This window comes from Scyliorhinus canicula, chromosome 3 (assembly GCF_902713615.1).
Source record: "Scyliorhinus canicula chromosome 3, sScyCan1.1, whole genome shotgun sequence".
NCBI lineage: Eukaryota > Metazoa > Chordata > Chondrichthyes > Carcharhiniformes > Scyliorhinidae > Scyliorhinus > Scyliorhinus canicula.
This window is the reverse complement of record NC_052148.1, coordinates 82,198,793-82,442,585: the sequence shown is the minus strand read 5'-3', so window position 1 is coordinate 82,442,585 and position 243,793 is coordinate 82,198,793. Positions and strand designations below refer to the sequence as shown.

At 47.6% G+C, this 243,793-nt stretch overlaps 1 protein-coding gene across 2 annotated transcripts; it reads right to left on the bottom strand.

Annotated features, from left to right (window-relative positions):
• Nucleotides 1–338: 338 nt before the first annotated feature.
• Nucleotides 339–106,095, bottom strand: LOC119962758 (urea transporter 2-like). 2 transcript variants are annotated; one of them, XM_038790780.1, is made up of 9 exons: nucleotides 105,894–106,095; nucleotides 85,335–85,485; nucleotides 61,300–61,489; nucleotides 55,803–55,931; nucleotides 33,461–33,653; nucleotides 31,022–31,169; nucleotides 20,333–20,467; nucleotides 18,703–18,752; nucleotides 339–387 (listed from the first exon to the last, which is right to left on the bottom strand). In XM_038790780.1, exons 1-9 carry the CDS (start codon nucleotides 105,981–105,983, stop codon nucleotides 382–384), a joined length of 1,092 nt encoding a protein of 363 aa, XP_038646708.1. In that variant the 5' UTR covers nucleotides 105,984–106,095; the 3' UTR covers nucleotides 339–381. The 2 variants fall into 2 exon arrangements, with proteins under 2 accessions (XP_038646708.1, XP_038646707.1); XM_038790779.1 differs by lacking the exon at nucleotides 339–387 and adding an exon at nucleotides 5,753–7,454 and having other exon boundaries at nucleotides 105,894–106,094.
• Between the last annotated feature and the right edge of the window lie 137,698 nt (nucleotides 106,096–243,793).

The following is a 243,793-nucleotide window of genomic DNA, read 5'->3' as shown; positions in this document are numbered from 1 at the left end:
CTGTGAAGCAATTGTGCTAACCAATGTGCTACTGTGCCGCCCGATTGTCCTATCCTAATTGCTACTCTGGCTGAAATGAGCCGACTATGCATAGACAAGGAATGGAATGTGGGTTTTGCCAGCTTAGCATGACCCACTCCCGTGCTAGAATACACATTTATCCACTGAGGCGTTGGAAAAGCTTTTTATAAAAAGTGGCTTTTTAATGAACTGATGCATTTTATACTTCAAAAGATAGGTTTGGCTTAGAACACAGAACAAGTATTGCAAAATCCATTTTTATTACAATCTTAGTTTATCAATACATGGTTTGTATGAATTAACCTTTAATTTTTGTATCAATAGTTTAATGCAGTCGTAATGGGATCTTTCAAAAAGCAGTCAGCCCTAGGGAGTGAAATAATGTGCAGAAGTCAGAAGTCAAACAGTTAATAATGTAAAGCCACAGTAAATAAAGCAATGCCTCATCTCCTCACGATCGCCAATCAGTCTTCATATATATATATATAAAGTATTCAAAATACATTAGATGAAATGCCTGAGCCAAATGAACAACCAATACATTAACTTTATTCCAGAAGTATTTTTGGCACATGATAATAATAACAGCAGTGTTCATAGGCCCATCACAAAATTTGAGTACATATTATCTGACCTTTTAGATAATGTGGAAAAATAAATCTTGGCCTAAGCACAGCTCTTTATCATTTAGATAATACAAATTCATTATCACTAGTTGGAATTTACCCTGAAATAAATTACAAAGAAGAGTGATATTGGGCTTGAAATGTTAACTCAATTTGTCCCTCCAAAGATGCTGCCAGATCTATTGGGCAGCATTCTCCATCCCGCCAGTCAACCAATGGGGTTTCCCATTGTGGGCAGCCCTGTTCTGTCGGGAAATCCCTGGGCGTGGGTGCGCAAATGAGAATCCCGACAGTGGAGAATCCAGCCCGCTGAACTTTCATAGATATCATAGAATTTACAGTGCAGAAGGAGGCCATTCGGCCCACCGAGTCTGCACCGGCTCTTGGAGAGAGCACCCTACCCAAGGTCAACACCTCCACCCTATCCCCATAACCCAGTAACCCCACCCAACACTAAGGACAATTTTGGACACTAAGGGCAATTTATCATGGCCAATCCACCTAACCTGCACATCTTTGGACTGTGGGAGGAAACCGGAGCACCCGGAGGAAACCCACGCACACACGGGGAGGATGTGCAGACTCCACACAGACAGTGACCCAAGCTGGAATCGAACCTGGGACCCTGGAGCTGTGAAACAATTGTGCTAGCCACAATGCTACCGGGCTGCCCTAAACACTTTTTCAACACTTTCTATTTTATTTCAAATTCCAGCAGTATTTTGCTCCTACAATATGAATGTTCTTTAGAAACTCCTTTTTGTCTGGCAGGGAAGGATGGAATGCCCTTGTTGTAAAACAATACTTAAAATCTTAATTAAAGGTAATTGGAATAAGGATCCATAACTTTGTTACATGTAAAGCCATTGGGCTGGATTCTCTATTTCAGACACTAACTGCTGATGCTGGGATTGAATTGTGTGAGTTTTATGATGCCAAAAGCGTCGGTGATCCCAGAGTGATTCATGACATCCTTCTGGGCTAGCACAGGCGCCACGTGGAACTAGTGCAATTCCGACGAACGTGGCATGTGATTCGCTGGGGTTGGGATTGACACTCGAGAGTCTGATAAGCAGGCGCTGCATATAGGCTCCCCACACACTCTCATCCCAGCCAAAAAGATGGCACTGGTTGCTCTGGAGCATGCCCATTCCGTTGATGAGTCAGCTGGGGCCAGAGAGACCTAGGGGGTGGCCTGGAGAGGCAATCATACGACCTGCGATGCAAAGTTCACAGTGGGCAGTCGGCGGTGTGTGCAGACGCATGGCTGCCTTGCAGGCTGCGGCAATGGTGGTCCGTGCCTCTCCACCCTGATCCTATGGCCCACCTTCTGGCCGCCCTCAGCTACTCCCTCCCTGTCCCAACAGAAGCCCCCTCGCCAGCGGTGCAACTGTAAGCAAACTATAACAATATTGTACACTTTCCATACCCCGTCTCTCTCCCTCAGCAGCCACAGCGCCTGTTTCCTGATTTTAAATACCACAAGTGAACCTCACCATTGGTAATTCCTCCTGGCAGAGGCAGAGCACCATGGGATGCCCAAAATTGCCGGGTCAGGCCCATTAATGATATGCCAATGGCATTTACTCTACATTTGCATGCCCACGCTGGAGTGCAGCGTGGAACGCATTCATGCCACTGTCGAGGCACCGGAGCATGGCTTTCTGTTGGGTGCCCAACACCGGCCTCAATTTTAGGTTGATGCGTGATTCTCCGCCCGCTAGCATTTCCCGATTCTGCCGTTGCTGGAGGAAGAATCCAGCTCATTATATATCCATTGTTAACAGACATTCAGAGAATTTGACAGTACAGAACATACTTGTTTCAATGTCTGCATTTGGTCACATTTGACAGCTCCTTTGGGACCTATAGTGCCAGATTGCTGTGTACTCGCAGGTGTATTAGCAGCGAGCTTTGCGCACGAGCAGTGGGAGAAGCCATATCCAGAGTGAGGTGCAGACAGAGTGAGTTTTAAACTTGAGAATTTGAGGCAGATTGGGAATTCGGCATAGAGCGGGAAGAAGGCCGTTTGCTCTTTCTCCGTGCTTTTAAATCTTCAGAGGGGGGTCTTGTCCGGCTGCAGCTTAGGTTACAAGTGAGAGAGCTGACTTGTAAGTCGTGGCAAGGTTATAATTTAAAATAAGTTTTGTAGTTTATAATCTGTGAGGACCATAATTGGTTGTAACGAGGACAAGGAAAGAAGGGCCATGGACAATTTGATATAATCTGATATCAATCATCTTCCAAAGCTTCAATTTAAAAGGCATGATGTGGAGATGCTGGCGTTGGACTGGGGTGAGCACAGTAAGAAGTCTTACAACACCAGGTTAAAGTCCAACAGGTTTTTTTCAAATCACTAGTCCTGGCTTGAGACAATTCACCCCTCTTTAACCTGTGATTATCCCTCTCTCCAGTTGCTCCGTCTCGACCTGAAAATACTTAAATACCTGCAAAGACTCGCATTCAGAGTATCGTCTTGCATCTTTGACTTTGTCTATATATATGTTTCTGAAACCTACCTCTTCATTCACCCGAGGAAGGTGCAGTGCTCCGAAAGTAGTGATTCGAAACAAACCTGTTGGACTTTAACCTGATGTTGTCAGACTTCTTACTTAATTTAAAAGGGTAAATCATGACAGGAGAACTCAAGAGCCTTGGTTTGCTCCTCTTGCTCCATTTGGGAGGCCGTGAACATTTACAGTGCCCAGGCCAGCAGGTGTGCAGGAAATGTCTCCAGTTACAGCTTCTGGAAGCCCGGATTTCAGAGCTGGAACGGCGGCTGGGGACACTGTGGATCATAGATAGACGTCTCTGTGGCTGCAAACAAGATTCCAGGATGTTATATTGCCTCCCTGGTGCTTGGGCCAAAGATGTCTTGGAGCAGTTACAGGACATTCTGGAGGGGGAGGGTGAATAGCCAGTGGCCGTGGTACACATCGGTACCAGCGACATAGGTAAAAAAAGGGATGAGGCCCTGAGAGCAGATTATAGGGAGTTAGGAAGAAAGTTAAGAAGTTGCACCTCAAAGGGAATAATCTCAGGATTCTTATCAGTTGCTAGTCAGAGTAGAAATAGTTGGATGTATCAGATAGCGTGAGGGTGAGGGTTTCAGATTCCTGGGCATTGGGACCATTTGGAACCGGGTGCTCCGGTTTCTTCCCACAAGTCCCAAAGACATACTTGTTAGGTGAATTAGACATTCTGAATTCTCCCTCTGTGAACCTAAACTGGCGCCAGAGTGTGGCGACTAGGAGATATTCACAATAACTTCACTGCAGTGTTAATGTAACACTACTTGTGACAATAATAAAGATTATTAACCCAGTTTTGATTGCCATTGATAGTAAGATGATTTTTTTTGCGGTGACATTTATTGCAGGGAAACGTATTGGGCTTTATGGGGCATAAACTGTAATATTTACTGGAGTTTGCGCTGGAATATTTATAGCGATTTGTTTCGATATTGATGACAATGTGCTCTCAGGGTAATCATGATTGGTGCTAATGCCTCTTGAAAGTGCCACCTACACCCAAGAAAAAAATTAGACGTGTTGTGTTAATTATAGAAATTGCAATGTATTTTTTGTGAAGGATGTGGCTGTTATTCTTCTGGAGGATGTGCTGTTATTCAATTGGCGAAGACACGGTGGTAGTTATTGAGGTGTAAAATATTTCTGGGAGATGGGCTAAAATGGAATATGCTGTGATAGTTTCTGAGAGTTGTAATATTTAATGGGGCTGCTGTGACATTTATGTGAGAAATGCTGGTCTATTTATTGGAGCCTGTGTTAATATTCATGAGGTTGTGGGCTGTAACACTTATTGGGGTTTATGCTGTGGTGTTTACTGGGCTGTTATGATATTTATGGACATTGTTCTGGAATATTTATGACGGAATGTGATGTAATGTTAATGCATGTGCAAAGATATTTACGAGAGTTATGCTGTGATTTTTGTGAGATATGTACTGGGATATTTATAGAAATTTTATGGGATTTACTGAAATGCTTCTAGGTTTTTGTTATGATATCAGTGGTTGCTGTGATGTTTTGGTGGGATATTTATCGGGGTTCCATTTACATGGGTATATTTTACATTTATCGGGGGTTTTCACAGAAAGTTTGTGGGACAAGTGCTCGGGTATGGGAAGGGTTTTGCTTGTGAAATCTATGCAGGATGCATTGTGATCTTACCTGGGATGGCTGGAATATTTGAGATTTATGTTGTAATACTTATGGTGGGTATGGAGTGATATTTATGTTATCACAATTACTGGAAATGTGCAGGGATATTAATGAGGATGTGGTCTGTTCATGTGGAGAATATATTGTGCTATCTGTGAGCTGTTACTGGAGTGTGAATGGGGATGTGTTTGTTATTTATTAGGTTGCACTGTGATTATCATGGAAATTTACTATGTTATGTATGGAGAATGTGCTGTGATATTGTGGAGGATTGCTGAGATGGCAATAAAGCATTGAACATTTATGGTTTTGTGTCATGCCATTTATGGGGAATATCTTGCAATGGTATGGTGAATGCATTACCCAGTTTATTGAGGTTACAGGCACGCTTCCTGAGATGTATGAAGGAAATCTTTGATATTTATGTGGTCCGTGCTGGACTAATTATTGAAGTTTATGCTGATGTTTATGGTACATGAGCTGTGATATTTATTGGGAATGTGCTGGGATGTTTACAGGGATTAAATATATGAAAGGTATGCTGCAGCTTATGAGTCTGGTTGGATTTTTATGTGGAATGTGTCGGCATATTTATTGGTATTTTTGCTGTGATATTGGGGGTTGGACTGTGATGTATACAGATATGGTATTGTGCTGTTTATGGGGTGAGAACTGTGAATGTATCATAGAATTTACAGTACAGAAGGAGGCCATTCGGCCCATCGAGTCTGCACCGGCTCTTGGAAAGAGCACCCTACCCAATCCCACACCTCCACCCTATCCCCATAACCCAGTAACCCGACCCAACACTAAGGGCAATTTTGGACACGAAAGGCACTTTTGAACACAAAGGGCAATTTAGCATGACCAATCCACCTAACCTGCACATCTTTCGACTGTGGGAGGAAACCGGAGCACCCGGAGGAAACCCACGCAGACACGGGAGAACGTGCAGACTCCGCACAGACAGTGAACCAAGCCGGCAATCGAACCTGGGACCCTGGAGCAATTGTGCTAACCACTATGCTACCGTGACGGTTTCTTGGCTCTGGCAGGTGCTGTATATATTCTCCTTTGCATGACTCCATGAAAATAATAAACAAAGCTGAACATGATTTTCAAACACACACTACCAGTGGCACCACATAACAGGGGCTAAGAGGTTCAGTGATTTCACATGATTTTCCATACTTTTAAAATGATAGTAGTTTTACCACAAAAGTGGAGGCTAATAGGAAATACTCCTGTGGAGCCTTGCTGAAAGTGACATTCACCTGCCTTTTATTTGTCAAATATTTCTTCATTTTACAAAAGTTATTAATGATTCTGTTACCATCATTACTGTTAACAGGGCAGTCTTACTTTGTTTCCACAAAACTTCCAAGCTCTTCCTTCATTATTTTAATGATTATATTTACTTTAATGGATGGAAAACTGTGGGCAGTGTGCTCACAATTTCTTGACATACAAATCCAGCAGCAAAACCATAGAAAATTAGCCATTAATGCTATTTTAGCAGTGAGATAGTTAAGGCTCCAATTACAGCAAATTTTAAATTATTTTTAATTGCAATGCTAATGCAGAAAACTACAATACCAGTACTGATAATACTATGTTAAATATATAATATTTTGCCATATGATGGCTTAGGAAGTCACTCAGTTATATCAAAACCGCTGTGAAAAGCTATAATTCACAAGGACTGCAATGGTTCCAGAAAGTGGCAAGAAGGGATGGGCAATAAATGCTGGCCTTGCCAATGATGCCCACATTCCAAGAATTAATAAAAAGACAAATGTCAAACTCAATCTATGTTCAGTTGAGTATGGCTATGCGTCCATCCATGGACACGATTCAACCACCATCACAGTATCCAAGTAACTTTTGAAGCATCTCAAATTGTGATTCTTTATCCTACCCAAAAGACCATTCATTCATATCCAAGAAATTATTAATCACTCTGATATTAATACTGAAATTGATTTTCACCAGCGCGCAGGAAAGGTGGAGTCGAAGCTGTCGATTCCAACGCATTTGCTTTATTGTGAAAAGGGTTTTGGCCTGTCACGGGATTTTCTGCTCCAGTTACCAATCCTGCCCAATGAAAACAGCAGTGGAAAATTCCGCTCAGAATTTCTTTACCAATCTTTACCGTTACACATCTTGCATTGGAATAGACTTACAACAAAGGAGAATGGGACGTGGTGACAGAGATGGCTGCCTGACAGTCTGCCCCCTTGATACCAGTTGAGTTAACTTCAAAACTATTGCAAGTCCTCATATTTCTGATATTCAAAAATTTAAAACATCAACTTTCACAGTTAACATGTCAAGTCCTCAGTTTTACCATATTCACTTGTTACATAGAGTCATAGTTTTTAGCATAGGTTCAAAACAAAGACCTTTCATTATGATTTTTACTTGTGCTCTTTCTCCAATACCATCATGTTCCTATTCATTCATATTGTTTGTGCTTCTGCATCTCCTTGTAAATCTTTCTATTCGCCTCAGGGTAGGCCACTTTACTGAGTGGCAATTTATAAATGGCTTTGTTGTCACTGGTCATCAGCAGAAACACAAGTGTGGAAAAGCAGAAAGGCCAAGTGCCTGCAGGTAATCCAAACTGGAAAATAACACAAAATTAAAGAGTTACACAGCAACAGCAACACAATTTCAACAAAAGCAGCTGATGCTGTACATATTACAAAAGCAATAGCCGATTTTGTGTGTTACCAGGTCAAAACAACGGTAAGAAAAGATCAATTAATATCCTTTGATGACATTGATTTAGGGACAAATGTCAGTGTGGGTGGATATCTGCTCTTCTTTGAAAAAACGGTCAGGCAGACATTGGTTTAGTGTCTTAGACAAAAGAGAGAGGGCAGAAATTTCCCTAAAATATGTAGAGTATCACAGCGGGCAGGGAAGATGGAGTTGAAGCTGTCGATCCCAATGCCTTTGCATTGTTGTGAAACGTGATTTGGATTTTCCGCTCCCATTGTCAATCAAATTACATGTGAAGACAGCACTCTGATAGGCACAGGAAGTGCAGCCAGATTAGCAAATGTGAGTCAGGTATACAGATGATGTATGGGATACAGAATGCTGTGTCCTTCTCCAAATCTGGCCAGGTCATAGAAGACAGAGAGTAGCAATGGAAGGGTGCTTTTCTGATTGGAGGGCTGTGACTAGTGGTGTTCCATAGGGATCAGTGCTGGGACCTCGTGGTATATATAACTGATTTGGAGGGAAGTGTAACTGGTCTGATTAGTAAGTTTGCGGAAAACACATAGGATGGTGGAATTGCGGAAAGCGATGAGGACTGTCAGAGGATACAGTAGGATTTAGATTGTTTGGAGACTTGGGTGGAAAGATGGCAGATGGAGTTTAATCCGGACAAATGTGAGGTAATGCATTTTGGAAGGGAATATACAGGTAGGGAATATACAGTGAATGGTAGAACCCTCAAGAGTATTGACAGTCAGAGAGATCTAGGTGTAATGGACACCCTCAAAGGAATTCCCATCCATTCACTATTTTTGTTGGAAATGAAATGGCAACAGGAAGAAAATAGCTGAAAGAAATGGGCTGACCTGGAAATAAATGCCATGCAGTTGGATAAAATCAGGTTCAAGCAGTGTCAAAGAATAAAGCAGCATTAAAAATGCAGAAATTAACATGTTATCCAAAAGTTATAAAGTTAAAGAAGTCTCAATGTTGAGTAGCTTGCCTGTATTTCCCTGTTTACTCTCTCCCGTCCTTCTTGAATAGTGACATTCATAACAAAGTGAATGAATTGCCAGCTCACAAGAGAAATAAATATGTATAAGCCATTATATAGATGTACGTGGCTGCAAGGTGACCGTCGCTGGGGCCTGAATATTGGAGGGTACTCGGCATTTTAGAAAGGCAGGAAGCGAGGAAAACGTGGTGGAGCGCTAATTAAGGAAGAGATTAGTACAAAAGTGGGAATGACTTTCAAGATGCAGAATCAGTCTGGGTAGAAATAAGAAATAGCAAAAGTAAGAAATAATTTGTAGAGTAGTTTACATGTCCCCGAATAGTAACTGCACTGTAGCAAGGGTGTCCAGGCAGAAATAATGGGGGCTTGTAGGAAGGGCTTGGCAATGATAATGTGTGATTTTAATTTACATACAGTTAGATCAGATGGTTAAATGCAGCCTGGTAGATGAGTTCACAGAGTGCTTTCAGGACAATTTCTTAGAGCACTATCCATAGCTAACTAAGAAAGTTAAACATAATACCAAGATTGTATGATTCTGCAAAGGTTATTGGTAGGTCAAAAATTGGACAGAAGTGAGAAAACACAGGAGCATGCTGAAAAAAATAAACAGGAGTCAGAAATTAGAGTAAGAACGAGAGCAGAGTGTGAGAAGAAGCAAGCAAAGTAATATAAAAACAGTTAGAGTTTCTACAAGTATTTGAAAAGAAAAGGGTAACTAAAGTGAGCTTTGGTCCTCTAGAGAATGAACAAAGAACAAAGAAAAGTGCAGCACAGGAGCAGGCACTTCAGCCCTCCAAGTCTGCCCCGACCATGCTGCCCGTCTAAACTAAAATCTTCTACACTTCCGGGGTCAGTATCCCTCTATTCCCATCCTATTAATGTATTTGTCAAGATGCCCCTTGAATGTCACAATTGTCCCTGCTTCCACCACCTCCTCCAGCAGCGAGTTCCAGGCACCCACTATCCTCTGTGTAAAAAAAACTTGCCTCGTACATCTACTCTAAAACCTTGCCCCTCACACCTTAAACCTAGGCCCCCTAGTAATTGACTCCTCTACCCTGGGAAAAAGTCTCTGACTATCCACTCTGTCTATGCCCCTCATAATTTTGTAGACCTCCGTCGTTCCAGTGAGAACAAACCGAGTTTATTCAACCTTTCATCATAGCTAATGCCCTCCATACCAGGCAACATCCTGGTAAATCTCTTTCGCACCCTCTCTAAAGCCTCCACATCCTTCTGGTAGTGTGGCGACCAGAATTGAACACTATATTCCAAGTGTGGCCTAACTAAGGTTCTATACAGCTGCAACATGACTTGCCAATTTTTATACTCATTCCCCTGGCCAATGAAGGCAAGCATGCCGTATGCCTTCTTGACCACCTTCTCCACCCGTGTTGCCCCTTTCAGTGACCTGTGGACCTGTACACCTAGATCTCTCCGATTGTCAATATTCTTGAGGGTTCTACCATTCACTGTATATTCCCTACCTGTATATTCCCTTCCAAAATGCATTACCTCACATTTGTCCGGATTAAACTCCATCTGCCATCTCTCCGCCCAAGTCTCCAAACGATCTAAATCCTGCTGTATCCTCTGACAATCCTCATCGCTATCCGCAATTCCACCAACATTTGTGTTGTCCACAAACTTACTAATCAGACCAGTTACATTTTCCTCCAAATCATTTATATATACTACGAACAGCAAAGGTCCCAGCACTGATCCCTGCAAAACACCACTAGTTACAGCGCTCCAATCAGAAAAGCACCCTTACATTACTACTCTCTGTCTTCTATGACCTACCCAGTTCTGTATCCATCTTGCCAGCTCATCTCTGATCCCGTGTGACTTCACCTTTTGTGCCAGTCTGCCATGAGGGACATTGTCAAAGGCCTTACTGGTTTAGCACAGTAGGCTAAACAGCTGGCCTGTAATGCAGAAGAAGGCAGCAGCGCGAGTTCAATTCCCGTAGTGGCCTCCCCGAACAGGCGCCGGAATGTGGCGGCTAGGGGCTTTTCACAGTAACTTCATTAAAGCCTACTTTTGACAATAAGCGATTATTATTATCCTGAAGTCCATATAGACACCATCCACTGCCCTACCTGCATCAATCATCTTTGTGACCTTCTCGAAAAACTCTATCAAGTTAGTGAGACACAACCTCACCTTCACAAAACCATGCTGCCTCTCGCTAACATGTCCACTTGCTTCCAAATGGGAGTAGATCCTGTCTCAAAGAATTCTCTCTAGTAACTGACGTAAGGCTCACCGGCCTATAGTTCCCTGGATTATCCTTGCTACCCTTCTTAAACAAATGAATAACATTGGTTATTCTCCAGTCCTCCGGGACATCACCTGAAGACAGTGAGGATCCAAAGATTTCTTTCAAGGCCTCAGCAATTTCCTCTCTTGCTTCCTTCAGTATTCTGGGCTAGATCCCATCAGGCCCTGGGGATTTATCATAGAACATAGAACAGTACAGCACAGAACAGGCCCTTCGGCCCTCAATGTTGTGCCGAGCCATGATCACCCTACTCAAACCCACGTATCCACCCTATACCCGTAACCCAACAACCTCCCCCTTAACCCTACTTTTATTAGGACACTACGGGCAATTTAGCATGGCCAATCCACCTAACCCGCACATCTTTGGACTGTGGGAGGAAACCGGAGCACCCGGAGGAAACCCACGCACACAGGGGGAGGACGTGCAGACTCCACACAGACAGTGACCCAGCCGGGAATCGAACCTGGGACCCTGGAGCTGTGAAGCATTTATGCTAACCACCATGCTACCCTGCTGCCCCTATCCACCTTATCCACCTTAATATTTTACAAGACACCCAAAACCTCTTCTTTTTGGATCTCAATGTGACCCAGGCTATCTACACACCCTTCTCTGGACTCAACATCCACCAATTCCTTCTCTTTGGTGAATACTGATTCAAAGTATTAATTTAGTACCTCGCCCATTTCCTCTGGCTCCACACATAAATTCCCTCCCCTTCCATTCAGTGGGCCAACCCTTTCCCTGGCTACCCTCTTACTTTTTATGAACGTGTAAAAAGCCTTGGGATTTTCCTTAACCCTATTTTCCAATGACTTTTCATGACTCCTTTTAGCCCTCCTGACTCCTTGCTTAAGTTCCTTCCTACTTTCCTTATTTGCCACATAGGCTTTGTCTGTTCCCAGCCTTCTAGCCCTGAAAAATGCTCCTTTTTCTTTTTGACGAGGCCTGCAATATCTCTCATTATCCAAGGTTCCCGAAATTTGCCATATTTATCCTTCTTCCGCACAGGAACATGCAGGTCCTGAATTCCTTTCAACTGACATTTGAAAGCCTCCCACATGTCAGATGTTGATTTGCCCTCAAACATCCGCCCCCAATCTGAGTTCTTCAGTTCCTGCCTAATATTGTTATAATTAGCCTTCCCCCAATTTAGCACATTCACCCTAGGGCTCTTATCCTTGTCCACTAGCACTTTAAAACTTACTGAATTGTGGTCACTGTTCCTGAAATGCTCCCCTACTGAAACTTCTACCATCTGGCCGGGCTCATTCCCCAATACCAGGTCCAGTACAGCTCCTTCCCTAGTTGGACCATCTACATATTGTTTTAAGAAGCCCTCCTGGATGCTCTTTACAAACTCTGCCCCGTCCAAGCCCCTAACAGCGAGGCCCAGACAATATTGGGGAAGTTAAAGTCTCCCATCACAACGACCCTGTTGCTTTTACTCCTTTCCAAAATCTGTCTACCTATCTGCCACTGGCTGTTCGGAGGCCTGTAGTAAACCCCCAACATTGTGACCGCACCCTTCTTATTCCTGATCTCTACTCATATAGCCTTGCTGCCCTCGGAGGTGACCTCCCGCAGTACAGCTGTGATATTCTCCCTAACCAGTAGCAACTCCTCCACCCTTTTTACATTCCCCTCTATCCCGCCTGAAATATCTAAATCCTGGAATGTTTAGCTGCCAATCCTGTCCTTCCCCCAACCGGGTCTCTGTAATGGCAACAACATCATAGTTCCAAGTACTAATCCAAGCTCCAAGTTCATCTACCTTACCTATTATGCTTCTTGCATTAAAACATATGCACTTCAGACCCGCTGTTTTCAGCAACATCTCCCTGTCTGCTCTTCCTCAGAGCCATACTAGCCCTAGTCCTAGTTCTCCCTCAATTTTTTCACCTTCTGACCTATTGCTCTGGTACCCACCCCCTGCCATACTAGTTTAAACCCTCCCGTGTGACACTAGCAAACCATGTGGCCAGGATATTTATGCCTCTCCAGTTTAGATGCAACCCGTCCTTCTTATACAGGTCACAACTGCCCCGGAAGAGCTCCCAGTTGTCCAGATAACTGAAACCCTCCAGCCTGCACCAGCTGTTCACGTGTTTAGCTGCTCTATCTTCCTGTGTGTCTGGGGAATTAATCCCCAGTAAGTCTGGGAAATTAATAATGGGAATTAATAATTGGAAATAAGGAAGCTACAGAAGTGTTGAACAAATATTATGGGTGCATTTTTTCAAAAGAACGACAAAGGGTCATTTCTGGCATGAAAATCGGTGCGATTCCCGCTGGTCCTCGCAGCGCGATCCAGGCACACAGAAGAAAACATTTTACCCCTTATGAAATAAGCTGCACCTGAGGTACAAAGCATCTGAATCGCCTGCCCTGCGTGTCATCTGAGCACTTCAATTAATTTCAACGGCACTACGGGAAGTACGGTAGCACAAGTGATTAGCACTGTGGTTTCACAGCTCCAGGGTCCCAGGTTCGATTCCCGGCTTGGGTCACTGTGCAGAGTCTGCACATTCTCCCCGTGTGTGTGTGGGTTTCCTCTGGGTGCTCCGGTTTCCTCCCACAGTCCAAAGACGTGCAGGTTAGGAAGGTTGGCCATGATAAATTGCCCTTCATGACCAAAAAAGTTTGGAGGCGTTATTGGGTTACGGGGATAGGGTGGAAGTGAAGGCTTAAGTGGGTCAGTGCAGACTCGATGGGCCGAATGGCCTCCCTCTGCACTGTATGTTCTATGTTCTATGTACAGCACTTGCTCTCATTTCAAGCCTGCAGGATGACAGCAAGGAAACCAGCTCCTCGATTCACAGAGTGGGCCTTCACCCTTATGCTGTATGTAATGGAGAAGAGGTGGGCAACGATATATCTTCGGGCTGGCAGAAGACCCTTCTGCCTAATTAGTAAGGTTACTAATTCCGCTTGGGTGACGGACGCAGCATTGGTTACTGCTAATGGGGGGGCGGGGGGGGGGGGTGTCCTGAGATGAGATACCTTAAAACCAGGCAGCTAGGATAACACTAGAATAGCTCAACCCAGTATACCCAGTAATCATTATTAACCATTAAACATCTATTTTTAGGAGATAGCAGTAACAAGCATTCAAACTCTTGCAAAAAGTGGCCACTGTGCATGACGGGGTTTAAGCCAGCTAACTTGTCCATGTTTTTAAGACAAACAGAATTATACAGAAATATATAACATATTCAGCTCAGTAAGCAGTTCTTATCAGTGCCCCCAACATCCTGTCTCAGATAATCCATGGTGTAAAAAGGAACCAACTTCAGCATCCTGCCTCTAGACGAACAATGAGGTGGGCAGGAACTGGATACAAAAAGTAACATGGGAATGGCAGCAAAACAAATTCAGAATGGATAAAGTGTCCTGGTAAACAACAGGTGGCAGGATGGGGTTAAATCATAAGTTGATCACAGTCATCATTTTGCTTAAAGTGACCTCCTTGGTCAATATAAAATTGACAGCTCCAAGGATTGGATCAAGTCCAACTGGGGTGGGCTATTGATTTTTGGAAAATTGTATAATTGGGGCATCTGCACCAGTGTAAAGCAGAGTGGTTTTGGCATTTATCCAGATCCCTCTCCCTCGTCTGTGGTCCGAGCCAGGAAAAATAAAGCCGCCTTAACCAGAGTTGATGTGTCTGCAGGTCTGTGTGTCCAGCTGAGCTGTAACTAAGAGGGAGGAACCCCACGTAAAAGCCAGCACAATACTCAGTCCTTGAAAATGTTCCTACAAAGGGGACGGGTGTGCAATGCAAAAGAAGATGAATGACCTACTGCGTTCAGTCAGGATGTGTTCCATGTCCCCTCTCTGCATTCCACCTTTCTGTCACCCCTCGGATTGTCACTTCAATCCCACGTTGCCACCTGGCAGGGCCCCAACACCTGACCTCCGACAAGCTTTCACACAGCTGTCCCTCCATCCCTTGGAGTAAACCAGGGGCCCATGAGCACCTGGAGGGAGGAGGATTCACTGGAACACAGCACTGGGCCTTTCACCCAGGAGACCCTGGGAGTGCCCAGTCAATCTAAATTCTCTCTTCCTGAGACTGGCACAACCCAGGCACAGCGGCTAGAACACGGTGACATGACCAGTGCCACCCAAAAGTAGGCCGGGGCCCTCCAGTGGACACACATCTAGGACATCTTGGGCAACAGAGCATGGAAGGCAGCAGGCCACCGTCGCCTCTGATGTGCATCCTGGAACACACTTCAATATAGTGGGAATGTACTCAAGTGTAAGGAATTGTAGGGGCACAGTGCGGGCGTGGGTGAAGTTAGGCACAGGTAGTTGGGGGTCTTTCTTGCTTGCTAAATCTGGAGGGCACTGAATAAAGTATTATTCCTCACCATCTTCATGCCTCAAATTCTTTAGCCCCTCTCAGAGAGTAATAGCGCTTCAACCGTTTGGGATACAGTTGTTCTCACTGGCCCTCAATGTCAGCCAGATGAATCCGCCCTTTCAGTGAAATGTTTCATTCACAGTGACAGGACTCAGGCATGATTCAGTGAACCATACACCCTCACCCCTCATCTCCCTCTAGAGCAAAGGGGCACAGAAATGCAAGGCTGAAACTCACTTCATCATGAGCTGGGGAATCAGTACCCTGGCAGCAGATTGACAGGCGTCAGACATAAGTAGTATCCCTGAAGAGCATCACACAGCATTTCTCACAGGGCATTCCTGACAGCGAGTCATCATCACCCTCCTGCATTGATCAGGCAGCAGGCACTCCCTGCCCCACCACCCTAATGATTAAGCTCTCAGCCACCTTCGTCCCCTGGTTGCAGAGGAGCTGGAGATGACAAGGCCATCTCTAGCCCTCCTGCCCATATGCAGCCTCGCTCCACTTGGCCTCCATCCTCTGGATCCACAACGGCCTCTTCCTTGACTCCCTCCTGAACGTCCTCCTCATCCAAAGACACATGTCGCTCCTCGAGATGATCCTCAGGAAGGTCATCGCCCTGCTGCAGAGCCAGGTTGTGTAGGGTACAGCAAACCATGACAATGCGAGAGACCCTCTGGCGCTTTATTGAAGGGCCCTAACAGACCTGTTGAGTCAGCGGAATCGCACCTTTAGGAGGCCGATGCACCATAATTGTACCTGGTCTCCGCTGCGGTCTCTGGGCTCCGCACTGGCATCATCAACCAAGACGTGAGACTTGAAGGGTTTGAGGGGTTGAACGGTATACTCCAGTTTCTAATTCATATCTATTTATCATGCTTCTGTTTTATTTGCTAACCTTCAATGTGCTGGGAACATTCTAGAATCTTCCTCATTGTAAATCCCACAATGTGGGTCCTGGGATTTTGTTGGTTTTTGGTCCCTTAAGATTTTCTAATACCTTTTCTCTGTTGATATTAATTACTTAAAGTTCCTCAGTCTTATTAGCCTTTTGGTAACAGTCTGTTTAGGCCGTTACGTCATCACGATGATAACTTCCCGAAGCTACTTCTGCAATCAGCGATATTCAGCACGGGATTTCCCAGCCTTTCACTCCAGCGGGATCTTCTGGTATTGCCGAAGGTGAACCCCGCGGTGAAGTGGGTGAGCCATGTAAAACAACTGTAGACTTTGGCATGACTGGAAGATTCCACTGGTTACCAGTGGCAAGTCACCTCGGCCATGGGAAACCACGCTGAGGAGGGGCTGAAAATCCCGGCATCAGGGTTTGCACAAATTGATAATCTTATAATAATTTACACAAAATTAGCTGAAATGGCAGAAAAGGTCAACCAGGTAGCAATGTTCATTTTTTTTAGCTGTTATATTTTCAAAGCAGGTCCCTAAAGTGTGATCCATCCGTTAAAAATGCACTTTGAAGGGCAGCACGGTGGCCTAGTGGTTAGCACAGCTGCCTCACGGCGCTGAGGTCCCAGGTTCGATCCCGGCTCTGGGTCACTGTCCGCGTGGAGTTTGCACATTCTCCCTGTGTCTGCGTGGGTTTCGCCCCCACAACCCAAAAATGTGCAGAGTAGGTGGATTGGCCACGCTAAATTGCCCCTTTATTGGAAAAAATAATTGGGTGATCTAAATTTATTTTTTTTAAAATGCACTTTGGTTTTGATGCACTATCAATTACTACGAGACGAGAGTAGAGAGTAATCGAGGCTTTATTAAGCAGAGATGTATGGCCTCCTGCAGCTGCTACCAGAATGGGAGAAGCTCTGGTGTGCACACACATTTATACCCCGCCTACTGGGCAGAGCCAGCAGGCAGGGATTTACGGCGGCGCCCACGGGGCCCACATGGTGGGCGGTGTTAAAGATGGCAGCGTCAACGGGCCGCACGTGGTCTGTCGGGAATAAGATGGCGGCGCCCACGGGCCGCACGTGGTCTGCGGGGATGAAAATGGCGGCTCCGACGGGTCACACATGGGGGGGGGGGTGCAGGATCGCTGGGCCTAGAGACAGCAGCGATCGACCGGGCCTGGCACACAGTAGCAAAATGTCCCTTCTTTCCACAGGTCTTGCAGGTTGCGCTCCGCGCCGGGCAGCGCTGCTGGGGGTGTTTGGTCTGCCCGCGGAAGTAGCATTTGGGCCCCCCAAGGTTGGCGGGCTGCCGCGCGGCGCAGGCTTGGGGTGGGCTGGGGGTGGTAGCTGGTGGGGCCCACGATGTCCATGAGGAAGCCGTGCGGTCGGGGGTGTACGTCTGTTCGTTACGGGAGGCTACTGTTCGCGAGTTCGCGAGCTGCCTGGTTGCCACAAGGTCAAGCGTACCCCCTTCCAAAAAGCTTTGGCGGATGTACTCCGAACCCATGCCCGTAACAAAAGCGTCTCTGATTAAAAGTTCCGTATGCTCGACTGCCGAAACTGCCTGGCAGTCACAGTTACTCGCCAGGATCTGCAGGGCACGCCAGAAATCATCTAAGGACTCACTGGGGAGTTGCTGTCTCGTGGACAGGAGGTGCCTGGTGTACAGTTTGTTAATCGGCCGAATATAATGTCCTTTCAGGAGCTCCATTGCTTCAATGTAAGTGGGCGTTTCCCAGATAAGGGGAAAAAATATCAGAGCTCACCCGTGAGTAAAGGACCTGGAGCTTCTGTGCGTCTGAGGGTTGTTCAGTCGATGATTGGAGGCAGCTTTCAAAGCAAGCTAGCCAGTGGCCGTAAGCCGACGTGGCGTTGGCTGCTTGAGGGTGCAGCTGTAGGCGATCAGGCTTGATGCGAAGCTCCATCACTGTAAAATCTCTGCTTAATAAATTGATGCACTATCAATTACTACGAGACGAGTGTAGAGAGTAATCGAGGCTTTATTAAGCAGAGATGTGTGGCCTCCTGTAGCTGCTACCAGAATGGGAGAAGCTCTAGTGTGCACACACATTTATACTCCGCCTACCTCTAGTACAGGAGCCTTACCGTATTACATCTACTATACCATTATTACATCTACTATACAATCAGTGGTGACTACCACAGTTTTGCCACTGCTTTTTATGAGAACCCAATTTATACATGTGGACAAAGCAGATGCCACCAGGTGGTTAGTTATTTCAATTTCTGGTTTGAAAATACTAAGCGAGGGGCAGGATTTTTGGGCCCTGACCGCCGTCTGGATCGCCCAGCCCCACTGGATGTCAATGGATTTCTGGTGGGGCTGGCAAATCTCCCACAGCGGGTCCTGCCATTAACGGGCCCAGAGTTGAAAAAGTCAGCAAAAGAATTCAGGTAGAAGTACGCGTGAAAGCCCATTTTGGAGATAAAGAGTAGGAATACAATTCAAAGAGTGTTTGAGCATAGACCAATTCTATAGGAAAGGTTGCTATTTTAAAATGAATCTAACATTTTTGACATTTCTTGGTAGCAACTTACCACAGCCATTATGTTCACCAGTGCTTCTCCTAAATACGCACAGAAAATTGCTATTGGAGGAGATTGAAAAACATTATTTCGTAAGTATAATAGACAATGCTTGTTTTCTATAATTAGAACTCAATTACTGCATTCCACCAAAAATGTCTTGAATGCTAATAATCTTTACTTTGAAACAACTTGTGGTGCGTTGTTCCTTTAAATGCAAGATAAATCATGGCTAAAGGTCAGTGCCCCAAATCGCATTGGTACTAAGTAAGCTGAATTCTTACATTTTTTAAAAAGCTGACAAGGAGACTTAATCATTTGATACAAAATTGAAAATAAATTGGATACATTATTTTATGATGGGCCGAATGGCCTCCCCTGTGCTGTCGCAACTCTGTGATACCATCAGAATTCTGTGATACTATCAGATATATGCAAAACATTTCCGGTCATATTGGTATCTTTATTGCAACAGTCTTTCATTATATACAGGATTTCTAGTTATCCTTTCATCAAAAACTTCAAGGAATCAAAACTTCACACTCTGGAAAAAGATACATAAAGTTATTCTTGTCCAAAATCAGGCCGAGGAAGACCAATAAAAATGTTGTCACGAGTCTGACATTTTGACTTGTTTACAGTCTTAGAAGAAAAGAAGTCTAATTGGAAGCTGTTTTTTTCCTGATTTGAGTCAGGCAATCAAATAACATTTTTCTTGAATGGTATTATGGAATTTCTAACTGATGCTACCAGGACTGAATACCATAGCTCTATTCTGTGAAAGACATAACTGACTAGACAGCCCCTCTTCGTGCTCTCTCATTAAACTGCTGAACACCCAATCTCCATTGCTGGCCCCCATGCCAGCTGATTTTGCAAATAGTTCCCTACCCTCAAGCTACTTATTACAAATTTGCCACCACCACTCTCTCCTCAAAACTCCCTCCATCCAACTTCCCTTTCTCTTCCAAAGTTCTTGAATATGTTGCCCATATCCATGCCCATTTCCCCCACATCTCAAGGTTGGTTGGAATGGAGCAGGCACATGGTTAAATTAGTGGTCGAATACTTAATGCTGTCTTCTCACAACCACGCACGCTCGAGTCGGCCAGAGGCAAGCGGGGCATCATGAATAAATGTCAATTTGGGGCCTCTGATGCAAATATCTCGCAATGTAATTTTATTGTGAGCTAACAACAGAAAATGCTGGAAAGACTCAGCAGACCAGAGCCTTACGGACTCAAAACGTTTCTCCCTCCACAGATATTGCCAAACCTACTGAGCCTTTCCAGCATTTTCTGTTTTCATTTCAGATTTACAGCATCCGCAGTATTTTAGAGTTTACTTTCACTTTGTCTTGGAACTGTTTGAGCCTCATTGAATTTATTATTTTCTTTAAAACAGCATTTTGCACATAGAAATTGTCGTATTTGCAAGAAAACGACAGAGTTCTTTTCTTCCTCGAACATTGTGAGCAAATTAACTGCTTGGCCCAAAACCATGCCAGCAAAATGCTGACATGATTTAACCCATTTTAAGTCATTGCTTAAACACATTTTTGTTGTCATTCGATTACAAAATTTGATACAATACCAGAAGTGGGCACCATACACAAGAGTTTTAGTATTATAGATATATGTACCACATATTATGGCCAAGAGGTGAGTCTGCCATGTCAGAGCATAAAACATTCCTCCCACTGCAATACAGGCCAGAACACAGTTGTAGCTCCATAATCCTTGATAGATTTTTTGGAATGGTGAGGCCAAGGATAATCCTAAAATAAAGTGACAAAGTAAAATAAGAAACTGCTTAGCCTCTTACTGGAAGCTCTTTTTAATCTGCTGAAGTACAAATACATTTGTTATTTAATTACCATAGCAAAATAACAAACCAATGGATATCATATTGCATATTGAGTTTGCACTTATTGTTTGTATAACCAAAACATGGGACACAAAATTAATATCTGCAGCACCACTGAAGGTATTTGCTGGGGTTCCCTGCTCTGCATCCTCTTCATCCACAGCACTGGCACAGTCAACCTCAGCGTGTGACGGAAGCGCTATCCTGACGTTACAGATTTACCTGCTGATGTAATGCCAGGCAACAAATTTGCCCATCACTCTGCAAACAACAAGCATGAATCTGCAAGACGGGTCAGGCAACAGTGTTTTTTAAATGGACACTCAATTAGTTCCAGGTGTAGTGCCTTTAACTTATTTTTGCTCAGGCTGAGTTGGTGGAAGCATTGTGCCGAGTTGCTGAAGTTGTCTTTTTACAGTTGGTACTTAGTCAGGTGGTTAAGAGAACACTTGCTCCAGGGGCAGTACGGTGGTACAGTGGTTAGCACAGTTGTTTCACAGCTCCAGGGTCCTAGGTTCAATTCCGGCTTGGGTCACTGTCTGTGCGGAGTCTGCACGTTCTCCCTGTGTCTTCGTGGGTTTCCTCCGGGTGCTCCGGTTTCCTCCCACAGTCCAAATATGTGCAGGTTAGGTGGATTGGCCATGATAAATTGCCCTTAGTGTCCAAAAAACAAGGTTAGGTGGGGTTATTGGGTTACGGGTATAGGGTGGAAGTGTGGGCTTAGGTGGGGTGCTCTTTTCAAGGGCTGGTGCAGACTCGATGGGCCGAATGGCCTCCTTCTGCATGGTACATTCTATGATTCTATGAGGTAAAGGGGCAGTTGTTGCAATTCCTCTTGGTCTGCAACATAACTTGGATATGGAATGGAGGAGGCACAAAGGGGAAGGTCTGCAAAGAGGGGGAAAATTGGAAGGAGCTTTGTAGAAGCCAGGCCCTACCCACCAATGGGATTTGGGATCAGTCCTTCACCTGCCCCAGGACCGATGCCGGAGGTGACTCGGATTCAACAAGGATGCGGTCACTGAACTATGCCACTTCCTTTAACCCGACCCGGAGTTCACAGCAGGGTGAGGACAACCTTTCCGGCCGTTGTCAAGGTTAACATTACCCTCAGCATTTACATCTCTGGGTCCTTTCTGGCGGGAATGATGCTGACAGCTGGATGTGTGTGGAAGCTGTCAATCACAGCCTTGTTGAAGCAATATCATAGAGGTATGAATAAAGGCTTGCAGAACAAATATCTAAGGGGGTTTAAACCCACCTGGCTGGTGTTCTCTTTCAAGGAATTGACAGGTGTTGCTTCCTCTGCCCAAGCTAGCAGGTGTATTGCCCATGTGAGTGTTAAAGCAGTGAGGCGGCATTCTTCATTAGCTGACACCAAAATTGGAGCATGCGATCTGGTGGAGAAAAACTCTGACGCTGAAATCGTGGCCGGTGCCTGTTTGACACCGAATTGCGATGCTCCGCCTCTTCAAAAACGGCGTCAATGCGATGCATGCCGTGCATAATTGAAACTACGTTCATATATCATTAGTGGGCCCACCTTGCGATTCTCCGCCTCCGATGGGCCGAGTTCCCGACGGAGCGGCCCACCCGTGCTCTCACAAATCGGGAACCTGGCATGGTGGCTGCTGAAAGAGAGAGAGGGATATGGACTGTGTCCAGCATCGTCATACTTCATCTACAGCCAAGCAGCTGGTCGGGGGCCATCTGCCAGGGACGGGAAGAGCAGTGTGGTGTGGCCAGGAGGTGGGCTGTAGATGCCGTTGTCAGCTTTAAACTTGGTGACCCACCCCGGGGCACCCCCTGGCCCCAGCTGACCTATCAGCTGTATGGGCGCTCCAGCACAACCTGTCCCATCTTTTCGACCCCGATCAGTGTGCATGCGGGGGGTGTATTTGTTAAGCTCGACTGCAGCTTGTCAGCCCTGCGAGTGTCCATCACGGACCCGGAGATTCCCGCACCATTTGTCGTGGGATTCAATAGGGTTCCACATCGTGCCGGTGCTAGCTCCTCACCGCGTGCAGAATTGGTGCTCGTGTGGCGCAGATGTTTCTGACATGAAAGTCCACGGATTCTCCGTTGGCGTCAACAAATGGAGAATCCGGCCCGTGATCTTTTTCACTGCCTCTGTCTGCACCGCGCTCTAGCTTCCAGACTGGAATCTCTCTTCTGGGGAGTTTCCAGACTGAAGTCACTCTTCTGGGGGGCATTCAGACAGGGGGCTCTCTTTTGGGGGCTCCCAGACAAGCATCTCTCTTCTGGGTGGCTCCCAGATAGGGCTCTCTCTAATGTGGGGCATCCAGTCAGGAGTCTCTCTTAGCGGGGCTCCCAGGCAGTGGCCGATGAGGGATAGAGAGGAGTTGGACATGCAGAGGTGTGACCATGGGTTGCTGGTCCTGCCACTGGCAGGGCTGGCTATGGGGGAGGGGGAGTTAACACCCGCCAGCCCTGGGGGGGTAACGGGGGTGACAAGGATGCGGGCTGTGGGGTCAAGAGGATCCCCCAGGGGACCACGATGTCCAGGCATGGACCACCATTGCCGCGGCCTGCAAGGCAGCCATCTTGCTGCGCACTCCACTAACTGGCCACCGTGGCCCGTGGTTGTGTAGAATGACACCGGCCGCTTGCGTGCTCCCACCACACCATTCTTACATTCCACCCTTGGCGTGGGGCAGGACTTGCCCCACCCAAGGGCAAAGTCCACAGTCACAACTGCAGGAGGACGCCGGACAGGGGCGTTGGAGCGTACTGCTGGCATACGTAAGGCCAGTCACCGGTATCCCTAGCAGCAGGGACCGCCGCCAGGGCCCAAAGCCCCGCAGTGCTGGGCACTGAAGGGGTCGGGGGTGCAGTGGGCAAGGTGCCAGTGTAAACGGGGGTGAGTGTGGGGATGGAGGGAGTTGGAGAACATGTGGGGGCAGGGTCTGCAATGCAGAACGGAGCCACCGTGTAGGCTGTTGGACCTGGTTGTGCACGGGGTTATGCACCATGCTAACACGTCTGCCTTTCACCTCCTGCACACAATGAACTTCAGAATTCAACCAGGACTGGTGGCCTTCATCCTAGTCGCCACAGCCCATGGGGGATGCACTGTGGCTGTACAATCTGGAGTGCTCGAAGGGGACTTTGCAGCAGCGGAGACTGCCCTAGAGGAACATGAAGCAGCAGGTGAGGATGGAGACCTGGTTGCCCAACAGGCCAAGGAGGAGGAGGTGGGAAGGAAACGCCGCATGAGGCCCTATGTGTGCTGGCAGCACCTGTCATTCGAGGACCTGCAGGACCGGGATGCTGATGAAGACTGGCTGAGCAAGGTGACAGTGTGATATATCTGCCAGATCATGGTGCACGTGGCACAGCAGGGATATGGGGCAGGACACCTGCTCCCAATGTCCGCCAAGATGACAATCGCCCTGAACTTTTACGCCAAAGGGTCTTTCCAGGCGGCGAGTGGGAACCTGTCCGGAATCTCATAGACTTTGGTGCACAGGTGCATCCGTGCCATCATGGAGGCCCTATATGCCCGGTCGGCACAATACACCAAATTCAATGTGGACCAAACCCACCTGGATGCTTGGGCAACGATGTTCGCCGTCATTGCCGAGATGCCCCAGGTCCAGGGGGTGATCAACGCAATGCTTGTCGCCGTACAAGTACTGGCCCATGATAGACTGGTCTTCACAATTCGAAATGGGTTCAACCCAATGAACGTGTAGCTGGTGTGTGACCATCAGCTGTGCACCATGCATGTCTGCGTTCGATACCCGGGCAGTGTGCACAACTCCTTCATCCTGGCACACTCGATGGTTCCCAGCCTCGTTGAGGTGCACCCCCTGCTGAGGGGTTGGATCCTGGGTGACAGGGGTTATCCGCTGCGGCCTTGGCTGATGACAACTATCCGGAGGCCACAGACCGATGCGTAGACCTGCTGCAACGATGCCCCAGCCAAACCAAGGGCATGATTGGGCAGTGCTTCGGCATTGTGTCGATGCAGTTCAGGTGCCTGGACCGCTCTGGGGGGTCCCTCCACTATAATGGAAGGAGGGTCTCCCACATCTTGGTGGCCTGCTATGTCCTCCACAAACTTGCACAACAGAGGGGCAACGTGCTGGAGGTGGAGGATGAGGAGGATGAGGGGGAGGGCAAGGATGGGCAGGACATTGGGCCTGGGCAGGCACGGGAGGCCGCACGACGTTCCTGGAGGTCACCATCACCAACAGTCTGTCCTGCTCCACTCACGTTGATGCAACAGTCAAGAAGCCCGACAACGTCACTACTTCCTACGGAAGCTAAAGAAATTTGGCATGTCTGCATTGACTTCCAAAAACTTCTACAGATGTGCCATAGAGAGCATCCTATCTGGCTGCATCACAGCCTGGTATAGGCAACTGCTCGGCCCAAGATCGCAAGAAACTGCAGAGTGTGGTGAACTCAGCCCAGCGCATCACACAAGCTTGCCATCCTCCCATTGATTCTGTCTACACCTCCCGCTGCCTCAGGAAGGCAGACAGCATTGTCAGTGACCCCTCACACCCAGGCATTGATTCCTATCTGCCTCACCATAGGGGGCGTGCCCTGGCTTGGCATTAGTAGCGGTTCTGGTCCATGGGATGGAGGATGATGACAACTTGCTCTAGGATAAGCACTGGTACATCGCACCATTTGACAACGCCTGCCGCATGCCCATGTAGCACTTTCCACCGTCCACCTGGTCCCTGCATGCGAGCTGGCCATTCCCACTGAACCGTGTGGCAGAGGTGGAGACGGAGGAGGGGGTTTGGGGGGCGGATGGGGTCGAGAGGGATTGGGGTGGGACACAGGAGCAGTGAGCGGTGGCTGAACTGGGGACTCTGGGCCATGACCACCCCCAATGTTTGCTCAACACTCCTCCCCCACCCCCCCCCACAGTGCACTGGGGCAGGTTGTACCCTAGCCCCTAACACTCTCCAATGTGCTGCACCCATGCCAACTGAGCAGGTGTTTACCTGCCTGACCTTAACACTATGCCGAGGTGGATCCCCATCCCATACATCCCAAGGGGCGATGCACTCGATGGGCCAAATGGCCTCCTTCTGCAATGTAAATTCTATGATTCTAAGGTCAGGAGTGGAGACGGACTGCTGTGGTTCTTGCCCTGTGGCCTGTGTCCCCTTTGGCGACTGTTTTCAGGGCAACCGGGCCGGGATGGGCCCGCCTGCTGTTCGGGTGTCCCAGATGTCATCGGCACAGGCCCCATCACACCCTCCTCCCTCGAGGTGCCCGATAGCCGCTGTGCTACTCCATGGGACGGGGCTATGAATGGAACTAGCCATTGCGGCTCCCCTGCCATTGGCGCTGCCAGTCCTGGAGGTCCAAGCCCACCCCGACCAGGGTCTCAATCCTTATGGCCATGGAGCACAGGGAGTGGACCACATCACTCTGGGACTGCGCCACATCATGCAAGTGCCACCATCTTCTGGGTGTGTGCCATATCAGCCAGTGACTGCGCCATTTCCCTCTGGATCTGTGCCATGTCGTCCAGCCCCCGGGCAATGCCCCTGAAGCCCTCAGCCATGACCCGCTGTGACTGGCCCATGCTCTGGAGCGCCGCTGCAATGTCCAGGAGGCCCTGGTACTTGGCGGCCTGTGACAGAGCAGCCCTGTTCTGGGCCTTGGCCATCGACCGCACAGAGAGCCCAGGACATCCTGACCCATGGCCAAAACCTTCCACCATGAATGTCACCCATGCGGTGTAGGCTAGAGTGGCACACATGGGCAGCACCACCTCCTGATCCTGCAGGGGGTTTAACCCCTCCAAATGCACCTACAGGTGCTGGATGGTCCCGAAAACTCCTCATGCAGTCCCTGCCTCTACGACTGCATCCCCAGAAGCGCAAAACCATCAAGATGGCAACTAGCCCCTGGGATTGGGCCATCCTCTGACCATCCGCCCGCTCGGGGTACCTACATCAACCTCCTGTACCGCTGCAGCAGAATGAGGATGAGAAAAATATTAGCCATGATTGAATGGCGGAGCAGACTCGATGGACCGCGTGGCCTGATTCTGCTCCTATGGCTTATGGTCTTATGCATGTGTGTGGTGCGTACCGGACAATGACCAGGAGCCTCTTCACTAGATTGCCCAACCAAGGTGAGTGTCTCTGGGGTGGTGGATGGTGTTGGAGACAGTTGTGACACAAAATCTGTGTCATCCTGGACTGGTCTCCTGGGTGTCTCGGGGTGCGGATGGAGGGCGCTCAACGGTGTCCGTTTCCTCCTCCACCCTGCTGCTCTCCTCCTGGGGTTGTGGTTGGGGTTGGGGGCACCAGAAGGGCTTGCCTCATTGCCAGGAGATCCTGCAAGACACAAGACAAGACGCATGATTGGATTGTGTGTTGGGTGGCAGGTGGCGCTGGAAGGGGTGGTGTGTAGGGATGTGGAAGGGACAGTGTGGGGGGGGGGGGCAGTGTGGGAGGGGGGAGGGAGACAGTGGGACGCATGCAGCACAGGGATGGGTAGCGAGTGGCTTTCCTGGCCAATGCACTTGGCTATGGCGGCGGACATGGGTGCTGGCAGGTGGTGCAGGGTGGGGTTCAATCACTTTCTGGCTAGATGGGAGGGTAATGGGTGGGCGTACGGGTGTGTGGATCAGGGTGAGTGCCAGGGGCACAGTCCTGCCTATTCTTACTAGCCTCCCAGAGGAGCCTGTGCAGTTTCTTCCAACGCTGCTGGCCAGTCCCGATGGTGTTGCTCACGGCGCTCATGGCCTCTTCTACGAACAGACACCATTTTTCATTGAAATTGGTCGTGTTCCATGTGGCATTGTTGCTAGTCCATTAATGGCTGATGAATTGTTCTGGAAACAGCTCCAATTTTGCTGTTGTGGAACACCACTGATTAAGTCCCAGTGTCAACACTTAAGAATCACCACAAGCGGGTCCTCCGCTTCGCCGGCAGCGCATTCACACCCGCACATTTTCTGATGCCCACAGTGGGAACCCCATTGGTCGGCTGCCAATACGGCGAGGGCATGGCGCACCAGAAAATGGGTGCGGCGGGACGGAGAATCCCGCCCTTAGTTTCTGAAACGGAGAATTCCGCCAAATGGCTTTGGTCTGCCTCATACTTAGTTGGATAAAATTTCCTCTCATTCAGTATTGGCATTCAGATACGTAGTGCGACAGTTTAGAAGCGGTGAAGAGGATCAGGAATGATAAAGAGCTGGGTAACGATATTGCATGTGTGGAAACTGATGATACGTTTTCAGGTGATATCTTTGAGAGGCAGCACACAGATGAGAAATAAGAGGGCAGGGGATTAAGGATAGTCCATTGGGGGATATCAAACGATCATGGTGGGGGAGCTGGAGGAGAAGCCACTGTAGGTAATTCTCTGGACGTGACTTCTCTGGATAGCACGTCCTCAAAATGTTTAGTTATGTTGTAGTGACGGTTTGGCTTTAATAAGATCAATTTTAATGAACTAAACTCATCAATAAAAACTGCAAGTAATTAAGTTACAAATAAACAATGTCCTGTGGAATTCACATCTCTGTCAAAACTTGCTTTATTAGAAACCCCACTGTCTCATCAACTAATCCCATGCTGATGCTGCATTTAGCACACTCAAAATAATGATGTGTATACTTTGGCTGCCATACCACAACGTGGTGGCAAATGGCATAACATTTATATACAAATTCCAACTGGATCCAAATTCCTTTGTCACTCTATGATTTAAAGATGTACTCTTCAGCAAGTTGCATAACCTGATCTTGCTCCATGTATTTGCAAATAAGTTTTCATTTGTTACTTTAGGCAACGTATTGTAATGAAACAGTGCCAAAATAAGTTATTCTATTCTAAATTAGTATACATTAATATTCTCATGGAATAATTAAGCTTTTTAGGTCAATATTAACTACAGCCATCCACCTTCCACCGTCAATGGGTGGCAGCAAGTTGGGAGTGGGGTAGGGGGGCGGAGAGAGTTTTTTTTAATCAGCGAATGCAAAGTCCCTAAGCCAAGCAGTTTCTTCTGGTCTTGCTGTGTTGAGTGCGGATAGGCTTCCGCTGAATTTAATAATAATAATAATCTTTATTAGTATCATATGTAGGCTTACACTGCAATGAAGTTACTGTGAAAATCCCCTAGTCGCCACATTCCCGTGCCTGTTCGGGTACACAGAGGGAGAATTCAGAATGTCCAAATTACCTAACAGCTTGTCTTTTGGAACTTGTGGGAGGAAACTGGAGCACCCGGAGGAAACCCACGCAGACAAAGGGAGAACGTGCAGATTCCGCACAGACAGTGACCAAAGCCGGGAATTGAACCTGGGACCCTGGCGCTGTGAAGCAACAGCGCATACCGCTGTGCTACCATGCCGCCCTATGGATTGCGCATTCTTCTATGATATGGTGCATAGATGCTCTCGCCTACAGGCCGAAAGGAGCAATAGGGGAGTTAAACATGATCCTCACCTAACATGTTTGCATCCATTGCCATTTTTGTGGTAGTCGCAGGACAGTCACATCTTGGACGGGCAGTATATTTCATTAAATTAGGCCCCTGCAGTGCAGTTTGAGGCAAAAGGCAAGAGTTTTTGACTCAAGCTGGTGCTTTTTAGAGCCCTGCTTCTGAGCCAAGGGGAGCAGCAGTGTTCTCCGTGGCTTCTCAAGCAACTTCCTGCCAATTGTGGTTTCTTGGACCTATCACAATTGCCTGGCTCCCCCTCAAACCCATGGACTACTGACCACCACCCTCTAATCTCTGACCTTTGCCACTCTTCCTCCCAATTCTAGGCTCTGACCCCTTGCTCCTCTCAAGCCCAGACCTACCTTCCCTTTTTCCTTCCTGATTGCTGTGCTCCATTTCATCTAACATCTCCTGATTTTCAATCTCTGCACCACAGACTCCCATTGTGGCTGGATGGATGCGCTGCCGGCAGAGTGGAGGATCACACTAGCGGAGAATTCCGCCCCTTTGTTTCCCTCACAATTTATTGACATGCACCAATCCTTTCCCCACTGGTCCCACTAATGTCTCCCTCCTTCCTGACTACCATGACCCAACCACCCCCCCTCACGTTGAAACCCAGAGGGTGGATACAGTGCTCAATCAGATGCCGATAGCTCTCTATTATGGGCAGAGCTATGGTTGCGGTCACTAATACAGTGAGACCTTCACTAGAGATTATTGTGGGATCCCTGGGAAAGGGTGAGTGAGGCAGGATTGGGGTTGCATGCAGGCTATCACTGGCGAAGGGAGAGTCAGATACAAGGGTAGGGGGATGGCTCTGAGTGCGCACCCACCTTTCCCGATGCTGGGATCTTTGAGTGGTGTCTGAGTGCCGATGAACGAGGGACTCCTTTCGAGAGGCCACTGGCAAACCAGACAGGGTCTCCTGGGCAGCCTTCAAGAAGCATATGAAACCAATGTAAGTCCAGGAAAATTCCTGAGCCATCAGTAAATCACAATGGGCTCAGCAATATTGACCTTTAATTGGTTCCATAACAAGCTTAATTTGCCAGTGGGCAGGTGCCCTGCATCGCTCCGTTTCCGCTGCTGAATCCGTAGTAGGGGGGGCTGTTGTGCCACCTGCAGTAATGTACCTCACTAGCTACCCCCACTGCGATTATGTGTGTCTGTCCATTATCTGGGACACTTTGGCTGGCTATATTAAATCTCAACCATTGTGAGCAAAGATGAGATCAATTGGGGAGTTTGGGATCAAGCATCGTCTTGAGTCTTTAGGGCCAAAATTTAACAAGAGTGGGTAAGTGAAATAGGTGATATCTCATTTGTCAGTATAGACGCTACATGATATTACGTTTTATTGTAGTTGAGGAAAATAAAAATTGAATTGTATAATTCCCAAGCCCCAGTTGAGTTTCAACCGCTATGGTTCTAACAAAATAAAATACTAAATGCAGAAGGAATGGAAGATCACTATCTGGCCTGGGGGTGTGAGGGTGGGGCTAAGGTCTCATTCCTGCTCTTCGTAGGCCCATAAGACCTGCTCAATAAAAATTTTTAAAATTCTTATCGGTTTGAGCCTCTTTTGATCCCATTTCTCCTGCCCACAGTCTTTACCAAGCAGCTTATTTATGCTGTTGAGTTAAAATTGCAGTTAAGTCTCAATGATGTCATCGGGATTGACATTTATATGCAAACGAGGACACCACTAGCTTTTGCCTGGTGTCATTGCCTCTTGCTCAGTTGAGCAGGTTGAAATCTCCTTGGCATCTGGAGAGTGGGTAAATAGCCTTTGTGATTTTAGCTGCCCACCTGTCATCTGTGCCCTGGATTTGAAGAGTTGCCACTCCTGTTGTTATTGTACAAATACCTCTTTGTTGGAATACTGGTAGCTGCATTAAATTCACCAAGAGAAATGTTACATTTCTGTTGAATGAAAAAGGCCCCAAGTACACTTCATGTTACAGACACTGTTACCAGAATCTTTTGTACGAACAGGGTATAATCTTACCTGCTAGTATACCGAGACTGGATCCAAGTGCAGCATGCAGGCATATGATTGGAGATGAGATAACTAATGCAACAAGGAAAATGCCACCAGCCCATGGACTGTCACAGCCTAACACCTGGCCAACACCCACTGGGATAGCTCTCAGAAGCTGAATAAAAATTAAGCGGTAGGTCATAATTTGATTTACGCAGATTTAAAGTACAAAAATAATAGAAGATGCTGACATGAAATCACAACAGTGGTTCAAAAGTTTCATTTGCCACCACTGGAACTAAACAATATTCCCAAATGGCATTGTTTTCCTATTTTTTTTATTGTTCACTATTTTGTCTCAGAATTTATTTATTTCCCTTCATATTCTTTTCTTTTATTATGTAATTTATTTGACTTGATTCTTCCTCTTCTAAAGTCCATTAGAATCCCTGACTTCTCTCTGTTTGTTTGAGTACATTCTGAAGTAAATGGAAATAAAAGTAGAGACATGTAAAATGGGCTGCCAACTCGCTATCTTTTTACACTATCGTAGAAATTCAAGATTGGTTCCAAGGTGTCAAATTAAGGCTTTTACTGCCACTTCTAAGAGCCCACGTGGCGACCCCGGAAACAATGGTGCATTATGCAAACAGGAGGAAAACCTCAAGGATGTTACTCCACTCTCCATCACAATTTTCATGCCAGAAGTGATCAGTGACAGACCCAATGGGTGTGGGGAAAAAAAAAAAATCCCAGTGTGGTGTGCGAAGCAGCAGGAAGGTTTCAATGCAAATATTTCTCCCCAGTCCCTTAAACGCACCCTGCCTGAAATTGTTCAGAATGATGGATGCAAATCTGTCCCTATAAGTCTGGGGAGCCTTGTTAGTGACATAAGTTTGGATCTAGAGCTTTCTCAGTTTCTGAAAGTGGTCATAATAAATTTAATACATGTGTGGCTGTGAGTGGCAGGTGTACACATTGAATTTTTCCATATCATCTAAAACTCAGAAGACACATCTTTCTCCCATTTCTCGAGAGAAATGTTTTTGAAAAAAGTTGCAGACTTTAAAATATTGGGCTAATTCTTTTGAAGATAAAATAGATTGGCTGTTCATTGGAGAACCGGCTTTATTTTTCTGCTATTTAAATTAATTGAATGAAAACCAGGAAGGTTCTACCACAGGTGGGTAATGCATTTAATCAGATTTTCACTTGGATGAAGGAGATAAAATAAATTTCCCAAGTTCTTTTAAAGCAGCTTAATATGGGGAGGGGGGGGGGGGGGGGGGGAGAGGGCTACAGGTTCATTATGGGGGTTTGATGGCAAGCTAAGGCCCAAAACCAAACTGTAATTAAATGCCTATAAACACACAGTCCAAAGATGTGCGGGTTAGGTGGATTGGCCATGCTAAATTGCCCGTAGTGTAAGGTTAATGGGGGGATTGTTGGGTTACGGGTATACGGGTTACGTGGGTTTAAGTAGGGTGGTCATTGCTCGGCACAACATCGAGGGCCGAAGGGCCTGTTATGTGCTGTACTGTTCTATGCTCTATGTGCCTCGGCCATATTGGGGAATGTAAAATATGTATGCCGGCTAAAGGGGGCGGCCACAGTTGTTATTATGAAGATACTTACCTGTAAACATACATGTTAATTTTTGCGTGTTTTTTTTCTAATAATTTGTAGGATATAAAATATGAAAACTCAATAAAAACCATTTCAAAAATTAAAAGCAGCTTAATATGAGTTGATAAATGCTGTGCGATGATAGATAGCTAAGATACGAATGAGCTACCTTCGATGTTATATCCCCATAAAATAAAAATAATTTGGCTTTCTGCCCTCAGAATCAAAAAGCACCTCACTCCGTGTTCTGGAAAGTATTTTACCTCTTTCTGCTTGTGAACAGGAGTTAAAACAGACAATCAGCCAAGGTTTGAAAGACAAAGATGGAAAGGCTTTTGTGGAATGCTAAAACGTTTGAAATGCTGAAGCACAGTTAGCAATCATCATGCTTAAGCCAAACCAGGTGACCCAATGTTGTGAAAATTGGGCGCATAATGTACCACAAATTATGTTACAGCGTTTGTACAGTGCTTTCTGAGAGATAATGATGAATTTAATCTGCACGTTTTGAGATTGGAGGTAGAAAGGTGAAGTACTATAACTGAAGCAACCATAATGATGCAGAGTGTCAACCTGTGAGTAAAATATTAAATTACTTTGGGCATGGATTAACATGTCTGAACTTACTGCAGGTAAACAGCACTATCAGTACAGACAAAAAGGTAAAAATCTGGAATCATACGATTTGAGTAAAGAAAATAATTTTAAATTTATCAGTTTTGCACATAATAATTTGTTGCAAATACCTAATCCTGCCATGGGCATATGCACACTTGCTCTGAAATCAATTCATTTTTCCACATTCACATAGATAAGAATCTGCAGAACAATTCAGCTTACCATCGGAACACTGAGTTCTGGCCATGTGGTGTTTAGCGGTCCAGGCACGGGTTGAATAAGAACCTGGGGAAAATGTGGGTTGTCATGTCCTGTTGCAGCCATAAACATTGATAGAAGAATATTAAAAGGCAGCGAGAAAATAGGCAGGTCCCATCGTTCCATTACAGAGGCCAACGCACTTGAAAGCACAGGGCTGCAAAAACAAATTATTTTTACTGCAAATATGAGCTGGTTAATTTACAAAATGAGTAAGTAGTATGTCCTATTAAAGGTTATGAAGCAGTAGATCTTTCATTCGGAGTAATTTCCTCTGCAGTGAACTAGGACAACCATTTGCATTTAAACAGCACCTTTAATGGGGTAAAACGTCCTGAGGCGCTTCATGAATAGTATCAAACAAAACATTGCCATTTTGGAGCTATTAGGACAGGTAACCAAAAGCTTGGTGTAAGAGGTAGGCTTTGGACGCGATCTACCGGCCTCGTCATGCCTGACCTGGGACGCGACAAGGCCGTTAAATCTGGCAAGAGGATTTATGACATTCACAGACCTCACGAGGCCTCGCAATCTGGATCTCGCCCTCAATGGGCGGGATTCATATTTGCATATTCAATTGGGTGTTAGTCTCACTTGAATATGTCTGCACGAGATCGAACGGAGACCTCACCGTGGCGCTGTTTAGCACTGGTTTCCGGAGTGGGTGGGGTGGGGGAGGGTGATCTACCAGGCGATCAGGTGCCCCCAGGTGGTCAGGCTCTGGGCAGAGTGGCACTGTCAGCCTGGCACCCAGGCCTGCAGACCATTTCTCCTGAAGACTAAGGGGGTCCCCTAGCAAGATGTTGATGGTCAAGCATTCCCTTCTTCCTGGTGACTCCCAGAATGTGTCTGGTATGTCAGAACAGCGCAGCATTTACTCTTTTCAGATGAACTCCTCAGGGAATTTCCAGAATAACTATCAATAAGAGCCCTGGGGAAGCCTGACGAACTGTCTCAGAAAGGATTCTTTTTTAAAAAATATTTTTTATTCTCCTCCTTTTTCACATTTTCTCCCACATTTACACCCACCAACAACAACCAATAATCAGCAATAAACATGTCAATCCCCATATCAATAACAACGATCCCATCCTCCCACCAAACATCAGCCCGCATGTTCACATAAACAAATGACAAATAGGAATCAGGAGTCACTCATAGTCACCATCAACACACACCGCCCCCCCCTCCCCCCCCACCCACCCCCCCCACAACTAATATTCGATGTATCCAGTTCTTGAAAGTGCATGATGAATAATGCTCATGAATTGTAGAACCCCTCCATCCTTCCCCTCAGTTCAAATTTAACCTTCTCAAGAGTCAAGAATTCCAACAAGACCCCCGCAACGCCAGGGCACAGGGTGGAGAGGTTGCTCTCTATCCCATCAGGATCCGCCTTCGGGCGATCAACGAGGCGAAGGCAACAACATCTGACTCCACACCCGTTTCCAACCCTGGCTGGTCTGACACCCCGAATTTGGCCACCCAGGGGCCTGGGTCCAGTTTCACGTGCACCACTTTAGAAATTACCCTAAAAACCTCCTTCCAGTAATCCTCTAGCTTTGGACAGGACCAAAACATATGAACGTGATTAGCCCCCCCCCCCCCCCCCCCCCCCGGCAACGTTCACACACGTCTTCTACTCCTTCAAAGAATCGGCTCGTCCTCGCCCTCGTGAGGTGTGCTCTGTATACCACCTTCAGCTGTATCAGCCCCAACCTTGCGCACGAGGTGGAGGCATTCACTCTCTGGAGCACCTCACACCAGAACCCTTCCTCCATATCCTCTCCCAACTCTTCCTCCCACTTTGCTTTGATCCCTTCCTGTGGTGCCTTCTCCTCTTCCAGAATTACTCCGTAAACCGCTGACACTACCCCCTTCTCCAGTCTCCCGTCATCAGCACCTCCTCCAGCAATGTGGAGGCCAGCTCCTCCCGGAAATGTTCTGTATCCCCTTCCTGGCAAAATCTTGAACCTGCATGGATCTAAACATTTCCCCCTGCTCCAGCCCATACTTCGCTTCCAGCTCCTTTAGACATGCAAACCGACCCCTAAGAAACAAATCTTTTAGTCTCTTAATCCCCTTCTCTTCCCATTTCCGAAAATTTCCATTCCACCTCCCTGGCTCAGATCTGTGGTTCCACCGAATCGGCATTTCCCTTGACCCTGCCCCCAAGCCGAAAGTGTTGGCGAAACTGCCTCTAAATTCTCAATGAAGCTATTATTCTGAGAAAGGATTCTGATGTGCTTCAGAAGTCTTCATCAAAGCTTCAGCAGAAAGAGAACAGTAAAAGTTTAATATACCTTTAAGTAGTTCTCGCAATCGCTGTTAGGAGGGAGCGTTTATCCACCAGAATGGCATTCAGCCTGCTGTACTTTGCTCCCAGGACTAGAAAAAGGTGATGCTTTATGTATATGATGCCATATAGGGATCGAAATTGCAACATTGAGTCCAAAGATCAATCGATTATGTTTCTGATGTCTACGATTTCCAAAGTTAAAATTAAATAAAGCTCCTGTGGCAGCCCCTGTGACTGCTGGCTATGCAGTGCTGGGAAAGATCTCCCAAGGCCTACCAAACCCTTTCTTGGCCAGAAGACTAGACGATTTTCTGATGGAGGCCAGGAAACCTGCTCCCATCATGGAAAGTATTCTGACACCAGAATATTGACTGGGGTCAGAGACACAATCTTGTGGCGCGTGGAACTCTCCCTTCCATCCAGCACCCCAATCCCAGCCAAAAATGGCTCTGCTAATGCAGAAATTCTACCCCAGAGACAAAAAAAAAATCAAGGGGAGACCTCTTAGAGCATATTTGGACCAAAGTGTGCTCATTACTTTAACCTAAATCCTTGAATTAGGGTATTTGCGTAATGCAGGGGAGCCATGACATACATGCATAGATGTATCATCTTTCTCAGATGGGAGAGGATTTTTTGCAACACCGGCTACTTTAGCAAAGCCTGTCTGTTCCTGCATCCTGGAATTAATGGCTGCCCTCAATCTGCCAGGTAGACAATTTTAACTCCCAGCGATCAGCAGTGACTTTATTCAGACCAGCTTCGGGTGGGAGTCAGGTTTTAGTTAAATACTCCTGGGCCTTATACTCCTTGGCGATTGGTTCCAACTTGTTTTGACCCTGGTGTTCTTGATTCCTGACCGGGGTCCCAGGTTCGATTCCCGGCTTGAGTCACTGTCTGCCCATTCTCCCTCTGTCTGCGTGGGTATCCTCCGGCTGCTCCGGTTTCCTCCCACAAGTCCCGAAAGATGTGCTGTTAGCTGAATTTGATATTCTGAATACTCCCTCAGTGTACCCGATCAGCGCCGCAGTATGGCGATGAGGGGATTTTCACAGTAACTTCATTGCAGTGTTAATGTAAGCCTACTTGTGACAATAATTATTATTAAAGATTATTATTATGCGTTAAATTTGCTCCTAAAGACTCTTCAAGCGTTGCTTTTCTTTATGCAAAATAAATTCCTCTGCAACATTGTGACGAACAGCCCCCAAGGTGAGTCACATAGAGGGCAGATTAGATCACATCTGCAAACAGGCCAGAACGAAGCAAATTATTTGCTCATGTTGGATTAATGATACAAACATGTGGGTGATCCGAATGTTAAGGAAGGAGGAAACAATTTAAATTTGTACAGCAGTACCGTTCACCACGGAAGTTTTCACATCTCCTGAACAAATCGAGGCGGCACGGTAGCACAGTGAGTAGCACTGTTGTTTCACAGCTCCAGGGTCCCAGGTTCAATTCCCGGCTTGGGTCACTGTCTATACGTTCTCCCTGTGCCTGCGTGGGTTTCCTCCGGGTGGGAGGAAAGCACAAGTCCCGAAAGACATGCTGTTAGGTAATTTGGAAATTCTGAATTCTCCCTCTATGTACCCGAACAGGTGCCGGAATGTGGCGACTAGGGGCTTTTCATAGTAACTTTATTTCTGTGTTAATGTAAGCCTACTTGTGACAATAAAGATTCTTTAAAAACAATTAAAATAGGCAGATGGGATCTTAGTTTACTGTTTCATCCAAAACTTGGCATTTCCTAAAATGCCCCCTCCCCTATGCCAATGTACCGGACTGAGGTAGCAACTCAGGTTAAAGAAATAAAGGAAAAGACTTGCATTATTATAATAGTATTCATGATGTCAGAACATGTCAAAGTGCTTTACAGTGTAGTTAGTGAAGTGTAGTCAGTGTTGTAGTGTCAGATTTAGGAGCCAATTTGTGCACAGCAAGCTCCAAAAACAGCAACCTGTTTTTGTGATATTGATGGACAAATGTTGATCAGAATACCTAGGATATTTCCCTTCCAGTTCTTTGAAATAATGCCACGGGATCTTTTACAGTCTCCTGAGAGAGTAGGTGGGATTTCAGTTTAATGTTTCATGAGAAAAACAGCATCTCCAATAGGGCAGCACTTGCTCAGAACAGCACCAGCCGAGAGTACTATGTTCAAGTGTCTGCAACGGGGCTTGAATCCACAGTCGTCTAACTTCATTCTACATCTGGGTCACACTGGCACGTAAAGAAAAACACTGAACTACAAGAAAATATGGATGGTGCATGTTGACTGTGCTATCCGGGATACTTGATGTGATGATTGAATTTCCTCACTGACTTTCCTGCGGAATAACATAAGCGTTGCTTCCATTGTTGATCAGGGCTACCCCTACAGAGATTCCGGATGAATGTTTTATACAATTGGGGGTTCCCTGAAAATAAAGGCTAAAAATTGGATTGGGCTCAACATCAAGCACAGAGATCGTAACACATACGCCTTTCCCGTCGAGACCAGCAACACCGAAACTCCATTGAGTCTACTCATCAAAATGACTGGGACATGCAGCCCAATGCTAAACATGGTGCTGACTGGCTATACCTTAAGGGGCCCCAAGGTGTACACGCAGTCAGCACTGTGAACAGCTCGCTGGACCTCTTAAAGCAGCCTCCTCATCTGAGAGCCTATTCGCATTCATGCAACAGAACGTGCTGGAACTGTCGATGGAAGGCTTGGCTCATTGGAGTTTGGAAGGATGAGGGGGGACCTTATTGAAACTTACAGGATACTGCGTGGCCTGGATAGAGTGGACATGGAGAGGATGTTTCCACTTGTAGGAAAAACTAGAATCAGAGGACACCATCTCAGACTAAAGGGATGATCCTTTAAAACAGAGATGAGGAGGAATTTCTTCAGCCAGAGGGTGGTGAATTTTGGGACTCTTTGCTGCGGAACGCTGTGCAGATCAAATCACTGAGTATCTTTAAGACAGAGATTGATTAATAAGGGGATCAACGGTTATGGGAGAATAGGAATGAGAAAAATATCAGCCATGATTGAATGGTGGAGCAGACTCGATGGGCCGAGTGCCTAATTCTGCTCCATGTCTTATGGTCTTATAGTAGGGTAATGGATAATGGAGAGAGCACCCAGGTTTTCAGGTGCAGCACTGGAAGCATTATGGTACACATTGAGAAGGGAATGCAATTAGGCGTTTAGGGAGTCTGGCAATGTTGCAAAAAGTTCAATGACCTCACACAATTCAGTAAGATGCATTCACAATGGACATCTCCTGTGCCCGAACAATAAACCTCCCATGCTACTCAATGCTCAGTCCCAATAGTCACCCATCAGCAATCTGGACCTATGCTTAACATTCAGATGTTTCACCTCAACCTTGCATATTTATCGCTGCTGTCAGCCTCACATCCGTCTGCCTCTCTGTTTCCAAGCATGTCCAGCTATTCAGTGCTGACAGACACATCACATGAAACTAGTTAACAATGTTCATCCCCCTCTCTTGCAGGGGGTGGCCCATAAATATAGCATGGGTACAGGCACAAATGTATAATCTAAGCACTGCACCATGGGGCTGTCTGAGGTCTTTGCATTGGCTATCATCAAGAAAATTCAAGATGATGATATATTTCATCCTTATGGATTTTCTCAAATCTTAGCTCACCCTCAATCTCATTATCTGGCAAGTACAAGATGCAGGTGGTGACTCTGAATCTCTTGCTTCTCATCCTAACACATCTTCCTCAACCCTCCCCTTCCCATCCTAACACATCTTCCTCAGCCCTCCCCTTCCCATCCTAACACATCTTCCTCAACCCTCCCCTTCTGCATTTCTTTCAGATATCCAAACATTGATGCCAGGCCAGCCAGTGTAATCTCATCATGAAGGTTAAGAGCTACATCAGAAGTCTGATGAAGAAGCACTGTCACTTGATCAGACAATCATAGCTGCCAGCTCAGATACGGACACCGTACGAACATTTGGAAGGTAGTAAAGAATTAGGGTCAGCACGTGATGAGACACTGGGCACAAGTGGGCCAGGGGAAAAGGATAACTTGTGCGTCAGTTTAGCAGCGGACAGATTTGGAGATAAATTCTATTCCACAGGACTCAAGATGAGACTATAGATGGCGTTGTGTCCAGAATGTGTGCACGCCAAGTTATTTACAGCACTGCCAGGCCGGCCAAAGAGCCTTTTGTTACTGACAAGGAGACCAAATTCAACTCGATACAGGACTTTGCACAGAGATTGGAACCCACGCTTTCTTGGAAGTGGTGATAAACTCTAATTCAGCACTTCTGCACCCACTGGTGATATCTCAATTTCAACTGCAACGCATCAGAAACCTTCCAACATCTGAATGTTGCATGGGAACTGTGTTTGTAGCAAGCTCAGTTTGGCTCAGATTACTGCCATCATGGCCAGTAGTCAAAGAAGCAAATAAACTCTCACAGCAGACCATAATCCAACAGATGACTACAATTGCTGAGATGCTGGCCTGGGGAGTGCCATTGGTTCCATATGACCAAGTCAGCTGTTATTCTCAGGATGATTGCATTCAACCTCCCACCACTGCCATGTGTGCTTGCTGTTGCTCTCAGTCAGCCAGCTCACATTGCTGCCACCTATACAGGCCAGGATTCTCCAGCCATTGGGATTCTCTGTTCCTGCTGGCAGTGCACCTCCGCTGGCAGGGTTTCCTGGCAGGGTGGAGTGGCTTCAATCGAAATTCCCATTGACAAGCAGCGGGAAATAGAGAATCCCACCACCAGCAAACGGCACTGCCGAGAAACACGCAGCTGTGGGACCGTAAAATCCATCCCATTGGGTCCAACGCAGGGTCCTAAAGGCTTCAAGCTACTCACGGTCATTCTGCAAACTCATCTGCAGACCTACAGCAATGTGATTCACTCTAACTCTCCTTGGAAATGGCCTAACAAGCCATTCAGTTGTATTTGCAGGGACAAACGTCTGCCACTCATTTCTTAACAGCACGACAATCCACAACTGCAAGTTGGAGGATCACCATCAGCTTCTCAAGGGCAATTACGAATGGGCAATAAATGCTGGCTTTACCAGTGATACACTTGCCCGGAATGAGTAGCATAATTAGTTGTGCGCTCCAGAGATAGATTATGCTGATAAGTTTGTATATAGAAATGTTCAATGCAGTGATGAATATCCGTTACTCTTACAATGATCAAAAAATAATGCCCCACCGAATCACTGGACTTGTAATGGTTACATTCTCAATTTATGGTGAAAGTAAGGATTAGCAATGGAAAAAATGAAGATAAAAAGTGATTAAACTTTAATAAACCAATTAAACCAGGTAGAATGCATCAAAGGCTTGAAAACATGAACGCTGAAGGGGAGAGCTGTGTCTGAAATGGGTTGTAGCTCATTAAAGACCGGAAGAACAGCATAGATTAGAAAATAGTGTTCAACTTTGTTTTAAAACGGTCAGATTTATAATCCTGCCAGCTAGCATGACATTATAGTTGGAAAAACACTGAAGTTAATAGGAAGCGTACAAGCATATTAAACAAGAATAAAGGGAATAATTCCAAACCAACAAGGGGATTATGATAGGTAGATCATGCTGAACAAATTTATTGCTAAGGCATTCGTTCCTTTGAAAAATCCAGACATGATAAAGCTACATTATGTATGCAACTATCCTGTTTCCTACATAAGAAACATACCATAAGGTATGATAGCATAGTGGTTATGTTCTTTGACGAGAAATCTGCAAACATCAGTTCACATCTTACCATAGCAGCTGAGGAATTTGAATTCAGTTAATCAAATAACTTGGGAATTACAAAGTTCTGGCCAGAATTTACTCCCAACTCCGCAAATCGGAGTTGAGAGAAAGTGCCACAGATGTTCTTCTTTCTATTCTGGATGGGGTGTTAATTAAGTTGGGCCTCCTGCCCCCAGAAAGAGTACAGAGACTGCAGGATGCAGAAGAGGGTTGTGTGAAAGGCCTGCTTCTGTCCTCCAGGACTTTTAAAAATAAATCAATCAATAGCCCTCTCAACCTTGCCTTCACATCTCCATGCTTCATCCATACCAACTCAGCTCACCTCATTCCCCCCACCCTACTCAATGGCCCTTCACACCCTCCATGTCAACCTCTGCCGCTCTACCAAATTCCATAGCCCATTATACCCCAATGCCAACTTATTGACATCCCATGCCAACCAATGGCTCCACACATCACCCTTACACCATCCATGCCAACTTACCCAGAGTCCACCATGGGAAGACCTGAGGAGCCAGGCTGAGATGAAATAAAATAAAGTTCCAAGTGTCTATTGCAGACTTTGGGTGCGATTTAACGGAAACATTTCGAAGTGTCATTTTGGGTGCTTGGCAGGGTGTTTCTTGACTTCCGCATTGGCGAGATAACGGCTCATATTTAATGGCACTTAGTGCCAGAATGGGTCCCCATTAGCTTCTCACCATTACTGGCTGTCTCACCATCTGGTTCACCAGACACACGCCTCAGCTTCTCGCCATGAACAAGGGGAAGCTGGTTTTCAACCCTCCCTCACCACTCACTCCCAGTCAACACACAAATATGGCTCCTCGCTTTGGGATGCTGACCCAGAAAGTCTTCTGGACACCGTCAATGCAAGACAGGACATCCTGTCCCCCTGACGGGGTAGGAGGACCAGCAGCAGGGTCACCAATGTCACCTAGGAGGCCATGGCAGTGGCTGTCAGCGCAGGCAGCATGACCAGGCGGCCCACCATCCAATGTCGCAAGAAGATCAACAATCTCTGAACCGCAAGGGTAAGTTACCACCGCTTTCCTGGCTTCGGTTCCGCCTGCCACCCCTCAAATTCTCAACCCCGCCCTCCAACAAATCAATGGCTGACACCACTCACCCTCCCCACATCCAATCTTCGTGCCCCTTCATTTTAAAAAATTAAAAAAAAATTTTTTTTTTTTAAATTTAGATTAGCCAATTATTTTTTTCCAATTAAGGGGCAATTTAGCGTGGCCAATCCACCTACTTTGCACATTTTTGGGTTGTGGGGGCGAAACCCACGCAGACACGGGGAGAACGTGCAAACTCCATATGGACAGTGACCCAGAGCCGGGATCGAACCTGGGACCTCAGCGCCGTGAGGCGGTTGTGCTAACCACTAGGCCACCGTGCTGCCCTGTCGTGCCCCTTCATGTCGAATTGTGGTGCCCACACATGCCACCTGCTATAGACCCTCCTGATCCATCACGTGATGGCTCACAATGCCCTCTCCTTGTCCCCACAAGAGAAGGTGGCACAGAATAAGTAGGAAAGGGCTAAGATGGGTGGCAGAGTACCAAAGATCCGAGTCCTCACTCACTATGAGGAACGGGCCCTGGAAATCGTGGGGCTGTCTGGAGGAGAGAGCAGTCACCAACAGTGAGGATGGCCTGTGCCGCAGAGGTGAGGATCCACTGCTTCTTCACCTAGATGACCTGTCTCAAGTGAGTTGTTCATGTCAGACAAAATGATCCTTTCCTCTCACTGACCACATGTCCATTCACTCGCAGGATCTCCATCTGATGAGACTGGGCCATCTGGGGTCATCCCCAGCCCGCCAACCAAGAGACCAGCTCAGAGGAGAGTTCTGAGGAAACCACCAGTGAGGTGTCACAGCGATCACCACCACCTTCCATCAGCACAGAGACACACACCTCAGTGGGCAACAATAGTGGACTGGCTTCTGGGGCATAATCTGGTGAGCGCCACACAGTTGTGGATGCACATCAGGTGGAGGAAGGAACATCCAAGGGAGACAGCAGTCAGAGGTCTCTTGGATCCCACAGCTCTGTCCCAGTCAGATGCCGAGCCTCTAGACATGATTATCCCAGAGCTGATGCAGATGCTAGGACACAGCCGTGAGATTCAGGAGGGGATGTCAACGATATTCCATGTCATGTGAGAGTACCTTTAAGAAATGGGTGTTTAAGAAATGTACCTCAAAGAAATGAGTGTTTATCGATGATGTCAGAGTGTGGGTGGAGGTGGGCTGCCTTGTCAGCTTTTTACTTTCGTTTCAGGCTGTTTGCTGCAGAGTGTGTTTTAGTTTCGTTTTCATAACTGGATAGCTGCAGTCACTGCCAGAATGTGTAGGAGTCTTGCTCTCTGTATTCTAAAGACTGTAAATCGATCCTTTGGTGATTTAAAACTAATAACTGCTCTCAGTAGTGACTTTATATTGATGTGCTTCTGTTAAAGCTTTTGTTTGTAAGTCTTATGGATGTTAAAAGGAAAGCTTAAAGGATTACTTAGTGTTGTAGTCTTTGGGGGTTGTATTTGAATTAATGGTTGCTAAGATGTTCACTGTATGTTTTAAAAAGGTTAACTTGAGTTCATAAAGTAAACATTGTTTTGCTTTAAAAAATACTTTTCCATTTCTGCTGTACCACACCTATAGAGTGGGCCGTGTGCTCCCCATACCACAATCTATTAAAAGTTGTGGGTCAGGTGAACTCCATGATACACTTTGGGGTTCTCTAAATCCTGGCCCATAACATCCAGATAGTGCCTAACGATTGGGGATTCTAAAGGTCACGGGCGCAGGAGATGATTCTGACAATGTGTGGCACCAAGGTCAACAATGCTAGGGTGAGGACTGCAGTGGAAAGCCTGCAGCAAGAGGTCAGTGTCTGAGTGTCCAAGGCATGGCTCAGTCTATGACGACCATGGCTGCTGAGGGCTTTCATATCATGTCCCAGACAGAAGGTGGACATTGCCAGGGCACTGCAGAATGTGGCCCAGTCACTGAGGAGCATAGCTGAGGGTGTCAACGCCATGATGCAGACAATGGGAGGCACCAGGACCGGCAGAACCAGATGGCAAAGAGGCCCCTGGAGCTCACTCCAGTTGCCTCACAATCCCATGGAGACCCCCAGGGGCCTACAGGCACTGTCAGGAAGGAGGAAGCGCATGTTGCCAACCCAGGCCTGCCACCCAGGAGACAATGGCGGTCCTCAGCTTTTCCAAAACCTCCTTCTTGACACCGAGCAGTGGGCAGAACAGGGTGGAATGGTGAAGCTAGTGACACCTGTAAGTCGGCCGGGGTCCTCCAGCTCCTGGTCGTCCAGAAGACGCCCGCCAAGAGTATTAAAGGCGGAGGCCACGAAAGGCAGACTGCCTCCACCTCAGATGTGCAACCTGGGGACACACCTATATGTAGAACTGGACCCTGCAAGATCAAGAAGATTGAGGAGTACTGAGTGGTGGTGGTGGGGGAGTTACTATGTGTAGCTAGGGGAAACAGAAATTCCAATGTTCACTATTAAAACATGTTGCACCTGATACATGTGCAGCCACTGTCATGTTAATCTTCGCAGCCGACCTGCCTGCACTCCCACCCCCTTTGCCCTCTTCCATGTCGCATTACATTCATCCTCCACCATCTGGCCTGGGCTTGTGAAATCCTACCAACTGTCCTGGCTTGAGACAATTCACACCCCTTTAACCTGAGGTTACCTCTATCTCTGGATTTGTAAAGATTTAATTACCTGTAAATTAGATAGCAACCTGATTCGCGCCTGCCACAAATCTCGATTTTGGCCATTCCTGCTATTTAACCGGCGTGCCCAGATCCACACACTGAGCAACGTGGTGGTTAAATCGCATCTTTTATTTTAAAAATACACTTGCATTCATAAAAACCCATTTAACATATTTAAATTTCAAAGGATTCTTTCAACTACTTTACCCTTAATAAAATACGACAATTCATTCAAGTACTCCATGAAAACAAACATTTATATTCATAACCTTACATCAAACACATTATAAAAGGCTTGTCCGTGTCATGGCCCCCCAGGTCAATGCCGGACTCTTCAGGCCTCTCGATTTGTTTCCCCGACCCCTTGTTTAAAAATTGTCACTAACTGACTTTGAAGATCAGGACCAATCCACCCAAGGTGGCAACACACTCAGCAGGGAGAAGCCCCACGAGCCTCAGTTGTGACTCGTTGCTTCATGACCCCAGAAAGCATTGTGTTACCTGTTGCTTACCACTGATCACCCTCTCCCAGCTGATAGATCAGTATTCTTGCATGATAAATACCACTTGAGGGTAGCAAGGGCACAAAATTTACTCTGGAAATGAGACTTCATTGTGCATTACTAAGAATATTTCAAAAGCACTATTACTGGGCCTCCTTCAAATGGTCAGAGAACCAACACGAGGGAAAAACCTATTTGATCACTTCCTCATCAATCTACCTGTTGCAGATGCACATTTCCATGACAGTGTTGGTAACAGTGATCACCACACAGTCCTTGGGGAGATACCAAGCTTCCACCAATTCGATTTACTCCACATTATATTAAAAAACAGTTCAGCACACTGGATATAGCACCGGCTATGGATCTTGACAAAATCTCACCTTAGAACTGAAGACTTGTGTTTCAGAACTAGCTAATAATAATAATCATCATCTTTATTAGTGTCACAAGTAGGCTTACGTTAACGCTGCAGTGAAGTTACTATGAAAATCCCCTAGTCGCCACACAGCGGCGCCTGTCCAGGTACACTGAAGGACAACTCAGAATGTCCAATTCATCCAGAAAGCATGTCTTTTGGGACTTATGGGAGGAAACCGGAGCACCCGGAGAGAATGTACAGATTCCACACAGACAGTAACCCAAGCCGGGAATTGAACCCGGGTCCCAGGTTCTATGAAGCAACTGTGCTACCCACTGTTCTACTGTACTACCCTGTGCATATAGCTATGCTTTTCCAGCACAGTTAGTTCCAGCACTGGCATCTACCTGAAAAATTGATAAGTTTCCCAGGTATATTGGGCGGGATTCTCGGCGTCAACATGGCCTCAGGAGCAGCAACTCTGACCCCCACAGGGGGCCAGCATGGCACTGGAGCGACTCACGGCACGCCAGTTGCTGATCCCTGGCGTCAGATGGACGCCGTGGATCTGTGCATGCATAATGGCCCCGGCGCCAATGCGCGCATGTACAGTGGCTCCCTTCTCCGCGCCGGCCCCAAGGAACATAGCGTAGGGTTACAGGGGCCGGCGCGGAACAAAAGAGACCCCAGACCGAGAGGCCGGCCCACCGATCGGTAGGCCTTGATCGCGGGCCATGCTACAGCGGAGGCCCCTCCCGGGGTCGGACCCGGACCCGCCCCCCCCTAACTAGGCTGCCCCCAGATGCATCCACGCCGAGGTCTCGCTGGGAAAGAGGTGTGGACAGCGCCGGTGGGACTCGGCTTTTCGGCTTTTTTAGCGTGGTCGCTCGGCCCATCCTGGGCCGAGAATCGCTGGGTCAGGGGGGGACCATAGAGCGGCCCCTGACCGGCACCGCGCCGACTGTGCCGGTGCAATGGCGCCAATTCTCCGCTCTCCGGAGAATCGGCGTGCTGGCGTCGGGGCGGCGTGGCACGATTCGTGCATGTTCCGGCGATTCTCCAGCCCGTCCCTGGGATGAGAGAATCCCGCCCATTCTGTCCACAAGAAGCAGTAAAACCAGCCAATTGCTGCCCCATCAGTTGACTTTGAATTATCAGTGAAGGACTGGAAGTTATTGAAGGTAAATGGTAATTACTCACCAATAATACGCTCACTGATATTCAGTTTGGTTCCAGACCTCACTACAGCCTTGGTCCAAACATGAACAAAAGAGTTGGCTTCCAGAGGTCAGGTGAAAAGGGCAGCAGGGTGGCATTTGACCCAATGTGAAATCTAGGCAGCCTTGTAAAATTGAAAGCAAAGGGAATCTGGGGAAAAACACTTCACTGGTTAGAGTCATATCTGCCACAAAGTTAAATATTTGTTGTTGGAGCCCCATTAGTTCAGTCCCAGGACATCACTGCAGGATGTCGTTAACTCTGTTTCTCCTTCAAGAAGGTTCCAGATGTGTGGAATTTTTCCAGCATTTTCGGTTTTATCCTGAACAGCACTGTGGTATACCAACACCACATGGCCTGCAGCAGTTCACAAATGTGACTCAAGGGCAATTAAGGATGGGCAATTATTGCTGACCTTGTCAGAGATGCTCACATCTCATGAGCACTTAAAAACATGGGTGGGATTCCCCGTCCCGCCAGAGCTGTTTTCTGGCACTGCGCGCCTCCGACAGCAGGGTCCTCTATCCCAGCAGATGGCCTATGGCCACCTCCACGCCGTCGGGAAATCTGCAGGCGTGCGTGTGCTGCTGGTGAAGTGGAGGATCCCGCCGGAGGAGAATCCCGCCCTATATTTTTACACATCTTCCCAGCAAGTAAAATATTAAAAAAGACCTGGGGGCCTACGAAGAGAGAAAAATAAAAGCACACTTGAATGTTCGTTTGTAGAAATTTACAATGTAGTAATAAAGATTTCATACTCTTGCAATTCTGATTCCTTGACTTGTCAGGGTTAAATCACAATTCATGGAGCAAATGGCTAGTAATGGAAAAATTGAAAACAATGTGAGTGATTCAACTTTAATAAATCAATTAAACCCGTAGAATACATCAAAGACTTGACAAGCTGAAGGGAGAATGGTCTCTGCAATGTGTTGCAACTCATTAAATACAGGAAAAACACCAGAGATTAGAAAATATTGTTCCGGTTTGTTTTTAAAATGTCAGATTTATAATCCTGTGTATTACAGGCCAGCTAGCATGACATAGTTGGAAAAACACTGAAGTTAATGACAAAGGAAGCAATTCAAGCATGCTTAACACAATAGAGCGAATAACTCCAAGCCAACATAGGGATTATGATAGGTAGATCGTGCTTAACAAATTTATTGCTAAATCATCGTTCCTTTGGAAAATCCAGACTGCTGCAACATAATAAAGCTATTTTTCTTTCTTTGTCTGGTCTCTTCCTGCCTACACCCATGACTCTTCAGAAGTCCTCCATCATTTTTATAGTTTCTGGTTTTCTGCCTCTAACTGTCTCCTCTTCACCATGGAAGTACAATCGGTCTTCTCGTCCAACCCCACAATACGGTCTGAGAGTTCTCTGTTTATTCCTTGAAAAAAACATTCACGCACACCACTCTCCTCTGCTTGACTGAACTTGTCACATTGAACAACTTTCTCCTTGAACTCCAGTCAGTTCCTCCAATTAAAAGGTGTTGCTATGGGAACCTACATGGGTCCGAGTATGCCTGCTTTTTTGTGAAATGTGCTGAACAGTCTTTGTTCTAGTCAGACTCAGACCCCCTCCCTCCCTCCCTTCTTTTTCCGGTACACTGATGACTAGATCAGTGCCATTTCCAAAATGGAACATTTCATTAATTTTGCCTTCCATTGTCACCCTCTTCCCTTTACTTCACTGTTGTCTCCATTTCTAGGAATAGACTATCGACCAATATCCACTGTCTACCACAGCTACTTGACCACACTTTCTGACACTCCACCTCCTGTAAGGAGTGTATTCCATTCTCCTGATTTCTCTCTCTCTCTGTCGTATATACACCAACAATGTCACCTTTTGTACCAGTGCTTCCAATGTGTCTTTCTTGTTCCACAACCAAAGATTCCCCTGCACCCACCTCCCCCCCCCCCCCCCCCCCCCCCCCCCCGCCCCCCTAGTGCACCCTGCCTCACTGTGGTCCACAGGTTTTTGAACTGTGTATGTTCTATTTTGGGCACCTGGTCTCATCTTTCCTCTTCTTCCCAGAATCATGAAAGAGTTTACCTTGTCCTGATCACCCACTCCACCAGTTTCCAAATGTAATGGATCATTCTCTGCTATTTCTACCATCTTCAGTGTGATGCCACCAACAAACACATTTTCCACTCCACTCTCCCTTCAGTATTCCAAAGGGACCATTCCCTTTGTGACACTCTGCCATGCCCAACATTCCCTCCATTTCCTATGGCACTTTCTTATGCAAGTGCAGGCAGTAAAGCACCTGTCCTTTTACCTCATTGCCTCTCGCTTTCAGCAATTTACTTGTACTTTTTTCAATTTAGCATCTTGCATTTTCTGCCCAGAATGTGGTCTCCTCTCTCGTCAGCATAACAAATACATATTAAGTGCTTTCTTAGTGGAACACTTCCATTCAGTCCACAAACATAACCCTGATATTCTTGTTACCCGTCATTTTAATTCTCCAGCCGCTCCCATTCTGATCTTTGTTCTCAGTCTCCTGCACTGTTCAACATTCAAAGCTCAATGTAAGTTTCAGGGATAGCCCCATGGTTTTTGATTTGGCACTTTACAACCTTTCAGATGCAACTTAAGTGTAACAATTTCAGACCATAACCTCTGCCCCTTTGACGTTGTTTTATATAGCAACTGTTGATTCTGTTTTTCCCACTTTATAACTGATTTACACATCCATCTTTTGTTTCTATACTTTTCTCATTATCACTCCCTTTCGATTTGCAATATCATATCTTTTGACATTTAAGGTAGAATTTTATCGGCCACCTGCAGGTGAGAAAGCAGGCAGATGGACCTATAAAATATGGTGCCGTGCCATCGACGGCATGCCTGCGGCTGGGCCATCCACCTTGCCGCAATTTTATAATAGATGGGGAAGGCGTTAGGTGGGTAGCTGCCTGTGGCCCAACTGAAGTCTGTACGTGGACAGTTAATGCCCTCTTAAAGATATTATCCCATCGCTCACTACAATTTAACGGGCAGTTTGGAGAGGCCTGCGCCCAAAGTGTAGCCCAGCAGGTGGCTGGCCAGTGAAGAGGAATTGGGGGGTGGGGGGGGGAAACTCATGTCAACTGGAGGGCCCCATCATTTTCCCTCCCTGCACCCAACCTGCCATCTCCCCCCCCCCCACCCAACCAGCACAACCCTGTCCAATATGCCCCCCCCCCCCCCCCCCCCCCACAACTTCTTGTCAAGACCTGCCATTCTATCTCCTGCAAGGTCCCGGACTTGCCTGGTTTCTAGGGCATTCATCGCTGTTCATTCTCCAGGGCCTCCCATAGTGGGCAGTGAGCACCGCTCCTAATGGTGCTGCCATTACCATGGATGGCACGGTAGCACAGTGGTTAGAACTGTTGCTTCACAGCACCAGGGTCCCAGGTTCGATTCCCCGCTTGGGTGACTGTGTAGAGTCTGCACGTTCTCCCTGGGTCTGCATGGGTTTCCTCCGGGTGCTCCTGTTTCCTCCCACACGTCCTGAATTCTGAATTCTCACTCTGTGTACCTGAACAGGCGCCGGAATGTGGCGACTAAGGACTTTTCACAGTAATTTCATTGCAGTGTTAATTTAAGCCTACTTGTGACAATAAATATTATTATTATTATTGCTTGCCTCTGATTAGCCAGCTATTCCAAACGAATATAGGAACAGAAGTAGGCCATTCAGCCCATTGAGCCTGTAATTAACACTGCAATGAAGTTACTGCGAAATTCCATTTTGTTTTGCTTCTAGGAAACAGCAGGTGAAATTGACCTCACGGTAGCATGGTGGTTAGCATCAATGCTTCACAGCTCCAGGGTCCCAGGTTCGATTCCCGGCTGGGTCACTGTCTGTGTGGAGTCTGCACGTCCTCCCCGTGTGTGCGTGGGTTTCCTCCGGGTGCTCCGGTTTCCTCCCACAGTCCAAAGATGTGCAGGTTAGGTGGATTGGCCATGCTAAATTGCCTGTAGTGTAAGGTTAATGGGGGGGGATTGTTGGGTTACGGGTATACGGGTTACGTGGGTTTAACTAGGGTGATCATTGCTCGGCACAACATCGAGGGCCGAAGGGCCTGTTCTGTGCTGTACTGTTCTATGAATGTGCATTGACTAGGGAGGTCCCCTGGGAGTTAATGAGCTTTTGCAGCTGCAGAGATAATTTGCTTTTCAGGTTGGGGAGTTAACATCATTGCTGGGTGCAGCCCAGAAGGGCAGAGACACTGAGTTTTTGGAGAAGTTTTGAGAGAGAGATCAGCTGAATTCTGATCTGCCTGACCCGGAGTCCACTATTCATTTCCAGTAGGATAGTTGAAAAAAAGAGTAATAATATTTTAAAGCAGCGCACTCTTGTCTGAAGACAAGGAAGAGGCTGAAACAACCTAGTTGAAGCAGCTATTTGAAGATATACAGCCAGAATCTGCAGAGGTTCTAACTGGGCCCAAATTTGCCTGCAATGCAAGTATTACTCTATGCCCTACTGATTTTTAAGCTGGATAGAGATCTGAATGTTTCTTTTCTTGTTGTTTAATGGGAAATTGTATAGTAGTGTTAAAGGGTAATTGTTCTTTTCAAGTGTGAATTTAAAAGTTTAATATTGTATTCATAATTAAATTGTGTTTTAGAAGTACCAAATCCTTGGGCGCGATTCTCCGCAAATGCGGAGAGTCGTGAAAGGCTGCCGTGAAACTGGCCGTGTTTCACGGCAGCCTCCGCGCCCCCTCCCGGGACCCGATTCTCCCCCCCGGTCGGGGCTAGCAGCGCAGCCCCGTGAAGAACGGCATCGCGAGCTTAGCAACCGTCGCTAAGCCCATGCGCCAAGCGTCACGGCGGCTGACGCGCACGATGACGTCAGCCGCGCATGCGCGGGTTGGACAGCTCCAACCCGCGCATGCGCGGATGACGTAATCACGCATATGCGTCAAACCCGCGCATGCGCGGGCCATCATGCCCCTCAGCCGCCCCGCAGACTGATCCTGCGGGGCGGCGGAAGAACAAAGAGTGCGCGGGTATCGGACCCGCTGCCCGCGATCGGTGGGCACCGATCGCGGGCCCATGCCACACTTGGCACGGCCGTGGTGCGGCCGTGCCAATCGGTGCCATGGTTGTCCGGGACGGCACTTTGCGGCCGTTTTCATGAACGGTGAGAGCAGGTGTGTTTGCGTTTGTGAAAACGGCCGTAAAGGCCTGGGAACTCGGCCCATCGGTCAGGGGAGAATCGCTGTTCGCCGCAAAAAACGGCGAGAGCAGCGATTCGTGTCGTGGGGCGGCCATGGGGGGGGGGGGGGGGGGGGGGGGGTGGAGGAGAATAGCGGGAGGTCGGGAAAAATGTCGGGAAGGCCCTCCCGCTATTCTCCGACCATCGTGGGCAGCGGAGAATTGCGCCCCTTATTTTTCCATGCAATCACTACCTTGGAGCGAATCATTCTTTCTACATACTCTCAAAATAAACTAAAATATTGGGGTTTTGGTCCAGTATCCCATCCTTTTGTGATCTGGTCTAGGTTCATAATAAAATTGGGGGCTCATCTGGGATTGGGATTAATTTTGATAGAGAGGAAAGAAGGAGGAAGTGTTCGTGGTTGTAGCTCAGGGAGAAGAGAAATCCAGATGATTCTGAATTTGACATTCCTCAAGTTAAATTGAATAATGAGGAAATATTGAAAAATTGGGATAAATTATTGAGTTTCCTTCCAGAGGAAAATAAAAATAACCTAAAAGGGTTATTACATTCACATAGTATTTGGGAATAAATTGGAAAGTATGAAAGTAATTATGCATGATTTCGATACAGGAAATCTATTCCCTTTAAACAACATCTATAAAGGTTCAATGTTAGTACGGGCACAAAAGGAAAGTGACAAGATGTTTAAGGATGATATCATCAAAGTGAGTTGCAGCAAGCGGAGGTTGTCATGGTACCAAAACTAGATGGAACACAATGATTGTGTGTAGACTATAGAAAAGTCACGCAGTTACAAAGTCAGATTAGTACCCTATTCCTCGTTTGGAAGACTGTGCTGAAAAGATAGGACAAGCATGTTTTATTACCAAACTTAACTTACTTAAAGGATATTGGCAAGTACCTTTATCAGATAGGGAGAAGGAAATTTTGGCTTTTGTGGCCCCAAATGATCTGTATCAAATTAAGGTCATGCCATTGGGAATGAAGAATGCGGCAGCATTCCAAAGATTAACTAACAAGGTCACCTAGGCTCAAAACAATTGTGCAGTGTCCATTTATTATTTGGTGGTGTTCAGTGAAACATGGAAGAAGCATATAGAATATTTAAAACAATTATTTGATCGATTAAATGAAGCTGGATTGGTGGTAAATTTGACTAAGAGTGAATTTGCAAAAGCTCAAGTCACCTTCTTAGGCCATGCCATTGGACATGGTCAGATGTTCCACAGAATGTGAAGACGAAAGCGATTGGAGAATTTCCAATAGCATCGACTAGGAGAGAAGTTCTGAGATTTCTGGTGTCTTGCTGATGTTTAAGCTGAATTGAGAGCTGAATGTTTGTTTTTTTGCTGTTTAATGGGAAATTGCATAGTAGTGTTACGGGTAATTGTCAGCTGTTCTTTTGGGGTGTGAAGTTAAAAAGTTGAATATTGCATTCATAATGTTTTGTTTTAGAAATACCAAAGCCCTATCTTTCATGCAATCACTCCTCGAGTGAATCATTATTTCCACACAATCTCAAAATAAACTAAAATATTGTAGTTTCGGTCCAGTATCCTAGCCACTGTTGGGGTCTGGTCTGGGATCGCAACACATGTCTGTTCCACTTTAATATCCTGAAAACGTAAATCAAACCACCCCTTAAACCTCTAAATTCTGGGAAATAGAACACTCGTTTGTGAAATCTTTCCATGTAACCAAACCCTTGGAGTCATGAAAACATTCTAGTAAGTATATGCTGTAATCCCTCCCAGGTCAATGTATCCTCCCCAAGGTGTGGTGTGTAAAAAGCTCATTGTTCTTTAAATATGTATAGCTGAAGCTTAACTTCTACCCCCTTGCATACTCATCTTCCAGTGTAAAAGGGCAGCACTACATCACCTTTTTGATTACTTCTTGTACTTGTCCATGATACTTTAATGATCTGTGTACCTGAACCATTAAGTTTCTTTCGATCTCTAATGTTCCTAGCTTTGTGCCATCCTATTCGACACAATTTACATTCATAGTGGACTTTCTCACACTCGCCTACAATTTCCCACAGTTTTGTCCATTCACTTAATCAATCAATGTCTCTTTGTAGTGTAACACTTCAATTTAAACTGTTACCAATGCTGCACATCTTTCTATCATCAGTAAACTTGGATATGTGACTGTCTAGTTCACCATCCATGTTCTAAATAAATCTGATAAATATTTGTGGCTAAGCTTGATGTAGTGTAATGTCCCTCAAGCTATAAGCCCCTAGCAACAGACAAAAGCCTGACCTATGCACCATCAGGGTGTGGAAAGGTTGAGAAAGAAAGAGAGAGAGTATCAAGGTCCCAAAACAGAAAAAGAACTCCTGGCTCTGACGCAAAATTGTGCATTCAACTCTCATCCAAATGTAGGCTGACACTTTGGTGCAGCAATGATAAAATGCTGCACTGTTGTCGGTACCATACTTTGATTGACAAAAGCCGTGGATGTAAAAGGTCCCATGATATAATTTTCAAGAGGAGTAGCAGATATTACCCCATACCAATAGGGGACAGCAGGGTAGCATGGTGGTTAGCATAAATGCTTCACAGCTCCAGGGTCCCAGGTTCGATTCCCGGCTGGGTCACTGTCTGTGTGGAGTCTGCACGTCCTCCCCCTGTGTGCGTGGGTTTCCTCCGGGTGCTCCGGTTTCCTCCCAGAGTCCAAAGATGTGCGGGTTAGGTGGATTGGCCATGCTAAATTGCCCGTAGTGTCCTAATAAAAGTAAGGTTAAGGGGGGGATTGTTGGGTTACGGGTATAGGGTGGATGAGTAGGGTGATCATTGTTCGGCACAACATTGAGGGCCGAAGGGCCTGTTCTGTGCTGTACTGTTCTATGTTCTAATAGTTTCTTTGTTTGACCATGTCTCAGTTGAAAATGACCACCTCGTTTCGGGTGGGCTAAGGCTCCAACAGATTAGGATCTTGGCCTAATTTCTGGGCCCTCCAACGATTTACAGCAAGGGTACGCCTGAAGGGGTGTGGATTTTCAGTCTCTTTGTTATTATATTTTAACCATAGTTTGTATTCCAATTCATGCAGCTTTACGAACATCTATATTCATTCTTAAGCCATAGCACAGAATAATTAAGTTATTTTAGTCTCAAATACCAGAATATGTACAAACATTGCATGTAAATTTTGTGTTTCAGCTGTTCTTAAATATAAAAACAGACTGCTTCCCATACCATAATATTGACATGACAATCACAGGCAATAGCAGCCACCAATACCAATCTCCTTTATTAGAAAACATGGCCAATATAAAGCCAACCAAGGTGCCGTTGTATCCATGGAGCCCTGCTTCAATGTCAGATCTGAAATTAAAAAAATAATTGATGCTAACATTTCATCATCCAACTTTTTTCAAACAAAGTTATGCTTAAGGAAACAATTATTTTTCTTGATGTTTTGGGGCGATTTCTTCATCCCAACTTGCTAGGGAAAATTTACCTTTCAAATAATGGAATCCAATTCAAATTGCAGCAGATAAATAATTGTTGTTCACCATCCACAGGATTATATTTTGCACAAAATTGCTCAATAAACTGGCAAAATAAACCAATCTGCAAGAAACCATGCTTCTTAATATTTCAAAAATTAAAAGCTGGGGATCCAGATTTCTTTCAATATTTGTGAAAACATTTCCAATTCCCTTTGGAGTGTGTGAAATGAGGACCAGGAGTAACTATCACCTAGAATCCTAGGCGAAAAGAGGACCTGGGGCAGTAATCACCAAAAAGACCTATTCAATCCATCCCTGTCTGCAGCTCCATAGTAGAGGGGATATGATCTGAGAGAAATGAAAGTGTACCATCACAGGAAAACAGATAAGTAATTGGTGAATATTTTGTTAATTTATCTTTAAATCACGAGTACTTTATCAGTGATTGTAAGGTTTTACTAGTTGCAGGAGATTTATCAGCAGTAGTAAAGATTTTATGGAGTAGCAGTGTACATTAATTATACATTCATTCAGAATGAATTAATAATAAAGATGGCAGGGTGGGTGATGTGGTGTGATTGCAGAATGTGGGAGTTCCTTGACACCAGGTTATTCAGAACAAATATGTCTGCAGTAAGTGTCTGTGACTTGAGGATCTTCGACCAAGAGGTATTGAACTGGAGGCCGATCTGCAGACAGTATGACGCATCAGGGAGGGGGAACATTACTTGGTCACTTTGTACCAGGAGTCAGTCACACCCCTTAGGATAAGCTTTTTGATTTGGTCAGGAAGAGGAAGGTGTGGGTGCCAGTGAGGCAGGTCTGGGGAACCAGAATGCAGAAGTGAAGGATCCTCACCCGTTGCAATTGCCCAAAAGATTTGATGTTCTTGCAGCCTGTATGGATGACAGCAGTGGCTGCAGCATGGATGAGCAAATTGATCATGGCACCATGATATAGGAAGCCATCCAAGCAGGTTGCAAGGGGTAGGTGGGGGGGGGGGGGGGGGGGGGGGGCTTAGCCTCATTCAATTCAAGGTGCTGCATAGGGCCCACATGACTGGGACGAGGATGAGTAGGTTCTTTGGGGGTGAAGATAGGTGTGTCAGGTGCTCGGGGAGTCCAGCGAACCATGCCCATATGTTCTGGGCATGCCCGGCATTGGAGGAGTTCTGGAAGGGTGGCGGCGAGGACGGTGTCAAGGGTGGTGGGATCCAGGGTCAAGCCAGGATGGGGACTCGCGATCTTTGGGGTTGGGGTAGAGCCGGGAGTGCAGGAGGCGAAAGAGGCCGGTGTGCTGGCCTTTGCGTCCCTAGTAGCCCAGTGAAGGATTTTGCTACAATGGAAGGACGCGAGGCCCCCAAGCGTGGAGACCTGGATCAATGACATGGCGGGCTTCATTAAGCTTGAGAAGGTCAAATTCGCTCTGAGAGGATCGGTGCAAGGGTTCTTTAAACGGTGGCAACCTTTCCACGACTTTCTGGCTCAACGATAGGGTACTGGGACAGTAGCAGCAGCAACCCGGGGGGGGGGGGGGGGGGGGGGGGGGGGGTGGACGTTGATTATGTTTGCTTATTTATTTAAATTTGATTTATTTAATTTTAATTTATGGTTAAGTTCTCTTGTTGGGGGGGGGGGGGGGGGGGGGAGTGTGATACATGTGATGTTACGGTTTGGGGGGAATTGTGGGTGTTATGGGCTATACTTGTTGTTATATTTTTATATTTTCTGTAAAAAATTCCAATAAAAATTATTTTAAAAAAAAAATGATTAATAAGGAAGGATAAACTGAATAACGCGATCAACGACCGCTTTTTGCTCGAGTGAGTGCGCAATACGACTGGCAGATCCCGGGACGGGACTCCTGCCGGCTTTCCGGCAGCCTTTACACCCGAGGGACCCACAAGCTCACTTGGGGCACCCTTTCAAATTGGCGGGCCGATCTCGGAGTTCAGCTCCCCAGTGCTGAAAAAATTCTAAATGTGCGCTAAATCGGTGAGAAACCCCCAAGGCCCCCAAAAAATGACTTAAGTGTCGTTTGATAGCAGTAGGGAACTTGCTCAGAAACTTCCTGCAAAACCAGCCACACATGAATTTTTCCATTAAATTCCACTCAGTATGAGAGAACGCTGGCTAGAAATGTAAAAACAGATAGTAATTTCTAACGGTATTTAAAAAGGAAAAGAGTAAGTAAAGTGAGCAATGGTCCTCTAGAGTCTGGAGAATTAATAATGGAAAATGAGGAAATGGTAATGAACTGAGCAGACTTTTATGCGTGTCTTCACTGTAGAGGATATAAATAACATCCCAGAAATAAGTGTGAATCAGGAGGTGCAAGGGAGGGAGGAACTTAAAAATTATTACAATCACCAGGGAAATGGTACTGAGAAACTATTATAACTAAAAGCTGACAAGTCCCCAGTTCCTGATGGGCTTTATCCTTGGGTCTTAAAAGAAGTGGCTGCTGAGATAGCAGATGCCTGGTTTTAAATTTTTAAAATTCCCTCGATTCAGGAAAGGTCATCAGATAGGAAAATAATGAATAGAACTCTTCTATTCATGAAAGGATGGAGGCAGAAAGCAACAGACTACAGGCCAGTTAGCTTAACATCAGTCATGGGGAAATTACTGGAATAATTATGAAGGTTGTTACAGTGGGGCACTTAGAAAATCCCAATGCAATCAAGCAGGGTCGACATGGTTTTGTGACTAATGGATTGGACTACTTTGAGGAAGTAACCAGCAACATGGATGAAGCGGAGCCTACAGATGAGCTGCACTTAGCATTTGACAAGGTGCCACATCAAAGGTTACTACACAAAATAAGATCTTATAATGTGGAGGGTAACATATTAGCATGGATAAAGGATTGGTTAGTGAACAGGAAGTAGTGAGTAGAGATAAATGGGTCTTTTTCGGGTTGGCAAGATGTGACAAATGGAATGCCAAAGGGATCCGTGCCTGCCCTCAACTATTTACAATTTCTATCAATGGCTTGGATGACGGGACCAAATGCATGGTTGTTAAATTTGCTGGTGACACAAAGATAGATAGGAAAGCAAGTTGTGACTAGGACATAAGATATCAGAAGAAGGAAATGGATAGGCTAAATGAGTGGGCCAATGATTGGCAGATGGACTATAATATGGGAAAATGTAAAGTTGTCCACTTTGGCAGGAAGAATGGAAAAGCAGCGTATTGTTGAAATGTATCGGGTACAGAGATTTGGGTGTCCTGGTACAGGAATCAGGCAAAGTTAGTATTCAGGTGCAGCAAGTGATTAGAAAGGTAATAGAATGTTGAAATTTATTGTAAAAGGAATGGAATATAAAAGTAGGGATGTTTTTGTGACACTCATGCAGGGTGTTGGTGAGACCACATCTAGAGTAGAGTACAGTTTTGGTTTCCTTATTTAAGTAACGATATAAATGCATTAGAAACAGTTCAGAGAAGGTTCAGAGAAGATACCCATGAGGAAAGGTTGGACAGGCTGGGCCTATATCCACTAGAGTTCAAAAGATTGAAAGTTTTTTTTTTGAAACATAGAAGATCCTGAGAGGACTTGATAGGGTCGATGCTAAAAGGATATTTCCATTTGTGGGACAGACTAAAACTGGGGGACACGTTTAAAATAAGGGGTATCTAATTTAAAACAGAGGTGGGAAGAGATGTTTCTCTCTCGGAAGGTTATGAATCTTTGGAACTCTCTTCCCTAGAAAGGAGTGGAGGCTGGGTCAATGAATATTTTTAAGGCAGGGGTAGGTAGGTTTATGGCAAACAAGGGAATCAAAGGTTATCGGGGTGAGCTGAATGCAGATGGAGGCCTAGCAGAATGCAGATTGAGGCCAAAGTCTGATCAGCCATGATCTTATTAAAGAGGGGCCGAAAGGCCTACTCATGCTCCTAATTAAAATGTTTGTGTTGAAGTTATACTTCCTTACTTCACAAACTGGGTTACACAATAACCCATTTATTCACTAACTTGTGGTTTTATGATGCCTTCAACAAAATGAAGTGTCAGAGGAATGTTTTTTCAGAGGGTATTGTAAGATACCATACAGTAAGATGGAGATAAATGGCCAAAAATATGTTTGAAGGGATAAGTTGTTATGAGGCTTTAAGACTCGCAGGAGGTACAGTAATATTTTCGCATTAGACTAACTAATCCTGATATTATTATTTTAAATCCTACCACCTTAATTCACTAATGCTGGTAATTTGTGACCTCACATCAGAAACATGAAAGATGACCTTTTGTTCAAAAACAAAATAAATGGATTTTATTCCTGACCTTCAGGGAGGAGAAACTGTCACTTCTATCACATCTGGCTTATGTGTGGTTTGTAATGCTCTTGAAATGATTTAGCTTTCAAATGTGTAAAACTATCATGAAGCACCATAAGATGGCAGTGGTTTAAGATCTATCCTTGGTCCCATTCAATTCCTTATTTACATGTTATCCCTCATCGAATCATTACAATGCAGAAGGAGGCCGTTTGGCCAATCGAGTCTGCAACGACCCTCCGAAGGAGCACCCCACCTTGGCCATGTCCGTAACCTATTCCTGTAATCAATAAACCCACCTAACTTTTGAACACTAAGGGGCAATTTAGCACGGCCAATCCACCTAACTTGCACATCTTTAGACTGTGGGAGGAAACTGGAACACCCAGAGGAAACCGGAACACCCAGAGGAAACCCATGGAGACACAGGGAGAAAGTGCAAACTCCACACAGATAGTGACCCAAGGTTGTAATTGAACCTGGGTCCCTGGCACTGTGAGGCAGCAGTGCGAATTTAGTTGCTCTTTTAATTTCGCTTTTACATTGCTGTTGATTACTCCATGGACCTTTGTGAAATCTTTGGGATATTTACCTATTATAAAGGCACTACATTCAGGATAAGTTATTGTTGTTCAAACTTTTTCAATGGAGCTCATGGGAGTAAAATACATTAATTGGTTGAAACATTTCAGCAAACTTTCAGATCTTGTTCTCAATAACCACATTCATCAACTAACAAAACAATAACATATGATTTTATTGAGATATATTGGGGACTAGATTTTCCCATGGATGCTGGTGACCATACTAATAGGCTAAATATGGCCCACAGCATGACTCGCAGCATAAACAATGCCCCATATTTGAAAGTAAATATACTAGAAAACACTGAAAAGATTTAATGTCTTTTTCAAAAAAAGGTAAAAAATAAAATGTATTTTGCAACTGCAAAAGTACCTGTTCTGACTGAACACGAGTGCTGCCAAGTTTGAGAACACTGTTCCCACGACGCCATTCAACGCCCACCACGGATTCTGTAAAATCAGCCCGGCCAAAATAACAACGCCGCTCAGCGGATTGTTGACAAACATCACCTGGGCAATTCCACGCAAGTTCCAGTCAATAAATAGAAAGATAACGTTCTGCTCTGCAATATTTTCAGAAAGAAAATTAGAACATCCATTCTGTATTCTTCTAATTCAACTGGTACTTTTACTCATGTGTACAGAAACAACCTCTATATCAATACTTTAATCTTAACATTTAAAAGGGAAACTATGGACCTCTTGTCTTCCATCCCAAACCCCTTTCCCCATCCCAAGCACCCTTTCTGATTTTCTGTATTCAGACACCCAACAACAGCCATCTTTGCAGCCCAGCAGCTCAGGCGGACTTGAGCAACATCACATCACTGATAAAGAAGCACCATAGCTTGATCTGACACTCGCAGCCTCAAACCCAGACTGGCAATGGGCAGACATTAGAGGGTGGTACAGTCAGGTTCAGCATATGTTGAGTGATGTTATGGTGGTCACAAAGGATATGACGGGGGTGGTGGATGGTCAATAGATCTCCTGTGGGCTTTGTGGAATAGGAATTTCCTTATTAAGTAGGTGGTATCTCGCCCAATAGGAAATATATGGTGAGAACTTAAAACACGGATCAGTATCTCCGTGGGTCCTCAAGCTTGGACACATGTGTTTTGAACTGCGGCAGTGGTCTTTTTCATTACTAAAACAAAGGGATTTGTTGTTGGAAGACTGGCCTTGCCAAACTTATTACAAATGGCCCGGAGCCAGGCTTTGGGAAAGGTTTGTATGCTGGCTCAACGAAGGGTAAGGGCACACATGATTTTTGTTACGGGGTTCTCAGTTGAGGACTCTAATGGGTTGGCATACAGGAGATTGTCGATGAGGAGGCATATTAAGAAATTGGTGGATTGGCAGGCCTACCTTCTGTCACTGTCAAGGAGCTTGGAGGAGTCCAACATTGTACAGAGCTTGGAGTCCATCCTTTCCAGTATAAAAGGGATGGCCAACTCCACGGCAGCACTTGTGGACCCAGCTGTTATGCAGCGTCTGGTGACCACTGACTCAGATTCCATTGAATTACAGGCAGAAGCCATTCAATTTCTCAATGCAGCAGAGAAAGTTCCGTCTGAGATCACGAGGTTCATCCTTGCAGCAGGCTCAGATTGTCATCATGGCTGCAGAGCTCAGTACTCAAAGGTGCAACAAAACTCTCCACACAGTATAGCAATCACTTCTCCAATTGATTACTAGGATTGTTGAGCTGCCCCTTCACCTCCCCAGTGGAATAGCTGTGATTCTATGGTATACAAACCTACTGTTCTCGCGCACTTTCTTTTGTACATTCATGGGATGTGGGGATCACTGGCTTGGACAGCATTTAATGCCCATCCTTAATTTCTCTTGAGAAAGTGGCGGGGAGCTACCTTCTTGAATTGCTGCAGTCCATGGGGCACAGGTAAACCCACAGTGCTTAGTGAGAGAGTTCCAGGATTTTGACCCAGTGACAGTGAAGGAATGGCAATATATTTCCAAGTCAGGGTGGTGAATGTCTTGGAGGAGAACTTACAGGTGGGGTTGTTCGAAAGTATCTGTTGTCCTTGCCCTTCTATATGGTTGTGGGCTCAGAAGGTCCCTTGATGAGTTCATCTTGCAGATGGTGGAAACTGCTGCTATTGTGCATTGATGGCAGAGGGAGTGAATGTTTGTGGATGAGGTGCCAATCAAGCATGCTGTTCGTGCTGGATTGTGTTGAGCTTCTTGAGTGTTGTTGGAGCTGCAATCCAGGCAAGTGGAGACTATTCCATCACATTCCTGACTTGTGCTGTGTGGATGGTGGACAGGCTTTGCAGAGTCTGGAGCTGAGCTACTCGCCACAGAGTTTGTGACCTGTGTTTTTACAAGTATATACACTGAGAGTTCAGTTCAGTTTCTTGTCAATGCTAACCACCAGGATGTTGATATGGTGAAGCATTCATACCCCACCACTGTCACTTCAACAGTGCCTTTGCTGTAGCCTCTCAGCCGATCAGCCTACGTTGAGGTGATACAGTCAGAAGTGAGCTTCTCAAGGCTTAAACACTAATTTCAAAGTCATACAAACATAAAATGTTTTATATTTCAAGCCCTTCAAGCTTGCTCCGCCATTCATTAAGATCATGGCTGATTATCGAAGTCATTAGTTTGTTCCCGACTTCCCCCATATCCTTTGATCCCTTTCAGCCCAAGAGCGATCTCTAACTCCTTTTTGAAAACATACAATGTTTTGGTTTCAGCTATGTTTTGTGATAGCAAATTCCACAGACTTCCCACTCTCTGGGTGAAGAGGTTTCTCCTCATCTTAGTCCTAAATGGTCTACCGTGTATCCTCAGACTGTAACCCCTGGTTCTGGGCTCCCTCACAATCAAGAACCTCCTTCCTACATCTACCCTGTCTAGTCCTGTTAGAATTTTATAGGTTTCTAGGCGATCCACCCTCATTCTTTTAAACCCAAGCAAGTATATTCCTGACCAACCGAACCTCTTCTCATGTGCCAGTCATGCCATCCCAGGAATCAGCCTGGTAAACTTTGCTCTTTAGCAAGAACATCCTTACTCAGGTAAGAAGACCAAAACTGCACAAAATATTCCAGGTGTGGTCTCCCTGCACCTGTACTCGAATCCTCTCACTATAAAGGCCAACACACCATTGGTCTTCTTTACCGCCTGCTGCATATGCATGCTTACTTTCAGTGACCGGTGTACAAGGATACCCTGCACAACATGGCACAACAGAGGAGGACATGCTGGAGGAGGAGGAAGAACATCACGCCTCATCTGACCAAACGTGTGCTCCAGGGCCACTGCACACAGGACAACCTCAACACCTCCAGATTTGCCAACTAATGGTCATTAGTGACCAATCTGGTTACTGGCAGCACCGCCACCTTGTTCCACCTCTCCAGATTCTCCCCCCCAAAACCCCATTTGAAGTGGTGCCCCCTTCCCCATAACCGCTCACATCCTCCCCTATCCCTCCTTCCTTCACTCCATCCCCCTCCCCTCCCCGCGCTCAGTGGGTCCGACCAGCATCACTCAAGTGTGTTGGCATGGTTATGAAGATGGTGAGTGGTGACATGATACTCACTGGGTAAGCTGGGTGACCCCAGGTGGAATGTTGAATTGTCCTGGGGGTTCTGCCCCATGTCATTCTCCAAAATCCACATCCACACCATCAACCTGCCACACCTCACCCCCCCCCCCCCCCCCCCCCCCCCCCCCCCCACCCCCCCCCCCCCCGCCACACCCAGTCCAGCTATCTTTCACAACCTTCAGACAAAGGACTGAGACAGGTCAGAATGTTGATGAAAAGGTGATTAATCGTGACTATATAGATTATTGTGCCCTGACCCCTAACTCTAACCCATGGGCTGCCCCCGTGCCCTTGTATCTAACTTCCTTATTCCATGGACTAATGCTCCTTCTGGTTGTGACCCCAGTCAGAACATCAGATGTAGAGACAGCCTGTTGCACATCTCGCCCTCTGACCTGAGGTGCCTTTGGCAGCAGTCTTCTGGAGGGCCTGGCCCAGGATGGGCCCGGCCGATTTTCAGGTGTCACAGGTCACGCCGGTTCTGTCCGCTGCCCATCAGATACGCCAGTGTTAGGTGTCCGGAATTCAGAACCACTGAGGTGCTCCAGAACATCCCCTATGGGAGGAAGCAGCTCATCACTTCCCCCTGCCTCGGAGTGCTCGCTGGCCCCCGGGCTACTCTATGGGACAGAGGTGAGGCCGGAGTGAGCTCCAGAGGCTTACTCTTGTCTCAAGCAGAGTCTTGATGCCCTCAACCATGGAGCACAGAGACTGGGCCACGTCCCTCAGTGAGTGAGTCATGGCCCTCTGCGCCTTGATCATGTGCCTCTGTGACTGGCCCAGGTCAATGCTCTGGATACCCTCAGCGATAACCCTTTGCGACTAAGCCAAGCTCTGGAGCGCCACAGCAATGTCCATGTGGGCCCAGTACATGTCTGCCTGTGACTGGGCCCCCTGTCCTGAGCATCAATCATCGATCACACAGTGTGCCCCAAGCCTTGAATGTCTTGATTCATGGCTGTGACCTTTTGATGAAGGATTCCACCGCGGATGCCACCCATTCAGTGTTGGCCTGGGTACCACACATAGTCGGCATAATCTTGTGCGCCTAAAGCTGGTTGGACTCCTCCAACCTGGAGGCATTAGAAAGTTGCTGACACCCCCTCCTGAAGATTTTGGCTCTGTGTCTACATCTCCAACAGTGATGGAATCATATTATCCAGAAGCACGATACCTGTCCAGACTACAGCTGGCTCCTGGGCTTGGGCAGTGCTCCAACTGTTCGCTCCCTCGGGAGTTCCTACCTCCACCTGATGTGCTGCAGTATGTGTGACATGCGCACCAAAAGGTGACCAAGGAGCCTCTTCACTAAAATGTCACACCGATTTTAATGTCTCTATGATTTTGATATTACAGATGAATGCAGTGCTAGGAAATTGGCGTCATCTCTGGATTGGTCCTCCCGAGCTGTGGCTCGGGGGCGAGGTATCCCAGGTGGACCAGCCTGTTCTGTTGGTGATCCCGCAAGATAAAAGACAAGACACATAGTGAGATCTTGGGAAGGAATGGTTTGGGGAGAGGGATGACTCATTTGCATTAGACATAATTTTGCTTTAGGAGCTCACTTGGATGGCACATGCCAACCTCCGCCTTAGAGATAGCCCTCTTCTGCACCTCCCCGGATAATTCCATCTCCCACTGGGGTTAGAGTGTGGAGGTCCTGGTCCGGTCTTCTCCAGTTCCCTTCTGTTATGGGGCAAACTTTTCCTAGAGGACACGTTAAAAACATAGTGAGATGCATGGAGGCAAGTTATATTGGGCGTCTGTAGCTGGTGGCATGTGTGTACAAGGCACCTGGCCAGAGGACAATACAGGTGTTGGATTTTGGTACAATGTGGGATGTGAGGGAGATGCAGCAGATAGGTTTTGATTGGCCTCTATGGGAGTGGGGGGTGATATGAGGAGTGAGAGACAGAGTAATGCCAGGGTAACACAAGTGGTGGCTCACCCAAATTGCCCCAAGGAGGTCATTCATCTTCTTATGGTACTGCTTGCCAGTCCGGCTCACTGCATTGAGCGCCTCTGCCCAGGCCCAATTGACGGCTGTGGGCGGTAGCCTCCTGCACATCATGGGGAAGAGAGTGTCCTGCCTCTCCTCCACCGTATTCAACATTCGATCGAGCTCTACATCCACGAAGCTTGACGCTGCTCTTCTCTGAGCCATCTTCTCGGCTGGAATGAGGGTGTGTGAGGAGTGGAGTGCTTATAACCAGGTCAAGCTTTCCAGCACCAATTCCGGCCCCAGCCAAATCGACGCCGGCAGGAATGAGAATTGCTCCAAATTCACATAGGCAGAGTGCTGGCCCATTAGCATGTCCTGAATGCTCCAGAAATAGTGTGCCGCATGCAATCAATTGCAGCATCATACTCTCCCAAACTGAGAACTTTTCGTTTCTCATCCTCACTCACGCTCTGTGCTCCATCCTCAATTTAATTTTCTCATAATGGGTCTGCCTATACTAATGCCCACTGCTGCGTGGGAGGGCACTTACTATAGGCTCCTAGAGGGGAACAAATATTGTAATGGAATCAGTAACGCAGTTATTTTAATAACTTGATTTGTAATATCTAGTGCAGCATAATGCTGAGGTACGATCAGTTAATAAAAGGCAAGTATTAGATGCTGTGAAAAATAGTGACAGGTTAAATAAGCATCCATAACGAGCACTAGTCTGCAGATGGGAAATGCCCTCCTGCATGATCCTCACTGACTGCCTGCACACAAGATGGTGCCAATGTTTTATGGATCATTACCAATGTTCCCTATCACATTTCTTTGTACTTAATGGGTTATAAACTCTCGAGTACTATTTTTCTGTACTTGGGCAACTTACATTTGCAAGTCACAGAAGTTTTGCACGACATAGTAATGTCAATGTGTGGAATAGTTCAGATTATTGTGCAATCATGTATTTCAAAGGGAACATTGCCTCCATCCACTGATCCCATTCTTTCTCTCCTTAAATTCCCACCTCACTCGTGCCAATTTGCGTCTCTCCTAAGAGGCTAAAGTATACTTCTCTCTCATGTTCTAATTTACCTCTCTTCTCATAGGTCCCCTTTTACCTCTTTCATTCATCATTTAAACCTCTCCCTGCACATCCAATACCTACATTGTTATCCCATCTCCCGACACAGCAGCTCAAGAGAATAGATGAAACGCAAAAGGAGTGGGGAGGATGCACACAGCTTGAAAATCTGGACTTGGATCATAAATAACCTTACAAATACATCCATTTTGCCAAATGGCAAAATTAAACTCTGTCTCATGCATTTTCCATTAATCTAGACAGCTTCAATTAACCTGTGGTTTCTAGGCTGGTATTTGGTGTTCAGTCAATCTTCAGGTTCATCTGCAACCCAATCTGCATCGTAAAGTTGCCCGTCATAAAGAATTAGCTTCGCATTTAGATTACATCTATTGAACAATTTTACTCCAGACTTCTGTGTGTTTATCTGGCCATTTGGTCCTGATGGAAATAAATTGGAGCCTCTACTATAACTATCCAAAGCCCAGACTATAACATGTATAATAGTGTTGCTACAGCACCTAAGGCTCCTTGTGGGACCAGATGGCTCAGTTGGCTGGATAGCCTGTGTGGATCAGATTGGTGCCATGAACACAGGGTTCGACCCCTGTTCCAGCTGAAGTGGAGTTGGGATGAAAACTCAATAAGAAGTTGTTGCTGTGAGCCTTTCTGGGCCATCCCAGTTGAGTACTGGAGCATTGAGAGCTCCCAAATGGGGAGAACTCTAAAGTTTTGCTCAAATTCAGGTCTGAAAACCAGATCTTGTACACATGGTAACCAACTGAAGGGAGCTTTCCCAAGTCTCTTCCCTCGTGCATAACCCTTGGCTGATTAATATGGGCATTTTGGTCTTCTGAAGCTTAGTCTGTTGGAGCTCTGAGATTTTGGTCTGGATTTTCACCGAATCAGTTTGCCTTGGGGACCCATTGAAAATGGTGAGTGGGTCCCAATTCTGGGATTTCCAATCCCATTCACAGGATGTCTACTTTTCAGAAGTGCCTTGAAAGGGTGCCTGTAGCTTCCTGTCAGAAGCCTGCACCCAGCTGGCTCCATTGTGGAGATAGGCATCTTTGACTCCTCTGCGAATGTAAGTTGTGCCAGGTTGTTGAAGAGTTATAGCTCAGACATGTCACAAACCTCAGTGTGCATGAGAGGACATAAAAGGAAAGTTCAACAGATCTCTCTCATGCCCTCTGTGCCAGACTTTGCCCTTCCACCCACCCCCAATGTCTCCTCATGTTCCCATGGCAAGCTCTGGCATTGTCCATTGACCCACGACACTTCGGGACCCACTAAATACTTTTGGAACCAATAAACAACACAGTATGAAGTGGTATATGTAAAATAACTGCTTTGAAAAAATGCAATCCATTGATAAATTTCCACTATACTTGAAGAAAAAGTCTGGAGGTCAGACATCCAGGTCCTTTGATGTTTTGAAAGCCACTTAATTTATGTCAACAAACATTGGGAAATTGAATGCAGGGAGTAGAGACTGAGTGTTCAATCAAACATCATTTCCGCTGGTGAGCAGGCGTCCCATTATTAGAATAAATGGCTGGACTCAGCCAGGCAAAATAAATTCTGGGATTGCCAGTGGCACCCAGGTTCCATGAGATGAACACAGGTTTGGTGAGAGGTGTTGGAAGGGTAGAACGCTCACTTGTTCCAGTGGCATTGACCATTGACCCTTTTCCTTCACTGCAGGTTGGTTATCCTCTGTACCTTACGGGCGCTCATTATCCTGGTTACCTCCTCCCAGCCCACAGTGTTCAGCTGGAATTGTCTCCAGTAGGAAACCCTGGAGAAGGAGACATCGTTCCTTTCTTGCACTGTCCCCAGGAGATGCTCGAGGGACGCATCGCTAAAGTGGGATGTCATGCCTTGCTGCCTTGTCCTGCTCATCCCTTCCTACCTTCCATTAGTGAAGACCTGTCCCAACTTTGTCATCCTGCCACGGAACATATGGCAGGAGGGATGATTTTATCCTAGAGATTTGTTCTACCATTTCTGCAAAATGTTGGTGCCACCATTCTATTCTCAACTTCAAGGATTTTGTCTCTCTCCGAAAGTTGGGTAGCCCTACTGTCATGGAATCATTACAGTGCAGAAGGAGGCCATTCAGCCCATCAAGGGGCTTGGAAAGAGCACCCTACTTAAGACCATGCCTTCACCCTATCCCCTTAATCCAGTAACCCCACCTAACCTTTTGGACACTAAGGGCAATTCACCATGGCCAATCCACGTAAGCTGCACATCTTTGGACTGTGGGAGGAAACCAGATAACCCAGAGGAAACCCACGCAGAAACGGGGAGAACATGCAGACTCCGCACAGGCAGTTACCCAAGGCCGGAATTGAACACGGGTCCCTATGTGCCCTGGCGGACCAGTATATCCAGTACCATGTGGACCGCGCCCAACAGGATGCCTGGACAGCGGGGTTTGCTGCCATCGCCGGGATGCCCCGGGTCTAGGGGGTGATAGACAGGATGCATGTCGCCCTACGGCCACCTGCGGATTACAGGCTGCTGTACACAAACAGGAAGGGCGACCACTCCATTAACATCCAGCTGGTCTGCGCCCGGTATCCGATTCTTTCATCTTGGCACACTTAATGATCCCCGACATGTTTGAGGGGCACCCTCCCTGGCTGCGGGGCTGGCTGCTGGGTGGCAGGGGTTACCCGCAGCGATCATGGCTGATGACGCCTATCTGAAGGCCATTGACAGCACGGAGACCCGATACAACGGAGACCCGATACAACGATGCCCACACAGCAACCAGGGGCATGGTCGAACTGTGTTTCGGAGTCCTGAGGATGCGCTTCAGGTGCCTGGACCGTTCTGGAGGGGCCCTCCAGTAAGAGGCCAGGAAGGTCGGCCACATCGTTGTGGTTTGCTGGGCCTGCACTGGTCCCCCACCTCCCACTCCCCACCCATCAGACAGAGTACAGAGGCAGGTTTCAACGGTGTTAACAGGTCATTATTGTGGAGAAATATATACAGTCTGTGCCAGAGCCCCTATAACTCAAATGTGCCCTGCACCCATGCCAATTTAACTGGTGCCTAACTTTCTGGCCTTACAGGCCCTAACACTGCTGGTGGTTCCCCAGATGGTACAGAAGGTGTGGAGGCAGCCTGCTGTGACTCCTGTCCTGTGACAAGGATCCCCGTTAGCGCACGTCTCCTGGGGTGACCCGGTCTGGGTGGGCCCGGCCTTGCTCGGGCATCCCAGGTGGCGTGGTGCTGCCTGTTCCGCTCGCTGCCCACCAGATGCACCAGAGACAGGGGGAGTTCCGGTGTTCCGACACCTCCCCGGCGGGAGTCACTGGCACGGGCCCCAAAACCCCATCCTCCCTCGGGTGCCCGATGGTCCCTGGGCTACTACTTTGGGTGGGGATGCGAGCGGAGCCATCCCCTACCACCTGGCAGCCAGTACTGGAGGCCCATTCTGGTCTTGACCAGGGTCTGCACATTCATGGCCATGGAGCACAGGAATGGACCATCTCCATCTGCGACTGTGCCACCACCCTGAGGGTCTGGGCCACGTTCCCCCCTGGGTGTGGGCCACGTTCCCCCCTGGGCGTGAGCTAACAAACTGCAGCCGCGGACGCCTACACCCCCACACACGCACCAGTCGCGCCGGAAAAGATGGCGCCAGCCCTGCTGGACCGTGAACCCGCCCACCTCGACCCCACAGCCCACCCCTCACCACTCTTCCCAGCCCTAGCTCAAGCTCCCTCGACCATCGGCATAGATAGGCTACATGTGGCGGAGCTGGACACTGTCCACATGCCGGCATGCCAGGCCCATGACCACAGGTGCCCGCGCCGTCGGGAACTTAGCCCATCGGAGGTGGAGCACTGCGGGTGGGCTGGCTGATAACGCACCAATGATGTTGCGACTGTACACGGCGCATGTCCCAATGACGGCGATTTGGAGGGGGCTGAGCATCACGAACCAGCGTCTGCCCCGATTCCGTGGCGGGAGCCATTCTCCGCCCAATCGGCGTTCCCGATTTCGCTGTTCGAGCTACAGAATCCCGTCCACCATTTGCAAATTTTTCACTTCCTTGCTGTGAAGGTGTTTTGGCAATCTGATAACTAGCTCATCAAAAAAATGTGAACTGCTGCATTGTAATGATATGACTGCACGTGGACTATTCAACTTCGCATGCAATATATGCAGCAGACAAACACAGTTGACCCACTTTCTCAAAATGCAGAGCATAATGATGCATCCACTTTATTACTCCTAGAACTCATAATCTATAGCCATAAATAAATATGCAGATGAAAAATCATGCACAGAGCAAGATTATATTATTTTCAGGCAGTTTAATGTGATCAAATTGTCTAAATGAGCAGATTAATTGAATGAGCGGCTGCTGTGGGAAGGGTTCGACATTCAAGTCAACTGAGTGGGAAAAGGATGAATTGTCGAAGGTCCATGAGCAGTGCTGCAATAACTGGCATTTAAGTAGTAAAATCATCACAACTTAATTAGACTTTTAATCATAGAATACATGGGTCATGAGGTGGAACAGAATATATCAGAAGGTCAATCAAACATTTGGTCAAAGACATGGGCGCGGTTCTCTGGCCTAGTTGCGTTCTCACTCGAGTAAAATGAGGCCAGTGAATAGCGGGAGAGGCTGAAAATGAGCACCGTGCCAAGCGCCAAACAGTTTGCGATGCAACCGGCCCGCTGCCATAGGCAAAAGCAGGGTCTCACCGTAATGTGGCGAGAAACCAATTATCACCACTTAAGCCCCATTTCCATGCAATTAACGAGAGCCACCCCATTAACAATGGCTTCCCGAGCAAGTGCTCACACTGGCACCGATTAGTGTTCCTTTTGAAAAACGAGAACCTGGCGGACGGGCTCCTGTGGGGAGCCGAGGAGATGAGTAGCCATCTTTGCTCACAGGTAGAGAGCCCGGGGGCGCTGGGCTTGTCAGCCCAGTGCTCGGCGGGGGGAAGAAACCTTTGCAAGGGTGGGCCGCCATGCGAGGGTGGGAAGGGAGGCAACCGTGCACACACCATCATGCCATCCCTCAATCATGTGTATCCATTACGGGGGCAACCCTTCTCCCTGCCCGTCTGCTCCACCGACCGCTCCTAACCCATAACGCACCTGACTGCCGAGGCCTCTGGCCATGCGGCTAAAGGCTGTTGCCGATGGGGAATTGGCAATCGTGGTTAAGTGAGCTCTTCACACAACCCAATTGGATTTCCGTGGATGCTCAGGCCATGTAGCATGTGGGAGTCAGTGCCTAGCGTCCCAATCAGATCTTGATACCCAGACACTATGCCTGAACACTGCGGGAGGCAACACCACACATGCAGCAACCAACATCCAAACACCCAGGGGATGGGCGAGTGCTACAGGGAGGGGACCAGTGCCCGTCCCAGATGATGTTATGAACAGGTGTTTGGGGTATAGGGTGTGGGGTCCGCATACATAATTTGGAGGGGATACTTTGGTGTCTGTACACTCATGCTGCCTGGTGTAGGTCATTGAGCTTTTTAGGGCAAAGAACAAAGAAAAGTGCAGCACAGGAACAGGCCCCTCGGCCCTCCAAGCCTGTGCTGACCATGCTGCCCGTCTAAACTAAAATCTTCTACACTTCCTGGATCCGTATCCCTCTATTCCCATCCATGTATTTGTCAAGATGCCCCTTAAATGTCACTATCATCCCTGCTTCCACCACCTCCTCCGGCAGCGAGTTCCAGGCACCCGCTACCCTCTGTGTAAAAAAACATGCCTTGTACATCTCCTCTAAACCTTGTCCCTCGCACCTTAAACCTATGCCCCATAGTAATTGACCCCTCAACCCTGGGAATAAGCCTCTGACTATCCACTCTGTCTATGCCCCTCATCATTTTGTAGACCTCTATCAGGTCACCCCTCAACCTCCGTCGTTCCAGTGAGAACAAACCGAGTTTATTCAACCGCTCCTCATAGCTAATGCCCTGCATACCAGGCAACATCCTGGTAAATCTCTTCTGAACCCTCTCTAAAGCCTCCACATCCTTTTGGTAGTGTGGCAACCAGAATTGAACACTATACTCCCAAGTGTGGCCTAACTAAGGTTCTATACAGCTGCAACATGACTTGCCAATTCTTATACTCAATACCCCGGCCAATGAAGGCAAGCATGCCTTATGCCTTCTTGACCACCTTCTCCACCTGTGTTGCCCATTTCAGTGACCTGTGGACCTGTACACCTGGATCTCTGACTTTCAATACTGAGGGTTCTACCATTCACTGTATATTCCCTACCTGTATTAGACCTTCCAAAATGCATTACGTCACATTTGTCCGGATTAAACTCCATCTGCCATCTCTCTGCCCAAGTCTCCAAATGATCAAAATCCTTTTGTATCCTCTGACAGTCCTCATTGGAGGCCAGTCCTCCATATCACACTCCCAGAGCTTACAGCCGCCACCACCTCATCCCAGGCAGCACTGGCTGCCCTGTGGCTCACCCTCTGGGAAACACGGTAGCACAGTGGTTAGCACTATTGTTTCACAGCCCCAGGGTCCCAGGTTCAATTCCAGACTTGGGTCACGGTCTGTGCGGAGTTTGACACGTTCTCCCCGTGTCTGCGTGAGTTTCCTCCGGGTGCTCCGGTTTCCTCCCACAAATCCCGAAAAACGTGCTGCTCGGTGAATTGGACATTCTGAATTCTCCCTGTGTACCCAAACAGGCGCTGGAATGTGGCGACTAGGGGCTTCTCACAGTAACTTCATTACAGTGTTAATGTGAGCCTATTTGTGACAAGAAAGATTAAACAGGTCATCTCTTCTGGCCTCCACCACGTTTAGGAGCCTCCCCAGGTCAGCATCGCCCAATCTTGGGGCCGGTCTTCTGGGGGCAATTGTTGGGAGCTGGCTGGGGTTGGTTGAGCAAGTGCTGCTCAACCTTGTTAGCGGGGGGCTGGCGAGCCTTCATTTGCAGCAAGAAGCCCGGGGGCCTCATTAAGTGGACCAATTAATGTTAAATAGCATTGCTGGACTCGCTGGGACGAGTGCCAGGAAGCTCGCAGCAGTTTCCGCACGCTACCACACTTAAAATATCTTTCTGGAAAATCGCACCCATAGGATTTAAAAGTGAATGACATCTAAAAATAACCTTTACAATATTGTAAGCAATGAGAATGAAAATATTTGAATACAATGCAACAATTGCAATGTTACATGTTACCTTATTGTTTGTTCGTTCACAAGTCTAGAAGAATTTTTTCCTTAAATCAGTTCACATTCTTTTCTGCATTATTATTCCTACACTTAAAAATCCAGAGATAGAATGGATATTGGATTGCTGACTGATCCTGAAAAGTTAGCTAGTTTGTCATACATTACAAATCATTGCCTGTGCACCCCCCCCCCCCCCCACCCCCCTCACATTGAGGATATCTTCCACTGTATTGAGTGACACTACCACGGTACCAAATGGGATAGATTTTGAACAGATTCAGCAACTCGAGACTTGGTTTCCATGAGGTAGTGTGGGCCATCAGCAGCAGCAGAATTGTACTCAACCTCAATCTGTAAGCTCACGGCCGAGCATTACCATTACCACCAAGCCAGCGGATCAACCCTGGTTTAAAGAAGAGTGCAGGAGGGAATGCCATGAGCAACATCAGGCATACCGAAAAATGAGGCGTCGACCTGGTGAAGCTACAACACAGGACTACTTGTGTGTCAACCAGCATCAAGTAATAGACCGAGCTAAGCAATTCCACAACAAACGCATCAGATGAAAGCTCTGCAGTCCTGCCACCTCCAGCCATGAACGGTGGTGGAGAATTAAACAACTCATTGGAGGAAGAGGCTCCACAGATATCCCCATCCTCAACAATGGAGGAGCCCAGCATATCTGTGAAAAAGACAACACCGAAGCATTTGATACAATACTTCAGCCAGAAGTGCTGTGGATGATACATCTCGGCTCCTTCAGAGGTCCCCAGCATCACAGATGCCAGTCTTCAGCCAATTTGATTCACTCCACATGATATCAAGGAACGGCTGAAGGCACTGCATACTGCCAAGGCTATGGGCCCTGATAATATTCCAGCAATAGTACTGAAGACTTGTAATCCAGAACCTGCCACGACCCTAGCCAAGCTGTTCCAGCACAGCTACAACATTGCACCTACCTGGCAATGTGGAAAATTGCCCAGATATGTCCTGTACACAAGAAACAGGATAGATCCAGTCAGGCCAACTGCCGCCCCATTAGTCTACTCTAAATCATCAGTAAAGTGATGGACATGATCATCAAAAATGCAATCAAGAGGCACGTGCTTCACAATAACCTGCTCACTAATGCTCCGTTTGGGTTCTCCCAGTACAACATGAACAAGAGCTTAACTGCAGAGACGAGGTGTGAGTGACTGCCTATGATATCAAGACCGCCTCTGAGCAAGTGTAACATCAAGGAACTCTAGCGTATCTGGAATGGGAATCAGGAGGAAAACTTTCCACTGGTCAGAGTCATTCCTAGCACAAAGAAAGATGGTTGTTGGAGACCAGTCATCTCAGCTCCAGACATCACTGCAGGATGTCCCCTGGGGAGTTACTTATGCTCAACTATCTTCAGCTGCTTCATCGATGGCCTTTCTTCCAGTATAAGGCCAGAAGTGGGGATGTTTGCTAATGATTGTACAATGTTCAGTACCATTTGTGAATCCTCAGACACTGAAGCAGTCAATGTCCAAATGATTTGAACAATATCCAGGCTTAGCCAGACAAATGGGAAGCAACATTCATGCCACACAATTGCCAGGCAATGACCATCTCCAACAGGAGAGGATATTACTATTACTATTGCCCTTTCACATTCAATGACATTGCTATATTTGAATCCCCCACTATCAACATCCTGGCAGTTACCATTGACCAGAAACTCAAACTGGACTAGCCATTTAAATACTGTGGTGACAAGAACAGGTCAGAATCCTGCAGCTGGTAACTCACCTCCTGACTCCCTAAAGTTTGTCCACTAACTACAAGGCACAAATCAGGAATGTAATGGAATGCTCTCCCCTTGCCTGGATGTATGCAGCTCCACCAACAGTCAAGAAGCTTAACAGCATCCAGACAAAGCAGCCCGCTCGATTGGCAACATTTCCACATTCACTCACCTCATCAAAAATGCACAGTGTAGCAGTGTGTGCCATCTACACACTGAAGGAACTCCTTAGACAGCACCTTCCAAACCTCTATCATCTAGAAGAGCAAGGATAGCAGATACTTGGGAACACCATTACCTGAAATCCCCCTTCAAGATACTCACCATCATATTTCATAATATTTCATCATACCTTCACTGTTAGAGGGTCAAAATCCTGGAATTCCCCCCATAACAGCACAGTGGCTGTACTTACACCACATGGTCTTTTCATGGGAGTGTCCCTTTAAGAAATGTTTTGTCTCACCACATGGCTTCAGTGATGTCATTGTGTGGGTGGAGCTGGACTGTGGCTCTTTTACTCGCTTTGGTTTGTGGCTCTGAGTTTTTTGCTTTCATTTTCACATTTGGCTGCTGTATTCAGACAGACAAGTATCTTGGAGTGTCTCTCTCTGCTGTTTTGGAAAGGACAAGAGCATCTAAACCAGGTCTTGAGTGCTGTGACACACCTTTGAAAAAGGGTTTCTGGGATCTTGTTACTAAATTGGAACAGCTTAAAGGGGAAATTTATTAAGGGTTATACACAAGAGTACTGTAGCTGTGTGGGGTATTTATGTTGGTAGTTGATAAAAATGTTAACTAAATTTGTAGAATAAACTTTGTTTTGGAATAAAAGTGCTTAAGGGGCAGCACGGTTGCCTCACGGCGCCAAGGTCCCAGGTTCAATCCTGGCTCCGGGTCACTGTCTGTGTGGAGTTTGCACATTCTCCCTGTGTCTGCGTGGGTTTCACCCCCACAACCTAAAAGATGTGCAGGGTAGGTGGATTGGCCACGCTAAATTGCCCCTCAATTGGAAAAAATGAATCGGATACTCTAAATTTATAAAAGTGCTTAAGGCCTCTGTTGAATAAAACCTGAAAGTTAGGCCCTTGTGCTCCCAGTAACCAAAATTAATAAAAAGTTGCAGGTCAGGTGGACTCTGTGAACTCCATGATATACTTTGGAATTTTCTAAAACCGCCCATAACAGACTGCAGGGGTTCAAGAAGGCAGCTCACCACCACCTTCTCAAGGGCAATTAGGGATGGAAAATGAATGCTGGCCAAGCCAATGAAAGCCCACATCCTGTTAATGTATACAAAAAAGAATTCACATCATCTCTCAATCTATTCTAAGCTACTCTGTAGCAATTTGATTGTTTCCTGTATTGTGTAAATGTATAACAGTTCAGTAATGTCCAACAGGAGAAAGTACAGTAAGAAGTACTGTAAGAGGGCAGCAGAGCAGAGCTACTGATCAGCTGTTCTGGGGAAATTTGCATACGTGCAGTGCGGTCAGCCTAACTTGAAGGTGGTTTGTGGAGAGGTTGTTGGCAAGTGACAGTTAAACCTGAAACACTTTGTGAGTGTTTCCCACCCTACCTCCTCTTCTAACCAACCCCCCCACCCCACAGTGGTTGGGAAGCGGGAGCAGGGGCCTGTCGTGAAGGTGAGTGAGTGCCTTTAAATTTGCTTACCTTTCAGCGGGAGCAGGGTTTGAAGTAATATCAGGTAAGCTCTTCCTTTCTTTTTCTTTTTCTTGTTTTTTTTTAAATCTAGAGGTGATGTCAGGGAAGGCAGTACAATGCTCCTCCTGCAGAATGTTTGAGGTGAGGGACGCCGTCAGCGTCCCTGCTGATTTCATCTGTGGGAAGTGCACCCAACTCCAGCTCCTCAAAAACCGTGTTAGGGACCTGGAGCTTGAGCTGGATGAACTTCGGATCATTCGGGAGGCAGAGGGGGTCATAGACAGGAGCTTCAGGGAAGTAGTTACACCAAAGACTGGAGATAGATGGGTAACTGTAAGAGGGACTGGGAAGAAGCAGTCAGTGCAGGGAACCCCTGCGGTCGTTCCCCTGAGTAACAAGTATACCGTTTTGGATACTTGTGGGGGGGGGGGACTTACCAGGGGTAAGCCATGGGGTAAGGGCCTCTGGCACGGAGTCTGTCCCTGTTGCTCAGAAGGGAAGGGGGGAAAGGAGTAGAACATTAGTAATTGGGGACTCTATAGTCAGGGGCACAGATAGGAGATTTTGTGGGAGCGAGAGAGACTCACGTTTGGTATGTTGCCTCCCAGGTGCAAGGGTACGTGATGTCTCGGATCGTGTTTTCCGGGTCCTTAAGGGGGAGGGGGAGCAGCCCCAAGTCGTAGTCCACATTGGCACTAACGACATAGGTAGGAAAGGGGACAAGGATGTCAGGCAGGCCTTTAGGAAGCTAGGATGGAAGCTCAGAGCGAGAACAAACAGAGTTGTTATCTCTGGGTTGTTGCCCGTGCCACGTGATAGTGAGATGAGGAATAGGGAGAGAGAGCAATTAAACACGTGGCTACAGGGATGGTGCAGGCGGGAGGGATTCAGATTTCTGGATAACTGGGGCTCTTTCTGGGGAAGGTGGGACCTCTATAGACAGGATGGTCTACATCTGAACCTGAGGGGCACCAATATCCTGGGGGGGAGATTTGTTAGTGCTCTTTGGGGGGGTTTAAACTAATTCAGCAGGGGCATGGGAACCTGGATTGTAGTTTTGGGGTACGGGAGATTGAGAGTATAGAGGTCAGGAGCACAGATTTGACTTCGCAGGAGGGTGCCAGTGTTCAGGTAGGTGGTTTGAAGTGTGTCTACTTCAATGCCAGGAGTATACGAAATAAGGTAGGGGAACTGGCAGCATGGGTTGGTACCTGGGACTTCGATGTTGTGGCCATTTCAGAGACATGGATAGAGCAGGGACAGGAATGGTTGTTGCAGGTTCCGGGGTTTAGGTGTTTTAGTAAGCTCAGAGAAGGGGGCAAAAGAGGGGGAGGTGTGGCGCTGCTAGTCAAGGACAGTATTACGGTGGTGGAAAGGATGCTAGATGGGGACTCTTCTTCTGAGGTAGTATGGGCTGAGGTTAGAAACAGGAAAGGAGAGGTCACCCTGTTGGGAGTTTTCTATAGGCCACCTAATAGTTCTAGGGATGTAGAGGAAAGGATGGCGAAGATGATTCTGGAAAAGAGCGAAAGTAACAGGGTAGTTGTTATGGGAGACTTTAACTTTCCAAATATTGACTGGAAAAGATATAGTTCGAGTACATTAGATGGGTCATTCTTTGTACAATGTGTGCAGGAGGGTTTCCTGACACAATATGTTGACAGGCCAACAAGAGGCGAGGCCACATTGGATTTGGTTTTGGGTAATGAACCAGGCCAGGTGTTAGATCTGGAGGTAGGTGAGCACTTTGGAAACAGTGACCACAATTCGGTGACCTTTACATTAGTGATGGAAAGGGATAAGTATACCCCGCAGGGCAAGAGTTATAGCTGGGGGAAGGGCAATTATGATGCCATTAGACATGACTTAGGATGTGTTGGTTGGAGAAGTAGGCTGCAAGGGTTGGGCACACTGGATATGTGGAGCTTGTTCAAGGAACAGCTATTGCATGTTCTTGATAAGTACGTACCAGTCAGGCAGGGAGGAAGGGGTCGAGCGAGGGAACCGTGGTTTACCAAAGAAGTGGAATCTCTTGTTAAGAGGAAGGAGGCCTATGTGAAGATGAGGCGTGAAGTTTCAGTTGGGGCGCTTGATAGTTACAAGGAAGCGAGGAAGGATCTAAAGAGAGCGCTAAGACGAGCAAGGAGGGGACATGAGAAGTCTTTGGCAGGTAGGATCAAGGAAAACCCAAAAGCTTTCTATAGGTATGTCAGGAATAAAAGAATGACTAGGGTAAGAGTAGGGCCAGTCAAGGACAGTGGTGGGAAGTTGTGTGTGGAGGCTGAGGAGATAAGCGAGATACTAAATGAATACTTTTCGTCAGTATTCACTCAAGAAAAAGATAATATTGTGGAGGAGAATGCTGAGACCCAGGCTATTAGAATAGATGGCATTGAGGTGCGTAGGGAAGAAGTGTTGGCAATTCTGGACAAGGTGAAAATAGATAAGTCCCCGGGGCCAGATGGGATTTATCCTAGGATTCTCTGGGAAGCCAGGGAAGAGATTGCTGAGCCTTTGGCTTTGATTTTTAGGTCATCATTGGCTACAGGAATAGTGCCAGAGGACTGGAGGATAGCAAATGTGGTCCCTTTGTTCAAGAAGGGGAGTAGAGATAACCCCGGTAACTATAGGCCGGTGAGCCTAACGTCTGTGGTGGGTAAAGTCTTGGAGAGGATTATAAAAGATACAATTTATAATCATCTAGATAGGAATAATATGATTAGGGACAGTCAGCATGGTTTTGTGAAGGGTAGGTCATGCCTCACAAACCTTATCGAGTTCTTTGAGAAGGTGACTGAACAGGTAGACGAGGGTAGAGCAGTTGATGTGGTGTATATGGATTTCAGTAAAGCGTTTGATAAGGTTCCCCACGATCGTCTATTGCAGAAAATACGGAGGCTGGGGATTGAGGGTGATTTAGAGATGTGGATCAGAAATTGGCTAGTTGAAAGAAGACAGAGAGTGGTAGTTGATGGGAAATGTTCAGAATGGAGTTCAGTTACGAGTGGCGTACCACAAGGATCTGTTCTGGGGCCGTTGCTGTTTGTCATTTTTATAAATGACCTAGAGGAGGGCGCAGAAGGATGGGTGAGTAAATTTGCAGACGACACTAAAGTCGGTGGAGTTGTAGACAGTGCGGAAGGATGTTGCAGGTTACAGAGGGACATAGATAAGCTGCAGAGCTGGGCTGAGAGGTGGCAAATGGAGTTTAATGTGGAGAAGTGTGAGGTGATTCACTTTGGAAAGAATAACAGAAATGCGGAATATTTGGCTAATGGTAAAATTCTTGGTAGTGTGGATGAGCAGAGGGATCTCGGTGTCCATGTACATAGATCCCTGAAAGTTGCCACCCAGGTTGATAGGGTTGTGAAGAAGGCCTATGGTGTGTTGGCCTTTATTGGTAGAGGGATTGAGTTCCGGAGCCATGAGGTCATGTTGCAGTTGTACAAAACTCTAGTACGGCCGCATTTGGAGTATTGCGTACAGTTCTGGTCGCCTCATTATAGGAAGGACGTGGAAGCTTTGGAACGGGTGCAGAGGAGATTTACCAGGATGTTGCCTGGTATGGAGGGAAAATCTTATGAGGAAAGGCTGATGGACTTGAGGTTGTTTTCGTTAGAGAGAAGAAGGTTAAGAGGTGACTTAATAGAGGCATACAAAATGATCAGAGGGTTAGATAGGGTGGACAGCGAGAGCCTTCTCCCGCGGATGGAGGTGGCTAGCACGAGGGGACATAGCCTTAAATTGAGGGGTAATAGATATAGGACAGAGGTCAGAGGTGGGTTTTTTACGCAAAGAGTGGTGAGGCCGTGGAATGCCCTACCTGCAACAGTAGTGAACTCGCCAACATTGAGGGCATTTAAAAATTTATTGGATAAGCATATGGATGATAAGGGCATAGTGTAGGTTAGATGGCCTTTAGATTTTTTCCATGTCGGTGCAACATCGAGGGCCGAAGGGCCTGTACTGCGCTGTATCGTTCTATGTTCTATGTTCTAAGTCTGACAACACCAGGTTAAAGTCCAACAGGTTTGATTCAAACACGAGCTTTCGGAGCGCAGCTCCTTCCTCAGGTGAATGGCGAGGTATGTTCCAGAAACATTTATATAGACAAAGTCAGAGATGCTGGACAATGCTTGGAATGCAGGCATTTGCAGGTAATCAAATCATTGCAGATCCAGGGAGAGGGATAATCACAGGTTAAAGAGGTGTAAATTGTCTCAAGCCCGAACAGTTGGTAGGGTTTTGCAAGTCCAGGCCTGATGGTGGGGGGTGGATGTAATGCGACATGAATCCAAGATCCCTGTTGATGCCGCACTCATGCGTGCGGAATTTAGCTATAAGTTTTTGCTCGGCAATTCTGCGTTGTCGCGTGTCCTGAAGACCGCCTTGGAGAACGCTTACCCGGAGATCAGAGGCTGAATGCCCTTGACTGCTGAAGTGTTCCCCGACTGGAAGGGAACATTCCTGCCTGGTGATTGTTGCACGATGCCCGTTCATTCGTTGTCGCAGTGTCTGCATGGTCTCGCCAATGTACCACGCTTCGGGACATCCTTTCCTGCAGGATGTCCCGAAGCGTGGTACATTGGCGAGACCATGCAGACACTGCGACAACGAATGAATGGGCATCGTGCAACAATCCCGCTGCAGGAAAGGATGTCCCGAAGCGTGGTACATTGGCGAGACCATGCAGACACTGCGACAACGAATGAACGGGCATCGTGCAACAATCACCAGGCAGGAATGTTCCCTTCCAGCGGGGTGGCCCTCAAGGAATGGCCTCAGGTGGTGAATAATCTGTGCTTTTCGTGGGGGCGGAGAATCGCAGAAAAGGCGCTGGGCCTGATTTCATGCGGGAAACTGGATTCTGTACTTCTAGGCAGGAGTTTCTGTTATGGAGGACGTTCTTTGTAATGGTGGGGGTGGGGGGGTCGCCCTCTGATTGACTTTGGGGCAACTCGCTAAAAGAGAGTTACCCTCCTTAGCCCTTTGCAAGTTCCACTATGCCAGGGCCATGCTGCGAAATACCTATGTGAATCCTCGCTCACTTGAATCCCGGCCCGGAGGACCGAGATTCACGCAGGCTTGGAGAATCAAGTGCCCAGCCCATTCCAGTCGACATGGGGTGTGAACCTTGATGCTGCCATCAGTGACGGGAGCATTGGAACCGGATCGGCACCATTTTTCAATGCTGGATTCTCCGTGGGGAGCGGTGGAGAATCCAGTCCCTAATGACTTTTTCCAAAGTTCTGATTAGGAGATTATGCCAAACGTTTGTCACTGACTCCATGGGAAAAAAAAATTCTGATGGAGATGAGGTGCGGAATTCTCCGCTCCCCATGCCGGGTGGGAGAATCGCAGGAGGGCCGGGCAACTCACGACACGCCCCCCGCGATTCTCCCACCCCCCCCGGCTCGGAAGAATCGCCACTCGCCGTTTTTCACGGCGACCGGCGATTCTCCGGCCCGGATGGGCTGAGCGGCCTGCCGTTCCTGACACCACACCTGGTCGCTGCCGTCGTGAACATGGGCGCCAAATGCTGGTTTGAAGCTTGTGGGGGGCGGAGAGGGGAGTGAGCACCACGGCCGTGCTCAGGAGGGGACTGGCCCGCGATCAGTGCCCACCGATCATCGGGCCGGCGTCTCAAAGCGACGCACTCTTTCCCGTCTGCCGCCCCACAAGATCAAGCCACCACGTCTTGTGGGGCAGCGGAGGGGAAGACGGCAACCCCCCGTCAGCCGCGCAAGCGCTGGTTGGAGCTGGCCAACCTGCGCATGCGCGGCTGACGTCACATAGGCGTCATTCTTGGCGCGCCACCTTGACGCAAACGTCAAGGCCCGGCGGCCGAGATTTACAGAGCGCTGCTCCTAGCCCCCCGGGTTGGGGTAAATTAGGTGCGAGGAGCGGCCTCTGAGACCGTCATGAAACTTGGCCGAGTTCACGACGGCCTTCCCAATTTATCGCGGGAGCGGAGAATTCCGCCCAAGTTATCTCACCCACTGCCAGTTCATATTTGGAAAATTACTTCACTTGACATTACCAAGGTTTGCATGGTGAAGGAGTCAATATAATGCAATTCCCTGCTGCCAAAGGTCCCAGAATCACAAGTGGAAGATGCAACCAGCAATATGGCAGCAAAAACTCCCCGCGAAGAAAATGCCTGCCCTTGGCTTTGCTCCCGTCAGTGGCTCTTTGCCTGTAGATTCTGCCTCCAAATGAGGCAACTGAGAACGTCCAGTGTCCACAAGACCCTGCATTTCTAGTGATGTTTCCAGATGTTCCAGCAGATTCCTGTCAGAATTATAGTGTTCATCTACCACAAGAGCTGAATAAATTTAGGGACATTGTGTATTATAGCTGTTTTAAATAGACCTCACTAATTTAAATTTATTGCCTTCAGTTTTTAACATGCTGGCCTACTTTATCTTTCATATCTGTATACTGTACCTCAATACAATTAATCTAATATATAACTTTATTGTGCACTACTCCTCTTACTAATTGACTCCATGGCAGTGCACCCTCGTTTGCTGGTGTACATTTCATGTTCTCCTTAGGGCTACTGAACTTTTAAGCTTTCCCCCTCCTCATTCTGGTTGGATTCAAAAGTTTTTCTGTTTTTACTGTTTCAAGTTGAAATTGGTAAAACATCCCAAAAAGTGCTGTCAGACGAAATTTGACAAAACTTGGAAAAGTGGACGAGCAAAAAGGTGATATATCTTTTAAAAAGCTGACAACTCAAACCATTTCCCCAGCTGTGTTTGCTATGCCGATTGTCTCAGGCGTCATTTATTTCATGCAGTGCTGTTACATCTCAATGTTTCTTTGTTAAACTCACTTACTTCAGGACTTGGGACTAAAATACCCAGTTTTATTGTGAAGCTGCATAATGTTGCTCAAATGCATCATTAACTTTCGCCTTAAATTTTTGTTAATGCTCATTGATACTTGCATGCTAGGAATAATCTAGCATTTCACTCCTTGTTAATCACCATGAGCCATTTACATCACATGAGTAGTGTTATATAAATACCACTTTACAACCCAGTAAAATAGTCCATTAGTACTTAGCCCTCTAAAAATGCTGCTGTTTTCACACATCTTTATTGTTTGTTAAAATGAGCAAAGACAGAAAACTCAGCCCTGTAGTTTCTTACCTTTGAGCCAATCACCAAACATTTTGATTGTATCAATGAAGGATATAATAGGTTCACAATTAGAGTCGACAATCTGGTTATCTTGTTTGATGGCTCTGGTCTCTTCTTTATGTTCTCCTACTATTTGGTGCAAGTGCACATTTGACTCCAGCTAAAAAATCAAATTCATTCAGAAGAGATTAAAGTAATCATTTTTGAAATTAAATTCAGTAAGCAAATAACAATTATCACAAATACCATGAAAAAGCTGACAAGCACCTTCAAAGCAAATGACACGGTCTCATTAAATATTTATAACAGCCTCAATAACAGCCGACAATCTACTCTACAAGCGCTGCTTCAAGACAAATAAATTATTACATTTATTTTCATCAAATTTTATTCCAGGATATTCTTTGATGTTTCATAATCTCACTGTGCAATTTGTCTATATGTGAAAACATCACTAGTTACAACAAAAGTCTGGCTATAATCAATATTGTAGCAGTTTTATCATACGAGGGACAAAAAAGTACACAAAACAAGTATATTGGGCTGGATTCTCCGGTCTCCGACGCCAAAATCGTGTTTGTCGACCAGCAAGAGAATCCAAGTTTCCGACGAAATCGGGGGCAGCGCCGCTTTCGCGGTGCTCCACCCCCTCCAAAGCGGCATACTCACAGAGTACGCCACGCCACATATTGGCCTGACGCCCGCCCCCCCCCCCCCCCCCCCAATCACGGCCCCCGACCGGCCAAGTTCCCAACGACGTGGGTCTCTCATGGTCTCACCCGTCGGGAACTCAGCGTGGCGGCTGCGGACTCAGTCCAGCATCGCCACAGTCGGGGGAGAGCCAATCCATGGGCGGGGGTGGGGTGATGTGTTGGGTATGCGAGGACTGCGTTTACTATAGCAGTGAGAGAGACAGGCTTCCAACACTTGGAGAAATGCAAGTAAATAAGCTTTTGGGGCTGACATGAATCACACTGTTGGTATACGCGATGGCATCCCTCTGAGAGGGCACCCAACTTGAAACACCGGTTTGTGAGTGTGTAATTTTGTTTTTGGAATAATGTGAGGAGTCACGTGAAATTCCAGAGAGAATAACCAACCTGGTAATCACGTAACAATGAGTAAAGACTACTAATTAAATTGGACAACTACACACAAACAGGATTGCATACTCGAGGACCATAAGACATGGGAGCAGAATTAGGCCACTCGGCCCATCGAGTCTGCTCCGCAATCCAATCATGGCTGATATTTTCTAAACCCCATTCTCCTGATCCTCTTATTAATCAAAAACCTATCTATCTCTGGCCTCCATAGCCTTCCGCGGCAAAGAGTTCCACAGATTCACCACCCTCTGGCTGAAGAAAGTCCTCCTCATCTCAGTTTTAAAGGATCATCCCTTTAGTCTGAGATGGTGTCCTCTGGTTCTAATTTTTCCTACAAATGGAAACATCCTCTCCACGTCCATACTATTCAGGCCTCGCAGTATCCTGTAAGTTTCAATAAGATCCCCCCCTCATCCATCTAAACTCCAATGAATATAGACCCAGAGTCCTCAACCATCCTTCATACGACGGGCTCTTCATTCCAGGGATCATTCTTGGGTCCTCTGGACCCTTTCTAATGCCAGCACATCCTTCCTTAGATACGGGGCCCAAAATTGCTCACAATACTCCACATGGGGTCTGACCAGAGCGTTATACAGCCTCAGAAGTACCTCCCTGGTCTTGTATTCTAGCCCTCTCGACATGAATGCTGACATTGTATTTGCCTTCTTAACTGCTGAGTGAACCTTTACGTTAACCTTAAGGCAATCGTGAACAAGGACTCCCAAGTCCCTTTGTGCTTCTGATTTCCAAAGCCTTTCCCCATTTAGAAAATAATCAATGCCTAAATTCCTCCTTCCAAAGTGCATAACCTCACACTTTTCCACATTGTATTTCATTTGCCACTTCATTGCCCACTCTCCTAGCTTGTCCAAATCCTTCTGCAGCCTCCTTGCTTCCTCAATACTACCTGTCCCTCTACCGATCTTTGTATCATCTGCAAACTTAGAAACAGTGCCTTCAGTTCCTTCTTCCAGATCATTAATGTATATCGTGAAAAGCTGTGGTCCTAGCACAGACCCCTGAGGCACACCACTAGTCACTGGCTGCCATCCTGAAAAATATCCCTTTATCCCCACTCTCTGCCTTCTGCCAGTTAGCCAATCCTCTATCCATGCCAGAATATTACTCTTCTGCCTGTCAGCCAATCCTCTATCCATGCCAGAATCTTATCCTTAACACCATGGGCTTTTAACTTATTTAACAGTGTCCTATGCGGCACCTTGCCAAAGACTTTCTAGAAATCTAAATAAATCACCTGCACTGGTTCTCCTTTGTTTAACTTCTTTGTTACCCCCTCAAAGAACTCCAACAGATTTTCAGACACGACCTCTCTTTGACAAAGCCAAAGCTGACTCAGTCCTATTTTTTTGGATAAATTTTAGATAAATTATTTATCTAAAAAAATAATTTAGATTACCCAATTATTTTTTCCAATTAAAGGTCAATTTAGCGTGGCCAATCCACCTACCCTGCACATTTTTGGGTTGTGGGGGCGAAGCCCACGCAGACACGGGGAGAACGTGCAAACTCCACACAGACAGTGACCCAGAGCTGGGATCGAACCTGGGACCTCAGCGCCGTGAGGCAGCTGTGCTAACGACTCAGTCCTATTTTACCATGCACTTCCAAGTACTTCGCGATCTCATCTTTAATAACAGACCAAAAGACCAATGACCAAAGTCAGGCTAACCGGCCTATAATTTCCCATCCTCTGCTTTCCTCCCTTCTTAAACAGTGGTGTTACATCAGCCACTTTCCAGTCCTCTGGGACCCTTCTTGCCTCCAGTGATTCCTGAAAGATCATCACCAATGCCTCCACAATTTCCTCAGCTATCTCTGTTAGGCCTTGGGGTGCAGTCCATCCAGTCCAGGTGATTTATCCACGTTCAGACCTTTCAGTTTCCCCAGAACCATCATCTTAGTAATAGTCACTGCACTCACCTCTGTCCTATGGTTCTCCTGGAATTCTAGCATCCCACTGGTGTCTGTCACCATGATGACTGATGCAAAGTAACTATTCAGTTTGTCTGCCATTCTTTGTTTCCTATCATTACTTCTCCAGCCACATTTTCCAGTGGTCCAATGTCTATTTTTGCCTCTCTCTTACCTTTTATATATTGGAAAAAAACTCTTCCTATTTTCCTTCATATTCCTAACTAGCTTGCACTCCTACTTCATCTTCTCCCCCCTTCTTGCTTTTTGAGTTATCCTCTGCTCACTTTTAAAGGCTTCCCAATCCTCTGGCTTCCCACTAATCCTCGCCATTTTGTATGCTTTTTCTTTTAGCCTGTCCTTGACATCCCTCATCTGCCATGGATGCCTCGTCCTCCCCTTAGCATGTTTTCTCCTCCTTGGGATGAATTTCTGTTGTGCCTCCCGAATAACCCCCAAAAACCCCCGTCATTGCTGTTCCACTGTTTTCCCTGCTAGGCTCCTTTTCCAATCAACTTTGGCCAGCTCCTCCCTCATGTCTTTGTAGTTACCCTTATTTAATTGTAATACCGGTACATCTAATTGCAGCTTCTCCCTCTCAAATTAGGAAAATTAGTATATGAATCACAAAACACATACACAGTTTATGTACCTCTTGTTTCAAAATATGGCTAGGATCCCGGAATTCCTCAAGACTTCCCCTTTCCCCAAACAGCATCCAAATTAACTAAATCTATAAATCAAATCCAATTATAATTACTACACAGTACAAGGCTGATTAATCAAGTCTGGGAAATGTATTTACTTGGTCCAGGGAAGATATTTAAACTACCTTTATTAAGGTTTCTGCACGGCCTTAGCTCTAAGACATCGAAGTGTCTGTAAAACTGGCCTCTCAGGCTGTTACATGTAAAACTGGTCTCTCTGCTTCAGAGGGGTGCTGTTAACTAAAGGTGGCACGATTTGGCGGACCCAAGTTAAGTCTGCTGAATGGCACGTCTAGCCCTGAGAAACAACAGCATTTTTGCCATTTATTTTGCCTCTGGGTGATTCTAACTTAAAGGGATTTCCTGCAGGCGAGTTGAAGCTTGCAGGAAAGACTCCTCGCAGTTTGGAAGGCTGCCCCAATCTTTCCCCCCCTCCATCCCTTTTCAGGCCCCCCATGCGTTTTCAACCCCCTGAACCTTGGGAGGCCCCAGGGAATCCCCTCTCACCCCTCCCCACCCCATTTACCTTGTAAGGCCCCACTGGGCATGATCCCTGGCAGTGCCAACCTGTCACTCTGGCACTGCCAAGGTTCCTGGGCTCGCAGAAGACACAGGCTGCTAGCCTGCCCTGTCCCTGACCACCTGGGGGTCTCCAATGACCTGGGAGACCCCCAACAGGTTCCGTTACATCAGTGTGAACCAGAGCTAAACGGTACTCTGGCAAGCTCACCAAGGCTGGACCAATGAGTCCCAGGAGCCGTGTGAATTGGGTGAACGCATATTTAAATGAGTCTTACAGCTAAGTGATGGCATGATCCAGTTTGTGAGGTTCCATTGAATCTCGTGAGACATTACGGCATCACAAATCAAAGGTTTCTCATGAGATTCAACGGCCTCGTCCCGACACCAAGTTGGGCTGCTGAATTGCACCCACTATGTTTCCTCTTGAATTCGTCATTATGTGTATTTGGCTGTCAGCCTCTCTCAAACTCCTTGGCAGAATTCTCCGAAGCCCAAAATCGGGAACGGCAATCGGGTGCAGAATAGCTCCCAATGCCAAAATCACGGCAGGTGCCGATTTGACATTGGGTCGTACTGATCCAGACCCTCCAAATTGGCGCCATTGCAACGCGCACCACAAGTAGTTGCGATCGTTATCGAGCCCCCTCATGATGCTCCGCCTCCGATTGGCCGAGTTCCCGACGGAGTGGGCCATGTGTGGTTTCAAGTCGTGTGCATGTGTGGGGGCTGTAAGTGTCTGCGCAGCTGCAGCTTGTCAGCCCTGCGCATGCCCAGCATGGACGTGGCGATTCTCCCACTGTTGTTTGCATGTTCCACGGGTGTTTCACGTGGCTCCAGTATCGGTAGTGGAATCAGTGTGGGTGTGGCGCCAATTTTCCGTTGTGGAACTCCACGGATCCTCCTTTGGCGTCACCACTTATGTTGCAGGAACGGATAGTCCAGCCCTTGACTTTAGAAATTAGCATGTGTATACCTCCACTGATCACTGTTGCCCAGGTAAGCTATTTCTACTAATATGTTGATTTACACATTCTGTCTAGCTGACCACTAATCTCATTACTGGGAATGTTGCATCTCACCATGCTGGCTACTGCTGTTGATAGAAAGATTTATATCTGTTTCTGGGCAGATTGCATCCTGTCATGCCTTGTTAAATTTTGTGTTCCTGCTGTTACTGGGCAGATCGATGACGGGGGCCTTTTGTGAATTTGCTAGATATTAAATTGAGCGACTAACTTGTCTCCATTTAATGCAATGAAGGTAGCATGCAAACTTCTTATTGCCTGCTGGTTTACATGATTGTGACGTCCAGGTAGCATTAATCATGCTGACAAGTGGGTGGATTTCTGAGCAATGCATGAGGGTTATGACCAGCTCCTACAATTTAAAGGTACCCCTTAAAGGAGAGGTGTACTGTGTGTTGGGCAGGTGCTAGAAGCCCTTTGTGACCTGCTTATGACCGGAGAAAGTCAAAATAATGGTCCGGAATAGGAAAGTGGGCTCCAAGACATTCAAAAACTGCACTGAACGTCTTGGTGGAGGTGGTATAAAGCAGCCCGGTTGATTGGCACCGCACCCCGAAAGAGTTACTCCCTCCACCACCATCAGTGGCACTGTGTACCATCTACAAGATGCACTGCAGGAACTCACCAAGACTCCTCAGACAGCAGCTTCCAAACCCATGACTATTATTATGTTGAATAATAATAATCTTTATTAGTGTCACAAGTAGGCTGACATTAACACTGCAATGAAGTTTCTGTGAAAATCCCCCAGTCACCACACTACGGCGCCTATTCGGGTACACGGAGGGAGAATTCAGAATGCCCAATTCACCTAACACGCACGTCTTTTGGAACTTGTGGGAGGAAATGGGAGCACCCGGAGAAAACCCACGCAGGCACGGGGAGAACGTGCAGACTCGCACAGACAGTAACCGAAGCCAGGATTCAAACCCGGGTCCTTGGCGCTGTGTATCAACAGTGCTAACAACTGTGCAACCGTGCCACCCACGGGTGCAGCAGGTACATGGGAGCACCACCATCTGGAAGTTTCCCTCAAAGCCACTCACCATCCTGACATGGAAATATATCACCATTCCTCCACTGCCGCTGGCTCAAAATCTTGGAACACCCTTCCTAACAGCAACAGTAAGATGTCTTACAACACCAGGTTAAAGTGCAACATGTTTGTTTTGAATCACTAGCTTTCAGAGCGCAGTACCTTCATCAGGTGAGTGAAGAGGCGGGTTCCAGAAACACATTTGTAGACAAAGTCAATGATCCAAGATGATACTTTGAATGAGAGTCTTTGCAGGTAATTAAGTCTTTACAGGTCCAGATGGTGCGACTGGAGAAGGATACTCACAGGTTAAAGAGGTGTGAATTGTCTCAAACCAGGGCAGTTGGTAGGACTTAGCAAGCCCAGGCCAAATGGTGGGGGGGGGGGGGGGGGGGGGGGGGGGGGGTAAACACACATGTTGGACTTTAACCTGGTGTTGTAAGAAGTCTTATTGTGCCCAACCCAGTCCAAAGCCGGCATCTCCACATCATGCCTAACAGCAACAACCTACATTACATGGGCAGCACGGTAGCACAGTGAGTAGCACCATTGCTTCACAGCTCCAGGGTCCCAGGCTCGATCCCGGCTTGGGTCACTGTCCGTGCAGAGTCTGAACGTTCTCCCTGTGCGGGTTTCCTCCGGGTACTCCGGTTTCCTCCCACAAGTCACGAAAGAGATGCTGTTAGGTAATTTGGACATTCAGTCCGAATTCACCCTCTGTGTACCCGAACAGGCGCCGGAATGTGGCGACGAGGGACTTTTCACAGCAACTTCATTGCAGTGTTAATGTAAGCCTCCGTGTGACAATAAAGATTATTAGAGATTATTATTGTTATTATTGACTGCCGTGGTTCAAGCAGACAGCTCACCACCACCTTCTCAAGGTCAATTCGGAATGGATAAGAAATGTCCATATCCCATTAATGAAGAAAAGGAAAGGAGCAAATAAAAAGAGAGGTCCTGAACCTGCAGGGTGCCAGGGAGCCCAGCAAACACATGATCAGAAGACAGTGGGAGCGGATAGCCATGGAGGTCCATGCAAGATTAAGCTTCCAGGAACTGGATGCATCATTGCCAGAAGAAGTTCAATCACTTTGTCGAGGTTAGTGAATGCATCTTCAAATGCCATATTGTACCAGCTGCACCACTAGCCTCATTCATTGCTCAATTAACCTTTTCCATTGGCCAGAAATCAACATTCTCTCACAAACATGACTTATAACTCACACTCAGCTTCAATTTACCCTCAAACATTTTGCAAGCCTCATATCCATAGATTTACCTCCAGCTATTCACCATGACAGCCACAGCAACAAAATGATGCACAACCGCTGCTTATTTCCACTCTTTTATAAGACAAGATAACATACAATGAAAGGCAGAAGAAGTTAAAAAGAAACAGATTTGCATTTGTATAGCACTTTTCACAACCATCAGCTGGGAAATGTTTTTTCTGCAGTGTCGCCCCTGTTTTAACTATGAACTTGGCAGCCACCTACAAACAGGAAAATCTGTTTTGTAATGTTGATTTGGGGGTCAATATTGGCCAGGGTACCAGGACAAACTCCCCTGCTCTTTGAAATAGTGTTGTGGGATCTTTTACATCCACCTGAGCAGCCAAATGGGGCCTGGTACCTTCAATAATGCTCCCCGCAGCCTTCCTTTTGTACTCCAACCCTGGAATGAGAATTGAATCAGAACTTGTGATTCAGAGGTAAGAGTGCTACCAGCCATGGCTGGCACCCATGGAGTAGACAATGTAAGCCATTAATCGGGACATTCATTTCAGAGGCTGTGCTACCAAATGGGCTGAAATCAAAGATGATGGTATTTTCATACCTAGTTCTCCCTCTCACATTCCACCTCCCCCTCATCTACACTCTCTTAGAATTACACAGAATATACTCTCAACAATTGACCATTTGGCCAAACCAGTCGATGCAGGTGCATATACAAACATAAAAATTCACCCCCTTCTTCTGGACACAACAATAGGATAGGTTCGTTCAGGATGGAAATAAGAGGGCAGCACGGTGGCCTAGTGGTTAGCACAGCTGCCTCACGGCGCTGAGGTCCCAGGTTCGATCCTGGCTCTGGGTCACTGTCCGTGTGGAGTTTGCACATTCTCCCCGTGTCTGCGTAGGTTTCGTCCCCACAGCCCAAAAATGTGCAGAGTAGGTGGATTGGCCACACTAAATTGAAAAAAATAATTGGGTAATCTAAATTTATAAAAAAAAGGATGGAAATAGGATAGGGGAAATTCCAGATTCCGACTGTTTCAACTGTGAAAAATCTGGTCCTAAGTCAGTGCTTGCCACACTCCTTATCTGTAGAGTTAGGCAATTTGAAACAACTATAGAAACCATCAAACATAATCAAGCAACAGTGAGACAAAATCAACCAGCAATGAAGCCGTTTAAACTGTACCGTGGGGTTTCTTCCTGCTACTAAATGCATGCTTAGTTATACAAAGTTAAGAAAGAGGATTGCAGGAGCGTTGAGCTACAAAATGGCTCCCCCTGCTCCGCACAATCCTGGTCACCATTCACTGCGTACGAGTTAATGCCTTCACCAATCTGACATCCAGCACAACCTATCACATCTGTGCATGTACCGTGGTCACCATTTTAGATGCTGGACAGCATCTGTAGGACCCAAGCAAGGTGCTACCAGTCCAAATTTCACAGCATTCACCTTTAAAGTAAAACTGTCACTTTTTATTTTCAGTGCTTAATATTCCAATTTTAAACTTTTCCACTCTGCTTTTTATAAATTCCACTTGTATTATTTTTCCTCTGCTCCTTTTGTAAATTTATTGTATAAATTCTGACCAAATAATTTTTACAAAACTTCAATTAAATAACTTGAATATGTGCTGGTAATGCAATGCATCACCATGGAGATACTGGAAATATTCTCATAATGTACTGTGTGCTCATAACTCATATCATACATCTAAAAAACAATTTGTTTCAATTATAAAACATGCATTTATATTGAATTTTGGAAGTTTGTCTTCGCTGAGAAGACAGGTGGTAGGAAAAATGTTGATTTGTGAGGCTAAGTGTCCTTCGATAGCGCGTTCTGAACCTGGAATCTTTCCTGCCAAGGGCAAGGGCAATACATGCATGGGAACATTATCACCTGCAGATTTCCCTCCAAGCCATACACTGTGCTGACTTGTAACTAGAATCACCGTTCCTTCAATATTACTGAGCCGAAATTCAGAAATTCACTCCAGGAATGCTGTGGATAAACCTACACCAGATGGACTGCAGTGGTTCAAAATGGCATATCACCACCTTCTCAAGGGTATTCGGTGATGGGCAACAAATACTATCCTTCCCAGAGAAGCTCCCATCCCAAGAATGAATAACAAAACCTGTTCTGAACATTATTTTCCCACTGTAAATGAGTGAATAGATTGGACCTTTCAGAAATAGCTACCTGGAAAAGCACATTGTATTTGGTATCTATTGAAGCAGACTTTTACGTAGCATTTAAAAAGTTGTTACATTAATTTCTCATTCAATCACAATTGTTTTGTGTGTGTGTGTGTGGTGGTGGGGGGGGGGGGGGGGGGGTGGGCAGAGCAGAGAATAGACACCACACATTGTAGGTTTTTAAAATTTATTCATTCATTTTTATGGGATGCGGGCTTTGCTGGCGAGGCCAGTGTTTGTTGCCCATCCCTAATTGGTCCTGAGAAGGTGGTGGTGAGCTGCCTTCTTGAACTGCTGCAGTGCATGTGGTGTAGGGACACCCACAGTGCTGCTTATGGAGGGAGTTTTAGGTTTTTGACCCCGTGACAGTGAAGGAATGGTAATACATTTCCAAGTCAGGATGGTGAGTTACTTGGAGGGGAACCAGGTTTGCTAAATTCACTCGGGAGGATTTATATTAGTATGGCAGGGGGTGGGAACCAGAATGTGAGCTTAGAAGGTGTATTAACTGAAGGGGAAATAGAGAACCAAAAGAAAAGAAGAACATCACCCTAAATGTCATGAGAGTGCCTTTAAGAGATGGGTGTGTATCAGTGATGTCAGAGTGTGGGTGGACCTGGGCTGTCTTGTCAGCTTTTTACTTCCGTTTTAGGCTGTTTGCTGCAGGGTGTGTTTATAGTTTCGTTTTCAGAGCTGGATAGCTGCAGCATAGCCAGAAGGTGTAGAAGTCTCTCTCTCTCTCTCTGTAATCTAAAGAATGTAAATCGATCCTTTGGTGATTTAGAAACTAATAACTGCTCTCAGTAGTCACTTTAACCTGATGTGCTTCTGTTTTAAAGTTTTTTTTAAGTCTTCTGGATGTTAAAAGGAAAGCTTAAAGGATTACTTAGTGTTGTATTTTTTGGGGGTTGTATTTGAATTGATGGTTGCTAAGATGTTCACTATGTTTTAAAAAGGTTGGGCAGCACGGTGGCTCAGTGGGTTAGCACTGCAGTCTCACGGCGCTGAGGTCCCAGGTTCGATCCCGGCTCTGGGTCACTGTCCGTGTGGAGTTTGCACATTCTCCCCGTGTTTGCGTGGGTTTCACCCCCACAACCCAAAGATGTGCAAGGTAGGTGGATTGAATACGCTAAATTGCCCCTTAATTGGAAAAAATTAATTGGGTACTCTAAAAATTTAAAAAAAAAATGTTTTAAAAAGGTTAACTTGAGTTCCTAGAATAAACATTGTTTTGCTTTAAAATATACTTTTCCATTTCTGCTGTACCACACCTGTAGAGTGGGCTGTGTGCTCCCCATACCACAATCTATTAAAAGTTGTGGGTCAGGTGAACTGCATGATACACTTTGGGGTTCTCTAAACCCTGGCCCATAACACTCAGGCAGAGCAAAAAAGATGACAATTGTGAAAAGGGGAGGTGGTCAATGCAGGATTGATGGTGTTGTACCTAAATGCGTGCAGTATATGGAACAAGGTAAATGAGCTTGTTGTGCACATTGAAATTATTGTTTTAAATAAATTTGAAGTACCCAATTAATTTTTCCCAATTAAGGGGCAATTTAACATGGCCAATTAACCTACTCGGCACATCTTTGGGTTGTGGGGGTGAAATCCATGCAAACATGGGGAAAATCTGCAAATTCCACACGGACAGTGACCCAGAGCCAGGTTCAAATCTGCGACCTCGGCGTCATGAGGCAGCAATGCTAACCACTGCGCCACCATGCTGCCGTGCACATTGAAATTGGCCGGTATGATGTTGTGGGCATCACAGAGACGTGACTGCAAGGGGATCAGGGCTGGGATCTAAATATACAAGGATATGTGTCCTATTGAAAAGTCAGGTAGATGGGCAAAGGGGGCGAGGGTTGCATTGTTTGTAAGGAGTGAAGTTAAATCAATAGCAAGGAGCGATATAGGATCAGACGGCATAGAATCTCTGTGGGTTAAAGTTGAGGAATCGCAAAGATAAGAGGACCCTGATGGGAGTTATGTACAGGCCCCCTAGCAATAGTCATGGAGGTGGGGCAGAAAATAAATCAGGCGATAGAAAAGGCAATATTATAATAATCTTGGGTGACTTCAATATGCAGTGGACTGGGAAAATCAGGTTGGTAGTGGATCCCAAGAAAAGGAATTTGTGGTCTGTCTAAGAGATGTATTTTTGGACCAGCTTGTGACAGAGCCTACTAGGGAACAGACAATTCTGGATTTAGTGTTGTGTAATGAGGCAGGCTTGATTAGTGAACTTATGGTGAAGGAACCCTCAGGGAGCAGTGACCACAATATGATAGAATTTGCCCTGCAGTTTGAGAGGGAGAAGCTGCAATCAGATGGAATGGTATTACAATTAAATAATGGTAACTACAAAGACATGAGGGAGAAGTTGGCCAGAGTTAATTGGAAAAGAAGCCTAGCAGAGAATACAGTGGAGCAGCAATGACAGGGGTTTTTGGGGGTTATTAGGGAGGCACAACAGAAATTCATCCCAGGGAGGAAGAAACATGCTAAGGGGAGGACAAGGAATCCATGGCTGATGAGGGAAGTCAAGGACAGCATAAAAGCTAAAGAAAAAGCATACAAAGTGTCGAGAATTAGTGGGAAGCCAGAGGATTGGGAAGCCTTTAAAAGCGAGCTGTGTACAACTGAAAAAGCAATAAGGTGGGGGGGGAAGAGAGAGAGAGAGAGAGAGAGAGAGAGAGAGAGAGAGAGAGAAGATGAAGTAGGAGTGCAAGCTAGCTAGTAATATGAATGAAGATTGGAAGAGTTTTTTCCAACAGATAAAAGGCAAGAGAGAGAGGCGAAAATAGACATTGGACCACTGGAAAATGTGGCTGGAGAAGTAATGATAGGAAACAAAGAAATGTCAGATTAACTGAATAGTTACTTTGCATCAGTCTTCATGGTGGAAGACACCAGTGGGATGCCAGAGCTCCAGGAGAACCAGGGGGCAGAAGTGAATGCAGTGACCATTATTAAGGAGAAGGTTCTAGGGAAACTGAAAGGTCTGAAGGTGGATAAATCACCTGGACTGGATGGACTACACCCCAGGGTTCTAAAAGAGATAGCTGAGGAGATTGTGGAGGCATTGGTGATGATCTTTCAGGAATGACTGGAGGCAAGAAGGGTCCCAGAGGACTAGAAAGTGGCTAATTTAACACCACTATTTAAAAAAGGAGGGAGGCAGAAGACGGGAAATTATAGGCCGGTTAGCCTGACTTTAGTCATTGGTACGATTTTAGAGTCCATTATTAAAGATAAGATTGCGGAGTACTTGGAAGTGCATGATAAAATAGGACTGAGTCAGGATGGCTTCGTCAAGGGGAGGTCATGGCTGACAAATCTGTTCGAGTTCTTTGAGGAAGAAACAAGGAAGTTAGACAAAGGAGAACCAGTGGACGTGCTTTATTTAGATTTCCAGAAGGCCTTTGACAAGGTGCCACGTAGGAGACTGTTAAATAAGTTAAGAGCCCATGGTGTTCAGGGTAAGATGGATAGAGGATTGGTTGACTGGCAAAAGCCAGAGAGTGGGGATAAAGGGGTCTTTTTCAGGATGGCAGCCGGTGACTAGTGCTGTACCTCAGGGGTCGGTGCTGGGACCACAACTTTTCACAATATACATTAATGACCTGGAGGAAGGAACTGAAGGCACGGTTGCCAAGTTTCAGATGTTACAAAGATCTGTAGAAGGGCAGTTAGTATTGAGGAAGCACTTGGACATGCTAGGAGAGTGGGGAAAGAAGTGGCAGATGGAATAAAATGTGGAAAAGTGTGAGGTTATGCACTTTGGAAGGAAAAATGGAGGCAATAGACTATTTTCTAAATGGGAAGATGCTTAGGAAATCAGAAGCACAAAGGGGCTTGGGAGTCCTTGTTCACTATTCCCTTAAGATTAACATGCAGGTTCAGTCGACAGTTAGGAAGGCAAATGCAACGTTAGCAGTCATGTCGAGAGGGCTTGAATCAAGACGAGGAATGTACATCTGAGGCTATGAGGTTCAGGTCAGACCCCATTTAGAGTGTTGTGAGCAGTTGTGGGCCCCGTATCTAAGGAAGGATGTGCTGGCCTTAGAAAGGATCCAGAGGAGGTTCACAAGAATGATCCCTGGAATGAAGAGCTTGTCTTCTGTACTCGTTGGAGTTTAGAAGGATGAGGGGGATCTTATTGAAACTTATAGGATACTGCATGGCCTGGATAGAGTGGACATGGAGAGAATATTTCCACTTGTAGGAAAAACTAGAAGCAGTGGACACAATCTCAGACTAAAGGGACGATCCTTTAAAACAGAGATGAGGAGGAATTTCTTCAGCCAGAGGGTGGTGAATCTGTGGAACTCTTTCCCGCAGAAGGCTGTGGAGGTCAAATCACTGTGTGTCTTTAAAACAGAGATAGATAGGTCTTTGATCAATAAGGGGATCAGGGGTTATGGGGAGAAGGCAGATGGGGATGAGAAAAATGTGAGCCATGATTGAATGGTGGAGCAGACTCAATAGGCCGAGTGGTCTAATTCTGCTCCTATGTCTTATGGTGTTATCGGTGGTGGTATTCACATGAATCTGCTGACAAGAGCAGAATGACTAGATGGTATAGGTTGTGGGTTTGGAAAGTGCTGCCCAAGGAGCTTTGGTGAGTTCCTCTGAATCACCTGATTTTTAAAAAAAAATACATTTTTTATAAAAATCAATTATTTTTCTTTTCCAATTAAGGGGCAATTTAGTGTGGCCAATCCACCTAACCAGCACATCTTTGGGTTGTGGGGTGAAACCCACGCAGACACGGAGAGAATGTGCAAACCCTACACAGACAGATATTCAAACCAGGGTCCTCAGCGCTATAGTTCCAGTGCTAACCACTGTGCTGTGCGCCACCCAAAACACCTGATCTTTATGCAACTCACAGATCCTGCGATATTCTAACTGAGGAAATGAGAAGTGACAGGACATTTGTGCTGTGTGGTTAATTGCCACATTGAACACTCAATCTCAGTTGGCAATAAAGACTGGCTGATTTGTGAATAGTGTTCATGACCTCACCCCTCCCTATCACTGTAACTGCTTCCAGCCCTTCAATCCCCTGAATTGTGTTCGTTCATCTAATTCTGCCCTATCATGGATCACATACAGGTATTTCCATCAATACACCAATGGTGGTCACGCATTCTGCTGCTATGGCTCTGAAATTCCCTCCTTAAAACTCTTAGCCTCCCTCTCCAATCTCATTGATCAAGTTTCGGTCATGTCTTAATATTTCTTTGTTGCTCAGGATCAAATAATTTATGTTCAGCAAGAACTCTGTAAAGTGTCTTGGGTGGTATAGAAATGCACGTTGTTGTTGCTGTAGTTTCCTCTTGGCACAGGCTATACTTGTCCAAAATGCCAGCACTTGCTCACAAAGAGGGTTTTCCAAGTGTAGTCAGAAGGAACCAAATTAAATCATAGAATGAGACAGCACAGAAGGCCATTCAGCCAATTTTGCCTTTGCTGGCTCTTTCCAAGAGCTTCCAATTAGTATCACGTCCATGTTCTTTCTCCATAGCCCTGGAACTATTTCCACTTTGACATTTCATTCAATTCCTTTTTGAAAATGGCTCCTGTATCTGTTTCCATCACTTTTTCAGGCAGTGTTTCCAAATCACAGTAATGTAAAAAATGTGTGCCTCACCTCCCTTCAGATTCTCTTGACATATCTACTTAAATCAGCATCCTCCTGCCATTAAACGTTCTGCCACTGGAAACAGTTGCTCTTTACTTACTCTACAAAACCATTCACGACTTTCGATACCTCTACTAAGATCCCTTTTACATTCTCTGTTCAGAGATCAACGCTTTAGTCACTCAACAAATTCAAATTCCTCATCCACTCCAATAAACCCCTCCAAGGCCGACTTTTGATTGTGCCAGGTACCTGTGGATTGTGGTGTAATGCAATTGATCTGTCATAGCTGCAGCTTTGTTCCACAACCCAAGAAAATCCTTCATGGAACCACTTGAGCAATTAGATTTAACACAACTACTTCACTTATTCAAACAAATTACTTGCCGTTATTTTCACACATGGGCTTGTATTTGATTGCATATATACTCTATTAATTCTGAGGTTCCATGAACCCTATCGAGGCAGACTCGAATATTCAATTGACTGAATTACATTACTCTTTAAATTTCTTTAGACTATCACAGGCTGTTAAATTTCTTTAGAATACCACAGGTTGAAAAAAGTAGTATTTCCAAGTAACTCTATGAATGCATCATGAGGAAATAAATACTATAGCACCTCAATCCACCAGGGTGACTCCTACACTTACTCTGGATCTCGGTCCCCAAGCCCTCTTTCTCAACTTGTCCCAAATGGAGTTAGCTTAGATGGGCTTTTTAGTTGGCATGTACTAGTACGGGCCAGATTCTATGATTCTCTCCCCACTTCCTCCACCTTCCCCTGCTTTCCCTCATTCCCACACCTGCACCCTCCTTGCCCCTATCCCCGTTTCCCCACTTTCCTCCCCCCCCCGCCTCCTCAGCCATCCCCACCGTCTCCCAATCCACCGACTTTCAGCCCCCATAGCCTCCCCATCCACCAACTTTCAGCCCCCCACTGTCTCCCCATCCACTGGCTTTCGGCCCCCATCGTCTCCCCATCCACTAGCTTTCGGCACCCACAGTCTCCCCATCCACTAGCTTTCGGCCCCCACCGTCTCCCCATCCACTAGCTTTCGGCCCCCACCGTCTCCCAATCCACCGGCTTTCAGCCCCCATAGCCTCCCCATCTACCGAATTTCAGCCCCCACCGTCTCCCCATCTACCGAATTTCAGCCCCACCGTCTCCCCATCTACCAACTTTCAGCCCCCACTGTCTCCCCATCTACCGACTTTCAGCCCCCACTGTCTCCCCATCCACCAACTTTAAGCCCCACTCTCTCCCACTGTCTCAACTCCCTCCTCGCTCTCTCCCACTGTCTCAACCCCCTCCTCACACTCCCCCAGTTTCCTGAACCCCCTCCTCGTGCTCTCCCACTGACTCCTCAATCCCCTCCTCGCGCCCCCCACCCCAATCCCCTCCTCGCGCGCTCTCCCACCCCAATTCCCTCCTCGTGCTCTCCCACCCCAATCCCCTCCTCGCGCGCCCTCCCAACCCTCTCCCACCTCCCTCCTCATGCCCTCCCACCCCCTCTCGCCCTCTCCCACCCCCTCTCGCCCTCTCCCACCCCCTCCTCGTGCCCTCCCAACCCGCTTGCCCTCTCCCACCCCCTCCAGCCCTCTCCCGCCCCCACCTCGCGCCCTTCCACCCCCCTCCTCGAGCCCTGCCACCCCCCTCCTTGAGCCCCCCACCCCCCTCCTTGCGCCCCCCCACCCCCCTCCTCGCGCCCTTCCAACCCTCTTGCCCTCTCCCATCCCCTCTTCGCGCCCTCTCCCATCCCCTCTTCGCGCCCTCCCAACCCCTCCTCGCGCCCTCCCACCCCCCTCCTCGCGCCCTCCCAACCCCCTCCTCGTGCCCTCCCAACCCCCTCCTCGTGCCCTCCCAACCCCCTCCTCGTGCCCTCCCAACCCCCTCCTCGTGCCCTCCCAACCCCCTCCTCGTGCCCTCCCAACCCCCTCCTCGTGCCCTCCCAACCCCCTCCTCGTGCCCTCACCCACCCCCTCCTCGTGCCCTCACCCACCCCCTCCTCGTGCCCTCCCACTCGCCCTCTCCCACCCCCACCTCGCCCCCTCCCACCCCATCCCCACGCCCTCCCACTCCCTCCTCGCGCCCTCCCACCCCTCTTGCCCTCTCCCACCCCCTCCTCGTGCCCTCCCACCCCCCTCCTCGTGCCCTCCCACCCCCCTCCTCGCGCCCTCCCACCCCCCTCCTCGTGCCCTCCCACCCCCCTCCTCGTGCCCTCCCACCCCCCTCCTCGTGCCCTCCCACCCCCCTCCTCGTGCCCTCCCACCCCCCTCCTCGTGCCCTCCCACCCCCCACCTCGTGCCCTCCCACCCCCCACCCCCCTCCTCGTGCCCTCCCACCCCCCACCCCGTGCCCTCCCACCCCCCTCCTCGTGCCCTCTTCCACCCCCCTCCTCGTGCCCTCCCATCCCAACGCCCTCTTCCACCCCCTCTTTCCCTCTTCCAATCCCTCTCGCCCTCTCCCACCCCCTCCTCGCGCCCTCCCACCCCTCCTCTCGCCCTCTCCCACCCCTCCTCTCGCCCTCTCCCACCCCTCCTCTCGCCCTCTCCCACCCCTCCTCTCGCCCTCTCCCGCCCCCCCTCCTCTCCCCCTCTCCCGCCCCCCCTCCTCTCCCCCTCTCCCGCCCCCCCTCCTCTCCCCCCTCTCCCGCCCCCCCCTCCTCTCCCCCTCTCCCGCCCCCCCTCCTCGCCCCCTCTCCCGCCCCCCCTCCTCCTCGCCCCCTCTCCCGCCCCCCCTCCTCGCCCCCTCTCCCGCCCCCCTCTCCTCGCCCCCTCCTCGCCCCCTCCTCGCCCCCTCTCCCGCCCCCCCTCCTCGCCCCCCCTCCCGCCCCCCCTCCTCGCCCCCCCTCTCCCGCCCCCCCTCCTCGCCCCCCCTCCTCGCCCCCCCTCCCCGCCCCCCCTCCTCGCCCCCCCTCCCGCCCCCCCTCCTCGCCCCCCTCCTCGCCCCCTCTCCCCTCCTCGCCCCCTCTCCCCTCCTCGCCCCCTCTCCTCGCCCCCTCTCCCCTCCTCGCCCCCTCTCCCGCCCCCCCTCCTCGCCCCCTCTCCCCCCCCCCCTCCTCGCCCCCCTCTCCTCGCCCCCCTCCGCGTCCCCCCTCCTCGCCCCCCCTCCCGCCCCCCCCTCCTCGCCCCCCCTCCTCGCCCCCCCCTCCTCGCCCCCTCTCCCGCCCCCCCCCTCCTCGCCCCCTCTCCCGCCCCCCCCTCCTCGCCCCCTCTCCCGCCCCCCCCCCTCCTCGCCCCCTCTCCCGCCCCCCCCCTCCTCGCCCCCTCTCCCCTCCTCGCCCCCTCTCCCCTCCTCGCCCCCTCTCCCGCCCCCCCTCCTCGCCCCCTCTCCCGCCCCCCCTCCTCGCCCCCCCTCCCGCCCCCCCTCCCCCCCCCCCCTCCTCGCCCCCCCTCCCGCCCCCCCTCCTCGCCCCCCCCTCCTCGCCCCCCCTCCCGCCCCCCCTCCTCGCCCCCTCTCCTCGCCCCCCCTCCCGCCCCCCCTCCTCCGCCCCCTCTCCCGCCCCCTCTCCTCGCCCCCTCTCCTCGCCCCCTCTCCCCCGCCCCCCCCTCCTCGCCCCCCCCCTCCTCGCCCCCCCCTCCTCGCCCCCTCTCCCACCCCCTCCTCGCCCCCTCTCCCACCCCCTCCTCGCCCCCTCTCCCACCCCCTCCTCGCCCCCTCTCCCACCCCCTCCTCGCCCCCTCTCCCACCCCCCCTCTCCCACCCCCCCTCCTCGCCCCCCCCCTCGCCCCCTCTCCCCACCCCCCCTCCTCGCCCCCCCTCGCCCCCTCTCCCACCCCCCCTCCTCGCCCCCCCTCGCCCCCTCTCCCACCCCCCCTCTCCCACCCCCCCTCCTCGCCCCCCCTCGCCCCCTCTCCCACCCCCCCTCCTCGCCCCCCCTCGCCCCCTCTCCCACCCCCCTTCCTCGCCCCCCCTCGCCCCCTCTCCCACCCCCCCTCCTCGCCCCCCCTCGCCCCCTCTCCCACCCCCCCCTCCTCGCCCCCCCTCGCCCCCTCTCCTCGCCCCCTCTCCTCGCCCCCTCGCCCCCTCTCCTCGCCCCCTTGCTCCCCTCCTCGCCCCCAACCGCCCCCCCTCCTCGCCCCCCCCTCCTAGCCCCCTCTCCCACCCCCCTCCTCGCCCCCTCTCCCACCCCCCCTCCTCGCCCCCTCGCCCACCCCCCCCTCCTCGCCCCCTCTCCCACCCCCCCCTCCTCGCCCCCTCTCCCACCCCCCCCTCCTCGCCCCCTCTCCCACCCCCCCCTCCTCGCCCCCTCTCCCACCCCCCCCTCCTCGCCCCCTCTCCCACCCCCCCCTCCTCGCCCCCTCTCCCACCCCCCCCTCCTCGCCCCCTCTCCCACCCCCCCCTCCTCGCCCCCTCTCCCACCCCCCCTCCTCGCCCCCTCTCCCACCCCCCCCTCCTACGCCCCCTCTCCCACCCCCCCCTCCTCGCCCCCTCTCCCACCCCCCCCTCCTCGCCCCCTCTCCCACCCCCCCCTCCTCGCCCCCTCTCCCACCCCCCCCCTCCTCGCCCCCTCTCCCACCCCCCCCTCCTCGCCCCCTCTCCCACCCCCCCTCCTCGCCCCTCCCCCTCTCCCACCCCCCCCTCCTCGCCCCTCTCCCACCCCCCCCGCCTCGCCCCCTCTCCCACCCCCCCCTCCTCGCCCCCTCTCCCACCCCCCCCTCCTCGCCCCCTCTCCCACCCCCCCCTCCTCGCCCCCTCGTCCCACCCCCCCCTCCTCGCCCCCTCTCCCACCCCCCCCCTGCCCTCTCCCACCCCCCTCCTGCCCTCTCCCACCCCCTCCTCGCCTCCTCTCCCACCCCTCCTCTCGCCCCTCTCCCACCCCCACCTCGAGCCCTCTCCCACCCCCTCCTCGCGCCCTCTCCCACCCCCTCCTCGCGCCCTCTCCCACCCCTCCTCGCCCCCTCCTCGCGCCCTTCCAGCCACCTGGCCGCGCACACCTGCTGCCGCTTACCGCAGGCGGCCGCTGGTGCACATGCGCAGTTGATGGGCTTCACGAGGCGTCAAATGTTCGCCGCCGCATCTTTGACATTTCTAACTCTGCACACCGAACCCTTCATGCACAGAGGCATTCCCCGAATAAGAGACACGGTATGATCACAATGCATTCACAAAATGCTAATATGTAACAGAGAAATTACCCGGACCAGCTTTCCCTCAAACATTGTTCCACTGTTGCCTGGTTGAACGCTGAAAATGCCAGTATGAAAACTCAGTGCCAAATTCCTCATCGCACCGTGGCTTTAATACTGGAGCGTGTGCCCGACACTAGATTAACGTGGGACCGCATCAACCCTCATGACTCTGCATTCAACCAATTGCGAAATTCTTCAAACTCAGGAGACAGATGCGATGAGGAGGGTTGGGAAGGCTGAGTAAATTCAGCATTTCCAGCTGTAGGGCAATTTGACTGACAGTGGCTATTGTATTAGACTGGCAGGTTATTTGCAATAGTGAGGAATGCATAATCTGGTTAGTTTAAAATTGTGCAACAACCTGACGTTGGAAATGATTCTACGGTCTGACGAGGAAATCAATGGAGCTTAGGAAATCGTGGTTGCATAAGTTTATCACCCCCACCTCAGGGAAATTAGATGTGGCAATGGTAATGGACAAGAGAACTCCTTTGCAAAGTAGGACAATGCATTATTGTAATTGGCATACTGGGCTTGTTCATTGCGAACGTTTAACCTCCAAATAACAATTGCGTGCAATTCTTCCGCACAATTTATTTAGCACAGGGCTAAATAGCTGGCTTTGAAAGCAGACCAAGGCAGGCCAGCAGCACAGTTCAATTCCCGTACCAGCCTCCCCGAACAGGCGCTGGAATGTGGCGACTAGGGGCTTTTCACAGTAACTTCATTTGAAGCGTTCTTGTGACAATAAGCGATTTTCATTTCATAAAAGAGGGTTAGGTGGCTCATTGCATGACACCCTCTCACCAACTGACCAGACACCTAAATATGGTTATAGCTTGTTGATTCCAAGTCCATAGTGTAGACATAATTAAATTATGGCCGCTTTAGTTCCCTTCTTAGCCAGGGTTCATGCCAGGTCTAAGGCGTTCAGACATGTGACCCTGACCTATACAAGAAATCCAGCTATGACCTCCGCAAAGTCATAGATGCCAAGACACAATACCGGACTAAGCTAGAGTCATAGACTAACGTCATGGACTTTCATTGGTTGTGGCAAGGCCTATACTACATAATGAGCTACAAAGCAAAGCCAAGTAGAATCTCTGGCAGCAGCGCACCCCTCGCATGTTAACTCAATGCAATTTATGCTCGGTTTTGTAGGAAACCATCAAACTATTGTCAACTGCCCCAGCAGCTTCAGTCCCACCCATACCAACCATCACAGCTTCCAAAGTCAGATCGGCCTTCTTGAAAGTGAATCATCGGAAACCAACAGATCCTGACGGAGTTGCTGGTTATGCACTCAGATCCTGTGCGGACCAACTGGGGGATGTGTTCGTGGACACTTTCAATCCCTCCCTACTCCGTTCCGAGGTTCACATCTGCTTCAAGAAGATCACCATCATACCGGTGCCAAAGAAGAACCAGGCAACATGCCTCAACGACTACCATCCGGTGTCCCTGACATCCATCATTATGAAGTGCTTCAAGAGATTTGTCATGAGACACATCAACTCCACACTCCCAGAATCCCCAGCCAAGCTCATATCAAAGCTCCAAAATCTAGGACTTGGCTCCTCCCTCTGCAACTAGACCTTGACTTCCTAACTCATAGACCGCAATCAGTAATGATAAACAACAACACCTCCTCCACGATAACCCTCAATATACGGGCCCCACCAGGCTGCGTACTTAGCCCCCTACGATGCTCCCTATACACACATGACTGTGTGTCAAATTTGGCCCCAACTCCATCTACAAGTTTGTTGATGACACGACCGTGGTGGGTCGGATCTCGAACAACGATGAGTCCGAGTACTGGAGGGAGATAGAGAACCTAGTGGAGTGATGTGACAAAAACAATCTCTCCCTCAATGTCAGCAAAATTAAACAGCTGGTCATTGACTTAGGGAAGCCTGGTATGGCAATTGCTCAGCCCAAGATTGTAAGAAACACAGCCCAATTCATCTCGAAAACCCACCTCCCACCCATTGACTCCGTCTACACCTACCGCTGCATTGGGAATGCGGGCAGCATAATTAAAAGACCGCTCCCACCCGGGTTATTTACTCTTCCAACTTCTTCCATCGGGCAGGAGATACGAAAGTCTGAGAATATGCATTAACTGATTCAAAAACAGCTTCTACCCCGCTGTTACCAGACTTAAAGGGGCACAAAGGATGATCTTTACCACATGGCAATGCCAAGAGAAATGCAGGTAAGAGCACCAACCCTTGTACATGGCCTTTTTTGACCTCAGAAAAGCCTTCATTATTGAGAATGGGGATATTTGTGGAGGCTCATCCTCCAGTGAGTTGTTTAATTATCCATCACCATTCACGGCTGGATGTGCCAGGACTGCAGAGCTAACATCTGAAGCATTTGTTGTGGAATCATTTAGCTCTGTCTATTACTTGCTGCTTAAGCTGTCTGGCACACAGGTTGTCCTCTGTTTAAGCTTCACCAGATTGACTCCTCATTTTGACTCCTCATTTTAAGATTGATGTTGCTCCTCGCATGCTCTCCTGCACTCTTCATTGAAGTTGGGTTGATCCCCTGAATCGGTAATAATGTTAAAATGGGTGATATGCTAGGCCATGAGGTTGCAGATTGTGGTTGAGTACAATTCTGCTGCTGCTGATGCCCACAGCGTCTCATGGATGCCCAATCTTGAGTTGTTAGATCTGTCTGAAATCTATCTATTCCATTTAGTGTGGTGGTAATGCTACACAACACGATGGAGGGTATCCTCAATGTGAAGACAAGTCTTTGTCTTCACAAAGACTGTGCAGTTGTCACGTCTACCGATACTGTCATGGTAAGATAAAGTCATCATAGTCCCAGATCACCATAGGCTGCCTAGACAGGCTTCATAGATGTGCACTTGCAATGCCAAGGCATACAAGGCTTTTGCCAAGTGCTGGAAAATGGGATTGGAAAAGTTAGGTGGTTGTTTTTTGCCCGGCGCAGTTGCGATGAGCCGAAGTACCTTTCCTGTCCTGTAGATCTCTATGACTCTGTGACAATCCCTTTGCTTTCATGACATTGTCGTCATTTATTCTCTGTTGCCCCCTGCCCTATCCCAGACCTCCCATTATGTTCATCCTCCCCCTCCACCCTATCAACAGCATAGAACACATAACATTTTTACCTCCCATCAGAATTGAAGACGTCATAGTCGACTTGAAACTTTAACTCGTTTTCTCTCGCCACAGGTGCTGCAAGACTTGCTGAGTATTTGCAGCAGTTTCTGTTTTCAGTACTGTTTGCTTAGAAAGCCAGCGACTGATTTCCTATTTCTTAAAACCTAGCCTATGCCTAAAATCCAATTAGATTATTCCTATCAATTTGATATGAGTCATGCTGCTGGTCAGGAAGTATCATGTTCCTGCATAACAAACAATTTTTTCCCCCAAAATATAATTCATTCATAAAATCTCCAAAAATAAACATTACAAAAACATTTCAAATTGTCATAACTGTGAAGTACAATAATATTTACATTTTCTCCAGAGGTCCAGATTTACTTGATGTTCTTCAATTCAATAAGGATGACATTGCACACATTTCAACGTTTGCATTACAATTCTTTTCAAAATATTTATATCGGTCATGTTACACACTGCGGTGCTTCAATACAATTTTATACATTTAATGTTAATCACCCAGACCGAGGGATTTTACACGGTTATGAGGTGTATTTTTGCTGAAAAGCCTTACAAAGTGGCCTTTCCTCATTGCGCCTTGGCGGTGGCTGCCCCAAACTTGAGTGCATCCTTTAGCACGTAGCCCTGACGTTGGAATGTGCCAGTCTGTAACACTCGGTCGAGGACAATTCTTTGCACTGGAAGATCAACAAGTTTCGGGCAGACCAAAGAGCATCTTTCACTGAGTTGATGACCCTCCAGCAGCAGTTGATGTTTGTCTTGTTGTGCTTCCTTGTACTAACTTGATAGAGTTTTTCGAGGAGGTCACAAAGGTGGTTAATGCTGTAGGACAGTGGATGTTGTCTATATGGACTTCAGTAAGGCCTTTGACAAGGTCCCTCATGGCAGATCGGTACAAAAGGTGAAGTCACACGGGATCAGAGGTGATTTGCTGTTTGTAGTATATACAAATGATTTGGAGGAAAATATAACTAGTCTGATTAGTAAGTTTGCGGACAACGCAAGGTTGTTGGAATTGCGGATAGCAATGAGGACTGTCAGAAGATACAGCAGGATTTAGATCGTTTGGAGACTTTGGTGGCGAGATGGCAGATGGAGTTTAATCCGAACAAACGTGAGGTAATGCATTTTGGAAGGTCTAATACAGGTAGGGAATATACAGTGAATGGTAGAACCCTCAAGAGTATTGACAGTCAGGGAGATCTAGGTGTACAGGTCCACAGGTCAACACGGGCGGAGAAGGTAGTCAAGAAGACATATGGCATGCTTGCCTTCATTGGCCGGGGCATTGAGTATAAGAATTGGCAAGTCATGTTGCAGCTGTATAGAACCTTAGTTAGGCCACACTTGGAGTATAGTGTTCAATTCTGGTCACTACACTACCAGAAGGATGTGGAGGCTTTAGTGAAAGTGAAAGTGAAAATCGCTTATTGTCACGAGTAGGCTTCAATGAAGTTACTGTGAAAAGCCCCTAGTCGCCACATTCCGGCGCCTGTTCGGGGAGGCTGTTACGGGAATCGAACCGTGCTGCTGGCTTGCTTGGTCTGCTTTCAAAGCCAGCGATTTAGCCCTGTGCTAAAAGAGGGTGCAGAAGCGATTTACCAGGATGTTACCTGGTTTGGAGACTATTAGCTATGAGGAGAGGTTGAATAAACTCGGTTTGTTCACACTAGAACGACAGAGGTTGTGGGGCGACCTAACAGAGGTCTACAAAATTATGAGGGGCGTAGACAGAGTGGATGGTCAGAGACTTTTTCCCAGGGTAGAGGGGTCAATTATTAAGGGGCATAGGTTTAAGGTGCGAGGGGCAAGGTTTAGAGGAGATGTATGAGGCATGCTTTTTTTTACACAGAGCGTAGTGGATGCCTGGAATTCACTACAAGAGGAGGTGGTGGAAGCAGGGACGATAGTGACGTTTAAGGGGCATCTTGATAAATACATGAAGAGGATGGGAATAGAGGGGTATGGAACCCTGAAGTGTAGATGATTTTAGTTCAGATGGGCAGTATGGTCAACACAGGCTTGGAGGGCCGAGGGGCCTGTTCCTGTGCTGTTTTTCTTTGTTCTTTATCCCAGGAACAGCCCGTAGAGCATAGAGTCCTGCGTCACAGAGCTGCTCAGGATGAACCTTGATAAACACCACTGCACCTCTCTCCAGACCATCTTTGCAAACCATTACATTAACTAACAACTAACTGTGTAGAGGGTCTTCATGATGGGTATCTTGAAAATGAGCCCAGGAGTACAACATATCTATGTTTAAGGTTCCTGTGTTTATTTTTTTTATTTCTTGTAAGAAGTAATTTGGAATTCAATTTTTGCAGTATTCTGTGATCACCTAACAAATAATAAGCTTTATTGTCACAAGTAGGCTTTCATTAACACGTAATGAAGTTACTGTGCAAATCCCCTAGTCGCCACATTCCGGTGCCTGTTCGGGTACACAGAGGGAGAATTCAGGATGTCCAAATTACCTAACAGCATGTCTTTCTGGATTTATGGGAGGAAACTGGAACACCCGGAGGAAACCCATGCAGACGCGGAGAGAACGTGCAGACTTCACACTGTGACCCAAGCTGGGAATCGAACCTGGGACCCCGGAGCTATGAAGCAACAGCGCTACCCACTATGCTACCATGCTGCCCCTATGGCAGATTACTGCACATAATTTTAAAAATGTCATTCACAAGCTTCAAGAAAACCAGCTAATCATCATTCATGATGCAGCACGGTAGCACAGTGGTTGCTTCGCAGCTCCTGGGTCCCAGGTTCGATTCCCAGCTTGAGTCACTGTCTGTGCGGAGTCTGCACATTCTCCCTGTGTCTGCGTGGGTTTCCTCCAGGTGCTCCGGTTTCCTCCCACAGTCCAAAGATGCGAAGGTTAGGTGGATCGGCCTTGCTAAATTGCCCTTGGTGTCCAAAAAGGTTATGTGGGCTTACTGGGTTACGGGATAGGGTGGAGGCATGGGCCTTAAACAGTATAACAGTAGGGTGCTCTTGCCAAGGTCCGGTGCAGACTCGATGGGCTGAATGGCTTCCTTCTGCACTATAAATTCTATGATGCTATGATTTGTAAGAATGGCACACTTATACTTTTCAAGCAGCGAACAAGCTAGCTACTTAACTGATATTAATAAAGTGTAGTTATCTAACTGAGGAGTCGTGGGAATGCACAAAAATGAAGCTGTTACAAAATGCATGATAAAATGTAAAAAATGCTCAGTTTACAGCCAGAGGCTCAGAGGGTTCTATTATGTTCTATGGGTGCCGTGGATGGTGTTATGAAGATCTGGATTCACACTATGGAATGAATGAATTCTTATGAGTGATATTTTTGTGTTAACGTAAATGATTTATCAATTTTCAATGTCTGGTGTTGAATCATTTTGGGACTTATTTCAGCAGGGTCATTACAATTGGCAAACTTATTTTTCAGGAGTTGAGCACAGCTGAACTGCTTGAGTGCACAATGACTGAAGCACCAAATTAACAGTTCGGGGGAGAGTTGACTAAAATGGCTAAACTACAATCTCCCACATCAAATCTCAATGTCCTCACAACATTTAAATATCTCTTGCTCACATTCTTTTATATTCATGAATTGCACTCATGTGTCATGAGAATTGAGTGTCTTTTAGCATTAGTTGTCTTGCAGACACAGAGAAAAGGAGATAAACTACAGGGCATGCCATGCATATTTTTCCTATTCAGACAATTTTTTCATCAAGAGTCGGCTGAGTGGCTACCTGCTGCTACTAACTTTTAAGTCAATGTCAAATCTGCAAATTTGCTTCAACATTGGCTGCAACGTATCTTGGTAAATCGTGAAATACCAGAAAGAACCTAGAAAGAAAAGTCTCTAATGAAAATTAATTCTGCTCTAATCTTCATAGCCAGGAGTAATACAATAGCAACCAGAGTCAAAAGGTCACTTGTCACTCATGGAAATGCATTTATTGCTCAGTTCGAGTGCACAACTCCATGGTACGATCCATGAGGTTCCTAATGCCTCTGGCAGTACATTAAACATTCTGAACATTTTATCCTGCCATTTGTAAACATGGTATTTTGTGTATTTCTATCAGTCCACAGCTAGATGACACCATTTTTTGTCAATTATACTGTTTAAGCAGCATAATAGCTGCTTGTAAAGTGTAAAAGTGTGATAACTACAAATGGACAATGGGTAGCTGGTTTTCCATATCTCTTGCTAATTATATTTCTTCAAATCAGTTGCAGGAAAATTATGCAAATTTGCCATTTTGTTAGGAAATCATTAAAACAAATGAGCTGGATATTTACCCCATGGTGGTGAACACAAAGATGGTCTATCACACAAATTAGTGCCGTTGTTCTGGTTTGCTGTTACCATTCTGATAGCCATGATGTGGAGACGGGGATTTTGCTTAAGAGGGTGGAAGGCTGCACCTCGTCACCCACCTGATTCAGATTATTGGTCAATTGAGCTCTTGAATGAACTTCTTGTGACTAAATTGTGCCCTGCACCCGTGTCTAACTTTCTGGCCTTACAGACCCTAACGCTATGTCGAGGTGGGTCCCCAGACAGTACAGCAGGAGTGGTGGCGGCCTGCTGTGATTCCCGTTCTGTGACCAGGGTCCCTGTTGGCGGGCATTCTCGGGGGTGACCGGGCCTGGATGGACCCAGCTGCTGCTTGGGTGTCCCAGGTGGCGTGGTGCCACACTGTTCCGACGGCAGCCCGCCAGATGCACCAGCGACTGGAGGGGGGAGTCTGATCTGCTGAAGTGTTCCGGCACCTCCCCTGCGGGAGTCACTGGCATGAGTCCCTGGCCTTGGACATGCTCAGCCATAAATCCCCGTTCCCCAATGCTTTCACTGTGGACGCCACCCTTGCGGTGTCAGTCTGGGTGGCATGCATGGTCGGCATCACCTCCTGCTCCTGCATGCGGTTGGACTCCTCCAACTGCATCGAGAGGTATTGCATGCTCGCTGACATTCCCTCATTCAGTCCCTGGCTTTGCGACTCCATCTCCACAATCGATGGGACTGTCCATTCCAGAAGCCCAAAACCCATCTGGACGGCAGCTTGCCCCTGGGGTCAGCCCGCCCTCCAACCCTTCGCCCCCCCCGTGAGTTCCTATCTCCACCTGCTCCACCAGATCAGCTGTGTGCTTAGCATCAGATAGTATCCCAGAAGCCTCTTCACTGAACTGTCCAACCGAGATGAGTGTCTCTGGGATGGTAGAGCGTGTTGGAGACAGCTGTGATGGGAAATCAGTGTCATCCTCCAACTCGAGCTCCGGGGTCTCCTGACTCTCGGGTGGAGAGTTGGAGTTCGAACTGCTCTCGTCGCTGCTCGGCTCATGGGAGGGCTCCGGCTGTGGCACTGGCTGGGGGCGGTGGACGCCAGATGTACCCGCCCCATCTCCATCTGCTCCTGCAAGACACAAGACAAGTCGCATGATTAGTCTGTGGGCCCGGGGGGGGGGGGGGGGGGGGGGGGGGGGGCAGGGGGAGGTGGTGGTGGTATAGGGTGAAGGCATGGGAGTGGTGTGGGGGTGACATTAGGGGGTGTGGTGATATGCATCACTGTAAATACACAAGGGGTTAATGTAAATACATGTAGACTAGCTAGACACTAGAGGGAGCACCAGAGACATGACACACAGACACTCAACCAATAGAACAGTTAGATAGGACACAACCAATAGGCATTCACGATACACACAGAGGTGACACGGCCACAGGAGGGCATTACACCAACCCATATATAAAGGACACAACACACATGATCTTCCTCTTTCCAGTGGAGAAAGTCAGTGAGTAGAGACACAGGGTTGATTCAATATCACTCCCACCACGTGAATTGTAGCAGACTGGTTAGCTATAGAAGGATTAACAGTAGTGGCGAACCCGAGTAGGAGAAGTGTAAATAGTTTAATAAACGTGTTGAAGTTATCTCCACGTCTGAACCTTCCTTTGTCAAGTGAACCACAAGGAAGCCGCTTATGCTACGCCTAGAGCATAACAAGACAGGGGTTGACACACATGTCATGGGGAACCGTAACTAAGCAGAGTCTCACTTCCTCACCTGCGGCTGAATTCCACCTCGGCGACCTCCCTTTCCTCCGGGCCGTCATCCAGGTCCTCTGCTTTGCCACGATTAGGGGCCGCAGGTCAGGTGGACCCTCCTGGCTTCTCGGGCTCCTGGTGGTAATGGTCGGCCTTCTCTTGGAGGGAGCAAATAGAACATGACACTGTTAGACAGTCCGATGCATGCAGCCCAGGGGGTGGATAGCTGGTGGTCATGGCACCCGGCCATGGCGGCAATATGTGTGTTGGTATGTGGTGCAGTGTGGGGGTTCTGCCACCCTCCGGGTTGGGGGGGGGGAGTGGGTGTCGGGTTACGGGTGCATGGGACATGGTTAGTGCCAGGGGCACAGTGTTGCCTACTCACCCTGGCTGCCCTGAGCAAGCTGTGCAGTTTGTTTTGGCATTGCTGGCCGGTTCACACAGTGTTGCTCATGGCGCTCACCACCTCTGCCATCTGAGCCCAGGCACGGCAAATGGTGGCGGTTGGCAGCCTCCTTGCCGGGCCGGAGTATAGAGTCATCCTCCGCTCCTCCCCGATGTCCAGGAGGGTCTCCAGCTCAGCATCGGTGAATCATAGGACTGTGCGTCTTGCTGCCATCTTATTGGCTGGGATGGTATGTTTGGGGAGTGAAGTGTGTATTTGTAGCTGCAGCTTGTCAGCTTCCTGAGTCTCAATCGCAAAACTGGTGAACCCTGCACCATTTCTCATTGGAATTGATTGTGTTCCACGTGGCACCGGTGCTAGCCATTAACAGTAGTGAATCGGTCCAGATGCAGCGGCAGGTTTGCAGTCGTGAATGTCCACGAATTCTGCGTTGGCGTCAACACTTAAGGTGGGATTCGGGTTGGGCAACACAGTGGCGCAGTGGTTAGCACTGCTACCTCACGGCACCGAGATCCCAGGTTCGATTCCGGCTCTGGGTGACTGTCCATGTGGAGTTTGCACATTCTTCCCGTATTTGCGTGGGTTTTTGCCCACAACTCAAAAATGTGCAGGCTCGGTGGATTGGCCACGCTAAATTGCCCTTAATTGGAAAAAATAAATTGGGTACTCTAAATAAAAAAAAACACGATTCTGTGATTGCCGACGCTGAAATTGCATTTGCCGATTGGCTGGAGAATCCATTTTGATTCTGAAATCGGGGGTGGTGCATGTTTTCGGATGCTCTTCCCTCTCCAAAATGGCACCATCTGTGAGTATGCCGCACACAGTTGGAACAGCCTCAGCAGGTCACCTGAAGGCCCTCCTCTGATGCTTCATCCTGATGGGCCAACTTCCTGATGGCGCGGGACACAAGGGGCAGGATTCTCCCAGCCTGCGCGAGCTCGGAGAATAGGCGTCGACGCCAAAACGGCATGCAACGCCGTTCCGGCGCCTGGATTCGAACCTCCGAACCCACAATGGTTGGGTGCCGGATGCCCCCCCCCCCCCCCCCCCCCCCCCCCCCCCCCCCAACCACGGGGCCCCACATACCCATCCGGCAGCATCCTCCGGCGGGTAGATCCAGGGCCACAACCACGGCGGCCCCCGGTGAGGGCAGTGCCATTAAACTCTGGCCCTGGCAGGAGCGATGGGCGACTGGTGTCGGGGCTGCGAGGGGGCAGGCGGGGGGTCAGAAGCATGCGTGGTTGGGGCGTTAGCTGCCAACCGGGGCGACCATATAGCCCATGGCACCTGGTTGTGGAGGGGGGGTATGGGCCATGATGGAACTTTGTCTACCCCCTACCCCTGCAGATCGTAATGTTTGGGCATCTTCCAGCATTGTTGCTCGCCGTGGCGGGGGTCGCTGACCTGCATGAAGCCTTGTGGAACCTGGAGCAGGGGCGTCTCAGAGAGTAGGAGGCGGCTGCGGTAGGGGAGTAGGCCGCAATGGGCGATGCACCATCAATTGGACACGAGACGAAGATGAGATCCCGACGATAGGCTTTAATGCACAATGATGTGTGCCCGGCAGCAGACGTACAGAAAAATGGCTGACTGCCGGGAAGCACAGGTTCTTATATCCCGCCTTGTAGGCGGAGCTACCTACCTCTCAGCCAATCGGCTGAGAGGCAGATGACGTACCCGGGCCAATGGGCAGCGAGTCCTCTGCACCAATAGCAGCTCACGTCTAAGGTACCGTAATACCCCTAGTCATACTACCACATTCACCCCTTGTTGAAGAAGAAGCGGGGGGGGGGGGGGAGGGGGTGGTGTCCCGTGAGTACGTGAGACTGGTAGTATGACTAGAGATGTTTAGGTTGTACCGTCGCATCGATGGCTGCCCACTGACCCGTAACTTATGTGCAAAAGGAAAACATCAACTATGTACAGTGTGCACAATTACAGGAGGGGGGGGGGGGGGGGTATGGTTGAACAGGTAAAGAACAAAAGAAAATCACAAGAGTCCATCCACAGACAGAAGTCCACCAGTAGGTCACATCGATTCAATCAGTCGAGTGGGCGCCTTCGATGTCCTGTTTGACCTGCGCAGTGGTGCCGGCGACGTTGGAGCGGTGGTCGTCCGTGACTCCGGGAGCGACGATCTTGTTCCTGTGTCCGTAACCCTGGTCGGAGCTAGCGGGGGCCAGGCCGGGGAGGGGGTCCCTGTCCGCTGATCTGTGGGTGTGTTGGTGCTGGGGGTAGTGGGGATCGGGGGGGGGGGGGGTGGGGCCCTGTCCGCTGAGCTGTGGGTGTGTCGGTGCTGGGAGCAGTGGGGGGGGGGCTGGTGTTGGGGGGTGTGGCCGAGATCCGGTGGGTGCCAGGTTCCGGAGGGAGACCGTGTCCTGTCGACCGTCAGGATACTCCACATACGCGTATTGCAGATTCGCGTGGAGCAGCTGGACTCTTTCGACCAAGGGGTCTGACTTGTGCACCCGCACGTGTTTCCGGAGCAGAATGGGCCCGGGGGTAGCCAGCCAGGTCGGGAGCGGGGTCCCTGAGGAAGACTTCCTGGGAAAAACAAGAAGACGTTCGTGAGGCACTTGGTTAGTGGCAGTACAGAGAAGTGACCGGATTGAGTGGAGGGCGTCTGGGAGGACCTCTTGCCAGCGGGAGACTGGGAGATTTCTGGACCGTAGGGCCAGCAGGACGGTCTTCCAGACCGTACCGTTCTCCCTCTCGACCTGTCCGTTATCCCGGGGGTTGTAACTGGTCGTCCTGCTGGAGGCGATGCCTCTGCTGAGCAGGAATTGATGCAGCTCGTCACTCATAAATGAGGACCCCCGATCGCTATGAATGTATGCGGGGTAACCGAACAGGGATAAGATGGTGTGCAGGGCTTTGATAATGGTGGTTGTGGTCATGTCAGGGTAGGGGATGGTGCAAGGGAAATGGGAGTACTCGTCAATCACGTTGAGGAAGTACGTGTTGCGGTTGTTGGAGGGGAGGGGACCTTTGAAGTCCATGCTGAGGGCGGGAAGCCTTTATCAGATGCGCTCGTTCAGGGTGGTAGAAGTGCGGCTTACACTTCACGCAGATGTGGCAGTCCCTGGTTACTGTCCTGACCTCGATGGAGTAGGGAAGGTTGCGGGTCTTTATGAAATGGAAAAAGCGGGTGACCCCCGGGTGGCAGAGGTCCGTGTGGAGGGTTCGGAGGCGGTCCACTTGTGCGGTGGCACAGGTGCCGCGGGACAGGTCATCGGGAGGCTCGTTTAGCTTCCCAGGACGATACAAGATGTCGTAGTTGTACGTGGACAACTCGATCCTCCACCGCAAGATCTTATCGTTCTTTATCTTTCCCCTCTGTGCATTATCAAACATGAAAGCCATTGACCGTTGGTCTGTGAGGAGGGTGAACCTCCTGCTGGCCAGATAGTGCCTCCAATGTCGCACAGCTTTGACTATGGCGTGTGCTTCCTTCTTGACCGAGGAATGGCGGATTTCGGAAGCGTGGAGGGTACGGGAGAAGAAGGCCACGGGTCTGCCCGCTTGATTGAGGGTGGCCGCCAGAACACCATCAGACGCGTCGCTCTCGACTTGAAAGGGGAGGAACTCATCGATAGCGCGCATCGTGGCCTTTGCAATGTCTGCTTTGATGCGGCTAAAGGCCTGGCGGGCCTCCATCGACAGGGGAAATGTGGTGGACTGGATGAGTGGGCGGGCTTTGTCGGCGTAATTGGGGACCCACTGGGCGTAATATGAAAAGAAGCCCAAACAGCGCTCGAGGGCTTTGAGGGAGTGGGGGAGAGGGAGTTCCATCAGGGGGCGCATGCGTTCGGGGTCGGGGCCTATAATTCCGTTAAGCACTACGTAGCCGAGGATGGCTAGACGGTCGGTGCTAAACACGCACTTATCCTTATTGTAGGTCAGGTTTTTTGCGGTACGGAGGAATTTGCGGAGGTTGGTGTCGTGGTCTTGCTGGTAGTGGCCGCAGATGGTGACATTGTAGAGATTCGGTCCATCTCTCTTTGGAAGACTGAGACCCCATTCGTGATACCGAAAGGAACCCTTAAAAACTGGTAGAGTCGCCCATCCGCTTCGAACGTAGTGTACTTTCGGTCACTCACGCGGATGGGTAGGCGGACTTAAGGTCCACCGTGGAAAAAACCTTGTACTGCGCGATCCTGTTGACCAGGTCGGAGATACGTGGGAGAGGATACGCGTCCAGCTGCGTAAACCTATTGATGGTCTGACTGTAGTCTTTGACCATCCGATATTTCTCCCCGGGGGTGAACAAAATGGCGGTGCCCGGGTGGGGCACGAGGTCCGCGGGCCGCGTGGGGTGTGTGAGGAGCGCAGGGGGGGACCCCAGCGGTCGCTGCTCGGGACTGCAGCGACCGCCTTTGACTGGCAAACGGCCACAAAATGGCCCTTTTTGCCGCAGCTTTTACAGGTTGCGGTGCGGGCCGGGCAGCGCTGGCGGGGGTGCTTGGCCTGGCCGCAAAGGTAGCTGCGGGGCCCCATGGGTTTATCGGGCCACCTGTGGCGCAGGCCTGAGGGGGGTCCGAGTCTGCGGAGGTGAGGGGGTCGCGTTCCATGCTGCCCAGGGGGCCGCCGCGCGGTCGGGAGCGTACGCTCAGGCGTTGCAATTAGCGATTGGCGACATCTAGAGAGGAGGCGAGGGCCCGTGCCTCGGTGAGGGTTAAAGTTTCTTTCTCTAAGAATCTCTGGCGGACCTGCAGAAGATTGAATACCCGCAACGAAAGCGTCAATTACGCAGTGCGCGTATTCGATGCCAGTCTGGAGCCCTACCACCAGCGCTTCTCATAGCGCCCGTGCTGGCTTCTTGTGGGCCGCAGAATCGGTGCGCGATGGGGCCCGTTGATGCCGGCGTCAACACTGAGCCACAATATCGGTGAATCCCGCCCGTGTGCTCTGAGTTTTCGTCAACCTCGCGTGGTGGCTGCAGACTGTGACAAGTGCCGTCACAGTCGGGGGGGGGGGGGGGGGGGGGGGGGAACAGTTCCACTGGCTGAGGGGCTTCGGCAGGGGCTGGGGGGATGGTGGGGGTGGTCCGGGGGTGCCGAGGGTGGGTTACAGGGCGCACTATCTGGAAGGCCGGGTCCACACATGGCCGGCACCACGTTGTACGTTGCCATCGCCGCAGGTTGCCGCCATGTGCATGTGCGGCCAGGGAACCGGCAATTCTCCGTCCGTTTCTGCAGGGAAAGCCGGGGGTTTTATGTGGCGCGACTGCTATCCCCGCACTGGGCAGAGCATCGGTGCGAGGGTGGCACCGACTCTTTGGTCGTAATACTGGACACATGCTCCGGACATAGCCTCAGAATCGGAGAATCCAGTCTTTAGTCTCAGAAACGGAGAATCCTGCCCAATGTCTCTTGCTCATATTCTGTTCACACCTGCTATTCTGTTAACCTGACCATACAATTAACTACTTAGCTCTAATTGTCTTCAACTGAGCACGCTTCACCATGTACTACATCTCTGTATCTTCTTGCTCACCAGTTGTGCCATCTCGCACCATAATTTATTCTCAGGGTTTTTCATATTTTAGGTCTGTTCTCCTAATAAATGCCAGCTATAATGTTTTCCTTCTCTTAAAATAACCTTTGCACTATAAACATGTTGCAGTGCATTTGATAGAACAATTTATGACAGGGTTACTGCATAGTTTCGCATGTGACTACACAGCTCACCATTGAGAATTATAATCATCTAGTGTGCCATCTGGTGGTAAGAAGAGCTTGCAAGAAAGCTGTTTGCAGTTCTAAACAATTTTAAAAATGTGTTCTTGGGATGTGAGCATTGCTGGCAAGGCTAGCATTTGTTGTCCATCCCTAGTTGCCCCAGAAAGATGGTGATGTACCACCTTCTTGAATTGATGCCGTCAATATGGTGTAGGTACACAGTGCTGTTAGTAAGGGAGGTTTAGGATTTTGACCCAGCAGCAGTGAAGGAATAGGGGGCGCGATTCTCCGCAAATGCGGAGAGTCGTAAAGGCTGCCGTGAAACCGGCTGTGTTTCATGGCAGCCTCCGCGCCCCCTCCCAGGACCCGATTCACCCCCCCCCCCCCCCGGTCGGGGCTAGCATCGCGGCCCCGTGAAGAATGGCATCGCGGACTTAGCGAACGTTCGCTAAGCCCGGCCGCTAAGACTCACGGCGGCTGACGCGCACGATGACGTCAGCCGCGCATGCGCGGATTGGACGGGTCCAACCCGCGCATGCGCGGATGACATCATCGCGCATATGCGTCAAACCCACGCATGCGCGGTCCGTCATGCCCCTCAGCCGCCCCGCGGACTGATCCTGCGGGGCGGCGGAGGGACAAAGAGTGAATGGGTATCGGACCCGCTGCCCGTGATCGGTGCCCACCGATTGCGGGCCCATGCCACCCTTGGCACGGCCGTGGTGCGGCCGTGCCAATCGGTGCCAAGGTTGTGCAGAACGGCACTTTGCGGCCATTTTCACGAATGGTGAGAGCAGGTGTGTTTAAATTCGTGAAAATGGCCGTAAAGGCCTGGGAACTCGGCCCATCGGATAGGGGAGAATCGCTGCTCGCCGTAAAAAAACGGCGAGCAGCGATTCGTGTCGGGGGGCGGCCGTTGGGGGGGGGGTGGGGGAGAATAGCGGGAGATCGGGAAAAATGTCGGGAATGCCCTCCCGCTATTCTCCGACCCTGCGTGGGGGGCGGAGAATCGCGCCCAGAGAGTTTCAGGATGTTGTGTGACTTGGAAGGAAACCTGCAGGTGGTAGTGTTTCATTGCCTTTCTACCCTTTTTCTTCTGGCTGACAGAGGTCATGGGTTTGGAAGGTTTCCAAAGGAGCCTTGGTGAGTTGCTGCAGTGCATATTGTACATAGTACACTCTGCTGACACTGTGGGCCAGTGGTGGAGGGAGTTAATGTGGTGAATGGGGTGGGGGGGGGAGGTGCTGATCAAGTGGATTGCTTTATCCTGAATTGTATTGAGTTTCCTGAGTATATTTTTAGCTGCACTCATCCATGCAAGTGGAGAATATTTCATCACACTCCTGAATTGTAAATGGTGGATAAGCATTGGAGAGCCATGGAGGTGGGTTACTCACCAGAAATCCCGACCTCTGACCTGCCCTTGTCACTAGAATCTTTATATGGCAGCTACAATCAAGTTTCTGGTCTGTGGTAACCCCAAAGGTGTTGATGGTGGGTATTCAGCAATGTTAATGCCATTGAACATCAAGGGAGGATGTTTGGGTTCTCTCTTGTTGGACATGGTCTGCCTGTCAATGTGGTTGATGCTTAACTTTCCTCCGAAATGGCCGATCAAGCTCTTCAGTTGTATTGAAAATTCAACTTCTTTTAAATTAAAGGCTTTTTAAATTTAAAACCTAAGATCCAGAAAGGTTTTCATCAAATGAAAATAAATTTATGCCCTAAATATCCAAACTCAGAAAACGATGTAAGAGTTTATCAATTGCTCTTCGCTTGTATGTTTGATAGTTTTATTTTGTCAATTAGTTTGACATAATTTATCTTTTTTTATTTTAATTTATTTCCTTTAATACATCTATGTGTGCTGAAATCACGAAATTTGTGAAAGATTGCAGTTGTAACTGACTATATCCCTTTATGATGTCTCATGGGATCAACCTTCCGACCTGAGTTATCACAGAATTATAGAATCCCTCCAGGCCAGGAGAAGGCCATTTGGCCCTTCGAGCCTGCACCGACCCCCTGAAAGACCACTCTACCTAGACCCACACCACCGCCCTATCCCCATAACCCCTCCCTACATTTGGGACGCTAAAGGGCAATTTAGCATGGCCAATCCACCTGTGTTTTCTGTGTTGTTTTCATGAATGTTATGATTTATTTTTCATTCTTTTGTCAGTGAGCTGAAATTGTGCTGTGTGATAGAGGCATTTACATTCATTTCTGTGAAATTCCCCTGTGCAGTATTTTGTGAAAAGCATTAAGTAGATTGACAATTAATGCCTTAATTTATTTCTAAGGCAGAGAAATGTATTCAAATATATGAATGTAATAACATATTGGGCAGTTTCACCTCATATTTCCTTTCTAGTCGTTTTCCTTAATGGTCGTCTTGTCGATATCTCTGTGCCTTCTGCTCTCCAGCCAAAGTGCAAAAAAACTGTTCCCCAGTCTTCTACCCATCTGAAAATCAGGCAGTTGCCTGATGAGAACTGCCCTCTGCCTCCGAACGCCCACTAATATACTTTATTTCCAGGGGCTGGTTGTTTCTCCTCTGTCAATCACTTGCCTGAATAGCTCTGGCCAGTGACTGCTGGACAGGCATCTAACATATTCGAGAGGGAGTAGGGGGGGTGAAGTGACAGGTGGGGGTGGTGGTCACTGTTGAGGTTTTGAGGTATGAAACTAGGGAGCACGGAGATATAAAACAAGGGACCTTTATTTACAGTGCGTTCTAATAATAATAATCTTTATTGTCACAAGTATGCTTACATTAACGCTGCAATGAAGTTACTGTGAAAATCCCCTAGTCACCACATTCCGGCGCCTGTTCAGGTACACAGAGGGAGAATTCAGAATGTCCAAATTACCTAACAACACGTCTTTCGGGACTTGTGGGAGGAAACCGGAGCACCTGGAGGAAACCTACGCAGACACGGGGAGAACGTGCAGACTCGTCGCAGAGAGTGACCCAAGCTGGGAATTGAACCTTGGACCCCGGTGCTATGAAGCCATAGTGCTAGCCACCATGCTACCATGCTGCCCAAATGGTTGTTCTCTCACATAGTTGTTCTTCTCTCTCTGTTTCCCACACTAGGACTTATGATGTTGTTGGGTAAACTGTACCTCAATCCATTTTAATGTCCTGGGAAAATCACATTGACTCTACTTCAATTCAAATCACTCAGTTTATTAGTTTTACTTTTGTCCACTCACAAGGAATTAAAGCTCCAATCTACTATAAATTCTGAATTCTCACAGTTTATCACACAGTTCCTAGTCACAGTTTCTAAGAGTTTGTTTGAGATATTTCCCATTCAGGGGTAACTGGCCATATTAATTCTTATGGGGGAGAGTGTTGTCCTCCTCAGAGCTCGGAGTTCTGGGGCTTCAGTCTTTTGCGATGGTTGGTCTCGATCCTCTCTCCTCCCATCTCCGGTAGGCTTCTTTTTATCCTTCCTGGCTTCCTGTGTATGTTACTTAGTTCAGGCTTCAATGTTGCTCCAAACTGTGAGTCACTGGTCCCCTGTAAACAATGAAATGAAATGAAATGAAAATCGCTTATTGTCACGAGTAGGCTTCAAATGAAGTTACTGTGAAAAGCCCCTAGTCGCCACATTCCGGCGCCTGTTCGGGGAGGCTGTTACGGGAATCGAACCATGCTGCTGGCCTGCTTGGTCTGCTTTCAAAGCCAGCGATTTAGCTGTGTGCTAAACAGCCCCTAAACAACAGAATACACCTTCGATTGTTTCCTTCGTCCTGCATGTGCCCACTCTCTGGGCTGAAATCTGTTGTTAATTACATCAGCTTTGTTCATCATATCAGCTTGATTGATCATATTAACTTTGAGAATGCTTAGTCTCGTATGTAGCCTGCTCTGATATCAAAACCATTTTCTTCACTGTCGGCAGTTTCACTGTACTACATGCTTCTGCTGTTTCCATCTGCACTAATATAATCGGGCTTTGCTTTAACCCGCATTGATGTAGGAACTAGAGGTTGTCTCTGTGTCTGATCAGGAGGTGACATGTTGCTTTCCTCAACAGTGTCGGCTGGTGCTGGAGTTGTAGGAAAGGTCAAGTCATGATTTTGTAGGGTTGAACCTGGATTTTCCTCAGGCCCCAATTCAGTTCTTCCAGCGAGAAATTGGTCTGCATGTCTCCTCCAGATAACATCATCTCAAGTCTGGACAGTGTAAGAGACAGCTTCAGTCTGTGCAAGGATTGTGCAGGACCCCATTTCCCCCCCCCCCATGGAGTTATTCCAAGCCAAAACTCCTTCTACTTGGTGGAAAACTGTACTTTGCCTTGCTTTCCTGCTATTCCATTTGTACTTGCTGTTGTACGATCTCTTTATTTTTCAGAGGTTTCAACAGATTGAACGCAGAATGTATTTATCTTTTTATCATTAGTAATGCTGGAGAGGTCTTGGTCGTGGAATGCACAGTATTCTTATACACCAGTAGGAACTTGTTAAGGTGTTTGATCAGTGAACCTTGTTTCCTGGTTGCTCTGAAGGTATGTTTCATAGTTTGGGCAAAATGTTCTGCTAGTCCATTAGTAGCAGTGTGGCATGGTGCAGACTTAATATGTTGAATACCATTCTCTTGTCAGAAACTTCTAAATTCTTCTGAGACAAATTGAGGTCCATTGTCACTTATCAGTTGTTCAGGGAATGCAAAATGAATAAGCACTTCTGTCTACTTAGCATGAACATCGACCAATACGAAGAACATATGTCCTTCAAAAGGTCCCGCGAAATTCACATGCATACATTGTCAAGCCTCTTCAGGCCATTCCCATGGATGCAGCACTGCTAAGGATGACAGGTATTTTCCCTTCGCACAGGAAGAACATGTTCTAGATTTCTCTCCAATTTCCATTTCCAGGCCACCATAAATAACTTCCCGCTGTTTCCTTCAGGTGTACAACTCTGTCATGCCTCTCATGTAGCTTCTCTAATATCTGTTTCCTTAATGATGGTGGAACGATCACTCTGAGCCCCTGTAGAAGATATGCTGACTGTACTGACAGCGCCAATCTCTTGCAGTAGTAAAGTTTCAGGTTAGGTGCTAGTTCAGAAGTCTTCCCTCATAATACCACATCCATCACTTCTGAGAGTATCGGATTACTCCGAGTGTGCTTTCTCACTTGTTTAGAAGTGACTATGTGATGAATGGTATCAGTAACTGCTGTAACTGTGCCTTGCCTTTAATACATTGGCCCTTTAAGACCGGGCTTGGAACCCTGGGGGACTCCGCCTCTGGCTCCGCCCCCAGGAAACGGTATATAAGATGAGGCTCACTCGGCAGCATGTGGTGAGCACACTTCTAGGCAGCTGTTCAGTTCTCTGATGATTAAAGCCTTTGAATTACCAATCTTCTCTCCTGTGTCGTAATTGAGGGTATCTCAGACTAGTGTGTTGTCTGCTTGTTCAAAGTAGAATATAGTCCCGTTTGAGCAGACTGATGAACTACCTGGCAGTGGTAATCTTGAAAGTCCATCTGCATTACCTGTAGACTTGATTGTCAGTACTTAACGGTATAAGTATATGCAGCCAAAAGCAATGGCCATCTTTGATTTCTACTTGTAGCAAGTGAAGGAATTCCCATTGTAGTCCAAAAATGATAGTTAATGGATGATGGTTCGTCAACAATGTGAACTTTCTCCTGTACAGGAATTGTTGGAATTTCATTCATCCAAAAATGATCGCTAATGCTTCCCCTTCAATGTGGGCACAGTTACTTTCAGCTTTGTTCAAGGTTTGAAAAGCAAAAACAATGTGTCTTTCTTCACCCGATGGCATGATTTGAGAGACCACCACCCCTGCACCATATGGAGATGCCTCACAAGCTACCTGAAGGATAGCGTAGGATAAAAGGGCATAAGAACTTCAGATTTAAGTAACCACTTCCACTTCTTGTTTTGGCACAAGAGGCTATGTAAAGGTTTCAGAATTGTTGCCAAGTTTGGTACAAATTTTCCATATTAGTTCAACAATCCCAGGAAAGAACATAACTAGTCAATATTCTGAGGTGCAGACATCTCTGTCATGGTTTTAACCTTTGGAGGAAATTTGTGAAGGCCATTGGTGTCAATCACATGTCCCAAATTTAAAAAAAACATTTGTTCATGGGATGTGGGCGTCCATCCCTATTTGCCCTTGAGGGGCCAGTTAAGAGTCATAAGAACAGAAGAACTAGGAGCAGGAGTAGGCCATATGGCCCCTCGAGCCTACTCCACCATTCAATGAGATCATGGCTGATCTTTTGTGGATTCAGCTCCACTTTCCGGCCCGAACACCATAACCCTTAATCCCTTTATTCTTCAAAATACTATCTATCTTTATCTTAAAAACATTTAATGAAGGAGCCTCAACTGCTTCTCTGGGCAAGGAATTCCATAGATTCGCAACCATTTGGGTGAAGAAGTTCCTCCTAAACTCAGTGCTAAATCTACTTCCCCTTATTTTGAGGCTATGCCCCCTAGTTCTGCTTTCACCCGCCAGTGGAAACAACCTGCCCGCATCTATCCTATCTATTCTCCTAATTTTATACGTTTCTATAAAATCCCCCCTCATCCTTCTAAATTCCAACGAGTACAGTCCCAGTCTACTCAACCTCTCCTCATAATCCAACTCCTTCAGCTCTGGAATTAACCTAGTGAATCTCTTCTGCACACCCTCGAGCGCCAGTATGTCCTTTCTCAGGTAAGGAGACCAAAACTGAACACAATAGTCCAGGTGTGGCCTCACTAACACCTTATACAATTGCAGAACCCTGAAGATGGATGTCGGCGTCCATCCCTATTTGCCCTTGAGGGGCCAGTTAAGAGTCATAAGAACAGAAGAACTAGGAGCAGGAGTAGGCCATATGGCCCCTCGAGCCTACTCCGCCATTCAATGAGATCATGGCTGATCTTTTGTGGATTCAGCTCCACTTTCCGGCCCGAACATCAAGGTGGATCTATCCAAGCCTCACCTGCAGCGCTTGATTTCAGCCTCTGACTTCAGCAAGAGGAAGCTGAGAACCCAAGAGCAGCAGCGAGAGCGGGACCAGATGTGAGAGGAGAGTTAGGGGTGAGAGGAGGGTCAGAGATGGAACTGAGGTCAAAGGTGGACCAGAGGTAAAGGGGAAACCAGAGGTTCGAGGTGGACGGCACAGTAGCACAGTGGTTAGCACTGTTGCTTCACAGCGCCAGGGTCCCAGGTTCTATTCCCGGCTTGGATCACTGTCTGTGTGGAGTCTGCACATTCTCCCCGTGTCTGCTTGGGTTTCTTCCGGGTGCTCCGGTTTCCTCCCGTAAGTCCCGAAAGATGTGCTGCTAGGTGAATTGGACATTCTGAATTCTCCCTCAGTGTACATGAACAGGTGCCAGAGTGAGGTGACTCGGGGCTTTCCACAGTAACTTCATTGCAGTGTTAATGTAAGCCTATTGTGACATGATAAAGATTATTATTATTATTATTATTACCTGAGGTGGACCTGAGGTGAGAGGTGAAACATAGGTCAGAGGTGGACCAGAGGTCAGGGGTGGACCAGAGGAAAATGGAACTGGAGATGAAACAACATCTGGAAGAAAGAGGGGGAACTAGAAGTGAAAGGGAGACCGGAGGTCAAGGGAGGACCAGGGGTGAGAGGAGGACCAGAGGTCAGAGGTGGAACTAAGGTCAAAAGTAGACCAGAAGTAGGAGGTAGTCAAGAGGTGAGAGGTCGACTTGAGGTGAGAGGAGGACCAGAGGGAGAGGTGGACCGAAGGTGAAGGGGGACTAGCGGTCAGAGGTGGTGGATAAAAGTGGCGTTGGAGAGAGAACAAAAAATAAAGTCAAAGAGTGATGCCACAGGATAGCTGGAAGATAATTGGTTGGAGTGAGTATTACTGTGCCTTGGTCTGTCTAAGTTGTTAAAACTACGAGCTGAGGAAATAACTATTACTTTATTTAATTAATAACTCGACTAAATAACCTAAATAATCATAAAAATAATTAAATTTACTCAGGCTATCTTTAATCAAATGAATATATAGCACTAGAAATCATGTGGCAGACTGTGTAGCAAATTGCAGTAAATGGGAGTTTGTGAAAAGTGAGACTATCTTGGATTCCCACACCTCCAGGAAATGAACCATGACATCTCTCCCTTTCCAAATACCTTTTCAGCCACCGTGAGATAATATTTACACTGAAACCTGGTAGCAGCACATCCTATGGGAATCACAGTTGTGGCTGCACAGCACACTATCGTTCCCCGAATTATGCAATCCCCTATCACTGCCGCACCTTTATTCTGCTCTTCCCTAGCTTGCATATCCTTCTGAGCCATGGTGGTTTGTGACTGTTCCTGTTGATGTTTTCCTCACAAGTAACCAGCACCTCACACTTGTTGGATAGGACTAGTTTCTGAGGGCCTTCCTTGCTAACCTCTTCTAAGTCCTCCCTCTCTTGCTCCCTAATAATTGCACCGCCCTTTTTTTCTGAACTTGTTCTTTCTTCTGAGTTGTGACTGTGTCCTGGATAAGACTATCCAGGAATTCTGACCATTCTCTTTGGCTTTAGAGTGTCTCTAACTCACGCTCCATCTCAATGACCTTGAGCCAGTTGCCACGGTCTATGTCAGAAGAAACGAATGTTGGAAAATATCATGAGTTGAGAGCTAAATCAAGAAGACAAAACTTGAGTCTAATAATCTTTGGATTATTATCTGAACCGTATGCAAATTATCATAAAACAGACATATCAGAAGAAACAGCTTGCTGCAGAGAAAATGTCAGAAAGAGGGTCTCCTATTTATTCAACACAGGGAACAGTACTAGGGCTGAAAGGAGCTGTATCAAGGGGATGAAAATTGTGTCATAAGGAAAAGGGCAGATATAGAGGAGGCAAAGACTTTGATTGAGTAAAATAGAGAGAGGGCTGTACAGTATATGAAATCAGCCAAAACAAAAACACAGGAAAGAAGATTATAGGAAAAATAAATTTATTGGTCAGGGAATAAATGAAATTATGGAATAGCAGTGTGAAAATATGTATTTTTATAAAATAAAATACGAGGAATTGATGTTAAAATGAGCTAAACTGCATATATAGCAATGCAGAATATGCCCATAATGAAACAAGTCAATAGTACATTATCATAGAATCACTACAGTACAGGTGGAGGCCAATTGACCCATCAAGTCTGCACCAACCCTCTGAAAGGGCACCTTACCCAGGCCCACTCCCCCACCTTACCCCCGGAGGGCGGCATGGTGGCACAGTGGTCAGAACTGCTGCCTCATGGTGCCAGGGACCTTGGTTCAATTCTTGCCATAGGTCACTGTCTGTGCGGAGTTTGCACATTCTGCCCGTGTCTGTGTGGGTTTCCTCCGGTTGCTCCGGTTTCCTCCCACGGTCCAAAGATTTTTTTTTAACAGACAATTTTATTGAGGTATTTTTGGCATTATAAACAGTAGCAATATACATTAGTGTGCAGATACCAATTACAAAAACCATAGTGCAAATAACAGTACCACTCTCGCAGATAGACCCACCTATTCTTCCCCCCTACTCTAGACTATTATATCCCCCCCCCCCCCCCCCCCCCCCCCCCCCCCCGGCTGACGATTAGTTCCCCACGAAGAAGTCGATGAAGTACCCTTGTAAGGCGAACTTGATTTTTTCCAAGCCGAGAAAGCTTGCCATGTCCGACAGCCATACTTCGGTCTTTGGGGGCTTTGATTCCCTCCAGGCCAACAGTATTCGTCGCCGGGCTATCAGAGAAGCAAAGGCCTCTATCCCCTCCTGTACTCCCGGGTCTTCCGACACCCCAAAAATCGCTACCTCTGGACTCATCGCCACCCTTATTTTCAGTACCCGGGATATGACGTCCGCAAATCCCTGCCAGTATCCCCTGAGTTTTGGACACGCCCAGAACATGTGGACATGGTTCGCTGGTCCTCCCCCACATCTAGCACACTTGTCCTCCTGCCCAAAGAATTTGCTCATCCTGGCCACCGTCATGTGGGCCCGGTGAACCACCTTGAACTGAATCAAACCGAGCCTGGCACATGTTGCGGTTCCATTTACCCTCCTCAGAGTGTCTGCCCATACGCCTCCCTCCAACTCCCCACCAAGCTCCTCCTCCCACTTAAGTTTCAGTTCCTCGGTCCCAGTGTCCTCCGCTCCCATAGCTCCTTATAAATATCTGAGACTCTCCCCTGGAAATTACCCTGTCCTGGATCCCCCTTGGTGGAAGGCGTGGAAAGGATGGGACCTGTCTACGTACGAAATCCCGCACCTGCAAGTACCGAAAGTCATTCCCTCTTGCCAGCCCGAACTTCTCCTCCAGCGCCCTCATGTTCACGAAGCTCCCTTCCAGGAACAATTCGCCCATCCTTCCCACCCCCGCCCTCCGCCACGCTCGAAACCCGCCATCCATCTTCCCCGGGACAAATCGGTGGTTGTCACATATTGGGGACCAGACCGACGCTCCCACTTCCCCCGCATGCTTCCTCCATTGGCCCCAAATCCGCAAAGACGCCACCTCTACAGGGCTGGTGGAGTACCTGGCCGGCGGGAACGGCAGGGGAACCGTGACCAGGGCTGCCAAGCTGGTGCCCCTGCACGAAGCAGCCTCCACCCGCTCCCAAACCGACCCCGTACGCACCATCCATATCCTTATCATGGCTATGTTAGCCGCCCATTAGTAGTTGCTGAGGTTCGACAACGCCAGTCCCCCATCACTACGGTTCTGTTCCAGCATCCCCCTCTTTACCCGCGTTGACTTCACCGCCCAAACAAATCCCAGGATGATTTTATTGATTCTTTTAAAGAAGGACCACGGAATGAAAATATGGAGACACTGGAAAATAAACAGGAATCTCGGGAGGATCACCGTCTGTACTCTCTCCGCTAGTGACAGCGGGAGTGCATCCAACCTCCGAAACTCGCTCCTCATTTGCTCCACCAGCCTGGACAAGTTCAACCTATACATCTTCCCCCAGTCGCGCGCCACTTGTATCCCTAGATACCTAAAACTTTCCCCAACCAGCCTAAATGGTAGCTCTCTCAGCCTGTTCTCCTGACCCCTCGCCTGCACCACAAACATCTCGCTTTTTGCCATGTTCAACTTGTAGCCCGAAAACCGGCCAAACTCCCCTAGGATTTCCATAATCCCATCCATCCCTGCCGCTGGATCTACAAAAGCAGGTCGTCCGCATAGAGCGAGACCTTGTGTTCTATCCCCCCCCCCCCCCCCCCCCCCCCCCACCCCCCCCCCCCCGACCATTCCCTTCCATCCCCTTGCTGCTCTCAGAGCAATTGCAGCGGTTCTATGGCCAACGCAAACAGCAATGGAGAGAGAGGGCATCCCTGTCTTGTCCCGCGGTATAGTCTAAAATACTCAGATGTCGTCCTGTCCGTCCTTACACTAGCCCCTGGGGCCTGATATAGCAGTCTAACCCAGTCCACAAAGCCCTCTCCAAACCCAAACTGTCCCAACCCCTCCCATAAATAGTCCCACTCCACCCGGTCAAAAGCCTTTTCGGCATCCATTGCCACCACTACCTCCACCTCTCTGCCCTCCGGGGGCATCATAATCACATTGAGTAGCCTTCTTAGATTGGCTACTAGCTGCCTGCCCTTAACAAACCCCGTTTGGTCCTCCACAATCATGTCCGGTACACAGTCTTCGATTCTGGACGCCAGGATCTTGGCCAGCAGTTTAGCGTCTACATTAATCAGGGAGATTGGCCTATAGGACCCACAGACCTCCGGATCTTTATCCCGTTTTAATGTCAGCGAGATGGTGGCTTGCGACATCGTCGGGGGTAACACCCCATTGTCCCTCACCTCGTTAAACACCCTAACCAGCACCGACCCCAGTATACCTGCAAACTTTTTGTAGAACTCCACTGGATACCCATCCGGCCCCGGGGCTTTACCCGACTGCATGGCCTTCGGGCCCCCCACTTCTTCTTCAGCTCTAATCGGGGCCCCCAGCCTCTCTACCATCACCCTGCCCAACTTTGGGAAGGTCAGTCCATCTAAGAAGCGCCTTATCCCCTCTGGTCCCGTGGGGGGTTCCGAGGTATACAGCTTACTGTAAAAGTCCCTGAATACCCTGTTCAATCCTGCCGGGTCTTCCACCCGGTTCCCTGCCCCGTCCACTACCGTCCTGATCTCCCTGGCCGCCTCCATCTTCCTAAGTTGCTGTGCAAGCATTCTGCTGGCTTTCTCCCCATACTCATATACCGCGCCCCTGGCCTTTCTGAGTTGCTCTACGGCCTTCCCAGTGGATAGCGCTCCCAACTCCGCCTGCAGTCTCCGTCGTTCCCTAAGTAGCTCTGCCCTCGGGGAGTCCGCATATTCCCTATCCGTCCGTGTCATCTCCTGCACCAGTTTGTCCATCTCTGCCCTGTCCGTTCTGTCCCTATGGGCTCGGATTGAGATCAGTTCCCCTCTCACCACCGCCTTCAGCGCCTCCCAGAGCACCGCTGCTGAGACTTCCCCTGTATCATTGACCTGCAGGTAGCCCTGCATGCATTTCCCCACTCTCTCACACACCCTCTCCTCTGCCAACAATCCCACCTCTAACCTCCATTGTGGGCGCTGGTAACTTTCTTTGCAGACCAGCAGGTCGACCCAATGTGGAGCATGGTCCGAAATAGTGATCGCCGAGTATTCAGTATCCCTCACCCCCTCCAAAAAGTCCCCACTCATAATAAAGAAGTCAATACGAGAATAAACCTTGTGAACATGTGAATAGAACGAGAACTCCTTCCCCGTCGGCCGGCTGATTCTCGAGGGGTCTACCCCCCCCCCCCCCCCCCCATTTGTTCCACGAACCCTCTCAGTTCTCTTGCCATTGCCGGGACCCTGCCTGTTCTGGAGCATGACCGGTCCAGGTCGGGGTCGGGGACTGTATTAAAGTCCCCACCCATAATCAACTTCTGCGAATCCAAGTCAGGGATTTTCCCCAGCAGCCTTTTGATGCAATCTACATCATCCCAGTTTGGAGCGTAAACATTCACTCGGACCACCTTCACCCCCTCAAGCTTGCCCCGGACCATGATAAATCTACCCCCTGCATCGCAACTGTGCTGTCCGCCTCAAACTTAATCCGTTTGTTAATCATGATCGCGACCCCTCTGGTCTTCGCGTCAAGCCCCGAATGGAAGACCTGGCTAACCCAGCCCTTCCGTAATCTAATCTGGTCCGCCACTTTCAGATGTGTCTCCTGCAGTAACATTACATCCGCCTTCAGAGCCCGTAAGTGCGTGGACACACGTGTCCTCTTGACCGGCCCGTTTAATCCTCTAACATTCCAGGTGATCAGCCTGGTTGGAGGGCACCCTGCCCCCCCCCCCCCCCACGCCGATCAGCCATCCCCCTTCTTGGGCCCACCCCCTGCCCATGTGCCGCACCTCCCCTGGTCCGCCTCTTGGAAGCTCTCCCCCCCCGACCCCTTCCCTGTTACCTGGTTCAGTTCCCTCGTCACACCCCCCACCTCGCTCGCGTTGACTAGCTCAAAGCAGCTAGCCTGGTGGCTCTCAACTCCGACGCCACCATGTCTCACACCTATTGTCCCCCCACTCCCCCCCCCCGCCCATCCACACCACCTCCCCAGAACAGCCCTGTTCGAGCAATCGCTCTGGGACCGAGACAGAGAGAAAACAAACAAAGAACAAAGCAACATTCCCAGAAGAAAAAAAAAGGGCAAAGAGAACCCGAACAGCCCCCCAGCTTCAACAACTTAACTTTAACTATCTCTTTGGCTTTAACTTTAAAACTTTCAAACGGGCAAACACAAACACAAGAACACCCCCAATTTTTAAATAAAAGAGCATGCCGAACAACATCGCTAACACGAAGGGCAATCTGTGAACAACTGCAGACATCCCTTAGTACACTCTAACTTGAGTCCATGTGTCCTCAGTTCGGCACTGTTGCTAAGTGTGCCTTACACTTAATTGCTCTGTTTTATAACCTTTGCTCTAGAGTCGGCAGGTATCTTTATGATACCACCACGAGGTTCAAGTTCAAGTGCTGATCAATAACTCAATACACCAGTTAGTAAGGTTCAAATCAAAACACATTTATTATATACACAGTCAATCGCTACTCATGCATAAAATACTACTCACTAGACTATTTCTAACACTAACAGGCCAATACTTAGCTTTGGAAAAGGGACCCACTAGGGCAGGGGAACAATTGGCCTCTTATTCGATCCTGAGTCTGCAGGCTTCCAGCTGATATGGACTAATGGTTAGGAGCGCCTATCTCGTAGCGTGTGTTGACTGGACACTTACTTGGTTGGTGCAGCTGCTAGGCAAGTCTCTCTGAGTTGAGAGTCACGGTTGAGTTCTTTGAGAGCTGCCAAGAAGAACAAATTGAACTTGGGGCTCTACTTTATAGTCCCCAGGGGTTTCGCGCCCTTTTGAGTGGACCCCGTACCTGGTTCCAAGTGATTGTACTGAGTTCTGGTCACTTGGATCGATTTCACCAATACTGGAGCTGTTCCCTGATCGCTGGGTGGTTCCTAAATGTCCGTTGGCCTTCCTTTGTCTTGGCTCCCGCTGGCGCCGAGGAGTCTGGTTGGTCTTGATTACTCTTAATGTTACCAATTGTTCTCGGGGATCGCTCATTACTATGCAGATGGTTTTTGGTTTTGAGTCTGTCTGGGTTCTGTAAGTTCTAATATACTGGAAACTTTGCACCTGCTTGTTTTCCTGTCCTTGGCTGAATTTCCCTGCATTCTTAGCGAATCTCCATTTTAAAGTCGGGAAGTGGCCAATTCAGGTGGCTGCACTCCCTCCTTGTGATCCTTAATGCGAAGCGTGAAGGATCACATAACTACATCGTCTTCATTCCCTGATCCAGCGAGCACCCTTCCTTGGCCTCTGTACTGACCATAACTATGCAATAAATTTTTAACTGACAATTTTAAGTGGCGCTATGTCATAAAAGGGACATGCATTACAGAACAAGAACTGGAACCTCTAACTATCCTCAATAAACTACTCTCACTTAAATCACCCAACATACTAACTTCCTAACAGTACAAAGATAATAGCAGCATTCACATTTTTCTCTGGCTTGGCAGTCGAGCACAGAGTTGTACAATCTTTCAGTTGCAAATGAAACACATTTCTTTATTTACAAATGACGCACAAACAAAACGAAAGTTCTTTATTACATCTCAAGGGGTTCGGGGGCCTGGTGAAAACCGAAAAAAAGGGATCTCATCCTGTATACCGGGGTGTGAGAGCGGTAGGCTCTCCTTCGCCATTTTCTCATGCGGATAGTCTGCACGATGCTGCAGCGTATCGCCAATGCTAAAAGGGATTCAACTACATATGAAAGGGAGTACCACGTTATAAACCTATCACACCATGATGGTGTGTTGTTACTTGTCACTGGGCTCTGGATGCTATGGGGAAGTGAATCATTAACGGCCGGTGGAGCTGGGGTCTGGGGGTTCGCGTTTGTGCGCAACCGAATACAAATTATAATAACGTAAAACATTGCAGATGTCTTCATTGTTGTCTTCTCTCTTCTCTTCTCTTCCTCTGTTCTCTTCCTGGAGCTTCTGGAATTCTGTGGATCAAGCATAGTGTCTGTTACTGCCTTGTTTAATATCTTGTACGTTAGCATGTCTGTCCTTTCGTGCCAATTTCCCTTTATAATTGATCACCATCTGTGACTCCCTCATTTTTGTTTGTTAAAAAAACGAATTTCAGGACCATACATACTCCAAAATACTGAACCAGTGCGAGCCGTCTTGCAGGCTGTGCGATTTACCATCCAAATGTTTGAGGATGTAAATAGCAGGACGGGTGGCAACCGAAGGGTCACCTGAAGACAAAACAAAACTTTTTGAACCAAAAGAGCCGAAATGAGGTGCGTTTGGGCCGCGACGGGTAAGATTTGGATGGAATCCCCGGGTAGGGCGGGCTGTGCTCTACCCAAGCTTGGCTGACCAGAGGGGTGTCCTCAGACAGGGCGGGTACCACTGCCGTTTCTCCACTGCCTGAGTAACCGACAAGAACGGGCAAGAATGTAGTCATCGTGGGGGTTGCTGTAAAGGTTCTACCGTCAAAACAGAAGAGCAGTTATGAACTGGGGTCTGGCAAGCTCTCAGCGGGTTCTGCTGATAAGTGTATCCTCAAATCAGAAGAGCAGTTACGAATAGGGATCTGGCAAGCTCTCAGCGGTTTCAGCTGATAAACATGCCGGCAAGTTCCCGTAGGTATCCGCGGACAAATGTGGCCGTAGGAGCTGATGAAACTGAAACAAAGAACACGTACAAACACAAAACAAACAAACATGCAATGAACATCGTGCAGGTTCCATCAGAAAGGACACCGTTTCTCTCTCAAGCGGTTCCTTTTTAAAACATCATCTGGACACCTCAGTTATCTGTTGCGGACAGGGTCACAAAGGGGTTCTCATATTGGGAGTCAGACTCAATGTCATCCTCTTCTCCCGGATGCCATACTCTCGTCTGGATAAGGGTTGCTAAAGCTGCATGGTGTGACTTAGGGTCCATCTCGTCGTTCCGGACGAGCCTGTACGAAGTGTCACGGTGCCAAATAGTCGTGTCTAGTTCTGTGGGGACGGAGTCGGGGTCGTCATCGTAGGGCGGTGGTCTTTGGTGAGGGCTGTTAAGGAATGTGATCAGGAAGGGATCACTCGAGCTGTGGTCAGAGTCGCTGGGAGTGGGGCCTGTTGGATAGTAGCGAGGAGTGCTGTGGCTGAAGTCTGTGTCACAGTCGCTGTCTCTGCTGCTGCTGCTTGTGGGCGTTCCGGGGCGGAGTCTGGAGTTGGGGGCAGAGTCGAGGTCGAGTCTGTGGATGGGTCGGTCGTGCTGGGGGAGGCTCGGGATACATTGGATGTGGGTGGGGCGTGGTGGTCTGCTGCGTCGAGCATGACGTGGTGTGCGTGGTTAGACTGCGAGCCATATGCCTTGAGCTGGTTAATATGAAACTACGCAGTCTTCCCGTTGGGGTACTTAATCTTATAAACCGAGGGGCTTACTTTGTCTGCAATCGAGTACGGACCGGAATATTGGGTGACAGGAATGTGCTGGGATTTTACAGGGATAGCATGACCTGCTGTTCTACATCAAACTCAGTCGCATGCACTATCTTGTCGAAACAGGCTTTGCTCTGTTACTTCCTAGTGCCTAGTTTTACTGCGGCTGGTAGCTGAGCCGTGTTTACATTCTCTACTAACTGTTTCACTGCATTTTCGTGGGTGAGGGCCGTCACTTCGGGGCTGGTCAAGTCAAGTCCTAATAAAAATTCTGTGCCTTTCATGGGGCGTCCGGTCATGAGAGTGTGTGGGGTGTAACCTGTGGAAGTTGAAACAGTGTTATGCAAAAACATTAGTGCAAAAAGGAGGACTGAATCCCAAGTGGTGTTCTTTTGTTGGACCATTTTCCTGAGGGTTGCTTTTAGGGTCTGATTCATTCGTTCCACAATACCACTTGACTGGGGGTGGTATGCGATATGGATATTTTGGGTAATGCCAAATATCGTGAGGACGTTCTTCATCACACGTCCCGTAAAATGGGAACCTTGGTCGGATTCAATGTTGCGGGGGAGTCCCCATCTCGTAAAGATGTGGTGGGTTAAAATCTTAGCCGTGGTCTTTGCTGTATTTGTCCTAGATGGGAATGCGTCTACCCATTTCGTAAACGTGTGTATAATAACTAACACATACTTGTAACCATTCCTGCAAGGGGGCAATGTCCTATAAAATCAATCTGGAGGTTAGTCCAGGGGCCATTAACGGGGCGGGTGTGGCTGAGCTGACTGTTTTTCGCATACCTGTCCGGATTGTTTTGGGCACAGATAAGGCAATTTTCTATATAGTGCGTGACGTCTTCCTTTAAATGCGGCCACCAACAGAGCTGCCTGAGGTGGGCTGTAGTGGGGTCAATTCCCTGATGCCCATGACTATCATGGAACAAACAAATAAGCTGATTCCTGTCCTGTTCAGGAACTACATAAAGGGTGTCTTTTAGGATCACACTGTCATGTGTGGTCAGTGCGTATTTAAACCTATCGTACAGGGCTGGGAATTTTCCTTGTAAAATCTCCCTGAGATTACTATCTTGCTTCTGGGCCTGCACTAAATCTTCGATATTTGTCTGCGAGACCTGAACTGCATTTACTGGGGAGCTTTCGGGGGGGGTTCCAAAAATGACCATGCCTGGAACCTGCTTTAGCCAATGCGTCAGCTTCGACATTTCCAGGTGGGGAGGAACGGTGGTGACTTCGTACTTTAATAATGCCAAATATCCTTTCCTGTGCTTTGTCTAAAATGTGGCGGAGCAATGGGGCTGATGGGAGAGGTTTTCCGTCCACGGAAACAAATCCTCTTGCTTTCAACAGTGGTAGGAATTCTGTAAGGCTGTTGCAGACATAGAAGCTGTCCGAGTATATGTCTGCTGGGCTGGGGAAGGAATCTGGGTGATCAACTATATATGCAATGGCCGCCAGTTCTGCTGCCTACGCGCCAAAGTGTCCTGGTAGCTTTAATGAGATTTCTTCTAGGGCGCGCCCTGCGCATCCTCAACATAAATGCCGCATCCTGTAATGCACTTCCCGTTTAACATAGTGGATGAACCATTCACATATATCCTTAGGGGTGCGCACGTGTCTGTGTGCTGGGGGCTGGGTGCTCTGGGGTGAACTACCTATCTTCTTTGGTGGTGTTTTCGCAATAAAGGGGCCTGTGTTGTGGTGCGGTGAGATGATTTCACATTCATGGGGGGTGCCTGGGTACTGGAGGTTGTCGGCTAAGAAAGTGTGGGTCTTAACAGTTTAACAGTGATGTCCTGTCCCTGCAAAAGAAAGGTCCATCTGGCTGCTCTGATCTGGCTTACTGTCCATCTAGTAAAAGTTGTGTGGGGGTGTGTTCTGTGAGGATTAGTAAAAGACCTAGTAAAAGTTGTGTGGGGGTGTCCGATTATGTAAGAAAAATATTGCACTGCCCAGAAAACTGCGAGCAGGTGCCTTTCACAGGCTGAGCACAGGCTCCACAGGATCTAAAACTCTGGAGGCGTAAGCCACGGGTCTTAACTGTTCATGCCGTACCTGGAGGAGCACGGCCGAAAGGGTGCGATCTGTGCTAGCTACCTCTATAGCGTAGGGGGAGAGTGGGTCTGGAACCTGTAGTGCGGGGGCTGCGATGAGTGTGCTTTTTAAACCATCCACAGCATCCGTATGCTGCGGAAGCCATTCCCAAGGGGCTCCTTTCTTTAGGAGGTCGGATAGGGGCGCTGCTTTGGTGGCGAAACTGTCCATGTGGTTTCGGCAGTAGCCAACCAGTCCTAAAAACGAACGGAGGGCTGATACATTCTGGTGAAGGGGCAATTTGACAATCGAGTCAATCCTTTTGTGCTTGATCTCGCGTTTATCGTGCGTGATAATTGTTCCCAAGTATATCACTTTGTTTTCCAAAATGTGGGCCTTCTTGGGGTTTACTTTGCATCCAATTTGCTGTAGGAGTTCTCGGAGTTCGGACAGAAGCGCAATGTGCTCTGCCTTGGTGTCTGTCTGTAGTAATAGGTCGTCCACATACTGGACCAGACATTCGGGGCGAGAAAATTTTGATAAACCATTTGCCAGCTGTCGGTGGCAAATGGAGGGGGTGTTGTGGAATCCTTGTGGAAGGCATGTCCACGTGTACTGCTGACCTTTAAAAGTGAAGGCAAATTTGTACTGGCACGCTTCTGCCAATGGAATGGACCAGAATCCATTACTGATGTCCAAAACCGTAAAATATTGTGAGTTGAGTCCCTGTTTGAGCATGGTCTCGGGACTTGTGGCTACCGTGGGGGCTGCTGCGGGGGTGATTTTGTTGTGTTCCTGGTAATCGATGGTCAGCCGCCATGATCCATCGGGCTTTCTCACTGGCCAAATCGGTGCATTATTAGTAGAGGCTACTGATCTAAGTACGCCTTGTTCTAATAAACTATCAATTACTTTTGAGATTTCTCCCTCTGCCTCTTGGGGAAATCCATATTGCTTTTGGGGTCTAGGGTCAGGTCCTGTAATTTGAACCAAACCAGTCATCCTGCCACAGTCATGTTTATGACTTGCAAATGCAGTCCTGTTTTTCTGCAGAACTACCCTAACCTGTTTGTCTGCGCTAATCGTGGTCGGGTCAATCCAAAATTTGCTGACTGCGCTAATCTTATTAGCATACTCACCTACTGTGAGCGTTGCGGGGGCTCTTGCTGACTTTGCCATTTTCCATACACATTGATTTACTGGGTCAAATGACAGGTTGTGCGAGTTGATAAAATCGATGCCCAAAATGTGTTCTGCTGTGTGGGGCAGGTCGACTAAAACTATGGGGTGTTTTGTTGCAATGGTGCCAATTTGAATGGATACAGCGGCTGTGATGTGTCCCTGCTGTGAGTGGCCTGTGAAGCTGCTGAGGGTGATTGTGGCTGTAGTGGGCCACGTGTCTTTTTGGAACATGTTAGAGGAATTAATTGTGGTGCGGGACCCTCCTGTATCCCAGAGAAATTCAATGGGCTGTCCCCGTATTTTCGCCGCAACGACCGGTCGGCCAGACCTATCCCAAAGGGTGTCGCAGACCCAAGTGGGGGAGCCCGAACACCGTCAGTCTGTTCTGTTCATGTCTGCCTGGTCTGAACGGGTGCTAACACTGTGAATAGGCTTTGCCCTATTCCTATTTAGAGTGCCTGTCTGTTGGGCTCCCTGTGCTTTCTGTGGGGCATTGCACTCTCGTGCAAAGTGACCTAATTGCCCACAGTTGTAACACTCCTGTCGTTTCTGTGGGGGGCTGTTCCTGCCTTTGTTCACCTATGCGGGGTTCTGGTGCGCTCTAACTGCTTGGATATCTGCCTCTGCCTGTGCCTCCTCGGGTTTTCTAATCGCGGGTTTATTGTGAACAGATTGCTCCCAAGTGCGGGACAACCTTTTTAAAACCCATTTCTCGTTGAGGGGTCATAATTAGCACAAGCTCTTTGTCCTGCCTCTGTGGCATGGGAGATAAGGGTGCGGATCCATTTGGCCATCTTGTCTGTGGACAAATGGGTGCGGTCTAAGTTTCCGAAAACGGCTGAAAAATGGATCCACAGGCGTCCAGCAAACGCTGTGGGGTGTTCTGTTTTCTTCTGCCTGCACTTATTCAGGCCTTCTTCTGGGTCACCTCTATTGTAACCGATCGCGTCTAGGATCACCGTGTGCATCTCTGCAAGGGTGCCTCCTCCTACATTCTGTGGGTCGGGACGGGCTGCTACAACGGAAGGGTCTAGGCTAAAAACTGTGAGCTTCACTTGCTCACGCTCATCCAGGCCGTACATGCTCGCCTGTTGCTTTACTCTAGCAAATGGAATGTTCATGGAACATAGAACAAATTGGAAAAATGTTTGACAGGCTCATAAGGGAAAAAGCAAAGTTGGGATGGGAATAGAGTCATAAAAAATGTAATTTCTTTAAAATGTCTGTGGAATCTATAATTGTTTCTAAAAATATTAGAAATCATATTTGAGGAGCTTGTATCAAATGAGAGGAGATGAATTGTAATTTTCTGGGGTAATATGAAATACTGGTCCATATCACCGAGTGACTCTTGATCTGGAAATATACCAACAGGAAGGAAGTTAATGCAGAAGCTGTGTGGCTGGGAGACACAAAGGAGAGCAGCAGACACAAAGAAAAATTACAAGACGAGTAGCTGAAGGGCAGAGGTGATCCATGCACATATGCAGACACAAAAGAAGGCAGAAATAGCAGGCTGGATTTTCCGTTCAGGAAACAAAAGTTCTTCTGCCGGAGTAGAATCGTTCCTGGTCTGTGCTGGCACTAAGAGCGGTGCACAGGAGCAAATCCCTATCCCTGTCATGCATGGCGGGGAGATCACTGGATTATGTTGGAATTTCACTATTAGGCTGCCATTCTGAGTGGGAGGCCCGATACTGAGGACCGGCAGCTTGCTCCCGTCTCCCACAGAGTGCAAATCCTGAACCTCCACCGCTGTCAAGTCAGGTCATCCTCCCCCTCCACCCCCCCCTGGAATTATGGATCACTCCTCCACAGCATGCACAGATGAGGTGACCTGACCCCCTCCCCTACAACCCCCATCAGCCTTTCCCCAACCCCCAACAGACCCTCCATCAGACCCCCAACAGAGATCTCCATCAGACTTCCAACAGAGACTCCTGCATCATACCCCTAAAAGAGACTTCCCATCAAACCCCCAACAGAGATACCCCAATCATATACCCAACAGAAATCCCCATCAGATTCTGCCATCAGACCCTCAATCAGACATCCCTACCTTAAAGCTGAAGAGCCATCCAGGCAGTAGATTTAAAAAGCATTGCTTTTTAATTTACCCCTTCTTGACAACTGCTGTCTCAGACAGAAATATTCAAAGTTGCAGCTGTTAGAAATGTCAGACGCTTCCTGGAAATCCCTTGACAGCCTTTGAAATGCAGGTCTTCCGATCAATTTCACACAGCGATACATTTCATTCGCCAGTGATTGGCAGTTTCATTACTTCAGAGACAGCTGCTTGGTGGGTAGCTGCTTGGTGGGTTGTTCATTGATCTTTCCCTTCACGCTTGAATGCATTTTTATTATCCTGCTTTGATGCTAACAACAATGCTCATGAACACTCTTGCCATGATTGACAGCCCTTCATCACATCAAAGGCATCTAAGTGTCGAGGATAGCTATAATCTCCGGAATGATAGAGATGGGTTGGTGGAGTGGGCGATAAAGTGGCAGATGGAATTTAACACCGAGAAGTGTGAGGCCATGCATTTAGGGAGGTTAAACAGTTGTAGGAAGGATGCAATAAATGGGAATATATTGAGACCTGTAGATGAAGTGAAAGATCTTGGTGCACAGGTACAGAGGTCCCTAAAGGCAGTAGTTCAAGCAGACAAGGTTGTGAAGAAAGCAAATGGAATGCTCTCCTTCATTGGCAGAGGTTTGGAATATAAAAGTAAGGATATGATGTTAGAATTGTATAAAATACTGGTGAGGCCACAACTGGAATATTGTGTGCAGTTCTGGTCACCACTTTACTGGGAGGATATAATTGCTTTGGAGAGAGTGCAGAGGAAGTTTACAAGAATGTTGCCAGGGCTAGAAAAGTGTAGCTACGAGGAGAGATTGGATAGGTTGGGGTTATGTTCCTTGGAACAAAGATGGCTGAGGAGTGACTTAATTGAGGAGTACAACATTTTGAGGGGAAGAGATAGGGTGGGCAGGATAAAATTGTTTCCCTTGGTGGAGAATTCTAGAACCAGGGGACATAGATTCAAGTTAAATGGCAGAAGATAAGTAGGACACGGAGAGGTGCGACCATGGGCTGCCGGGCTGGAAACTGGCCAGTCTGGGGGTGGGAGGGCCTGCCAGGGCCAGAGAGGGTGATCAGGGATGGGCCATGGGGCTGGGGTGACACCTCACGGGACTGGGGTGGTGTCCAGGCAAGGACCGCCATTGCCGTGGCCTGCAAGCCAGCCATCTTGCTGAGCACTCCAATGATCACCCACCTTGGCCCCAGTTCTGCAGAGCAACACCTGTTGTATGGGTGTCCCCACCCCACCACCACCATGGTACCCCAGCCCTCACTCTCTACGTCACCACCCCGCAACTCACCCTCCACCATTTCACCCCCCAACTGGCCGCCACCTGCCTGTGGGGCATCATGCAGCTCAGCCAACGGCAATGCTCACAGTAGCCCTTACAGGGGGGCCCCGGACGGGGGCTTTGGAGCATACCTCTAGCAATGGCAGTGCCTGCTGATGGTACCCCTGGCAGCAGGGATGGGCACAAGGGCCAGAACTCCCCACATGCCAGGCACGATGCGGGTGGGGATGTGGGGATGGGGAAGGGGACATGCGGGAGCAGAGTCCACAATGCCAACCGGGGCTACCATGTAGACCGTTGGACCTGGTTGGGCACGGGGTGTACGCACCATGCTACCATGTCAGCCTTTCACCCTCTGCAGACAATGGATATTGGAATACAACCAGAAATGGTGGCCTGGGGGATGCACTGCGGCTGTACGAACTGGCGCTGCTCGAGGAGGAGGAAGCTGCAGCAGCGAGTGTGCCCCAGAGGAACAGGAGGTAGCCGCCCAGGATGGAGAGCCGTCTGGCCAACAGTCTGAGGAGGAGGGCACAAAGGATGCACCACATGGGGCCTCGCATGCACCGGCAGCGCCTGTCATTCAAGGACCTGCAGGAACGGGCATGCAGTCAAAGACTCCGGCTAAACAGGGAGACAGTGCGACATATCTGCCAGATCATGGTGCACCTGGCACTGTGGGTGTATGGGGGAGGACACCCGCAACCGATGGCCATCAAGGTGATGATCGCCCTGAACGTTTATGTCAGTCGGCACAAGACATCCACTTCAATGTGGACCGAGCCCACCAGGATTTCGGGCAGCGGGGTTCATCGCCATCACCAAAATGCCCCGGGTGGTCGATGGGATGCATGTCACTCTGCAACCACCTGCAGATGACAGGCCACTCTACACAAACCGAAAGGGGTTCCACTCAATGAATGTGCAGCTGTTGTGTGACCATCAGATGCGCATCATGCATGTCTGTGCCCGATACCCGGGCAGAGTACATGATGCCTTCATCCTGGCACACTCAACGATTCTTTTAGGCGCACCCCCAGCTGAGGGGATGGCTCCTGGGTGCAGGGATTATCAGCTGCAGTTGTGGCTGATGACACCTATCTGGAGGTCACACACCGAAGCGGAGATCCACTACAATGACGTCCATGGAGCAAGGTTGAGCTTTGCTTTGGCCTCCTGAAGATGTAGTTCAGGTGTCTGAACCATTCTGGAGGGACCCACCAGTATGGCTTGGGAGCACCACCTGCATCATAGTGGCCTGCTGCTCCCTCCGCAACATTGCACTTCAGAGGGGTGTAGTGCTAGAGGAGGATGAATGCTAGTCTTCGTCCAACGAGTAGAATGCCGGGGAGGAGAGGATGCGCAGGAAATGGACAGGCACAGGAGGCCGTGCAACGTGTGCTCCAGGGCCAACACGCATGGGATGCTCTGATTGGCTCCAGGTTCACTGATGGGTGTCTTCTGGGGCGAATGGGCCTCGATGGGTCTGGCTGCTGCTCGGGTGTCCCAGGTGGCATGGTGCTGCCCTGTTCTGCCTGCTGTGTACCAGATGAGCCAGGGACCGGAGGGGGTAGTCCAGCACCTCCTCTGGGGAAGTCACCGCCCGAGCCCCATCACCCCCTCCTCCCTCAGAGTGCCCGACGGACCCCCAGGCTACTCCATGGGATGGGGTGCTAGTGGAGCTATCTCCTGAGGTTTCCCCTCCATGTGCCACTGCCAGTCCTGGTGTCCCGCTCTGGTTCTTGACTGTGATCTATATGCTCGTGACCAGGAAGCACAAGGAGTGTGATGCACTATCAATTATGACGAGACGAGAGTAGAGAGTAGGCTTTATTACACAGAGATGTGTGGCCTCCTACAGCAGCTGACGAAATGGCTGCTGTACGGGGAGCACACACATTTATACTCCGCCTACTGGGCGGAGCCAGCAGACAGGGATCTACCTCCGTACCTGTAGTACAGGGGCCTTACCGTAAAACACATATATACAATATAATACAACAGTGGTGACTACCACAGAGTGGACCACCTCCATCTGGGACTGTGCCACATCACCCATTGACTGTGTTACCACCTTCTGGATCTGTGCCACATCAGCCAATGACTGCACCATCTTCCTCTGGAACTGGGCCACCTCCCTCTGTGTCTGCGCCACATCAGCCAGTGTCTGGGCAATGCCACTGACGGCCTCAACCATGTCCTGCAGTGACTGGGTCACGCTCAGGGGCTCCGTTGCGCTGTCCAGATGGCTCTGGCACATGGCTGCCTGTGAGAGGGCGCCCTATCCTGGGCCTTGGACAACAGCTACACAGATTGCCCAAGGGCTTGGACATGCTGATCCACAGCCAAACTCCTCGCTGCCAAAGCCTCCACCGTGGATGCCACCTGTGCAGTGTTGGCCTGGTTCGCATGCATGGCCAGCACCACTTCCTGCTCCTTCACGCGGTTGGACTCCTCCACCTGCACCTGCAGGTGCTGGATGCTCACCGACAACACCTCATAAAGTCCCTGGCCCTGCGACTCCATCTCCACAATCGATGGGACTGTATGTTCCAGAAGCTCAAAACCTGTCTGGATGGCAGCTGGTTCCTGAAGTCGGCCTGCCCGACTGTCCACCTTGCTGGGAGTTCCTACTTCCACCTGCTGTATCAGAGCATGTGTGTACCAGATAGTGTCCCAGGAGCCTTTTTACTAGAGTGCCCAACCCGAGGTGAGCGTCTCTGGGATGGTGGAGGGTGTTGGAGACAGCTGTGATGGGAAATCAGTGTCATCTTCGGACTCGAGCTTGTGTGAGGGTGGTGAGGTGATGGTGGTGTGGGGGTGAGGGCGGTGCAGGGCTGAGGATGCTGTGAGGGTGGTCTGGGGGGTAAGTGTGGTGTGAAGGTGAGGGTGATGTGAGAGTGGTATGGGCAAGCTTTTGGGGTGAGGGTGGTGTGGGGGGTAAGTGTGGTGTGAAGGTGAGGGTGATGTGAGAGTGGTATGGGCAAGCTGTTGGGGTGAGGGTGATGTGGAGGTGATGTTGGCGACGGGTTGACACGTGTCATGGGGAACTGCAACTCAGCGGGATCTCACTTCCACGCCCGCGCCGACCTTCACCCCGGCGACTGCCCATTCCTCGAACCTGCCGACCATGTCCAGGGCCCTCCGCTGTGCTGCGGTTATGGGTGGCCTTCACCTGGCGGAGGAGGGGGGGGGGGACAGAAAACGCACAGTGTTAGACAATCCGACGCATTCAGCCCAGGGGGTGGGTAGTTGATGACTTCGGTGGTCAGGGCACCCAACATGGTGACTGGTATGGGTGCCGGCATGTGGTGTAGGGTGGGAGATTCTGACGCCCTCCGGTTGGTGGGGGGGTGGTAGGGTTACAGGTGTTTACAGGTGGGACGGGTGTTGGTGCCAGGGGCACAGTGCTGTCTACTCACCCTGGCCACCCTGAAGTAGGTCGTGCAATGTTTTCCTGCGCTGCTGGCTGATCCAGGCAGCGTTGCTTGTAATGCCAGTGGCGTTCACTGCCAATTGCGCCCAGGCACGGCGAATGGCAGCAGGTAGCAGCCTGGTTGCCGGGCTGGTCAGCAGGGTCACCGGCCTCTCCTCCATGGCGTCCATCAGCATCTTAAGCTCGGCGTCCGTGAACCTTGGTGTCGCTCTCCTCGCTGCCATCTTGTTGGCTGGGATGATGTGTGGGGGGAGTGAAGTATGTATTGGAATCGATTATTTTGCACGTGGCACAGGTGCTAGCCTCTGAACAGTCGCTGAATCTGTCCAGGTGTTAGCCTCTGAACAGTCGCTGAACCTGTCCAGTTTTTCTGTCGGAGAAATCCGTGAATTCTGCCCTGGCAGCATTTAGTCTCAGAAACAGAGAATTCAGCCGTGTATGTTTTCCCAGAAGTGAAAAAATTTTGAACCAGGATTTAAACCAGGGGCTGGTTTAGCTCACTTGGCTAAATCGCTGGCTTTTAAAGCAGACCAAGCAAGCCAACAGCACGGTTCGATTCCCATACCAGCCTCCCCGAACAGGCGCCGGAATGTGGCGACTAGGGGCTTTTCACAGTAACTTCATTGAAGCCTACTCATGACAATAAGCGATTTTCATTTCATTTCATTTCATATTAGTCGGTTAGTTGAAGAGAAATTCTGGAAAGCTGCACCATTAGGGTGGTTGTGATCAAAGGGAGAGGGGATTTTAATGGTACTCTTGAAATTCGAAGGTGGGAGCTGTTGGCGTACAGGGTTCCTGACTTACGCTGTGTGAATGAAGACCAGTATTATTGTGGGACTGTGTAGCTGCAGCATACATGTCTGCGGGGAGTGATGTGAGTGCATATGTTTGCGTGAGGTGTATCGACTATTTAAAGTGTAATTTATCTTTTTGTTTGAAGTGTCATTTGCCTGTCCATTTCATGTTGGTTCTGATATGTGTTAAGTGAAGCATGACTGGCAGAACGGTGGCGCAGTGGTTAGCACTTCTGCCTTGCGGCACCGAGGACCCGGGTTCGATCCCAGCTCCGGTCACTATCCATGCAAAGTTGCACATTCTCCCAGTGTCTGCGTGGGTGTCAATCCAGAACCCAAAAATCTGCAGAGTAGGATAGTTGGCCATGCTAAATTGTCTCTTAATTGGAAAAAACAATTGGGTAATCAATTATTTTTACTTATGGTGTTCCCCCATGGGGGTCATAACAAAGGAAGTTAGTTGGAAATGGTGAAAATAGTGACTGGAGGAAACATTCTTGTATTTGTTTATGATATTACTAAGCACAAGAGGGAATCACCCAATGGGAGTTGATTTAATGGAAAAAAATCATTCTGCTTGGATAGCTGAGCTAAATTTATTTTAGTTCTTTTTTCTAGTTTTGTGTACACCCAGAAAGCAACTAGTGCAGTGAGAGAACCGTGAAATTGTCTTGAAGTGACTTAAAGTGACCAGAAGATGGCAGTGCTGCAAGAAAATACTGGTAACTTCCAACAATAACGGAACAAAGAGGTAAATTAACCGCAGAATTTTGATGCAGCACTCCATTAATCTTCCATAGCAGTGGCAGAATCTATACTTCAGAAAGGTCAACTTTAGAAAAGTCATAGTTACCCTGTTGTTAAAAAAGGTCAAGAAATAAAAGCCCAGAAACATCCGCAGCGGGATCCTCCTTTTCTGAGACGAGGGGCTGTATTCATCGTTTTCGAGACTAAGTGCGGAGGAACTGTAGTGTTTTACGACAAAAAAATCGGCGCCGACCCCTCATTGATCCTGCGACCAGTAAGGGACTAGTAGCCGCGCCGAGTAAAACTCCGGCTCCCATGATAAAACCAGCTGGAGAATGGCTGGGTCCGTGGCCGTGCATGTGCACGGTGATGACTTGCAGCGGTTGTGCTGTCAAACATGTCGCCGGCCTGCGCGGTTCCGACCTGCCAGATAGCAACCCCTGGCAATCCCCTGTCCACCCCTCACCAGAGACCCCCAGCCCTCGCGGAAACCCCCCCGACCAACAGCAGGGCTTCTGCCCGACTGTGGCAGCGCTGGACAGTCCGCAGCCGCCACGCCAGCCGGTTCCTGACCGCTGAGACCACATGTCAACCGTGCGGTCGGGAACTCGGCCCATCGGGGGCAGAGCATCGGGAGAGGGCCTTCAGGTGACGTCCTGAGGCTGTCTCAATGGTGTGCGGCATGCGACACGGTGACGCCATTTTGGAGGGGACGGAGGACAAAACATGCGTCAAACAGGCGCCACCCCCGAATTCGGCGTCAGAAGGGATTCTTCGCCCAATCGCTGATTACAAAATTGGCATCGGCGAACGGAAAATTCCGCCGTAAGTATTGAGGCCAGGCAGGATTTGCGGACTTCCACGACAGCAAAACTGGTGCTGCACATGGCCCGATTCAGCGACTGTTGATAAATTCTAATGAGAAACAGTGCGGTGTTGGATTCGTTGGTTTTGTGATTGACACTCAGGTGGCTGACAAGCTGCAGCCCTATATATACCCTTCACTCCGCACACACACCATCCCAGCCAACAAGATGGCAGCGAGGACAGCAACACCACGGTTCACAGACGCCAAGCTCAAGACCCTCCTGGACATGGTTGAGGAGTCAGACCATCTTGTACCCCAGCACAGGGAGGAGGCTGCCAGCCGCTGCTGTTCACCATGCCTGGGTGCAGGTGACAGGAGGTTAACACCACCAGCAACATCGTCCTGACCGGCGTGCAATGTTGTAAAAAACTGCACAACCTCCTCAGGGTGGCCAGGTTGAGTAAGCAACACTGAGCCCCTGACACCAACCCCATCCCACACACCCGTGACCCTCCACCACTCAGAGGGCTGTCAAACCCCCACCCTGCACCAGATGCTGGCACCCATACCGACAGCCATGGGGGGGTGCCCTTTCCAATGAGCCCACCAGCTACCCACTCCCTGGACTGCATGCGCCAGACTGTCTAACGCTGCCGCTTTCTGCTTCAGCCCGCCCTCACTCAGGAGAAGGCTGCCCATAACCATCGAGAGCAGGAGAAAACTGGAGGGGGGCCGCTGGCCCTGCGGACCCTCACCGCGAATGAGCAGAGGGCCCTGGACATTGTTGGCAACCCAAAGGTAAGGGAGGTCGCTGGGGTGGAGATCGGCCACGGGCGAGGAAGTGGGACCCCACTTAGTTGTGGTTCCCTATGCCATTTGTGTCAACCCCCCCCCCCCCAACACTACCCTCATACCACCCCTATCCTCACCCCCACACCACCCTAACCCCCCCTCACCTCCACACCATCCTCACCCACACCCCCATACCACTCTCACTCTTATTCCCGCACCAACCTCACCGCCCCCCACCCTGGCCTGCAGTCTAATCATGCGTCTTGTCTGCAGGACCTGCTGGAGATGGGGCGGATCTATTTGGCGTTCCCCTCCCTCAGCCAATGCCACAGCCTGAGCCCCCCCAGTTACCAAGCAGCAATGAGGAGAGCAGCTTGGACAACAGCCCTCAACATGACCAGGACATCCCGGAGCTCGAGTCCAAGGATGACACAGATTTCCTGTCACAGCTTCACCAACACCCTCCACCATCCCAGAGACTCTCACCTTGATGCTCTATCAATTACGCAAAGACGAGATTGTGAGGTCGAGACTGGTCAATTGTGACCGAGGCGAGACATTGCTGGTCATCGGCGGTTGCAGGCGATGAGCGGCCGGATGAGGTGCCCAACGGGAAGGGGTCCTGGGGCAGGCAAGATGGCGGCGCCCACGGGCCTCACGTGTTGTGGTGGAGGCAAGGTGGCCGCGCCCGTTGGTCCTGGGAGGAACAAGATGGCGGCGCCCACGGGCCTCACGTGTTGCGGGTCGAGCAAGGTGGCGGCATCCACTGGCCGCACGTGGGGGTGCCGGGACAATAGCGGCGATTGAGCAGCTCTGGCACACTGCAGCGAAATGTCCCTTCTTGCCACAGGCCTTGCAGAGGGCGCTCCGCGCCGGGCAGCGCTGTCGGGGGTGTTTTGATTGCCCACAGAAGTAACGATGCACAGGGGTGGTGGGCCACGCGGTCGGGGACATGAATGAAAAATGAATGAAAATCGCTTATTGTCACAAGTAGGCTTCAATTAAGTTACTGTGAAAAGCCCCTAGTCGCCACATTCCGGCGCCTGTTCAGGGAGGTTGGTACGGGAATTGAACTGTACTGCTGGCCTGCCTTGGTCTGCTTTCAAAGCCAGCAATTTAGCCCAGTGAGCTAAACCAGCCCCAGTGGCCTGAATGTTGCGTGAAGCGACCGTAAGTGAGAGCACTAGTTTTTTGGTCGCCGCGAGGTCGAGTGTGGCCCCCTCCAAGAGGTGCTGGCGGATGTAGTCAGACCCTATGCCCTTAACAAATGCGTCTCTCATTAGCAAATTTGAGTGTTCCGTGGCCGGAACAGCCTCACAGTCACAGTCTCTAACTAGGGCGAGCAGGACGCGCCAGAAATCTTCCACCGACTCACCGGGAAGTTGGCGCCGCATGGAGAGGAGGTGCCTGGCGTAGATTTTGTTGGACCGCTGAGCGTAGTTTTCCTTCAGTAGCACCATGGCCTCTGCGTAGGTCAGCGCGTCCTGGATGAGTGGAAAGACATTGGAGCTCAGCCGCGTGTACAGGATCTGGAGCTTCTGGAATTGTGTCTGGCGCAGACCCGATGTAGCTTCAAAACAGGCTAGCCAATGTTCAAAGTCCTTTTTGGCATTGTCTGCTTGGGGATGCAGCTGCAGGCGATCCGGCTTGATGCAGAAGTCCATCTCTGAAAAACTCAGTGTAATAAATTGATGCACTATCAATTACGCAAAGACGAGAGTAGGATGTAATCGAGGCTTTATTACACTGAGATGTATGGCCTCCTACAGCAGCTGACAAAATGGCTGCTGTACAGGGAGCACCCATATTTATACTCCACCTACTGGGCGGAGCCAGCAGGCAGGGATCTACCCCCGTATCTGTAGTACAGGGGCCTTACCATAAAGCACCTGTATCAACATCCTATATATACAATATATACATCAGTGGTGACTACCACACACCTCGGTTGGGCACTGTAGTGAAGAGGTTCTTGGGACACCCTCTGATGCGTATCACACAGCTGTTCCATTATATCAGGTGGAGGTAGGAACACCCAAGGGGGCAGATGTGCGGAGGGCGGGCTTAACCAAGGAACTAGCTGCCGTCCAGATGGGTCTCAGGCTTCTGGAACGGACAGTCCCATCTATAGTAGAGCTGCAGTTACAGAGCCAAGGACTACATGAAGGGTTGTCGGCCAGCATCCAGCACATCCACTGCCGTTTGCGGTGGAAGCATTGGGAGAGAGGGTTTTGGCTATGGATCAGCATGTCCAAGTCCTGGGGCATTCTGTGCAGACACTGGCTGAGGCCCAGGATAGGGTTGCCGCCTCACAGGTAGCCAGGTGCCAGAGCCACCTGGAAATTGCAGCAGCTCTCCTGAGCATGGTCTAGTCACAACAGACCATGGCTGGGAATATCGGCGGTATTACTCAGGGGCTGGCCGATGTGGCACAGACAGAGAGGGAGGTGGCCCAGTCCCAGAGGGAGATGGCTCAGTCACTGGCTGATGTGACACAGTCCCAGAAGGTAATGGCACAGTCAATGGGTGATGTGGTGCAGTTCCAGATGGTGATGGTCCACTCCCAGTGATCCATGGCAGCGAGCATGCAGACCCTGGTCGAGACCAGGGGAGGCCTCCAGGACTGGCAGTGCCACATAGCAGGAGAGCTTCAGGAGATAGCTCCCTTCGCACCCCAATCCCATGGAGTAGCCCAGGGGCCATTGGACACCCCGAGGGAGGAGGAGCTGATGGGGCCCATGCCGGTGGCTCCCGCAGGGAAGGAGCCGGATCACAGCAAAGCTTCGTACTCCACACCCCCATCCCTGGCGCATCTGGTGGGCAGCGGGCAGAACAGGGCAGCACCATGCCATCTGGAAGACCTGAGCAGCAGCCGGGTCACCCAGGCCCGGTCTCCCCGCCAACGGGGACCCAGGTTGCAGGGTGGGAATCACAGCAGGCCTCCATTCCTGAGGTACCGTCTGGGGATCCACCTAGACGTAGCATTAGTGCCCCTAAGATGAGAGGGTTAGATACCTGTTATGTTGGCACGGGTGCAGGGTACTGTTTAGTTATAGGGGCTGAGGCACATATCTGTAAATATTTATGCACATTAAACACCAGTTAACACTGACACAACCTGCCTCGCTGCTCTGTCAGATGAATGTGAAGGGTGGCCGGTCTGGGCTGGCCAGAGATGCGGGTGTGGGTTGGGGGTTGGTTGGTGGTGGAATGTGTGGAACTTGTGGATGGCCTGGGGTCTCCAGCCACCCCCCTGATTGTCCCCACAAGGATCTGATGGCACCGTGTGTTCGAAGAATGTCCAGCTCGCATGCAGTGATCACCTAGGTGGACGGTGGAGTCAGATGTTGTCATACGATACGGAGCACCAAGGCTCATCGTAGAGCAGGTTGTCATCATCCACCATCCTGTGGACCACACCCGGTGTTCCTGCCAACCCAGGGCACGCACCCTGTAGTGCTGCAGGTATGTATCACAGAGGGAATTGCAGGCAGGGGAGAGGTGTCTGGGGGGGCAGGGTGTGTAGGTTGTAGGGGTGAAATGCGGTGTCCGTGCCCAAGGCCAGTCGCTGCCCCCCTCCCACTGCCCCCCACCAGACCCCATGCCCTGACCCCGTGCCCTGATCATCCTTGCCCTCGCCCGCATTCTAATTGGCTGAGGACTGGCATTTATTCTCCTCCACCAACACGTCACCCCTCTGCTGCATGGTGCTGTGGAGGACGCGGCAGGCTGCCACAATGCAGGCAACACTCTCAGCGTCGTATTATGGGCCCCTGCAGAGTGGCCCAGGCACCTGCACCGCAGCTTCAGGAGGCCAAAGTACCACTCGTTCCCGCTCCTGGTCGCTGCATGGCATCGTTGTAGCGGATTTTGCCATCTGTGGCCTTCGGATCGGTGTCATCAGCCCATGTCGCCCAGGAGCCAACCCCCCAGCCTAGGCTTATAGGCTATTTACACCTGATTATTGTTAAGCAATACTTCATATCGTGGCAACATTTCCAAATACCAATTAATTCTTTAATTACAACAGAACTTTTAACTGCTATTCCAAACCTATAATACTAGTGTGAAATAATGAATGTTTTTTTTTTGTTTTACATTTTGCTGAGCATTCCCAGAGTGAAAATGAATTTTCTGCTCCCCCTGTGACTTGCTTTGCGGTAGCGGTGGCGATGTGTCATTGTCCGGCAGCGGGTATATCCGCCGGTGTCCTTTCCTAGTTAAAGAAATGCGCTCTTCATGATGTACGACACAATCCCTCGCCAGTCTGTTTTGCCTTCCTCCTGTCATTCCAGGTAAACTGGTCTAACCTAACAAACTAATCCCTCAGTATCACTTTCAGTAGGAATATTCTTTTGAAGCTGGAAAATTACCTTGGCTTTTCTAGGTGAGGCCCACTTCATTTCTTTACTTGTGAACTTGGATAATGGTTTGTAAATGGTTAGTAGGTTAGTCAACAGCCAAATGCTCCTGTCGTCTTAAAACCTACGCAAAAGTGTTTGAAAAATATCTCAGATATAGTACAGGAAGGTTCCGAAAAATGTGTTTCTGAACCCAATAGAGCCAGTAAAATAAGTATAAATAGTCTTAGAAATAAAAGTTAGAACGTAAAATACGGGACAACATTTGCATTGTGCTGTCCATAAGCGGTGTTGGGGTGAAGGTCAAAATGTGAATAACGTAATTCTTGGAAGTCTCTTTACTTTCTCTTCATCTAATTGTCAGTTTTCCAACTCTTCAGCTGCTGTGTTACAAATAGAATACTCAAGCTCATCAGTGGCAAGAAATGAACATATACACATGTGCGACTCTGATTTGTGACGTGATGGGCAAAATACATATTCGGTACATTTTTAGATGGAAAATAAATAATGACGGTGGCACAAATTGTGGTAGAGATTGCGAAAATTTGGAATATGTATCATGAAGCTGATCCTGGTCAATAAAGCCATCATTTAACCTTAGCGTTCAGCTGATGTTCAGAAAGTGCTCCATCTACATTCTACTAGGTTATAATAACATTAAAACCCCTGATTGAATGGGACCTTCAAAACTCACTTCCAACTATCTCTAATCCTGTATTTATTTGGGAAGCAATCACAGGCCAGAGGTTAAACAGGCTTTGCCACAGAATGGTTTTCTTTGGGGAAAAGGGTACACTGAGCTATTCTATCCCTTAAAAAAACATGACAAAATACACACAAAGAATTGCATTATGATTTATTACTGCTGTTTCATTTGCTAGCAAGGCTTAAGACTAAACTCAGAAGTTTTGTGGTTAACATTGAAAGGGATATTGTGTCTGAATGGACTTGGGCAAATGTAATTATTTAATGCAGCAGAAACTCCTGGCAACTGGCAATGCAATGGTGGGTGTCAGATCTGGTTCTCTGATAAGAACATAGAACATACAGTGCAGGAGTCCATTCAGCCCATCGAGTCTGTACCGACCACTTAAACCCTCACTTCCACCTTATCCCCGTAAGCTTTTTGGTCACTAACGGCAATTTATCATGGCCAATCCACCTAACCTGCACGTCTTTGGACTGTGGGAGGAAACCGGAGCACCCGGAGGAAACCCATGCAGACACGGGGAGAATGTGCAGACTCCGCACAGACAGTGACCCAGTGGGGAATTGAACCTGGGACCCTGGCGCTGTGAAGCCACAGTGCTATCCATTTGTGCTACCGTGCTGCCTGGTCTTGGAGTTTGAAGCCCAAAATATATCCACAATAACGTGGAGTCTGCACGTCCTCCCCGTGTGTGCGTGGGTTTCCTCCGGGTGCTCCGGTTTCCTCCCACAGTCCAAAGATGTGCTTGTTAGGTGGATTGGCCATGCTAAATTGCCCGTAGTGTCCTAAAAAGTAAGGTTAAGGGGAGGGGGGGGGGGGGGGGTTGTTGGGTTACGGGTATAGGGTGGATACGTGGGTTTGAGTAGGGTGATCATTGCTCGGCACAACATTGAGGGCCGAAGGGCCTGTTCCGTGCTGTACTGTTCTATGTTCTATATCCCAACTGTCCAGTATATCCTAATGTGACCATCCAATGCGAGGGACACCGAGATCTGCAGCATAATCTGTGTCTAATGATCAGTAAGGCCCCAAAAATAATTTTAAGCTAGGACGTCTCTCAATTATGTGACCGGAACATCTGAGCAATTTTTAAAAATCCCTTGCAAGCATTGTTTGGTTTCCTTAGGTTTCCATTCATGCCATAAAATGTTAGTGATCATCACACTAACAAAACCACTGCCCTAGTATTCCTAGCACATTGTATTATACTATGAAATAATACAATCAATTAACCTTGTAATTATTGAGTCAGCTTTTCTTATTCCTCTATAAATTTGGGGAGTTAAACAGTGTGACTCTGCAGATGCTGTGTGGGGCACCATATCAGTCTCAGTGGATTAATGTATAGTTTAGTGTATCTCTTGTTTCTATGGTCTGTATTACCCTTTGCTAAGATTGCTAAGACTTGAGTCTCTATTGCAACAGAGATGACACCCAATATAAAGATCAAACATTAATATCAAGGACAAAGTAGGTGCCGGAATATTTTGACTGACATTTCTTTAAGTTTTTAAACAGCGCAGATTTCACACTGAAGCTTCTATTGATTAAATGTTTCATTAAATGTAAAGTGAACAATTTTTTTTTGATGCTCCGTAATGACGAGCAGATAAACCAAATGTTCCTGATGATACAGTGGCTGGGATTCTCCGATCCCAGTGCGCCCCGCTACCCCTGCTAGTGAGAACAGAGAATTTCCATTCACTGCAGCGGGACCGGAGAATCCTGCCGACGAGAAGGAACAAAGAATTCTGCACAATGTCCTTCAAAGCAAATGGATACTTAATGCACATCTCAACATCACGGGCTTGATTCTCCATTCTGGAGAATAAAAACTCCCGTTGCAGTAGTTTCGTACCTGGTCTCTGCTGACATTGGGAATGTTGCCCAGAAGCGGTTAAATCTCCTACTCCACGCATGGAGGAGAGCTCGCAATCCTGAAATCAGGCTGCCATTTTTGAGTGGGCGGCCCAATACCGAGGACCAGTGGCTGACTCTGTGGGGTCTCTGTTGGGGTTCTGATGTGAGGGTCTCTATTGGGGGACCTCTGTTGGAGTCTGATGGAAGTGACCCATGGGGGTGTCTTGGCGGCCTGATGAGGGGAGTCTGGTTGGGGTCTGATGGAGGGGTCTTATGGGAGTCTGATGGGGTCTCTCTGTTGGGGGTCTGATGGGGGTATTATGGGGGGGGATATGATGAGGAGCTGGTGAGCAAGATTTGCATTGTGAGAGGCCCTCTAATGGACTTTGGGAAGCACCTGCATTATGCACAAGCCCCCTTGATGCACTGTGGGGTCCACTGCATCGGAGCAAAACTTGAAACTACCTGCACTAATTCACGCCCGCGTGAATCCTGACTGAGAGGCCTGGAGCATCAGGGGGGTCTGGAGAAACCTGCTTCCAGTTCATTAATCGGATGCAAATAGATCATTTTCACCAATTTACATCTTCCCACCAGCATGGGGTGTGTAGCTCATTGCCACCGCCAGCGGGGAGCAGAGAATCAAAACAAGATCAATGTTTTTCAAGTGCTCGATTCTCCGCTGGATAGGGAAACCCGTTAGCAGCAGTGGGCAGTGGAAAATCCACCACCCTATATATTACAGCGTTATGGGAGCGGCGTTTTCAGAACCCCAAAATGTATCACGGAGTTCAACCAACCTCTCCCTTTAATGTAGTGTTGCTTATGAAGCACACGGCTTGGTCTCCAGGTTTGGTATTACAATTATGGACACCGGGGTTTTTAAATACAAAACAATGTTTATTCCATGAATTCAACTTAACCTTTTTAAATAAACATTGGATCTCTTAACACCCTTTACTTCAAAGGTAACCCCAAAAATAATACAACACTAAATAATCCCTCAAAATGTTCCTTCAAAACTCCAAAAGACTTAACACCTTTAAACAGAAACACATCAGGTTAAAGACATTACTATTATGAGTTTAAATCACCCAAATGATTCAGAGATAGTCTTTCATGGCAGAGATCACCGCAGATCCAGCTCACTGCAAACACAGACACACTCAAGCTCTTTTTCTCAAAACTGAAACCAAAACACTGCGAAATGGCTGAGCTAAAAACCCAGCTCTACCCTCACTCTGACATCACTTCAGTAATATGAGCTGCTCTATTTCTTAAAGGTACATTACTTAAACATTCATTTCTTAAAGGTACTCTTACATGACACCTCCCCCCAAGAAAAAAAATAAACCATTAACTTCAAGATGGTTTCATTTTTCACTTTTGCACCATCCACTGGGAAATGTACACAGTAAATATACTTTTTCGTTTCACAAAAAAAAACACACGCAAACAGGCATAATAATAAAGTCCATCTTTCCCGTTCTTCTTCCTCCAACCGAAAACCTTCTCGATTGACAGTCTCTTTGAACAAGAAAGTCTCTGCACGATCCATCCATTCCTCTACTCCTCGGCAATTCTCTTTAAAGTTAGATACTTCAGTTCAATCTGATCACAGAGTCCCTTGCAATTCTCCAATACAGGAGCATCGGTTATCACAGCTTTCAGGCAGTCACATGCCTGTTGAAAGTCCGCTGTCCATTGAAATTTTTGACGTTCCTTCAGCAAGTCCATCAGTGGAGTAATCACGCCACAAAACGTTTGCACAAAGGTTCGATCAAATCCACTCATGCTAAGAAATTGCATTATTTCCCTCCGTCTTGAGGGTATCGGAAACTCCTCAAGGAAAGTGATTCGGGCTTCTCCAAATTCAATTTCGGCTAGGTTCATCACCAAACCCGCCGCCTGAAGTCGATTGAAGAACTCCATACGATGATTAAAATGTTCTTTCCATGTCTGGAAGTCGGAAATAAAAGCAGATTATCCCACTTTCTCATGGCAATCCTTCAAACGTGGGATAGGGTAAGAGTCTGTTCTTGTAACAGCATTCACCTTTCGATAGTCCACACACAACCGTTGGGTACCGTCTGGTTTAGGTACCATCACTATGGGTGAGCTCCATTGGCTGCAACCCACTTCAATTATGCCATTTTTTTTTAGCATACTCTCAATCTCTCTGTTAACCTGTGCCAATTTTAAAGGATTAAGTTGATATGGATGTTGTTTAAAAGGAACAGCATTTCCCACATCTACATCATGTATAGTCATTTTAGTACTTCCCAATTTATCTCTACAAACTTGCCCATCTGTGGCGTTTTATGTGGGAAATATTGGTGCTACCCCCTTACCGATCTTGCAACTGGTGAAGGGCTAGCAACCGCGGTGCGTAAAACCCCTGGTCTCCACAAAATAAACAGCCGGGGATTGGCCGGATCCATGGCAGGGCATGCACAGGGCAGCGACCTGCAGTGGTCGCGCCGTAAAACATGGCGCTGGCTGTGCGCGGACCCGACCTGCCAGTTGGTACCACCCTGGCCACCCTCTGGCCACCCCCCCACCAGTTTCCTCAGCCCTCGTTGAAGCCCCGCTCGGCCGGTAGCACGACTCCTGCCAGACTGTGGCGCTGCTTGACTCAGTCTGCAGCCGTCACACCGGCTTCCTGCACGGCTGAGACCATAAGTGAAACTGGGTGGAGCATCAGGGGAGGGCCTTCAGGGGTGGCACTGAGGCTGTCCCAAAGGCTTGCGGCACGTGCCACGATGACAGCCTTTCGGAGGCGGAGGGGTATATGTAACCTGCGTGAAAACAGGCGCCGCCCCTGATTTCGGTATCAAAAGGGATTCTCCACCTGATCGCCGATTACTAAATCGGTGTCGGGGAACAGAAAATCCCACCCTCTGTATTTTGTATTGACTAAAGTCAACTCCACATTGCATATTAAAGAAAATATCTAAGTGTTACAACTTGGCTTCTCTATAAAACCTTTGGGGAAATAGGAAAGAATTATGATTTTCCCAGGGAAGTGTTATTGGGCAAATTGTTGAAATTGTGGGCTGACAAATAAATGGCTGATTTGATGGATTTCATCCGAGGTTCTTAACAGAAGTAGCTAGTGAGATGATGCATTCATTTTAATTTTCCAAAATTCTCTAGATTTGAGGAAGGTTCCATTTAATTGGAAAATAGCAAATACTCCTTTATTCAAAAAGGAAGCAAGAAAGAAAGCATTAAACTACAGGCCAGTTTGCCTGACAGCTGCATCGGGAAAATGTCAGAAGAAGCTATTATTAAAGATGATACGGCACGACACTTAGCAAACTTCAAGGTAATCAGGCTGAATCATCATGGATTTGAGAAAGCAAAATCATGCTTAACCAATTTATTGAAATTCTTTGAAGGAGTCACATGTACTGTGGATAATGGAGAACCGCTGGATGTTTTGTACTTAGATTTCCAGAAGGCATTTGATAAAGTGGCACATCAAAGTTTGTTGTGGAAAACAAAGCTCATGGTACAGGGGCTAACATATTGACATGGAGTGAGGATTGGCTGGTGAACAGGAAACAGAGAGTTGGCACAAGCGGGTCTTTTTCTGGTTGCCAGCTCTAACGAGTGGTGTGCCACAGGGATCAGTGCTGGGGGCCTCAACATTTTACAATTTATAGAAATGGCTTAGATGAAGGAACTGAAGGTATGGTTGCTAAATTTATGAACCAAACAAAGATAGGTAGGAAAATAAGTTTGTGAGAACACAGCAGGCTACAAAGGGGTTTTTTAAGTGAATGGGCAAAGGTCTGGCAAATGGAGTTTAATGTGGAAAAATGTGAAACAGTCCATTTTGACAGCAAGAACAAAAAAGAAACATATGGCCCATAACTCCAGGTGCCCCAGTGTCGCATTTAGTTGGTATCTCTATGATGCACTGGGGAATCCCTCTGGGAAGTTCCCACATAAGGGTTTACCCAGCAATTCCACAGAACTTCCCCTGGACAATTGCGCAGCACTAGGATTTAAATCACTAACTTTGGACATTTCTTCCAGTTTTACCCTGACAGTTACTCTGAAAAAGTTAGAAGGAAAAAAAACTTCTAATTCCAGAGTAATTAAACACCTAAACCCAACCTCGCACGGGACACTCCGCACAAATGAAAACCCCCAGGGGACCCAGCATATCGGCACCACACCCAGGCCAGCTCCCTCTCCGCCCCTCAGACCTTACCTGAATCTTCCCCCTGGCCCTGCAAGGCCCAACCCGATCCCATCCCAGTGCGACCCAGTCTGACTCCTCTCTTCTTCGACTGACACCCCTTCCTGGATGGAGCCACAGCCTACGCTGACCCATCTCCCTCCCTCCCAGACATTCCTCTCAGACTGACATCCCTCCTGGATTGGCCCCCTCTCTTCCAGACAGAGCCTTCCCTCCCGACCAACCAACTGCCCATCCATCAGGTCTCACGCCTACCCCAACCACCGGGTCTGACGACGACCATGCACCCCACTCCTGCCAAACCACTGGGTCCGACTGTGAAGTCGTCCCCCACAATTCCCCAACCTCCCCCCACCCATCCTCCAACAGCGGGTCCAAACTCCCCCACCCCATCCAGGTCCAACACCCACCCTCATCCCGCCCCATTCTCTAAACTTTATAACTTATCTGCTCCCAATAAATTGTCCCTTTAAATCTTCCCTTTACGGCAGCCACTGCCAGATAAAAAGGGAGTGACTTACCTCTTTGTGGCCCAGTTACTCCACGATGCTGCTGCCAGGGGTGACAATTGCTGCTCCTGTTTCACCCAGTCTGAATGAGGAAGGTTGGACAAGACAGGGGCTTCAGAATCCCAGCGTGGGTAAGTCTGGCGAGAGTGGCAATCTCTGGCAGATTTCCACTCTGCAGAAGTTATGGGTCATATAAATGGTAAGAGATTGCACAGCTCTGAAATGCAGAGGGCTTTGGGTGTCCTCGTGCATGAATGATGAAAGGCCAAAATGCAAAAATAATTCGGAAAGCTAATAGAATGTTCTTATTAATTGTGAAGGCAAGTGAATACAAAAGTGGGGAGGCTATGCTTCAGTTATACAGAGCATTGGTTGTCATAATATATACCAATATATCATGGTGCAGACACACACTGATGGACACACACAGGGACCAATCAACATGTACAAACACCGCAGCCAATCACCAGTTAGAATACACACACTATAAAGGCAGAGGGCATCACGGCTCCCGCTCATTCTGGGTGCTGCCTCTGAGTGTAACAGGAACTAATTCAGCCCAGCACGGACTCACACCACGTGCTGAGAGAATCAACTGGTTCGGACAAGGCTTAGGTCTCTAGTTCAAGTTAGCATTATTTAGACCCAGTCATCGCGTGTTAGTTAGTTAGAAGTAGTTAATAAAATTGAGTTGAACCTTCATCTGTGTTGGAAGTGTCTGTTCATCTCTCAAGCCTACACAAGCCAACACATCATGATACCAGGAGTTGAGGAACGCTCACACTTCTGAAAATGAAATGAAATGAAAATGAAAACTGAAAACCGCTTTATTGTCACAAGTAGGCTTCAATGAAGTTACTGTGAAAAGCCCCTAGTCGCCACATTCCGGCAACTGTCCGGGGAGGCTGGTACGGGAATCGAACCGTGCTGCTGGCCTGCTTGGTCTGCTTTAAAAGCCAGCGATTTAGCTGAGTGAGCTAAACCAGGTCTGAGACCTACCCTTCGGTGATCTGCCTTCCAGCAGTCTCCAGCCATCCTACAGAATGGACTCCGTTCGCCCGCCGCCGCCTCTCCGCATTGCAGAGAATCTGGGCTCGAACTGGAAACTTTTCAAACAGCGCTTCCGGCTGTACCTCGAAGCCAGGTACCTGGAAGCTGCCTCGGATGCACGGAAGATTGCTCTCTTCCTCTTCACAGCCGGTGACCATGCTCTGCACATTTACAACTCGCTCACCTTCGATGAGGGGGAGGACAAATCGAAGTTCAAGACCATAATTCTGAAGTTCGACAGCCACTGTGCGGTCGAGGTCAACGAGAGCTTCAAGAGATACATGTTTCAGCAGCAAATTCAGGGTAAGGATGAGCCTTTCCAGTCCTTCATTACACACCTCCATGTCCTTGTGCAGTCCTGCAACTACGGGTCCACCTCCGACTCCATGCTCCGTGACCAGATTGTTTTTGGTGTTCAATCTGAGCCCCTGCGCCAGGAGCTACTAAAAGTAAAGCAGCTCACTCTCTCCACGGCCATTGAGACCTGTGTGCTTCATGAACATGCCTCCACGCGTTACTCATGCATCCAGGCTGCTGAAACGGCGCGGCAGAATGGGTCCAGATGATAAAATCTCTTCAGGCTCTGGACCTGAATGATGGCGGCCATTTCTCGCGTTTTTCGCGGAGTCCCGCGCCCACACGCAGCGAGCGCACTGACGTCACGGACCGCTTCGCGCAGGTGCGCGCTACGCTGGACTGCCCCACACATGTGCGTTGGCGCGACGAACGTCCCGACGCTCCGCCGTGCGGCAAATGCAGCTCCGCTCACTTAAAGCGGCAATGTCCCATGAAGTCCCGACGCTGCCTGCAGTGTGGCAAACGAGGCCACTATGCTTCAATGTGCAGATCTTCCATGCCTGCTGCTTTTCGAAGGTCCACCCAGCCCCACAGAGACGTCAGGGCTATCCAGCCTGCCATTAATGAACCTACTCTACACCTTGATTCTGACTATGCCTGCAATGACCCACAGGTCCCATTCCAGCCAGGATGATGAGTGGTGTGCCATCCTTGCGGTCAACCGCTCCCCTGTCAGGTTCCGCCTGGACACTGGCGCTTCTGCCAATCTCATCGCGTCGTCTGATTTGCACAAGCTCTGCGTACAGCCTGCTGTCCTGCCATCTGACTGTAAATTGCTGGACTACAATGGCAATGCCATTGCCGCCAGCGGCTCCTGCCGCCTTGAGGTGACACATCGTGCTCACACAGTCATTTTCCTGTTCGAGATTGTTGCTGCCTCAAAAGCCTCCTTGCTTGGTGCGCAGGCATGCAAGCTGCTCCACTTAGTGCAGAGAGTACACTCTCTCTTCAAGAAATACACCTGCATCCTCTGACACAGACTTCAGGGCGCAGCTCGACTCCATCATCCAGCAATACCATGATGTTTTCGAAGGCATGGGCACGCTCCCTTACACGTACAAAATCTTACTCAAGCCCAACGCCACGCCTGTCGTCCACGCACCTCGCAGAGTCCCAGCACCCCTCCAGAACAGCTCCAGGACCAAGGAGTCCTCTCTAGGGTCACGGAACCCACAGACTGGGTAAGCTCCATGGACTGTGTCAAGAAGCCGTCCGGCAAGCTGCGGATCTGTATTGATCCTAAAGATTTAAATCAGAATGTCATGCGGGAGCAGTACCTGATTGAGAAACGGGAGGAGCTCGCGTCCGAGACAGCCCACACCAAGCTATTCTCAAAGCTGGATGCCTCGAAGGGCTTCTGGCAGATCCAACTAGATGAGTCAAGCAGAAGCTGTGTACATTCAACACACCCTTTGGCAGGTTCTGCTACAACCGGATGCCATTCGGCATCATCTCTGCGTCCAAAGTTTTCCACTGGATCATGGAACAGATGATGGAGGGGATCAACGGCGTCCAGGTATATGTCGACGATATTATCGTCTGGTCAACCAGTGTTCGTCGCGCACCTCAGAGACTGAACTTATGAACTCTGTACATATGTGGACTTTTTGAAATGTTCTTTTTCCCATATTCTTTGTTGCATTCGTTATCCAGTGATTTGTAAATAGATTTGTTGGTTGTTCCAGTTCATCGTAGTCATCTGAACCAGGCACCTTCCTCTGTAAATAGTCTTGTTCCCTGTATATATAGCCTTGTACATGTGTATTCGCACCTCACACATAGCTAGGTACATTCTCCACACACGCACACTATTTATTAGCATATGCCGAGATCAACATTTTTTTATAAAAGGGGGGGTGTCATAATATATACCAGTATATCATGGTGCAGGCACACACTGATGGACACACAGGGACCAATCAACATGTACAAACACTGCAGCCAATCACCAGTTAGAATACACACACTATAAAGGCAGAGGGCACCACAGTTCCCGCTCATTCTGGATGCTGCCTCTGAGTGTAACAGGAACCTATTCAGCCCAGCACGGACTCACAACACATGCTGAGAGAATCAACTGGTTCGGACAAGGCTTAGGCCTCTAGTTCAAGTTAGCATTATTTAGACCCACAGTCATCGTGTGTTAGTTAGTTAGAAGTAGTTAATAAAATTGAGTTGGACCTTCATCTGTGTTGCAAGTGTCTGTTCATCTCTCAAGCCTACACAAGCCAACACATCATTGGTCAGACCACATTTGTGTTCAGTGTTGGATGCCTTTTTTAAGGAAAGATGTAAATGCAATGGAAGCGGTTCAGAGAATGTTTACCAGACTAATAGCTGGAACGGGCAGGTTGTCTTATGAGGAAAGGTTGGACAGGCTCGGCTTGTATCCACTGGGCTTTAGAAGAGTAAGAGGAAACTTCATTGAAACATATAAGATTTTGAGGGGTACTGACAGGGTGGATGTGGAGAGGATATTTCTTCTTGTGGAGAATCTAGAACTAGAGGTCACTGTTCAAAAATAAGGGATTGCTCATTTTCGGCAGAAATGAGGAAAACATTTTTCTGTTCGAGAGTAGTGAATCTTTGGAACTCTCTTCCTCAAAAGATGGTTGAAGCTCAGTCTTTGAATATTTTTAAGGCAGAGCTAGATAGATTTTTGATAAACAAGTGCGTAAAAGATTATCGGGTGTAGGTGGCAATGTGGGTTGAGATTACAATCAGATCAGGCTCGAGGGGCCAAGTGCCTTACTCCTGCTCCTAATTTCTATGTTCATATGAATGATATCTCTGATCTTAAGAGTGAACAAAAAGCAATGTTTTTATTTGGAAATTTAAGTCTGGAGATGTGCACAGCCAGGAATATAAAGTAGAGTGAGGTAATGGAATTGTAACTGCAGCCAAAGGCTATTTTAGCATACAATGATAAAATAACCAGAAAGATCTTTCACTGGAAGTGGCCAATGTGTACATGTTGTTCTGTGATGTGTAAGTTGTGAAGCATTACTCATTCATCTCGTTGAATGTGTTCACTGTGTAGTCAATATGAGGTAATCAACAGATATCCATTATTTATTTTTGGTGCAGTTCATTCACTTTTGAAAAACTTTTTTTTATCAATTTGGAAATTGAACAGTTATCGTTTCAGGTACTAATGTCAGTTTCAAGCACTCCCAGGTCACATAGCACCCTAATGTTGAATAAAGCTCTCTCAGCTCTGTTCCAGCATCAACTGTCAACTCTAATCTGAGGAAATCCTCCCCCAATGCGCCTTTAGTCCATTTTCCCCTCTGACTCTGAGTGACATTTGTCAACTATTACCAAATTAGGGAGATACTTGTGAGGCATCTAATGCTCATTAGGACTCATTCGACATTGAGATTGCCAAAAGTAATTCACACCATTCTGTTAGGAGTAAAAGATAGAAGAAACATTGGGTTGGATTTACCGCTCCCCTGCTAGTTTGAAGGCAGGTGGCATGTTTAAGTCCAGCGGGCCACCTGCCTGTCACCTACCTGCCTGTCCCTGCCCGCACTGCAATTTTACCAACAGCAGGGGCGGCGTTGGGCAGGTCCTGCCAGTTGGCCAATTAAGTGGATAAATAATTAGGCATGGGCAAGGCCAATGCTAAGCGGCCTACCTGGCCGGTTTCCCTCTTACTATTTATTTATATATTTCTTGCTAATTTCCTCTCGCACTGTAATTTCCCCTTCATTAAACTCTGTCATTTTATGCTGTTCTTTTTATTCTGTTCAATCTTTTGACCTGCCACTCAACTTTGCAGGATTATATGCTTTTTCCATCAATCTGATCGCATCTTTAACTTCCTGAGTTTGCCATGGATTGTGCATCCTTCCATTAGAGTCTTTCTTTCACACTGAAATGTATCATTTCGGAGTATTTTGAAATATCTCCTTAAATGTCAGCTCCTGCATCTTTACTGACCTATCCCTTAATCTACTTTCTCGGTTCATTTTAGCCAACTCTGTCTTTATGCCCTTACAATTGCCCTTTGTTAAATTTGAAACATTATTCTTAAGACCACTTTCCTTCCCTCAAACAGAATGCAAAATTCAATCATATTATGATCACTGCTACCTATTGATGTTTTTAGGTACGGATTGAGTGCATAGATAAAAGAGTGGAATTATTCAAAATGATATGACTGTGAAAAGATAGTCATTGTTCCAGATAATTAATTAACTATTGAACTTTCAGGTCTTGTCTGTAGGAATCTAAACATTGTTCCAACGAATGTTCCACATAATGAATAGACCATTGTATTTCTGTGCGTTTAGTAATAAGAATGTATCAAATAATTAATTACAGCAAAATTGATGCTAGCCGTGGCGTGGGAATTGCATTCTCGTAAGGCGGTGCCCGTATACACTGTATTATTCCTGATGGATACCAGTTAATCTTAAGTAATGGCCAATATTTAATTAATAAATCATCCTCTAAGTAACAGACATACATTTGGACAAATCAAGCGGTCTTAGCTGAGAATTAAAAACCAGTGAGAGTAAATGGCAGATTAGACCATAGATAAGGATTCCCTTAAAAGTAAGACCTCGTGGTCAAGGTGGCGTTCCTGAATTCCTGCCTTCCTATCTGTTGGTTTGTGTTTAAAGTGATTTCTTTATGCTTTTATATTGAATGCTTTTTTTGCCATGTGTTTGACCCTTGCATGCATTGTTTGATATTTCATTTCTAAGTTTTGATTCAGCTCTTATTCAATTGTATTTAAGTGAATAATTAGCAATAAAGTTGTTTTTTTGACACCTCCAATCAACTGGACTATCGACTCTCATTGGAAGATAGAAGAAGAGATTCTGCAGTCCGGGTCCTGTTAAGCTGTAACCTGTTCACCTCCCACATGTCCCAGCTGCTCCAGAACTTATCCCAGAGCCTCAGAAATTTGAAGCCCTCACTCCTGCACCACCTCTCCAACCATGCGTCCATTGGCTCTAACTTCCAATTTCAGTACTCAAAAGCAAGCGGTATGAGTTTTAATCCTGAGATTAATGTCTTTTATGTCATTTTTAAAATCTCTTCCCTAATTCTAAAATCTGCTTTCAGGATCTCAACTCTCTCTTTACGTATCTCTTTGATACTGATAAGGGCCACAGCCACTGCCTGTTCACCCTCCCCAGAAGAATGCCTGCAGCCAATCAATGACACTCTTGACTCTAGCATCAGGGAGGCAACACCCCATCCTGGAATCACATCTACAGCTGCAGAAATGCATGTCTGTTTCTCAAACAATCTATTTCCGTACTATTATTGCTCTACCGTAAGAATGTAAGAAACAGGAGTCAGGCGTAGGATATTTGTCTCTTCAGGCCTACTCTGCCAGTCAGTAAGATCATGGCTGATTTGTAAATCCACCTTCCCGTCTGTTCTCATTACATTGCCAATCAAAAGCCTGCCTAACTCGGCCTTTAATATGTTCACTTCCCAGCCTCCACTTCTCCCTGGGACAGAGAATTCCAATGCTAACAACCTTCTGAGAGAATAAATGCCTCCTGATTTAGGGAGGCACGTGGCCCAATGGTTAGCACTACTGTCTCACAGCTCCAGGGATCTGGGTTCCAATCCGACCTTGGGTGACTGTGTGGAGTTTACGCTTTCTGCCTGTGTCTGCATGGGTTTCCGAGGAGAGACTGAATCGATTAGGATTGTATTCGCTGGAGTTCAGAAGGATGAGGGGCATCTCATAGAAAGCTGTAAAGTTCTAACAGGACCGGAGAGGGCTGATGCATTTAAGATGTTCCTGATGGTGGGTGTGTCCAGAACCAGTGGTCACAGTCTGAGGTGGGGGAAGACCATTTAGGACAGAGATAAGGAGAAATTTCTTCACCCAGATAGTGGTGAGCCTGTGAAATTCGTTACCACAGGAAGTAGTTGAGTCCAAAACATTGTATGGTTTCAAGAAGCAGCTAGAAATAGTAATTAGGGCAAAGCGAATCAAAGGATATGGGGGAAAGCAGGATTAGGCAGTTGAAAGATCTTAGGATTGTGAAGTTTATTCAATTCAGGGTTACCGGTTGTTCTTGTACATTGCTGAAACTCAGTAGAAATTCAAGTTAAAAACTTGTCAGGTGCAAATAAGAATTGTTTTATTTGGAGTTCTTTGGTTACAACTTGAAAATCATTTAAAAAGGTAGTTTGTAGACAATTTGATTTTCTTCAAAGAATCACAGGAGTTATCTTCTGAGACAATAGCCCGAACACAACTTTAAAAGTCAAAGTCTGAAGTCAAAGTCTGAAAATGAAATATGAATACAGAACTCTTTTCTAATTTTCTGTCCTCTCTTTCTTTCTCTCCCTGTCTCTCTGTCTCTCCCTTTTCCTTTCTCTCCGGCTCTTTTTCTTTCTTCTCTCTCTTCTCCTCTTCTTCTTTCTTCCCAAAATGGTGGCCAAATCGTCCATGGATATACTATTTCATATCTGTCTTAAGCGATCCGATCACACCCCAATATAATCCTAATTAGACTCAAACACATTTGATTTGATAGCAAGCTGTCCATCTTCACTATGTAAAGAATGCAATATTGTGCTTTATCAAAACCAGCAAAAACTGGCCTAATGCTGACCTACCTATTGCCACAATGGAGACCTCATGCTGACCTCACTGCTGCAACAATGGAGACCTTATGTCATCTCGTCATACTATGCTAGGCATAATTCTGAAAATATAATTCAAACTGTCTTTTATAAGATTGTTTCAATGAGAATGTTGGAATCAAATATATATATATATATATTATATTTGATTCGATGTTTTAACTGTCCATTTATTAAAAACAAGGCAACACAGTCTAAAATGTTTCGGCTTGCATAATCATGGAATGTAATTCACCCTAATCTCAAATGGCGTGAGAATCGTGCAATTGTTCATTCTTATTTCTCGTTGCCATGGATTCAACCCTTGTCCTTGTAAAAATGTAATGATCTTATCAGACTTCTGTGTTTTGAAAACTCATGACTGAGTTTGGAAATTATATGTTTCTTTCATTTTAAAACTGGGAATTAATATTTATGCTTTAAGCAGCTTTTTACCTATATTAAGTGTATTTGAAATACCTGGCTTCTACAGCTATTGAGTTGGATGATCAGCCATGACCATAATGAATAGCGGAGCGGGCTTGAAGGTTCGAACAGCCTCCTCCTGCTCCTATTTTGTTCCATGTTTTCTATGTTTTCTGTTTCCTCCGAGTGCTCTGGTTTCCTCCCACAGTCCAAAGATGTGCAGGTTAGGTGGATTGGCCACACTAAATTGCCCCTTAGTGTACAAAAGGTTAGGTGGAGTTACTGGATTAAGGGGCCAGGGTGGAAGCATGGGCCAAGGTAGGGTGCTCTTTCCAAGGGCCGGTGCAGACTCGATGGGCCGAATGGCCTCTTTCTGCACTGTAAATTTTATGAATTCTTTGAATTTCTGTCTTAAATGTGAGACCCCTTATTTTTAAATTATGCCCCTAGTTTTAGATTCCCCATGAGGGGGAAACATTATCTCAGTGTCTATTCTGTCAATAAGATTCAATAAGATCATCTCTCATTCTTCTAAAGTTCAATCAGCATAGGCCCAACCCGCTCAATATTTCCTCACCATAACACTTTCATCCCAGGAATCAGACCAGTGAATCTTCTGAACTGCCTCCAATGCAAGTATGTCCTTCCTTAAGTAAGGAAACTGTGTACAGTACTCTAGGTGTGGTCTCACCCATGTTGTACACAGTTGTAGCAAGACTTTTATAGTCCATCTCCCTCGCAGTAAAGGTCAACATTCTATTTGCCTTCCAAATTGCTTGCCGTACCTGCACACTATCTTGCCATGATTCATATACAAGGATGCCTAGATACTGGGCTGGATTCTCCGCAGCCCCGCACTGAAATTGCATTTTGTGCTGGGGCGGAGAATCAAAATTCCTGAACGAATCGGGCCTGGCTCCGCTCCCACGATTCTCCAGGCCCCGGAGAATTGCTTGTCCGCGAATTACATTGCGCGGCTGTGGGGCCATTGCCAGAGGCCCTTCCAGTGATACTCCGTTCCCTACCGGCCGAGTTCCCGACGGCGTGGAACTAATGTGGTATGGCCGTTTCGGACTCTCGCGCAGCAGTTGCAGATTCAGTCCCCGGCCATCCTTAGAGGCAACCTCATTCTCCCAGCTCTCATGGGCTGTGGATTAAATGAGCCTTCCCCATGGTATACCAATCTTCAGGCTTCATGAAAACACCCCTTGTCAGAATTGTCTGCCTATTTTTTTTAACGCATGCTTGATATTTGTGTGTTTGTGCATGCTAATGGAAAGTAGGACATATTGGAACATTTTAAATATTTTTTAATATCTTTACCTGGGTGGCTAACCTTTATACATGTTTAACTCAAGAGTACTTGTCTGGCTTAATAAGTACAAACTGCACACAGTCAAGTACATACTGAATTGACAATGCAGCATCCTTTTTAAATTCTAAAACCTGTGCTCTAAACAAGTGGCCAAAGGGGACAACAAGTCCCCCTCTTCACCCAGTCATAACAAGCCTGAAAATCCCCAATAATCTTTTAATACTCTATTTTCAGCATTCTAAACTTTGCCTCATTTTCATTTGATCTTGAATTGAAATTGTACAATATTGATGAGCATACAAACTGATCAGATTGAAAACTCAATCCTACATTCCTGTCTATCCCCGATAACCTTTCAACTCTTTGTTAATCAAGAATCTATCTAGCTCTATCTTAAAAATATTCAAAACTCTGCTTCCACTGCCTTTTAAGGAGCAGAGTACCAAAGATTCACAGCCCTCTGAGAAATGAAATTCTCCTCATCTCTATTTTAAATGAGCGACTTCTTATCTTTAAACAGTGACCCCTAGTCCTGTATTCTCCTCCATGAAGAGACATCCTCTCCACATCCACCCTCTCAAGACACCTCAGGATCTTAAAATCGCCTCTTACTTTTCCAATCTCCAGTGAATATAAACCTAGCCTATCCAACCTTTGCTCATCAGACAATCCTCTAAATCAAAGTATTAGTCCAGTAAACCTTCTCTGAATTGCTTTCCGCTGCATTTATATCTGTCCTTAAATAAGGAGACCAATACTTTAAACAGTAGTTGAGCACACCGGTGCCTTGTGCAACTGAAGCATAATCTCCCTAGTTTAGTAATTACTCACAATAAAGGCCTTGTAAAAATTCATTTACGGATGTCACTGGTTAGGCCAGCATTTATTGCCCATCCCTAGTTACCTTCAGAAGGTGGTGGTGAGCTACCTTCTTGAACCACTGCAGTCCCTGAGGTGTAGATACACCCACTGTGCTGTTAGGAAATGAGTTCCAGGATTTTGACTCACTTGCTGTATTATTGCATATTAGCCTTTTATGATGCATGCACTAGGCCAGGCAGATGTCTATGAATCTCAGCACTCTCATCATTTGGATAAGAAGTTTATTTTTTAATCTTCCTGCCAAAATGGACAATTGCACATTTTTATATTGCATTTGCCAGATATTTGCCCGCTCATTTAACTTTTCTATGTCCCTTTGTAGTCCCCTTATGTTGTCTTCACAATTTACTTTCTTACCTATCTTTGAGTCATCAGCAAATTTAGAAATCATTCTTTCGTCCCTTCATCCAAATCATTTATATAAATTATTAAAAAGTTGAGACCCCAGCACTAATCCCTGTGCCTTCTGCCAACTCTCTGTTTCCTGTTATTTAGCCAATTCTCTATCTATGTCAATATGCTAGCCTTATAACATGAGTTTTTACTTCATGCAATAACTTTTGATGTTGCACCTTAGCAAATGCCTTCTGGAAATCTAAGTACATTATATCCACCTTTATCCCCTTTATCCACAGCATATGTGACTCCTTCAGGAAACTCCAATATAATACCTTTACGAGACCCATGGGAACACATTTATTGATTTCCCCATGGGATTCGTAGAATATAAACTTCCCAGCAGCGGACAGAGGCTCGCCCAGCTGGAGCTCGTAAACTCACCCTTTGAAAGCCGCCCCTGACTGGGACCAGCATTTCCGGTAGTCCCGACTGAGCCTTTTGAGTTCTAAGCTCCGTTACAACCTTTACTTTGCTTTAACTAAATAAATCTTATTCAACATACCATCTCGGGCTTCCTGAGCTTTTATACTGGCGATGGGGAAAATCAACAGCTGTTGTGTTTCTGGACATCCTGACTGCACTGGAATATTCCAGCATGGGAGCATGGTCAACAGAATTTTAACAATGCCACTTTTCGGGAGGCTAGAGGCCTTTGATGCAGGCATAGAAGACTGGGCCCAGTATACCGAGCGGGTGCCCAGGCAAATGGTATCAGCAGAGAAGACTGACAGAAGGTAATACTCCTGACTGCCTGCGGGGCATCAACATTCAGCGTAATCAAGAGCCTCGCCTACCTGGCATTCCCAGACTCAAAACCTTTCAGCGGGCTCATGGAACTTGTCACAAATCACTACGACCTCAAGCAGTCTGTAATAATGCAATGGTACTGGTTCAACATGACTGGACAAGTATCTGGAGAGTCAGTGACGGAATTCCGAATACATCTTCGTAGATTAGCAGAACATTGTAACTTCAGTCCGTCCCTCCCTGAGATGTTAAGAGATTGTTTGGTGTATGTAATCAACAATATGGCAACCCAGAGAAAGCTATTAACAGAGCCGGCCTTGGACCTAAAAAGGAACATAGAACTGTCTCTCCCCCACAAGAATACAGAAAAGGGGGTCCTGGAGCGCCAGGGTTCCATTGATTGTGGTGTACACAGTGTTGGGTGGCTCCCTCTTCTGGAGAACAGTGCCCTCCAAGGACAGAACTTGCGTGACTCAGTCACCACCAAAACAACGAGCAATGGCACAATATTGTGAATAGACTTAATGGCCAAGGGCCGCCATGCCAGCGCATCTCCCTGGAAGATGATGATAAGTACACACACCAGTGCTTCACTTGCACTCACAGGGCCCGTGGAGCTCGAGGCCAGCAGAATCAACAGACAGTGCGTCGCCAGGCCAGGTGACACAGATGCCCTGAGCCTGGGCCTTGTACATTGTCCCACCCAAGGCCAAAGACCTGATGTAGCTGAATTCCATCAAAGTAGCGTCAATTAAGTCTAAGCTTTAAGTCAACAGTCACCCCCTGGACATGGAAATCAACACAGGGCTGTTGTCTCTATTATTGGACAACAAACCTTCCATAGGCTCCGTATGGGAATTCTGCCCCTGGGCTTGAGTGATACCAAGGTCCGGCTGGCAACATCATAGGTACCATGGTAACCCTGGTCACCATGGACTACAGACAATTAGGCTACAACAGGCAGTGGTAAAGGACCAGGACTCGGTCTTCTAAGCTGTAATTGATTGCAGATATTCCGTGTGGAGTGGCAACTATTCTTCCAAATGGACACTGACGATCTTTATGAAGTCCTTGGAAAGCATCCGGAGGTTTCCCAGGAGGACCTGGGAAAAATAAAGGGGTTCAGGGCAAAACTTTATGTTGGCCCAGAGGCCCAATCTAAATATTTCAGGGTCCGACTGGTCCCATACGCTTTGCTTACAAAAGTAAATGACGAATTGAGATGGCTTGAGAGTTTGAGCATCATACTATCGGTCCAGATCATGGAGTGGGCAGTGCCAGTGGTCCCAGAGTTGAAACCAGACAAGTTAGTCTGCCTGTGCGGAGATCATAAAATGACAGTGAACAGGGCATCCTGCTTGGACCAATACCCATGCCATGTGTAGAAGACCTGAACGTGAAGTTAGCCGGGGATCATTCTTTTACGAAGCTCAACATGAGCCATGCTTACCTCCAGTTGTAATTAGACGCAGCATCACAGAAGCATGTTACCATCAGCACCCACTGAAGGTTGTATAAATACACCTGGCTTCCCTTCAGGGTAACATCAGCATGCACCATTTTCCAGTGGGTGATGGAAATCATCCTCCAAGGGCTTCCCAGGGTAGCTGTATAATGGATGATGTGCTCATTACAGGGGCCACTGAGAAGGAGCACCTGGGCAACTTGGAAGAGTTCATCTGATGGTTCTCCAGTGTCTGGCTGAAGAGAGGCACGTGCGTGTTCCAGGTGAAAGTGGTCACATGCCTTGGGTACCGTGTCGATAAAGACAGGTTGCACGCAGTGGAGGAAAAGTCCAGGCTCTGAAGAGAGCCCCGACACCTAGAACATAGAACATAGAACAGTACAGCACAGAACAGGCCCTTCGGCCCTCGATGTTGTGCCGAGCAATGATCACCCTACTCAAACCCACTTATCCACCCTATACCCGTAACCCAACAACCCCCCCCCCCCTTAACCTTACTTTTTAGGACACTACGGGCAATTTAGCATGGCCAATCCACCTAACCCGCACATCTTTGGACTGTGGGAGGAAACCGGAGCACCCGGAGGAAACCCACACACACACGGGGAGGACGTGCAGACTCTGCACAGACAGTGACCCAGCCGGGAATCGAACCTGGGACCCTGGAGCTGTGAAGCGATTGTGCTATCCACAATGCTACCGTGCTGCCCAAAATTTAGAGTACCCAATTATTTTTTTCCAATTAAGGGGCAATTTAGCATGGCCAATCCTCCTATCCTGCACATCTTTGGGATCTGGGGGTGAAACCCACGCAGACACGGGGAGAATGTGCAAACTCCACACGGACAGTAACCCAGGACCAGGATTCGAACCCAGGTCCTCAGCGCCGCAGGCAGCAATGCTAACCACTGTGCCACCATGCTGCCCTACCTGAAAACTCAATGCAGCTGAGGTTGATTTTGGGGCTCATCAATTATTATGGGGCATTTGTCCCAAACCTGACGACCTTGTTGGTGCCCTGCATGCACCCTTGAAGTAAAAACAAAAATGCGCATGGAAAGTGCCACAAGAGGAGACGTTTGCCAGAGTGAAACGGCAGTTACTGTCATCTAAACTATTGATGCATTACTACCCGTATTGACCACTCGTCATGCAGCAAGTCACACCTGGGGTAGCACCGGCGGATTTGCTCATGGCCAATGCCTCTGGACTCGCCTGAGTTTCACGTTCCCGTCTCTTGGCGAGGAGGTAGAAACAAAGCAAGGCCTCCAGAAAAGGTACCATGATCAGTGAATAAGTGACAGAGGTTTTAAACCAGGAGCCGCTGTATATCTTTGAAATTTTGGTATCAGTGCCCAATAGATGCCAGGAATTGTAGTGGAAAAAACGGGACCGGTTTCTTACAGCCAGGACTAGGGAAAGGACCATGCGGAAACAAGTGGACCACCTCAAGTGCAGGGAACCCACCTTCTAGGAATCCACACTGGATAAATCTGTGCCTCGATCACCCTACCTGCCATGCTTTAGTCAGGAAGCACTTCCCACTAGCGATCTATGCCTGGGTCAGCTCGATGTGGATAACTTGGTGTTGGATAGGAACCCTTGGAACTCTCGGAGGATTTCCCAATCAGAGTTGGACCCCAACATTGCTCCTTCATCGTTCTGCCCGAAAAAGGCGATCCCCAGCAAGATGTATGCCCCCCAACCTGGCCGCACAACTGGTAGAAGCACAGCCATGCAAAGTGGCAAAGGAAGCATCCTTAACAATCCATTGCAGGGGAACCTTCGGAGGATATAATAACCCTAACGAAGCCCAAGGGGACACGTTGATTGATTTTCCCGTAAGACTTGTAGAATACGAATTTCCCTTCTAGTGGACGGATGTTCGCCCAGCGGAGGTTCATAAACCCACCCTTTAAAAGCTGGCCCGAACTGGGACTGGCACTTCCGGTAATCCTGAAAGGGATCTCTGAGTTTTGGCCTCTACTTAATGTTAACTATATAAATGTTATTCACATTACCTTCTTGAGCATCCTGAGCTTATGTGCAATAAATTGGTTAAACATAATTTCCCTTTTACAGAAGCATGTTAACTCTGCCCGATTGCGTTGAATTTCTCAAAATGCCCGGCTATAACATCTTCAATAACAGCTTTTAACATTTTCCCTATGACAGATGTTAAGCTAATTGGCCTGTAGCTCCCCCCCCCCCCCCCCCCCGCCCCCATTTCTGTCTCCCTTCCTTTTTGAATGAAGGAGTTACATTTGCCATTTTCCAATTTTTTTCAAACTATTTTTATTCAACGCATTTTCTCATGTAAAAGAGAATCAGAAGAACAACACAGTTCAGTAACCAACAAACAACCACAACCCACCTGCTCCCCTGACACCGACCCCACTTTGCATTTCACCTTCCACATTTTAACCCCCTTACACCCCACCCAACCACGCACCCCCTTGCTGACGCTTCAAACCTCCTAAATAAAAACCAATAAACAGCTTCCACCTCCATGTGAACCCCTCTGCTGACCCCCTCAAGGTGAACTTGACCTTCTCCAGCCTCAGGTGAGCCAGGTCACTCACCCTCACTCGCGCTTTCAATGGCTCCAGACCCCGCCACCCAGCAAAATTCTTCTCCGGGCTATCAGGGAGGCAAAGGCCAAAGTATCAGCCACTCTAACCCTCTGGACTCACAGATTTTCTGACACCCCAAATATCGCCACCTTTGGACTCAGACCCACCTCCACACCCAACACCTCGGACATCACTTCACAAACTGTGCCAGAACCCCCTCAATCTCGGACACAACCAAAACCAGTTGAGGCTACTATTATGGGCCAGGGTTTAGAGAATCCCAAAGTGTATCAAGGAGTTCATCTGACCCACAATTTTTAATAGATTGTGACATGGGGAGCACACGGCCCACTCTACAGGTGTGGTAGAGCAGAAATGGAAAAGTATTTTTGAAAGAAAAACAATGTTTATTCTATGAACACAAGTTAACCTTTTTAAAACATACAGTGAACATCTTAGCAACCATTAATTCAAATACAACCCCCAAAGAATACAACACTAAGTAATGCTCACGCTGCTCTTTCAACATCCAGAAGACTTACAAAAGAAACACCTTTTAACAGAAGCACATCAGGTTAAAGTCACTACTGAAGACATTTATAATTCTGATTTCACCAAATGATCAAGAGATAGTCTTTTCATGGCAGAGAGATCAACATTACAGCTGCTCAGTCTGGCTTCAGCTCCCACACTGATAACAAAACTAAAACACACTCTGCAACAAAGAGCCTAAAATGAAAGTAAAAAGCTGACAGACAGCCCAGCTCCATCCACACTCTGACATCACTGCAGTAGTAAACACCCATTTCTTCAAGGTACTCTCACTACAGATATTTATATACACACCCATTTCTAAACAGCCATTTCTTAAAGGTACTCTCACATGACACTACCTCGTTGAATGTTTTTAAAGTAAAAATAGATAGATTTTTGAACAGTGAGTGGGTGGGTAACTGGAGCTGAGTCCACCAAAACATCAGCCATGATCTTATTGAATGGCTGAGCGGGCTTAAGGGGCCAGGTGGCCTATTCCTGTCCCTGGTTCTTATGTTCTTAGGTTCTTAAAACCCCTGCACGCTGCCCTCACCTATCCTCTACTCCCACAAAGAACCTACTCATCCTCACCTCCATCATATGAGCCCCATATATCACTTTAAACTGAATGAGGCTTAGTCTCGCACTTGACGAGGATGTGTTCACCCTCCGCAGGGAAAAATGGACAGCACTAGAGAAACAAGCAGGTGCAAGGTTTCCTGTGGATTGGAACTTGCAGAGCCCAGACAGAACTGAAATTACAAGCCATCAGCATAGTAATGAGCTATCTCTGGGGACAAAAAGAAACGTTGAATGAGCTATCTCCGGGGACAAAAAGAAACATTGAAACAATCGGTATCAGGACAGACTCCCCGGCGCCGGTGGAGACTAAAACAAAGGCAGGCCAACGGTTACCTAGGGCCCGCCCAGTGATTGGGGAACGACCCTGTTATTGGAGAGAATCGATACAAACGATTGGGACATGGTCCAATTAATTGGGACCAAGTCCAGGGTCCGCCCAGAAGGGCGCAAAATCCTGGGGACTATAAAGCAGAGTCCCCAAGGTCAGTTCGCTCTCTTATTTTCTCCATCTTCACCTTCACCTTGGCTTTTGGCTCTCAGCGACGAGAGGCCCGCCACGCACCAGCCAAGTAAGCCTAAGGTCAACACACACTACGAGATAGACGCTCCTAGCTACTATTCTATACCAGTTCGAAGCCAGCAGTATCAGAACTGGACAACTGCCATTGTTCCTCTGACTGAGTGGGCCCCCCGAAGCTAAGTATAGGTTTTTAGTAGTAGCTGTAGTTTAGTGAGTAGAGTTTGTGCATGAGTAATAATTGATTGTGTGTGTAAATAAATGTGCACTGATTTCAAACTTACTAACTGGTGTATTGAGTCATTGATCAGTATTCGGTTTTGAACCTTGTGGTGGTATCAGAAAGATACCTGGCGATTCTTGAGCAAAGGTAATTAAAACAGAGCAAATTAAGGGAAAGCACAACAAGCAACAAAGGCCTCTGCCCACATCTCAGCCCCACCTCCCATCTTAGCTGCTCCTCCCATTTGCACTTGCTAACCCCCACCAGGGCTCCCTCCTACTCCATCAACTCCTTATAGACATCTGACACCTTCTCCTCCCCTATTTCATCCTTCGACAGCACCTAGTCTTGCAACACATCGGACAGCAGCCCAGAAAGGACTGCACCTCTCTCATTACAAAGTAAGCTACTACCCCTTGTCAATTCATACACTTCCTCAAGGTCCTCCAACACTGCACATTTGCTACCTATAAACAAGTCACCAAAGCGCTCAATCCCTGCCTACTGCCACCACCTAAACCTCGCACCCAGCCCAGCCGGTGCAAACCTATGGTTATTACAGATTGGCCCCCACACTTAGTTACCCTCCAGCCCCAGATGCTGCTGCCACTACCCTCAATACCCCGTCCGATGAAGGCAAGCATGCTGTATGCCTTCTTGACTACTCTATCAACCTGCATTGCCACCTTCAGGGTACAATGGACCTGAACTCCCAGATCTCTCTGTACATCAATTTTCCCCAGGACTCTTCCATTGACCGTATAGTCTGCTCTTGAATTGGATCTTCCAAAATGCATCATCTTGCATTTGCCTGGATTGAACTCCATCTGCCATTTCTCTGCCCAACTCTCCAATCTATATATATTTTGCTGTATTCTCTGACAGTCCCCTTTGCTATCTGCAACTCCACCAATCTTAGTATCATCTGCAAACTTGCTAATTAGACCACCTATACCTTCATTCAGATCATTTATGTAAAGCACAAACAACAGTGGTCTGAGCACAGATCCATGTGGAACACTACTAGTCCCCTTTCTCAATTTTGAGACACTCCCTTCCACCACTACTCCGTCTCCTGATGCCCAGCCAGTTCTTTATCCATCTAGCTAGTACACCCTGAACCCCATGCAACTTCACATTTTCCATCAACCTGCCATGGGAAACTTTATCAAACGCCTTACTGAAGTCCATGTACATGACATCTACAGCCCTTTCCTCATCAATTAACTTTGTCACTTCCTCAAAGAATTCTATTAGGTTTGTAAGACATGACCTTCCCTGCACAAAACCATGCTCCCGATCACTGATAAGTCTATTTTCTTCCAAATGTGAATAGATCCGATCGCTCAGTATCTTCTCCAACAGTTTGCCTACCACTAACGTCAAGCTCACAGGTCTACAATTCCCTGGATTATCCTTGCTACCCTTCTTAAACAAAGGGACAACATTAGCAATTCTCCAGTCCTCCGGGACCTCACCTGTGCTCAAGGATGCTACAAAGATACCTTTTAAGGCCCCAGCTATTTTGTCCCTCGCTTCCCTCAGTAACCTGGGATAGATCCCATCTGGACCTGGGGACTTGTCCATCTTAATGACTTTTAGAATCCCAAAACTTCCCCCTTCCATATGCCGACTTGACCTAGAGTATTTAAAAATCCATCCCTAACCTCAACATCCATCATATCTCTCTCCTTGGTGAATACCGATGCAAAGTACTTACTAAGAATCTCACCCATTTCCTCTGACTCCACGCATAAATTCCATCTTTTGTCTTTGAGTGGGCCAATCCTTTCTCCATTTACCCTCTTGGTCCTTATATATGAATAAAAGGCTTTGGGATTTTCCTTAACCCTGTTAGCCAAAGATATTTCATGACCCCTTTTATCGCTCTTTATTGCGCATTTGAGATTTGCCCTACTTTCCCGATATTCCTCCAAAGCTTCATCAGTTTTAAGTCGCCAAGATCTTATGTATTCTTCCTTTTTCACCTTAGCTAGTCTCACAATTCCCCCCGTCATCCATGGTTCCCTAATTTTGCCATTCCTATCCCTCACTTTCACAGGGACATGTCTGTCATGCACTCTAATCAACCTTTCCTTGAAAGACTCTCACATTTCAAATGTGGATTTACCCTTAAACAACTGCTCCCAATCCACATTCCAGAGCTCCTGCCGAATTTTATTATACTCGGCCATTCCCCAATTTAGAACTCTTCCTTTAGGACCACTCTTGTCTTTGTCCATGAGTGTTCTAAAACTTACGGAATTGTGATCACTCTTCCCAAAGTAATCACCTACAGAAAATTCAACCACCTGGCCGGGATCATTCCCCAATACCAGGTCCAGTATGGCCCCTTCCCGTGTTCGACTATTTACATACTGCTCTAAAAAACTCTCCTGGATGCCCTTTACAAATTCTGCTCCATCTACGCCTCCAACACTACACGAGTCCCATTCAATGTTGGGGAAGTTAAAATCTCCCATCACAACCACCCTATTGCTCCTACGTTTTTCTATAATCTGTCGACAATTTGTACCTCTACTTCACGCTAGCTTTTGGGAGGCCTATTATGGCCAACAATGTTACTGCGCCCTTCCTATTTCTTAGCTCTACCCATATTGCCTCAGTGCTCGAATCCTCCATAGTGCCCTCCTTAATCACAGCTGTGATATCATCTTTGACCAGTAATGCCACTCCTCCACCCCTTTTACCTCCTCTCTATTCCTCCTGAAGCATCTATACCCTGGGATATTTAGTTGCCAATTTGTCCTTCCCTCAACCAAGTCTTGATAATATCAATAACATCATATTCCCAGGTACTAATCCAAGCCCTAAATTCATCTGCCGTACCTGCTACACTTCTCGCATTAAAACAAATGCACCTCAGACCACCTGTCCCTTTGCGTTCATCATCTCTTCCCTGTCTACTCTTTCCCTTAGTCACAATGAGTTTATTATCTAGTACCTTACTGGCTTTAGTTGCTGCCTCTTTACTGACCTCTAACTTCCTAATCTGGTTCCCATCCCCCTGCCACATTAGTTTAAAGCCTCCCCAACAGTATAAACAAAAGAACCCCCTAGGACATTGGTTCCAGTCCTGCCCAGGTGTAGACCATCCAATTTGTAGTGGTCCCACCGCCCCCAGAACCAGTTCCAATGTCCCAAAAATCTGAACCGCTTCCTCTGCACCATCTCTCGAGCCATGTATTCATTCTGACTATTCTTGAATTTCTACTCTGACTGTCTCGTGGCACTGGTAGCAATCATGAGATTACTACCTTTGAGGTCCTACTTTTTAAACTTATCTCCTAACTCCCTAAATTCTGATTGGAGGACCTCATCCCGTTTTTTACCTATATCGTTGGTGCCTATATGCACCACGACAACTGGCTGTTCACCCTCCCCCTTCAGTATGTCCTGCAGCCGATCTAAGACATCCCTGACCCGTGCACCTGGGAGGCAACATACCATTCGGGAGTCTCGTTTTCGACCACAGAAACGCCTGTCTACTCCCCTTATGATTGAATCCCCTATGACTATAGCCCTGCCAGTCTTTTTCCCGCCCTTCTGTGCAGCAGAGCCAGCCACGGTGACATGAACCTGGCTACTACTGCCTTCCCCTGGTGAGTCATCTCCTCCAACAGTATCCAAAACGGTATACCTGATTTGGAGGGAGATGACCGCAGGGGACACCTGCACTGCCTTCCTGCTCTTTCTCTGCCTTTTGGTCACCCATTCCCTGTCTCCCTCGCAAATCCTAATCTGAATAATAGATCATCATATTCGGCAATGCCAGCAACCCCAATCTACCCCTCTTGCCTCCGCTCCAAGAAAGCACACACTAACCTAGAGATCAGCTATTTCCCTTCCTAAAAAACGATTTGGGGACAAAGATTGGGATGTTCTGAAATACAAATTGAAACCTTGGCAGCACCGTCACCTTCACTGTCTGCACTCATCCTGCCAGAGACAGCGGCACATCCCACCTCTTAAAGTCCCCTTCATCTGCACCACCAACCAAGCCAAGTTCAGTTTATGCAACTGCACCCAACTCTGCACCACCTGGATACCCAAATATCTGGAACTCACTATACCACGCTAAATGGTATCTCCACTAGTCTCCTATCCTGCCCTCTGGCCTCTATCGGGAACCTTGCTCTTTCCCATATTCAATTTGTATCCCGAAAACCGGCCAATTGGTTCCAGGATCTCTATGATAACTCTGATGTTGCCGACGGTGTCCGAAAAATATAATAACAGGCCACCTTCATACAGTGAGACCCTGTGCTCGACGCCTCCCCCCCACAGAATTCCTCTCCACTCCCTTGATGTCCCAAGTGTCATTGTCAGTGATTCTATCGCCAAGGCGAAAAGCAACAGGGAGAGCGTGCATCACTGCCTCGTCCCATGATGCAGTCCGAAGTACCCCAAACTCACTCGGTTCATCCACACCCTCGCAACCGGTGCCTTATATAACAGCTGGATCCAATCCACAAACCCTTGTCCGAACCCAAATCATCCCAGCACCTCCAGAAAATACATAACACCACCTGATCAAACGCCTTCTCCGCTTCCATCGCCACCATTACCTCACTTGCTGCCCCTCAAAAGGCATCATAATTACTTTGAGTAGCCTCCTTACATTGACTGACAACAGCCTTCCAGTCATAAATCCTTCTGATCCTCACCTATTGCCCCGGGACACAATCCTCAATTCGCGATGCCAACACCTTTGCCAACAACACGGGGTCCATGTTCAATAGTGATATAAGCTGGTATGACTCACATTCCTCCGGATCCTTATCCTTTGTTAAAATCAGGGAGATGGAAGCCTGCAACGCTATCAGGGGTTTTCCCCCCTCTCCCTTGCTTCATTACGTCCTCACCTGCAGTGGCCCAGGTCTGTCCCAAACTTTTAATGAAACTTGACCAGGAACCTGTCCGGCTCCAGAGCCTTCCCTGCCTGCATTGTCCCCATACTATCCATCATCTCCCTCAGCCCAATTGGGGCCCCCAGTCCCTGAACCAGCCCCTCCTCTACTTTGGGAAACTCTAACCCATTCAGGAATCACCGCAACTCCTCCTTCCCGGTTGGGGGTTCCGACTTGTAGAGCCTCCTAGAGAATGCCTCAAACACCCCATTCACCCTCTCCGGGTCAATCACCACCTATCCCTTATCATTCCTAACTCTACCAATCTCGCTCGCTGCCTCCTGCTTTCTCAACTGATGGGCTAACATCCTGCTCGCCTTCTCTCTGCGTACTCATTTGCTGTCCCTCTGGCCCTCCGCAGTTGCCCAACCATCGTCTCCGTAGAAACTAGCCCAAACTCCATCTGGAGCCTTTGCCTCTCATTTAACAGCCCAGCCTCCAGTGCCTCCGAGTATCTCCTGCCCACCCTCTCGTCCACCAGTCTTAGCCTTGTCTCCAGCTCCGTGTTCTCCCTATGCGCCCCATGACTACAGCCTTGAGTGCCTCTCACAGCATGGTGCCTGTGAACTCCCCGTTCAGCTCCATGTAGCCTGAAATTGCAGACCTCAACCGCTCATACACCTCCTCATCCACCAGCAACTCCACCTCCAGCCTCCACTGTGGGCGCCTCGACCCCCCCGGCCAACCGGAAAACTCCCCAGTGCAGTGCGTGGTCAGAAACCACAATCAGCGAATACTCCGATTTGGCCACCCCACCAGCAGCATCTAGTGCAAAACAAAAAAAATCAATCCCAGTGCACATGGGAGAAGTATGAAGACTCCTTCGTCCTCGGCCTTCAATATCTCCATGGGTCCACCCCCTCCACGCTCTCCATTAGCCCCCTCAGCTCCTTCGACACTGCCGGCACCCTCGACAACTTGGGACTCGACCGGTCCAAGCTTGGATCTAACACCATGTTAACCCCCACCCGCCTCATAAAATCCACATCATCTCACTTCGGGGCATAAAGGTTCACCAGAACAACTGGCATCCCCTCCAACTTTCCACGAACAATCGCATATCACCCTCCCGGATCGGAACAAAACTCCCCACCTCAAATACAACATGCTTATTAACCAACATCGCCAACCCCCTTGTCTTCATATCCAACCCCGAATGAAACATCTGCCCCACCCATCCCTTTCTCAACCTTGTCTGGTCCCCCAGCTTCATGTGCGTCTCCTGCAAAAAAGCCATGTCCACCTTCAAACTCCTCAGATGCATGAATACACGTGACCGTTTAACCATCCCATTCAACCCACTCACATTCCACTTGACCAACCTGGTTGGGGTCTCCCCACCCCCTTCCCCTGCCGATCAGCCATGCCCCTTGTCAGCAACCCCCCCTCCCTCCTCCACTCTCGAACAAGTACATTGCAGTGTTAATGTAAGCCTAGTTGTTAGAATAAAGATTATTATTATTACTTGTGATACTAATAAAGATTTTTTTAAAAATTATACCCATCACCAAACACTTCAGGAAGCATATAAAAGCGCTCCAAAGTACAATGTCCTCACACTTTTCCCAGTCCATTTTCCCTCAAAAATTCTATCGCCTCCTCTGGCATGTTAAAATAAAGCTCTCGCTTCTGGTAAGTCACCCACAGGCAGAGTGGGAACAATACCCAAACCTCAACTCCTTTTTATAGAGGGAAACCTTAATCCGATTAAACCCGGCCCTCATCTCCGTCAGCTCTGCACCCAGGTCCTGGTACAGCCATAGCTCACTCCCTCCTCAGGTACATTTCCTGGTCTGCCTCGCCCATCGTAGGATCTTCTCCTTGTCCAGAAAGCGGTGCAACTGCATCACCATCGCCCTCAGCGGCATGCCCGTCTGTGATCTTTCCATAAGTGGCCTGTACACTTGGTCCACATCAAGGCCCCTCCCCCATCAATATCTCCAGCATACCTGCCACATTCACAGGGGCCTCCGCACCTTCTATGCCTTCAGGCATCCCAACAATCCTTAAATTGTGCTTCCTGTAGTGATTCTCCGGACCTTCCACCTTCTCCCTGATCCTCTTCTGGCTCTCGTGCATCACTTCCACTTCCACCACCAAGGAGGTCAACTGCTCCTTGTGCTTCCCCACTGCCTCCTCCACTTTTTGGATCACCAGGCTCTGGGACTCCAGCCTCTGCTCAACTCGCTCGATCCCAGATCTCAGCGGTTCCAACACGTTGGCGCGATCTTCCATGGCCTCTTTCCTCTGTTGGCAAAAAACATATTAGTCAGAAACTCTACCAACTCCAACTGCTCCGCCGACCACCAGGCAGGCAGCGTGCCCCCTTGACTTCCGCCATATTTTCCTGTGGCGTGCTCCAGCTATTCTTTCTTCCGTGCACCTCTCCTTGTCCGTGGATCCATCCAGCAACCATCCCAGAGGAGTATTACATTCCCCAGGCACTCCTGTACCTTTTGTCCTGAAATACTACCCCTTGGGGCAGGAGAAAGATGAAAAAATCCACCTTGAGTGGGAGCTATCAAGTGTGCGACCACTCACTCCATGGTCACTGTGGCGATATGCCTGTGCAAAGTTTTGCATATGGTTATCTCTCAAAGTATATAGTTTTGAAATGACCTACAAACAGCAGGTGGTGTTAGAAATCTACCATGTGACTCGAGATCCGACAGTTAGTAGTAAGTCGTACAAGAGGTTGGTCGCACTAAAAGTAGCTCCAGGAGAATTCATTGAATTCATTTATTTTGGTAAATGAAGTATCCTACTTGTCAAAGAACTGGGTGTTCTATGTTGATCTTTACCATGACCATAACACAGAACATAATAGTCGCCACTAGACATTGCTATTTTCTAATCTAATGGAACCTTCCTCGAATCTAGGGAATTTAAAAAAAATTAAACCAATGCATCAACTATTGCCCCAGCCCTTATTTCATGACCCGAGAATGAAGTTCATCATGATTTGTCAGCCCACAGCCTCAGCATTTTTCTCAATACATCTTCTCTGGTGATTGTAATTTTCCTGAGTTCGTCCCTCCCTTTCATTTCCTGATTTACCACTGCTTCTGGGATGTTACTTATCCTCCATAGTGAAGACTGATGCAAAATACCTGTTCAATTCATCTGCCAACTCCCTCCTTTCTATTAGCAATTCCCCAGGCATACTTTCAAGAGATCAACGCTCACATTGTGAGCACTTTTATTTAAATATCTATAAAGCTTCTTACTATTCGGTAGGACAGCGGTTAGCACTGTTGTTTCGCAACACCAGAGACCCGAGTTCAATTCACTGCTTGGGTCACTGTGTCGAGTCTGCACGTTCTCCCTGTGTCTGCGTGGGTTTCCTCTGGGTGCTCTGTTTCCCTCCCACAAGTCCCAAACAACGTGCTTTTTAGGTGAATTGGACATTCTGAATTCTCCCTCAGTGTACCTGAACAGACACTGAAGTGTGGCGACTGGGGGATTTTCACAGTAACTTCATTGTAAGCCTACTTGTGACACTAATAAAGATTATTATTATTCATCCTTATATTTCTTGTTAAATTTCTCACATCCTCTAGTTTTTCCCCTTACTTTTTCTTTTTGACATTCTTTGATTTGTAAGGGACATGAAGAGTCCATTGAGTTGGTCGCAAACAAGAGCTTACCTTGTTTTACAATTATTATTATATACAGCTCCGGTAGTTCCCTACTTTGCATTATCAATGGTGCCTTATTGGCTGGCTCTATTTATACAAAGTGAATGTTGTTAAAGGTTCCCCTGCCCCCTTATCGGTGGAGCTTGTATTCTGCAAGGTCCACAGGGTAGTTAATCATCCCTACCCTGTATGACTCATGCGGGTTATAACACTTTGCTTTTTTTCTTCGCAACGAGTACATGACAATCATATGTAACTAACCTTGATAAGTCACATAAATCATTTAAGGGAACATTTTGCCTAAAGAGATGTGATAAACAAAAGACTTTGATTAAAATGTTGAACAAAAATGTCAGTGGATTTCCTTTCCATCGTCACTGTGTCTTTGAGGTACGCTTTCCAGTCCCGGGGTCTGTGGGAATCGTACAGGGTGGGGTGGACAATTTGACGGACCATTTAAAGGTCTGTTCACCTCAGGTGGAATTTTCTGGTCTCAGGGAGAGCATGAATGTACAGTCCCGGCCTTTGTGGTTGTTCAACTCTAAAATAGGTTAAGGAGAATAGCAAAAGTAAACCTTTATTTGAAGGTTAATCTTTATTCCTTGAAAGAAGGCATTGCCTAAAAGGCTTCCGAACCCTTTATGGTGGTAGAAGACATTGCGGGTTTTCACCTTGATCTGTTGAAACTATGATACCGTTTTAGCTTACTTTACATTGGAAAGCATCAACAGCAAGTTGAACTGCTGAGTCTGAAGTTGAATCTAAAGTCAGTGTTGAAGGGTCCTTCCGTCTGTTAACAGCATCCTAGGTCCTATTCAGGGATATTGCTGATGTTTGACAAATAGTTCTGCAACATCTGTATTCTCTTTCAAAACTTAAAACAATTCAGTAAAGGCACAGTAACGTTTACATAATCTGGATCTGGCCATTAAATGTTTTTGACTTAAGTGTTGATGAGTTTGATAAATTGTATGAAATATATATTGGGTCAAACCATGCTAAGGACTAAACTCAGTGTGTTGACATTCGGACATTTACTTTTTTATTCTCAGCAATGCATTTGTGTAAAACCCATTGATCTGCTTCTGAAAAATTCTGTCCATGTTGCTACATGTGAATTTTCCTTAGTGATGAATGAATGAATTTGCCAAACATTGTTTATACAATCTAAAGTAATGATAAACATAATCAACCCCATTAATGTCCATGGAACAACAGGAACAATCTGGGGAGGTAGTTGGGAATGTAGTTGGCCAAGAAAGTTTGTTAATCTTGTTATCCACGGCATTTCATTATTTTGGATGTTCGATTTGCTCCTGTAAACCCAACCTGTAGAGCAGCCTGCACTACTTTCTGAAAGTAAAATGTTGCATGGATCGTTATATATAAAGAGAGTTGGTAGGTAGGGTTCTGGGACAGTATTGGAGCCATTTAAAGCTGGAACAAAGGTCATCGGGGGTAGGTGGGAATGTGGAATTTGAAACTCAAACAAGTCAGCTGTTATCTTATTAAATGGTTGAGCAGGCTCAAGGGGTTGAATCGCCTACTTTTGCTCTTTCTTCGAATGTTCGTAAAAAACAAAAATGCCTCAGCTTTGTTTTGTGGGCGGAGCTTTGGAAGAACAAACAAAGCAGCTACAGTGAAACTCATTCCAGGTACCACAAATAAGGAAGATCAAAGTGGTAGCATCAGATTTTCCACAAATTCCCCAGTTTGAATTGGGATGTGCTGATTTGGTATCTGAATTCAAAATATTTAAACAATTTACAGAGCTATGGTTTCTTGATTCAGGTGTGTCTAAACGAGATAAACAAACCATAAAAATTCACCTCGAAATTGGAAATCACAGATCATGGAATTTACAGTGCAGAAGGAAGCCATTCAGCCCATCCAGACTGCACCAACCCTTGGAAAGGGCACCTACTAAAGCCCACACCTCCACCTTATCCCGCTAGCCCAGTAACACTACCTAACATTTTTTGGACATGAAGGACAATTTAGCAGACTGGAGAATCCCATCCATCGACTAAGTTGAACGGTCAGTTCAGAATCAGGTTAAGCTTACGTATTCATCGATCAAAGTTCATGTCATTTCAACTACAGCCTACAGAATCCATGGGCTCACTTGATCAGCAGATTCAGGGAAAAAGGCACATACTGTTGGTGATTGCATCCACAGTCATGCAAGCATTCCAGAAAGACGTGCTGCACAAACCAAAAACATGTAGCATTGACGAGCAACTCAAGTCTGGAGGTAAGTACAAAATGATCCTTGAAGGTTGACAACGCTTTCAGGTCTAAAGTACAATCGCAATTGTTGACACACTCACCAGAATTTCCAAAACTAGTATGACATGTGAAAGGTGTGATCTTCCGGATGCATCAAAAGCACGCCCAGCTTTTATTCAATTCTGAAAGACGTGGTAGAAAAGGCCAGTGGCAGCGGACGTGCACTATAGTGAAGGCTGACACACTAATCCAAACAGACTGTACACAATGGGTACCACCAAGCAATAAGAATGACCATCTGATATCATGTCAGAAAAATACACACAAAGTGATTGACAAAAAAATGATCACGATGCACATGACAAAATGAAGAGTGGTGAGTGTATGTTTCGCACCACCAATCTCATGGAAAACAGAGATACCATCACACTGTCCAAAGTATCTGACCTAAGAAAGTTGGTAACTATTGCTAACTCTGCGAATTCCAAAAGACATCTCTCCACAGTTTTGGAAGGCCATGGTGAAACCTACTGCTGTGAGATTTTCAGTACAAAACAGTTCACTCGTTCCATACGCAGGATTCAGAATCTAGGATGCAAATACAATTAATCTTCCTGGATGTCACATCGTGGAAATTGAAGGCCCAGTAATTGCAGGAAAACTGGTATGTTGTGGCCTGACACTAATCACAAGCCATGGAATCCGTCACACATTTCAAAGCATATTAACCTCAGAAACTACTCCTATCACCTCAGTTCACGGCCTAACATTGAAATATCAATGATGTTTCCACAAATTGTCAGTTTCAAGGAGCTGCAACATTATATTTGTTGGCGAATGTAATTGAATCAAATGATTCACCATAAATGCAGCATCCACATACAAGACAAGTTGAAGGTCAAATTTGACAAAATGGATAAAGACAGAATCATTGGAAGAGTACAATAGCACACAGATTGGTATGGCTCAATCACATACGTCATAAAGAAGTACGGATTATTGAGAATATGCCCCAATCCACAATGTTTAAATGTAGCTTTGAAATGTGGTCCTTACAAAATATCTACATTAGAAGAGTTAAATCTGAGATTTACAAGTGCAAATTTGTTCTCGAAGCTTGATGCTAAGCATGGTTACAGGTAGTACTGGAAGTCCCAAGAACTTACTACATTTCATGCCCGATTTGAACAGTAGTGATTTAAATGACTTCCTTTCGGGCTATCTGTGAGCTAGGATCCCTTTTAAACTCGCATTGACTGTATTATATGCACTGTATCAGGCTGTATCTGTATCATGGATGATATAGCTGTTGTGGAAAGTACAAAGTAAGAAAATGACCATAATCTGCACTTGCTAATGCAAGCAGCACATGATGACGTATTGGTGCACCATTTACTTTTTAGCAGATCAACCTCTTCGGTTGTATTTATTCCAGTGCTAGAATATATCCCAATCCAAGTAAAATTGAGTATATTCAGCTCATGCCAACTCCTTAAGATATGGATGATCTTTGAAGATGTCCAGGTCTCTTTAATTTCTTGTCTCTAGACATTCCAAATTTTTCTCAAAACTCTTCATCATGCAGGGAATTGTTGAGAATTATTTGCCTTTCCTGTGCCATGAAGACCAACAATACATATTCGAAAGACTGAAACAATCATTATCTGAAGCATCAACATTGCAATTTTACAATCCTAGGCAGACAACTACCTTGGCAATAGATGCTACACACAAAGGTTCAGGATCATGCATATTTGATACCTACTAGACACTCTGGAAGGATTAGGGCTGGTGCATTTAGGAGTAATTGAATGTTTAATGGCATACTGAGTGACAATTACCACTGGCTATGAAAATGTACTTTTTCAAAAGTGGAGTCTTACTCCCACAAAGGTTGCTGAAAAAGTTTTTGGGTTTTTTCTAACTTTTTCTGCATTTGATTCTATCTTTCCTTCCTCTACTTCCACCTTTCTTTTACAATCTTTGTATTTTCTGCACATGATATAGATTTGATAAATACTTCCTGATTCATAATTCCTGCATTTAACTCTGCAGGCAGAATCTTACCAGTCCAACAGTGGCAGGTTGGTTCTTATCAACAATAAAGTAGTCCCTTTTAGGGGCATGGGTGATGTTGCCATGAAAGTTTTAGTGATAGACAGGTTCCCCTGCTGAGGCTACATTTGGTCAAATAACTGGAGGCAGCCTCCCAGTGACCTAACAGTGGGCTAGTGCAGCCACCTTGGAATCCATCCCACAACAACTGAGGGTGTCAGAGGGCCACAGGACATCCTATGGAGGAGCCCCCCTCCACAATGATAGTCTCGCAGCTGTGGCCACACTTATTTATCCTGATATTTGAAATCTGCTTCTTACAATTCCTGGTTCTGACAATGGCAGTGCCCACCTCTTCCCCCAGTGGAGCTGCTAACCACCTCAGCCTCAGGAATTCCAATTGATCCTCCTGCAGTCATAGCCACCCACCAGCCTTAATTGATCAAAGATCCAGGAGGAAGCCTGCTAATTTGACATGTTTACAAGACTCTTAACCAGGGGGCCTCACTACCCTCTAACTCACCCAATACTTTGGTATCAAAGAGACAGAACAAACTATATATACAACTTCCACTTTATGTGGAATATCTTTCTTAACCCACCACGCTATAGTCAGACCCACATGTATCCCCACATATTAAGTCTGCTGAATAACTTCCAGTGACTGACCAAACCACACTTCTGGTTGCAGCCCTATTGTCCTTAAGAGCTGTGGATTTAAAGCCCTTTCTGGTCCCGGTCTTTCTGCGTACAAGGTAATGTCTTAAATGAAGTCATCCTGTTTGATTATCAATCCCACTCTGGCCATGCAAAGACCACCTGCATGGATCATTTCCTGCTCTCAGCAGTGATGACTGCAGGTACCTGCCAGCAATGGATATAATTTCTCTATCTTGGTAAAGCAAACCGTTCACACAGAACCTGAGAAGCCATTGTCTAAATCAGTTTGTGTAATCAGGGTGTCTGGTGGTTAGCCACCACCCCAGTGGTGTGTCTGTGTGTGTGTGTGTGTATATGTGTATGTGTCTGTCTGTGTGTATGTGTCTGTCTGTATGTGTATGTCTGTCTGTGTGTGTGTGTGTGTCTGTGTATGTGTCTGTCTGTGTGTATGTGTCTGTCTGTATGTGTGTGTGTGTCTGTCTGTCTGTATGTGTATGTCTGTGTGTGTGTCTGTGTATGTGTCTGTCTGTATGTGTGTGTGTGTGTGTCTGTCTGTGTGTGTGTGTCTGTCTGTGTGTGTATGTGTCTGTCTGTATGTGTGTGTGTGTCTGTCTGTATGTGTGTGTGTGTCTGTGTATGTGTCTGTCTGTGTGTATGTGTCTGTCTGTATGTGTGTGTGTGTCTGTCTGTATGTGTATGTCTGTCTGTGTGTGTGTCTGTGTATGTGTCTGTCTGTGTGTATGTGTCTGTCTGTATGTGTGTGTGTGTCTGTCTGTATGTGTATGTCTGTCTGTGTGTGTGTCTGTGTATGTGTCTGTCTGTATGTGTGTGTGTGTCTGTCTGTGTGTGTGTGTCTGTCTGTGTGTGTATGTGTCTGTCTGTATGTGTGTGTGTGTCTGTCTGTGTGTGTATGTGTCTGTCTGTATGTGTGTGTGTGTGTTTATTGTCATGTGTGTCTCATGAGGATTCTTTAACCTGATTGGGTGATGAACCTTACAGTTTCTTGACATGCTCGAAGATGACGTAGATGCCTGGTTTTTGTTGCAAAAATATACTTTATTTGTAAAATATTTAAAAGAACATTTTAAAATGGATATTACAATAGATGCAATAATATTTAAGTTTTCTGTATAGATCATGTTACATTCTGAGACATTACAGACATTTCACAATGGTCATATAGAAAGTACACTGGTATTTAAGTTGTCTGTTGCATGTCTCATCCCGTTTCACAGAACAGACTCTGGACCAGAAGATGATCTTTGGTGAAGAGTAAGGCTGACTGGTTCTTCACCTCCTGGAGATCCTCCTTCACACCAACCCCTATTGACTGCAGCTGGAGCATATTCTGCATATTTTTCTGAGGTCGCAACATTTCCTCCCATCTCTGTCTTGCCTCCTGAACATCTTTGAGGATGAGAATCCTCCTGCTGTTCTCTTTTATTGCCTCCCAGAGACTCAAAGAGGGGTTTTGCGGTTCTCCAATCTTTGTAATCCCTTTTAGAGTTCCTCCATACCATTCCCATACCAGCCTCCCCGAAAAGGCCCCAGAACGTGGTGACTAGGGGCTTTTCACAGTAACTTCATTTGAAGCCTTCTTGTGACAATAAGCGATTTTCATTTTTCATGGGCGCGATTCTCCGCACCCGCGGAAAATCGCGAAGTCGGCCGTGAAAACGGCCGACTTTTGCGATGGCCCGACACGGCCCCGTTCCCGACGTATTTACGTCCGGGAAATGGGCTAGGAACGGGGCCGCGTCAATCACGTGCACGATGACGCCGGAACGCGACGACGACACGAACACGCCCACGTAGGGCCACCTGACGCCGTAAAAAGGCGCGGGCGAGCACAGAAACTGTAGGCCAGGATGTCGGAGCAAAGGAGAGCAGCCCCGCGATTCTTGGAGGCTGACGTCGAGACGCTGCTCGATTCAATCGAGCAGAGGAGGGGCATCATCTGCCCACGTAGAGGGCATCGCCACCCTGCCAGCGCGGTGCACCAGGCCTGGTGTCAGGTGGCTGCTGCCATCAGTGCTGTGGGGCAGACCCCTCGCTCTGCAGAGCAATGTCGGAAGAAGATGCACAACCTCACCAGGGCTGCCAGGGTAAGTGCCAAGAGGGTGCCCCCGGGTCACAACCATCCCTCCCCCCTTTACTTAATCACCCACCTCCCCCCCCCACTCCCCGGCACGGGGGGTGGAGGGGGATTGGGCCAGAGTTATTTGAGGATGGTTCACAAAGTTGTCACAGACCCAGCGCTCTGGCCCTCGTGGAGAGATGCAATGGTCTTATTACAACTTGACCCCCAAACTGTGCCAGTTTCTGAACGGCCTGCTGATACCAGCCGTATTGTAATGATCTACCTATGCCCCCTCCCCCAACAGGACAAGACCGCTCACAACACTCGTGAACGGAACAAGACTGGAGGGGGTACGCCCATCCTGCACCCCCTCACCACATTTGAGCAGAGGGCACTGGACCTTGTTGGGGGATCTGCCACCCGGGAGATCGCGCAATGCGAGGTTGGCGGAGCTGCAACAAGTGAGACAACCCTGCATGACAAACACCCCCTGTCCCCCATCCTCTGTTCCTTCACACACCCTGCCCACTTGGACACCTCCCCCATCCTCTGTCCCTTCATACCCTGCCCACTGGGACTGTCCAGCGCCCGGCCGAGCGAATCTAAATAACCCGTTTCATTCTCTTCCCTAGGACGTGATGCCGAATGACCCGGGCCGTCTGCCTCCAGGCGGACACAGGCATCTGCCACCACCGCACCCAGGGCCGCACGACAGAGGGTGCCCGATCAGCGGGGAGTCCCATCCTCCCCAACCGAATCTGTGGAGCAGGGCGCCCAGAGGGCGGCGACAGAGCAAGAGAGAGAAATGGCCCGCGAACGCCCTGCGGCCTCTCAGCGGGCTGATGACATAGAGGAGGCGTGCACCCAAGACGACCTCGAGCTTGCAACACAGCTATCTCCCACACCATCCACCATCCCAGAGACACTCACCCCGGTTGGCCTATTTAGTGATGAGGCTCCTGGGTCACAGTCTGGGTCGCACATCACAGCTGAGCGGGTACAGCAGTTGGAGGTCGGAGCAGCCGAGGGCCCAGACTGGCGGAGGGCAGGCCAGGCCCTGCATCCAGCTGGCTCCCAGACGTTTTCCGAGTTCCTGGACTTTCTCAACCCACCCGCACAGTCGATGCATCAAGAAACCCAGGGACACAATGACGGGATGAGGGCTGTCTTCCAGACTCTGCAGACGCTGTTAGAGGAGTCGAACCGCGTCCATGAGCAGGGAGTGGTGCCGCTCATGGCAGCAACCCAGGCCGACACCGCACGGGTGGCATCCGCGGTGGAGGCAATGGGTCAGATTATGCAAGGCGTTGGGCTTAATGTGCACGCGTCATCCTCGGCCCTGGACAGGGTTGCCCTCTCACAGGCAGCAATGCGCCAGAGCCAACACGACATTGCCGGCGCGCTGCGGGCCTTGGCCGAGTCTCAGCAGGTCATGGCCCAGTCGCAGCACGCCATGGCACAGTCACAGCAGTCGATGGCACAGTCCCAGCAGTCAATGGCACAGTCCCAGCAGTCTGTCGCGGAGACCATCAACCGCCTGACACATGTGCTGGATGGCGTCGTGCACTCACAGGTTGAGATCGCACAGTCCCTGGCGGGAATGTCTAACTTCCTGGACTCCGTCTCTGCAAACCTTCGGATCCTGGTGGATACCGTTGCAGGCCTCCAGGACTGGCAGCGCCAGGTGTCGGTGACGCGACGGGGCACCTCCCCGCTTGCACCTCTGTCTCAAAGTGAGGCCCGGGGGCCACCGGGCTCCCCGAGAGAGGTGGTGGTTTCGGGGCCCGTCCCATTAACTCCATCACGGGACGTCCCGGAATTCTCGGCCTCCCCCCGTCCCATCCCTGGTGCATCGGGTGGGCAGCAGGCAGAGCAGGGTGGCACAACGTCACCCGAGACGCCCGCTGAGCAGCCTGGCCCATCAAGGCCGGGTCGCCCCAGGAAACGCTTGCCGAAGGAGAAACGAGTCGAAGGGGGCGATTCGCAGCAGTCCTCCTCCACTCCTGCTGTATCATCTGGGGAATCACTTAGATGTAGTGGTAGGGCCCGTAAGGCAACAAAGAGAGACACTGAGTAAGTTGGCACGGGTGAAGGGCACAGTTTAGTTGTAGGGGCTAACATTAGTTTGTTAACATTAAACGCACTGTTCCACCTTACTTGTAATACCGTGTGATTGTTCCACAGCCACAGGAATCGTGATGGTGACCGAGTGTCGCTGGGGTTGACGAGCGGTGAAACTTCGGTGCCGGGTGTGCAGTCCCTACCCCTCCCCCCACCCCCTCCCACAGCTAGCCCACGCGGGCACGTGATGGAGTGTCCGTGACGAACTCAGCGGCCACCAAGGTGGATGGTTCAGCTATTGCCATGGGTCAGACTCTCTCTAACGATTCTGAGCTCACAGCTCATCGCAGAGCGGGCTGTCATCATTCCACATGGCACTGATCACACCCGCTGACACAGCCATCAATGTTGTGCCATACCGTCTGGACCCAGTGGTAAGGGTGATGCCGAAGTGGAGCAGTGTACACTGAGAGGGGGTGGGGGGCAGTTGTGTGTTGACCCTCTGCACGACTAGCCGTGCAGGTGGTGGTTTGGTGTTCAGCGGGGATGCCGCATGCGACGTGTGAACCGTGCTGCCACCAAGGCGTCGTGTACCCGCCGTCGTCGCCGGGTCCGTCGTGCCGCCTCCTGGACATCACCAGCACCTGGGTCGTGTCTGCGTGCTGCGCCCGCCACTCCGCCAGCCTCCTCCTCCTCCTCCTGTGCTGGCACCACTGCCACTGGCTTCTCCCTCCGCCTCCTGCAGCAGGTCATCTCCCCTCTGCATCGCAATGTTGTGCAGCGCACACCAGACCACAACAATGCGAGCGACCCTGTCGGGCTGGTACTGCAGGGCCCCTCCGGAGTGGTCCAGGCACCTGAATCTCATCTTCAGGAGGCCAAGGCAGCGCTCCACCACACCCCGGGTTGCTGCATGGGCATCGTTGTGTCGGGTTTCCACATTGGTCTGAGGCCTCCGTATAGGCGTCATCAGCCAAGACCTCAGCGGATAACCCCTGTCGCCTAGCAACCAGCCCCTCAGCCGGGGGGGACGTCCCTCAAACATCGCAGGGATGTACGACTGCGCCAATATGTAGGAGTCATGCACACTCCCTGGGAACCTTGCACAGACGTTCATGAACGTCATGTGGGGATTGCATACCACCTGGATATTCATGGAGTATGTCCCCCTCCTGTTTGTGAACACCTCCCTATCCCCTGCAGCCGGGCGCATGGGGACGTGAACACAATCGATTGCCCCCTGCACCATCGGTATCCCGGCCACGCTGGCAAATCTACGAGCTCGTGAGTCTTGAGTTGCTCAGTCCTCGGGAAAGGTGATGTAGCGGTCCGCGATTGCATAGAGGGCGTCGGTCACATCCCGGATGCACCTGTGGACCGATGACTGGGAGATCCCGGAGAGGTCCCCGCTCGGAGACTGGAAGGAGCCGGTCGCATAGAAGTTAAGAGCGACCGTCACCTTGATGGCAACCGGGATCGCGTGTCCTCCCCCCGTTCCACGTGGGGCGAGGTGCGCCACGAGGTGACAGATATGTATCACCGTCCCCCTACTCAGCCGGAGTCTCCTCCTGCAGGTGATGTCCGTCATTGTTAGGAAAGAGATCCGGACACGGTACACCCTCGGCCTTGGTCGTCGCCTCTGGTGCCGTGGCTGCGCCCTCACTCTATCCTCTTCCTCTTCCTCCTCCTCCTTCTCCCCATGCTGCTCGACGACTGGCAACTCCTCGGCCCTTCCCTCTGCTGCTGCAGCTGGCCCTGCATCCACTGCGGGTTGTGGCTGTGGACGCTGCTCCATCTCCAAATGCAGTGCAGCGGCCCCAACCACTGCGCAGAACATAGCCGTTCTGTTCGCATTGTGCTAACCTGCAAAAGGGTGGTGGGGGGCAGAGAAACGGGGAATGTTAGACGGAGGTTAGTCTACACCTCTGCAGCCGCCAGCCACGGGATACCTGTGTGTCCCGGTGGCCTGGTCGCGCTGCTGACACGCGGGCAGCCTAACCCCTGGTCACTTTCTGCATCCAACGGCCAGTAAGCTATGGCCTCCTCACGGGTGGGTCAGTGGCCTGTGGCCGTAAGCCACAGGGCAACCAGCGGCCGTGTCGTCGTGACCGGCACGCCATGGCATGGTGGCAGACACTTTGTTACCGGGGTTGGACGAGTCACTCGCTTACTCTCCCCCACTCCCCCCTCCGTCTCCCCAACTCCCCCCTCCGTCTCCCCCACTCCCCCCTCCGTCTCCCCCACTCCTCCCTCCATCTCCCCCACTCCCCCCTCAGTCTCCCCCACTCCCCCCCCCCGCTCTGGACCCCCCTCCCGTTCTCGGGGATGCCTTCCCCATTGTGGCCAGACTCCAGCGGTGCGCTGAGCGGTGCGCTGAGCGGTGCGCTCACCTCCTTGAAGCTCTCGTCAGCCGGCACGACTGGTTGACGAACTTCAAAAGCAGTTGTGTTGGCCGGCGTGAAAACAGTGCGTGATGACGTCGGGACTTCGGCCCATCCGGGCCGGAGAATAGCGGGGGGCCAATAAGTCGGGATTCTGGTCGTGTCGGTGGGTCTTTCTAGGCCTTTGCCGGGAATGCCGACGTGTAGTTTGTGCGGGGTTCGGAGAATAGCGGGAGGCCGTCGGACCGGCATCGCCGTGAAAATATGCGCGGCCCGCTATTCTCCGAACCGGCGTGAGAGCGGAGAATCACGCCCCATGTTCTTTGGGTCAACAATTTCACATTTAACTTCCATGTTCCCTGTCAACCCTCTGGTCCTGCTGTAAGTGACAGTCGGTCAGGAGGGGGGCAATTTAGAGAATGCCATATTGGATCAGATAATGGTTAAGAGTAGGTTTCCACGCAACATTGTGGAACTCTTGGTGAAGTGAACGGCAACTGTCATTCCTTTTCTGCTGACTGTAAAATCTGGATTTTCATTCATTTACTGTTTCTTTATCCTTGTACAAAGTTGGCTGCATGCACAACAACAACTACACCCCATAAGTGATCAACTGGCTTGAAAGTGCTTTAGGAAGTACGGAGAAAACAATATGCAAAATAAATACATGTTAATTTAAATTGCTATAATCTGGTCTTATTTTCTCCACTTAATCGAAGTAATAACTTGAGTTCATCCTATTTATACCATTTAATAATTTGTACAATTTTTAAATTACATTTTTGGGTTTTCTTTCCCTTTTTGTTCTGAACGTTTTGCCTCTTGTATCTTAAGATTGCTCGCACAAATGAGTCATGACTTCAAAATCTTTCAGTGGTGTTTTCAACAGCCTAGATATCCAAGTAAGCTTTTTGTAATATTTCGAGGACAACAAATAGTTCTACTTTCTGTTCACTACTTTCAACTAATGAAATTAACTGATGCCTCCATAGCATTTCCAGTCGTTGACAAGAGAATGGAGTACCATACTTTTAGTTTAAAACTGTTAAGCACCTTTATTTAACAATCAAAGAATAAGCAAGTAAATAGCATCCATACAATAGAGGTGCATCTTTACACTATACATGTTAATATTTCAATTCCCAAGATAAAGATAATAAAATGGGACACCTCTATACACCAAACCTACATTTTGTAAATAACGTTTAAACAAATCAGTAGCAGGATGTAAATTGCAGTAACTATTGACTTGCCACTGGAAGTCCACCTTTCAGGTCTTCAGGCAGACATTGCACTAGTGCTCACATTGGTAACAGATCCACCTATTCACCCACCTGTTCTCAGTTAAAATGCTGCAATGGTTTGGGAAACACTTTGACTATTTCAAAGTGAGTTTTGGCTACTGAGACAATTTTAGTTTGTTTGTAGTGGCTACACAATTGCCTGAACTCATACAGGCCTCTGGCAATGCAGCTTTTTATCTACGTGGGGATCCTTCAAGCAATCATACCCTGGCTGGAGGCAAAAAGCTGCAGCAATAATCTGAGGGAACTAAAAGTCTGCAGCCTTTTCACTCCTGAACTCCTGACTCTGAGGGAATCCATCAGAACAGCTACAAACATGGTTGAGGTCAGAATAAGATCTGTGTTATAACCATACCCTAGAGTTTTTTTATAACTTTGCAGTGGCAGAGATATTCTAAATCACAAGTTCCAGTGCTTGAGCCCTTCGGTGTTACCCAGTGTAGTATTGACCAAGATAGACACATACGACCAAATGCATGGACAATTCACTTGGTGGAAACAGCAGAGTATCCAGCCTGGAATCAGGACCTGGTCCCTGGAGAACAGAAGTAAAGAATCTCTCTTCCCTTTTCTGGAATCAACAAATGAAATGACCCTAAAATTCCTCAGAGTAGGATCATACCCAGCACAGTGTTGGGATGTGCCTTTATGTAGCTTCCGTTACTGACCCTGTTGAAATTCCCTGTGATCATGTTGAAGGACTGTGAAGAACAGGACTTTGATGAGCTATGGGTGAAACTCTAGCTAAGGTTTGCTAGCCTAGGTAGGTGGTGGTCCTGCCCTCAAAGGGTAACAGATTGGGCGGGATTCTCTCACCCGGGGCTGGGCCGGAGAATCGCCGGGACGGGCGCATATCGTGCAACGCTGCTCCGACGCCAGTCCGTCGATTCTCCGGAAGGAGAGCGAAGAATCGGCACCATTGGCACCGGCACGGTCGGTGCAGCACCTGTCGGGGGCCACTCTACTGCTCTACGCGCCCCCACCCCCGGCGATTCTCCACTCGGGATGGGCTGAGCGGCCAGGCAAAAAAAGCTGAGTCCTGCCGGCGCTGTTCACACCTTCTCTTACCCGGTGGGACTCGGCGTGGATCCATCTGAGGGTGGCCAGAGGGGGGGGAGGTTTGACCCCGGGGTGGGGGGCCTCCGCTGTGGCCTGGCCCGCGATCGGGGTCCATTGATCGGCGAGCCGGCCTCCTGGGCTGGGGGCCGCTTTTGTTCTGCGCCGGCCCCTGTAGCCCTATGCCATGTTGCGTCGGGGCTGGCGCGGAGAAGGGAGCCACTGTGCATGCGTGCATTGGCGCCGGTCCCACTGCGCTTGCGCAGACCCATGACACCCATCTGACACCGGGGATTAGCAGCTGGAGCGGCGAGAGTCACTCCAGTGCCGTGCTGGCCCCCTGTAGGGGTCAGAATCGCTGCTCCTGAGGCATTGTTGACGACGTCCAGAAATGTGACGGCATTAACACTTAGCCTCAGGATCAGACAATTCCACTCATTATCTTTGGTGTCAGAAGTTTGCTTGGATTTTTAAAAAACTCCCCTACTGATCTTTGAGATTGTCGATCATGGACCCAGCCCAGATCCCTTTTTATTTCCAATTTATGTTAGTGTTGGAGAGGCACGAGTGTCTGAAGAGGCATAGTTCCAGCAATATTCAATTGGGTCCTGTCTGATGGCTGTGAATGTGAACTCCTGAATTATGTTGATGGCATTTCCGGGGCAAGTGGACGCTCTACCCTCTGTAAAATCAATCAAGAACTCCAGGGGTAAACCAGGAACCAGAAATGTATTTGGGCCGCCATGGATTTTCAGAATATTCCAGTGGGTTCTAAGTGAAATTGTGGCATCGGACTTTATTGCAGATTATTGTCAGGATATAAATACAGTCTATAGGTATATTTTTGAAAGTTCATATATTGGAATAGAAGTGTTAAAGTCCACTTTTCAGAGTCATGATCCATGAGATCATAATATTTAGTTTTCAGTTAGTTTAATGGCATAGTCCTGCGGAAAGGACTAGAATTTTCAAGATGGAATGGGCATTTTGAATTGATTGGAATATTCCAAAGTCCTATGGTTTTGGAGGTGATCTTCCAAAACATCATGGTCGGGATTCTCCATTGGCTGACGGCGACATCGTGAAACGCGATTGGGCGGAGAATAGGTTCCGATGCCAAAATCGCGGCGGGCGCTGATTTGATGCAAAATCGCACTTCTGCTGTCTGGAACACACATACACTCAACACCATTTGTGTGTCATTAGCGGTATTCTTGGGGCCTCTACGATTCTCCGCCTCCGATGGGCCGAGTTCCCAATTGCGCGGTTCACTTGCGCTTTTAAAAATTGTGAAACCAGCGTTGTGGCTGCTGAGGGGGAGAGAGGGGGTCCAGAATCACCCTAGTTTTCTGACAGTTGGGTCGGGAGGAGTAGCGGGGGTGGGCAGGACGTGGGCTATGGGATCGGGCTGGACGGGCACAGAACACCATTGCCGCAGCTGGCAAGGTAGTCATGCAGCTGCGCATGTTGCTGCTGTCTGTCTGTGAACTCAGGGCCATGGGGCGTATGGGTGGCCCCACAGGCCACCCCCCTAGGTTGCCTCTGGCCCCGGCTGTATAGGTGTGTCCAGCACAATCAGTGCCATCTTGTCGGCTGTGATGCCGTGTGTGAGGAGTGAAGTGGGTATATGCGTCTGCAGCTGGTCAATCTCCTGAGTGTCAAATGCGGACCCAGCGAATCCCACACCATTTTTCATTGGAATTGATTGTGATCCAAGTGGCGCTGGTGCTAGCCCCTCCACAGTTGCTAAATCTATCCAGGTTCGACACAAGTTTTGTAGTCGTGCAAGTCCAGGAGCTCTGCCCTGGCTTCAACACGTAGGGCAGGGTTGAATATCATAGAATTTACTGTGCAGAAGGAGGCCATTCGGCCCATCGAGTCTGCACCGGCTCCTGGAAAGAGCACCTACCCAAGGTCAACACCTCCACCCTATCCCCATAACCCAGTAACCCCACCCAACACTAAGGGCAATTTTGGACACAAAGGGCAATTTATCATGTCCAATCCACCTAACCTGCACATCTTTGGACCGTGGGAGGAAACCGGAGCACCCGGAGGAAACCCACACACACACGGGGAGGATGTGCAGACACCGCACAGACAGTGACCCAAGCCGGAATCGAACCTGGGACCCTGGAGCTGTGAAACAATTGTGCTATCTACAATGAGGTTCTCTGTTGTCCGACACCGATATTGTAATCGGCGATCGGGCCAAGAATCCCTTTTAACGATCGAATCGGTGGCGACGCCTGTTTTCGACGATCCATCCCCTCCAAAACCGCGTCAACGAGGAGTATGCCTCATGCCGTTGGGGCGGCCTCAGGACGTTACCTGAAAGCCCTCCCCATGCTCCGCCCCCGAAGGGCTGAGTTTCCGACAGCGCGGGGCCCGTGTGCTCTCAGTTTTCGTGAACCCGGCGTGGCAGCTGCAGACTGTGTTCAGCGCCGCCACAGTCGGGGAGGTAGCCGTGCTGCTGGCCGGGGAGGGGGGCTTCGGTGAGGGCTGGGGGGGGAGTGGCACGGGGTGGTGAGGGGTGTCCAGGGGGGCAGTATTTGGCAGGGTCAGGCCTGCGCACGGCTGGCACCATGCTGTACGGCATGACCGCTGCATGTCATGCGCATGCCCGGCCACGGACCTAACAATTCTCCAGGCGTTTATATCGGGAAGGCTGGGCGTTTTACATGGCGCGGCTGCTAGCCCCTCACCGGTTGGAGCATCGGTGCTGGGGCCTCACCGATCTTTTTGTCATAAAAGCAGATACGTCCTCTGGACATAGCCTCAAAATCGGAGAATCCAAATAGAGAATTCCGCCCCCTTACTTTGCTAAATCTGTATCCTACTACTCAATGATGGATTCATATTTTGGCACATACTTCCTTAAAAAAAATGCATTTTACATGTTGGGCAGGTGTGCAAATGCATTGCCTCCAAATTCTCTATGATATTAATATTGAGCGCTATTGTACATGAGAACATCACCGATTTTCACAAATAAACATTCAGCTCAGAATTTTACATTATCGCAATGAACAATTATACGGAAATAAAATCAAATGCTTTCCTCTGAAATCTGTAGATAATTGGGATGGATCACAACCCAAGAAAGAAAAATAAATGAGAGTGTGAGAAAAATCACAGTGGCCTACCATGCAAAATGTATAAAACACTGAAAACTTAAGCAAGCTAAATTACTCTTTCATAGACACATTAATAGGAATTTAATATAAGAATACAGTATATCATGTTTCAAGAATTTAATAGGCTTCCCAATTATTACAAAGCCTTTTTGCCAGACACACAGCTGGAGGCCAAACAGTGGGAGAGTATAAAACATCTGCGTATTTAAACTGTCGCCAAAAACCCACTGAATTTGATCTTGAATGACTACAAATCTTTGGAATGTAAGTGTGTACTTTCTTTGGACCCACCCAGAAATCCATTGAGAATTCCATATGGAACCACTAAACAGTATTATACAGGATTTCCTATAAACAAAATTACAGTCAAAGACATTTTTGGACATTGACCAATCTTTACAAAGAATAACCTTTTTGTTTCAAGCACTCTCTGGCTTCATTTGTAGCATCAATAAATGTAAAACTCTTAACAAGAGCAACCTTAATCATTCTATGCAGTCAACCCATAGCATATAAATATTTCCAGTACTTCAAAAGTATTAATTAGAAACACATGGTCAAGTACAATTTCTTGGCCCTAACTTATGGTTGTAATTTAATGTTATGCCTATACTATAAACATTGTCTGTAATGAGTGGGTACAATTTTACAGCCACATACATCAAAAAGGTAACAGGGACTTTTGTCTGCTCATATTGAAGCTGAATCAAATACTGTTGAACAAATACAAAAAATTTTCTGCCATAATTTTATTGTTCAACTTTAACTGAAAGGCTGCAGTCGTATTTTTCTCAGTTTTATTCAGTGAATGGTAACGGTCATTTTCATGCTGTTGAATTTTGTGCAAAAATCCCAGTACTTTTAACCCTTTATCTCCCAGGCATGGTGAGGAACAGAGGAAAGAAAGTAGAAGCTTTTGCTAAGTGTCTCTGACATATATAATAATGCTGTGCCGAAAATGACCATATACCACACAATGTGGGCACAGGCATTCCGAATTATTAATGATACCGAACAAAAATATCCTGTTCTGCGAGATCCAAACGTTTCATTTGCATTTGTAATAATGGTCAAACAATGATTTCAAACAAATCCAGACCTTGTTAATCTCTGAATTTAGCAATTCAAAAATGTTGTTATTTCTGACTTTGTTTGATGATAATAACAAATTAAATTCTTATAGTATCTTCAACATAATTAAATATTCCAGGGCACATCACAGAAACGTAATTTGACAAAGGGTGTCACCGTGACAATAAACAAATCCAAATCCAAGCCAAAGAAGGAGCTATCAGCACAGGTCACCTAAAGCTTGTTTAAAGAGGTTGGTTTTAAGGAGCATCGTAAATGAAGAGATAACATTGGCGAGATAGAGAGGTTTGGGGAGGGAGTTCCAGAACTTAAGGCCTTGATCTTTGAAGGCACAGCCACTCATAATGGGAGATGTATTAGGGTTTGGAGTTGGAGGAATTTGTAGCTCTCAAAGGGTTGCAGGGCTGGAGGAGGTTACACAGCTCGAGAGGAGCAAGGCCATGGATGGATTTTAACATGAGGATGTGAAGGTTAAAACTAGGGTGTTGCTGGACCACAAGCTAACGTTGGTCAATGAGGACAGGCATGATGGATAAATGGGTGGCACAGTGGTTAGCACTGCTGCCTCACAGCGCCAGGGATCCAGGTTCAATTCTGGCCTCAGGAGACTTTGTAGAGTTTGCACTTTCTCCTCATGCCTGCATGGGTGGATTGGCTATGCTAAATTGCCTCTTACTGTCCAGAACGTTATGTCGGGTTGCTGGGTTATGGGGATAGGGTGGGGGACTGGGTGCTCTTTCCAGGTGTCAGTGCAGGCTCGATGGGCTGAATGGCCTCCTTCTGCACTGTAGCGATTCTATTCTAAATAGGACTTGGTGTAAGCAGGCTGCAGAATTTTAGATAAGCCTAAGTTCATGGAAGGTGAAAGATGGGACTGTGGCCAGAAGAACACTGGAAACGTTGAGACTGAAGATACCTCAAATATGGACACAGAGTCAGCAGCAGATGGGGTGAGGCAGGTTGTGGCAACAGGCAATATTATGGAACTGTAAAGAGGCTGGTTTTATGATGGAGTGGATTTGGAGCTCAGAAGCTCAACTTAGGTTCAAATTGGAAGCCAAGGTTGCAAACAGTTTGTTTCAGCCTGAGAGAGTGCTGGGGATTGGGATGGAATTGATGGCTAGGGAATGGAGTAACATAACACTATTGCTGCCAGAACGATTCCTAATTACAGAACTGGCAGAGAATTGTTAGCTAATAGGGAATTTATGCAAACAGCAGAATTAAATGGAGCTTCAAATATTATTAATACAGGATAACATTGTATTAGTTGTCAAAAATAATGATGAACAATTTTTAATATGAGGGAAGAGACCTTTGGATGAAAATTTGCCCAAATTGCTTTTGGTTTTGATCTGCAATCATGTTCTCACCGAAATCCATACTGACGTTTGGACATCCACTTCAACACAAACCATTTATAATATCAACATGCAAACATGTTGCCAAATACCTTTACTTTTACATTTAACAATTATTGCAACCAACATAGGCAACTTCAGAAAGCCAAAAAATCAGTAGCATATATTTGAATGACACACATTTATGCTTGTTGAAAATATCAGACAGAAAACAAGGAATTCTCCAGAAACTAGTTTTAATATTGCTGTCACATGATAATTATTTGCCCAAGGTCTGCTCTTAATTTATCGCCACATATGCAATGTCACTGTTAAAACTAATTTAACTTTATGGTATGACTGAGTTCTAAAAACATTTATTTTTAAGGATTTATTTAAGACAGATTTTGTAGTAATTTTGAACTATATTGCTTAGGGACTGCAAAATAAAAGTGATAAATCAGTGTTCCGGCTGAGTTATGGTGATAAACATAAATGAGTAACTATTTGAACTTATGATCACCTAATGTAACAGATGTTTTAATTATTCATGTTGAACCATGTTTTATGGATCTTGGCTGTTTAGTAATCACTAATTTATAGTGGCTTGATATTTTTTCAGATATGTTCAAACATTTATTTCTTGAAGGCATTAATCTGCTGCGGTTTACTCACCAATTTTTCTGCTCAATGCTGAAGTAAGATTCTGCCCTGTTTAGAGTTTGTAAGATTATTTTGTTCTCGGGACGTTGGCAATGTTGGTAAGCCTAAATTTATTGCCCATTCCTAGTTGCCTTGACAACCTAGCAACTTGCTAGGCAGCATCAGGAATCATTATGAGTTAACCACATAAATAATGGCTACAGGCGCATATATGCTAGACCAGAAATAGGTTTTTATGGCAATCCAGCAGCTATTGCGGTCATTTTCTCTTGCAGTTAAATTTTCAGATTTACCACCTGAGTCGTTACCCAGCAAATGGATTTCTCACCCCTTGTAGAACCAAACTAATTTTTAGCCCATTGATTTGTTAGAGCCAAGGTTTCAAACAAATCCGCACCTTATTAATCAATCTACCCTCCCAAATTACTGCCGAGGTGGTAAAGGTGAAAACTGCTCCCCTGGTATTAGCTCACAAAAGGCCAGATTTATTGAGTTCAGTTTCAGTCGGCCTAGGTGGGATTTGAACTCAACCTCCGGGTCGATAGTCCAGTATTGTAACCACGATGCTTCCATAACTAAATATTTCACATGTAGCTAAAATATTATATTCACTGGGTTACCCCTTTTAAGCAGATATTCGAACTGTATGGCATAATTGCATCCTGAATAGTTTTTATTGAGTTGGTTATGCATTTTGTACCTATCCAAAATGCATGACATGTTCTAGTGGGGGACATGGGAAGACCACGAATTTGAAATGGAACCTGTAACAGTCAGGTTTCCATGCAATTTAATTACTGTCAGAAATCTTTTTATCTTTATTCTTTCACAGAATATGGGCATTGCTGGAAAGGTAATCATGTTGCCCGTGGGGGGCATGGTGGCACAATGGTTAGCATCGCTGCTTCACAGCGTCAGGGACCAGGATTTGATTCCGACCTCGACTGACTATTTCTGTGGAGTTTACCCATTTTCCCCATGTCTGCGTGGGTTTCCTCTGGTTGCAGATGTGCAGGTTAGGTGGATTGGCTATGCTAAACTGCCCCTTCGTGTCCATAGTTTAGATGGAGATAAAATGGGGGTTTGGGTCAAGGTAGGGTGCTCTTTCAGGAGGGTCAGTGCAGACTCCATGAGCTAAGGGATGCCATTGTAGCACAGTGGTTAGCACCGTTGCTTCAGATCTCCAGGGACCCAGGTTCGATTCCCGGCTTGCGCCACTGTCGGTTTCCTCCGGGTGCTCCGGTTTCCTCCCACAAGTCCGGAAAGACGTGCTGTTAAGTGAATTTGACATTCTGAATTCTCCCTCAGTGTACTTGAACAGGTGCCAGAGTCTGGCGACTAGGGGATTTTCACAGTAACTTTAACTCAGTGTTAATAAGCCTACTTGTGACACTAATAAAGATTATTAGAATGGCCTCCTTCTGCACTGCAGGGATTCTATGATCCCTAGTTGCCCTCGAACTGAGTGGTTGTTAGGCCATTTCAGAGGGTGAGAGGGGTTACGTGATAGAGGTCTACAAGATTATGAGGGGCATGGATAGAATGGATGGGTAGGCACTCTTTCCCAGGGTGGAGGGGTCAGTCACCAGGGGACATAGATTTAATGTCCATGGGGCAAAGTTTAGGGGAGATGGACGAGGCAGTTTTTTACACAGAGGGTGGTGAGTGCCTGAAACATGTTGCCAGGGGAGGTTGTGGAAGTAGATACAATAACGGCGTTCAAAAGGCATCTTGACAAATTCATGGATAGGATGGATATAGAGGGATACGGCACAAGGAAGTGCTGAGGGTTTTGGCCAAGGTTAGTATCATGACCGGTACAGGCCTGGAGGGACGAAGGGCCTGTTCCTTTGCTGTATTGTTCTTTGTTTTTTGCCCTTTGTTCTTTTTCCCATGATTTTGGCATTTATGTCCAGAGACAATAACAATGAGACCCACGGGACTGACATTCAGCCACAAAGCATTGATAATTTCCTTTAAGAAAACATTCATCCGACAATGGGAGTTACGATGGTCATCACAGTCAATTTTTACATATTGGTCCATTTCCAATTTAGAGCTGGAAACATTGAACATGTCACTCAGCTTGCTCAATGCTAAAAAGTTGTTTCCCCTTCTAGGACCGTCTAGGATCAAAGGGCATAATCTCAGAGTGAGGGCTTGCCTATTTAAGGCAGAGATTAGGAGAAATATCTTCCCTCAGAGGGTAGTGAATTCCGTCATTCAATGAAATCATTACTGATTTGATATGACAAACTTCAACTCCACTTTTCTGCCTTATCAAGTTGGGGACTCATTAGTGAGACAATTTTTGAACAGATTGACCTTCCCAGAGGTGGAGCAGAAGAAAAGGCAGATGTTAGAGGTGCCGATTGGGCTGTATTAGGTTAATGCAGACGCGTAAGATGCCGGGATCAGATGGATTCCTCATTGAATTTTATAAACATTTTACTGACAGCTGGTCCCGCTTTTGCCAGATATGTTCAATGACTCCATAGCTCGAGGGGTATTACCGCCCACGCTGACGTAGTCATGGATTTCCTTGATGCTGAAGAAGAACAAAGATCCCATGGATTATGGGTCATATTGGCCGATCTCATTGTTAAATGCTTGCTAAATTGTTGGAGAAGGTGTTGGCAATGAGGTTGGAATCCTGTCTATCGGAGATGATTTCGGAGGGCCAGACTGGATTTGTGAGGCCGGCAGTTGCGAGCCAATATCAGGAGGCTGTTAAATGTTGTGACATTGCCCTCCTCAGAAGGAAAACCAGAGGTCATCATTTTTGCAGAGGGCCAGGCAGTTGGGGGCGTTAGCTTCACTTAATCTGTTATGTTAATGACGGCGAACATTGATAAGGCGCGGGGGTGGTTCGATGATCCGGGATCTGTTTGGGGGCGGATGGAGGAGGTTTTGTGCTAGGGGTCTAGTCGGAGGGCTAGGGTTACAGCGTCACTTTCTTTTTCCCCAGCTAGATTCACTTGTAACTCGGTGGTGATAGCTACTTGTGAATTTGGAATCAGTTTAGACAGCATTATAAGCTGGGCTCCATGTCTCTTCTGGCTCCAATCTTTAGAAACTACAGGTTTGGCTCAGACTCATCTTTTAATGCATGGGCGTAGGGAGGATGGTGAAGTTTAGAGATATGTTTTTGGAGGTAGGTGTGCCGACCTAATACGAGCTACTGGAGATGTTGCAGTTCCCAAGTGGGAGTGTATTAGGGACTTGCAGGTGCGCGATTGTTTGCGCATTTCCTCTGGTGCTGTCACTCTCGCTTATGGATAGGGTCCTGGCCATGGGTGAACTAGGGAAGGGTAAGATCTCAAAGGTTTATGGATGGTTGATAGTGATGGAGCGGGCCCGTTTGAGGAGGTAAAGAGGAAGTAGGAGAAAGAGCTGGGTTTGGTCCTGGAAGGGGATGTGGAGTGACGCTCTGCATAGGATCTTCCCGAGTGTGGAGGATAAGTGTGGGCGGTGCCCTAGGGGACCGGCGAATCACATGCACATGTTTTGGTCTTGCCCTAAGCTTGTCACCTTCTGGGTCTCCTTTTTGGATATGTTATCGGGGATTTGGGGCATTCAGTTGGAGCCGTGCTCATCGGTGGCCATCTTTGGAGTGTCTGACCGGTCAGGTCTGCAGACGTGGCAAAGGCGGATGTCCTACTCTTCACCTTGCTAATAGCCCAGAGGCGAGTTCTGTTTGGTTGGAGGTCTCCGGTGTCATCTAAGTCCTTGGCTTGGTTGGCGAATTTGATGGAATTTCTACACTTGGAGAAGATTAAGTTTACCTTGAGAGGATCAGTGGAAGGGTTCTATTCTAGGTGGCAGCCTTGCATCCTTTTTTAGGGAGTTGGTTACCGTCGGCAGACAGGGGGAGAGGAAAGGATTTATCTTTAGATTTATTGTCATGTGTACCGAGGTACAGTGAAAAGTATGCGGACCAGAGCGATCGCTTATACATGAAAAACATAGGATGTACGACAAATACACAATGAAAATGTATAGACATTGGGTGAAGCATACGGAGTATAGTGCTACAACAGTAGAGAAGATGTGTGGAGAGATCAGTTCAGTCCATAAGAAGGTCATTCAGGAGTCTGGTCACAGTGGGGAAGCAGCTGTTTTGAATCCGTTAGTGCGTGGATTCAGACATTTGTATCTTCTGTCTGAGGTTGGAAGAGAAAATAACCCAGGCAGGAGGGATCTTTGATTATGCTGCCTGCTTTCCCACGGCAGCGGGAGGTGTAGACAGAGTCAATGGATGGGGGGTGGGTTCACGTGATGGACTGGGCTGTGTTCACGACTCTCTGTAGTTTCTTATGGTCTTGTGATGAGCAGTTGCCATTCCAGGTTGTAATGCAGCCAGATAGAATGCTTTTTGTGGTGCATCTATAAAAGTTGGTAAGAGTCAATGTGGATATAACAAATTTTCTTAATTTCCTGAAAGAGTATAGGCCCTGTTGTGCTTTCTTGGTCATAGCATTGATGTGAGTGAACCAGGACAGACTGTTGGTGACGTTTACACCTAGGAATTTGAAGCTGCCAACCATCTCCACCTCGGCACCATTGATGCTGACAGGGGTATGTACGACACTGCACTTCCTGAAGTCGATGACCAGCTCCTTAGTTTTGCTGACATTGATGGAGAGATTGTTGTCATTGCACCATGCCACTAAGTTCTCTATCTCCCTCCTGTACTCTGACTCATCATTGTTTGAGGTCTGACCCAATAGGGTCATGTCATCAGCAAACTTGCAGATGGAGTTGGAGCAGAACTTTGCTCCGCACTTGTGTGTATATAAAGAATATAGTAGGGTGCTAAGCACATAGCCTCGCAAGGCCCCAGTATTGAGGACCATCATGGAAGACGTATCGCTGTTTATCCTTACTGATTGTGGTCTGTGGATCAGGGAGTTGAGAATCCAGTTGCAGAGGGAGGAGCCAAGTCGTAGGTTTTGGGGTTTGGATATGAGCTGGCTGGGATTATGGTGTCGAAGGTGGAGCTTGTTGTCGAGTTGCTCCAGGGATGAGTGCAGGGCCAGGGAGATAGCATCTGCTGTGGACTGGTTGTGACGGTAGGCGAATTGCAGTGGATCCATGCAATCTGAAAGTTTGGAGCTGATGTGTCTCATGAATAACCTCTCGAAACACTTCATAATGATCAATGTCAGAGCCACGATTTAGTAGTCATTGAGGCACATTGCTTGGTTCTTCTTTGGCACAGGTATGATAATGGCCTTCTTGAAGCTGGTGGGAACCTTGAAACGGAATAGGGAGAGGTTGAAGATGTCTGCAAAATCACTCGCCAGTTGGCCCGCACAGGGTTTGAGTGCATGAATAGGACCTGTTGCTTTCTTTGGGTTCACTTTCAAGAAGGCCGATCTAACTCCTGAGGCTGTGACGATAAGTATAGGTGTGTCCGAGACTGTTGAGGCAGTTGACAACGGTTCATTTGCTTCCTGATTGAAACAAGCATAGAATGCAGAGAGTTCATTGGGGAGAGATGCTCTGTTCCAGAGGTTCGGCCCTTATATTTTTTTAGCTTCACCGCAACTGTCGAGAGTCGTGTTGTTGGTCTGGCACTTTAACTTTGTCTGGTATTGTCTTTTGGCTTTGCAGAGGTCGTACCTAGATTTCTTGTATAGGTCACCCATCTTGAACGCCTCAGACCTAGACTTCAGTAGGGAGTGTATCTCCCTGTTAAACCATGGTTTCCGGTTGGGGAACACACATACAATCTTCTTTGGCATGCAGTCTTTGTCACACTTACTGATGAAGTCTGTGATGATAGTGGCATACTCGCCTAGGTTGGCCGCTGAGTTCATGAATATCGACCAGTCCACTGATTCCAAAGAGCTTTTCCGTTGCCTCGGACTAGCGTAGCACAACCTTCTTAACCGGATTCTTCTTAGTTGGTTAAGCAATCTCTGTGGTATAGTTTCCTGGAATGAAATGATTGGTAATGTACACCATAACTTACAATGTTCTATACACTGATCTCCTTATTGCAAAATTCTTCCAAAGTTTCTTGAATAAGTAATTTGAATATGCCGCCGTAAGTATAATGGTAAACTGGGGATTTCAGAAGCAGCATTGTTAATGGCAGGTCCTGGATTTTAATAATATGGAACCACTAAATGTCGTTATCCAGGATGATGCAGAATAGGGAATTTCCCAGGAGAAAGGCTGCTCAATCTTGATCTTCTGAACATGTTGAAAAGTGCCAAGGTCCTGAAACATTGCCTTCCAACACTGACTGGATTCTCAATGGCAGAACTGACAAAATTGATGCAGAAAGGAGCAGAAAAGAAGAGATGGAGCCCCAAAGTTTAAAGATCCACCTGGCTGAAAATTATTTTTCAAGTCACTACCAAGTTAGGGGAGCAGGGTCATTTGAGACCTCAGGGGGAATGTTTTTTGTAAGTTGCCCCAGGACCAGTTAAGGGTTCCATGCTCAGGGTTTGAAGCCCTGGTCCATAATGGAACCAGTTAGTTTCTGATGGTGATGGCAGAAGAGCTCGAATCTTGAGGAACAACAATTGCTGACAGGTGGAGGATACTTTAGGATTGGACAGACGTGTTCCTGGGCTGGCTCCTATTCTTCATTATCATGAATGGCAGCATTTAATCATGGGATTGGTTGCCAGGACTTGTATTTTTTAAAGCCCAAACAATGGGAAACTGTATCATATATTCTTTCCCCTCGACATGTTGTCCATTGAAATTAAAAATTGGAGGCCCCTATGAGCAAATGAAAATTTATGGAGAAATAAGAAGATCACTACTACACCAAGTGACCACCTGTGCTATGAATGTTCAGCTTAATCGGATGTAGTGAGAATACTGTTGTGATACGAGGTACATGCAGTGGCACAGCGGTTAGCACTGCTGTGTCAGTGCCAGGGACCCGGATTCTATTGAATCTTGGGTGACTGTGTGGAGTTTGCATGTTCTCCCTGTGCCTGCATGGGTTTCCATCAGGTGCTCCGGTTTCGTCCCACAGTCCAAAAATGTGCAGGTTATGTGTATTGGCCATGATAAATTGTCCAAAGGTTGGGGGGGTGGGGAGGGGGGGGGGGGGGGTGGGCGGTTGGTTACAGAGATAGGGTGAGTGGGCCAGGGTGTGGTGCTCTTTCGGAGGGTTGGTGCAGACTCCATGGGCCGAATGGCCTCCTTCTGCACTGAAGACATTCAATGGTTCTAAGTTTGAAGCATAGTTTTGGAGATTTGGCTGAACAGAATAAAAGCCTCAATCCTTTCACTTGCAGTAATTAGCATGGAAGTGAAACAACTATAAAGAGCTCACCATGTGGAAGTGATTCTGCAGACCTGCAGGAATCCTTCATTATGGGATCACACCTCCAGCCAGCAGGCATCAGGTCAAGATCATTTGAATTTGGGAGGGTTTAATAAGTTTAAGTCTGTTTGTTGCAGAGTTTAAGCAGGAACAGAAATGAAGTAGTTGCTGTGGAAAGTCTAGCTTCAGGCAAAACGCACAGACAGGAGAGTCTCTATTACTCCTCTGCCATTGCCACCAATTCCAGCATGATATCACCATCAAACACATCTTCATCACATCTGCCTTACCAGCATTCCAAAGAGACTGCCCGATGTGTGACTCCCTGATCCACTCCTCCATTGGTCCCAACTCCTCATCCCAATCCCACAGCACCTTCCCATGCTAAATCGGAAAGTGCAACACTTGCACCTTTACCTCCTCCCTCTCTGTTCAAGGCTCCAAACACTCCTTTCAGGTGAAGCAACATTTCCCCCACATCTCCTTAAATATGGTCTACTGTACGCATCGCTCCGGATGCAGTCTCCTCTACATGGGGGAGACTTTTTTAAAATGTGTTTTTGAGATATGGGCATCGCTGGCTGGGCCAGCATTTATTGTCTATCCCTAATTGGCCTTGAACTGAGAGGTTTGCTCGGCCATTTCAGTAGGGGGCAGTTAAGAATCAACCGCACCGCTGTATAGATCTGGAGTCACATGTAGGCCAGACCGGGTAAGGATGGCAGATTTCCTTCCCTGAAGGACATTAGTGAGCCAAATGTTTTTAAAAATAAATAAATTTAGAGTACCCAATTCATTTCTTCCAATTAAGGGGCAATTTAGCATGGCCAATCCACCTACCCTGCACATCTTTGGGTTGTGGGGGTGAAACCCACGCAAGCACAGGGGGGAATGTGCAAACGCCACACAGACAGTGACCCAGAGCGGAGATCGGACCTGGGACCTTGGCGCCATGAGGTAGCAATGCTAACCACTAGGCCACAATGCTGCCCTGCCAGCTGGGTTTTTATGACAATTGGCAATGGTGTCATGGTCATCTTTTGACTTCTAATTCCAGATATCTATTGGATTCAATTTCCACCATCTGCCGCGGTGGGATTCCAACCCAGGACCCCAGAGCATTACCCTGGATCTCTGAATTAATAGTCCAGTGACAAAACCACAATGCCACTGCCTCCCCAAGAGGGACAGACAGGATGACCACTGCTTCGCTCAGCCTGCAAGCATGACTCAAACCTTCCTGTCACCATTGTTCTCTCAGTTACACATGTCTGCCCTTGCCCTGCTGCAATGTTCTAGTGAAGCCCAATGCAAACTGGAGGAACAACTCATCTTCTTATCCGGCATGTTAGAAACTTCCTGGACTCAACGCTGAGTTCAATAACTTTAAATGGTGAACTTTCTCCTCCATCTTTTTATTAATCCAAAATATTTTGTCACCACGCTCCACCCTCTGACCCCACCCCAGCTCCTTACATGCCATCGATCACTTGTTCTTAAGTTTTGCTTTCACTGAACGCTGACAATCTGCTATCTTACCTTGATGCCACTATCAGGACCTTCTATCAGTCCTTAACAATGCCACTGACACTTTGTTTGTCTTGTGTCCTAAACATCTTTGTGCAATCTCTCCTTGTTCACATCTATCATCAACATTCCATTTTGCCCTCTTATTCTGTATAAAATTCATCACATTTCTCCCTCTTTCCAGCTCGGAGGATGAGTCACACAGACTCGAAACAGTAATTTGGTTTCTCTCTCCACAGGTGCCACCAGACCTACTGAGTTTTTTCCACAATTGTCTCTTTTTCTTTGAGACTCCATTACTGCTGCTAACTGTCCCTACAGGAAGTCTGGGGAAGTCAACATACTGAAGGATAGGCCGGAGATTAGAATCCATCCAGCAACAGCTACTGAAAGCAAGAAGCCTGTAAAAAAAGTGCTTTTTTCACTGCTTGATTTAATCTCTGGACTACTTTCTCTCCTAAAATCACTGTATTACAGGTGGAGCTCCAGTGAGTCCTGGAAAACTCAGAACGAGCACAAGTTTTACCATTGCACTCAAGTTGTAACCTATGACCAGTTAAGGCACTGAACTACATGAAGTTTAGACAAGCTGTCAAAACCGTCTGAATAGCTGTCAACAGTTCAGATAGCATTAGTAATCCTGCAAAAAACTACCAGACAACCACAAAATTTCCAATACCCAATTGGAAGGCAGTAGATCTCCTACCTGTCTTTACTTTGTTCCAACAATGCATAGGGCTGTGTTTTTTGCACCTCAATATTTCTGAACCATCTAAACAAGCCATAAAAAATTAAGTTGCTATTGGCAACGGAATCCTCCATAGGCTTAACACGTCAGGTCTGTCTAACAGCCATTTTAACATTCTTGATAAAATGTGATCAACACTCAAAGATAAAGTATGACTGAAGCTCAATTTCCAAATACACTGCCTGGAATTCATATCTTTCTGGCAACGACTGACAAATACCTTTGATTAAGTTATAAGTAGATGCAGAAAGGAGGGGTGGGATTCTCCGTCTCGCCGCACCCGTTTTCTGGTGTGGCACGTCCCCGCCGGCAGCAGGATCCTCCGTCCCGGCAGCCAGCCAATGAGGTTTCCCATTGTGGGCACCCGAATGCCATCAGGAAATCCACAGGCTTGAGTGTGCTGCTGGTGAAGCGGAGTATCCCGCCGATGGAGAATCCAGCGCAAGGAGTGTGTTTGAGATTTCATGGCAGCAGAGCTAGCCAACATAATAACTGAGTAACATCTACCCCAATAGAAGTGTTCCAAAAAGACCGCTTGTACCAAAGATTAGAGCTTGGAATTGCAGGTCATGGCAAAATGTCTGCAGTCACACACTTTGACCGATATGTTGCTTAAAGATGTTCACCCAGGTACTCTGTCATATTGAAACCAACAAGAAACCACACACGTCGGATTCCGATAAAACAGGCACAACTTTATTAATCAAATAGCTAATGCATGCAAATTCATTTAACATTGACTACAATACTTCTATCTGCCCGAGACCTTACCAGTAATACTTCTCATGTTGTGCACAAACTTGTAAGGTTCTGGTAAAGTTGACTGGGTACAGAAGTTCCTCTCTAACTCTTTTTCTCTCTCTCTCTCTCTCGCTACCTCCGCTGGCTCTCTAGTGTCTTTCAGTCTTGGGTGTAGGTTTCTTGGTTGATGGAATGCATGAGAGAAAGAGATTCAAGGTCAGCCTCCAGCATATATACCTTTCTGGTATTTTCCAGAATGTTCCGTTGTGTCCTCCATTCAAGGTGCAGTCCTTAATTGGTTTTGATATGTCCCGGAACCTTGGTAGCCTTTTCCTCCGCCCAGGTGCTGTTCTGTCCAGAGAGAGGATTCAAATGCAAATGCCTCCTTTGTCTCTTCTGATACTATGCATGTCTTGTGCAGGGCCGGTGCTAGGAATTGCGGGCCCAATTAGAAAAGTGATGGCGGGGCCCCTACTCTACAAAAGTAAAAATTTATCTATGTTTATATTTCGTGTAGTATGCTCGTCTTTAACAAAAAAAAACATTAAATGCTTGATATACTAAAATTTTGAAACTTACTTACCCGGGCGGAAGGATTTGGCGGTGCAGGGCTGAAGGATTTGTCTACGGTAATGCGGTGCGTTCCCCAAAAGTAAAAATGACCCTATAGTTCCTCTTAGAATACAGAAAAGGCTAGAGTAGAGTAGGAGGGAAAATATGGCGGGTAGTACGGGTGGGAGGGGAGCGGGCTTGTGCAATACGGTACGATGGAAGTATTGAAAGTACGTGGATGTTTGCACATTTTTGCCTTTTTTTGCTTCCTTTCTGATGATGTCTGTAACTGTTTATAAAGCCAAAAACTACCTCAATAAAATTGTTTATTAAAAAAAAAAGAATACAGAAAAGGCTTCAAACAGTAACTCTGTCGCCGCTGGCGCGGGGCCCAATTTGATGAAATTGGTCAAATAGGCTTAAAACCGGCCCTGGTGCTCATTAGCGCTTGATTGTTAGAAAGCTTCCAGTTAGCACCTGATTGCTGAAGTCCATTTGGACTGTACCATTTCTGGTTTTACAAGAGTGTGTATTTCAGCAGACTTCAATCAAGTCTGCTTTTAAATCCCATCATCCACCTCGTTTGGCCAACTTTTAGGTTAAATGACCTGGCAGCCACTTGACCTCAAAATCACTACTGCAAAGTGGATACAAGTATGAAACCATATAATGGTGCAGGGAAGGGCAGCACGGTGGCCTAATGGTTAGCTCAGCTGCCTCACGGCACTGAGGTCCCAGGTTTGATCCCGGCTCGGGGTCATTGTCCGTGTGGAGTTTGCACATCCTCCCTGTGTCTGCATGGGTTTTGCCCCCACAACCCAAAATTGTGCATAGTAGGTGGATTGGCCGCACTAAATTGCCTCTTAATTGGAAAAAGTAATTGGGTAATCTAAATTTATTAAAAGAATAATGATGCAGGGTGGCGGTTAGGCCATCCTCCTGGTTGGGCGAGAGTTCATGGGTGTGTGGGATGGGGGCTGGAGAGAGAGTCTAGAAGCTGTGCATAATTCACCTACCATTGGCCTGATAGCCAAGGCAGGCAAGCCTGGTAAGCAATGTGGGTGGTTCAACCTCAATCATGCACCCAGAAATTACCCAGCTTTTTGAACTGTATGCAAGGCATGTGGCAGCAGAGGACACTAGAAGCACCAATATAGAAAGCAAAGGCCAAAACAGACGGGTACATCATTCCAACCAACTAAGAGCACATACCAACATCGCAAAAAGACAAGATCACAAGATGTCGAACTAAGCTTCAAGGTCAGATGATGAGAATGACCCAACTATTAACCCACAAAGTGAGGCGATATTTAGAGAAGAGAGTACAGCACAGAACAGGGCCTTCGGCCCTCGATATTGTGCCGAGCAAAGATCACCCTACTCAAGCCTACGTATCTACCCTATACCTGTAACCCAACAATCCCCCCCTTAACCTTTTTTTTTAGGACACTAAGGGCAATTTAGCATGGCCAATCCACCTAACCCGCACATCTTTGGGCTGTGGGAGGAAACCGGAGTACCCGGAGTAAACCCACGCAGACACAGGGAGAATGTGCAGACTCCGCACAGACAGTGACCCAGCCGGGAATCGAACCTGGGACCCTGGAGCTGTGATGATTAGGCTAACCACTATGCTACCGTGCTGTTTAGCACAGTGGTTTGCAATTTAGTATCAACAGAAGCCTCTTCCGCTGTACAGATGAGATGCCTGCAGATGCAGGGTCAGCATAACCTATATGCAAAACTGGGCACTGCTGCATGACCAAACCTCGCTCCACTTTGCACACTGAAATGTGTGCACCCACAGAAGTGGCAAGTGATCATTCAATCATGGAGGCGACCTTATTGAGATATATAGGATTCTCAGGGGGCTTGACAGGGTAGATGCTGATGTTTTCTCTTCCGGGAGAGTCTAGGCCAGTGTTCTTCAAAGTCGGGGGCGCGACCCGCGGGTGGGTCGTGTGTGGGTGTCGGGTGGGCCATGGAGCCGTTGTCCGGGGCGCTCTCAAACGCGCAAATCCCTGCGCAGCAGCCAGCTTTTCATAACGCCGGCTGCAAGCTGCCGCGAACATGTTAAAAAAAAATTTGGCCGCATTGCACATGCGCGTGATCATCATGTGCGAATGAGCAATGTGGCTGAATTTTTTTGAACATGTTCGTGGAATCCGCATTCGCGCACGATGATCAGCGTGCATGCGCATTCTGCGAACATTTAAAAAAATTCGGCTGCATTGCGCATGTGCGCACGATAATTGGCGTGCATGCGCAGCCGGTAATCGGGCACGCATGCGCAGTGCGGCTGCTATTATTAAAAACAGTTGCAGCTTTTTGTTTTACAAGTTCTGCAGTGGTTTTTATTCATTTATTCCTTTATTTTATTCATTTTATTTTTTTTACAAGCTCGGGGGGGTGTTTATTCATTTTTTTCATTTCTTTTATTCATTTTATTTTCTTTTTTACAAGTTGGGTTGGGGTTCATTTGATAAAATGTTACCGGAAAAAAATGCAGAACTTTGGACAGATGGATACTCCAAGGGCGGAATTCTCCACTCCCGTGGAAAATCGAGAAGGCCGTTGTGAACTCGGCCGAGTTTCACGACGGCCTCGGAGGCCGCTCCTCTCACCTTATTCACCCCCACCTGGGGGGCCAGGAGCGGCGCTCCGTTATTCTCAGCCGCTGGGCCTTGTCGCTGGCGTCAAGGCCCGGCGTACCGAGAATGACGCGGCCGGCGCGCCTAATGACGTAAGCCGCGCATGCGCAGGTTGGCCGGCGGCAACCTGCGCATGCGCAGTTGCCGTCTTCCCCTCCGCCGCCCCGCAAAACATGGCGGCTTGATCTTGCGGGGCGGCGGAGGGGAAAAAGTGCGTCCCTTTGAGACGCCGGCCCAACGATCGGTGGGCACCGATCGCGGGCCTGTCCCCTCCCGAGCACGGCTGTTGCGCTCACTCCCCTCTCCGCCCCCCACAAGCGTCAAACCAGCGTTTGGCGCCATGTTCATGACAGCAGCGACCAGGTGTGGTTGCTGCCGTCGTGAACCGGTCGTGAACGGCAGGCCGCTCGGCCCATCCGGCTCGGAGAATCCTCCGAGCGGGGGATGGGAGCATCCCACCAGAACGCAGCTAGCAGAGACGGTCAGCGCCACGAGTAACACGGTTGGGACCAGCCAGCAGTACAGGAAGAAGCTGCATGACCTCCTGAGACCAGCTAGGATGAGTAAGCAGCATTGTATCCCTGGCACCAGCCCCCATCCCACACACCCATGAACTCTCCTCCAACCAGGAGGATGGCCTAATCGCTATCCTGCACCACTCCCGCACCACCCTCACCCCCACCACACCCACTCCCCCCCAGCCCGCGGTCTAATCATGCGTCGTGTCTTGTATTTTGCAAGACCTCCTGGTAACAGGGTGGGTCCTTCTGGTGTCTCCCGCCCCCCCCCCCCCCCCCGCCCCCCCCCCCAGCCAGTGACACAAACTGAACCGCACCGTGTGCCGAGCAGCGACGAGGACACCGACACGGACACGAGCCATATTATGGCTGTGACCCAAGACACCCTGGAGCCCGAGTCCGGGGATGACACAGGTTTCATGACACAGCTGCCTCCAACACCCTCCATCATCCTAGACACATTCACCTCAGATGGGCACCTTAGTGAAGAGGCTGCTGGGGCATCCTCTGGTGTGCACCACATAGCTGCTCCAGTTCTTCAGGTGGAGTTAGGAACTCCTGAGAGGGGAGGACGGTCGGAGGGCGGACTGACCCCAGGGACTATCTGCCGTCCGGATGGGTTTCAGGTTTACACGAACAAAGAACAATACAGCAGGAACAGGCCCTTCAGCCCTCCAAGCCTGCGCCGATCACGTGTCCTATCTAGACCAAACGTCTGTACCCTTCTATCCCCTGTCTGTTCATGTGTCTATCCTGATAAGTCTTAAAAGTCGCTAACGTATCTGCCTCAATCACCTGACCTGGCAGTGCATTCCAGGCCACCACCACCCTCTATACAAAAAACCTTCACCGCACATCTCCACGGAACCTGTTCCCCCTCATCTTGAGCTTGTGTCCACTTGTAATTTTCAATTCTGCCTTGGGAAAAAGCCTCCGACTGTTCACCCTACCTATACCCCTATTCATTTTATAAACTTCTATCAGGTCGCCCCTCATCCTCCGTCTCTCTAGGGAGAACAATCCCAGTTTATTCAATCTCTCCTCATAGCCAATACCCTCCATATCAGGCAACATCCTGTTAAACCTTTTCTGTACTCTCTCCAAAGCCTCCACGTCCTTCTGGTAGTGTGGTGACCAGAATTGGGCACAGTATTCCAAATGTGGATGCACCAAAGTTCTATATAATTGTAACATAATCTTCGAGCTTTTATACTCGATGCCCCGTCCTATGAAGGCAAGCATGCCATAGGCTTTCTTTACCACCATTTCCACCTGTGCTGCCACATTTAAGGATCTGTGGACCTGAGCGCCCAGATCTTTCTGTGCCTCTCTGCTCTTGATGGTTGTGCCATTTATTTTATAGCTCCCACCTGAATTGGATCTACCAAAATGCAGCACCTTGCATTTGTCCGGGTTAAATTCCATCTGCCATTTCTCTGTCCAATTTTGAAGCCTATCTATATCCTGTTGTATTCTCTGACAATCTTCATCACTATCCGCAACTCCTGCAATCTTAGTATCATCCGCAAACTTTCTAATCTGACCCGCTAGGTTTTCTCCCAAATCATTTACTACAAACAACAGTGGTCCCAGTACTGATCCCTGCGGAACACCATAGTTACAGACCTCCATTCAGAAAAACACCCTTCCACTGTTACCTCCTGTCTTCTATGGCCAAGCCAGTTCTGAATCCATCCAGCTAGTTCACCCCAATCCCATGTGATTTAATCTTTTGCACCAGCCTGCCATGAGAGACCTTATCAAATGCTTTACTTAAATCCATGTTGACAACATCCACAGCCGTTCCCTCGTTTTTGTGATCTCCTCAAAAAATTAAACTAAATTAGTGAGACATGACCTCCCTTGTACAAAACCATGTTGTCTGTCATTAATAAGACCATTCACTTCCAAATGTGCACAGATCCTGGGTGGAATTCTCTGAAAATGGGGCTATGTCGCCACGCTCGGGAGAAAAGTCCAGGGTGATTCTCTTTTTTGAAGGGTGCTTGCAGGGCGCCGAGTGCTCCTCGCAGCTCCTACTGGGGCCCTCCATTACCGGCCGCGGGTCCGCATGCGCGGACGATGGCTGCCTGTGGCAGCGCCCCCGTGCAACATGGCAGATCCACACAGCAAGCCGGCCCCAACAATATAGGCCCTCCCCCCCTCCCCCCCAGATCGTGCGTGACCGCTGATTGGTGGCCCATGATCGCGAGCCTGGCCATCCTGGAGGCCCCCCCCCCCCCGCTCCAAGTGACGGAACCCCCGCCCCCAACCAGGGTGGTCGTTGACTAGGTCCGCACCCGCCACTCCAGGCTCCCGCCGGGTGGAACCATGAGTGAACCACGCCTTCGGTAACTCGGCCAGCTGTCGGCTGAGAATCGTCGCGGGGGCCTCTTTCAATGGCCCCGGACCGGCCCCACGTCGATTGTGCGTGCGTGACTGGCGGCGATTCTCTGGTCCGCCGAGAATTGCGGGAAGGCGTCAGACCCGATCGCGGGTCTGTCGTCCCATTCTCCGCCCCGCGTTGAGTGCGATTCCGGCGCGGAAGCTAGGAGAATCCTGGCCCCTATATCTGAGAAACTTTTCCAACAATTTCACTATCACTGACATCAAGCTCACTGGCCGATAATTACCTGGATTATCCTTGCAACCCTTCTTAAATAATGGTATAACATTGGCTATCCTCCAATCCTCTGGGATCTCTCCTGTGGCCAGCGATGTCATCTCTCGTCTCCCTCAGTAAATAGGATAGATGCCATCTGACCCTTGGGATTTATTTACCTTAATGCTTTTTAACACACCTAACACTTCCTCACTCATAATAACGACCTGTTCTAAAATGTTTACACATCCCTCTGAGACACCACCAATCAACGTGTCCCTCTCCTTTGTGAATACCGATGCAAAATACTCATTAAGGACATCACCTACTTCCTCTGGTTCTACACTTAATTTCCCTCCTTTGTCCTCGAGTGGACCAACTCTTTCACTAGCTACCCTCTTGTTCCTAATATACATATAAAATGCCTTGGGATTCTCCTTAATCCTGTCTGCCAAGGACATTTTGTGACCCTTTTTACCCTCCTAACTCCCTGCTTGAGCTCTTTTCAACTTTCCTTGTATTCCTCAAGTGCTTCATCTGTTTTTAGTTGCCTGTACCTTATGTATGCATCTTTTTTCTTTTTGACAAGATTCACAATTTCCCTGGTCATCCATGGTTCCTGAATGCTGCCTTTCCTGTCCTTTCTTTTTACCGCCACATGTCCTGCACTTCCATCAACTGCTCATTAAAAGACTCCCACATGCCAATTTACCCTCAAACAACCTCTCTCAAACAACAGTCTCCAAATCCTGCCTAATCTGGTTGTAGTTAGCCTTCCGCCTTTCCGGAACAGTCAGTCCCAATGATTGTGGAGTCGCAGAGCCTGGGACTTCATAGAACATTGAGCATAAAACAGTACAGCACCATACAGGCCCTTCGGCCCACGATGGTGTGCTGACCATTTATCCTAATCTAAAATCAACTTCAGCTACACCCCTTCAATTTACTGCTGTCCGTGTGTCTGTCCAAGAGTTGCTTAAATATCCCTAATGACTCTGACTCCACCACCTCTGCTGACAGTGCATTCCACGCATCCACCATGTAAAGAACCTACCTTCATGAGGGGTTGTCGGCGAGCATCCAGCAGCTTTTCCTTTGCTGTTGTATAAATAATTTGGTTCTCTAAGGGTAAATATCTAGTTTATAAAAAAGGGGGATGATATGATATGAGGTATATGTATCTCCAAGGCAGTGTAGCTTAGACTGCTGTTGTCAATCAACTGTCAATCATTACCATCTTCATTATTCTCATGATTTCTATTTAGTCTATAGTAGTTAGACATGTATACTCAGGCTCCTGGTTAACATTATCTGTCTGTAGCCTTCACCCATATTATTGTTTCACCAATTCTTGTTGTGTGATGGGCACTTTTCATTAGATATCAGAATATAACACAAAAAACTGGCATTAAGTAATTATTAGGTAGGGCAGCACGGTGGCGCAGTGGGTTAGCCCTGTTGCCTCACGGTGCAGAGGCCCCATGTTCAATCCCAGCACTGGGTCACTGTCATTGTGGAGTTTGCACATTCTCCCCGTGTTTGCATGGGTTTCACCCCCACAACCCAAAAGATGTGCAGGGTAGATGGATTGGCCACGCTAAATTGTCCCTTAATTGGAAAAAATGAATTGGGTACTCTAAATCATTTTTTAAAAAGCTAGTATTAGGTTAGGGTTAGGGTTAGGACCAGCTTTTATCTTTCTGATTAGATTGGTTGGTGAAAAAAAGCAGGGGGTGAATCTCCAAGTTGGTTCCATGTTCTGCCACTCTACTTAGTCAGAAAAGCCAGGAATATTCTGGAAAAACTTGTGTAAACCCTTTCAAACTGTTGCTTCAATGTTTGTGCAGCTCTTATACTGGGATTACGGTGAACGTGTGGGAAATCTTCCTTGAAAATTCACCCCAGAAATGTTCACAACATGAGGAATAGTGGGCGGGATTCTTCCATTCGGCGGCAGAGTGTCCACGCCGGAGTGTCCATCTGGGCCGGAGAATCGGCTGGCCGCGTAGAGCGGCCCGTGACCGGTGCCGCACCAACCACACCGGCGCCAATAGTGCTGATTCTCCGCAGTGTGCCGGCGTCGGGGTGGCGTGGCCCGGTTGTGGGGATTCTGCGGCCCGGCGTCGGGCTGGGAGAATCCCGCCCACCACTCATTGAAAATATGTTTCTGAAGTGAGAACTTGTTGCAGAATAAAATGAGATGATGGATAGCTGGAACGACTTATCAGAAAGGGACAGCATTGTTGGGTTTAATGGCCTTCTCCTGTTCCATGTTCCCTTTTCACTCCCTATTCTTTAATTTGATTGGCCTTTACCTAGAATGCCTTTCTTTGTGAGTCAAACAGCAACTTGACCTTTTTAGTGACTATCTGTAAAATTTATGATGATCTCAATTTCTTTCAAGCATGCAGTCGAAATAATAGCTCAATAGAATTTCTCAGAGCCAAATAAAATCACTTCAGAGAACACGGAGCGTTATAATAATCAGCACATCGCATATTGGTAATGGCTACTTGCTCTCAATTATAGTTTCAATATGTTGGTTGTCAACCAATTTATTATTTGAATGTTGGCAATTCAGACTTATATGTGTATAGACCCATAACCGCCACTGTCAATTTTGTGCTTAGGCTTAACACGGAAAGGAAATTAACTCTGCACTGGAAAGGTTGCAAATATGAATGACTATCAGCCTTTCCATGCATTGAGTGTATGATTTCTTCAAAGAATATATTAGAAAAATTGAGTATATCGCAAATGATTTCCTTATAAATCAACAGTCGTAAAACTACAGAAGAGGAAGGTTACCATACTATATGAACATTAGTAAATAACGCAATGGAAGTCTGGAACCTGCATTGCATATATCTATCAGTTCATCTATCATATAATAAATTTAATCCAGTATAACTATTACCAGTAACTCCTGTAGATGGCACTGCAATTAAGATTTTTTATCTCATAACCTCTGTCACACTCAATAGCAGCTATGTCACGTTAGTGGTTACCACCTTCTGATTCCACAATCCAGCTACAAGGTTTCTACAAATCGCTCATTCGCCATTTTCTCCTCAGTTGCTGAATTTTTGATGTTCAATGTAAAGGTTTTTTTTAAAAACATGCTAATCATTAAGTTATGTATTTCATAATAACGAGCAAACCAATGCACTAAATTAGATTTTTCCATCGTTTAATGCTTTAATTTAGGTTTATGCTTGGAAGATTTAGATCCTTCCAAAAGCTGGAGCTGAAGTATGGTAGTTTTGGATTATAATCACTGGCTGGAATTCTCCAGCAGTTGGGATTCTCTTTTCCTGCTGGCAGCTCAATCCCACCTGGGGATTTCCTGACGGTGAGGGCTGGCTTCAATGGGAAATCTCATTGACAAGCGGTGGGAGTAGAGCGCCCCTCCACCACCAGCGAACGGCACACCATCGAGAACCACGCAGCTGGGGGACCAGAGAATTCAGCCCAGTGGGTGACTGTAGGATATTGGGAAATATTTGAAATAATTTTATTCAGTAGCTCTTCTTCAGATGAGACATTGTAAAAGCTTTGTCTTTTATGTGCATGAGTGTGGGAAATGAGTATGAAAAAAGTGAGTCAAATAGAGAGAAAAAAAATAATTGTCAGATTATCCACATGTTTTAGCTTGTGTTTTGTGTTCAGAAAGGGCATTAAGCTGAGTGGGAGAGGGAAGATGAGTAAAAGGGAACAAGAGCAAGCCTGTGTGACTAGCTGGGAAATGTGAAAATGTTGGTTGGACAGCCTATGGCCACGTTCAGCTCAGCTTACATGGCCGGGCGATGATTGTAAGGACTTTGAGTGGGCATGCCATGCATAAGCCAAAAGCATGCAAAGTGGGCAGATTGTGATGTTAAACACAATTTAATGTTGATTTAGTGCACAGGCTGTCATTCTGCATCTCAGATTTCCTCTCAGTGCAGGATCTTAATAATTCCCAGCTGAATGTGTATTCAGCCTCATAAGGGACTGCCCCCCTTTCACCCATTCCACTAGCATAGTTTAAATAGGCCCTGCAAGGCTGCATACTTAGCCTCCTACTATACTCCCTATATATAGGACTGTACTGTGTTGCAAAATTTGGCTCCAACTCCATCTACAAGTTTTCTCATGACACGACAGGAGGGAGCTAGAGAAGTTAGTGGCATGGTGCAACGACAACAGTCTCTCCCTCAATGTCAAAACAACTAAGGAGCTGGTCATCAACTTCAGGAAGTGAAGTGTCGTATACACCCCTGTCTGCATCAATGGGGCCAAGGTGGAGATGGTAGATAGCTTCAAATTCCTAGGTGTACACATCAACAACAATCTGTCTTGTTCCACCCACATTGACGCTATGACTAAGAAAGCACAACAGTGTCTAGACTTCCTCAGGAAACTAAGGAAATTCAGCCTCTCCACATTGACTCTGACCAAATTTTAGAGATGCACCATAGAGAGCATCCTATCTGGCTGCATCACAGCTTGGTATGATAACTGATCTGCCCAAGAAACTACAGAGAGTTGAGAACACAACCCAGTCCATCACGCAAACCTGCCTCCCATTCATCGTCTCTGTCTACACTTCCTGCTGCCTTGGGAAAGTGGGTAGCATAATCAAAGCCCCCTCCCAACAGGTTATTCTCTCTTTCAACCTTTTCCATTGGGCAGAATATACAAAAGTCTGAGAACACGCATGAACAGATTCAAAAACAGCTTCTTCCCTGCTCATACCAGACTCCTGAATGACCCTCGTATGGACTGAACTGATCTCTGTATGCATCTTCTCTACTGTTGTTGCACTTTACTCCATATGCTTCACCTGATGTTTATGTCTATGTATTTGAATTGTGTATTTATCGTATGTCCTATGTTTTTCCATGCATGGAACGATCTGCCTGGACTGTTTGCTGAACAATACTTTTCACTATATCTCGGTACATCTGACAATATATCTAAATATCCCTTCATTGATGAGTGACTCTAAATTCTGAAAAACAAATATTTACTAACATCAACCACATCAAAGAGAGCTAAGTGTATTACAATCACTAAGTGCATTCCAATCATTCAAGCGTGTGATTGCAATGCACTTATGCTCTTTAAATAAGGTGACCAATACTATAACAGTATTTCTGAGATGGTCTCACCATGCCCTATACAATGGAAACATAGCCGTTTGCATTTACTTCCCCTTGCAAGAAATGGCAACATTCTGTTAGCTTTCCTAATTACTTGTTGTAACATCATAGGAAACATTTTGTGATTCATGCATTACAACAGATCCCTCTGCATTTCAGAGCCCTGACATCTCTCAATATTTAGATAGCATTCTTCTTTATTCTTCCTGCCAAAAGGGACAATTTCAAATCTTCCCATATCATACTCCATTTACTTGACAGCTTTTGTCCCAACATCTTAACCTAACATATCCCCTCACAGCCTCCTTAGGCCCTATTCACAATTAACTTTCCTACCTTATTTATGTTATTAATGAATTTAACCATGCACCTTCAGTCCCTTCATCCAAGTAATTTATATAAATTATAAAAAGTTGAGGCCCCAACACCAATCCTTGTTACATCCACTTGCTACATCCTGCCAACCAGAAAGTTTATGCCTACTCTCTGTTTTCTGTTATCTATGCCATGAGCTTTTTCTTCCCGCAATAACCTTTGATGTGGCATCTTAACAAATGTCCTCTGGAAATCCTTTATCCACAACACATATTACTTCTGCTTCAGAGAACTTTGATAAATTGGTTAAACATGATTTACTTCTCACAAAACCAAAATAACTCCACCTGATTACTTTGAATTTATCTCAGCACGCTGTTTCTAACATTTTCCCTGTGACAGATGTTAAACTAATTGGCATATACTTTCCTGTTCCTGTCCCTCTCCATTTTTAAACAATTGCTACTTGTCCAATATAATGAAATCTTCCCCGAATCTTAGGCATTTTGGAAAATGAAAACTAACGCATCAACTACCTTATTAGTCATTTCTTCATAAACTCTAGGATGAAGTCCATCAGGACCCAAGGACTTGCCAGCCCGCAGCTCCAACAAGACCAATGCAAAATTCCCATGAAATTCATCTGCCATCTCCTTATTTTCCATTATTAATTCCCCAGACTCACTTTTTATAAACCAGCTTACATTTTAGCACTTTTCTTTTTTAAGTACCTGCAGAAATCTTCATATTTCTGGCTAGTTTTCGCTTGCATTCTAATGTTTCCCTCCTTATTCATCTTTTAGTCATTCTTTACTTTTTTAAATATTCTGTCCAATCATATGGACTGCCACCCATCTTTGCACATTTTCTCTATGTTTGATACTATCTTTATCTTTTTAGTTAACCATAGATGGTAGTCCCTCCCCTTGGAATTGTTCTTTCTTGTTGGAATGTATCTATTCTGTGGATTCTGACAAATCCCCTCAAATTTCTTCCACTGCATCTCTATTTACCTAATCCTTAACTTAATTTTCCCATTCACATTAGCTATCTCTGCTTCATGAAATGAAATGAAATGAAGATCGCTTATTGTCACGAGTAGACTTCAATGAAGTTACTGTGAAAAGCCCCTAGTTGCCACATTCCGGCGCCTGTTCGGGGAGGCTATTACAGGAATCGAACTGTGCTGCTGGCCTGCTTGGTCTGCTTTCAAAGCCAGCGATTTAGCCCAGTGTGCTATGTCCCCATAATTGTCCTTATTTAAATTTAAAATATTTGTTTTAGACCTATTCTTCTCTCCCTCAAACGGAATTAGCCATGATTTGATTAAATGCCGGAGCTGGCTCAAAGGGCTGATTTTCCTATTTCAATGCCTAATTCCTATGAATGTAAAATTTGATCATATTATGATTGCTGCTACCTCGAGCGCCTTCCCTATCAGGTCATTAATTAATCCTATCTCATTGCACAATATCAGATATAGTATAGCTTGTCCTTGGTTGGTGCCAGAATGTGCTCAGAAACTATTTCAAAAAGATTCCACGAATTCCTCATCTAGGCTACTCTTACCTATCTGATGTTTTCAAACTATATGTAAATTAAAATCCCCCAGGATTATTTCCGTACCCATATGACAAACTCCCAATATTTCTCAAAAGCAAATTATTACTTTGATAAAGAGTCATCCAGACTCAAAACATTAGCTCTCTTCTCTCTCCACAGATGCTGTCTGACCTCTGAGATTGTCCAGTATTTTTTGTTTTCGTGCCATTATATTTTTTTGTACACCATCCTACCATGTGATTACTGTTAGGTGGCATGTACACCACTCCACAAATGGCTCCTTGCTTTCACTATTTCTGGTTTCTTGAATTTAAGCCATCCTCTCTATTGTGCTAATACCACCATTAATTAACAGAGTCAACCTTCCCCCCCCTTTCCTAGCTTCCTGGCCTACCTAAATGTCAAGTACCCTTCAATATTCAGGTCCCAATCTATGTCCTCCTGCAGTCATGTCTCTGTAATGGCTATCTGATGGCACTTATGTCATGTGAGAGCACCTTTAAGAAATGGGTGTTTATAAATGGGTGTGTCTAGAAATATCTGTAGTGCACCTTTAAGAAATGGGTGTTTATTACTGCAGTGATGTCAGAGAGTGGTGGAGCTGGGCTGTCTGTCAGCCTTTTACTTTCGTTTTAGGCTGTTTGCTGCAAAGTGTGTTTTAGTTTAGTTTTCAGAGCTGGATAGCTGCAGTCACAGCCAGAAGGTGTATGAGTCTCTCTCTCTCTCTCTGTATTCTAAAGACTGTAAATTGATCCTTTGGTGATTTAAAACTAATAACTGCTCTCAGTAGTGACTTTAACCTGATGTGCTTCTGTGTAAAGGTTTTTTAAAGTCTTCTGAATGTTAAAAGGACAGCTTAAGGATTACGTAGTGTTGTATTCTTTGGGGGTTGTATTTGAATTAATGGTTGCTAAGATGTTCACTGTATGTTTTAAAAAGGTTTTTTTGAGTTCATAGAATAAACATTGTTTTGCTTTAAAAATACTTTTCCATTTCTGCTGTACCACACCTGTAGAGTGAGCCATGTGTTCCCCCATCACAATCTATTAAAAGCTGTGGGTCAGGTGAACTCCATGATAAACTTTGGGGTTCTCTAAACCCTGGCCTCTAACATTTAATTATTTCTAATTACGCAATCAGTTCACCTGTTTTGTTTCAAATGCTACATGCCTTTAGTTTTGTCCTTTTATTATTTTTGTAACCTCTAGCTTTATCTACTGATTATACTCTTAAATTTGTATGTTCTGTCCTTTCCTGTCAAGGTCTGTTTATCATTTCCCATATTAATATATTTCTCTCTTGTCTGTCTCTATTCTTTAACCTGCCACATCTTCTCAGATTTGACCACTTGCCCCCACCTCTATTTAATTAAAAATCCTCTCTAAGTCCCTAGTTCCATGGCTTACTCGAATACTGGTCCTAGTCTGGTTTAGGTGTTGATCGTCCCATAAATTGGAAGCCACTTCTCTGATACCAGTTCTTCAGCCACACATCCATCTCTCTAATTTTATGTACCCTCTACCAATTTGCACGTAGTTCAGATAATAATCCAGAGATTATTACCTTTGAGAGCCCGCTTTTTATTTAGTGGCTAGCACCTCATATTCTCCACGCAGAACCTCTTTCCTAGTTCTATCTATGTTGTTGGTACCTACATGGACCATATTAACTGGATCCTCCCCCTCTCAGTGCAAGTTCCTCACAGTCCTGAGCAGATATCCTGAACCCTGGCACGTAATACAGATCTTTGCTCTTCGATGCTGAGAGCAATGCCTATCCTCCTGATTATACTGTCCCCTAATATCACTACATTCCTTTTTGATCACCCTGCTTGAACAGCTGCTTTTAGCATAGTGCCATGGCCAGCTTGCGCATCTACCCTGTAGACCTCGCTTTTGTCCACACATGTTGCAAGCACCTCAAATCTGTTTGACAATTGCAAAGTCTGAGGATCCTCCCCTACTGTCTGCTTAGTCCCTTTACCTGCCTCACTCACGGTCACATTTTCCTGCCCCTCACCACTGCCAAAACAGACTCTATTCTAAGAGGCATGACCATCTTCTGGTACAAAGTGTCCAAGTATTTCTCCCCATTCCTGATGTCGTGCGGTGTCTTCAGTTCGGTTTCCAGATCAATAACCCTGATCCTGAATTCTCTTGCGGCTTACACTTTCTGCAGGTGTTTTTGCCCTGGATTACATTGACATCCAGGAGATCACACATTCCACAGCTGCAACACAACACCTGTCCTGCTGTTATTGTTTGTGTTATTTAGTCCATTTAATTTAATTACTTTCTTAATTAACTTAGAATACTTCCTATGCACGCTACAATTTAGTGTGCTCATTAAAACCTTCAAATAACTGTTATATATTTGTTCATTGGCTTACCAGTCACCCACCAACAAGTTCCTTTTGCTGCACCAAAGTAAGAAAAAATGTAAGAACTTGAGCAACTCCTCCCTCCTTACTGATCTCCCCACTCACCAAACTGTAATCTGCTCACTCAGCAGGTCCATGCTCCATGGAGCCACTGCCACTGTGCAGTGGCTGACCTTGACCATGTGTGTGAGATCATTGAACTTTTCCTGGCACTGCAGCCAAATCCGTGGGGCAGGATGCAGGAATTGACCATGGTCGCTGTTTCTCATTCCCTTCAGAGGGTAAACCTTAAGGGTCTCCTGTTCCTTTCTCTTCTTCTTGACCTCTGTCACTAAGGTCACCTGCATAGAACCTGGAAGCACTGTCTCTGTCCTGTAGCTTCATTTGAAGCCTTTTTCCTTCAATGAAAGGAGCAGGTGTTTTATCTAACCTGTTTTTTTAAAGAGGCTGTTCCTTTTGTTCTGAAGTGCTTCCTAAATAGAGCAGGTTCTCTGTCTAAGTGCTGCCCTTGCACCTGCCCTTTCTAGCAATCACTTCAGAACAAAAAAATAGCCTCATTATAAAGCTAAAGTTGGAAAGAAAACCTGCTCAAAAGAGTAAACAGGTCAGAGTTAATGGACCATGAAGAGTTATAGAAACAAAGCCCGTCCCCTTTTGAAATACCCTGGACCTGTCAATCGAGAGACTTGTTAAAGGTAATAGGCAGTGATATTGAATGTACAAAATGCAGTTCAAAGCTTTTAGGTTTCTCAGCATGCCCAGAGGCTAGAAAAAGGTAATGGGGAATGAAACTGATTGTGAAAAAAGCACTTCAAATGTTTCCAACAAGGGCAGCACGGTGGTGAAGTGGGTTAGCCCTGCTGCCTCATGGCTCCGAGGTCCCAGGTTCGATCCCAGCTCTGGGTCACTGTCTGTGTGGAGTTTGCACATTCTCCCTGTGTTTGAGTGGGTGTTGCCCTCACAACCCAAAGATGTGCAGGCTAGGTAGATTGGCCATGCTTAATTGCCTCTTAATTGGAAAAAATGAATTGGGTACTCTAAATTTATTTTAAAAATGTTTCCAACACATCAAAAGGAAGACTTCCGCCATTGTCTGCCAAATCATTGATTTATACATGTTGGGAGAGACATCAAAGTGTCCCAATGCATGAGAGTGAAGTCTTTTAACTACAACTTGACATGCTGAAAGACAGCTAAATAATTTTCAAAGTTATAGGAGGAGGACCTACCACATGAATCCCATCCTGAGAAAGGCAATCAACCTGAATCAATACTGCCCAGCCCAACCCATGCCACCCGACTCCCACCTCCCCTGAAGGATGCCCCCTCGGCACCCTAGAGGCAACTACAGAGAAGGTCTCACCCCCCCCCCCCCCCCCCCCCCCCCAGAGCCATGTTGTCAGGTCCCTGTTTGTCAGGACCTGCACAAATTCACGACTGCTGGACTCCCAGCCAGGTGAATGGGAACATCCCAGGAGGCTGGTGAATTAGGCTTCCTGCCTAATAATTACATTCAAATGCATATAATTAGGGGTAGCATGTTCGCACCTGCTTTGGGCGAGAACCTGATCGGGGCCAGTGGGGACCTGATTGGTGCGAACGGAGTGGACCAGGAAACTCGCAATGAGTTTCACGCCCGGCTGGAATCCTGTTTTGGCTCTCCCGCCCAATTCAATGGGCCATCACGATTCCCACCTGGGACAAACGGCCCCGGAGAATCATCCCCTGAGATAGCTGCACTCATTTAATTCCGACCTATTGTGCAACCAAATTTTAGTTGCTCCTCTGATGGTGGCTGCTGTTTTTCGTTTTGCTCAGTCTCCAGAAAGTAATTGATGCCATTGCATACATTTCAGTAAGATGCCCACTGTTCAGCTCCATGCTATGTGTGGCACTGTCTGAACACTGTTTGAACCTCAGACTACATACAGTTTGTTAGACAAGTTCTTAAAAATCTTTATAGTCAATTTGAATTCTACACAATATATTTCTAGTGTGGACTCTAGGGCCGGCATTCTCCGATCCCGCGCTGGAGAATGCCGGTGGTGGTGGGGGAGGGGGGGGGGGGGGGGGAAGGGGCGCGTGAACCCCACCGCCCTGATGCTGGTCCGCTGATTCTCCGGCAACTGGAGAATCGGCGCCAATGGCGCCGGCACCGCGGCACCGGTCGGGGGCCGCTGAATGTGCCCCCAACCCCAGTGATTCTCCGCGCTCGACGGGCCAGGTATTGAGTTCCACCGAGTCCGGCTGGCATCGTTTGCGTATGGTCCTACCCAACGGACCTTGGCATTCTGGCTGTGGGGGCTGTCCTGGTGGCCGGGCGGGGGAAGCCGACACTGGGGGGGGGGGGACCTCCACGGTAGCCAGGCCCACGATCGGGGGCAACCGATCGGTGGGCGGGCTCATTCCGGGGGTTCCTATGTTCCTCCATGCCGGGCACCTGTAGGGCTCCGCCATATTGTCCGGGGGCCAGCGCGGAGACGGCCGTGGCGCGCATGCAAGGACCCATGCCGGCCGTGGCGGGCTGGCTTTCGGCGCCGGAACAGCACACAGCACTCTGGCACCATTCTAGCCCCCGAGGAAGGGGTGGATGCCTGGGCCTGGAGGTCCGTTGGCCCCAGTGTCGCTCGCGCTAGTTTTGACACCAGCGTCAACACTTGGCCGAGATTTCGGAGAATCCCGGCCTAGTTCTCAACATTACTGGAGCTGACATTGGCTCCTGCTACCTCCTTCTTTGTTGATGGTTTCCAACCTTTGTTGACAGTCTCCTTGTTACTTCCAATCCTTTTCTGGGCATTTCTCTTCCCATCTCTTCTTGCAACTACCTGGGTTTAAAACATGTCCATCAATGATTAGGCCTTTAAAGACAGCACCATGGAGTTATCTATGCTGCAGTCTTCCTGCCCTACCCCGTCCATGATGAAGAGTTTGTCCACAGTGCTGACTTCAACCGCTTGTCTCCAGTCCACCTTTTATCTTCATTGATAACTCAGGTCTAGGCTAGGAAGCTAACTGTTTGAGTTGAAAAGAAATCAACACAATTTGTACATTTGTTAACTATACATGGGAGAAGGCAAGCGTCAAATGGGGAGTGGAGGAATGTTGAGAGAAAGGAGACAGTGAAAGTTGGATGGGGAAGCAAGCAGGAAGGCAATGGCAAGAAAGGAAATGATGGAGTTCGAGTATTGTCGAAAGGGCTTGATCCTGGAATAAGGGAAAGTAAGGAGGGAAACTAAATAGTCAATAATTGATTTTAATAATTGATTTTTAAACTAATCAAACCACTCAATACATAGAAAGTTGCAAAGTGGAGCATGGGGACATGCACCGGGGTTTGGGCCAGAGGAACTACCATAGTCCTGAATAGTGGGCAGGGCTTAGAACCTGGGAGACAAGCTTTGGAAGATTTAAGGCTTGGATGAGAAGAAATGGACTGATGGGTGCTTGGGCCCTTGAGAAAGTGCTAGAGGTGATCAGAAGTCAGGGTCTTTGGAAAGGTGTAATGACCTATGGCAATTCAGGAGCCTGATAAATATAAAGGTTACAGAGGCTGGCAGGGGAATGAATTGCTGATGTAGAAATGGTGCAGCAACTGGTTGGGATTGACGGTAAGTAAATTCCATATTGGGTTCGCAACATAAATTTCTATAATGTTAAAGTACAACGGCGCTTTCATATTCCTGTGGCACTGTCTGCAAACTTCCAGCTGAGTGCCCAATCCCTGCCCAGTAGTATCTTGAATCCACTACTTCAAGATGCAGCTGTGGATGATTATTTGTCTGCTATGCCTTGCAAGCCACGGTCCATCAAACCAGCCATGCCATGTCACACAGCCAAAAGTATAGGAAAAGACATAAAAAACCTGAAGAGGAGAGACAAGTACAAACATAAACATAGAGCAGCAGAGGAGGACAGAAGGAAGCAATGCCATAAGGGTAACAAAACTCACATACAAAAGGTGTATAAAAATTACCAGGAAGCACCTTAAATCCTATAACTGGATGTCAGGTGTCATGAAGCATTTGCAAATTAATCAAGTTTTACATACTTTATGACATTAATTATTTTTTACCTAGATCATGTCCTTATCATGTGTCACCCAATACCCATTGTCATACTGTTGATTGTAGATGCTATCATGGAATCCCTACCATGCAGAAGGAGGCTATTCGGCAACCTCTGAAACGGCATCCTACCTAGGTCCACTCCACCGCCCTATCCCCTTAACTAATAATCATCTTCATTAGTGTCACAAGTAGCTTACATTAACACAGCAATGAAGTCACTGTGAAAAGCACCCAGACGCCACACTGCGGCACCTGTTCGGGTACACAGAGGGAGAATTCAGAATGTCCAGATTACCGAACAGCACGTCTTTCGGGACTTGCGGGAGGAAACCGAGGGAACCCACACAGACTCGGGGAGAACGTGCTGACTCCGCACAGACAGTGATCCAAGCGGGAAAACAACCTGGGTCCCTGCCGTTGTGAAGCAACAGTGCTAACTACTGTGCTGCCGTGCCGCCCTGCATACCCAACCTTTCGACACTGAGAGGCAATTTAACATGGCCAATGCACCTAACCTGCACATCCTTTGGCTGCAGGAGGAAACTGGAGCACCTGGAGGAAACCGCCGCAGACACAAAATGAATGTATAAACTCCACACAGACAATCATCCAAGGTCAGAATTGAATCCAAGTTCCTTGGCGCTGTGAGGCAGCAGTGCTAACCCTGTGCCCCCACGTCACCATAAACTAATTATTAATTTAATTTAAATTCCTCCAGCTGCCATGATGGGATTTGAACCCATGTATGTGGAAGTAGGGAAACTAGCTGATGCATGAATAGCTCTGCAAAGAGCTGGTAAAGGCACTATGGGCTGAATGGCCTCTTGTGCTTTCTAGCATTCTAATTCAATCTAATAAAGTTTACAGGTACAAGACCGTGCATCTTCGTTCAGTGGTCTTTCCCTGACAATGTAACATTAAGAACTGCTGCATGAAAATAAATTGGTCTTCTCAAAAGCACCAGAGGAAGAGATTACAATCTTATCAAACCAAGGAGTGCATATCCGTGGCATATTAATAGTTTAAAAATCATTCCAATTGGTTTATCTAGCATGGTTAGCTTTCCTTTTGAGAGACTGGCTGTGAATGATTTAATCATTTACAATTTAATAATATGATAGGCAGTCATTTTAATAATAATTGTAGAATCATTCTTTACACTGTCACCAGATAGCTATAATAAAACTGCACTTGTGCTACCAGACTTATAGTCTCATTGGCTGTCATTCACATCTGGATTTCTGAATCATGATTTTGTGAGACTGCCATAACTAGAGCTAAATTTGCACAGAAAAACTAATTTGAGGGAACGTGGCCAAGAACACATAGGCTGGACCAAAAATACCCAAGCCGACAGTCTTGAAAGAGAGAACATTTCTTGGTAGCAAAAACACCAAACTGGTGAAATATAGGAACAGGAGTAATGCGATGAATATAAGAAATTGTCATACTTTTTGGTTTGCATTTTTGCAGTAATATTACTATAACCTAGGATAAAATGCCTACAGGCAGTATGTCTGCTAGAGCTGGGATTAAAAGTGAGGTAATCAGTGATTTTTGCAAGTTTGGCTCAATGATATTAAAAGCCATTTTACCTATTTGCAGATAGAGAGCTAAGGTAATATTGTAACAGTTTGAACATGGCTAAACAAATCAAGGAACATCTTGTAACAAGAGACAGAATTATGCAATGTGCTTTGAGTGCAGCTGGTGTAGATAATTGGAGGGGCCAGGTCTGTCTGGACAAATGAGTTACTTCCAGGGCTCTAAACTGAGCATAAGGTTTTTGCTGCATCCTAATAAAAAAGCTTTCTCTCTCCAAGAACTCTCTACCAAGATAAGCAAATAAAACCTGGTTGTTAACTTTATCTACAAGTAGTATTTGAAATATATGTGGTTGCTTAATTGGAATGTAGAGGCAGGTTCCAGGAAGCAAGTTAAGATGTTGTAACTGTTGATTGTAAAGCTACTACTTTGTTGCTAATGTGCTTTATTCTGTGTTCAAACTAAGTCTTGTTTTACATAAAAGCTGTCCACTGTCATTATTATCACTCCTGTGGTGTAGTAACCTTTCATCACAGTTTTACAAAACGCAAATAGTTGAGTTCTGATATGGGATCTTAACCAAAAATGGGAGTATCATCCAGACCCATAACAGAAGACTATTCAGCCTTTCCAGCCTGCCTTACCATCCAATTAAATCATGATCAATCAGTATCTTAATAAGAATAATAATTGTTTATTGTCACAAGTAGGCTTCAATGAAGTTACTGGGAAAAGCCCCTAGTCGCCACATTCCGGCACCTGTTCGGGGAGGCTGGTATGGGAATTGCACCCGCGGTCAACCATATTTACCTGCCTTAGTTCTGTAACCCTTTGCCTAATGCCATTAGGCATCAGTTTCCCTCACTGAGAGTCAAAAGCCCTCCACTGACTTATTTCGAAAGTCTGGCATTTCCTGATTTTCAATTGCAGTCACCTGCGTGTGTCATGCTTTATATTTCTCACAGTCTTCAGGATCTCTACTGTTCTTTTTCATTTATTTATGCCCTTTTAGTTCTGTGACATCTTTCACTTCTGTTGTTTAAGCAAGGTTGTTTAATTGCACAACTACAGCTCTTGCCCTCCAGGGTTATGTGCAGGTTTTGTATTTCCCCACTGACCATCTGCAGTTCCAGCTGTTAACAATTAAGGAGTGATCTACTCAAAGATGATTAAAGATTTGATAGGGTAGAGAGAAAAAAACAATTTCTTCTTGTGGTGCAGCCCAAAACAAAGGGACATAACCTTAAAATTTGAGCTAGGTCATTCAGGGGTGATATTATAAAGCAATTCTTCGCAGAAAGGGTAGTGAAAATGTGGAACTATCTTCCTGAAAACGCTGTTCAGGCTAGATGAATTAAGGTGTTTAAAACTGAGATTGATAGACTTTTACTTGGCAAATTTATTAAGGGTGACAAAACCGAAGTAGGTGAGTAAAGTTGTAATTTAGATTGGCCATGATGTAATTGAGTGCTGAAACAGGCTTGAGGGCCTGAATGGTCGACTCCTACTCCACTGTTTTCCATTTTTGTTGATACTTCCAAAATCCATTGTTCCCGAATTTGAAGGGCATGATTCAGCGGCCGGAAGTTCAAGTCCGCTGACTGGCACGTTTAGTGGGGTGTTACCCTGCAGCTGCAGACCCGAGAAACATGCTGATATCCAATGACACTTTGCCATTTTCTTTGGCCACGGGGAGAGGGAATTTCTCGCTGGAGATTAAAGGCTCCTTGCATTTTGTCCACCAGACCTGATCTCACCCCCCCCCCCCCAACCATTCAGGTGTCCCCCCCTGCTTTTCTGACCTCCCTCACCCCCCATTCTTGGGGAGGCTCGTTGAAACCCCCTCCTCACCCCCCCCCTAATACTTGGCAAGACTCAACCTGGGCCCCTTGCCTGAAACCAGGGGACCCTGGCACTGCCAACTTGGCAGTACCCTGGTACCCTGTAAGTACAACATGGACATCCTGGAGGTGGCAAAGTGGCTCCTAGGGTCTCCAATTATGTGGGAGACGCCCAGGTACCAGACATCTGGCCCATGTTTGTGTGGACCAGTACTAAATAGCGCCCTGGCATGGACTCCCAGGCACAGCTGAAAAGTCCAGGGCACCGGGTGAATCCAGCATCTGAGTATTAAATATTCAGTTCTGGATCTTGCACAGCGAGAGTGAGATCCAGATTGCTCCGGGAAGAGTGAGTTGGATGACTGGCGATTGGCCCGGCGCCAGGTGCGGAGCCCATTTGGGGCTCACGTGAGATTCATCTATTATGCCCGGATCTGCGCCAGGGGCAAAGTGTTGCTGAATTGCGCCCAAAGTCTTAGTTCATCAATCACTCTTCTTCTTAAATTTAACATTGAATGTAATCATGTTCGATCACTGTTAGCTAGATATTCCCTTACAATTACATCATTAATTAATTCCAGTTCAGTGCTCATCACTCAATCTAATATTACCTGCTCTCTAGTTGGTTCAAGAACATATTGTTTCAAACAGCTACGCCTTTCGATCAGTTCTGCCAAAGATGAGATGGTGGCAGTTGGGGCATAGAACAAAATATTGGAATTACGCACATCTGATGAAAGCACCAACAGCCGTGACAGTGGTGATCTTGAGGAGAATGCACTGGTAAAGCATTCAGCACTAATGAACTGGAGCAGTTGAATATGGTAGCTGAAAAATAGGAAGCAGGAAGAGCCCAAGAAGCTCTGATACTGACCTGAAATTGAGACTCGACCAGGTTGGCTTTCAGAAGGGAGTTGACTAAAAGACCTTTATGGTTCTCTTTC

Coding starts and splice junctions, on each gene's coding strand:
- LOC119962758 (XM_038790779.1), bottom strand. CDS start 105,983: ATGAGGAATTTGGCACTGAGTTTTCATACTGGCATTTTCAGCGTTCAA. Junction 61,490..85,334: donor GTTTGGTGATTGGCTCAAAG/GTAAGAAACTAC, acceptor AAAATATTGCAG/AGCAGAACGTTATCTTTCTA. Junction 20,468..31,021: donor CAGTCTCGGTATACTAGCAG/GTAAGATTATAC, acceptor ACTTTATTTTAG/GATTATCCTTGGCCTCACCA.